At 42.1% G+C, this 243,793-nt stretch overlaps 3 protein-coding genes and 2 long non-coding RNA genes across 13 annotated transcripts; 1 reads left to right on the forward strand and 4 right to left on the reverse strand.

Moving 5' to 3' along the window:
- Window positions 1-89,981: 89,981 nt before the first annotated feature.
- On the reverse strand, window positions 89,982-104,302 carry LOC125388886 (uncharacterized). Its single transcript, XR_007228347.3, has 2 exons — window positions 103,403-104,302; window positions 89,982-90,707 (listed from the first exon to the last, which is right to left on the reverse strand). It is a non-coding gene; the product is annotated as an uncharacterized LOC125388886 (long non-coding RNA).
- A 2,098-nt stretch (window positions 104,303-106,400) lies between these two features.
- On the reverse strand, window positions 106,401-134,688 carry Il20rb (interleukin 20 receptor subunit beta). Its single transcript, XM_048417521.3, has 7 exons — window positions 134,429-134,688; window positions 123,711-123,837; window positions 122,128-122,312; window positions 117,024-117,148; window positions 114,962-115,112; window positions 110,897-111,039; window positions 106,401-106,988 (listed from the first exon to the last, which is right to left on the reverse strand). The coding sequence occupies exons 1-7, from the start codon at window positions 134,466-134,468 to the stop codon at window positions 106,866-106,868; spliced, it is 894 nt and encodes a 297-aa protein (XP_048273478.2). The 5' UTR covers window positions 134,469-134,688; the 3' UTR covers window positions 106,401-106,865.
- Window positions 134,689-150,913: 16,225 nt separating this feature from the next.
- Nck1 (NCK adaptor protein 1) lies at window positions 150,914-209,257 on the reverse strand. Of its 5 annotated transcripts, none has more exons than XM_048416869.3 (4): window positions 209,124-209,257; window positions 167,372-167,615; window positions 154,030-154,742; window positions 150,914-151,578 (listed from the first exon to the last, which is right to left on the reverse strand). In XM_048416869.3, exons 2-4 carry the CDS (start codon window positions 167,595-167,597, stop codon window positions 151,384-151,386), a joined length of 1,134 nt encoding a protein of 377 aa, XP_048272826.2. In that variant the 5' UTR covers window positions 167,598-167,615; window positions 209,124-209,257; the 3' UTR covers window positions 150,914-151,383. The 5 variants fall into 5 exon arrangements, with proteins under 5 accessions (XP_048272826.2, XP_048272830.2, XP_085545746.1 ...); XM_048416873.3 differs by lacking the exon at window positions 209,124-209,257 and adding an exon at window positions 208,813-208,949; XM_085689620.2 differs by lacking the exon at window positions 209,124-209,257 and adding an exon at window positions 184,985-185,075.
- Window positions 209,258-209,346: 89 nt separating this feature from the next.
- LOC125388654 (uncharacterized) lies at window positions 209,347-214,302 on the forward strand. 2 transcript variants are annotated; one of them, XR_007228305.3, is made up of 4 exons: window positions 209,347-210,383; window positions 212,072-212,151; window positions 213,729-213,766; window positions 214,149-214,302. It is a non-coding gene; the product is annotated as an uncharacterized LOC125388654 (long non-coding RNA). The 2 variants fall into 2 exon arrangements; XR_015001852.2 differs by having other exon boundaries at window positions 209,347-209,676.
- A 1,159-nt stretch (window positions 214,303-215,461) lies between these two features.
- Slc35g2 (solute carrier family 35 member G2) lies at window positions 215,462-233,503 on the reverse strand. 4 transcript variants are annotated; one of them, XM_085689616.2, is made up of 3 exons: window positions 233,401-233,484; window positions 222,993-223,017; window positions 215,462-216,911 (listed from the first exon to the last, which is right to left on the reverse strand). In XM_085689616.2, the coding sequence occupies exons 2-3, from the start codon at window positions 222,993-222,995 to the stop codon at window positions 215,658-215,660; spliced, it is 1,257 nt and encodes a 418-aa protein (XP_085545742.1). In that variant the 5' UTR covers window positions 222,996-223,017; window positions 233,401-233,484; the 3' UTR covers window positions 215,462-215,657. The 4 variants fall into 4 exon arrangements, with proteins under 4 accessions (XP_085545742.1, XP_048273404.1, XP_048273406.1 ...); XM_048417447.3 differs by lacking the exon at window positions 233,401-233,484 and adding an exon at window positions 232,696-232,819; XM_048417449.3 differs by lacking the exon at window positions 222,993-223,017 and having other exon boundaries at window positions 233,401-233,503.
- Window positions 233,504-243,793: the final 10,290 nt, after the last annotated feature.

Raw genomic sequence — 243,793 nt, forward strand, 5'->3', positions numbered from 1 at the left:
ATTTTTATAAAATTATTCTGCATTTTCCATCCTATTCACATACTTGAGGAGCTACCTGGGGAGGCGTGGAGCTATTAATACCTCAGCCAGTAAAGCATTTGTCCCACAAGTTGGAGTACCTGAGTTTGAACCCCAGCAGCCATATAAAAAGCTGGGCATAGTGGGGTGCTGTGATCCCAGGGCAAGGACAATGGAGACAGGTGGGTTCCTGAGGCTCACTGGCTAATCTTATAATCTTTTATAAGCCTCAAGTCCTGGTGAGAGAATCTGTCTTTTAAAAAGTCAATGTGAATCGCTCCTGAGGCCGGGCATTCGAGGCTGACCTCTGGCCCCAAGGGTAACCTGCACATGCATGTGTCCCCATGTACACAAACACACACAAAAAGAGCCACCTAAAATGATTTTTGCTTAAAATTATTAGACAACTAGGCAACAGAATTTGTAAAATAGATATTCTCTATTTGTTTCTTCTCATAGTTTCTTCCCTTGGAGTACTGGGGGTCAGGGTCTCACACGTGATAGGTGTGTGCTCTATTCCTGCAATATATTCCCAGCCCCTGCTTATATTTTATTCTGAGACAGATTCTGAGACTACCATGTGAAGAAGCAAAGGCAAACAGAAGAGGGTGAAAGGTCAGGTGGGCCAGATACGGACTGGACCACTGACAACTGGTACCAGCCTCCCCAGACCGCAGGCCACCTGGCTCAGGAGAGCTATCACATGGCAACAGCCACTGTGTAACCCCAGAAGAGACATTTTACAATGCTGTCTGCTGAGTCCAACTCAAATTTCTGCCCCCCAGTTAATGGTGTCCCCACCTTCAGGGCACATCTTTCTCCTTCAGTTGCTACCTGTGTGGCGACTAACTTTCAGCTGCCCTCATAGACACGCTCAGAAGTGTGTGTGGCTAATCCCCTAGCTGTCTAAATACAACCAACCTGACGAGCGTTCAACTGCATGAGCCTACCCCAGGACGCCTGTCATTCAATATCCTTACGTGAACACAGTGATATTCTTGTGTTAAATGGATAGACATGAGACCATTCATTAGCTGGCCCAAATTTCTGAGCAAAGGATTGCATAAGCTTAACCCATAGCCCCTGGAATACAGATCACCCTCCTCCCGAAAGTGCCTTCTAGTCCCCTCCTGGTATCAGTAATCTATTGTAGCCCAATCAGCCAGGAAGAGCCCCATGGCTATAATGCCAATACTTGGTCATTTTTCCAACTCTATGGGCTGGCTGGTAGTTCTTTGCTAGTCTCATCTGGACTAACACATGGAGCTGCTTCAGAAGGGGAGGTCCTCTTCATGTTCAAGTGGGCTGAAAGAGCGAGACAAGCCAGGCCGCTCTTCATCCTGCACCTTCCAAAAGACCATGCAAAACTGAGCTCCCACGAGGCAAAGGCAGCACCCAAGACAACAAGGCCAAGTACATCAGCACTTACTAAGTTGTTGCTTGCTTTAAGGACGCTAATGCCCCCAATGACCAACGTGTAACCTACAGAGGCAATCAGAGGTTACAGGGGACTCCAAACCATCTGCTATCCGGGTACACAGGCTGCGCCTTTCGTGCCTTGATCCCTAGTCCCGGTCTATGGTGTGATGGACGTACAAATAGTTGACTAAATGGATCAATGAATGAGTGTGTGAGTGAATCAGTGAATGAGAAGAGCGGAGCTGACCGAGCGTGGAATTCTCAGCTGCTGCAGCCTAGCTTGCTAGGACATCCCCAGGGAGGGGCTACAGAGTCTGACCTTCTAATCACTTCCCAGGTGAAGCTCCTGAGACTGATTAGAGACTCTGGAAGGCAAGAAGAAGGTCAGGTGAGGAAGTGCTGTCACAGAAAAAGAAAGGCCCTAGGGGAACACAAAACCACTCATTCTGCAGGGCTGCAAGCGTGGAATTTGGAAAGCTCCCTGGAGGTAGATTTATGACTCAGCATCAGAACAGTTTTTAGGGGGCTGAAGAGATGGCTCAGCCATTTAGAGCACTGCTGCTCTTGCAGAAGACCCAAGGTCAGCTACCAACAGCCACACCGGGACAGTCCACTGCAGTGCTAAGGGATCCAATGCCCTCTTGTGACTCTGCAAGCCTCGGCAGCAGGCACATACATGGGCATAGACACACATGCAGGTAATACTCATACACATTAAAGAAAAGTAAACAATTCCTTCATATTTTTTTTCTATTAACTTGGTGAGTGACAAATTCGCTGGTCCCTTCCAGCCTCCCTGTCTCTTCCCCTGCCTGGCCTTCTCTTCTGAACTTCCCAGCTTCCAGGTCAGGGAACAAGTTTGCAACCCTGTCTGAGAATACAGATTTCGCCTTTCCACATTCAGAGACTTCTCTCCTAGAAAGCAAACGTCAGCAACTCCCTAAACATTATGAGAGCGGAGAAAAATCAGTCCCTAGAATGTGCATTTGTCTCATCTGGTGCTATAATATTATGTTGAGTTTTAGCTCAGATAAGCAAAGTAATGTACATCCAGTCATTTCAATGTATTTACCCCTTGCCACTAATTTCCGATAAGAATGTTGTTGAAACATCAGGTTCCATTTTAACACGCCGACGCTATTTTTGTTTCTCCATGGAATTAGACGGACATCCCTAACAGTTTTTTGCTTTTGAACAGAGTGCCACACAGGAAATGCTGATAACACAATTTCTTAACACATGTCGAGGACGCAGGTTACACTGAAGCAAATTCCGCCACGGCAGCTTTCTGGGCGGGCTGTTGAAAAGTTAAGTTTCTCTTAATGAAACCGGGAGAGAAAGGGGCTTTGCTTTGCCAGGCACCCCGGCTTGTTCCTCTTTGCGGCTTTTGATGTTTCCCTCTCCCTCCTGTTATCGGAGCTTCCTCCTCATCTCAACTTGATGACATGTTGCTGAGACAACTAAGTCGCTAACCTTCTTAACTTGGCTTTTGTTGAGCTTCGTCTGCTTAGGAGGGATATTTCCATTCCTCACAGAATGCCGCATCGGCTCTGGGAAGGGCTGTTCGATGTGGAGGTGGAGAACAAGGGATGCTTTTTAAGTGCTTGCTATTCAAATCGCTGTTTTGCTCTGTTTAAGCCCATGGTTTGTGTGATGGGGTGGTAATGGAAGCTCCCCTCGCATCTTATGGTCAGGATTAGCTTATTCAGTGATGTCGTGCTTGTTCCAAGCAGACTCTTTTAGAGGAAGGGAGCGCCTGAAGAAAGAAGCAGGCGCAAAGTTTCCTTCACCCTGATGCCTTTACTTTTCATTTTCTTCAGATTGCCGAAAGTGGAGGGGCAGCCTAACTGCAAAATAGTTACTCTGGGCACAAGTGTGTTAAAATAAGGTCCGTGGCTGAACGAGGCCTGCAGTGCTCACAACCTTGGCCTAGTCAGTGCTGAGCTGGCCCTACATGCTCCATCCTTTGTCCATGTCCCTGTGCCTGCCTCCACAGGCATGGCTGTGTGCTGCCTGTTCCCACAGCCCCACGCTGTGAGTGTTCACACAGTGAGTACCTCCTGCTTGGAAGGCAACACAGCCCCTAGAGCTGTCAGAACACAGCTTCCAAGATTAAAGAGAGTTTTCAAAGCTAATGTCTGACTTTGTGCACAAAAACTCATCAAAACAACTCCAAACCAGCATAGAGAATGGCTACTGCTTTGAAACAATTGTAGCCCATCTTCAAAGTAGTTTATGTAGGTCTTTAAATTTTCAAGCAGATTGTTTTTCTTTGACTTGTTTGTTTCTCTTTTTCTTTTTTTTTTTTTATACAATTGCGATTTAAGCTCCATCTCTGTATGTGCCCTGATTTCCAAGTATCTGGGGTTCCATTTTCCATGTCAGTAGACATCCAAAAAAATCTTCTAGGTTCACATTCATATTCCTCCTACACACACACACTCATGGGTAGTCTGTACTATATCTCTCCTCCCATCCTAGTCCCTGATTGACTTAAAGTTGAAACATAGTCCATTTAATTCCCCATGTCAAATGCTCACCCAGGCTAATGCTCCTGGGGCATAGAGTGTGGTTTTGAGGCCTGTTAGGTCATAGCACATAAAACAGGACCTGAAACTTGTCCAACAACTGAGTCCTGCAGCAGCCCCAGCTTTCACCAAGAAAGAGCTAATGAGACACAGATTGCCTTTTAAACAATGAATATGGTCCAGAGGTTCCTGGAAATTTCTCAGCTCATAGTACAAAGCTGGTGTGTATTGTCTTCCCAACTCATCATCCAGGAAGAGGAGCAAGAGCATTAGCTTCCCCTGTTATGTGACCAGAACACAATACCCATAGTGACTTTGCCAACTGCTCTTCAATTGGCTGCATCAGTCAGATTTTCTGTATTTTGATGCAGTAACAAGCATCCCCTTTATATTGGTTCCCAACAACACAACGTTGCTTTCACTGCAAGACAATTTTCAGTTACCAATGACACCAGTTAAAAGCTAATCAGAAAACATATAGAAAATGCATTCTCCTTTCTACCTTGTTCTTTTTTCTTTTCTTTTTCAGTGGGTTCCATTTCACTACTAAATTCTAAGTTCTTTGAAGGTAGGGCTGCAGTTAATACTGATGTTCCTCTCACTTTAGCTGGTGTGTGCTTAATCATTTGTCGAATGCATCGATGGATAAATGAGCCTATTGAAGAACTGTGAACAGGTATGTGAGTTAATAGGCATGAGACTTTACATTGGGCTTCCTTGTTAAATAGCAATTAAATGCATTGACATTCATTATATCCTGAATACATTGAGAAACTAATTGCTCACATGTTGCCCATGTAATCTCCAGCTCTTCAATGACAATTTGATGTCTCTCTGACATACTTATTGTACCTGGATCAATGGCTATTTAACTGCTAATTGATCTTTTATTAGCATATAATAACTCTTATTAAATCTAAATTAAAGTCTTAATTGAGACACTTTTATCTGCAGTGTTTCCACATACGGTCCTCATAACACAATGGGTAATCGACAGGGATGCTAGAAACATATTAGCTGTCACCTTTCTCATTGACCTGAGAACAGATTTTCAGTTTGAAGATTTTTTTTTTCATTTTGTTAGGAAACCTGAATGGCTGCCTCCACACCTGGGAACATATCCACATTGGCTTCTCAGTGTCTACAGACAGAACTGGCTCCCTGGCTTTCATCCTCACCCCTAAGATGAGGTTGCCTGGCCACCAACAGGAGACAACAGAATTCTAACTACTGCTTTAAACACAAAGACAGCCATCACAGTCACACACGTGAGTAGGATGCTTCACCCAACAGCTTTCTCAGCTCCCTACCCTCAGCACTTAACCATCCTTCCTCCTTCACCCTGACCCACCCCTTCCTCTATCGTCTTGACCTCTGTGTGCCAAGTAAAAAGGATGCCCATGACCCTGGTCCTCCCCCTGCGCTTGGAAGCTCCCCTTGCTGATTTAACCTGTTTCTTCCTTTTACTTTTTATTTTTTAATTCTTATGAGAAAGGATTTCTTGTATCCCAGGTTAGCCCCGAGCTTGTTATGCAGCCAAGAATGATCCTGAATGTCTGGATCCCACATTCTCGGCTCACATGACCTTCGTTAGCCTTGGTCATGGTGTTTTATCACAGTAACAGACAGTAACTAGTGCAGTCCCCCATAGGGTCACGTGCTTGAATTCTTGGTTCCCAGAGGATGGCTCTGTCTGGGAAAGGTTGAAGAACCTCTAGAATGTAGAGCCTACTCAATTTTGTTTGTGCTAGAGCTGTGTGTAGGAAAACTTGGACTATAAAAAAAATTCTTTCATGCTCAGAATAATTTTAGAAACACATTCAAAAGTAGATGTGTACATTCATTTCAGAGACAGAGATTTTATGTGGCATATTTAATAAAAATAATAACTTTAAGGAAGCTGAGGATATAGCTCAGTGGTAGAGGCCTTGCCCGTGATCCATGAGGTCCTGGGCTCAAGACCATGCACTGCAAAGAATAAAATGTTTTTGATCTGTTTGAATGAATCATTTTTGCTCTCATAAGGTGATGAAATACTCTGTGGGGTTAGAGCAGGTAATATGAGAAATGGGATTTCTAAGCATTACCTTTCACCATGCAAGAAAGTCAGGCACAGGCTTTGGGAAGTCCAGGGAAATGGCTGTTTATTTTCTATTGGGCTTCCTTCTATCTTCGAACCTCCAAGGGAAAAAGATGAGAAAAATGGCTGCCTTCTGCTAAACGGGTATTGAGGGAAAATAGAGCACAAGGTGCCTGGATTTGCAGCTCACAGTGAGTTTAGGAACAGGAACTTAGGTCTGAGAGTAGTGGCAGTGTCCTTATTACTTTAGTGTGAGAGGCAGGCCTGTGTGGGGCCAGAGAATAGCTTGTAGCAGTCTCCTTCCACCCTGAGTCCCAGGGATCTAACTCAGGCCACCAGGCTTGGCCACAGTGCCTTTACCTGATGAGTCATCTTTCCAGCACACACTTTGGATCTCTAAAAAGTTTCCTTCATTTCTGAATTTTGTAATAATGTCCTTTGATAAGTAAATTAAAGTTTTTGATGAGCTACAATTCATTTGATCTATACTTTTCATGGCTTACTCAAGATCAGGAAATTTTTCTTCTAAACTCTTTATATTTTAACTATTAGAGCTATAATCCATCTTCAAATTTTAAGAATATCATTTTGCTCTGGTTTCAGTTCTTAAACTATTTTTCCTTGTTGAACAGCCTCAGTACTTTTGTCAAAAATCAGTTGATCATAAACATGAGCCTACTTATCTTTTATTCAACTCCTTTGATCTGTGTATCAGTGTATGGAACTGCAATTGAACATTTTTTTCATTCTGTTATATTAAAAAATATTCCTCAATAGCAATGAAATACTTGGAAGAAGAAATATATCTGAGTCAGGTTGCCAAACATCATAAATCACAAATGAGAAAACTTGTTCTCTCAAGACAGGTGTTGGTGTAGGAGGGTCTTCTTTCTATGTGTTGCTTTCATTGGTCAAATAAAGAAACTGCCTTGGATTTTTGATAGGGCAGAATTTAGATAGGTGGAGTAGACTGAACAGAATGCTGGGAGAAAGAAAGTAGAGTTAGGCAGATGCCATGGCTCTTCTCTCCAAGACGAATACTGGTTAGATTTATGCCGGTAAGCCACAGTCAAGTGGCGATACAGATTATTAGAAATGGGTTGAATCAATATGTGAGAGTTAGCCAATAAGAGGCTAGAACTAATGGGCCAAGTAGTGTTTAAATTAATATAGTTTCCGTGTAATTATTTCAGGTGTAAAGCTAGCCAGGAGCTGGGCAGCAGGAACGCAGCCCACCACTCTTTTTACAACAAGGTGTGGTAGCACACATCTCTCAGCACTTGGGAAGTAGACGTAGGAGAATTGGGAGTTCAAGACAATGAGTTGGAGGCTAGCCTGGGCTACATGAGGCCCTGCCTTACAAAGACAAAACCCAAACCCAACAACAATAACAACAACAAAAGAAACCTGGTTTTTTAGCTCAGCATGGTGACACATGCCTGTATCCCAAAATCTGAGAGAGCAAACAAGGGCCAGTCTGGTGTGCAGCTTTTGATTTTATGTTTGTAATTCTCATCTTGAGTTTCTACTTTATGACTTTGAATTTAGAATTCCTGCTTTTTACGAATGTCCAGGTCATTGCCCTGATTTGGAATTCTCAGCAACTGGATATGTACTTTTACCTCTTCACTTTTCATCTCTTCTTTTCTGTTACTTGGGCTAAAGAAAGAACTATAAAAGACCTGTAGCCAGAGGCTGCTCCTTAGTTTCTAGCCACTCAGACCCAAAATAATCACACAGAAACTATATTATTTAAAACACTGCTTGGCCAATAGCTTAAGTGTATTGCTAGCTACCTTTTATATCTTAAATTAACACATTTCCATTATTTTATATTTTACCACAAGGCTCATGGTTTATCAGTAAAGTTCCAGGGTGTCTGTCTCCTTCGGCAGCAGCTACATGGCATTTCCCTGACTCAACCTACTCTCTCTCTCTCTGCCTCTCTGTTTGGATTTCCTGCCTGGCTTTACTCTGTTAAGCCATTGACTGAATGCAGCTTTATTCATTAACCAATAAAAGCAACACATATACAGAATGACTTCCCACATGGAAACTGCTTGATTATACTTCCTGCCTACTCAAGTAATATTATCTCCCTTCTCAGACCTTCGATGGGGTTGAAGATTATATAGTTATAGTTACCTTCCTCTTATGATCTAGCCAACTCATTTCTAATACAAGACTTAGATTCTTTAGGATAGAATAATTATTGAAACATTTAGCATATGTTTCTTGCTTAATATTGTTTATATGGGCTGCAATTCTAATTTTTTTTAGTCTAAAAAGTATAATTATTTTATTTCAGTACATAGAACAATCTCATATTATGAACATAATACCAGTCATGAACAAGATTGACCATTTTGCCTTCACCTATAGCAACAATTACAACAATGGCTTAAGCTTTAAACAGATTTGTGAACTGACCTGACCTGACCTGACTAATTTGAAATATGAAAATTTTTCAACAGTATTTTGAATATTTTCATTTATCATTGCTGGATTCTTTATATCTGAATTACTGCTGATGTTTTCATCTAATAAAATGCCAAATGTTTCTGAGACCTAAATTTTTTTTAAAGTTTATTAAAATATAAAAGTTTCCATTTTCACCCATCCTCCCAACACCCTCCCACTCCCCCCACTCCCTCTCCTCTTCCCTCTCCATCCCTAAGAGCAGTCCGGGTTTCCTGCCCTGTGGGTAGTTCAAGTTCCTCCCCACTCCCTCCAGGTCCAGGAAGGTGAGTATCCAAACAGACTGAATCCCCAAAAATCCAGAATATGCAGAGGAAACAAGTCCCAGAGTCATTGTCAATGACTTTTTAGAAAGACTTCGGGTCAGCCACATTCAGGGAATCCAGCCTCCTCCAAAGAATCTGGTTGGATCAAGCGCTCCATCAGTCTCAGTCAACTGGCCTTGGTGAACTCTCATTAGATCAGTCCCCTTGTATCAGTGGGTGATCGCTCCCCTTGCGGTTCTGATTTCCTTTTTCATGTTCTTCCTCCTTCTGCTCCTCCTTTGGACCTTGGGGGGCTCAGTCCGGTGCTCCAATGTGGGTCTCCGTCTGCATCGCCATCCATCGCCGGATGAAGGTTCCCTCTGATCTTGCTCTCCCTGCTCACGTTCTTCTTCCTTCTGCTTCTCGCTTGGATCTAGGGAGTTAAGTCCAGTGTTCCAACGTGGGTCCCGGTCTCTATCTCCATCCATTGCCAGATGAAGGATCTGGAACTCTTGTCTATTTCCAATCCCCAGGAGGAAAACTACCTGCATTTTCTTCAGGTTCACCTTCTTATTTAGCTTCTCTAGGATCACGAATAATAGGCTCAAAGACCTTTAATTATGGCTAGAATCCACTTATGAGTGAATACATACCTTATTCCTCTTTTTGGGTCTGGCTTACCTGACTCAGTAAAGCGTTTTCTTTTTTTTATTTTTCTTTTTATTTTTTTATTTATTTATTTTTTTATTTAATTTTTACTGGGAACCCCTCCAGAATCAAGTCTCTTGCAAACCCTAGAATGGCTCTCTTAGTTGCGATATAAACTTCCCTGCTCCCATAACCATCCTTCCTCCCTCCCCCCTCCCATTCCCCCAAGCCATCCCCAATTCTCGCCCTCTCCCCTCTCCCTAACCATCTTCCCTTATTTCCACCCCCCACCACCATGCACCCGAGTTTGCTTGGCAATCTTGCCTAGTTGTATTATCCAGGAGGATAACTATATAAATTTTCTTCAGGTTCACCTTCTTATCTAGCTTCTCTAGGATTACAAATTATAGGCTCAAAGACCTTTAACTATGGCTACAATCCACTTATGAGTGAGTACATACCATATTCCTCTTTTTGGGTCTGGCTTACCTCACTCAGTAAAGCATTTTCTATGTCCATTCATTTGCATGCAAAATTCAAGATGACATTGTTCTTTACCGCTGAGTAAAACTCTAATGTATATATGTTCCACACCTTCTTTAACCATTCTTCTATTGAGGGGCACCTAGGTTGTTTCCAGGTTCTGGCTATTACAAATAGTGCAGCTATGAACATAGTTGAACAAATACTTTTGTAGTATGATAGGGCATCTCTTGGGTATATTCCCAAGAGTGGAATTGCTGGGTCCTGAGGGAGGTTGACTCCCAGTTTCCTGAGAAACCGCCACACTGATTTCCACAGTGGCTGCACAAGTTTGCATTCCCACCAACAATGGATGAGTGTTCCCTTCATTCCACATCCTCTCCAGCATAGGCTATCATTGGTGTTTTTGACTTTAGCTATTCTGACAGGTGTAAGATGGTATCTCAAAGTGGTTTTGATTTGCATTTCCCTGATCGCTAAGGAGGTTGAGCATGACCTTAAGTGTCTTCTGGCCATTCGAAGTTCATCTGTTGTGAATTCTCTGTTCAGATCAGTACTCCATTTTTTAATTGGGTTAATTAGAGTTTTAATGTCTAGTTTCTTGAGTTCTTTGTATATTTTGGAGATCAGACCTTTGTCTGATGAGGGGTTGGTGAAGATCTTCTCCCAGTCAGAAGGCAGCCTTTTTGTCTTACTGACAGTGTCCTTTGCTTTACAGAAGCTTCTCAGTTTCAGCAGGTCCCATTTATTCATTGTTTCTCTTATTGTCTCTGCTACTGGGGTCCTACTTAGGAAGTGGCCTCCTGTGCCTATATCTTGTAGACTACTTCCCACTTTCTCTTCTATCAGGTTCAAAGTGGACAGATTGATGTTGATGTCTTTAATCCATTTGGACTTGAGTTTTGTACATGGTGATAGATATGGATCTACTTTCATTCTTCTACAGGTTGACATCCAGTTATGCCAGCACCATTTGTTAAAGATGCTTTCCTTCTTCCATTGTATACCTTTAGCTCCCTTGTCGAAAATTAGGTATTCATAGGTTTGTGGGTTAGTTTCCAGGTCTTCTATTCGATTCCATAGGTCGACTTCTCTGTTCTTATGCCAATACCAAGCTGTTTTCAATACTGTAGCTCTGTAATAGAGTTTGAAGTCAGGGATGGTAATGCCTCCAGAAGTTCCTTTATTGTATAAGATTGTTTTGGCTATCCTGGGTTTTTTGTTTTGCCATATAAACTTGATTATTGTTCTCTCAAGGTCTGTGAAGAAGTTTGATGGGATTTTGATGGGGATTGCATTGAATCTATAGATTGCTTTTGGTAGAATTGCCAGTTTTACTATGTTGATTCTCCCAATCCAAGAGCAGGGGAGGTCTTTCCATTTTCTGGTATCCTCCTCAATTTCTTTCTTTAAAGGCTTAAAGTTCTTGTCAAACAGGTCTTTCACTTCCTTGATTAGAGTAACCCTAAGATATTTTATGCTATTTGTGGCTATCGTGAAAGGTGATGTTTCTCTGATTTCCCTCTCCGTTTCTTTATCCTTTGTGTATAGGAGGGCCACTGATTTTTTGGAGTTGATCTTGTATCCTGCCACGTTACTAAAGGTGTTTATCAGCTCTAGGAGTTCTTTGGTAGAGTTTTTGGGGTCTCTTATGTACACTATCATATCGTCAGCAAATAACGAAAGTTTAACTTCATCCTTTCCAATTCGAATCCCTTTGATCTCCTTATGTTGTCTTATTGCTATTGCTAGAACTTCAAGTACTATATTGAAGAGGTATGGAGAGAGTGGACAGCCTTGTCGTGTTCCTGATTTTAGTGGAAAGGCTTTGAGTTTCTCTCCATTCAATTTGATGTTAGCTGTCGGCTTGCTGTATATTGCTTTTATTGTATTTAGGTATGATCCTTGTATCCCCAGTCTCTCCAACACCTTTATCATAAATGGGTGTTGAATTTTGTCAAATGCTTTTTCAGCATCCAATGAAATGATCATATGGTTTTTTTCTTTCAGTTTATTTATATGATGGATTACATTGATAGATTTGTGTATGTTGAACCATCCCTGCATCTCTGGGATGAAGCCTACTTGATCATAATGGATAATTTTTCTAATGTGTTCTTGGATTCGGTTTGCCAGTATTTTATTGAGAATTTTCGCATCGATGTTCATTAGTGAGATTGGCCTGTAATTCTCTTTCTTGGTTGTGTCTTTGTGTGGTTTTGGTATTAGGGTGACTGTAGCTTCATAAAAGGAGTTTGGCAGTGACTCTTCTGTTTCTATATTGTGGAATACATTAAGGAGTATAGGTATTAGCTCTTCCTGGAAGTTCTGGTAGAATTCTGCATTGAAACCATCTGGTCCTGGGCTTTTTTTGGTAGGGAGATTTTTGATAACAGCTTCTAATTCTTCACGACTAACAGGTCTATTTAGATTGTTCACCTGGTCTTGGTTCAACTTTGGTATATGGTACTTATCTAAAAAAATGTCCATTTCTTTTACATTTTCCAACTTTGTGGCATATAAACTTTTGTAGTAAGATCTAATGATTCTCTGAATTTCCTCTGTGTCTGTGGTTATGTCCCCCTTTTCATTTCTGATCCTATTAATTTGCAAGTTCTCTCTCTGCCGTTTGATTAGTTTGGATAGGGGTTTGTCAATCTTGTTGATTTTCTCCAAGAACTAGCTTTTTGTTTCATTGATTCTTTGGATTGTTTTCTGTGTTTCTATTTTGTTGATTTCATCCCTCAGTTTGATTATTTCCAGTCTTCTACTCCTCCTGGGTAAATCAGCTTCTTTTTTTTCTAGAGCTGTCAAGTGTGCTGTTAAGTCTCCAATGTGTGCTTTCTCCGTTTTCTTTAATTGGGCACTTAGTGCTATGAACTTTCCTCTTAGCACTGCTTTCATAGTGTCCTATAGGTTTGAGTATGTTGTGTCTTTGTTTTCATTAAATTCAAGGAAGAGTTTAATTTCTTTCTTTATTTCTTCCTTGACCCAGGGGTGATTTAGTAGCTGACTGTTCAACTTCCATGAGTTTGTTGGCTTCCTGGGGGTACCATTGTTGTTGAATTCTAATTTTAATCCATGGTGATCTGACAAGACACAGGTGGTTACTAATATTATTTTGTATCTGTGGAAGTTTGCTTTGTTACCGAGTATGTGGTCAATTTTCGAGAAGGTTCCATGAGCTGCAGAGAAGAAGGTATATTCTTTCCTATTTGGGTGGAGTGTTCTATAGATGTCTGTTAAGTCCATTTGATTCAGTACCTCCAATAAATCTCTTATTTCTCTGTTAGGTTTCTGTCTGATTGACCTGTCCATTGGTGAGAGAGGAGTGTTGAAGTCTCCTACTATTAGTGTGTGTGGTTTGATGACTGCCTTGAGTTCTAGAAGAGTTTCTTTTACATATGTGGGTGCCTTTATATTAGGGGCATAGATATTCAAGATTGAGACTTCTTCCTGATGAATTGTTCCTGTTATGAGTGTGAAATGTCCATCTCCATCTCTTCTGATTGTTTTTTGTTTGAAGTCGATTTTGTTAGATATTAAAATGGCCACACCCGCTTGTTTCTTAGATCCATTTGCTTGGAAAACCTTTTCCCAACCCTTTCCTCTGAGTAGGTGTCTGTCTTTGTGGTTGAGGTGTGTTTCTTGTAAACAGCAGAATGTTGGATCCTGTTTTTGTATCCAATCTCTAAGTCTGTGCCTCTTTATAGGTGAGTTGAGTCCATTGATATTAAGTGATATTAATGACCAGTGATTGATGACTCCGGTCATTTTTTTGGGTAGTAGAGTATATGAGTTTTCCTTCTTTGAGTTGTGCTTGTGAAGGGTCGCTAGATGTCTGAGTTATTGTAAGCAGTGTTGGGAATGTTGGATTCCTTGGATTGTGATTTTCCTTCTAATATTCTCTGTAAGGCTGGATTAGTAGCTATGTATTGTTTAAATTTGTTTTTATCCTGGAATATTTTGTTTTCTCCGTTGATAGTGAACAATAGTTTGACTGGGTATAGTAGTCTGGGCTTGCATCCATGGTCTCTTAGTTTCTGCAGTACCTCTATCCAGGACCTTCTGGCTTTCATGGTTTCCATAGAGAAGTCTGGTGTAAGTCTGACAGGTTTACCTTTATAAGTTACTTGACCTTTTTTCCTTTGCAGCTCTCAATATCCTTTCTTTAGTCTGAATGCTTTGTGTTTTGATTATTATATGGCGAGGGGATTTTTTTTCTGATCCAGTCTATTCGGTGTTCTGTATGCTTCTTAAACCTTCATAGGAATATCGTTCTTTAGGATGGGAAAGTTTTCTTCTATAATTTTGTTGAGTATATTTTCTGGACTTTGATCTGCAATTCTTTTCTTTCTTCTACTCCTATTATTCTTAGATTTGGTTTTTTTATTGTGTACCACAGTTCCTGAATGTTTTGAGATGAGAATTTGTTGGATTTGCTGTTTTCTTTGGTCAGAGTGTTTAATTTCTCTATGGTGTCCTCAGAGTCTGAGATTCTTTCTTCTATCTCTTGTATTCTGTTGGTTATGCTTGTTTCTGAAGTCTCTGTTCGTTTACCTAGATTTTCCATAGCCAGCTGGCCCTCGGTTTGTGATTTCTTCATTGACTCCATTTCAGTTTTCAAATCTTGAACTGTTTCTATTACCTGTTTGATTGTTTTTTCTTGGTTTCCCAGAATTTCATTTACGGATTTACTCATTTCTTCAAACTTTTTGGTATATTTCTCTTCCATTTCTTTACTCATTTCCTCAATCTTTTTGTTATACTTATCTTCCATTTCTTTACGGCAGATTTTCACCTCTTGTTTAAGTTCCTCTATTATTTTCATAAAGATCCGCTTAGAGTCGATTTCTTCTATTTCTTCTGGAGTAGGGTGTTCAATTCTTCTCGTTTCGAGCTCCCTGGATTCTGGAGATGTCATGTTGCCTTTCAGGTTGTTGGAGGAATTCTTGCATTGGCGCCTGCCCATCTCCTCCACTCTGGATGAAACTCCTCAGCACTTTCTGGATAGAACTCCTCAACACTCTCTGGGTAGGACTTCTCAGCACTCTCTGGATAGAGCTCCTCAGCACTCTCTGGGAAGAACTCCTCAGCAGTGCAACAGGGCTAGCTGGTCTTCCCAGGACCCGGGAGACAAAGGGCCAGCAGCAGTGGGGGGAGGGAGGGGTCCCGTGGAACACCGAAGACCCTACCGTAGAAGCTGAGGGGGGAGGGGCTGTGCTCTTTTCCCGGACAGGCAGGACGCCCAGGCGAGCACCCACTCACCTCTCTGGGAAGAGCTCCTCAGCCTGCAATTCTAATTTTTATACTTGATATCTGTTCTTATTGTATATAGCTTTATATTGGGTTTGGAATTAGCCTATTTAGATAAAAGGGGAGGTGATGGGGAACCTCCTTCAGCCAGTGGCCTTTGAGAGGCTGAACCAGGTGGGGTGTGGCTTTTGGGTATCAAAAGGCCCACGGGAGCACCTGCTTGACTTCTCTTCTTCTTGTGTACCCACATACAAGGTCCTGGATGTTGGACCCCGTTCCTGTTTTACTCATTATGATCTGTGAGTTTCCCTTTTAATAAAACCTTAGTATAGCTATTCAGAGCTAGTGTGGGATTATTTCATTCATGTTCCCCTCTGCTGACACGTTCCACTTCAAGGGCCCAATTGATTGGAAATGGTTGGACTTAGAAGCCAAAGTTCATGTACTACAATGTAATCCTGAGTGAAAGTTCTGATCTGTTGAGAACTGGGTTTTTTTTTTTTTTGAGATGGGGCATTTGTTTGTAACCCAGGTAGGCCTGGAACTTACTATGTAATCTGGACAGACCTCAAACTCAGCCATGAATCCTAGGCTAGCCTCCAACTTAGAGCAACCCTCCTGCCTCACCCCCAAAGTGCTAGAATTGCAAGTAAAGTCCACCATATGCGGCAGAGAAATGTAAGCCTCACGATGTTTATGTCATAGGGCTCTGTTCACAGTGAGTCAGGGTCATCAACTTGGGTATGGACTCATTTGTGAAAATAGACTTGTCATAAATGTGGGTTCAGGCCCCCTCTTCTATTCTCTCGTGTTGTCTGGGCCTTCCACCTTCTGCTGTGGGATGAAGCAGCATGAAGTCTCTCACTTGACATCAGCCTCTCCATCTTAGCCCTCACAGTCCCAACAACTTTGTCCTTTAGGTACCACTAGTCCCAGACACTTTAGCCACACAAAGCATGCCCAAACTTAGGACTTTCCTGAGATTCTGTTTAACCATTAGCTACATGAATGCCCTCACACCAACCCTAAGGAGGCGGCATCCTCTCCTGCTTATTATTACAGCCTCTTTCAGGTGAGACAGACCCAGTGAGTATCAGTGACTTAGCCAAGACTATGTTCTAAATAGGAGAAACGGTCTCTACTTTGTGTCAATTCTCTTCCTGGCTGGGAATACACACGAATTAGTAAGACTACATTAGTCAAGTGTTCTGTGTTCCCATGCCCATCCAAAGGGCAATCAACACCTTGTAGAAAGGGTTATCATTTTCACCATGTCATATCCTCTTCACTGGGCTCATTCTGTGGTGACTCACAGTTAAAAAGGTATAATATTTCTGTATGGTTGATAACAAGCTATTATCTCAAACTTGTCCTTCAAGATGTCCCCTGGTCTCTACAAATGCAACAGCAAGGAATTAACCAATAGTATAGCAAGGGGCCCCAATCCTTACCCCCTACAACCTCAAGAGATCTCCCATCTGGTACATGGGCATGTGAACTTCCGAGGGACAAAATGTCCGTAATATCTTGTCCAGGAAGAAACGGTAAGCACTGTTTGCATGAATGCATCTCGCCAAACCAAACCAAAGTCTTGTCCTTGGCAAATGGAATTTAGATCCAGGGATTTTGACTCCAAAACCCAATATTTATGCTTCAAAGAACATCAGAGTCTGTGGACTCTGTGCCTAAGCTCTGAAAGCCAGGAGGGTCTTACTGCTCACCACAGGCACGGGACCCGAGATGAGAATCCTAACTGTTTCCCTGCCTTGCAAGGCGCTCACCACCTTGTCTTCCCAGGTTCACCACGACCCTGACAGATTCTACCTGCAGTGGCTCCTTAACTGGAAAATCTTTCCCAATGACATTTTGACTCATTATTCATGTGAATGTCACCTCCTCAAAGAGGCCCTCTACGATGGAACTTCAAAACCACTGTGCCCTTACCACAGTCATAAGAAATACCCTCTTCACTCTTTTATCTTCTCTTCTCTGAGTGTGTGTCTCTCTCTGTGTCTCTCTGTGTCTCTCTCTGTCTCTCTGTCTCTCTCTCTGTCTCTCTCTCTCCTTCCTTCCCTCCACCCCATCACTCCTACTCATTTTTCATAGCATACAAATAACATAAGGTCAGCAGAACGATGGTGATGCACACCTTTAATCCCAGCACTTGGGAAGCAGAGGCAGGCAGATCTCTATGACTTCAAGACCAACCTAACCTACAAGAGCTAGTGCCAGAACAGGCTCCAAAGCTACACAGAGAAACCCCATCTCGAAAAACCAAAATAAATAAATAACATAAGATCGGGGATCAGTCTCTCTTTTATTCATGGTGCCTAAAACACTTCTAAATAAACAAATGAGAAATAAGTGTGTGTGCATATGTTTTCATGTGTGTGCATACATGTATTGCGTGTGTGCATGTGTGTGTTTACACTCATATCTATGTGTCTGTGTACGAGCAAGTGTGGTGTGTGTGTTTTCAGGAAGTGATGTCCAAGGCCAAGGCCAGACAGCAGTGAAATACAACAGAAAATAATCAACAAAGCCCAATTCTGGCAAAGACTCATCCTCTCCCAACACTAAGTGAGCACCAGCTTTGTCAGGCACCGTCCCAGGAGTGCCCAGCCTGTGGCCTGCAAGCCTTGTGCACTCCCTTGAGACCCAGGAGAGCTATGAGTGTGGCCCCACACAAAATCATAAACTTAGCTAAAACATTATGCATTTTTTGAAAATGTTCTTTCTTGTAACTCAATCCCACGATTCTCGAGCACAAACTTTGTAGATAACAATATTATGTTGCACTGTCGAGAGGTTGGGCATGCCAGCTAAGGACTAGGATACTTGGGAGGAAATGAGCAGGCAGAAACCCCTGGCTTCCTGGGGCTTTTCTAGGAAGGAGAACCGAGCAATAAATAAATACATGAGTACAATGTATTGTACAGCAGATGACGGTGTGTGATAAGGAAAGAATAAAATGTGAAGCAGCATTTGGTGCAGAGTAAGGAGAGCAGGTGTTTGAGGGGCTGAAGTCAGAGCAGCAGTGAGCACGTGGTTATCTGAGGGAAGAGCCGTCCACACTCAGTGAACTGAAAGTGCGGTCCTTCGTGCAAATACCATGGGCATTACCTCGGAGATGTCCAGAGTGTCTGGGACAAAGTAAAGAGGAGAGCAGATTAGGGAACTCAAAAGTAAAATGAGATGAGTGAGACGGGAACCACGGAGGGTTTTGAGAGGACAGACATCCTCTACTCTTCGAGAGCAGGCTGGACGGTGTGCAGAGGGAAACAGAGGCATAGGGTGGTTCATAGGCTGTTAAACTGCAGCAGCGTGGGGACAAGCAGCCCCAGGGAGGCTAGGACCAAAGTGATGGAAGTGAAGACAAAGAGAGGTGACAGACTCTGGTCATGAGTCAACAGTACTCAGAGACGTCTCAGGAGTGATGCGGAGCTGGAGGGTGGAGAGCTGGACTTCCAAGCAGGAGGAGACCAGGTAAAGAAAGGAAGACAGAACTGAAGTTGTGAGCAGAGACCTGAGACTGTGGGAGTAAGCATGAGAGAGAGCATTGCCAGACAGGCCCAGAAAGGAAGAAACAGCATGGAGCAAGCTCTGCCTGGTCCTACCCCAGAAAAACCCTGATGTGGATTCCCCTCTGCATGTTGTGAATATGTTTTATTACCATTGGTTAATAAAGAAACTGCTTTGGCCTGTAACAGGGCAAAATATAACTAGGTGGGAAAACTAAACTGAATGCAGGGAGAAAGAAGGCAGAGTCACACAGATGCCATGTAGTCGCCCAAGAAGCAAGATATGAGGTAACAAATCACACGCCTCATGGTAAAACATAAAATAATAGAAATGGGTTAATTTAAGATGTAAGAGCTAGCTAGGAATATACCTGAGCTGTTGGTCAAACAGTGTTGTAATAAATATAGTTTTGTGTGATTATTCGGATCTGGCTGGCCTGGAAACAAAAGTTTCCTTTTGTTTGGCCTTTACAAAGCTGTGTCTTCAAACACATCCTCCAATACAGTCTTTCCAGAAGGTAATTGGCTAGGGGTCAGCACTGGTGGGCACAGACCTGTGCAGAACCCCTTAAAAGAGATGCTACACTTACTTTAATGGCTCTATCCTGAGACTCTCACTAGTTTTAACAAGGGATTCATATTTTCCTTTTGTGTTGGGTCTCACCAATTAGACAGCAAGATTTGCTGACATCACTCTCCCTGTAAGTACGACCCCATTTATAAAAGAAGTCTCTGGGTTGGACACTTCATAGGAAACTCTGAGCTATGAAGCTGGGAGCTGGGACTCTGTGGAGGGAGGAGAAGGCATGTTTGTCTGTGCTGTAAGCAGCACAGAGCTGACTGCATAACATTAGCACACGCTCTTGGACCAGAGGGCTTCATGGCCTCTTTAAAGTGAAAACAGGGAAAGAACAAAACAAGCAGCACCGCTGGTGGAAAAATACAGCATTCCACCTCTCCATACTTTATCTCTGTCCTCCAAAGGCCAGTGTGTCAAGGGATGAGCCCAGCAGCCAAGGTTGTTATTTCGATTAGTGCCAAAACTTGGGACCCAGCCATGATTTTACGATTGATTCTGAGCCACGAAAAGGAAGACGTTAATACTGATTTATCGGTTTGTTTTCTTTATTTACTATTCATTCATTTACCCAGAAGAGCCATGGCAACTAGATACTAGAAAATTAAACTTAAAACAACTCCTCATGCTAGGTAGTCTTCTCCCCCTTCCCCTTTCCAGGGCTGTGGAAACAACAATCTAATGCATTCATTAGTTTCCTCTTTTAAATATCACACAATGCGCTGAAGAGGGAAAAGGATAACTCACCAAAGAATAACAATAATAATATTGAAATAATGTAATAAAAATTCTGCAATCTGGGCAGATTGTGTTACTGTCTATATATGTGCTACAGACAAGCAAGCACCATAATTTTTTACTTTGGGGATAACTGTTTTGATAGCATCATGGACAAAAAGGAGATCAAGGGTAGCCTATGCAGTAGGTAGGCATATCTCATAGGATCAGAATGATAAATATCTTTTGGTGCAACACAGCCATTCCACATCACAAGAACATGGGAAAGAGCCTCCCCCATGTGAGCCGTAGGAAGATTCAGAAACCATGGGTGCTTTGTTGCAATTGGGGCACCGTTAGAGTAAAGTCAACCAGCTGATGACCAATAGTATCTTGATCACCTACTAAGTAAGACACTATAGTAATGTTATTGGAAAATATTCACATTTTATCTCAAAGAGCACAGTTTTGAGCTTATGTCTCAGAACAGCTTGGGGGGTTCACATCTTCCATAAAAAGACAAGAGCTGGAATGGTCGTCAGAGATTACATTTCCACACGTGAGCACCTCTCTACCCAACACCAAGGCTCCAAATACAAGATCCTTCGCCACAGGAAACCTCTAAACCTCATCCCAGAATATCTCTCTCTCTCTCTCTCTCTCTCTCTCTCTCTCTCTCACACACACACACACACACACACACACACACACACACACAACTGAAAAGTAAACAATGAAAAAACTTTAAGCTAAACTTTATTGGAGAAGGTTTTAGTAACTATCAGTGGATACAACTGAAGAGTCCTCACTATCGGGAAGACTGTGCCCCATGGGCCCCTAACCAGATCAGAAGTCAATATGCCCCCACCCAGATTACCCCAGTTTGTACTCTGAGGGAAGTTCCACCCAAGGAAAGACATGGAACTCCTCCAGATGCACTGTGAAAATAGTTATCCCTTTGTTCTGCGGGAGATATGTGGGTACCCCTTAGGGAGCCCATCAAGATGGAAATGCCTGCTGTGGATGTAGCTCATTGGTGGAGAATCTGCCTGGCACACATGGTGCTGAGATTAACGCCCAGAAACCAAAAGGAAAGTGTCCATTTATAAGAACAAAAGGATATCTTTCTAGCTTTCTTTCTTTCTTTCCTTTTCTTTTCTTTTCTTTTTATTGATTTTCTGAGACAAGGTTTCTCTATATAACAGTACTGACTCTCCTGGAACTCACTCTGTAGACCAGGCTGGCCTCAAACTCACAGAGTTCTGTCTGCCTCTGCCTGCTGGGATTAAGGCTTGCACCATCACTGCCCGGCCAAAAGAATGTCATTTTCAGTCTGAATGTGAAAAAGGTGCTCTGGTCAGAAGCCACTATGCCTAAGCTGTCACCCACTCCCATAGGCACTGCCACAGCCCAGCCTCATTCCCTAGAAATCCATGCTGAGATTCAGATACAGCTACCAACCAAGGGTCGTCTTCCTTGCTTTGTTTCTGGGCTACATGTCTAAGTGAGATTCCTCCACTTCTGAAACACAGCCCCGAGTCCCAGCTACGTCACTTCCCACTGTGAGCAGCAGAGAACAGAAGACTGAAAATTCAGTGGTTTGCTCGTAAGCATTGATTCTCCGTGGATTAAAATAAAAACTTAAGGAAATCTGGCTTTCCTTGGCAACTAAGTAATGAGACATGAGTGTGTATGAAGACATCCTTCCTAGAGCAGGTGTTTCTGACATACTGACTAACAACAAGGGATAAAGTTCATGTTTTGACCCAATTTTTAGTGACTACCCTTGTTTTGAGATGGAACAATTGATATACTAAAAACAGACTTTGTTTCAGTCTGGCCTGCCACTAGCTTGTTAGCATGAGAGGCCACATTAAAGGAAATCCATTTCTCCTTGCCACTCTACAACACAGTGAGGATTTTGAAAGTCGCTGTTTGTTTCTCTTCAAGTAAGAACTGAGTCTAGGAGAAATGTTTATCTAACCTCTTTTAGATTGGAAAGCAATTCCCAAGTTAGGCCCATACTCATTTCAAGTGAAATTTTATTTCAACAGAGGCAGCCACATGATTGAAAATAAAAGTGCTTTGAAATGTTTCAAATTTTATTTTGCAAATTAAAAATAATAATAATAGTAATTTTATCCCAGAAAAATCTAGCTTCTCCTGAGATTATTTCCAAAGCCAACCTCTGGCCCCAGTGCTGTGCCCTTACATAATCCTGGCTCTGGAGTTAAATTTGCTTGCAAGATTGCAAAGCAGTCTCCCAAGATGGCAAAGGGCATTTGTTGGGGACTGTGGATTCCCTGACCCTGAATTTTCTGTGACCCACTGTGTGCCGGAGTAAACAACGTGTTTTCCTATGCTTGCAGCTGCTCTGAGTATGAGACCCTTAGGAGTTCCTGATGGCAGGGGAGTGATTTGTGATGGGCTTGCAGCTGAGAGTTAGGGCATGGCCATTAGTCAAGGAGACCCTATATAAGCTGCCCTGGAACACAATAAAGGGGCATTCTTGGAGCATTCTTGGCATTACCCATGTCTCTCTCTCTCTCTCTCTCTCTCTCTCTCTCTGTGTGTGTGTGTGTGTGTGTGTGTGTGTGTGTGTGTGTGTGTGTTTCAATCTCCAGCCCCTTGCCCAACTCACGAACCATGCCATAGCACATAGCGCATAGAGCAGGATTTGCGCTACAGGCATTGGCGTTTCCTTCCCTCCTTTTCAAATCTTAAAGGTCATAGCTCTATAGTCGTCTGTATGATGTGCAGCAATATGTTTCAAAAATAATGAGCATTCTAAAAAGCGAACACTTAGAGAATACCTAGCATATAAAGGCATTGGCATGTGGGAGCATCTTTCTTCTTCCCTTGCTCTTCTGGCCATGAAGGAGTTCAAAGGACCATTGGCACAGCCTGCAAATAACATCTTCCTGCCATACCTCCTTAGAGACCCACTGTCAGTCTTGACAGGTCTTTTCAGGGTCTTTCCAGAAACAAAAACAAAAATTACAATCAATGGTCAAAGTGTTTTCCTCTTTGGAGCCACCACAAACTTTTTGCATAACATTAAGATAGAGATGCTTCCTGTACTATGGGAATGTTTCAAAGAAGAAGGAAAAGGTACCAACCATTTTTACTCAAGTTTCTGATAAACACAATAATAAAGAGATACTGTGTAACAAAAGAGAATTATAAGTTAATTTTAATTAAATTATTTAATAATTAATTATTATAAATGGAAGAGTCCAAAAATGTTAATAAGTCAATCTAATAGGATATTCTTTAAGTTGTATCACAATTTGAGGGTTAGCCAAAGATGCAAAGCAAGCTCAACACCAAGAAGTATGTTCAGATGTAATTCACACTCATACGAAAGGGAAAAAAAACTAGACTTGACATTGATGAACCATTAGCTAAAATTAGACATGCATTTATCTGTTTTCTAGCACTCTTAGTAATCAATGAATAGAATAACAGATATTAATGAAATAATTGTAGTATGTACTTACTTACTGTATATGTGTGCAACTCAATGCAGATGTATGCATTGTGTACGCAAGAACCCACAGAGGCCAGAGAGGGCATCAGATCATTTGGAGCTGGATTTATCGGGGGTTGCAAGCTACCCAACATAGGTACTGGAAACTGAGCCCAGGTCTTCAGAAAGAGCACTAATCAAGCTCTCTTGATGGCTGAGACATCTCTCTAGTCACTAATAAAATTTTTAAAGTATCCATTGGAAACCCAAAGCTAGCTACATTGATAATGATGAAAATTTAGAAATTCTATCACTAAATTTAAATAAGGATACCTCTTGTCCCTGATTTCAAAGATCAACATTGTTGTAGAAACCATAGACTATGCAGTGGGAAGACAAAAATTTGGGAAGGGGAAGTATTAACATGCTATGTTTGCAATTAATATTCTTTCCCATTTATAAATGCAAGATAGTCTGTAGAGTGATTGCTAGTAACTAAGACTATTCACTGACTACAAAACCAATACAAACAACATTTCTATACAGCACGGGCAGTTACAATTAAAGTGTGTAATAACACCTGTGTATATATACACTTTATGATAGCAAAAACAATTAAGAAACCTAAAACATATCTAACAAACCACTTTAAGAGGAAATCATAAACTATTAAGAAAGAACATATGAGAAATCCTGAATAAATGAACCGTGTTCATGGATGGCAGACTGAATGAAGATGTATTTTCTGATAATATTAATATGATTCCAACTCCAATGCAATGACAGTAAAAATTATCAGACTGATTCTTAAGTTCATGAGTTTAGAGAAGTCAGGTCCTAAGAAGAGCCAAGACAACTTTAGAAAGAGAACAGAAGCAATGACTAGCAGATGCCGAGGTATCGTAAATATTTTAGCAATTCAAATGGTGTGGCATCAATAGAAAGCCTAGAATATGGTGTGTGACAGCAACAGGTTTGCCTCTCAAAAGGCCAAGGACAAAACACTCATCATGCTGAAAATTTTGGCTTTCTATCTAAAAAATAAACAATAAACAATAATCTCTGCTACATATAAAAATGAGTTCCAGGTTGGATTAGAGGTAAAAATGTAAGAAATCAACACATTTGACTACAGAGAAAAATAAGGTCAAACCAGCTTCCAATCGCCACGCCAAATGTGTGTCTCCACTGCATCTTGACTCCAAATGAAATGACAGCGGATGGATTTCCAAAGCACACCACAAGACAAGCACCACGGGCAGATAAACAGCCGTGGCACGAGGCCCAGTCTGGAAAGCAGAAAGGTGAGCGGTAACTGCCTTAGCAGATGGAGAAGACCTGATTCTAATCTGGCAGCAAGAAATGGAGAAGCATCTCTGATTTACTGGACAGGCTCACCCGAGATTTATCATCTGGCTTTTCCAGTAACACTGGACAGACAGGACATGGGAGTAGAGATGATCTATAAACAAGAAAACAGGTAAATGTCTGTTTAAGAAGCATTTAGACTCCAAATTCTATTCTTACTTGCCCAGTAGAGAAATTGATCCTCTATGGCCCTGTAGTTAATTCTCTGGAGAGGACAAAATAGTCTATGGATTAGAGAACAAGTCTTAACTCTGAAGACTGGAGCCAGTAGCCCTTCTTCTCCACTTGGTTCTCAGACGCTGGTATCCAGAATTATATTCCAATCAAGAACACAAAAAGTTTAGCCCATTACTTTGCATGCCAATCTAAAAAGAAAATTAGTTTAAAAATAACACTAAAAAAGAGCACAACATGCCTCTTCTACCAACTAAAACTGCAGTGTTTGTTGGCATATTCAAGTTTAAAGGGAAATGGCAGCGGCCATTTCTAAGCAAAAAAGCCAGACTTCCTCTCATTGAAGCCTAATTTATGGAGTCCCTAACAGGTTGACTAACCAACTCAGATGTGAGTGGGGGTCAGTGGAGGGTCCCAGGTATTTGCAGTCCTCTGTCAGATGGGGGAAACAATTTCAAGGTGACCAGACTCCATGTGGGAGAAGAAACATCCAGAATTATTGTTAGCAGCATTGCAGATGTGCGGGTGATAGCGAGTATCCCCACACTAAGAACAAGATACCATTTCTAAAAGAAGAAAAGTGGAGGGAAGTGGCTTTAAGGGTCCCTGGGAACTAAAGATGATTCAAAGAGAAGAAAAAAGTTCCCTTTGAGGATCAAACAAGACTTTTTTTAAGTTGAGCTCTAGTCTTAAAGTAGAACAAAAAGATGAATTGGCGGAAAACGAATTTAAAGCCTCCACAGAACTTAGGAGGGACAGTGCAGGACAACTGAGTGACAGAAGATGCAGGGAGAGAGGATGGGGCCAAGTAGGGAGAACATAGCGGAAATGAGTGAAGAAATCTCCAGAACTAAGCGGGCCCAGTGTGCCCTGTCACTGCCCAGGTCAGGACACGCTGCTCCAAGATTTCGCGATGCTATGAGGACAGCAAGAGCTGTCGGAGCGGCACGGGGCCCTGAGTGTCTACAGTGGAGGCAGAGGACAGTGGTGCGCTGTCTTTAAACTCCCTTCAGAAACGTGTCCAGCATAGCGCTATGTGGCCAGAAAAAGCAGTAGTGTAAAGGTAAAATACGCTCATCTTCAGGTTTCTGAGTTCTCACAACTCTCATGCTGCCCGTCTCAGGAAGCTGTTGTAATATGGTCTCTGCCAAAACAAAAAAGTAAACAAAGAATTGAAGGCCAGAGTTCAGCCAAGAGGGAAAGCAACCCGTAGGAGCTCCATTCTTTTTAGCACACACTGGTGCCAGGGGACATTCTGATGGGGGACACTCAGAGTTCTCAGCATGGCTGAACATAGCAAAAGGCTGGTTTTTATAACCCCATACAATTAAGCACAGGACAGAAACTGAAATGGAACAATTCACACATCTCAACGTAGAAAGACTTAGACGATAAAATCGTGAACGCCCAATGAGAATTTAAAAACTAACAACAGAACATATGTGTGAAGATGCCATAATGATGTATGCTAGCCCAAAATTACTAATTTTATAAAATAAAAAAGCACACATGCACATAATAGCAATAAATTCAAACAGGTTGTTACATGTTGTAATTCCAGTATTTGGAAGGCCGAGGCAGGAGGACAGTGGGAGTTTAAGACCCACCTGGGCTACATAGCAGAGCCCCTGTCTTTAAAAAATAAATAAGTATTTTAAAACAACAACAAAGACACCAGCAAAACTGTAGGGATTTTGCAAGGGAGAAAAATAAACCAATCAGTCAGGCAGTGGTAGCACACAACTTTAATCCCAGCCCTTGGGAAGCAGAGACAGGTGAATCTCTGTGAGTTCAAGATCAGCCTGATCTATGTTCTGACTTCTAGGACAGCCAAGGCTATACACAAAAACCCTACCTTGAAAAACCCTAAATAGATAATAATAATAATAATAATAATAAACCAAGGTCATAAAGTCCCCATTCCTGGGGACAGAGGAATGTGAGAGTATACTAGCGAGGGAAACTGAAGGAGATTTCAATTTTCATGACATCCTGTTTCTTATAAATGACTTTAAAGCCTAGAGCAAAAATGGCTGAAGTGTCGCTTAGTTAGCTCTGGGTGGTGCACGTGTGGTTGATCTTACACCGCTGTCTATTCCTGTGCGGCTTTTCTTTCCCAAAGAGGACAGGAATGAAAATGGCAGGCAAATGCCATCATCACAGCTTACCAGGGCCTGGACGCAAGAGCCACAATGACCAGCAGGCCAGACAGGCTCACCCCAGGCAGCCCTCCTCCTCACTGTGTCCTTCCTTCATGCCACCTAATCCACTGCGCACAGCAGAACACAACTTCTTCTACAACGTGTATATTTTCTTTCTCGATTAGAAGCCCTTGTTACATTTCAACCATTTTTTTCTTTCTCAGCGTAATCCATGAATTAGTATAGTCTCTGAGCCAGGTTTAGGGAGGGTTTGGTAATTAAAACATACTCACTACTTGAAATACTACTTAGCATAAATATTACCCTAATGGAAGAAGTGGGAGAGACAGCTCCCTGCGCATCATCTGTACCTAGCTCCTCAGGCTGAAGATGCCCTCTCACCTGGTGATGCCAGCCCCACAGACAGCAAAGCGTCGAGGGAGGGGGCAGAATCAAAGTGACTTTCGATTCTGCTGTCAAGAAGGTCAAAAAGGTAGAAGTCAGGGGCCGGAGCCTTGGGAGTGGGGCTGTGAGGTGTGCGCGCTGTCTAACACCAGCTTTGTCCTTGGTGGGAGAGAACCTGCTAACGTCAGCCTGAGTGCAGGGTCGCAGCTCCTGCAGGACTCCAGAGAGCTGAGCCTCCACTTACCAGTGCTTCTGGTCTCAGACTCGAAATAGTTCCTGGCTGGGCTCTGTCATTTGACTTGGACCTGAAAGGGGAATTGCAAAGAAGACAAAATGAGAGGTGCTGGGCAGTTATCCTTTCTCTATTAAAAAAAAAAAATACCCTGAAGTTTGATGAGAATGGGGGTGGGGCTAGGGTCAGTGCTTATATTGACTGACGCTTGATGGATTTCTGGCTTCAAATGTTTTATCAAGACAATCCACCTTGTAGCAATCTCTAAAGAAGACTGGGTGCCCTATTAAGTCCTCAATTTGCTTTTTAAAAGTTACTAAATGCGCTTTTTCACCACGGGCGTAGAGTCATCTGCCTCCTGGAGCAAGCGGAGTCTGTCACCCAGCTTCCCCTGCTTTACAAAGCCAGCCATCAAAGAGCAAAGGAAATGGCTTGACTTTGGAGCGGTCAGAAAGCCCTTAAGTCGCAGTGCAGGCTATTTCTCCTTTTGTGGCGCAGAAAAGAGTGGACAAACACAATGAATAAATAATCCCATTGTGCTTACACATGTGTAACAATCCTCCAAAATGAGCTGAGGGACCAAGATAGGAGATAGCACGGCAGCCTGGGTCTTAACAGGATGGCTGGAAATTCTAGGACCTAAACTGCTTCTGCAAACACAAACACACACGGCGGCGGCAGCCATGAGAAAATGAGAATTAAAAATGGCATCCAATTCAGAACGCCCAGAGGCTTAGCCTAAATGGCCCTTCTGCATAATTCACTTTGGACCCTTTCAGCCTCTGTCTGTTCAGGAGACAGGTCGGGGCCAAGGTTAGAGTCTTAAACCATTCAAAATAACTGACTTTTAACTTATCGCCAGGGTCACCAGTAGTTGCTTAAAACACTTCTTGATCATTGTGACTTCGCTGAAGCCTTTCCTTCCGCTTCTAAAGAAGCTTTGTTGGTTTATGCGCTGGTATTTGCCCAAGGCCAACATTTTTCAGCTGATTCCTGTAGCCACCCCTTCTCTGCTTTGAATCTCAAAGCAAACAGAAGGGTGTGAGAGCATGGGGTACCCCGGGTAAACAGAGTCTGCGTGAGCACGGGGTACCCCGGGTAAACAGCTGCATAAGCACGGGATACCCCAGGTAAACAGAGGCTGCGTGAACACGGGGTACCCCGGGTAAACAGAACTGCATAAGCACGGGGCACCCCAGGTAAACAGAACTGCATAAGCACGGGGTACCCCGGGTAAACAGGGTACGTGAGCACAGGGCGCCCCAGGTAAACAGGGTACGTGAGCACGGGGCGCCCCAGGTAAACAGAGGCTCTGTGAGCAGGAGAAAAGGTAACAAGATGAACCAAATTTTCGCTGGTATTCCTAAAAAAGCTTAGTATTCTGGTCCAGCTCTTCCGAGTCCTATCAAGCTGATGCATAAATGACCACACTTTGCAACTTCTCGTCCCCCTCTGTACCATCAAGAGCCAACGGCTGGGGAAGACAGAGGCCCAATAGTGTTTTCCAGACATGACAGGGTCACTAGACACATGGACTCACAGCGACCATGGTTGCTTGCACAAAACCCACACAAGATCACGCCAGTCAAACTTAGCACAGATGGAGAAGGACTCACAAGGTTCCACCCCTAGCAGAGGAGCTAGTAGAGGTGGCTACCAAGGAAGGGAGAGTCAGTTTTCTTCAGGGAGTTGGCCCCTGGTAGGTTGCGCATCCTCCAGCCAATCACCCCAGATCCCTGTAAGTAATTAGACTAAACAGACTTCTGAAAAAGAGGACATGAAGTTGGGAGGGAGACACGGAACAGGAGAAAAGTTGGAGTGGGAGACTGGAGAATGGATATGACCAAAATACGTTGTATACATGAATGGAAGAGTATATGTTAAACATGGTTTTTTTCTAACTATATTTCTAATAACACAACATTTTGTCTATGAGTGCTTCATACTTGTCCCTGGGAATCTTCTTCAAGCTACAAATCCTATTCTGCAGGTTTTGGAGCTAGAATATATTTCAAAAAAGAAAAAACATAGTTAAGGTAACTGGAAGACATCATTTCTATAAGACACATCCGGATTTCATGCCAAGTTAAAACCCTGACAGACACAGTCGTTGTGTTTATAATACCACTCTAGTTAAGAAGAGGGTGAAGCGGGGCAAGGAGGAGGAGTAGACAACAATTTTGTTCTTTAAAAAAAAAAATGTTCCAGCCACCCCAAGGTGAAGCATCGTGGTCAGAGGGAAGGGGTGCTGACATTTTCTAAAATGAGAGTACAGACGGGGTGGAAGCAGAGAATCTTCAGGCCACAGGCATGTTTTCCAGATAGAGAAATATCAGGAAAGAAGGCATATGGAATAAGGGGGCCAAATTTTCTGTGTGCCCTCATTTCTCACTGGAAACCTTTTGAGTATCTTTGGAGATGTGGCCTCCAGTCTGAAGACCTTGAGAACAGCTTGGTGTCTAAAGTTCAGGAGTCCAGTAGGTTAGGGTCTGGTCTAGGATAAACTGACTGCCCTGCTACTCCTGTCTGTGGAGGATTTGGCAAAGACGGCATGTAAGAGAAGCTCAGTTCCCATAGCCAACAGCCCAGAAAGGCACAGACTCCATCCTGTGAGCCAACAAGCCACAAGGGAGACATGCGTATAACTCTTGCTGGTGTTTTAACAAGACAAATACTGACATCCCCCTCACACAGATTCATGGTAAGAGCCCCTTGCTTTCATCACAGTTTGACTCAAAGCCCCGTCACGTGAACATTCAGCCAGCGAGCATGCCTAGGTGCTTATGAAAATGAATGATGTTTTTAAAACGTTAATCCCGCTTTAAAATTAATGGTCCTAAGTCCCGGGGCTGCTGTGATAGGATCTCAGCCATCTGCCCCCGCCAGCTCCTGTGGCATCCTCTGATGAGCAGAGGCTGAAGACACGAGGGTTTGATTTCACTTGAGCCCATTCATTCCCCGCAGGCCTCACTTAAGAAGACAAACAAGTTTTCCTTGTCTTCCTTGTCTTAGGGAACTGGGCAAGAGATGCCCCAGGACTTGGGGACTTTTCCATTCTAGTGACTTGGGACATGACTTTTTCCCTAGAAGCTCCCTACTTCTAGATAAGTGGTTTTCTCGGTCTGTGTCCAGCTGCTCGCCAGCTCTCGGGCATATTCTGCAGATTCGGTGATGCCTTCACCGAATCAGATCTCTGACAACTTAAACTTGAGCAATGGCTTTGAAAACACGAAATAACAAGTATCTGGCAGTGCTCAAGAAATGAATATCCCATGCAGTGGATACATGGGACTCAAAACATTGTAGCAGTTCAGGTTTCCATCCCCCACGAAAGCCAGGCTTGTCAAAAGGAACGCAATGGAACTTTCTGTGGCCCCACTCAGTGGCTGCCTTCAGCCCCTCTTTCACTCACCGGCAGGAATAACTTAGCTCTCTCTTGATAACGGCTATCAAATCATTAAGATATTTTAAGTTTGAATTCCTCAAATTCTTGTGTTCCGTGCCCCTATTCTGTTTCTTTCTACTCCCCTTTTGACCCAGGCTGGCGGCTAACGGCTAACACAGCAGCACCAGTGTCCAGGAGGTGGGAAAAGCCATGGGAGAACCAGTGGCTGTCACACCCTTAGGTCTCTGCTGGCCCCCGCTTCAGCTTTCACAAGCATCATGCGCTTCCTACCTCCCTGATGACCACTGCTTCCACAACTCTAAAGAGAATGTGACCCTTTACTCCTCCGAGAAGCCCGCATCCACATCTGAAGGCGTTCGGAAACACCTCTGCGTCTCAGCCCCAGAAGCATGCTCGGAAGGCTTTCTCCCACTTCACCCTTCCCGCTTCTCCAGCTCGTGTCTTCCCTCTGAAGTGATGCACCTATTACTGGTGGTGCCAGTTTCCTCTGTGGAAAACGTGAACATAAAAAGTTTAGGGTATTTCTCTAATGGTTTTTTATTTTAAACATTTCAAATCTATATGGAAGTGTTAAAAGAATAATTACAGTGTTAAAGTTAAGTGTTAAAAAAATAAATTACAAAATTTAGTAATTTGCTGTGAGATCATCCACACGGTGGAGTCGGTCAGGAAAAGATGGAACAAGACATAGATGTGGCCAATGTCAACACTTACTTGTCCTTGGCTAAACAGAGAGAACAGCGAGCCACTTTACTATTCTCTCAAGCAGTGGTCATTTTTTTTTAATTTCATGTTAAAGCAAAATTGAATTGAAGAAAAAGGGGAATCTTGCTGTATCTGGTGGGTTGGGAACCACTGTTTGGAGTGAACGGCATCCCCAGCTTCTCCCAGGGTTTACTCTTTGGAAGAGAAAAAAAAGTTTCAAATCAAAAGCATTGGCTGTCAAGAATGCTGCCCCTGCTATGAGTTGGTAAATCTATTTAGAAACAAACTCAACTGTCAAGAATTGGCTCTTGATCTGCTCCTTTGTTTTCTCTTCAGTGACCTTGGCAGGCTGTGTTGTGTAGGATGAAAGAGAAAGGTCACCAAAGAAGGGCAGAGATCACAGAGAATGCAGTAGAGGGGAGAGATCCTTGATGGAGCCATGTTCCACTACGCAGTCTCCTTGCATCTCAGGCCACCTATGTTTCAGGCTTCGGGTCTCTCCTTCAGGAATGTGAAGCCCATGATGCCCAGCTCTCTGCCCTCCCCTCCCCGGTGACTGTTTACTGAATGCTGATCCTAGACTAGCCAGACACGGCCTTTTCTGAAATACTTTGTGCAAGAATCACCCCTGGCAGCTTTCTCCCCTGGCCTCATCTTGGATCCACCTCTGTTGTGGGATTGTCTCAGCTCCACCTCCCCAGTCAGAGCATCCCTTGCAGGTCTTTCTAACCTGAGATAGATATCTTCCAGTTTCCGGCTCTTCTCAAAGTACCATTTGAAAAAACACTCTCATTAAAACCAGGGCTGGGTGGGGGGAGGACTTACTGTACATGGCGGGGGAGGGACATATTCCCATCCTGTCCTCTCTCTTCTCTCTCCATCCCTGCCTGGACTTGTCTTCCAAAGTCTCACCTGACTCCAGGCCCTCCCGGTGGAAAAAAAAAAGAGTCCTAGAGAACTCAGGTTTAATGATGAGAAAGACAGCTCTAGTTAGCTGCTATTGGTCAGTTTTTCATCAGTGGGACAAATACCTAAAAGAACCCATTTCAAGAGAAGAAGGATATGGACTCAGAGTTTCAAAGGTTTCTGCCCGTGGTGGCCTGGCTCTGTAACTTTGAGCCTGAGGAAAGGCAGTCCCCTGTGGTGATCCAAGCATGTGGATGAAGAGATCAGGAAGCAAAGACAGCTACAGGGAGGGACCGGGACCAATTTATGCCCACTAAGGACACACCTTGCCTCCTATTTTCTACCACGTACCAATAATGCCACCTGATTACCGGTGTACCCAGGGTGTAATCTGTTGTTGAGGGAAGAGCCCTCACAGTCCAAACGTATTTAAATAGCACCAGCCACTGGGTACCATAAACCCTGAGGTGGAGGAGAGCACCGTAGCTACGAGATGTGAGACCTCTTGGGGATAGTCACACTTCAAGGTGCCTTAAGACTGCCTCAACCCTCCATCTTCTCCAGTTTAGATCTTCCTGATCACTTTCTGCCTTGTTCAAGGCAGAGCATGTGGCTGATCACCAGAACCATTTTCTCATGCTCATACGCTGTACCCCCTGCCCAATAACATGTGGTCCTCATGAGTCCCACCAACCGCCTGAAGTCTACCACCAACCGCCTGAAGTCTGCCGCCCCCCGAGGTCAGCGGTCCTCTTTCTACTCTGCCTCTCCTCCCTAGCTCAGTGCTCCCCTTTCAACTCTGCCTTCCTAGATCAGCACTCCCCTTTCTGGTCTGCCTCCCCTCCCCAAAACGGCGCTCCCCTGTCTGGTCTGCTCACCACTCATCTTAGAAGAAAGTCTAGCATTCCTGGTGTCAGAAAACAGTTAACTTCCAGTTCACAACTACGGATCCTCTCAGACATGAGGCACTCCTCCAGAACCGCCCTCTCTAAGGACAGCCATGGCCTCAAAAGCTTAGTCCTCTGGACGCCAGTAGGTACCAGTCAGTGGCAGGCCAGGCTTTTTACCTGTTTCATGGCCGTGCCTCTCCCGCTGCCAGCCCTGGCAAGGGCTTCCCACCAGCGTCCCACTGACACTGCCTCCAGAAGGTGTCCCTGAACCATGTGCCTGCCCTGGTGCTCAGCACTCACCTCGCCTTTAACATGTGTCACTGCGTGTAGATTTCCCCAGGTCTACACCAGCGGTCCTTCAGGGCTCTGGCCAGGACCTAACCCAGAGGAGGGAAAGGGTGTTTCCTGGGCCAGAGTCTGAGGAAAGCACACTGGAAACGCCCTGGGTTTGTTCTGGCCACTGCGGTAACGGGGTTCCAGTTCCCCGCCAAAGCTGGCTATTGGTGTGGGACTGGTATCGCTGGAGCCGGTGAGCACTGTCAGTTAGCCTAAGAGAGTGTCAGGGGAGTGGGGTTCCCATGTACACCCTGGTGACATTAAACAACTTCAGACCTAAACATTGGGATAGAAATTTGTTCTGCACTCACTTAGGCCTCATATTAAAAATCATTTTAAAAATCTATAAAAATCTCTCCACTTAAGCCTGAACGTGGCAGTCAGTGAAACCAAGGGCTGTCTTTTCTTCCAGGACGATTCCCTCCTGTGCCGCCACAGGTCACAGGAGCCGAGGCGCCCGGCAGGCTGGGCACTTTGCCCCTTCCATTCGGTGCTCTTCCAATCCTGCTCTGTAAATAGGAACTTACATTTTCCAAAAAAAAAATTTAAACTGAAATTTAAGGCTTACATCTCACTGTTTTCTTTTCCTAATAGCTAGAGTTCTCCAGAGAATAAAAATCATGCATATCTTCTGATTAGTGACCAACTGGGAGACAATTCACAGTTCCTCCTGCATTAATATTATGTTTTAAAATGCAAAATTAGTCAATTCCCTCACTTGGGCAGCAGAAGGGCTCTCTGGAACCTGACCAAGTCTGCCTCTCTCGGTACCTTTCCCTGCCAGCGACGCTCTCAGGAATCAAATGTGGTATATTTCATTTTAAGTCACCTTTTTTTTTCAATTCAGGAAAATGAATGTTGGAGCCAGATAAGAAACTATAGCCTGCTTTCAAGAAGGCCACAAGAAAACTGCACCTTGCATTACTAATCCTTTATCTGCATGTTAACAAAAAGATTACTGACATATTTTTGAATGAAAATAAAATAAAATAGAAAATGCATCTTAGGAAATGTGTAACTTTCATGCAACACACAAATCAGTTGTTAAATATTGTTAAGTGAAAGAAAATGCATAATAAATGTTTCCTTTGGAAAAAGAAAAACCAACTTGGGGACTAGGAAAGAAACTGGCTTTCACAGAACGCACGTTGAATAAATTGATTATACCTAGAACTTCTTAATACACACTTACTAAATATTATTTCATCAGCCCATAGAATTGTTGTTTGGGAAGAGGGACGCTCCTGGGATATCTTGGTGCTTCTTTCCTGCCGGGATAGGTTGCATGCCTGTGAGTTCCCCACAAAGAAGAGCCAGGGAGACTGTCTAACTGTGCAGTTATCCAAAAGCTCAAGACAGATGCCAGAAGCGAAGGGAGCTCCCATCAGTCAACAGTCTTGACCAAATTTAGCCACAGCAGAGAGTCAGGGCAGGACCACCATCCTCAGTAGCAGGTGGGTCTGAACTCAGCCTGGGGTGGGCCACTCACAAGCTTGGCACTTTGCCAAGGGCCCTGACCATTCTGCTTCTGGCTCCTCATCCATAAAATAGTCCATAAAATACCTAACTCGCAGAGTTAAGTTAGTTAATACTTATGGTTAGCACAGTGCCCAATGCTATGAGCCCTATGCCAGCATTTGACTTTATAAATAGTAATGTAATGACACATGGTGAAAGCCAGCACTGATTTTGAGTAGAAAAAAAGGGAGAGTGGGCTGTATAGTGGAGGAGAGAAAGAGGATGAAGGAAATGGGATGAAGGCTCAAGAAGATACATGATTGGCAGAATTTAGAGATTGTGGAGGGCTCATCTGGTGAACCGTTTGTGAGTTTTGCTTTGTCTTTTGAAGTGATGAGAGTTACTTTTGTTCCGCCTTTGATGATCTAGTTTTCTGGCAAAGCATAATAGCCTAGTAATAAGAAATGTTCCTTTCTGCAGTTTCTAACTTTGCCATCGTCCGAGTTAAGCTGTGGTGAGAATGTTCTATCGCCTGTTTGGATAAGTGAGTGACAAAATATGTAAGAAACTTACCCATGCTGGCGGGGAAACATTGGCAGGAGAATAGTCCTGCACCATTTCTATTGCCTGTGTTCCCGGGTGTGAGCTCACTTAAAACACCTGAGATGAATCATCTTCATCCTGTTTTACAAACAAGGCTTACCTGTAGTGATACAATAGCTGTTAGCATGCATTTCAGACACACTATTGTTCTGAAACTTAAGTTCATGATGCAAATCACTGCATGCTACACTAGAAATAAAGTAACAATGCCAATTAAACATGGAAGTCGTATTAGTTCCAGGTACAATTATTGGCAACACTTTTATGCTGTATGAGAGACACAGAAAGTGGGAAGGCTTCTGGCATTGTCCATGGTGCCTGTCACAACCCTTCTCTCTGCGGGTTTGATGATACCACATGTTCTGTCTCAGACACATGTATCACAAGGACCTACCCAGTTCTATTTTGTCCCCTCATAACTCAGCAGCCTCAAAGTTCCTTCACCCACACTTTCATTAAGCTTTTGGTATTTTGGTTTTGTTTTAGTTTAAGTCTTTGTTTTTGTTTTAGATAAGACCTGTAGTTACTAACATATTTTCACCTACTAGGGATTTATGGATTTTACGCTAACAGTATTTTTATTAGGGATGGTTGGTTCTATTTATTGCAGATATATGTATTTATGTGTGTATTCATATGCACATGTATAAGTGCATGAGTGCAAGTGAGTGTGCCCAGGTGAGATCATGTGTATGCAGATGAAGGTGAAAATTAAGTTTTTTGGGTTTTGGTATTTTATTTTTCCTTTTCAAGACAGGGTTTCTCTGTAGCTTTGGAGCCTGTCATGGAACTAGCTCTTGTAGACCAGGCTGGCCTCAAACTCACAGAGATCCACCTGCCTCTGCCTCCTGAGTGCTGAGATTAATGGCATGTGCCACCACCACCCCGCGTTTTCAATTCCACTCTACATTGCTTTTTTGAGACAGGATCTCTCATTGACCCTGAAGCTCATCAGTTCAGTTAGATTTGCTTCCCAGCAGGTCTTTGTCTCCCTCTCCGCAGTGCTTAGACTTCAGGCACGGGCCACCATGACTGGCTTTTTTAATGAGTGCTGAACAACAAATTCAAGTCCTTAGGTTTACATGACAAGCACTTTATAGATCAAGCCATCTCCCCAGTCCCCACAAATATATTTTATTGTTCTAATGACAACATTGATATGTTTTGAGCAAACTGCTCCCCTAATCCCTGTTCTACCTTCAATTTTGTAGAATAAAGGTTTTCCCAAAATACCCTCTCAGACTGTGTCAGAATGATGTGTACAAGACAGAATGTGTAAATTGACTCTCAAGTTATCATTTTTATTTTTTATAATTATTTATGAATTTAATAAAAGAGATAGACAGACAGAGATATAGATCACAGCTGGATAGATCATAGACAGATAGATGATAGGTAGGTAGATGATAGATAGATAGATAGATAGATAGATAGATAGATAGATAGATAGATAGATAATAGACAAATGATAGATGAGAGAGATAGCTAGATAGATTAGATGGGTAAATATAAGATAGACAGATAGATGATAGACAGACAGATCATAGACAGACAGATGATAGACAGAGACAGACAGTAGCAGACAGTAGATAGATAGATAGATAGATAGATAGATAGATAGATAGATAGATAGATAGATCTTCCTATTCCTCCCAATAGGTTACAAGTGGTGACATCATGTTTTTAAAGCCACAGCTCACAGAAGCAGCACTTGAGGCTCTGCCTGCCTGTGTGGAGACTGGAGCCTTCCCCGCATGGTTTACAACCTTGAAGAAGAGCTCCTAAGAGCGGAGCAGCTAATCTTCCTAAGGGCTCAGATGACGTTATCATCTTTATCCTCTCCTTATACAAACGTTCCCAAGGAACCCTCAGAGTATTCACCATTCAAACTTACTGTTGGGTAAAGGTTAAGGGGCCCTTTAATTCTGATTAAATAATCAGTAAATTCCAAGCAGATGACAAGAACAGAAAAAACACCCTATGCGGTAAGGAAGGCACTTAATGAAAGGAGCCCTCTGGAGAAAAATAATAATAAAACAGGATGCAGACTGTGGGGACCAAAAAGTTCTGCCTAACAAAGCGACCTGACAGAGCAGCTTGGCCAGGACCTTCCTCTGGAGACACTCCTTACCTAGGCCCTGCGGTCCTGAGGGGCTGTCTGTCAATCACAGGGCACTCCCTCCTGCCCTTCCTCCTCCATCTCCACCACAACAGTGATTGGCTTATGGATGAGTCAGATCAGACCAATTAGAGTCTTGCCGGGACTTTTCTGGTATAGTCAGGTTGGAAACACTTCTTTTCGCATTGGGGGTCACAGTGCAGGGTGGAAGGTCCGAGACCCATCTTCCTTGCCTCGGGAGAACAGGCTTGTCTATTATGGGGATGAAAAGAATGATAAAAGAGAAAGAAGAAAGTCTAAGAAAATGCTTCAGAGAAAGTTCAGGTGGCAGCTATAGGTCACTCAGGTTCTAAATTAAATGGGTCAATAAACTCCCTATCTGTTCAAGCCAAAGTGACTGTGGTTCCCTCTCCAACCCCTTCTAACTCAAAGACAACTGACACACAAGGCCCTTTCTGCTTCTGTGCAGAGATGAACTTGTCAGGGCAAAAAAGAACCCGCATCCAAGAATTTTCTAGATGAAATGTTCTATCGAAATAGCAATAAACCACGTTTTGCAGATGTCCAATACGATTCACCTAAATATATTACTGCCATCCATTATTCTTCGCTAATGAGTTCTGGGATGAGATTTAAGGCTGCCTAAAATTAGAGGGAAAAAATTTAGAAAGAATTCTGCCAGATCCCCAAGTGTCCTTCTGCAAGGAAACTAGAAGGACCGAATGTGCCAAGAAGTTACACTAATTGCTAGAGTTAAGATTTTAATTGTCTCCTAAAAGTTAACATGCTGAAAGCTTGCCCAATAGCTCTTTGGGCTCGTAACCTAAGGAGGGTTGAAAGAATCTTTAGTGAGAGGGAGCTAGGGGAGGAAGTTAGGTCACTGGTCCTCAAGGAGGATGCTGGAGCGTCACATCCTCCTCTCTCTCTTCATTCCTCCTCATTATGAAGCAGGTAATGTCCTCCAGGACGGTTCCCAAGTGCAATGTCCTGCCTCTCCATGAGCCCCAAGTAACCATGGGACAAAGCCCCCCGAGGCTTGCATCAAAGTCAATCTCCCTGCCTTTTACTTCCCCTGCATATATTGTCACTTTGCAGAAAGCTCATAACTGACACACCAACCACATCGGAATTTGGAAGAAAGTAAAAACGTCAAATTGTCAGAATTTCCTAAAAAGGAGATGAGTAGAAGTGGTGTTATAAATTATTGTATTAGTATTAGAACTGAAGTCAGTAAAAGCATCGGCCCTGACTTCTGAGAGGCTCAACATCTACCTTATCAAAACTCTCAAGCCTACAAAGGAGACATTCCCCAATTCATTTCATGAAGTTTCTATAACCTGAAACCAGGACTAAAGAAAGAGTGTGTGGAAGAAAAATATGGGCCAAGCTCACTTATAAACAAACGTGAAAATAATAAAGAAAATGTTAATAAATCAAATCAAGAAAAGTAAAGCATCACAGCTAAGGAGAGTTTATTCCAGCATACAAGGATATTCTAGCAGTTAAAAAATTATTATCCAGCCAGATGTGATAGTGCATGCCAATAATCCCAGTATTCAGAAAGCTGGAGCAGAAGGGTCATGAGTTCAAAGCTAGTCTGGGCTATATACTGAGACCCTCTCAAAAAATAAATGAATGAATGAATAAAAGTCTATTATCTTTGCCACAAAGTAAGATATGCATGTGTGTGAACATGTGCAAATGCATTTACATGAACCCACACAAATAATAATAAGTACTGTGTAACCCACACCATAAGTGATATTTGCAGAACGTATATTCATGTGATTACTAATCGACCATATATAAAGTACATGCATTCATATGGTACCCTTTATCCTCCCAGACTTTGAAACTACTGCCCAGTCCTTACCAAACCTAAGCACAGAAAAGCCATTTTCCCTTCTCTCTGACCCTTTACTTCTGAAGGTTTTCGTGTTACATTTTTAAAAAAAAGAGATACATTAAGCACATTTGTTACGTGTCTCTTATTCATCTGTCCTTGGTGGTTTTGCTGGTGTCACCTTTGAACTTTGTACTAGCTGAAAAATGATATGTCTTCTCCCCAACTAGTTATAGTTTGTTGAACAACCAAGGATCATAAGGTTGGAGGCAAAACTAAGGTGTATCTATCAATGGCTCTCTCTCTCTCTCTCTCTCTCTCTCTCTCTCTCTCTCACACACACACACACACACACACACACACACATACACACGTGCATGCACGCATGCGCCACACACACACACAGCAGCGGGGGATACACGAAGTAAATTTTGAAGGCCAATTTGAAATTTGAAGAGCTGAAATGAAGTAGGGGCGTAGGAAAAACAGCTCACGGTGGTAACGTGTTTGTAGGAAGGGAAAGGCTCATGAAAGAGTTTTACACCAAGCCCCCACTGCATCAGAAGGTGGGGACATGGAATTGAGCATTTGGACATTCTCACCCCAAGGACAGAATGGTTACTATCTTGGTCTCAGGATTCCAGCAACTTAACCCAAAACCCAACACCCCACAAACCTGGGCACATTCCCAGACCTCTCCACTTACCCCTAAGAAGGCATGTGAGGCATTTGACCCTAATTGTTCCCCCAGTATATTTTTAAATTACAAAAATCCCACATAACCTTGCGATAACATCACATACCTATACACTACCCATAAGTGGGATTTTTGCCGTCTCCCCCCTAATTGCTCCCTGCAACACACTTGATGTGAAATGATGGCCATTAGAAAGATCATCCTGTCCTAGGAAGTGTCTTCTCCCTTGTCCTGGCTAAAGCTAGAATCAGTCAGTAAAATTAGATTAGATTTCTGTGGAATAAATAGAACAAGCGAGTTAAGAAGAGATGGATGTGTCATTCGGGTCTCTTTCCTGTGCTTGCTGTCGCTCACGAGCCCCTTGTGTCCGGTAACGGAACTGCAGGAGTGTGGGAGAGAGGCAATCAGCTCTAATGTCGTAATTGTGTTCCTACATTCTCACACATCTTGCTTGAAGTTCATTCTAAAATAAGCCTTTTGCCCCGCCCTACCAGCCAGGAAGATGTGGCCTTACATCCTGGCTCACTGCTAATGAGAGAAGCAGTTCATGAGGAAAATATCTGAGATCTGGATTATTAGAACAGAGCTGCTCGGCATCTGGTTCCGAAGTGCCCGGTGGCTTTATTCAATTGAATCTTTTCAAAGAGGCTTGTGCCGTGACAGTGGCTATCATAATAGTTGCCCATCATTCTAGCAACCTACGACATAAGTGATGTTGATGTTACTATTTTACAGATGTAGAAAAGGAGGCTTGTTCTGGCCAGCCCTTATCCAAGTCCCCAAGGAGAGTGGTGAGATGCCAGCTCAAAACTAACTTTGCCTGACCGTAAAGCCCACGGAGCTGAAGCACTGTGTCTCCCCTGGTGCAAACAAAGCTTCTGCTGAAGATGGGAGTGTTAGCCGTCAAGTAGAAATATTTCCGCAAAGACACAAACGGTGTCGCTCAACTTTCTGGTCTTTTGAAAAATTTGAGCAGCTCTTCCATCCTTCCTAACCCAAGCAGCTTGGAAAAGCCACTGCGGAGATTTGTTTTCCAATCTGAGACCCACTCCGAGGGGGCATACTGGAGTTCAGCAGACAATGAAAAATCACCCTATGCTCTACCCCACTAACAACTGGCACACAGGATTCAGGCTCTCCGTCAACTTCCCAGCTCCAGCCAGCTAAAAGGGCTCTCTCCTTTGCATGCAACCACACAGAAGTAATTTATTTTCTCATTGGAAATGGTGATGCAGAGGGAACAGAGCCGTGTCACACATGAGGAAGCCACCACTATAGGGGACAGAACTGCCTTCCAGCTTGGCTCAGCTGCCATCTTTCAGACCGCTGTGTAAGCGGAGAGAATGGTGCGTGCCCAATCCCTCCCTGTCTCCAGTGGGATCGAGGGTGTCTCGAATCCCTGCCTTCCTGCAGAGAATAATGGCAAAAGGGTCTGCAGAGGAGGAGGGGAGGCTCTCCCTTGAATCCCTGACTATTGAGCGCCACAGAGATGGAGTAGCCTGGCGTAGATTTATTCAGTTTCTTGGGTAGAGAAGCTGACACACAGATAATATAAGTTTGGTCGTGATAGCTTAGAGCTAAATCTGCATCCTTAAGCAGAATCTCAAACCAATAATTTTGAGAAGACATAATAGAGAACTGTGATAACCCCAAACTCCATAAATAATGGAATCATGCCTCTCTTATCCGCTAGCCAAACAGCCAACACCCTCGGCCACCCAGAGCATCTGAAAACGCACGACTGTCCCTAGCGGTCACCCTGCTCTGACAGCAATTAGAAAGCCAGGGAGAGCACAGAAGGGTACATTACAGAAGAACTGACATGATTGGTGGGTTTGCAATGAAAGGAGCCTCTCATTGGTGACCAATGACTCTAAAACTCGAGTGCAATTCAGAGCAAAAAGAAGGAATGAGGAAGAAAACAAGAACCCATAAACTCCACATCCTAGAGAAACACACTCATATCAACACTGTCCAGTGTGAGAGTCACAGATGCAAGCCGCCTACGTAATTTTTAGTGAAACTATTCTCTAATAGCTGGCCACATTATAAAAGAAGAAGAAATAGGTACCATGAACTTAATGATTAAAACTATTAAGATTTGTATCTTCTTTTATGTACTCAAGTATCTAAAATACAACATGCATGTTGTATTTACAGCATAGCCCAATTTAAATCGTGCAAGTGGCCTGGGTAGTGGCCAGATTCTGGGCAGAGGGTCTCAGTCGTGGTGTCAAGGGAATCAAGAGGTGTGATGTACAACTGTGTTGCAGCACTATGGTAGTGAAGAGAAGCTTGCCAGTTAGTTCCCACCAAAAAGTAAGGAGTCAGTGGGTGGTGGTGGTGCATGCCTTTAATCCCAGCACTCAGAAGACAGAGGGAGGAAGGTCTCTGAGTTTGAGCCCAGCCTTGGTCTATAGAACTAGCTCCAGGACAGGACAGCCAGGGCTACAGAGAGAAATTCTGTCTCAGAAAACAAAATAAAACAAAACAAAAAGTAAGGAGTCCATCCTAGTACATTAAAACTCAACACAGTGAGTTCCCATGAATGAGTGAGAAGAAAACCCTGCACAAGCTCCAGCCTCGGTGACAAGGGCAGTTTATACAACCATTCCTGCCAAACAGAGCTTAGGTAAAGCTTTTTGTTTGTGTTTTTTTGAGACAGGGTTTCTCTGTGCAGCCTTGGGTGTCCTGGAACTCACTCTGTATACCTGGCTGGGCTCAAATTCACAGAGATCCGCCTGCCTCCTCCTTCCAAGTGCTGGAATTGAAGACATGCACCACCACTGCATAGCTAGGTAATATGTTTCAATACCCTCCTCTGTCACTCTCTCCCAAAAAAAGTGCCACTTTTCAACACCAAATATGTGTAATGTGGTTAAATAAGTCATGTGGAAGGATTGTATTCAGCTTCTTCAGAAAGCAGTCAGATCTGGGGGGAGGCAGAGGGAAGGAGAGAGAAAAGCTTTGCGAAATCCACAGGATCTCAGTTGACTACATACTGCCTTGCATATCTGAAACCTAATCGGACACAGCAAAGGGAGAGTGTCATTAACAATTGCTATGTCAGTGTTGGGAAGGGAAGGGTCCTTAGCTCATTCTCAGTTCTTTTGTGGGTGACTGGTGCATTCTGTGAAGGCAGGAATGGAGAGTGAGAAAAGGAAAAGAAAACAAGAAGAACTAAGGTGAGGCAACAGGATCTTGGGCAAATTCTACCCACCTCTTCTACAGAGTGGCCCCAGGTGGCATTCGCCAATGACCCAAGTATTATTGTGTCCCACCGAAGACACTGTAGGACATTTGGGGCTGAGGGACCCGTGTGTGCCCTCAAATGGAAAGGAAAACATCCCCCTGTTTTCAAACATTTTATCAAGACTAAAGACCACTTGGCTTTATTGGAGACACCATTTTAAACAGTTCACACAGGGCACGGGGTATGCAAGGGATCAGCCAGCAGTTCTCTGGAACCCAGGCAGAGCGACTTCTCCTGTGGCAACGGTAGGCGACGTGATGAAGCACATTTTCCCGTGGCTCCAGCAGTCAGTCCTGGCGTTCTCCATGCTCACCGTGTCTGCTCTCCTTAACTTTGGACTTGGCATCCCCACCCAAAGTATGCCCACACCATGAATGCTTCCTTCTGTCCCTTCTCCTCCCCTCTCCACACAACCAGTGTTCTGTGTGTTCAGCATCCTCCACAGTAGGGAAGCCTTCACTGTTCATCTGTTTTTGTTTATTGCTGGTGCATCCAAACGCTGATGTCCTGAAGTGCCTGCTCCCGGCACTGCTAACCACACGACACCCGTTTATCTCTAACCTTGTTCATTGTCTGTGCCCTGCCCTTCTCTAGATAAAAACAGTTTCCTCGGCTCCATGGAAACAGCTCCTGATGTTAAACATGATCAGAGATTAATTGTTCAGCGGGGCTTCTGTTGTTTAAGCTTGAGCAATTACCTGTAGCTGCTAACCCAACAGACTCTCACCGAAAAAGAGAAGAAGAAGAAGAAGATGTATAAATAAATATGTGCTAACTGCCTGGTCAAGTACCCCTTCTGAGCCAGCCCCCCATCTGGCAGCTGATGGAACACTTTCTGGTACAGTCTTCAGAAGGTTCCTACCTGTCCAGACTCGGGTTTTTCAAAGCTTTTGAAACTGTCTATGGATGATTGTTTCCAGGCTGAGCTCTGCTTTTATGAGGAGATTCTGCATTCCATTCTTAAGAAAGCAAGTTTTTACATTCCTGTGCAAAAATAAATATATAAATAAATAACTCCTGTCTTACTTAATTTTTATCTTAAAAATCTCAAATAGTCTTGTTATTGACCACAGAATTTCTTAATTCATTTGTTTTAGTGAAGGTTGGCATTAAATCTACCAGGAAGGAGGAGAGATTTAATTTTTTTTTCCAACAAGACAAGAACTTGGAGACTGGTTTTATAGTCTTACGGTCAGGAGACTGGGAGCTCTTTCACCTCCTGGCATTGCCAACTTTGCCCAAAGGGGGGAAAGCAGAGTCGCTGGCAGCTCGTTAGAGGAGCAGAAGACAACTAGACATTTTGAGGCTATGGAAATTGGGCTTCATTTTTGCCCAAGGAGCAGCCAGGGAAGGAAACGGCCTGCTCTCTGAGGAGAAAAAACTGCGAAGGTTTTCTTCAGTCAAAGCTGAGGGACGGAGGCCTGTTCACTCACAAACACTTGAAGGATCTTGAGGCAAACACACAAAGTCCACAGGTTTTAAGTCCTTTTCTAAGATCTCTCAAAGCAGACGCCAGTGGGCACATTGTTTTCTGTTCTGTCATTTTAATACCTTACTAACAAGACTATAAACGAATCTGCAACCTTCTGTCAGCGAGTTCATCTTTTCTTCTTTTTCTTCTTTGCCCTGTTCAGAGTTCTTTTCCTTTTACAACATAGTTCACGGTTCTCGGTGCATAAATAACATAATTTTGTCTTTGGTGCCCTCTTGTGGTCATTTTGCTACCAGCACCTGTCCACATTGTAGGCTAGAAATAGAAGAAACAAGAAAGCTGTCGTGAACAGTCATTTGAATTTTTTCTACAGAAAATTTATTAACTAATTTCCCCCAACTATGCAACTGTGCCCAATCTGTTTCTGACATCTTAGTAGCTGTCGCTAGGGGTGTAGCTCAGTAGGTGGGGTATTTGCTTGCCTAACATCCAGGAAGCCCTGGGGTCGTCCCCAACAGCTATGAAGAAATGTCCAGTAAAGATCTAGTCAGTCAAGGCAATTGCCTAGGTTTAAATTTCGTTGTTTTCAAAGTTTAGACTTCAGGTCACGAAGCTATGAGATTCTTCAGTTGCAGAGGATCCTATGTGCCCCTGAAGGATCTCTTCCCGGAGTGGTAGTACCTTGTAGAAAATTAGGTACCCAAAAGTTCAACTTTAGACACACACACATACACACACACACACACACACACACACACACACACACACACACACACACACACACACACACACCATTTTTTTAAAAAGAAAGAAACATCAGTAATGTGGAATTTGGCCATATAAAAAGACTGACTGAGTTTCCAGGAATAGAAAATACTTCATTCCTTTTTTGAGGTTTTTGTTTTGTTTTGTTCTTTTTATTGTTTTGTTGTTGTTTTGTTTTGTTTTGTTTTGTTTTTGGTGGGGATTTTTGTTTTTGGTTTGGTTTGGTTTGGTATGGTATGGTTTGGTTTGGTTTTGACTTTGGTTTTTGGGCTTCCCGAGACATTCTCTGTGTATCCCTGACTGTCCTCGAACTCGGTGTCAGCCTGCCTCGTGCACCGCATGCACCGCCACCACCATCCAGTTCGAAAATATTTTAATGTCTTTCCAGATGATCTGGAATTTTTTTTATTATCTTTCCGAGTGATCACCATTCACCTCTAGATCTTGCCAGACAGTTCTTTCGTCTTCCTCGTCACCACGAGCGTCCTCTTTGTTGTTGGCAATCTTCCTCTCCGTGGTGCCCAGGCTGTAAATTACCTCAGGCGCAGACAGCTAGCTTTCTTTCTTATTTCAATAAATGTATTGTAGAAAGGAAGGAAGGAGGGAGGGAAGGAGGGAGGGAGGGAGGGAGGGAGGGAGGGAGGGAGGGAGAGAGGGAGGGGAAAGAAAGAAAGAAAGAAAGAAAGAAAGAAAGAAAGAAAGAAAGAAAGAAAGAAAGAAAGAAAGAAAGAAAAGAGAGAGAGAGAGAGAGAGAGGCTGTCAGACAGTTATATACTAAATGTGTAATTGTCTGTCTGCTGGCTGGGCTGGTGGCAAACTCAGACGTCCAGACCAGGCAACATGCATGTGAGGAATGAGGTAATAACTGTTTCAAACAGGACTGCCACCGTGCTCCTCCCGGCTGACTGTGACTTCTATGGGATCAGAAACAAGTGTTGCCAAATATTCTGACTCTTTGAAAGAAGTTAGGTTCTTGGGTTTCTTTTTAACTGAAATATGGTATTTGTGACAGGAAAGCCATGACAGAGAGCCTAGAATGGGAATCAGTGTCTAATGTAAGCCTGACCCAAACAGAAAAGCTCCAGTTCTTGTGCTGCCCGAAAACTAAGCTGCCACCCCACACGGGCCTCCACCCAGGGCCACACATTGTCCAATCAAGACTGTCTTCCTTTGCATAGCAGAAGGACTGCTGGGAAGGGAGACTCACACAGTCCATTACTTCGGGAAAATCTTCTGTTACTGCTACCCTGAACACTCGCTCTCTATGCAGAATATTAAACAGATTTGGGATTAAATGAGTTAGTGAAAGGATTCACCCTAGACTATAAAAGAAAGAAACCAAGTTGATAGTACTTGCAAGATCTGCCTGATACCCCCACACACAACACACACACCACATGCATGCACAAGCACATGTACACACCTTTTCATTAGAACTTCAGGTACTTCATGGTTTCAATTTCAAGCGCCACACACCCCCAAAACTTATTGTAAAGCATTGTTTCCTTAGGTTTCAAATTGCTTGGGGCATTGGATTCAGAAGTCCCCCAAGCCCTCCCTAAAAGGTCCTGACTAGCATTCCAGGAGAGGCCCTCAAGAATGACTAAAACCTATGAGGACCACACATTGGAAACCCGAGCTGATTCCTGTACTCGTAATAGCTGAGTAAGAGTGGGGTTGAGGATATAGGTCAGTCAGTAAAGACATTTGAATTCTCAACTCCAACATTAAAAAGCATGTCCCGACAGTTTGTCAAAACCTCAGCAGTGAGTGGGTGAAGGCAAATCCATCCCTGGAGCTCTCCAGAAACTTTTCTGGAGAATTACCTCGGGGCTCACTGACAAATCTTGTCTCAAAAACTATGGTGGTAAATGATTGAATAAAACACCTGCCTTTGACCTCTGGCCTCCACACATATGAGTGCACACATATACACATATACCCACATGTACAGGTGCACACACACCGAGAGAGAGAGAGAGAGAGAGAGAGAGAGAGAGAGAGAGAGAGAGAGAGAGAGAGCTGAGGTCAGACCAAATGGACATCTTGACTTACATGGGCAATCCAAGCACTCATCCCCCTCCTGGATACATTCATACATTAAAAGTTAAAGCTTAGGGGATAGCGGGATAAGAGCAAGAAGCTTTGGTTGCTGTTACAACCAGAAATAATAAAGTACTATAGATATTTTTTTAAGTAATTTTTTTAAATTATAAACGTTTCCATTTCTGCCCCTCCTCCCACCACCCTCCCACTCCCCCCACTCCCTCTCCTCCTCCCTCTCCATCCCTAAGAGCAGTCAGGGTTTTCTACCCTGTGGGAAGTTCAAATTCCTCCCCCCTCCCTCCAGATCCAGGAAGGTGAGTGTCTAGACAGACTGGATCCGCAAAATCCAGTATATGCAGAGGAAACAAGTCCCAGTGTCATTGTCAATGGCTTTTCAGGAAGACTCCGAGCCAGCCACATTCAGAGAATCTGGTTGGATCGCGTCCTCGTTTAGTCCAAGTCCACCTGGCCTTGGTAAACTCTCACTAGATCCGTCCCCTTGTATCAGTGGGTGATCGCATCCCTCGCAGTCCTTATTTCCTTTTTCATTTTCTTCATCCTTCTGCTCCTCATTTGGACCTTGGGGGGCTCAGTCCGGTGCTCCAATGTGGGTCTCCATCTGTATCGCCATCCATCGTCGGATGAAGGTTCCCTCAAGTTTATATGGAAAAACAAAAAACCCAGGATAGCCAAATCAATCTTATACAATAAAGGAACTTCTGGAGGCATTACCACCCCTGACTTCAAACTCTATTACAGAGCTACAGTATTGAAAACAGCTTGGTATTGGCATAACAACAGAGAAGTCGACCTATGGAATCGAATAGAAGACCCGGGTATTACCCACAAATGTATGAACACCTGATATTTGACAAGGGAGCGAAAGGTATACAATGGAAGAAGGAAAGCATCTTTAACAAATGGTGCTGGCATAACTGGATGTCAACCTGTAGAAGAATGAAAATAGATTCATATCTATCACCATGCACAAAACTCAGGTCCAAATGGATTAAAGACATCAACATTAATCTGTCCACTTTGAACCTGATAGAAGAGAAAGTGGAAAGTAGTCTACAAGATATAGGCACAGGAGACCACTTCCTAAGCAAAACCCCAGGAGCGCAGATAATAAGAGAAACAATGAATAAATGGGACCTACTGAAACTGAGAAGCTTCTGCAAAGCAAAGGACACTGTCAGTAAGACAAAAAGGCTACCTTCTGACTGGGAGAAGATCTTCACAAACCCCTCATCAGACAAAGGTCTGATCTCCAAAATATACAAAGAACTCAAGAAACTAGACACTAAAACTCTAATTAACCCAATTAAAAAATGGGGTACTGAACTGAACAGAGAATTCACAACAGATGAACTTCAAATGGCCAAAAGGCACTTAAGGTCGTGCTCAACCTCCTTAGCGATCAGGGAAATGCAAATCAGTACTATAGATTTTTAAAACTCTTAACAGAGGACTTTGAATGTTTTCACCAGAAAATGTTTTCACTTATTATGTGTTGAAAGAGATTGGCATATTTAACCTGATTTGGACATTAGGTAACATATACAAGTGTCAAAACATCATCTGGTACTCCTTAAATACGTATCATTTTTATGTTTTTATGTATCGGTTTAAAAGTAATTTTAAATTTAAAGGGGGAAAGCTAATGGTCACTAACAGTTCAATGATGATAAAGTTGACCTGCCAAAATGGTATATACAGGGATACAATTATCTAATCATTGTATAACTGAGTCTAGCTAATTAAAATGAAAAGATTTAAGAAATGGGTAACATTGATTTACATACCAATAACACTGTTTGGCGTCTTTGTGGCAAGCGGCAATCTGTTTTGCTCTTTAATGCTCCCATCTTCAAAAAGGTGAAAGCAATGCCAACTACTTCCAACGCTTTTCTGAGGACGAAGGGAGAATTTTTTGTAAGTCACCTGGGATGATCCCTAGTCATCAAAACTATCCAATAAATATCTGCTCCCTCCCAACCCCTAAGCAGAGTGCTGGATTTGTGGCATGCTTGCATTGCATCAACCTGATTTGATGCTGCAGATCCTAAAATTGTCCTTCCCTGCAGGCTCCTGCTGAATGGGGACCTGAGGGTTCCTGGAGACTTAGAAGAGGGAAGGAAGCGGCCTTGCTATGGGATCCTGACTGCAATGGTCACCTCGTGTCCCAGAGACAGCGGTTCACGGCACTCCTTCCCGTCGGCCAGCTCTTAGACTTCCTCTATGTCCTCTTCATCTAGGTCCCTGAGTTTTGGTGGTTAGTAGAGGTGTCCCCTACTCTAATATGTTTAGTGTTCAAGGACATAATTTAACGGTGGACTCAGAGTAACCATGAAATGCGGACGCGGTTTCGTCATTTATAACAAGGAGAATGGCTGAAGCCACACACGTGTGATTCCAGGAGACCTTGAAAATCTCTGTACTTCCCAGTCAGTGCACATCTAAATCCAAACTGCTCAAAGTTTGTTTCAATTTAAAATAATTTAATTTTTATTTTAAAAAATGTATTTTAAAAGTGTCTAATAAACTCACTAGTCACTAGAACAAAGAAAACAGAAAATGATAATAGAAGACACAAAAAGAAAACCAAAAGGAAAGGAAGATTAAAATCAACAATGTATAAACAGCTATATTAAACATAAGTTCTTTAAATGCACCAATTAAAAGAGAGACTGGCAGAGTGGATCAATGACATGCTGTCTCCAAAAAACTCATTTTCAATGTTAAGGATTTGGGCTGACTGAAGCTAAAAGGGTATGATATCTATATATCATGCAAAATATTCAAAAAACACAAAATAACTGTATAATATCAGAAAAATACTATAGGGTAAAGAAAAATACTGGGAACAGGAAAGGGACATTATTCAATGATAAAGGGGCACCTGTACCGAGAACAGCAATTCTAGATGTATATGTGCTGAACAACACAGCTACATAGTAAGTGTATCAAAAAATAAAGCAGAAGCACTGAGGAGTCAGCCGAGTCAGTAGTGTTCATGCCCAAGAAGCATAAGGACTTGAGTTCCGTCCTCTGTGCCCAACTACAGTGATAGATCGGGGTACATTCTTGCCTGGGGCTATAGGGATGACTCATCAGTTAAGAGGACTTGCTGTTCTCGCAAAGCACCCACATGGAGGTACACACCTGCCCATAACTCCAGTTTTGGGGGAGCTGATGCCCTCTTCTGGACTCCACCAGAACCAGGCACAAAGGGTGAACATGCATACATGCAGGTCAACACTCTTAACAGAAAATAAATAATAAATAACAGCTCCTGAAGAGTGATACCTTTGATCTCTCTACAGCACACACATTGCACCCACAGATCAAACAAACTTACACATTCACCTGAATATACACACAAAATAAATAAATAAATGAGAAATGGACAAATCCAAAATTATACTGGCTACTTCAGCACCCCCTCACAGAAATCAATGGAACAACTAGACAGAAAATAAGAAATAAAATAACTTATTCATCTAACACAATCCAATGAATATTTACAGAACATTCAATCCAACAACAGAATACACATTTTTTCAAGAGTTCATGGAACATATACCAAGATGGACAATGTTCTGAGACACACACACATAATCAAGAACTTAAAAAATTAAAACCATGCTAGTGAGATGGGTAAAGGTGATTGCCACCAAGTGCATAATCTCACCAATTCATACCCAGCATCACTGGCAGAAGGGGGGACAGGCTCTCCCAACTTGTCCTCTAGCCTCCAAATGTATACTGTGGTGTGAACTTGCATGCAACAAACACATAAATGGGGGGGGGGGAATTCTATGAAGAATTCTTTCTACAATCACAGAGGAATCAACTAAAATTCAATAACAGAACATAACAGAAAAATCCTCAGGCAACATAATTCAAAATAATTCATGAAACAAAGATGAAGTATTAAAAGAAAGCCAAAGATAAATTTAATTGAAAAAATGAGATTATTCCACATCCAAATTTATAGGCTAGTCAATGCTTAGGGAAAATTTAATAGCACAAATGCATATACTAGAAAAAAAAATGAAAAGCCCCAAATCAATAATCTAAACTCCAAGCTCAAGGAAAGGATAATGAAAACAAACCCAAAAAGGGAGCAGGAAGAAGAACTATTAAAGATAAGAACAAAAATCAATAAATTTGAAGCAGAGGAAAAACTGGTGAAATACAGCTGGTTCTTTGAAAAGGTCAATGAAATTGACAAATCTCTGCTACTCTATTGAGAAGAAATGGTGCATTACCATTTCTTACCAGCCTACCAGCGTCGCTAATTAAGCAAGCAACATTCTCAGACATGCCCTCGATCCTTGGTAAAATGTCCCACTTTCAAAGACACACAAACTGTTGTAACTCACCCAGTGAAAACTAAGACACTCAGGTCACTTTATGCCCACTTATTACAGTGAATTTAGAATTTTAACACTTTAACAAAAAAATATTCCAGATGTAGTTACTTAATTGAAGAATCCTACTAAGTGTTTGCTTTTTCTTGGTTTTCTTTAAGGGATTTGTTGATTTCTTCCAATTTTTGTCTGTCTTTTCCTCCATTTCTTCGAGGGAATTTTTCATTTCCTCTTTAAGGGCCTCAAACATTCTCCTAAAGTTATTTTTAGGCCATTTTCTTCTGTTTCATCTATATTTGGATGTTCAAGTCTTGTTGTTGTAAGGCCACTAGTTTTTGTTGGTGTTGTGTTGTTCTTTGTTTTCTTACTTTATCCACTCATCTTTTTCTCTGATTAGTGTAGATGGGGCTGTGTCTCTGGTGATCAGTCTTCCAGGTGCCAATGAATCCAAGACTCAGATGGTTGCTCCTCGTGGCACATTCAGAGCCATGGTTCCAGTCATCCCAGAGATCACCCAGTGTTCCCATAGGTTGCTCAGTGCTCCTGGGGGTCTCTCTGCAATCCTTGGGGGTCATCTGGGCCTGATCCCATGAGGTTGCTTGCTTGGGGCTGCTCCACTGAGGTTGCTGCCTTGGGCCTGCTTCCGCAGAGGTCCCTGACTTGTACCCAGTCCCACAGAGGTCTCTGTCTCAGGCCTGTTCTCTTGTACATGCTCCTGTGGAAGTCGCTGCCTCCAACCTATCTTTTCTTCTTTAAGCATCTAAATGTCCAGGGTCTCTTGACTTTTTGAAGGTGAGAATTTTTCCTGCAAAGACAAGAACAGAATTCTGCCCCAACCCTTATGAGGTTTTCTTTCCACCTGTATGATTGTCACCTCTGTGGATGAACTGTCATGACAGCTAGAAGTAATTCTAGAAGATAACAGCCCTTCTTCCAATAAAGTTTGTCTTCAGGGTTAGGGACATCAATTAGGGGTTGATTATAATTGGTATAGGGTCTGGGGTTGGGGTGGAAATTTTGTAGGCTCAGAGAGCTCACTAAAAAAAGGAAACTGAATGGGATAAAAGGTAGATTAGTGAATAATAATAGTGAGTAATAGAGTGAATACTTGGGAGCTATTATTTATAGACAATTTACATTGGTATCTTGTATATTGATACAAATTCAAATTATATTTTTATATTGAATATGTTCCTATTTCTGTTTACAATATTTGTACACCTATGCAAAAATTATTTTGCCATATTGTATGTGTGCATGTTTCTACCTCTGTTTAAGACATTTTGTATATTGATACATTTTTAGAATATATTTATCATATTGCATTATACACTTCTACCTCTGATCAAGATTCTTTTTTTTCAAAGTTTATTAAATTATGAAAGTTTCCATTTCCGCCCCTCCTCCCAACACCCTCCCACTCCCCCCCTCCCCCTCCTCCTCCCTCTCCATCCCTAAGAGCAGTCAGGGCTTCCAGCCCTGTGGGAAGTTCAAGTTCCTCCCCCCTCCCTCCAGGTCCAGGAAGGTGAGTATCCAAACAGACTGGATCCCAAAAATCCAGTATATGCAGAAGAAACAAGTCCCAGTGTCATTGTTAGTGGCTTTTCAGAAAGGCTCCGGGACAGTCACATTCAGAGAATCCGGCCACATTCAGAAAATCTGGTTGGATCACATGCTCGTTCAGTCCCAGTCCAACTGGCCTTGGTGAACTCTCATTAGATCAGTCCCCTTGTATCAGTGGGTGATCGCACCCCTCGCGGTCCTGAGTTTTTTTTCATGTTCTTCCTCCTTCTGCCCCTCATTTGGACCATGGGGGGCTCAGTCCGGTGCTCCAATGTGGGTCTCCGTTTGTATCGCCATCCATCGTCAGATGAAGGATCTAAGGTGATAAGCAAAATCTTCATCAGTATGGTTATAGGCCAAGGCCGGTTCAGGCACCCTCTCCTCTGTCTAGAGAACAATCTGGGGATCTCTCCTTGGACCTGGGATCCCATTTTTAATCAAGTCTCTTGTAAACCCTAAAATGACTCCCTTAGTTGAGATATATTCTTCCCTGATCCCATATCCATCCTTCCTCCCTCCCCCATCTCCTTCCCCCGAGTTTTCCCCATTCCTCCCCTACTCCCTTCTCTCTAACCCTCTCCCCTTCCAACAACCCTCCCACCCACCCCCACATGCACCCGAGGTTACCTGGGACTCTTGTCTATTTCCAATCTCCAGGAGGATAAGTACATGATTTTCTTCAGGTTCACCTTCTTATTTAGCTTCTCTAGGATCTCGAATAATAGGCTCAAAGACCTTTAATTATGGCTAGAATCCACTTATGAGTGAATACATACCGTATTCCTCTTTTTGGGTCTGGCCTACCTCACTCAGTAAAGCGTTTTCTATGTCCATTCATTTGCATGTAAAATTCAAGATGTCATTGTTTTTTACCGCTTAGTCTTTGAGTTATATAGGTATTAAGAATTATAGGTTAATTGTCATTCATGTTTGTCACACTTATTGTTAGACTAAACAGGTTCTTCAGATACATAAAGACTGTATTCTGCATAGATAAGTAATCTTCAACTACTTCAAAGAAGTGTAGAATTAGGCATTTAATTAGGGTTCTGTTGACATGAGACACAATTGCTCCTGGTAGCACCAATCTATTCCCGAGAGAATATTGAGCACCAAAGACACTCCTCTGGGAGCTTGTTTTCTTCTTGGCAAAACTGACCTTTGGGCAAGGAACTACCTATGTCTTGACCACTGACAAAATGCATGATCTCCAAACTGAACAAGCAAGATAGAAAAAAAAAGCTGCCAAACCTTGCTAAGACAGAGTAAGATGGTTTTGAAAGTTTTCTGCCTCTGAAAATAATCTGTCAGTTACTTTAGGCCTTAGCCAAAGTTGGTTGCTCCAAGGTTGCAAATGGGACTTTGAGTGATTGCCCAGATAGTTGGTTGTCCTATCATTTACTACACCTTTTGGAAGCTGCTTGATTGTACTTCCTGCCTACTCAAGTAATATTAATTCCCTTCTCAGGATGGAGTTGAAGACTAGATAGTCATAGTTCCAAAATAGGAACCAAATCCAATACAAAATTATATACAATAAGAACAGACATCAAGTATAAAAATTAGAATTGTAACCAGCATAAGTCTTATGACTTAGCCAAGCCATTTCTAATACAAGACTTAGACTCCTTAGGATAGAAGAATTATTGAAACATTTCCATGTTTCTTGCTTAATATTGTTTATGCTGGTTACAATTCTAATTTTTATACTTGATGTCTGTTCTTATTGTATATAATTTTGTATTGGATTTGGAATTCTCTTATTTAGACTAAAGGGGGAGGTGACAGGGAACCTCCTTCAGTTCATGGCCTTTGAGAGGCTGGAAAAATATTGGGCATGGCCTTGGGTGCCATAAAGGTGCATGCCTGCCATTCGTGCACTCTCTCTCTTCTCTGCTTCACCTGGATGCTGGATTTGGTTCCTGTTCCCCATTCATGCAGCGGACTGTGACCTGTGAGTTGCCCCTAAATAAAGAACCCCTTTATTATACTTAATTCTGAGCTAGTGTGTGATTACTTTATTTGCATTCGCCTTTAATGCACAGTGTGAGGACCTAAGTTTGATTCCCAATTCCACAATTTTTAAAAATGGCTGGGTGCAGCATGGTATCACATACTTATAATCTCAGCACTGAAGAGATCAAAAGAGTTGGAGCCCTGAAGCTCACTAGACAGCGAGTCTGGCTACTTGAAAAGCTCTAGGCAAAATGAGAGAGCCCATTCATAAAAACAAGGTGGGCAGGATGTGAAGAATGACACCCTATATTGATCTACAGCCACCACACATATAGGAGCTGACTTGGTAAAAAAACCAGCCTTGGTTTTGCCAAGGTCTATCCTTAGAACTCACAGGCAGGTGTCTTGTTGAGAACAAAGAATTTCATAGGACATCATGTTAAACAAGGCTACTCTGAGACCATGATGGACCAAAACAAACAAAACCACTTTGGAAGAATGTAGGAAAATAAGGACATTGTCAAAAGCACAAAAATGCCCAATATTGTAGTTAATATGAGTGGTTATTGTGTCTTTACCAATTATAACTTAATCATCCCTTCTTCTATATAAAATGTAGTAAGGTCCAATCATAGGACCCTATTTCCTGACAGTATCTCAGCTAAAGCAGAATGCCATTTCCTTAAATTCTCTTAACATAGCCCAACTCCTACAAGTCCACTCCAGTACTCTCATGCCAACAATATCCCCTGTAGAATGTGCTTTCTCATGATATACTGGGTAATAAACCTAATTTTTTTGCTACAGGTGTCTGCCTGCTGGCCTTGGATAAATATTGCTGACATTCTGAATTCTTAAAAAGTCAGGGCTTGGTTTATATTATCAATAAAAGGATTCAAGTCATTCATATGGTCAGGCAAAGACTGGTTTATTCCAGATCCCACCTGCAGTAAACTATAATATTCTGCATTTGGTGAAACTGAGGCAAAAATGGGAGATGATCAAATGGAAACATACTGATATTATGGTACTGAAAATAAGTGCTCAGGACATGAATATTAGGCTATCAAAAGTCAGTGTTGGGGCCAATGAGATGGCTCAGCTGGTAAAGGCTCTTCCAGCAGAGACTGAGGACCTGACTTCAATTTCCAGGATGTTCTCCTCTGAAATTCACATGTATGTACATTCTCTCTCTCTCTTTCTCTCTCTCTCTCTCAAAGAAAGGTTCAGTGTTGCGATTACTAAGTGGGAAGAAAGAAATGTGAACCCTGGTTGGGTCCCTAGAATGAATAATCTGTCAGTTATTTTCCTTCCCACTTCCATTCTCTACCTTTCCCCCCCCAGACCAAGTCTTCTGGAAGTAGATAGAAGTAAGGGGTGCCTGGGTTCAGCGCTCAGGGGTACTCAGCCTCTGAACTTCTCTAAGCCAGATCTAAGACAGGCAAAGCAGAGAGCCATCGTGAGGGTTCCCCAGAAGACAAAACTAAAGATGCTTCCTAGAGTTTTGACCTCTAAGCTCCATGTACAGAACAGCCCTCTCTTGAAGATAATCACGAAAGCAGAGCAGCTAAGAAAGACCCAGACTAGAGAAAGCTTCAGGTCGGGAGAATAAACACAACTGCAGTCTACACACGTGACCCATGGAACCAGCCAGAAATGAGGTTCAGCAGATACCAGGGGCAAGATGATAGGAGATCATCCACTTCTTATTCCTTAACATCTTTGACATTTTGATGCCCAACTCCTTTCTCCTGAACTCAAATGTAACTCCAGGGAAGGGGAAGGCTAAGTCATAAATAGTCCCTGAAATCATTCATTTCTCATCAGAATAAGAGCTCAACAGAGAAATTAAGTTCATCTCTGGACTCCTGAGTCTCTTATAAGGAATTCAATGTACTGTTTCTATTTTCACCTTGGATACAGTTATCTTGAGTCTTGTCTTGCTACTTTTCTTCTGTTGTGGTAAAACATCATGACTGATGCAACTTATAAAGGAAAACCCTTAATTGGACTTGCAGTTTCAAAAGGCTGGCGTTCATGATAGCAGAGCAAAGGCATGGCCACAGGAACTGCTGAGATCTTACAACCTGATCCTCAAGTAGGAGGCAGAGAAAAAGAGAAACCTCAAAGTCTACCCCGCTGATGCAGTTCCTCCCCATCCTAATCCTTCCCAAACAGTTTCATCATCTGGGGCCCAAGTGCTCAAGCATATGAGCCTATGGGATCATTCTCATTCAAGCATCATAAGTCTATTGATGAAGAGTGTTGCCCAAAACCTGATTCCCTCACTATGTCTTAAGTACTAGAAGCCAATATTACTCTGTCCCAAGTACTAGAACCCAGTATTACTCTGTGCTAACCACTAGAACCCAGTATTACTCTGTGCTAACCACTAGAACCCAGTATTGCTCTGTCTCAAGCACTAGAATCCAGTATTGCTCTTGCAAAGTATTAGAATATAGTATTACTCTGTGCTAAGTACTAGAACCCAATATTACTCTGTCCCAAGTAGTAGGACCCAATATTACTCTGTGCTAAGTACTAGAACCCAGTATTACTCTGTGCTAAGTACTAGAATCCCATATTGCTCTATCTGAAGTACTAGAACCCAGTATTACTCTGTCCCAAGTACTAGAACCCATTATTACTCTGTGCTAAGTATTAGAACCCAGTATTTTTCTGTCCCAAGTACTAAAACCCAGTATTACTCTGTCTGAAGTACTAGAACCCAGTATTACTCTTTCCCAAGTACTAGAACCCAGTATTGCTCTGTCCCATGAACTAGAACCCAGTATTACTCTGTGCTAAATACTAGGACCCAGTATTACTCTGTCCTAAGTACTAGGACCCAGTATTACTCTGCACTAAGTACTAGAACCCAGTATTATTCTGTGCTAAGTACTGGAACCCATCACTAACCCATGTCCCTAACTTAGAATAGTTTTTGCGGCTGTCCTAAATCATCCATTTACCAGCTATGTATCCTAAGGCAAATTTATTTAATTGCTTTGAGATTTCCATTTTCTCTTGTTAAAATTAGGGAATCTACTGGCAGTGCAAAGCATTTCTCTCACAAATTATAACAAAGATCAGTATAACAGTGATATAATAAGTATGAGTTGTATAATATTTTTAATTTTATAGCTATATTCTAATCAGAACTAGGTTAACTACATTCAACTACTCTTTTAATCCATAAGATTCAGAGTGGTCCTTAGGGAGTCTAATTTAATGACTAGATAAGCAAATGTGTAATTAGTGTATCAACTGCTTATATGGAATTAAGTCTCTCCAAAGTGCTGGAAGGTTCTTGAAACAATTTATCTCAAGTATACCAAGTGTTCCCAAATGTGGTACACCATCATAATCATACATAGAACTTTTTAATCAGAAAGATCCCAAGACCACTGTAGAGATTCTGATTTCTTGGGTTCTGGTTGATTCTGGAATTCACATGCTTAAAATACTTCCTGGGACATTCCATCAGCCAGTCAGATATGAGAATCAATGCTTCAAAAGAAAATTAACTGCAAAATAGAAACTCCTACACTATATAAATTGCTGAGGATTTCCATCAATTTCTATCATTTATATTATATTAGAGGATAATTTTTCTTTTGGAAATTAATGTACTATTAAAGGGTATGATGTCATGGAGTTACTTTAAAATAAGCTGCACAACTGTGAAACAGGGTGGGGAGCTCTGCTCATAAGAAACAAGGATAGCCACAGTTAACAATTGCTGAGTATTCTATTTTATTTCTATATTATTATTGTCATCATCTGTACCATCATCTTTTTGTATATATTTGAAACTTTACACAACTAGAAAATCTTTAAAACCTAAGATGTAAAAAGCCTTCATCTCCCCCCTTTATCACGCTGGCTAGTTTCATGTCAACTTGATACAAGCTAGAATCATCTGGGAAGAAGGACTCTTAACAGAGAAAATGCCTCCATAAGACTGACCTGTAGGATTGTCTGTAGTGTGTTTTCTTAATTAGTGATCAATGGGGAAGGGCCCAGTCAGTTGAGAGCGGTGCCACCCCTGGGCTGATGGGTCCAAGTTGCTGTAAGAAGGCAGATTGATCAAGTCATAGAGAGTCAGTAGCCAGCATGCCCACATGGCCTCTGCATCCAGGTTCCTTGAGTTCCTGCCCTGACTTCCATGGATAGGGGACAACAGGCTGTGAGGTGAAATAAATCCTTTTCCTCCTCAAGTTGCTTTTGGTCATGGTGTTCATCACTGCAATAGTGACCCTAAGACATGCATCCATAATCTCATTCCCCAGTAACAACTCTTATTAGAACCTGGTTGCATAGCCTTCCAAACATTCTCCATGTGTTCTGTTTGAATATATATTAGTTTATTTCTCTTATGTGCTGACCTTATGCCAGATTCTGACATAGAATTGGCTTAGGAGGCATGACCAGAATTTTTTCATGGAGAAATCACTGTAAACCCTGTTAACCTTCTTTCTGTTTCACCCTCCCAGAAAGCCGAGAGGACCAACTTCTCTGCCAGTCCTTCTTCCTACAATCCAGCACCATGTTTTTCTCACAGCTTATGGTGCTGTTTTGCTTCTAATTTTCCCCTCTGGGAAGCCCTGAAGGCTTTGAAAGCAGGAAGGCTCTGAGTTTAAATCCCAGCTACAGCGCTTTGTAGTGGGATGCTTCACTCATCCCCGGAGCCTCCATTTCCCCATCTCAGCTCCAGTGCTAACAGTGGCACCAACTCTTCGGGAGGAGTGATGAGTGACACCCAGAACGTTTACTGCTCCACAACCTTCTCATCGACATATGTTCTCCTCACTTGAATCTCTGGGATTATTTTTGCCAGATTTACCAAATCTTTACCTTTAATCTTACACACATATCCAGACACACACCATAAATGTGTTAATAGCTCTAGAAAACAGGTTGTTTTAAAAATATGAAAACCAAGAGAATCATCATTTGTTTTTTTTTTTCCCTCATGTCCCCACAAGGCTAAGCTTTCTTTGCACTGGGGGTGGGAATAGACAGATACATACCCCAGAATGCATCTGACCTACTGTATATTCAATATAAGGTCTTCCACACCCTTAACTCATCAGGACTCTGCTTGCAACACATTTCCCCAAATCAGTTTGGATCATTTTACCTACAGATATACATCACACAATGTGTGCATATTTCAAAAATATATTCACACATGCATTTATGCACATACAGAGAGATAGAATGCCTCCAAATAGTTGTATCATTACCTAAATTTCTTATTTATAATCCAAAAATATCTAGCTTTATGTTCTCACAGACAGAGAAACAGTCTTCTGTATGTATTTCCTGGCATGAACATGCACACACACATACACACACACACACACACACACACACACACACACATATTTATATAAATCTCTTTTTGACCCTATTGTGTACATAGTTTAAAAAGTTTGTTAGAAGAATCCTGCTGGTAATAATTCACTGCACTTCATGTATAACAAACAGAAGCGCACTGGCCTTTATGATGAATTGCCAGGGTAACACAGGGACATCTTGTTTGCATTTCAATGCACTGAGTGTCAGATTCTTATTTCGTTACTCGCCAGCACATTAGTGGACGGTTTTTAATTTCTTTTTCCCCCCTTTAGCAAAGCCCCATAGAGACCTCTCGTTCTTGCCATTTGCTTTGGGAGCAAGGTTGCATTATTTTTAAATGCTGTGGTGTCTGGGTCTCACTTGAAATGTTGCTGAATTAACAAAATAAATGATAGCATACTAACAGCGGTTCCATCTGGATGCTTTTTTCAAAACACAGAATTTTCCTGCCATTATTGAGCTCATTCTATAAAAGGAGCTACTAGGGATACTGCTGTGCTGTCTTCGTATTTTAAGTCGGCCACTAACCTATTCTGAGTGTTTCCGTTTTTCTTTTGCCCAGGTTCATGTTGCTCCTTTCAAAAACAATACATGAAGGTACAAGAAAGTATAATTCCAGCATTGGTTTCGAGTTAACGAGTCAAATCTGCAGGACTATAATCTTCTGGGAGCTGGGAATACCCAGACCTCCCATGAAGAGGGTAGCAGAATGGATGTTGATGTCATATACACTCCTTTCAAAGTCTCCAAAACTTTGAAGGAAGTGTTCTTCCTAATATTTTCCCATAAATATAACCATATAAAGTGCAAAGCTCTTTTGGACTGTAGGTCTCAAACTGTGGTGAACATCATAGTCACTGCAAGGAGTTCTCAGATGTGTAGCTCGCTGGCCCCACACCCAGAGTTTCTGATCTAGTCTGATCCAGTAGTTCTCAAATGAGCTCTCAGAACCTGTACATCCAAGAAGGTGCTAAGTGAGACCAATTGCCCTGACTAGGGAACACAGACTGAGAACTATTCTAGGCAGAATCTGAGCCCAGCTCCATCATTTACCTTCCTTGTAGTCTTGGGAATTTACCTCACCTTTCTGAGCTTTAGATAGTTAGACAAAATGGAGCTAATAATGACAATTTCTCCTAGAGTGATTGACAGAACAAAAATTAGTATATATAGTCCCCTGACAAAAGGTCAGACACTCGGAAGGTATATAGTTAGATAGATGATAGATAGATAGATAGATAGATAGATAGATAGATAGATAGATAGATAGATAGATAGATAATAGATAGATGGATAGATAGATAGATAGATAGATAGATAGATAGATAGATAGATAGATAGATGAGCTTGCCCCTTCCTTTTCTCATAAAAGCCTAGCAATTCACAAAGTACTTGTATGCTCTTTTCTCGACCGGACTGCCAGGTCAGAAGCGTTCACTGCTTCAGGGAAATTCATCTCGTCACTACTTCAGGGAAATTCACCTCGTGTGGTCAGTTCTCATTGAGGGGGAAAGTCACACTGAATCAGAACATATGTCCTGAAATTCCATGCTTCTTCCCTGCAGGGTTACAAAGGATAAAATTATTTTTAATTTTAAAACCTTCGGTATACCCCACAGGCTTGTCAACCCCATGAATGCACATCTAGAAAAAAAGCTTGAGCAACTAGTGTGCCTATTATTGAATTAAACAATAGATCCACTTGTGTTTCCATTTCTTCACTAACCCTGTGGTGTGAAGAAGTCTCTGATGAAATTAAAGTTAGCAAGATGGACAGAAGATATATTGTGAAGTTTAATTTGGATAGGCCAAGAGGCCAAGAATTTTTCTCCAGGTGGCTAAAGATTTTGACCAGTTTGATTGACAGAATCAAAAGGTTAGATTTGTGTTTATGAAGATCACGCTGGTAAGTATTTGAAGGAAATATTGAATATGGTAATGCTGGAGCTAAGAAGACCAAGGATTATATTACAGGGTTATAGAGAGGAGAAGCTATGATGTGTGAGGTGATGTATGCTGTGAATACGTTTTATTGTCACTGGTTAATAAGGAAGCTGTTTTCGGCCAATGGTTTGACAGAGTAAAGCCACGTGGGAAATCCAGAGATGTAATGAGAGAGAAGGCAGAGTCAGGGAGATGCCATGTAGCTGCTGAAGGAGAAAGACAACTGCCTCAGAACCTTAATGGGAAATCACGAGCCTCATGGTAAAATACAAAATAATGGAAATGGGTTAATTTAAGATAGAAGAGCTAGTTAGCAATATGCTTAAACTATTGGTCAAACAGTATTATAATTAATGTAGTTTCTGTGTGATTATTTCAAGTCAGTGCAACCAGGAAGCAAACAAGCAGCCTCCACCTACAGAATGATGCCAACGTGGACAACTACATCCACATAAAAACTGAGAGAGCTTAGAAAGAAATTCTAGATGCGAAAGAACAGAGTTAAGCACGGCTTCTTAGTAGCTGCATTTTTTTCATATAGGCTCTGTTTGTTGCAGGCAAACAGGAGCACTGCCATTCCTTTAAGAGAGGTCTTCCTAATTCGGCATTAGAAGCAAAACACTGTGCAGTTTTGAAATGGTAGCTTCCTGGTTTGTGTTAGTTGCATGAACAACTCTGACTCTTTCAGGAAACCAAGCATTTGAATGGGGTTTGTGAGCTGAGGGCTACAAGTTGCTTAATGGCAACATAGGCAGGCTGTGAGCCTGGAAATGGGGCTGTGAGCATGGCTCGCAGAGCTGGTACTGAACAGGTCTCCACCATGTTGTACTGGGCAAAACCAAAAGGCAAAGCAACCTTAGTCCTAGCCACACCACATAGCATTTTAAGAAGCAGTTCTGAACAGAAAAGGATCACAGTTATGCAATAGGACAGATTCAGACATAAAAGACCTCTAAATGAGACACAGTGTGTTTTAAAAATATATGTAGGCTTGGGAGAGAGAAAAAAAGAGTTTAGAGAGTTATAAAAAGAAGTAAAACATTTTTAAAAAAATAAAATGAGGTCTTTAAAGAGACAGAGTACAGACAGTCATAGATTAAAGGAGTAAAGAAAAATAAACCATGTAAAGATGGAAAATACAAAGAGAATCTGGATTATGTATATTATTGTGCTTTATTTTAATTTTTTGACTGTGAATGAGCTAAGTACAAAGAGACATTTTATTGTATGGGCTGCTAAATTAAATAAACATATATATTTTAAAGACATCTTGACTTCAAAATTTGGGTCAAAGGATATGTTGCTTTGGAAAAGAGGTTCTGCTTTTTTTCCACAAAGGATGAGAATCTGCAGATTCCTTTCAGACTAGTATGGTTTAATGGACCAAGAGCCCCTGAAAGATTACCTTCAACACCCCTCAAAAAATTACTTCACCCAAAAAACAGTAGAAAGCAGATTGAAGAGGACTATACCTATATTCCCAAATATTGTTTGTAAATGTTTCTTTACATTTAAAGGGGGATCTTCTATAGAGATTTGCATTGATATGGATCTTGGTTTGTTGATACAAATTTAAGGCCAATTTTGTTATATTGTATTTCTGCATAAACATAGACAGTGGCACCCAGTGCTATAGAATGAGCACTTCCAGAAAGAGACCCATAGTGATCTCTAAGCGGGAATGTGGTGGTGAGAAAAGTTCTGTGGGGCAGTGACAGCAGAAATCAGAAAATTGCACTTGTGTGCAAGAGGAAGAAAAAACTGAAGGGAACAAAATGTCAATGTCTTCTGTGTAGTAGCAGCCAGCATCCCTGGACAGCATTTCTGTGCATAACTCCAATCCCATGACCCACGGACATCAGCCATGGAAAAGTCAAGAATAATGAGATGCGTAGGAGCAATGGGGAACTTGGCTTCACCCCAACTCATGTTGGTTTTTTTTTTGGAAAATAAGACAACATTGAAGGCACTGCATCTGCAGAAATGCATTCCTGCATCTTCAAGAACACTGGGGTCTTTGGAATGGAGTAAGAAGATGGTTCACACACTGGGTAACAGGCATCTGCCCCATCTTTACAAACCATGTCACAAAGGGCCTAAGAGTAGCGTCCCCAGATGCTCTGCTACTGCTGTACCTTTATTCTCCTGACCCACACCTTCTCTGGTCCACCAGGCATCTTTTCTTTGGATCCAGGATCTGCCTGTTTACCCAAAACTAAAGCGATGGTCACCATTCTGGAATGCCTCGAATTCTCAAGTCACAAGAAAAGGCTATAACCAGACCAATGGAGCAGACTTCAGAACAGGGCATGCTTTGCCCACCCCTCTCCATGGCTAACTTGTTGGCAGCAATACCTGAGGCTGCATACATAATAGACAGTAGATTGTGTGAGCCCCGTTCCTCTATCCCCATAACCTATGTCCTCTGCTTATCCACATAAGTGGTACAAGGAACAAAATGCCCTAGTCCAGAGATCTCTACTTGGCAAGTATGAGACCTGTCCTGAAAAAAACTTTGAGGAATGCAGTCATCAGGTAACCACACTGAATTTCTTGTGGCGGGATCTGTGTGGAACAGCACAGGCTGACTCTCGTGCGTGACTGAGAAAGAGTGGCTCCTTCACTTGGGCATAACCCCAGCTACCTCATCCTACCCTCATCCCGCACATGCTTCGGAATTTGTTTTCACTAGCCTAAAACATGCTGTTCAGGGCTGAATAAATTAACTTCTTCTATAAGTTAATTTCTGCCCCTGACACAGGGAGATTTGAGATTGGTGTTTAGATTGAGGACAGTTGTTTTTGGGGTGAGGGTTTAACACAGTTCCTGGATTAAGTAATCTGAAACAAAGGTGCTGGGAACTTAATTCATTCTAGAGACCAAGGACTGTAGAGCCTGGAAGGGAGAGAAAGTCAACCAAAGGCACTATAGAGTTGAGCGTTGTCAGGGACCATTCCTCCTGAGGAAATGGACAAGGATTCTCACTGTTATTCCTTCTCCCACAAGGATCAAGATGGAGATATATCTGTCTGCCAACTTGCAGCCTGTTAGTTGAGGGTTTAAAGCAGGTCCCTGCTGACATCACACACGGTGTTGCCACAGAAGCCCTGGAGTAATGGAAGGATGTCAAAGGCTGCACAAGGTCATTTGCCACACAGGCAGGGCTTGAATGAGAACTGACCCAGAATATGAAGTGTGGAGTAATTTTTTTCACTTTCCTTTATCATGTATTTTAATTTGCTGAGTTTTTTTTCTAACCATGAGCAACATTTCAAAGATTTAGCAGTTAGGATTCTTTACTTTAAATAAATATCTGCCACGGAAAAGTCCTTTCAGGGGCACCTAATGTCTACATTGTAACTGGCTTGTATGGCTGGTTTTGTTTATGTGGGTTCTTCGCAGATGGTGAGAACTTCTGGGGAATTGAATGTTGTGCAACTGGGATTCTGGTGATGTAGGAGGGTCATCTGTCTATGTGTTACTTTCATTGGTTAATAAAGAAACTACCTTGGCCTTTGATAGGACAGCAGCTCAGATAGGCGGAGTAGACAGAACAGACTGCTGGGAAGAAGGGAAGTGAGGCAGATGCCATGGAACCAGCTGCTAGGTCAGACATGCTGAATCTTTCCCAGTAATTCACCCTCATGGTGCTACACAGATTATTAGAAATAGGTTGAATCAATATGTGAGAGTTAGCCAATAAGAGGTTGGAACTAACGGGCCAGGCAGTATTTAAAGAATACAGTTTCCATGTAATTATTTTGGGTAAAGCTAGCCGTGTGAGAGCCTGGCGGGAACGCAGCCTGCCGCTCCTTTTATTACATTCTGGTTTCTTGCAAGTAAGTGCCTTACCCACAAATACACACACACACACACACACACACACACACACACACACACAAAACTGAAGGGATTCCTGTGGCTTTTGGAAAACTATCAACAATTCTTAAATTTGACTCTCCAGCCCAGACTTTGATCCAGAACCCCACATACTATGTCTATAATTGTTTGCCCAACATCTCTACCATGTGTCTCAAGGGACTTCAAAATTAGTAAGTTCAACGTTAAACTTTTTTTCACAAAAGTTTCACTCCAGGATATTTCACTGTTATAAGCTATTTTATGCTCCTCCAAGAGTCCATATATTGAAGTCCTAATCCTCAGTACCTCAAAACATGACCTTATTCAGAAACTAGATTTTTAAAGTCTCCATTAGGTTCAAGAGGGACCTTTCAAGTAGACTCTAATCCACAAGGACTACAGTCATAAGAGGAGAGGCTCTCTCACTCTCTTGCTACCGTGCTCTCGTGGGAGGTCTGAGTGGAGCCGGTGGCTTGTTCTTCACCCCTGGACAGAATGACTGGATGAAGACAGATGGAACGGCGGTGATGTCTAACTCATTCTATATTACTGTGTGTTTTTACCCCTATTTTATACCTAAATAAATTCTTGAGAACACTTAACAGACTCTTGTGGCATCTTGCAATATATGGAATCTCATCATTGACACTGGTTAAATAGGGCTGACTGGTAAAGTAACCAGGGTCACAACATTCTTGTGCAAGTCACTGAGATAGCCTCTAACTTCTGACCTAATCTGCACTATTCAGACTTATTATGATTTTCTTAAGATTTATTTATTTATTATAGATACAGTGTTTTGTCTGCATGCATGCCTGCAGGACAGAAGAGGGCACCTAATCTCTTTACAGATGGTTGTGAGCCATCATGTGGTTGCTGGGAATTGAACTCAGGACCTCTGAAAGAGCAGTCAGTACTCTTAACCCCTAAGCTATCTCTCCAGTCCTTTGTTATGATTCTTAATATGTGCCTCTGCGTTAGAGTTTGACCTCCATAGGAGACTTTAGATCCAGGACCTTCAGAGGCCTGATCACCCAACTTTGATTCTCCTCACCTATCTGTGTACCTACTGCCCCTTACAGCCCCTCTCCTGCTCAGACCCTCAGCACCTTATCAAATCCGGCCAGCCGTCACCAGTCCTTCAGTTCTGACTTCCCAGGAGTCCCGGAGAAGGCTCCCCACTCAGACTACTCATAGAGGGCAACTCCTCAGTCGATGCAATAGCAATGTGATTTGATGGTGGCCAGCACTTAGAAGAGAATACCCAATTCCCCTGCCCTGCAGTACGGCACACAGCTGACTCTTACCTTGGCATCCCTGTCTTTCGTAGCCCCCTTCTTGGCTGAAAATTTCGGGAGCTACTTCTCTCCCAAACATTTCACACTTCCGTGTTTGCTCATGCTGCTGCCACGCTCGGAAGGACCACAGTCATGTGACTTCACTCAGGGCTACTGCAAGTTGTTCTTTGAGACCCATATTATACAGCTGCTTCCTCCAGCATCCATTCCAAATCCTTGGACTCCTATTGGCCCTTAGCATCTCTCCTCTCCTGGCGTTGCTTTCACTCCCTAGGCTTACCTGTTACACTCTGTATGCTTGCTTTTCCGTTTCGTCATTAGACCATGCACTTTTCCTATTGATCTCTATATCAACTCGCCCTAGTATAATTGTTCTCACCCAGCAGGAGTCAAATGTGCATTCTTGGAATGAAACGGGTCTGCTTTCTGGAACCAATGCACCCTGGTCCCAGACGCCAGCCCACAGCAGGGTGACACTCTCAACAGCAAGAGATCTGATTGCCATGTTTCCTGAACTACTCACGTGGTAGAAGCTGTAACTGAATACACAGGTAGAGGAGCCTAGGTGGATTTTTAAAGTTTTTCAAGGAAAAAGAAATTGTGAAATGCCCCAGTGGGGCCATGAAGCAATCTTCCCAAAGCCAGCTGCTTGGGCTGGGAGATAACAGCCCCACACTGAGCTGCCACCAGCAGACTCAGAGAAGTAACAAATTGACAACATTCGGGAGGAAGATTCCTCATTTCCAGCAGTACCGTCTATACCCTGTGGCATGAAGTACCTCCCGCCTTATTAATGCCCTTTATATTTTTCTTAGTGCTGAGTCCAAGGTGAAGGGAGGGGATATCTGTACCAGAGTCCTTTAGGAACCAGGAAAATGCAGTGGCAGAGATGAATTGTAGACCCAGAAATAGCATTTTTGGATGAAATGTATAATGTTCACCCTTTAAAAAAGAAAGAAAGAAAGAAAGAAAGAAAGAAAGAAAGAAAGAAAGAAAGAAAGAAAGAAATGTCTAATACAACCCAAATGACACCATATCAGGTCAGACGGAGCAACAGAAAGGAAAAGAAATGCTGAGCATTAGAAGAAATTAATACAGACTCAATCTCCTTAAAACAGAGCCCACGAAGCACATGCTAAAGACCAGAAAGAAAAACTCATCAGAAGGGACGTACTGTCAGCACAGTTAAATACCGTCTGCACTCACCAGACTTTTAGTTATCTGCTCTGCTTCACATTATATCAAATCTTGAAGGAAAATAACAACACTCCAGAAGTCTGCTCAGCCTCTCTCAGGGGTCTGCTTGTGATGCAGCAGGTTTCTGCTCATATTCCACACAGAATCCCTCCAAATTCCCGTGAGGACTTGGATTTGTCCAGGACCACTGATTCCCATGTTCCCCATCCTCTGAAAACATAAGAGATCCTATGTGTCGCTAAACGATAGAATTCTAGTGAGTAACATGTCCCTGTTGGTCTTTCTGTGGTGGCAAGAAACTGAATCCCACTCGGTGTAGCTTGAAAGGAGAAATGGGGGAACACATTTGTTTATCGTACAGCAGCCACAGAGGAAGAATGCAACCTTCTCAAGAAAGAGCTAGAAGAAAGAGCTGAAAGTTGTTATGATTCAGTTCCATCTCTCATCTCTGGCTCTCTCTGCAGACTGGCACTTCCTGATCTCCAACCCACTGTACAATGCACACAACCACATAGTTCACAAGGTATCACATCACAGCTACACAAAGGGACACTAAATAACCAGCTCATTCCCAGGTTCAATTCTAAATTCCTGGAGTGGAAAATCTGACTATCAAAACTTAGGTAAGACATATTCCCTCTCCCAGTCAGTCATGGTTAAGAGAATCTTGCAGTGTAAACAGGATTGCTCTGGACATCCCCAGAGCACCTCAGAGCCACAAGGAACTTTGGTACTGCCCAACGTCTTAAACCAACACTAGACAATACACTACTTTGCCTCTCCTAACCCTAGTCCTACACTGTCTCCTGCCAACCTTCCCCAAAAAACTGAACCAAATCGTTGTGGAATATTTGTATACTGTGTGAAGATATAGTGCTGTGATTGGTGCAATAAAAATCCGAATGGCCAAGACCTAGGCAGGAGAGATAGGCAGGACTTTGGGGGAAAGGAAAGAAACTCAAGATGAATCTAGATGCACATACAGGAGATGCCAAGACAAGAAGGAGTCGAACACACAGAATGAAAGGTAAGAAGACACCCGGTAAAATGTAGAGTAATAGAAACAGGTTACTTTAGGTTATAAGAGCTAATGGGACAAGCCTAAGCTAAGTCCAAGCTTTCACAACTAATAGTAAGTCTCCGTGTAGTTATTTGTGAACTGGTTGTCCAAAGAAAAATCCAACACCAAACGAGGAAAGAAGAGAGGATGTTAGGGCAAAGGGATAGAGACATAACCAGATAGCAAGCATGAATATCAAGGAATTGCCAAGGAAGAGAATAGCCTGTCATTCCAGCACTCGGGAGACTAAGGCAGGAAGACTGCTTTGAGTTTAAGGTCATAATGAGTCCAAGGCTAGCCTGGACTACATTGTCAGAACCTATCTCCAAAAATAAGATGTCATGCTGGAGGGATGACGTCGCCTGTGAGGTGTCTGTTGTGTAGGTACGAGGACCTGAGTCAATCCCAAGCAGTCATTTAAAGACAGGGCCTGGTTACCCGCACCGCTGATCCCAGCACTGGGGAGGCAGAGTTACAAGGATCCCTAGGGCTTGTTGGCTATCCAGGTTAGCCAACTCAGTGAGCTCCTGGTCTAGTGAGAGACCCTGTCTCAGTAAAAAGAAAGAAAGGAAAAGAAAAAGTAGAAACTAATTGAGAAAAACATCCTATGTGTGGTTTTGCTGCCACACATAGGTGTGTTCATGTGTGCATGAGTGTATACGAACACAAAAAAAAAATTTAAAGAATTATTTTATGTGTATACTTGTGTGTTCAGAGTGTGTTTTGGGGGTACATGTGTATGTATATGTGTGCACATGTGTGTGGAGGCCAAAGCTCAAACTCAAGTGTCATTCCCCCAGAGACCACCCACCTTGATTTTCAAAGTCTCTCTCTTACCTGGGCTCATCACCTAGGCTCTGCTGGATGGCCAGTGAGCCTCCAGGGTAAATGACAGAAACGGAGGACTAGTTTGGGAAGTCCTTCTGTGTATGTGTTGCTTTTATTGGTTAATGAATAAAGAAGCTGCTTTGGCCTGTGATAGGGCAGAATAGAGCTAGGCAGAAAAACTAAACTGAATGCTGGGAGAAAGAAGATGGAGTCAGTGAGACGCCATGTAGCCGCCAGAGGAGAGGATGCCAGCCGTCAGTCAGAACCTTGCCAGTAGGCCACAAACCTTGTGGTAAAATATAAAATAATAGAAATGGGTTAATTTAAGATGTAAGAGCTAGCTAGAAATATGTTTAAGCTATTGACCAAACAGTCCTGCAATTAATATAGTTTCTGAGTGGTTATTTCTGGTCTGGGTAGCCAGAAAGTGAATGAGCAGCCTCCTCCAGCGGAAGACAGCTAAAGAAGCTAAACAGGACAAAGGTGAGAAAATAGCTGACAACCAGAGCAGAAGCAAGCATCAGTGTAAAAGAAGTGTCCATCCATTGAGCTGGACCAATGTGGTTATAATGGCTTTATTTCTCTTTTTCTGTTATGAAAAAGTTCTTGTTTGCATAGCCTTTTTCCTTATTTTCCCCTCTTTATTTTTTAGTTCATTGTACACATCATAGACATATTTATAATGTGTAACATGAATTTTTGAAATACAGATATATTTTGGAGTGATTACATTGAGCTAATTAATGTACAAATTACATCACGTTTTGCTTCATTTCTTGTCCTGAGTCTTACTCACTGTAGTACTATGAAAGTCATAGTCATTACACAAACTTCATATAAACTTTAGTCCCTTACTTTGTTGCTTGATTGCTTGTTTGTTTGTAGCACTGACTGGCCTGGAATTCATTATATACATAGACAAAGCTGGATTTAAATTCACAGAGATCCACCTCCCTCTGCCTCCCAAGTGCTGGTATCAAAGGCATGTGCCCTATGACTTTCTTCAGAAAGTCTTACCCTGATTAAGTGAGGCTCTATGTACAAAGTCCCTGTGCTTGGCACACATTATGGATGCCTACAGGTTATTAAGCCAATGCCTTCCCCTTCCAGAACTAATGTCTGTGGATGAGAGTGAAAGCTATAGAAACCACACAGGAAGCAGACAGTCCCAAGCTGGGGTCAGTGTAAAGCTCACTGTATCCTTCAGGCAGATGCTGCCTCCCAATCACAGCCACAGCACACGCGCACACACACACACACACACACACACACACACACACACACACACATATTTCTACAGAGTTCGGTAGGTTGGCATTTCCCTCTAACCCTGTGGATTGATACTATCGCTTTGTCAACCATACCCAGAGTTCTCAGGAACCCAAAATGTCAGCATCATTTAGGGTAAATGAATCGCCCCCTATTGCTTTGTCCCATAATCAGCCTGAGCCCACAATCACTCTGGTACAACTCATAAACACAAGAGTTTTCTCAGGAATTATCTGCTCATCTCAGCTTGTGTGTAGTGGCGGGTGCACATGTATGTGGATGCATATGCATGCATGTGTATGAAGATGTATGTGTCTGCATGTTCATAGAGGACTGAGGACCATCTCAGGTATTGTTCCCCGGGTTGCTAACCATCATTTTTTAGACAGGTCTCAGTGACATGAAACTCACCAAGTAGGCTAACCTAACTGATTAGCAATCCTGTCCCCATTTCCTGTTGCTGGGATTACAAGTACCTGTCAGCATCCTGGCTTTTTTTTTCTTTCTTTTTTTTTTTAACAAAAAAGATTCTAGGGATGGACCTCAGGTCCTTGTACTTGCAGTTCAAAAATGTTATCGATTGAACTCACTCAGCTCCCAATTCAGTCTACTTTAAAAAGAGATAATGCGGAAAGGGAACAAAGACCTTTATGTCAGCTACAGGACAAACTCAAAGCTCTCTGACCAGAGGAGAAGGTCCTGTCGAGAATTCCCTCTTGCCATAAGATAGCTCTAACTTCATACCCCTGTAACCGGATGCTCTCATTTTATACACCTTCAGCTGGGTTTGCACCTTGATGTATCAGTTTCTTCCTTCTAGGAAAAGATAAGCCACTAAGCAGCAGCACATGAGATTTTCAGGAGAAGTTTATGTGAATTTCATAGTCTACATCATCCTTATCAAGTGACACCAGCACCTCTTTAAGGCTTATTAAAATTAATATTGCTTGGGCAAGCCCAGAGTGGTGAGGATGTTTTAACAAGTCTGCATATCATAGTACTGTCCAGCATGGAGTCTGGGTCTGAGAACATGATGGGTTTAATGTGGTTGAAAAGGAAAGACCATCATGCAGCGAATGGATAGATGGTCTAAACATACCTGGATAACACTCTTGGGATGAACTACTGTCTCACAGCTGGAACAACTAGGCATCCAAAGGCACAGTGCCAGCACATGGCACCTTCTGGGAGTTGGGGGACACAGTTTACCCTGTACTCACTCCTGGTGCCTGGTGGTTGGCTGGGGTCTGTGGTTTATGGAGAGATTGCTCCAATCTCTTCTTTCATCCTCCAAGTGTGCACGGTGGCACACACACGCACTTACCAAATAAAGAAAAAGAATGTAATTCTTAAATAACTTATTTCCAAATAGAGATGTCCTCTGAGGAATGGGAATTGAGATTTTAATGCATCTTTTTGGAGGAACACAGTTTGTACTGTAACAAGAACCTGTTTCCCTTTCTTTGCCCACATTCGAGACAACACCAAGTATCACTGATGAAGCCAAGTATCACTGAAAGGCGACAGGCTTCAGAGCATGTCCTGTGCAGCCTCAGCCTCTGCAGTGAGCGCTGGCCTCTCCGTGAAGTCATGTTTGAGATGAGCAGCAATCACAGTCACCAAGCAAGAACCAGCTCCAACATTAATGTTGTTAGAGGATGCCTGTCCTGATTCCTCAAACCAGGAGCAAAGGCACGAACTCCTACGGTAAGGAAGAACAATGACTCAGTAATCATCCTCACATCAGTCAGCCTGTCTACAGCAATGATTGCTGATATCCCTGGACCTCAGCTAGGAACCTTAATGTTCTGCACAGCATCCTACCTTACCTCAAGCTCGTCCCGTCTTACAAATGAACCTTAAAACTCATGCTAATTTTTAGACTACTCTGTGGTGTAAGTTTATTAGCCTTGATATTTAAATAAAACCTTAAATAACTTACAAAAGAGCATAATTAATGCCCTGGGAGGAGATGACATGTTTATATCCTAAGGCTTGTGTATGCCTGTGTTATATAGATGGTCTACTTGAAACAGACCGGACTAAAGACAGAGCTGAGATTAACGACCTCAGTGCTCCATCTTTCCAGTGGATCTGTAAGCACGTGACATCCAATAAAGGGTAAATCTCAAAGAAATGAAGAGAGGTACAAAAGGGACATGTCTTTGTAGTGTCTTACCCTGCGCAATGTGAACCTTTAAAAGGGAACAAGAGAGCTGTGAGGAAGACCAGGCTGAATTTGAACTCAAAGGCAACATGAGGGTAGGAAATATTGACTCTGTCTTCATGAAGCAAGTTCCAGGCAAGGCAAACTTTCCCTATGGAAATCTAGATGGGACAGCACTTGCCACACCCACACCCACAGCCCTAGATTATGTTTTATGGACAGAATGCATGCAGTACCTTCTTAACCCTCTGAGAAGTAAATGTTTTTAGGTCAACTGGGGAGGAAAATCAGGGTCAATTCTATGAATGAGGAGGGGTTAGAAATAAGAGAGAGGGAAAGGAAGAGGTAAACAGGGAAAAAGAAAAGGGGGAGAGAAAAAGAGAGGAGAGAGCACAGGAAAACCCCTGTTTGATCTTCACCTCTTTTTCTCCTGCTCCCACCAAGATGGTAACAAGCCAGGCATCCACCTAACTGCCAGTACGGGGAGAGCCTCTGGCTGGGTCTTCATAGTGTGGAGAGAATCCCCATTATAGCTTCAATTTCTCTTCACATTCACTTGCCATGTGGTTTGGGTACAGACACGGTCCCTGGAAGTGGGGTAGAGTGGAGAAACCAACCCCAGCTTTCTAGACAAAGGAAGGAAAATGTAGAACCTTGGGAAGTAAGGAAAGCCTACCCACACACCCACCTGCCCCCACCCCCTTTACAGGGACTTGATAAGTCTAACCTGAGACATCATCACATCTCAGTCCCTTGACAGTGATTGGTTTAAAAATTAATGTGGCCTACTGTTTCACCCAATGAGAAGTGGAGGATTGTGGTAGCAACAGAAGGAAGATTTTTGGCAAAGAATTTTTAGATTTTAGAAGGAAAGAGAAAAATACGGTCCTGGTATGTTTGTGGGCTGAAATCCCAACCATGCTGGGACCACAACCAAAGTTAGCAAAGGGCAAAGTTGTCACTCTAAGACTGGCAGAATGAAAAAATGGAAATACTTCGACCCACAGAATTAAGCAGTCTGGATTGGACTGTGTCCATGAGCTGCTTGTTAGGGCAGCTAACCATGCTTCTGATAACATGTTCCTGTTTGGGTCTTGTTTCCTTTCATTTCATTTTGTTTCATTTTGTCCTCAGCTGAAACTGTCTTGGGAAACAATGTTAAAAGTTTCCTGAGTACGCTAGGTACAGTGCAATTACAGAACTGGAGAAGCTGAGGTAGGAGGCCCATGAGTTTGGGTCAGCCTGGGCTACATAGATATCTGAGGAAAAAGAAAACAGGAAGTCGCCTAAGATAAATGCCCTCTGGTACATTAGAAGATTTGAAGGTTGCAAGACCAAAGGCCCAGGGTCAGACCCTCAGGTGACTGGGACAGTCCTACCCTCCCTTTATTTTACTGTTAGTCCCTCCTCTGGGTTCTAGACAGCATTTGCTTGAAGGAAAAGTGAGAAGGCAGTAACTGAAGAAAAGGGGACCCGAGACTGTGGGAGCATCCTTAAAATGGCTTCTTGGGCAGGCAAGGAGCTATCCCGCCCATGATGCTCAGCTAAGAAACAGCAAGGTCAGCTCTCTTGGGGGCTGGCACAACCTGTGTGCTAGAAAAGACCGTCAGATTACTGCATGGTTTCCGCAGGAATGAGCTTTAAACCAGCATTTCGTCTTCATCAAACAGATGTTCCATAAATGTTTAAATAAATTTATACAGAAGAATTCTATGAATATAAACGTCCCAGCTCTCTGTATTTTTTTCCCAGACTCATCAAAGCACAGACCCCGTTTCTGTGAAGTTGTGGGAGCAGCTGCTTGACTCTGCATTCTGCTTCGTGTGCATGTTTCCACACATGTGAGCAGAGTTCACATACCATCCTCTCTTAGGGGTCACAGAGGAACCCGATGCATCGTGAGCCACTGAACCATTTCAGCTGCTGGATATTTGGGCAGCTTTCATCTTTCCCTATTAGGGACATGCTGCCATATATATCCTGTACAAATGACTTTATTTTCTCACTTGGATTATTACCTTAGGAAAGAATCTCAATGAAGGATGACCAAGTCAAAGGCTATGAGTGGTTGCGTAGCTCTTGTTACGAGTCTTCAAGAATAAGGACAATTACAGAATAGCCAGCAATACAAGTGGTTTCTTTGCGCAAATCAAAGGTGTTTGTATATCTTACTTAGTTTGACTGATATAATGTTAATACTCCATAGCTGTTAAAATGGCTATTTCTTTAATCTTATTCAGATTTTGGATACTTTTTGGATCATTTTATTGTGTTTTCTTTTATGTGTGTATGTTCCCATGTGTGCACATGTATGGGGAAAGTACATATACACATATGTATGTATACATGTGGAGACCTGAAGTCAATGCTGAGTGTTTTCCTTAATCATTTCCCACCTTATTTTTTAGACATGTCTCACTATGTAGCTCTGACTGACCTGGAATTCAGGTTAGACCAGGTTAGCCGAGAACTTACAGCTGTCAGCTTGCCTCTATCTCTGCCTCCTGATTGCTAAGGTAAAAGACTCCACCACACCTAGTTTAGGAGAAAAGACTCAGTGGTTAGAGAACTCGCTGCTCTTCCATTGGTCCCAGGTTCAGTTCCCAGCACTTAGATGGTAGCTCACAACTGCCTGTAACTCCAGCTCTGGAGTATCAGTGCCCTCTTCTCGCCTCTATGGGCACCAAGCGTGCTTGTGGTCCACACACATACATACAGGCAAAACACTCATAAAGTTAACATATAGTTATTTTTAAAACTGAGTTGTGTGCATGCACATACATGCATGCCATGTGTGAATGAGGTGCCGAAGAGGGCCAGAAGACATCGGCTCCCATGAAGGTGGAGTTACAGGCTGCTTATAAGTCACCCAATATGCATGATGGGACCGGCACTCGGGTTCTTTGGGAGAGCAGCTGGTGCTCTTAACCACCTGTCCTGCCCTTCCACCTTACTTTTTGAGACAGGGGCACTCACAGAAGCTAGCCAGCAAGCCCTAGTATCCTCCTGTCTCCACCTCCCTATCGCTGGGACTACAGGTAAATACTACCACAGCGACCTTTCACCAAGTCCTAGGGCTCAAGCTCAGAACCTCACTCTTGGAGGGCAAACACTAGCCACCGAGCTGACGCGCCAATATAACGTTTCAAAACAGTGAAGCGAAAAACAGACTTCCACAGAGAAGTCTATCCATGATGGTAATATGGCGACACGACCCCTGTGCGGTATAGCTGATAAAGTGTAGAAATAAAAGATGCTGTGGATGAAAGGTGCTTCATTACATTTGTACAAATTCTTCATATCCTTTTTAAGTTGTCAAATAAAATTCAAATAAAAACTGAATAATTCTTTACCTATATGGAGCTGTAAGCCCTATTCATAATAGTTTGAATAGTTTTCTAATTTTTCCCTTCAATTGTTTTCCACTTGCCAGAGTCACAATCCTTTTATGACTGACTCAATTCACATCATTTCTGATGATGTCATCTCTTACCTTAAATATCACAACTCTTATACTCTGTCATTGATACATATAAATATGCTCTTATATCTTTTTATACATTCTATTATTTATTTTATGTATATGGGTGCTTTGTCTGTATGTCTGTGTGTCACGTGCATGCCTAGTGAATGAGATCTCACTGTCCAGTGAACTTCCATATGGGTGCTGGGATTCAAACCCAGATCCTCCGGAAGAGCAGTCAGTGCCCTTAACCACTGAGCCATCTCTCCAGCACTGTTTTAGCCCTTTTATTTTTTTCATAGTTTGCCTTATGGCCACTTATTAGGTCGATTTCCTTAGTGCCTGGACTTCTAAAATATGTGGTCAACTTCTACCTTATACCATTAAGGGAAAGCAGGAGCATTTATCCGTACAATTGGACACTGGGGCAGTACAGCTGAGACACCGCAGTGTCGCCGGGAACACGCCTGAGTCCTCGGGAACTAGAAAGACTTAACACAGAACTTTTCATATGATCAGAGGGGAAAGGAAATGCAGGGGCAGAAGGTAGGACTCGCCTCCATATGAAACTACAACCACCTCAAAACAAAAAGTTCCGCAGAGAAAACCACTTTTAAAATGCATGACGTTCTCATAAAATGCTTGCTTTGAACTCTGCAGACTTCCAAGTTCTTACCCCGAACCATCAACAAAAGTCTAGAAGCCTGGGGCACACTAGATTCATCTTCAGCTCCCCGCTACTCTAAGCAAGAGGCTCGAGGCTGGGAAGTCCTCATTGCCGTGGTTTCTTGGTTTGAGGAATCCATTTTCAGCTACTGCACTGAAAAGGCCAAAGGCAACTTTAGACCTCTACTTTGTCAACAAATTAACAAATATCCATTAAGGCCCACAAGCAATCTTGCTTGAAAGCAGCACCAGCTGTTGGGTCAACAACTTCTAGCAGAGAAAAGTAATACATTTCAGCTAACAGCTCCTTCCCCTCGCTACAGGCCGGGTTTAATTTTTGAAGTTGTGGAGCTGTCATTTGGGTAACCAAGTGAGTTTTGCAGCCTGGAGTTGAAGCTGGAATTTGTTCATGGGGTGGGCTTCCCTGTCTGTCCACGGGTCCCACCCTGGTGACCTTTTTAGCCATTCAGACAGAGATAAAGCAATGTCTTCCTTTTTCTAGGAACAGCCCTAGAACCAGCAATGCTTCAGACAGTTGGATGTGTTCTGTTCGCTAATGAAAACCTGGTTTATATTTCAGCGTGACTGTGTGCTGGCAAATAAAGTACCTTAAAATATGAATTTTAAGTTTTCTGTCCCTGAAAACCAGTGCTGGCTCATGAGAAATACATTCTTCCTTTTTTTAATTTTGCTTTTATTTATTTAAATATCCCTGATGTCTTTTTCCCAGTAAATTGCCAGACTAGCCCAGGCCAGTGAAGCACAAGTCCTGGCTACCTTCCGCTTCTCTGGAAATGATCTAGATTCAGCAGGTGCTCCCTGGCTTGGCCAGCTGGGACCCTACACTTGAGGCTCCATCCCCGCTCCTGTCACTGCTTCATTCCAGAGGTCCCGGAACCCTGGCACAACCCTGGTTGTGCCTGGTCTGTTGCTTTGATGCGGTGAAAAAAACACTAACCAAAACCAACTTGGAGAGGGATCGACTTCAGCTCACAACTCCCAGGTCACAGTCTAAAGGGGGGATGTCAGGACAGGAACCGAAGCAGAGACCATAAAAGAATGCTGCTTACTGACTTGCTCCCATGACTGGCTCAGCCTGCTTTCTTAGATAACCCAGGATACCTGCCTAAGGGTACCACTGCCCACAGTAATCTGGGCCCTCCCACATCAATCGTTAATCAAGAAAACGTACCACACACATCTCCACAGGAGGCGATTCCTTATTTAAGGTTCCCTCAACCCAGATGATTCTAGCTTGTATCGAGTTAACAAAAGTCAACCAGCTCACCATCCATTAAGGGCACAAGTAGGAGTCAGAAGCCCTCTGCCACCGCTGCCCACATGAAACCTAGCGACTCACTGTGCCTCACTTGCCTCAGTTTCCTCATCAACAACATGGGTGAAATAGTGCCTACTACTAGAGGAGCACTAAGAAAATATCTAGTTTCCTCCTGTGCCCTCCCCCTGGGTTGGAGAACTTTGCCATGCTGCATATACCAATTGACTCCCAATCTGCTAAAGACTGACAAAAAGCAGAGACGACCCTGTCCAGAGTCTGTGTGCTCCCTCGACAAGCCCCCCTCCTAGGCACAGATACCAGGACAGGCAGTCTCTGCAGCAGTCAGCTAGAAGCTGACAAGTTTGCTGATGGCTGGGTCTGGGTCTAGGAATAAAGGACAGGGTTGGGGGTGGCCAGACAATGGAACCTCAACTTGTCTACCTCTTCTGGAATATAGACAATACTTCCAGTGGGCTGCCCCCCAACACACACACACACACACACACACACACACACACACAAGGTATATAGTTGCCACTGATGGTATATCCCGGACAAAGAAGCACAAAGACCCCTGAAGGGCAATAGCCTACATCCGTCAAGCTACCATCACTGAGCTATCTGTCCATACCCTGCTCAATTAGCCCTAGGAGCCAGGAACAATATCCACGCACCCTGTTCCTCCCCACATCCATGCACCATTCCTCTGCTCCTTGCTCTGAACACACGCATGCACGCATACACACTGTGCCTCCCCAGATCTCCTTCCACAGGTCCGGGTGCCAGCCTTCAACTCCTCCTGTGGGGTGTTTGTTTCTGGGAGGTTTCCCCTTGCAGTATCCCGAGGATGACTAGCTTCGGAATCATTTGCCCAGCTACAGCGATGCACAGAAGCGTCTAGGAGTTTGTGCCCCAGGCTGTCCAAAACACTCTTGCCCTGAAGAGAGAGAGATGGGTGAGGTGATCTGACCTCAAGTGCATCAAAGGTCAGGCAAGGCTATGACTTCGTCTACGTCAAACCTTTTCTCCCCTTGCCTATTGCTGTCCTTCTCCATCACTGGTGTCCCCTAGAAACACCCTTCCGGTGGATCATGTCCGTATCCCATCTTATATCAGGATCTGTTTATTGGGCGGCTTGGCCTAAGACAACACTAGTTTGTCGCTCTGGTGAGACAGAGAGCTGTTCAACTGTGTGTGGCTTCTCACTGTGTGTATGAATGTACACAAGCATGTGGAAAGGGGTGTGAGAATAGGCACACTTGTGTGTAAGGACGTGAGTGGGTAGGTGTGTTGCTTGAGAGTGAGTTTAAGCATATTCTGGTGCTTAAGCATACTTTGCTTATATCTGCGTATGTGTCCAGATATGCCTATGTTTCTGTCTGTAAATATGAGTGTGAATGAAGGAACCACGCTAATGTGTGTCTAAGGAAGTGGTAGATGTGTGCACGCACACGGAGATGCCTTTGTCTTGTTACCCTACTTGGGGTTAAAGGCAGAAGCAATGAGAAACATCTGAACATCTTAACCACAGCCTTCTGGCCGTCAGAGGTGCTGGGCCACAGCAAAATGGCATTTCACCGTTACATGGCCCTCATTCTCAGGTAAGCAAACACCAGATCCATTTCCATCAAAAGTTTATGGACCGTGAATAAAAGCCTCGAGGAAAACAGACATGCCTAGGTAAAGGAAATGCACCTGAGCTCAGAGTTTCCTCTCCCACAGAAGGATGGTCACCAGCATAGGAGATGACATGCTCTGTTTGACTTCTCCAAATGCTGTGGGTATCGGGAAGTAAGAACCACCACCATCCCCCACAGAGAGCCGGGAAACAGTCTTCTACTTAATTTTGTAAACTTCAGCAAGTCGCTTCTCTTCTCTCTGCCTCAGCACCCTCATCTAAAAGTGAGAATGACAGATCATTCAGTAGCAGTAGTAGTATACCTATGACATCCATTTGCTGTGACTGCCCCAACAAACACCATAAAGTAAGTGACTTAAACAACCAAACTTATCATCTAATAATGGTGGAAGGGGTTAGATGTCTGAGATTGAGGTATTGGCAGGACTGGATCCCTCTGGGGACTGTGAGGGAAGGAGATGCTCTGGGTTCTCCTTGGCTGGTGGTGGCTTCCCTCTCCTGTGTTACATCCTCTCCCTGTATGCCTCCCAGGGTGCTCACATTTTTCCTTCCATAAGCACATCATTCACACAGGAGCAACAACCGCATCCTAAGGACCTCACTGTAAAGATGAGATGGCCTCCCTAAAGACCCTGCTTACCGCATTCTGAGGTACTAAGGGCTTGGAGTACAAGTCAGCTCCCAGAATTATCTGTGGATTTAAAGAGTTGGTTTCTGTAAAGTTCTTAGTTCAGTACCTGGCACAGAGTGCACACTTTTCCATGGCGATAATGACAATTAATTACACAGGCTTCGTAACTTTTGTGCTCTGTGCTAATGAAATGTAACGCAGAACGTGGTTGTGAAGCAAACTATAAGGAGCTTTACAGGACACAAAAGGTGCAAGGAAAGATAAAATTCAGCCGAAAGTGTTTACTCGATGTTTGTTGGGAAGCCAATTCCCACCAGTTTACGGAGTATTTGAGCCTACTTTGTGCAAAGTAAAAACTGATTGTATCACAAAATGACCTGACTTTTAAACGGTTTTGTAACAAATGTTGGTTCCATCACATCTGCAAGAGACACTTGCCATGGTTTTCTCCCCAACAAAACCAACCCCAGTAGAAAAATCACTAGGGAAGGAGAAGATGGGTCTTGTCTCAAGGAATCTCCTTTTTCTTTTTCTGATGATGGGTCTGCATCAGGATCCAGGAGAAAGAAGAGATCCTTGACTGCACTCAAAGTTAAGGCTCAGGGGAGTTCCCAGGACAAATACTATAATTGTATGCTTATATCTGTCTCGGTTAGCGTTTCTATTGCTGCAAAGAGACACCATGACCACAGCAACTCTTATCTGAGACACTGGGCAATATCCTGAGCATAGAAAATCTCAAAATCCACCCCCATAGTGACACATTTCCTATAACAATGTCATACCCATTTCAACAAAGCCACACTTCCTAATAGTACCACTCCCTATGGGATTATGAAGGCCAATTACATTTAACTAACACAATATCCCATAGACCCATCAGAAAGCTCAGTGGACTGGCCTGCTGGCCGAAAGGAAATGGAAATGACCATCTCGGGGAACCCTAAGGTAGTTCAGTAGAATGCAGAGGACAAGTTTGCAGAATGACCCTTGGAATCTTGGATCCCAACAGAGATCCCGGCACTGAATCCCGGAGAGCTTTCTCCCCAGTTCTGCTTCTTGGCTTTGACCAGCACTTCTGAATTCAAGTTCAAGTTGGCAACATTTGAACCCTGCAGGTTCAAGTAAGCAACTGAACCCACAAGCCAGACCCAAGGGTCACCCTCAAGGGTTGGTTGAGCATAAATGCAGTTATTTTTACTAACATAAATAGACTTTTAGGTTGTGAATAAATATTATAGTAGATGTATTTAGCAGTGAGTAACAAATTTTAAGTAACACTCAAACAAATTCTACATTTGTTATTCAGTAACAAGAACATGGGAGAGATGATTTAGGGTTGGATTAGCAATCTAAGGTGCTACAGAGAAAGATTTCTTAAGCTTTCTCCACTTGTCACTCCTTTTTAACAAATAATTTTTATAGTTTATTTATTAAGCATGTGTGTGTGTGTGTGTGTGTGTGTGCATATGTGCTCTCATAAAGGTTCTTTACTTTTACCGTGTAGACCCTGGGGATTGAACTCAGATCATCCATCTTGGCAGCAAGTGCCTTTACCTACTAAGCCATCTCACTTGCCCACCAAACGTTTTTTTATACAGCCCCCAAAATATAGTTACATAAAAGAAGTATGCAAATCAAACATTTACTGACAATCAAGCATAAATAAATTTATTTTACAGTTCTTTATAACACGTGTAAATTTATCATTTATTAAAGACAGACAAACCTGCATGCTAATGAGATGGACTTGCCTGTTTGTCTAACACAGTCCAATGTCGGGATATGTTAGTTTGAGATTTACATGCTAAGGAACAATCATAAGAATAAGATCAAAAATCTTCACTTTCTATGATTGAGCCACTCTGTTTCCACAAGAGCAGGATGCTGTGCTTACAGCAAAACACTGCAGTTAGCAGCACACGGAGCTCTCAAGCCTGAGCGGAGGGGTTCCTGAAGGAATTCATTGGCACTGTGGCCGGATGGCTCGGGCAGCACAAAGTGCAAGCGCTGTGTGTTCAGACCAAAGCTGCAGTGAACTCACGTGATGCCACATGAGTGAGGCTGCCAGAAACACCTCAGAGTAATTTTTGGCTAAATTTCAAATTTTTGTATTAATATTTGATGTTTGCACATTTGGAAGTCTTTGATGACTGCCAATGTTTACAAGGCCCCGGATTTAAAAATCTCTCCTGGGGAACAAAGACTTTTCTGTAATTCCGTGCTCTGATCCTGAGCTTGGCCCTTGTTTCTGGCTGGTCTTATGCCAACTTGACACACAAACTAGAGTTACCTGAGAGGAGGGAACCTCAGCAGAGAAATGCCTCCTTAAGACTGGGCTATTGCTATCGGACAACTAGTAGGACATTTTCTTTCTTTAGTGATTGGTGGAGGAGGATCCAGCCCATTGTGGGTGGGGCCATCCCTGGTCTTGTGGTTCTTTAAGAAAGCAGGCTGAGCAGCCCATGAGGAGCCAGCTAGTAAGCGGCACCGCTCCACAGCCTGCGCATCAGGAGCCTGCCTCTTTAAGTCCCTGTCCTGACTCTCTTCAGTGAGGAACAGTGCAGGGGAAGGGGAGCTAAACAAACCCCTTCTCCCCAAGTGTCTTTGGTCGTGGTGTTTTATTGCAACGATAGAAACCCCAAGACAGCCCTCACGCTCACGGTGTTGTATCTGTAAGATGACTGCCCCTTGACACCAGATGCTCCTTCTGTTCACCCTTTCTGAGGTGCCCGTGTTTCCAGGAATGACACCTCTAGACTGTCTCATCTACTGTCTGTATTCTCAGTGCTTCCCTCACCTGCTGAACTGCCTAAATTAAACTCCTGTTGCCATAACTAAAAGGGCTCCCCACTCCCCAAACAAACAAATGCCCAACACAGTAACAAACTCCTATCTTAGGATGCTGTGTCTTAAAAACACATACCTCAGAAGGACACAAAAGTAATTTTTGTGTAAGCTTTTAATGCAAAGGAAATTTTTAAAAAATAATGTTAAAAATGCAGTATGGCCGTCGTATGGCAACGGCAGCCTCCCCAACAGGTGAGCGGGTAGAAGGCTGCTCCTGTCCATCTCTCATTGCCCTGGACACCCTGCATAGGTTGTGCCCCAAGAAAGGGACATCCTGTATTTTTACTTATACAAAGGTCATCCAAAGTTGCCTCTATTACTTGTAGACTAGCCTGTCTCTGTAGAAAAACTGGGCAAGGCAGAACCTGCAGCAGTCTTGCTGCAATATGCTTCAGAAGGGAGCCACGCTTTTTGATAAGTGGCCCTATTTCTCATATACTCTGATATGGGTGCTTATGTCCTCCAAAATTCATAGGTTGAAATCTTAACTCCCAAGGGGATGGCAGGAGGAGTTGGGACCTTTGGGGAGATGACCAGGTCATAAGAAACAGACCCCGTGAGTAGGATTACTGTCCTTTTAGTGAAGGACCAAGGAAGCTCCTTCACCTCTTCTGCTATGAGGGGATGCAGGGAGAAAACACTCTCTCTGGTTAAGAACTTGCCCTCACTATGTACCAAGAATGCCTGTGCTCTAAACTTGGGTCCCCTACCTTTGAGAACTGTGAGAAATATATTTCTATTGTTTATAAAACACCCAAGCTTATGGGGTTTTACTTTATCTGCCCAAATGAGTTAAGATGTCATAGCAATCTCTTCTCTTTTTTCTCTGAAATTTAAGAAGGCAAAAAAAAATAAGGTTTTTATTGCTGTGAAGAGACATCATGACCATGGCAACTCTTACAAAGAAAAAAATTAAATTGAGGTGGCAAACTGCAGTTTCGGAGGTTCAGTCCATTATCATCATGAGATGGAACATGATGGCAAGCAGGCAGACATGGTGTTGGAGAGGTAGCTCAGAGTCCTACATCTTGCAGACAACAGGAAGTCAACTAAGACACTGGATGGTATCCTGAGCATTGGAAACCTCAAAACATGCCCACACAGTGGCACACTTCCTGCAACAAGCCACACTTCCTAACAGTACCACTCTCTATGAGATTATGGAAGCATATTACATTCAAACTACCATATTCCACTCCCTGACCCCCATAAGCTTGTAACAATATCATAATTAAAAATTCATTTAACTCAACTTTAAAAGTCCCCAAGTCGATCACAATCTCAACAATGCTTTAACGTTCAAAGTTCATGCAATCTTTAACTATAAACCCCTTAAAAAATCACAATAAAAAAGTAGATCACATACTTCCAACATATAATGTCACAGAATATATTACCATTCCAAAATGTAGGAAAGGAAGCATAGTGAGAAAATACTGAACCAAAACAAGACCAATAGCCAGCTGGGCAAACTCCAAACTCTATCTCCATGTCTGATGTCAAAACACTCTTCAGATCTCCAACTCCTTCCAGCTTTGTTGACAGAAACACACTTCTCTCTCCTGGGCTGGTTCCACTCCGTGTTAGCAGCTCTCCTTGGCAGGTATCCCATGACTCTGCCATCTCTAACATCTTGGGTCTTCCAAGGTAACCCAGGCTTCAACTTTAGAGCTTCAGGCAATGGCCTCTCTACTAGGCCTCCATTCAGGGACACCCCGGATACCTACCTGACCTCAGAGGCTTTCTTAAGGCACAGAGGCAAATTCCATACCAGTTTCTTCTGTCCTTAGCTCTAAAGCCAGGACCACATGACTGAAATTGCCAAGTTCTGCTGCTTACTGTGACTGGAACACGGTCCCTTCATTCAATTACATCTTCACCAGCTTCCTGTCCTTTACTGCCTAGGTTTGGCTGTCCTGAAACTTGCTCTGTAGCCCTGGCTGGCCTCAAACTCAGAGATCTACCAGCCTCTGTCTTCCCAGTGTTGGGATGAAAGATGTGCCCCACCACACCCAGTCTAAGCTTTTCTTTAGTTCCTTTTCACAATTTGGAAACTTAGCTAGGAGTTTGTCATCAAGCATGACCCATCACAATCCACAGGTGAAAAGAGAGACCCAACTCTCACAAATTGTCCCTCTGAATGTCCACATCTGCAACATGGCACATGTATGACCATGTATAGATATAGATATAGATAACAAAAATATGAAAATAATTAAATAAAAAGTCAATTTTGACCTCTGATGGGCTCAAATGATGTCCTCTTGCACAGAAAGGGACTCCCAGACCCTTTAGACATAAAGTGAAACCACTTATATCAAAAAGTCCTCAGTTCAGAAGGTGAAAGGAGGGTTTGGGGTCCTCAGTAACAAAACAGAATTTATCTAAGAAAAAATAAGGCAGCCAGGTAGTGGTGGTGCATGTCTTTAATCCCAGCACCCAGGGGGCAGAGGCAGGCAGATCTCCATGAGTTCAAGGCCAGCCTAGTCTACAAAATTAGTTCCAGGACAGCCAGAGATACACAGAGAAACCCTGTCTTGGAAGAAGAAGAAGAAGAAGAAGAAGAAGAAGAAGAAGAAGAAGAAGAGGAGGAGGAGGAGGAGGAGGAGGAGGAGGAGGAGGAGGAGGAGGAGGAGGAGGAGGAGGAGGAGGAGGAGGAGGAGGAGGAGGAGGAGAAAGAAAGAAAGAAAGAAAGAAAGAAAGAAAGAAAGAAGGCAAAAACCTTTCTATGAGAGGTTTTTTAAGCATTTAACCTGAGTTAAGCTTTGATGTAAAGAATTTATGTAACAGAAAGTTCCATGGTATCCAATTACTAGGCATAATTTTATGTTTTATGGATCAATTAAAATACATTTCAAAAGTATTAAGATGTTCTGAAAAGTCTTTCTAAGAGTCACACAACTTGTAAAAATTTCTAACTCATAGTACCAGAACAGAAAAGTATAAGGAGGCCTCAAAAACTATCCCTAGAAGCTTGAAACTTCATCTCAACAAATAAAATAAACTCAAGTTCCATACTTAGAGAGAGCCGAGCTAGACAGGAAGTGGCTTTTCCAGTGTGAAAAGATCTATTCTGGAGATTTCAGTGATTAGACGTGAAGGGATGCTTCTCTTTTGTGTCCAGGAAAGACCCAACCAGTTCTGTTCATTATAAAATCTCCCTTGCACCACCGAGGCAGGGGTGTGGTCTCTACAGGAAAGTTATGTATGGGAGGACAACCCAAAGCTTCCCAAGCCATCCAAATGCAATAGCAACCAATGTTCCAGCAGATCTCAAAATCAAGAAGGAGTTAATTTTGTTTGCTACTACACGGGCAAAGGGACCATGGGTAAACGAGTAGAAGCTTCCTGGTTCTGCCTGATTTTTAAAATAAGTCTTGAAAATGTAGCCCAGACAGGGTAGTCTATCTAAAACACAGATATTGTTCAAGAGAAGCAGACCTTGTCGTGGTTTTGATTTTCAGAGCTGTGTAAAAGCAAGCTGACGTCTTTTTCAGCTTCCTATAGCCCGGGAAGTATAGCTGATAGCGCCTATGGCCCATGGTGGGTACCCAAACTGGGAACATCTTCCTTATAAGGAGACCTAGCACTGGTGAGTTCCCCTAGGTAACAGCCGACAGCACATGCCTACATAACCAGCACCTGCGTGGGAATGGAGGAAACACCCAGCTGAACAGGGCTCTGACCTAGACAAAGCAGAGAAGACACGGACAGACAGCAGTACACATTTCCCTGTTGCTATTCCACCCCTGCCGGACTAAGAGTGATGGACAGGAGAACTACCTTTTACCAATTAATTCCAGAGGATAATTTGTAGCCTGGGCCCTTCCTTGACGATCCTGAGCTTTTAACAAACCATGACACCACTTTAATTTCTCCTTTGCCCCCATACTTTATTAAAACCTAGAGTAGGTTCCATCAAATATCCCTTCAAGGAAAAACAGAGCAAGGGGAAGAAGTGGAGCGACATTTGTCTCAACGCAATATGAAAGATTAGAGTTTGCTGGAGAAAGAGGGGGAGGAGCGGCATGAATTCTAGTGGAACACACACAGGGACACACACACACACACACAATTTCTCTTTTGCAATGACCTCCTTATGCCCCATCCATCAGCCTGGGGTTGGCTTATTCTAACTAGCAGATTCCTTTCTTCTGTATAACAGGCCCATCGGACACAATCTGCATGCCAATTATTGGCACAGACCCCTTGATACCAAAAAATGGAAATTAGCTGTCAAGAAAAGCCTTCAGCCGGCCAGTCTCTTCCTGCTCCCTATTTCCAGCCCACACACACCCTCCTTCTGCCAAGCGCCCGCTCTCACCAGGGAGTCCCCAATGGAAAAAGTCATCTAAAATACAAACATATTTTATTGTTATTAGTATTAGTTGCTGACTTTCTCAGTACAATATGGAATTCACCAGTGGGCAAAAGCTGCTTAGGGTGGAACTGGGTGAGAGAGGTTGATTTCTGATAATTGCATTTCTGTGGGAACAGATCAAGGCGTCCCATGAAAGGACACTCAAAGAAAATGTGAGGATGAGGGCAAAAGAAAACAGACGAGGAATGGGATTCTGTAGCTGGGAGAACAATCCCGACTTTCACACTCAAGAATGGGCCGAGGCAGAGTTGAAGGGACAGAGGTGAGACAAGCTAGGGAGTGAGCCTGCTTGCATCCTAATTGCCTCTCTTGAAAAGCCAGACTGCGGCCAGCTGGAGGGCCCCTACACACAGAGAACACAGCAAGTGTGCTGCCTGCAAGATCTCTCTCCCCCTGCTGCTTGCTGGGACTCAGAAGGAGTTTCCTCTTCTCCTTTCGCCAAAATGAGCCACAGATGGAAGGAGTTTATTTTCCACCATCAAAGAGGAAAGTCCCTGTTGGATGTCTCTGTAGGACAAAGGAGTCCATGTTGATTACCAGGAAGATTCCAGGCAAGGCCTTCAGTCAGGGGCAAATCATCCCTGCCAGTGTAGTTCTCATTCTTTAAAATTTGTTTTTAGTAAGGAAGGCTGATGATGTCATTCAGGTAGAGAGCACTGGCCCAGCATGTGTGAGGTCCTAAGTTCAATCCCCAGCACTGAAAAAAAGCAAAAAATAAAAAGTAAGGAATAACTTTCTAATTGTTTACTATTATTTCAATTGTTTTCATTATGACATAATCCAAGACTTGCTCAAAATCTGTCTTCCTTCATTAGTAAGTAGAAAACAGTCTTCTGGGGGGTGGGAAAACTTCTTTTCTTCCCATGCATTCTGAAAGTTAAAATTGCCAGACAAGCAAACCTGACATTATTAGATGTGCATTGTTCAGAATATGGTGCAGAAACAGCTTCGATAATCCACTGTCTACAGTGAGTGTTGCTAGGGTTGGCACAGCAAAGCTAGACACAGACAATGAATGAAATGAATGCTTATGCCACCATGAGAGGCTTTGTGAGCGAGACTCATGTCTCCACCTTTAGGAACACACGGGGACCAAGTCTAGCTGGCAGCCCTCATTCTCCTTGCTTTTCATTTTGGGACTGGGTCTCACTATGCAGTCCTGGATGACCTCAGACTTACTCTGTAGAACAGCCTGGCTTTGGACTCAAAGAGATCTGCCAGCCTCTGCCTCCTGAGTGCTGAGAGTAAAGACATGCGCCCCACCAGACCCAGCTTTGGCATCCTTGTTTTGAAGTGTTATTCCAGGTTTCCTTGACGTCCACGTATTTTGTTTATAGGGGTTTTGGTTTGGTTTTTGTCGTTTTGTTTTGTTGTGTGTTTTTGTCAGGGCCAATGAGAAGGTTTACCAGGTAAAGGTGACTGGCGCCAAAACTGATGTCCTGAATTCCGTCCCCTGGGACCCACAAGATGGAGAGAGAACCAATTCCCGTAAATTATCCCCTGAGTTCCACACATATTGTACATACACACATAGAGATAGGCATACAAATAAATAAATAATGATCATCAATCTTAAAGCTAAGCAGGATGAAGCTTGGTTAATATTTGGATGGGAGAACCACGCTGGCCATGTCAGGAGACAAGCACATCTCAGATTCTAAGGTATCTGCCTGGGTTAGATGTTGACCCGTTTTGCATGACTCCCCTGAATAGCCCAGAGGCTTGAGATAAGAAGCAGAGAAGAGCAACAGTGGAGACACTGGGCAGGACGTCTTCAGCAGGATGCGTACGAGACTGAGCACAATTGGCTACTAAGAGAGTGCGGTAGAAAGGCTGAGCTGCCAAGGATGCTGGGAAATCCGGAACTGAGAATAAAATGGGGATGACAGACAGTGGTCCAGAGTTGGGGCCAAAGAAGAGACTCTAGCAACATCACAACAGCATAATTATACATGTGGGGGAGCGAACACCCAGGCTACAACCATAACACTGCTGGTCCACTGGGCATGGGAATGAAGAAGAGGACGTTGTGGTCAGGTGGAGAGGCCAGACACAAACAATGTCACACCACCATCATATCACTTACTGCACATAACTCTGCAGATGACACTTCAGGCTGTTCTGAGTGTTCTGTTGGCTTATGTACCCTAGTGAGCCTCTGGCCACGAGGAAGGGACAGACAAGGTGGCATTCCAACGGCCTCACCCTGGCTTCTCATCACTATTTAGCCCTATAAGAGAGAGAAGTGCAGATGGAAGTTTCTGTCCTGCCCAGTCCTGATGCGGGAGAATTGTCTGTATTCTGTCAATCGTATTTTAATAAAATGCTGATTGGCCAGGCAGGCAGTATAGGCAGGAAAGTCAGACAGGAAGTAGAGGTGGAGCAAAGAGACTGGGAGTATTCTGGAAAGCAGGAAGCTCCCTCTCCATTCCTGAGCAGACCACCGAAGAGACAGCATGTAACCTGCCCAGCTGAAAAAGGTACTGAGCTGTGTGGCTAACATAGATAAGGATAATGGAGTAATATATGTTATAAGAACTAATAAGAAGCCTGATCTAATGGGCCAATCAGTTTATAATCTTACGGAGTCCTGTGTGTGATTTTCTTTGGGATATGCCAGCTGTGGGATACCAGGCAGGACAGATACCCCAACAAGCCAGCCCTCATGTTACACAGTCCCACATCCGTTCAGTCCCAAATAAACACACAGAAGCTTATATTAATTATAAACTGTTTGGCCTGTTATCTCAGGCTTATTATTAACTAGCTCTTACAATTTAAATTAACCTATAAACCTTGTCTATGTTTAACCATGTGACTTGGTACCTTTTATCAATGAGGCATTCTCATCTTGTATCCTCTGTGTCTGGCTAGTGATTGCATTTCTGCCTTTCCTCTCCCCAGAATTCTCCTAGTCTGGTTGTTCCACGTACACTTCCTGCCTGGCTACTGGCTACTTCATTTTATTAAGTCAATACGAGTGACAAATCTTTACAGTGTACAAAAGCATTAACCCACAGCAGGGAAGGGTGGTTTTATAAAAGATATTTTGACTGGCTTACCCCAAGCATGTATCTCTGCTTAAAATTCATGTATCTATCCAAGCTTGTCAATGAACACCAGCACAATCTATCCAGTCTTGTTAATGAATGTCAGCACAACCTATCCAGGCTTGTCAATGAATGCCAGCACAATCTATCCAGTCTTGTCAATAAACACCAGCACAACCTATCCAGGCTTGTCAATGAACACCAGCACAAAGCACTCTTCTCCCCTAAAGAAACCAAAAATGTCACTGAAATTATATTAGGCCTCACAGGTGACATTAGTACAGCCAGACTACTGAGTATCAGGTTCCAATTTGCATGTTAGGTTCTGTTGTGCTAAATAGAAAACATGCCCTTGTCATGCCAATTAGGTAGGTGAGAAGTTCCCTGCCACAAGGCTAGCACTAGACCTTGTGAGGGCCCAGGGGCCACTTATCTACTTGCGTAGGCAAATTCTTTGCTAGCTGGCTCTAGAGGAAAATGCATCTTACATAAGGTGCGGCTCTGCAGATAAGTCTGTTGTTAATGTATTTCAGACTGCCTTCGCCACGGCTCTTGTCACGGCAACATGCAATGTACATCTGTTTTAGCGGTATGTGTTGTACTTGTGGCAAAAAAAAAAAGTAAAAGAAAAAGAGACCTCAGGATGTCATTTGTTATTTACAGTGGATGCAAAAGAAAGGAAACCTGCAGCGCTCTCAACCCATACCACATATTTCCCTGTGTTCAAAACTAAAGCATCCAGACGGCAGTGCTCTAACGTGAGGGGGTTAGAACAGAGTTTTCCGTAGATGAGCACAACCCCGTGGTACCTCTACGGTGCTATGCCTGAGCTCAATGAACTAGCTAAGTACGTGGGTTAGGGTTCTGTCTATCACCACTGTTTAAATGTGTAAGGGTGACCCCCACACACACTCAGAAGAAGAAGAGGGAGAGAAAGAGCTGGGGTAGGAGGGATTTGGTTGTGAGCTCTATCTGCTGAGGTGATGGAAAAGTGAAGCTGATGTTCTTATCTCCTCTGATCCATATTTTCTTTAATATCCAGGAACCAATCCAATGTTGAGAAACTAAGATGGACCAACCTAGTATTTGCTCCACTAGAAGTCTACCTGCTCCAGGGGAAGCCCCAAACCACACTGTTAGGGAAACAATCCTGACCCTCTTCTGGGCATTTCTGTGTCTCTGGGAAACTCACAGGAAATTGTCTTGGTGGTGTTCAGTCACCATCTCGCCATTTTGAGGGGCCCAGGAATACCAAGGCTTGAATCAAGATAACAAACAGCAAGGAATGCATCCAGGGCAACCAGGTCAGGCCCAGTCAGTCTAAGCTAAAGATGCTGGGAGAAGAGAGAAAGAGCTGTCACTTGCTGATTCCAGATGTGACAGTTCTAAGATCAAGGGATCAGGTATAACTCAGCTGGTCCAATGGTTTGCCTAGCATGCAAAAGGCCATGGGTTTCATGCTCAGTACTACATAAAATATGACATGGTGGCTTACCTCTGTAAAGCCAAAATTTGGGAGGTAGATGCAAGAAGATAATGCACTCACGGTCATTCTTTGATACGTAGCAAGTTGGAGGCCAGTCTGAACTACCTGAGTCTCTCTCTCTCTCTCTCTCTCTCTCTCTCTCTCTCACACACACACACACACACACACACACACACACACACACACACACTGTATTGTGTGAGATTTCTCCTAGGGAAACATACACAATATTTATTCACTCCAGACAGGAAACAGGTAGCAGACTAAAATAATGGTTCTAGCAAAGCCCAATTTGGTGGACCCATGAGTTTATTGGGTTTCCTTATAGGAGTTTAGGTAAGGAGTTACTTAGAAAGGCAAGGAAAGCCGGGCAGTGGTGGCACAAGCCTTTAATCCCAGCACTTGGGAAGCAGAGGCAGGCCTCTGTGAGTTCTAGGTGGACCTGGTCTACAGAGCGAGTTCCAGGACAGGCTCCAAAGCTACAGAGAAACCCTGTCTAATAAGGAGAAGGAGGAGGAGGAAGAGGAGGAGGAGGAGGAGGAGGAAGAGGAGGAGGAGGAGGAAGAAGAAGAAGAAGAAGAAGAAGAAGAAGAAGAAGAAGAAGAAGAAGAAGAAGAAGAAGAAGAAGAAGAAGAAGAAGAAGAAGAGGAAAAGGAAGAAGGAAGGAAGGGAGAACTCCAAGGCAGTGACAACCCAGCATGGGCAGCAGCTCACAAAGGCAATCTGCACAGCTTACGGGCACCCTCCCTTGCTCCCTGAAGCCGGCTTCTCTGGCTACTGCTTCCTGTGCTTATAACCTTGAGCTGGGGCCTTGTGGATATTATTTTCTGAGCTCTCTGACTCTTGTAAATTTTGCCAGCTCTAAGTCTTTTGAGTCTCATTCCTCTCCAGGAGAGAATTTTTTATTAGGAGGAATAGCTAGAGACAGACACAAACTGATGGTGCATTTTAGCGTAACAGGAATTTTTAAAAGCATAGCATTGCAGCCCAAACGGAGTGGAGAATGGAAGAATTTGGGCACAACTTTTTTTTAAAGAGTTGAAAGAAGAATGGAGTCTGTAAATTCGGGTGATAACCCCTCTGCATCCCCTGGAGGGCGCAGCCTTCTTCGCCCAGCCTGGTTTTGGAGGAGGAGTGACATTGAGCATACACTGAGAGCATCCAGCCCTCCCATCCCGGCCTGGTCTGGGCTGTACACCCGTCTCCCCCAACTGGGTCCCCTCTCTGCAGCGACATCTCTATGGCCCACGCAGGACTCAGCCTGCTCTGAGAGCATTGCTTGACCGCGTTTCCTTCCCGTAATAAACTCATACATCAAAGCTGGAGAACCTGGGCCTGCCTAGGAGCGACTGTGGTTGGCGTTTGAATATCATTAGCAGGGCCCAGGGCCCTCGCGCTCCTCCTTGACTTCATATGCAAACTCCTGGGCTCCCTAGAGTACTTCTTGGAAAAAGTGCTCTGCATGGCTCGGACGTTTGTTATTTTGCAGGAGAGGACGCAGAGTATCCGCAGAGACCCAACCAAATCAACCTCGGCCCTGATCCAACAACAACTAAGACCTCTATTGACACCTAGTGGCGGCTTCTGGAATGACAGCCGAGTCTGGCTCACCCTCCAAAGCCACTTTGGAAAAAGCAAAATATAACAAATCCAGGTAACTTACAAAAAGAGAACAGGGAAAAGAAAAAATTTTATTTTCACTACCTCTTTATCTATCTATTAACCATAACATCGTGATTAAATATTTTATCTTGGCAAAGGAAAGGAGAGTTGAAGTCTTAACTATCTCTGGGCAAAACTTGGTCACAAAGAAAAGGAAATAGAGAAACAGAATCAAGAGACAAACGAGACCCAATTTTACAACGCACATACTCCCCTCCTACGCATACATGAATGTGTGATCTTTAAAAGCCAACCATAGTGACACACATCTGTAATTCCAGCATTTGGAAGACTGAGGCAGGAGGACTGCCATGAGTACCAGTCAAGGCTACAGAGAAAGCATTAGTCTGTCTCAAAGACCAAAAAGTCAGTGCAGGCCAGACATGGTGGCACACACCTGTGATCCCAGCACTTGGATAAACTGAGGAAGCAGGACGATCACTCCAAAGCCAGGCGGGGCTACAGACGAAGAGGAAAGAGAGAAAAAGAGAGAAAGAAACAAAGAGAGCTAGGAAGGGAGAAGAGTAGAGAAGGAGAAAGAGGAGAGAGAGAAGAAAAGAGCCGAGACGAGACGAGAAGAGAAGAAGAAAGAGGAGAAAAAGACCGAGACAGAGAATATCACTGCAGCACTGTGTGAGATAGCAAAGTTGGTGCTCTGTGTAAATGTAGTTATACCTACAAAGATACACACATGTATCAAGCAATAAGACTCGGGTATATGTGTTATTTCATGACTCAGCTCTTCATTGGTTTACCTGGCGGGTTTTGTTCTTAAGTCTTGTGGGGGGTGTATGCATGTGCGTGCACATGGTTATGTACATACATATTCATGTCATTTCTCAGGAGCTATCCACCTCTTTATTTAGACAGGCTCCCTTGCTGGCATGGAGTTTACCAAGAAGACTATGTTGGCTGGCCAGTGGGCTCCCCAGGGCTCCACCTGTCTCCACCTCCCCAGTGCTGGGATTAAAAGTGTGCACCACCACACCAGGCTTTTATTGTTGATATTTAGCGTGGGCTCTCGAAATCAAACTCAGATCTTCATGCTTGCTGATAGAGTTGTCTCCCCAGATCTCTTCTCAGCATCTTAGTACAAAAACTATGAATTTGTGGGAGGTGGGCAGAGAGGAGGAAGGGGAGGAGAGGAGAGGAGACAAGATGACCTGAGTTTGGGTTTGTTGCAGAAAGGACTACGTGTGTCCTCAAATCTTGGTCTTAACCAGGTAACTACAATCATTCCTCAGACATCACTGAACCCAAAGCGCCTCAATGGACTCTGGAGGAAAAACCTTGGCAATTCCACTCTCCCTGTGGACCTGGTCCCGTTGCCTCGGTCACAACCCTGAGCTCGGCACTGAGCTACTTACCAACCCTAGGATGTGCACCCAACTTAGCACCGACTCAAACAGATTCTCTGAGCTACTTACCAACCCTAGGATGTGCACCCAACTTAGCACCAACTCAAACAGATTCTTTTTTGACAGAATCTAAACCAGGGGGCCCAGACTCTGGTTCCTGGAGTGAAGATGCTGTAAATCCTATTGGTTACAAAGCTCAGGATCTAGGATGAGCTAAGGTCAGTAAGAGCCTCAGGAGTTACGGAGAAAGAACAAAGAACCAACCCATTCAGAGAGAAGATGAAGTGGCCAAGGCAATCAGAGACCACACAGACAGAGGGAGGAACAGAGCTAGGCTGGCTCCTGAAGACCAAGGCGGCCCAGCAAGGCCATCAGGGCCTGTTCAGACCTGAGACTTAAACAGGTGGGCACCAGCTTAGGAAAGAATCCTAACTCTGATTGCAAAATCGGGACCAGAAGTGAGCATTTAGTTTGCACACTGAAAGTGAGTCTTACTGGTACACACTACTTGGTTAACTGCGTATGTCAGAGACCAAGAAGCCCTGTGTGATTTTGGTCACTGCTTGTGCTGACTTCGTAGTCATTATCTATCTTAAGAGGTCACAGGAAGTCAATTAGTCCTTCCTCTAGCAGAAGTGATCAAAAGTCACCTTTTTACTGATGGTTCAGAAGCGTTGCTACTATTTTCATAGTGACCGATACTATGTGCACATTTGGGACTGCTGGTGAGCTTTTAATAAAATCTCTCTCATTGCCTTATTTGTGTATTCATCCAGTTGTGTGTGCGAGTGTGGGGAGGGGTGTGTACACTTGCCTGTTTAGAGTCTTTCTGGCTCACTCCCACTGTATTTATCGAGACAGAGTCTCTCAGTTGAACACAAAGCTCACACATGCAGCTGGTCTAACTAGCCAGCTAGCTGGATCCTCTGTTGCTGCCTTGAGGGATGGAAATACAGGCAGGCCACCACACCCACTTAGCATTTACATGAGCTCTGGAGGTCCGAACTTCAGTCCACACAACTGTGTAGCGGCTACTACTGAGCCATCCACTGACCAGGTTCGGAAAAAATCTCTAAGTTTGCAAGTTCTCAGAGCACTTCACAGTGTGTGTGTGTGTGTGTGTGTGTGTGTGTGTATGTGCGCGCGCGCGCGCGCCATGACTAAAGATGAACACTTAAATATTCTTGAAATTGATGGCACTCAATCACTGACCAGTTTGTCACCTTCAGGGCTTATTACAAGATTTGCACTATTTCTTTGAAAGTAACTTCTTTTGAATCAATGTTGTGAAAATGAGATACAGATTCCAATCAATTTTATTTTTCAACAGAACTTTTGCTATGAACTTAAGAGCTATGTGCAGAAGTCTTGCCACAAGCCAGGGCCATCAAATCTCAGCTCCCACGCATCAGTTTTATGGCCCTGATCAAAGGTTCCAATGCACCAAGGACCAAACCATGGGCCTCACATACAGCCACAAACAACCACTGAGTTCAGCACATACATCTATCACAAGTCACAGCTTACAGAGTTAGTCCAGTTGTGTTCCTCCTGAGTGACCAGGCTTCCTCTTCTGTTCTGTCTATAGTTGAAGGGTGACAGCAGCGTGACACCAACATGGTAAACAGCTCTTTGCCTCCTTCTCCTCAGCAGCTGGCTACAGTCTCTATGTGTGTCTCATCTTAGACCCGTGACTGCCAAGTCTACTGAACCATGACAGGCACGTCATCTCAACCCCGACTGGCAGGACCCCTTTACAATCTCCCTGCTTCCTTTGGATTTGACTACTTCATGTGAGCCTCCATGATCTCCTGGCCTGTTGGTTCAACATGCTCACTTTGATTTTTAAGCTTTTAGCTCAGGGCGGAATCTGCAGGAGTGTTTGCTTCACAAGTAGGAAAGAAAACAAGTGACCAAAAGGCAGGACCAACAAGGCTACAGGCCATCCCAGTAGACACAGAGACAAAAATATGTTTGGTGTCTGGTTGTAGGATGAAAGCTGTTTGCTTGGTTGTTTTGAGTTGTTTGGTCTTGGGGTTAGAATTTTTGAGACAGGGTCTCACTGTAGCTCAGGTTGAACTCAAACTAGCTATGTAACCAAGGATGACTTTAATCTCCTGATCCAAGTCCTAGGGCTACAGATGTGAGCCACCACACCCACCCAAGTCCTAGGGTTACAGGTATGAGCCACCACACCCACAAAAAAATTTGAATTTTTAATTTACTGTTTTGTTCTCTTCAAAGTATGAGTTCATATTGATATTTCCTATCCAGTTCCAACAACACATGTTCCTACTCAAATTCCTGATTCTCTAATTGGGGTTCTTCTTACAACAACACAATTAGATTCCCTACAAGAAAACCTAATTTCTTATCCCCATCATCTGGAAAGAAAGTAGTTCCAAAAGAAAGTTACTACCTTGTCTAATAAACCCTCCAATTAGCAAGTAAAGGTCAGTTTTCCTAATACTTTCATTGGGGTTGCTTTAACCACACTCAGCTTAGGAGTTGGAAAAGTCTCTTTGCTCTAGGGTCATTCCTAGTCTCTCATTGTTTGGCTCCATGAATCTGCCTAGTATGGAAAGTTGACTCACCTGCTTTACTTTATTTTCAGTTTGAGGACCCTGACATCAAAACTGGCCAACCAAGGGTCTTAGAAAGGGGAAGGTCTAACATAAATGTGCCTGCATGCAGTCACACACAAGGTGGGGTGGGGGAGAAGGAAAAGAAAGAGGAGGAGGAGGAGGAGAAGAAGAAAGGTTGTTTGTCAGTCACCAGGAGAGAGGACATTTTACCTCTGTAAAGAGAAACTTCATCAGCAAAGTGACCAACAAGTTACCCTAAGATGGGGGCAAAATAATACCCCAACTCAACACCACATTCTAGCTAATAAGAACTTCAGGACAAGAATGAGTTATCTCTTTTTAAGTCATCGATCAGTCTCAAACATTATAGGTTATTGCTATTGCTCCTGGTTACCTTCTACAACTTCACAGTCAGATTGTTGCTGAAGACACCACACACAGAGCATGGAGAAATCAAGCTGCTACTGACCTGGAAGTTTCCTCCCTACTGACTGGCTCCTATAGTGCTGGAAAATGCTATGCCTGCTGCCCGAGGAGTAACGCAATCATCAGTCCCACCCAACTAAGAATCCTGTGAGCTACAATGATGACTGGTGTTGCGAGACACGCCCACTGGTGTGATAGTGGCTCACATAGTATAGGAGTAACCAACCACTTTCTGATTGGCTCTACGGCTTGCCCCATGAGATGGAAACCATGTATGTTAACAGGGCCAAGAACCTACGGATTATGGGTTGTAGGCCTTAAGGGAGAACCTAACACTATTATTCTGCTAAATGTATTAAAATGACTCCTGGTGACTTATCACTACAGTCATAGATTATCTCTCTCTCATCCCTTTTCAGATAAGTTCTTCCTATAGTAGACAGAAATTGACAAAGGAACCCACAACTGCTCTACATGTAGAAAATAAGAAACGAGAGTGCTAGGCCTAAATGTAATATAGGTTTCACACTCTCCCCATGCTCAGGGATCTTTGAGGATAAGGAGGCAGGAACATTGTAAGAGTCAGAGATAGTGGAAGATTTCAAGGAAGCTGTTTCCTGAGCATGGTAGGGTAGGTGCACATATAAACTCACAGCCATGGTGACAGCCTGCACAGACCTGTGTGAGCTCAGGCCAGACCAAACCCCAGCTTGGGGAAGGTGGCCGTGAAGTCGCACCCTTTGCTGAGAGGCTACTGGGATTTGATAGCTTCTGCGACAGGGTGAGTCAGCTTCCTTTTAAAATGTGACCCCTGCTAGGTCAACCACACTCCAGGGCAGGCCCCACTCCCAAGAGCAGCTGGGCAACACAAACTGGACTCATTTGAGAAGGAGATTCCAGAGTGGGTGGGAGGGAGAGTGAGGAGAGAGAGGTGATTGCAGGAGGAATTAGAAGGTAATTAGGAGGGGGTAGATGTGATCGAAGCACACTGTATGATATTCTCAAAGAAGCAATAAAAGCATTGCTTTTTGAAAGTGGAAATTTCTCCACAGACGTCTACAGTTTCTGATCATGTAGAAAGATGGCAGTGTTTCTAATTATAGTGGCCTCGGATGGAGGCTCTGGCTGCATTCTGTTCCTAGAGAACCCCAAATCCTTCCCCTGAAATCGATTACAAAAAGTCCCAAGCCCCGAGTCTCCCTTCTCTCAGAGCTTCATCTTTGATTTCAGAGTATACTTAAAAAGTCGAACTTCAGGCAAATGAATGCATCGTGTGGTTTTAGTTATCCAACTATAGTGCGCTCTCCAAAGACATTAGTTTAACAATCCCAATTTGAGAATAATTATTTTAGGTTGTGAAATAAGGTGTTGGAGAAAGGACCCCACTTCGTGCGGCACTGGCCAAGCAAGCTTTTCGGCCATATGCTTAGAGCCACACCAGGCTTTTTCTAACGCTCCAGCTCGAGGCTCTCCTTTGCCTTCAGAGTTTAAAACTTAGAAGAGTGGGGAAACAAAAGAAGGGCATGAGAGAGGGAAGGGGGGGAGGGGGGAAGAAAGAAAGGGAGCCGCTGGGGAGGAGGAACGTGGAAGGGGAGGAGATGGCAGGGAAGGGGAGGGGAGAGAGAGAAAACAGTAAAGCAGTTGGAAAGAAAGCCGCTGACAAACCATTTAACTCCACAGACTCAAATGTGTGTGAAAATCAACAAAACACATTCAATAAAGACCAAGAGAACCAATCAATCACTTCTCACCCTTTCCAGTTCACTGTCTGTCCAGAGGCGTCCTTCCAGCCTTCCAGCAGCTAACACCCTAATGCCTCTGAACAGGACTTGAAATTGGATACATTTCTAATGTTTACAGCTTTTCTTTTTTTATTTTATTTTATTTTTTTATTTATTTATTTATTTATTTATTTATTTATTTATTTATTGGTTAGTGGGGAAATCCTTTATCTGAAAGGGTACCTTGCAAATTACTTGCGTTTCAGCATCTTCCTGCTGCCCTCTACTACAGGAAACCTCCGTAGTGAAGACACCACGGTCTCCCACAGCACAGCCTAGGTATCTCCCAAGAGGGGAACTGTTTACCTTTGATCTGGCTGCAAAGGTCCAACAGCTGAGCCAGCGGAGTTCTGCGAATGAAGTGACTTCACCTGACTCAGGCCCCAGGAGGGAGTCAAAAGGCCTGACCTCTGCCCCTTCCAGCAGTGTCCCCAGGCCTTGCGCTTGCTTTGCAGGCTCGACCTTATAAGGAGGCTAGTGTGCAAAACTTGCTTGCCGCCCCTAGGCGATCTGGAAGCACGTGCTAGGTGAGCAGTTCCGGAGCAAGGTAGGAGCTAACCTTGTGCTGTTTCAGGTCTCTAGAGGTCTCCCACTCAGGTCCTCCTGGGTGTGGAATGCGACTTCACAGCCTCTCCTAGAGCTGGCAACTGCTCACTAAGAGATACAAGGAGGAGCCACTGCGTCTTCCTTTGGGAACCTCCAACTCTGGCAAGGAAATGTAAGGGTCCCCGGGAGCCAGAAAAACAAAACCAAATCTCCAGTTTGGGTAAACTCTAATGTTGTTCCCAACCTCACAGTGTGTACAATGCTTTAGCATGATTGGGCCGCATTGGGAATCCCCACTGCTGCTGACCCTTGACCTGAGGAGCACCTCTAGGACATGAGTCTGGTCAGGGGCAGGCTAAAAATAGGGTGTACAACAAAAAGAAAGAGGTATAACTTGGTTTGGACTAGGTTTGGTTGTTGCGGCCTCCCCCTTGAAGTGTCTGTCCATCATCACCACCTTCCTCCCAAACAAAGGTTCTCTGTGTAGCCCAGACTGACCTCGAACTCGAGTCCTCCAAGGGCTGGGTTCCGAACACGTGCCTGCAGAGTAAGACAAGAGCAGAGAACCTAGAAAGGAGAGCGAGCCACGGGGCACACTCTCTGGTGTCAGAGACAGAAAGCGAAGACATGGTGACCGCTAAATTCTGCAAGCGACGATGGAGCTGTGTTCCGTGTAGGCCTGGGGACTTTCTCCAGTTGACTCCTGGTTCCCGGAAAACTAACCCTTTCCCTAAAAAAGGAAAAGCTCCCGAAAGCCCAGGGAGCTTCATCTCTAGTGGAAACAGAAAGCTATTTCAGAATTCACCACAAGGTGGCACCAGACACCCGTGCACGCAATGAAGGCGCTCCCTTCCGGTGGGCGGAGGAATTGGACAACCTGATCAAGTCAGACCAGATTCAAAGGAAACAGATCCGCAGAAAAGTCACACCGGCCCCAAAAGAAAACAGGCCCACGGAAAACAAGAAAGAAGCCTGTTTTAAAGAGATAGGGAGGCGTAGCACGGAGGCCAGATATCATCTGCAATTCCTCCGTCAAACGAAGTTTCCCAGGAAACTCCTTGACACGACAGGAGATAGTTAAGCGGGAGGTGGAAGCCAGAGAGGCTGTTTCGCGGTGGGCGCAGGTGGTTTCTGGAGCCAGGTACTGGTGGTGGAGAAATAAGCCTTGTGACTTACATTTGCTGGTATTTTCCACTAATAAAAATAAGTGAGCCGATAAGCCCTCAAATGAGTACTGTGAGGGCACAATAAAGACGCCGAAATGGTTGCCCATGATTAGAGAAAGGTTTTTCAAAGCTGCCGGTAAGAGAGAGAGAACATCCAAAGGTACTGGAAGAGTCCAGGCCAGAGGGAACAAGCTGAAGACTAGACATGGCCAGGGCTATCTATCTCTTGGGAGCCGAGAGAAGCAGGAAGATAGCATAGAGAATAACCAGAGTCGCAAAAAAGAGAGTAGCAGAGAATAGCACGTGCCGGGTGGGTGGAGACATTACAGAGAGAGCGAACTGGTATCTAGAAGGGAGGCCTGTGACCTGCAGCAGGCTGGGAGCTAGCACAGTGGAGAAGGAGCGGGAATGACCTGCCAGGGTGGCCTGGGCTTTGAGATGTAGTAGGGAGCTCAGCATGGGCTTTGATGTGTAACCACAGGTGTGTATCAGTGGGGAGCCACATGTCCCCTCTGCCAGGGGCAAGGGAAATGACTCCTGGCAGAGGGGAACCCATTTCGCAAGTTCCTGAGGAATACTGGCTTTTATCTAACCACCAGAAATCTTTCCATAGTCTACCTTGAGCTGAGCCAAGACTGCCGTTTCCAGCCATGGGCACTTCCTGAGACCTAACACGGTCACAGCAGACTACACACTGTTGCTTCTTTTCAGTTTTGGTACTTCCTGTGTACGGGTGAAGGGTGTTTGTACATCCCACTTGGTGCTTGTCAGGGAACAATCTCTGTGGTATCTGTTCTGTCTTGTACCTTTCTGTGGTTCCCGGGAGGGGGGCGGGCGGACACCCAGATCTCAGGTCTCCTCAGTCAGGGCCTTTCACTGGACTCAATTCACCCTGAGAATTAGTTTGTCAGAACTCCATTTTGGGTACCATTGTAGGCTGATGGTTTCAGATAGATTGTCTCAATTGACAACTGTAGTGTATCGATTGGCCAGTATCAACTGACACCAGCCTTTCCTCGCTTGGGTGCTCAACACTGCCCCACCTTTGCTCAGCAGGGACTCTTTAGACTGCTTATGCTAAGTTTTGAGTGATCCGATTGTCCAGAGCTTTGTTTTCTGACTGAACAAGGCATGGATGTTCTAAAATCCCCATGTGCGCTTCAGTCCCAGGGCAGACATGGAATGAGCCACTGCTTTAACACTGACTCTTGAAAGATAAACAACATTAGGAACCGAAATGTGGACATCAGTGTGCATTATTAGGGTGGCAATTCTACTCTGCCATTTCAGAGGGGAAAAAAAGTACTTTTTTGTTTGTTTGTTTTGTTTTGTTTTTGTTTTTCGGGACACGGTTTCTCTGTAGCTTTAGAGCCTGTCCTGGAACTAGTTCTTGTAGATCAGCCTATCCTCAAACTCACAGAGATCCACCTGCCTCTGCCTCCCAAGTGCTGGGATTAAAGGCATGTGCCGCCACCACCTGGCCTCTTTGTGTTTTTTTTTTTTAAAACACCAAATTATCTGCCTACAAGTTCCAAATGGTGTGACTTTCCATGTCAGGGGTTCAAAATGCTTGTGCACTTTATACAGGCATGACTTCCTAGTCTCTTGTTTTGTTTTGTCTTGGTTAGGATTTCTATTACTGTTATAAAATACCATGACCAAAAGGAACTTGGGAAAGGGTTTATTTTGCTTACACTTCCAGTCCATCACAGAGGGAAGTCAGGGCAGGAACCTAGAGACAGTTGCTGACACAGCAGCCACGGAGGCCAGGAGCCTTGCTCCTCATGGCTTGCTCAGCCAGCCTTTCTTTATAGAAGCCAGGGTGACCAGCGCAGGGATGACACTGTCCATAGTGAGCTGGGCCCTTCTACATCAATCACAAATTAATGAAATGTTCTGCAGCCTTCCTACAGCCCAGCCTTATGAATGCAATTACTCAGTTGAGGCTCTCTCCACTCAGAGGTCCCTGGCTTGTGTGAAGCTGACAAACCACTAGCCATCAAAGATTTGGTTAGAACGACACACTGTTCTTATGTAAATTTTGAGGTCTACAATTGGCCCTCCGGTTCACTGATCCCAAAAGCCAGACTCCTATCAGAATAAACACTATTTGTTCGCTTTATCTGATAGCTCAGGAAAATAACTTTTGAAGGAACTATCAATAGAGGCAGAACAAACACTGAATACATTTGGTTTTAGACAGCCCACCCCGAAAGGATCTGTTGCCAAGTTACTGCGCTCTCAGGTCACAAACTCTCATGCACCATGTGTGACGCAGGATGCATCAAATGGGGGGAATGCAAGTCAAATAATCCCAAGATAACTCCGAATAAAGTATTTTAAGTTTTCTTTATTAAAAGTGAACTCACAGATCACAACAAGGAAATAGGAATGGGGTCGACATCCAGGAGTGGTTCGCGGGAAGAAGAGGTAAAGCAGGGTGGGACCATGACTTTTTGGTATCCGAAGCCAGGCCTCAACCTGGTCCAGCCTCTCAGAGGCCACTGACTGGAGGAGGTTCCCCATCACCTCCCCCTTTTTTCTAAATAACAGAGTTCCAAACCCAATGCAAAACTATATACAATAAAAACAGATATCAATTATAAAAATTAGAATTACAACCAGTATAAACAATATCAAGGAAGAAACATATGCTAAATGTTTCAATAATCATTCTGTCTTAAGGAGTCTAAGTCTTGTATTAGAAATGGCTTGGCTAAATTATAAGAGGCAAGCACCTTCCAAAACATGCAGTAGATGACAGAGACGACTGGCTACCCCGCAATCACCCAGTCTCATTTGCAGTGCTGGAGCAACCAGGCCCCTAAAAGATGCTCCGAGGACAGCGGGGCCACAGTGCAGGTGTCCACCTCTTCCTGTTTGCAGCCAATCAGCTTCTGGGACAAACTGGTGATTTTCTAAAAATTCATTTTCACAAAAATTATTCATTAGTAATTAGCAAAAAAAGAATAGCACAGAAATACCAAGTGTTTGTTTATTGTTTGTTTTTTGAGGCAGGTTTTCTCTGTGTATCTTTGGCTGTCCTGGAACTCACTCTGTAAACCAGGCTGGCCTCCAACTCACAGAGATCCGCCTGCCTCTGTCTCCCAAGTACTGGGATTAAAGGTGTGTATTATCACGCCTGACTGAAATCTCAACTATTGAGCGCTCTCTCTCTTTCTCTCTTTTTCTCTCTCTATGTGTGTGTGCGTGCGTGTGTTCTCACATGTGTAGGTGGGTACATGAACTCATATGTGCAGGCCCTAGGTTGGCACTAGGAGTTTTCCTTGATCCCTCATTCAGCATTTATATAGGTTCTGGGGATCTGAACTCTGATCCTCACATTGGGTGCTTATGTGGCAAGCACTTTTAACTGTTGAGCCATCTCCCCAGTTCTAGTTAACTTTCAAGCCACAAAACCCTCCAGCACAATCCAAGTCCCTAGGTCAGTGGCTCCCAGCATCTGCTGAGATCTCTCCTGGCCCTTGTCTAGCAATTCCCACCGGGCCCTGCTGGGTCAGTGGTTTCCTGTGAGAATCAATTCCACAAAAACTCAAATATAATTTGGTGGGAGGGGGTGAGGTAGTGTCCAACCTTCTACACCAGAGAGCTCTGAGAAGGACCTGCTTTGTGAGGCGTTAGGACGAGACCTAGCCCAGTGCCCAGTTCAGACAGAGGATCCCAAGGGCAGGCTTGTTCTTACTCCTGTATCACACGCCTCTAGTTCTTCCCAGAGACCGCAGTGCATGATCATAGTTGATTTTAAACAGACAGAGAGTGACTTTTCAGACAGTCCATTACTAAGTAGCCTGCTATGGTCTGAATCTGAAACATCTCCCGTTGGCTCATGTACAAGGGTTTGGTACTGGAAGGCTTTGGGCAAGTGATTAGAGCAATGGAATAATCTCTTGATGTGGTCACAATTTGACATAGTTGGAGGCCATGTAAAGAGGAAGGGCCTCATTAGAAGAAATGAAGAAATGGGTTACTAAGAATGATCCCTGGAAAGATATTTCTTGTTCCCTGCCCCCACCCCTTCTCTCTGTAGTGATTTGAATGAGAATGGCTCCCATTGAGGTTCCAAAAGCCCACATCAGACCCAGTCCCCCCCCACACCTCTGCCTGCTGCCTGCAGATCAGAATGTAAAGCTCTCAGCTACGGCTCCAGCACCATGCCTGTCTGCTTCCCACCATGATGGTCATGAACTGGCCCTCTAAAACTGCAAGCAAGCCCCCAGTTAAACGCTTTCTTTTGTAAGAGTTGTCTGTAACCCCATTCCAGGGAATCTGATGCCCTCTTCTGGACTCTGGAGACACTGCATGCACATGGTGTGCTGACAGATATAGGAACACTCATACTTTAAAAAAATGTGACAGTCATGTATATGATAATTCCTGTAACAACGATGAATAAATCTATGTGAAAAATAACCAAAAGAGTAAATAAAAAAGAATTCTAAATGTATATGCTTGGGGCTGGGTTGGTAAAGTGCTTGCCTAAAATGTACAGTGGCCCTGGGTTCAATCTTGAGTGAGTGCCACATAAAAGCACTCAGAAGCAGAGGCAGGTGGATCTCTGAGTTCGAGGCCATCCTCAGGACAGCCAGGGCCACACAGAGAAACCCTGTTTCAAAAGAAAGGAAGGAAGGAAGGAAGGAAGGAAGGAAGGAAGGAAGGATACCATTTAAGCAATGAGCAAAAAAGAGCTAAACATTACCAGAGATAAAAAAGAAACACAAAGTGATGCTAAAAGGCTTACTTAGGAAGATCCAGCAATCACAAATGTGTATGGCTGCCAGGCGGTGGTGGAGCACACCTTTAATCCCAGTACTCGGGAGGCAAAGGCAAGTGGATCTCTGTGAGTTCTGGCCTGGTCTACAAGAGTTAGTTCCAGAACAGGCTCCAAAGCTACAAGAAACCCTGTCTCAAAAAAACTAATAAATAGATAAATAAAGTGTAAGGCCTTAAAGTAGTACTTCAGAGCTGGGCCGTAGTGGTGTACACCTTTAACCCCAGCACTGGAGAGGTAGAGGCAGAGGCAGGTGGGTCTCTGTGAGTTCTAGGCCAGCCTGGTCTGCAAAGCAAATTCCAGGATAGCCATAACTGTTACACAGAGAAACCTATTAAAAAAATAAGAAAATAAAAAAAAACAAAACAAAACAAAAAAAACCACAAACAATAAAACAGTACTTCAAAATGCATGAAAAATTGCTGGATGTGGTGGTGTATGCTTTTAATCCCAGCACTTGGGAGGCAGAAGCAGGTGCATCTCTGTGAGTTCAAGGCCAGCCTGATCTACATAGTGAGTTTCAGGACAGCCATGGCTATACAGAGAGACCCTTTCTAAAAAGAAAAAAAAGCATGAAAAGTTGGCATAAAGGAAGAAACAGAAGCAACTACCTCCATGGTTAGGGCCTTACACCCTCTCTCATCATCTTGTAGAACTACTGTACAGAAGTCAGAGCAACCCCAGTGAACTGAGTTCCCATAGCAGCGCCCTCACCACAGCCCAGGCACTTAGCCCTGAGCTAGGGTCGGCTAAAACTGTTATGACCACATGGAAGTATCAGAGAGAGGAGGGCTGGCGTTAGGAGAGAAGGGTGGCAGGGCATCCTGAATACTGGGTTAAAGGGAGACTTCCTCCACTTGTGTCGAGGCAAAAGCAAACCTCATAGATGTTGTAGGAGTGGCTTCATTGTGATGGCCGACTGCTAAGGAATCCCAGCAGTGTGTTGACTATAGACAGATCTGGTTCTGATTGCTCTAGAGCAACTGCCTGCTAACTCCCCACCAGAAGAGAACTGTGACAACCTTAGGGTGTCAGGGGTGGAGGGGATGGCTCTGGTTCCTGTTTGTTCTTTGGTGAGGGGGAGGGGGTGCTCTGAAGAGCCACAGGTGAGGCATGTGTGAATTGCTGAGGCCTGCCCTTGCTCGTCCCCCTCCAGGGCACAGACACACAGGGCTTACACCCACCAAGAGGTTCAGAGCCCTGGTCCATTGTTTTCAGGAGTAAGATAAGCATCCTGGGCTTGGGGGACAAGGGAAGAACAGTTCCTTGAGCAGGTCTCTATGAAGGTCCTCGCGTTGCCCTTGCCTACTCCACGCCTACCCAAGGCAAAGCCTTTCACGCCACACAATCTTAAACCTGAGAGGCATGAGACTCTTGGCATACAGACTGAGTGTATTGAGTCAGAACCTGTTACTGGCTGTAGCTGCTGTTACAACTGGGGAAGCTGAGAGAACTCAGAAGGCGCTGGGGAAGACAAGACCGCACAGCTTAGCACTAAGCACCCCGGGCTGAGTAACACAGCCACCCTCTTGGTAATGTCAGGTCCTGTGGGAAAGCAGAATGGCCTGGCAGAGACTCTAGGAGGACTCATCTAGACTTTCTGATCAGGGGTTTCTGTGACCTGAGTGTATCTCCCAAACCACATGTTGGGTCAGGAACTGCAGGGCCTGATGAGGCTGGAAAGGCCTCAGCTCCATGAATGTGGGCTATAAGGCCCGAAGGCCGCATGTTTGATAACTTGTTCTATCACTTAGGTGACATCTTTAGCCATGTTGTAAGAGCAAGAAGACCTTCACCCAGAAGGCCCTTCAACCTCACTCCAAAAACACCACCCCCATTCTCCAGAAGCCAGTGAACCCTATTCTCTAGATCTTAACCAGCCTGTGGTGTTCTATTACAGCAGCAGAGACTAAGATAAATAACGCCCCATTAGTCCTTTCTCCTCTCTCTGCCTGTCTTCATAAAGCACGGAAAAATGTGTCCAAGCCCAACTAAAGCTTGGGATGCATCTGGTCAACGATAAAATAATGCTCTTACCAAGGTGTCGGGGAGGACTACAGAGGGACAGCAAGAGTACCGGAGCAGCTGGCCCATCTTCCAGATGAAGAGCAGTACGACCATGAGAACCACCATGAAGCCAACAAAGGCGACCAGCGCCAGGGCCAGCGGGAGGGACTCTCCTGGGTGCAAAGCAAAGGAGAAGACTTAGGAGCTGCAGGGAAGGGAAACCACCAGGCCCACACCTCTGAGGGCTTCTCAGAGCGGCAATCAGGCCAAGACAGCGGGTGCCAGCACCCTGAGACTTGGTGTGTTCTCCAAAGGGCTGCAGTTACCACCATTCTCCTAGAATCACAATGAATATGGTTTTTAGAAAGCCGTAGGGAAGATTTCCATCTCGATCTTGGGAAGGGGAGGGAGGAACGTTAAGGCATTGCCCACGGTAGCATGTACCTGGCACTACAGCCAGAGGAAGGCAGGCTGCCAGGCCCCAGACAGGATGAGGGGGAGGTGTTGGAGCACAACAGCGCAGAACAGGGCTGGGCGGAAACCAAAAACAAAGCGTTTCACAATTTGCTCTTGGCATAGACTCCTATGGTGGAGGGAAATATTAAGTCCCCAAACAGTCCCATTAAACTCACAGATCGGGCCCCTGTTACATGCGTTAGGCTCACTTCCATCTCCCAGCATGCTGCTAAGTTCTGGACCCCTGCTCCTCACAGTGAGCATCCTTGTCATAGAAGAGGATATTATTTATGCTTAAGATAGGTTAATGGCCTACCCCAGGACAAATAGGTAGGGATAGCTCCAAAGCCCATGATGAGTTTGCTAACAAATACAGCAAGAAGCACCAGGTCTGAGCATCTGGAGATGCAGAAGATGGGACAAGCTAATTTCCCACCTCTCTGCTCTATCTAACCGCTTGCAACTGTTTATCACTTCCTGCCTGGACCGTTTGCTCGCAATGTTAGCAGTGACGTGGCCCATGTGGCTGTGGCCTGTGTGGTGGGGCACGTCTACTGTTTCACTTTTGGAAAATATTTTGGCGGTAGTCATCAAGAGATGAACAATGTCATCCACTCCTGTGATGTCCGGTCCAGAAAATCATTCCAAAGAAGGAAATAAGTGTGTGCATCTGTCAGTTCACAGGAATGTCCAGACAGGAGTCACAGGCTGTCACCAGCCATCGGCCCAATGGTCCCCTACCACTCGTGCATCCCTGTGTGCTGTGACTCTCTGCACAGCAAACGCACACACACACTGGAAAGCACCTCACGAGCTCATTAGATTGCTGTTTGTCTCCACAACTGCCCCAGTGGACAGGCCAGGACTTGGCATGCAGGCAGTGCTCTGCAAATACTTATTTACTAGAAGAACAGCATCTTTGAGAGCAAATAGCAGTGATTTAAATGCCTAATGAAAGGGACCAATCTAAGATATTATGGAACATTGGCATGGTAGGTTAGCAATTCCGCTGTTAGGAGAATAAGATAGACATATTGCAGTTTGAATAATCATGGAGCAAGTTTGGAAAGTACATAGTATTGCCATCAATAAGGATATGCTGGCTTAAGTTGTGTCTTTAAAAACTAAGACAAGCTAAGCATAGTGGCACATGCCTTTAATCCCAGCACTTGGGATGCAGAAGCAGGTGATCTCTGAGTTCAAGGCCAGCCTTTCTATAGAGGGAGTTTCAGGACAGCCAGAACTACACAGTAAGACCCTGTCTCAAAGGGGGCGAGGGGGGGGAGAGAAAGGCAGACCCACACTGGGAGCTGGCTGCAACATGCCACACAGTGCTGCTGAGCCAGGTAAAGAGTGTGGAGGGAGCATTGGAAGCTACAGACAATGTGGGAGAATAAGTGAAGGATTTGCCAGCAGAAGCGTGTCTGTGACTTGACTACCTGACAAGAAGCAGCCAGAGGGAAGGCTTATTTCATTCACACTCGAGGATGCCTTCCGTCCTGGCAGAAGAGCTATGGTTGTGGCGACAGTCGTCAGTTGTGGTCACAGGGACAGGAAGCGGCATGTTTATATCCCCATGGCTCAGGAAACAGGACAGGAAGTGGGGTTGGGATTTAAACCTCGAGGTCCACCTCCCTGAGACTCACTTTTTCCAGCTCGATCCCAGCTCCCAAAGGCTCTCCATCCTCCCAAATAGTGCCACCAGTAGCAGTAGAGACCAGCTGTGCAAACACATGAGCCCTTGGGGGACATTCTACATCCAACTAACAGCAGCTCTCTTGAGCAGCAATGGGAAGGATAAGATATTTAACTCCTACTTTTTATAGTTCTGAACTATTATTTGGATTTTTCATAAACTTGACACATAATTTTTTTAATATTTATTTATTTATTTATTATGCATACAATATTCTGTCTTTTTTATGTCTGCAGGCCAGAAGAGGGCACCAGACCTCATTACAGATGGTTGTGAGCCACCATGTGGTTGCCGGGAATTGAACTCAGGACCTTTGAAAGAGCAGGCAATGCTCTTAACCACTGAGCCATCTCTCCAGCCCCGACACATAATTTTTTAAGTACCAAGAAATGTTACTCAGAAACTGTGCATGGAAAATATTATAAATAAAAGCAACCAACCAACCAGGTGTATGTATATCATGGAGGGCTAGTGCAGGTTTTCATATGGATGCCAACTGAAGGGTTGCGGAGCTTTGGAGGACCATTTTACAGCAGGATCAAAGTTAAGTGTGTGTCTATTGACCAAGGTACTTTATTTCCAGGAGTTTATCATTCAAACATATATATGTGTGTGCATATATATGTTTGGTATATCAGCAAAAGTGATCTATGCACAAGAAAATGAATGCATTGATTGCAATAGCAAAGTATTCTGGTGTGGGGAGGATCTAACGTCCATAAATCACAAATCAGCTAAATTAGCCAACACACACACACTCACAATGGAATAGGATTTTGTAATGAAAAAGTGATGATGGAATTTCTTTATCATTTGGAAACATCTACACGATACATAGAAACGAGATTCAGAACAGTGCATATGATATCACTTTTGCTTAAAAGATGATATATATGTACATACTTACATATACATGTCCTCATTTACATGTATATGAGTTTTAAAAGCCTCCAGAAGAATATATAGGAAACTCATACTGATGGGAAAAGGTGCAAGAATTACCTGAATGGAGAAAAGACAGAGAAGATAATTTACATGTATACTTTGTTTTCTGGACAGCATGAATAGACTAATATAATCAAAATAATATTTTTTTAAATCTAAGAAGTTATGCTGAAAAGTGTAACTAGTGGTTTTGGCATAGTGGGATCATAGGATATAAGGGCTTTGTTTCTTTTCAAAGAGTTTTTAATTACTGTAGAGCATAAAAAAATTTAAAAAAGGTCTAGGGAGATGCCCCAGTCAGTAAAGTGCCTGGTATGCAAGCATGAAGACCTGAGTTTGGGTCCATGGCACCCACATAAAAGCCAGGAGTGATTGTGCACACCCATAACCCTGGTACTTGGGAGTCACTGTGGCTTGCTGGCAGGCAGTCTAGCCAATGAGCAAACTCTGGGTTTGATTAGAGAGGCTGTCTCACAAAATAACGTGGGCAGAAATAGAGGAAGATAATATCAGTCTTTGTCCTTGATACTACATGTGCATATGTGTGCACATATATCCCTACACACATGTACACAGGCAACACACACATTTTAACTGCTTTAATTCAAATGAAAAATTTTAGTCAAAAAAGAGGACAATTCTTTCTATAGACTATAAGACCCCATCCAGACAAAGGAAGCTGTGGCATTGTTCTACAGTGTGGGACCTCCTTCCAAGGCCTAAGTCTCCTACAACCACCTCTGCCCACAGCCAATAGCCTTCTGGAAAGTTAGTCCAGTAAGATGCTGGGAGGAGGAGGCTTTGGGACAAAGTGCTGTAGGCAACTGCTCAAGAAATCCCACCCAGCCCCCAGGGTAGGCTTCTACCCCTGGGGAGAACTAGAGTTTACCTCAGAACCCACCAACCCTGGCAGCAAATATGTAAAGCCAGGGACAGACCTGGAATCATTGGTAGGGCTGCCAAGTGCAGAGACCCAGGGACAGGCAAGCTATCCTTACCTTGAATCTCCACACACTGAGTCTGGCTGAAGGCGCTGTGCCTCTCAATGACATTCACCCGCGCCTGGGCCTTCACACAGTACATGGCCCCTGGTTCCATGGTTCCGAGGTGCAGTGGACTGCCCCCACTCTTCACCACCTTAAAATGCTCCTTTAAGAAATCAAAACACAGTCACTGCCTAAGGGCAGCTGAGCTAAATATGGTGAGGGGAGCTAGGTGGGGGAAAGTGCAGATAGCCCTTTTCCAGACCGCAGAGAACATTCCTCCTCGTGTGCACACGGAGGCATCCGTTTCCTTATTCATCCGCTCATTCATATGTATTAAGCCTGTACTATTGACATAGGCACACAGCATGGGAGCCTGCGCGCAGAGAGAAATACCACATACACACATTCCGTGTAATGATTGGGGCTGTGAAGAGGAAGCAGGGCAAGGCAAGGAGAGTGGCGGGGGCACAAGGGTAAACAGGTGTTTAGAAACAGCCTCTCCAGCTGAATAGCATTTGAGCGGAGCCCATCCACCTGTCTGTCCACCCTTCAACTCCCACTCTAAGCCCCAGGCCTGCAGAGGAGCCTGTAGAAGCTTGTAGGACCCAGCCCAGATGACTCAGGGTATTCACTCAGCAATGAGCCTCCCAGATACCAGGGTGGGGAATAGGCTCTGTCCCACAAAGACTATGAAGTTGATGCCTGCTTCCTCCTGCCCAGTCCCAGTCTTTCTCCCACTCTGTCCCATCTGCCTGGCTGGCAATGCGGTGTCCTACCAGTATACCCTGACCCAGCAGGGCAAACTATGACCCACATCCTGGCCCACCTGCCCACACCATGTTCCAAGAATAGCTGTCCCACTCAGTGGAGGTTACACGGAAGCATGTACACAGTCCCTTGTCTATGTGACACTGGGCACCCTGGCCTGAGAAGGGTACCCACAGAGCTCAGCTGGCTGTCTGAAACCCACACAGCTCAGACTGAGCACAAGCAATGGGATTCACCCCTGCAGGGTTTGGTCTTGGGAAGCAGTACCTCAAGCTGGATAGGAGGACTAAGGGAGAAGACTGGGGAGGGGGGTCAGTCTGAGACGCCTGGAGGGCTCAGGGGGGCACAGTCATAGGCATGTCTAGGGCCTGGAAGTGAAGGGGGAAAGCTACACTAAGACCTTCAGGGAGAGACCAGCAAGGCTTCCACAGGTCAGGGCCCCTGAGTAGTTAAGACTATACTTCTGTCTGGTCCTGTGTGGGCTTTGCTCAGAGATTTGGTGAGAGTCTCTGTTACCCATACTGATCCTTCTGAGAAAGCCAGCTTTTCCTGGGCCCACTGGAGTGAGTCGCCAGACCTTGTCATTGCATCAGCTTCAACAGGGCTACACAAGGAATGGTGTCCATTGTGTCTGCTGGAGCTTCACCCTGCTGCTGCTGCTGCTGCTGCTGCTGCTGCTGCTGCTGTTGTTTATTTGACCGCCCTTCTATGAGGGCCAGCCTCCCACTCACCCCAGACCACAGCAACCTTCCCATGGGGAAGGGCAGCTCCCTTCCAGGCTTTCTGCACGACCCGCCCGATCATAATTAAATAGGCTTATTCATAAGCCAGCTCCTGGATCGCAGCCCTCCTTCTGCACTCTGCCAAGACACACACCCTCGAGAGGTTTTGTGCCCACCTTCTGTGCTTTTGAAACCATCCGGAACACCCTGAGCTGGAACATCCTGGCCTGCTGCCCCTAAGTGTCTGAGACTAGCTGACGAAGGAGGGGAAAAAAAGGCATCCAAAAGGCATTAGGGAGCCCAGTGAGGTGGGGCATTAGAGAAAGGGGAGGAGTCCTCCAAACTTCAGAGGACCTGGCCTGAAGAGGGCCCAGGTGTCCTGGCCAAGGTGGAGTATGAGCAAAGTTTACATCTTTGAGGAAGGGGTCGACGGATAGTTCTCTCATCCCTTCCTTCTCCCACTTCACCCAGATGGGGCCACTTACGCCACAAACACTACAAAGCTGGGCTTGACTCCCTCAGCCCCAGAAAGCTGTGCTCCTCTGAGGCCCAGCTCAAAGGCCAAGGTCAGTGGAAAGCCTCACCGTGGCATTAGGCTCCATCCTCGAGTAGACCACAAGGAACTCAAACTGGGGCCCCAGGTCTTCCAGCTTAATAACCAGATGCAAGCCATGTTCAGTGACCTTCATCCTAGGTGGGGTGAGGACAGCTGTTGACGAGAGAAAGAAAGAATTAAAGCCAGTTCCAGACAGAAGTGATTTCCTTGGGGTAAAATGACCAAGTCATCAGAGGAAATACAGCAGCCCTATGGCCAAGGGAGAGAAAAGATCTGCTAAAGGGGTCTAGGGTGTGGAGTCATGCACAGAAGGAGTTTCCTGCACTCCATGGGTGCTCATAAAATCTTTTTAAATTCTATTTTTATTAAAATATGTTTTCAAAAATTGTGTACATGTGCACACATGCATCTACTTGCCTACAAAACATAGAGGCCATTTCTCTCCTTCCACCAGTTAGGTCCTGGGAATCAAACTCAAGTCATCACGCATGGCAGCAAGCACCTTTGCTTGCTGAGCCATCTTGGTGGCCCTCATAAAAATGCTTTTTGAATGATGACTGAGTGGAAAACAAACCGTAAAGACTTACTATAATTCATTCTTTATTCCAAAGTAATCTGTCCCTTCTCCAGGAGCATAGGCTCAAGAGAAGGGATGAAGGACTCAAGAAAACATCCCTTTCCCTTTGAATGTGCATGCTCTATCCCCATCGCCCTATTTCACTGTTCTTTACCTCCATTCATCCTGTGATCAGACACTGGTCCTTTAACGCTTGTTGAACACCTGCCTAACTCTAAACTCTGCTGGGCACAGCTGGCTCGGTCTCTGCTCTTTGGGAATGGACATACCTGACAGGGCCAACCCTAGCGTCCCTGTTGTTACATAGTGCACCAGCACACACTGGTATCTGGTGCCTTGCAGACATCAGCAAATTAGCAACTTGGGTGGCTTGGCCCTTCTAGTATTGACCCCGGATTCTTCACCTCACATGGAAACTGTCAGCAAGTCAGAAGACGATCCGTTCTAGAAATTACAAGCAGCATCTTCACTGTGCAGGTTCCCAGAGAGGCCAGCAGCTCCTGGGGACACTTTTCCACCAAGAGGCCAAGAACAGAAGGGTCCACACAGGCTGCCTTCCCTCCCTCAATACCAATCTAGAAACCGAAGGACCAGAAGGACCAGTGTGATGACTGGTATTGGCTTGGAAAGTAGGAGGGGATGCGCCATGGGCTACAACCCTTTGCATTTGGGCCCAAGGGATGTGGAGAAGAAAGGCAGTTCCTAGAGGGAGCATTCAGGGGGCCAAGTATTTTTCCCTTGCCATCCTCACTGGAGAAAATATCCCTGGGTTTGGTGAGCTGCCCCTCGAAGGGACAAAAGGACTTGGTAGTCAGGCCACCTGTGCAAACAGAGCCAGTCCAGACACAACATCACTGCCTCTGTAAGACACACAGAGAAGGTCCGCCTCCTCCATTCATTCTTAAGTCTCCTATTATTGGAATCTGGGCCTCTGAATGCCCAGTCCTTTTGATAGAGAAAATGACCTGAATTTCAGTTTAGAGAATTTTATTTTTTGTTTCTTTTTCTTTCCCCAGCACTGGGGCAGAAACCTCTGCCCTACACATTCTATACTTCTCTCACCTGACCCACTGAGAAACTTCAGAAGGTAAATCTTAGTCCTGTGGAACAGAGATGTTAAGGAAGTTGCCCGGAGTCACATAGCTAACAGCCAGAATTAAAGCCCATGTCAGTCTCCATTTCCAGCCTGTGCTGTGTGAGGTGTCTGTCCGCTGCAGTAGAGAGTCACGGCTCTGGCTGCCCAGGACAATAACCTGGGTAGAATCTGAAGTTCCAAACAGATGGGCGCTCACACACCATTTAAATCAGACACCCCTGGAATGGCCCCAGACGGGTGGCCTTTAAGTTCCATATGATTATAACATGAAGTTGAGGTTAAGAATATCTGCCTTCACGAAGTTTAAGAATAAGAGAGCTCCACGGGAGAACACTAAGGCACAATTTTTTCAAGTGTCAGAGAAATCAGAGCCCCCTTCCCCACTATGGAAAAGGCAGGTAGAGTGGCAGTGCCAACCGGGTGGTGGAGGCACACACCTTTAATCTCAGCACTCAGAAGGCAGAGACAGGTGGATCTTTGTGAGTTAAAGGCCAGTCTGGTCTACAGAGTGAGCTCCAGGATAGTCAGAGCTTCACAGAGAAACCCTGTCTTGAAAAACCAAGGGAGGGGCGGTTTAGAGCTACTCCACCTAGATCGCTGACTCCACCACACATGAAGACCACAGGATTCTTGCGAGAGACCCTACCCTCTTCAGCACCTGAAACTCCTACCTCGGCTTCCCCTACAGCAAGGCCCTTTCCTGTTTATGCTGGCCTCTTAAGCACAAGATTCACTGTCGGACCCTCCCAAATAACTGTTGGCACTCCCTGATCTCTATCTGACCTGACCTTCTTTCCAGTGAGAGCTGCCAGACCCCAGTGAAGCTCTTGGCTGGATTCCCAGGCTCCCAGGTGCCAGAGGAAGTAGAGCTGGGTGCTACCTGAACTCTGTGGGCAGAGGAAGAGCAGGAGGGTCCTCCAGTGCTCGTAAACCTCCAGGTGCCTGCACTGGGGTCCTGCCGCTTCAGTCACGACTCCCTGGTGCCTGGGAGAGATGCCTAGCAGGGAAGGCAACAAAAGCCTCCCTGGTATCCTATTCCTGCAGTCCTGGTCTCCTCCTCTGCTCCTGGCTCTCAGCTCTAGCATTCCCAGGGCAACATTACTAATACTAACAAAAGTTGAGAGCTGTGATAAGACTGGACTGTGTTGAGCATTTCACATGATACCCTCTGTAGTGAGGGGCTGCGGGCAGGTCTGCTTTTCGCCTCACCCGGCTCCCGCATGGCTAGCTTAGTCCCAGAAATAACAACACACAAATTGTATTCATTTAAGCACTGACTGGCCCATTATCTCTAAAGAGTTAGTTACTGGCTAACTCTCACATCTTGATTAACCCATTTCTAATAATCTGTATAGCACCACGAGGTGTGGCTTACCGGGAAAGATTCAGCATGTCTGACCTGGTGGCTGGCTCCATGGTGTCTGCCCCATTGCCCTCTTCCCAGCATTCTATTCTGTTTACTCCGCCTACCTAATTTTCTGTCCTATCAAAGGGCCAAGGCAGTCTCTTTATTGACCAATGAAAATAACACAACAGACAGATAACCCTCCTCCATCAGCCCTCAGCTATCCCATAAGGCAAAATGTTGCACGCATACAGTCTCAAGCTCCACATTGGATTCGAACCAACCTTCATAACTCCTCAGGGCCAGTTTGGGATCCCTTGCCCTCCTGAAACCCTCCTGACTTTCACTCAGCATCCTCTGTCCTCAGTAACTTGATTATTACTGGATACTGAGCCCTCACTTCAAGTGGATCTTCTGTCGCATGAAGAAAATGGGCCACTGAGGGTCCTGCCCTTCCCCAGCACCAAACTCCTAGCAGCCCCTCCCCGACTCCCACCTTAGACAAGGAGCCGTCCCTTTCCACCACCCACCCTGGCCTCCTTGTGTGGCAGCTGCAACCACAGTCACTTTCTCAAACCCCACCCAGGGACCTTCTTAAGCCTATGAGGGGTCTTCTGCGCCTTCTGCCTACCCAGCCACTTCCTCGTAGCCTTCTGCCTACATCTGAAACCTTGAGCTTTCTGGGACCCTCTTCTGGATTCTCTTTATCCTCCCCACCTAGTCCCTGGACATTCACATCTATTTCCAGGCCGATAGCTAGTAACCTTTGTTGTGTGGTTGGCTTTCGCCTCCAAGAGTCCAAGGCCTGATTTCTGGTTGCCAGTAAGACATCCATAGCATGCCATGCTGCAGCAGACTGAGCTCCAAAAACACATAGATAGAGTGTCTCCTATTCTCAAGAACTGTTTCTCCTCTTAGGTTCTCACCAACCCAGGTAAGAAACTAGATTCTGTCTTCCCACTCCATCCCCAATAACTGGTCCCCAAGCTCGGTCCATTTTAAATGCAGCTATATCTCCTGAATTCATCCACTTCTCTGTCTTAGAGTTTCTGTTGCTGCAATGAAATACCATAACCAAAAAGCAAGTTTGGGAAGGAAAGGGTTTATTCATCTTATACTTTCATATTGTCATTCATCACCAAAGGAAGTCAGGACAGGAACACAAGCAGGCCTGGAACCCGAGAGCGAGAGCTGATGCTAAGGTCGTGAAGGGGTGCTACTTCCTGGCTCGCTTCCCAAGGCTTGCTCAGTCTGCTTTCTTACAGAACCCAGGACCAACAGTGCAGGGGTAGCACCACCCCACACATCGTCCCCTCTGCTACTCTACAAACCAGAATCCATCTTGGCTTAGCTGAAGGTTCTTCCTCTGCCCTGCAGGCTTACCTACTCCAGGTCTCTTTCCTACCAGGGGCCATAGTGTTTGTTCTGTAAAAAAGATGTGGTCCAGACCCCATCTTCTTCCACTGCTCCCATCCACTGACTTGGTCGAGCTTTCACTATAGGGCCAGCTGCTTCTCGATGCCACGGCCCATCCATCCCTTGCCTCATCTCAAAGGCGCACTCAGCCACAGTTATCCACTTACCTGGATCCTTCTCTTCCCTCCCAATTGTTTTCCAATTATAATTGCAATAGCAAAAGTATTTGCCACTTTACACTCTAGCCATGGCTTGCACTCAGCCGCAGTTATCCACTTACCTGGATCCTTCTCTTCCCTCCCAATTGTTTTCCAATTATAATTGCAATAGCAAAGGTATTTGCCAGCAACCACAGAGAGGAATGTTTCTAGTGGCTGTTAAATATACAGATGCTTTTAAACAACCAAGCTGCTCTCAGCAGTATGGGGTTAATGAGGCTCCAGATGGGAGAGATTTACGGAGGCATGATCAGAGTAAGAATCCCAGGGTCAAGGCTAGAGCTTCCATACCTGTAGACCCTAACAAGGACAGCCAGGACTGCCTTCCAGAGTGGGGAAGGAGAAAGACAGCACGTGAGACAGTCAGCAGTTTTACAAACATGTCAGAGGGTGGTTTGTGTTTATCAGTATACTAGTTGATTTCATGCTGAACATCTAAGTAAAGGTAGTTCCTGCAGGGTGGGAGGAGGTGTGCCTTACTTGAGTTTCGATTAAAGGGGTGCTCCAGAGTGCTCCAGGCTGAAGTCTGTGAGCCCAGCATGGCCCTGACCCTGAAGTTATATGGTACTGTGGTAGCGATGTCATCGGTGACATCGCACTCCAGACGGTCGGTAGGTGAGCACTGGCTGCTGGGGATCCAGATCTTGTACTGGCTCTCATACTCCCTGGTCAAGGAGAAGAAGGCACAGAATCACATATACCCACTGAGACAGACTCAGAGATGGCTGTAACTGCCTCCGTTCTGCTTTTGGGGGTCAGCAGGATAAGTATCCTCTCCCCAACTCCAGATTCTCTACTTGTTTCTTACCCCCAACCACCACTCTCGTTTATTCCTCGGGAACCTTTGCATGAGCCTGAATCTGTCCGTGGCCACCACCCTCCTTTCAGGCACCATCATGCCTTGCTTGCTGTGATTTCCCATTCTCCACACTCTACTGTAGAGATCCCATTCTTCAAACACAGCAGACCATGAAGCTTCTGTTCCTAATGGCTTCCTGCGAGGCTCTAGGCTTCTTCCATCCTACCCGCTAAGGATGGTGCTTCTACCCAGTGGCCTGTGGTTCTCCCCTTTGAAATGCTGATCTCTTTTTGCGTTGGATCTCTGACTGATGATCATTGTCTCAAATGTTCTGCCTCTGCTATTCCACAGGTAAGGTACAAATATCACCTCCTCCAGAGGCCACCACCTAAGACAAAGGAGCTGCAAACTCAGCTCCATTGCCTCAGCCTTCACAGCTTCCTATTGGGACTCAAAAGTCTAGGTTTGGCTCAGAGCTCTGCTGCCCAGTCACTCTCTGATGATGGAAAGGCTTTGCATCCCGTTGTTCGGTGGGGGTAGTCACTGGCCCCTTGTGGCTTTAGAGTATGTAAACAAGGAAGAGTGAAATTCAAAGCATGTTTCAATTTAATTTAAACTTAAACAGTTACTAGTAGCTAGTGGTTGCAAAACTAAAGAGCACACAGCCAGTGTACTTGGTATCTTCCTCTAGAGCAGTGGTCCTCAACCTTTCTGATGCTGTGACCCTTTAATACAGTTCCTCGTGGTGTGGGGCCCCCAACCATAAATTTTTTGTGTTGCTACTTCATAATCATAATTTTGCTACTGTTATGAATCTTACCGTAAATATCTGATATGTGAGCCAAGGGGTCACAACCCACAGATTGAGAAATGATGCTCTAGAAGCTAACTTCCCTGTATCTAGAAGTGTGCACCTCTGTATCCTCCCCGGGGCCTAGAAGAATGACTACACATGCAGGACTCGGTTTGTGCTCATTGCTAATGAAATATGTTGAGCACCAACTCTGCCAGTCACTTCTCAGGGACCGCTAGAGCCAGGACAGCTGGGGAAAACGAATCAGGTTCACCCCTGGGCCAGCTGAACTTTAGGGTCAAGACTTACTTGGCTTCTAGATATACACACAGAGTCAAGAAAACGGTGACCTCCTATACCCCAAAGGGAGTGGTTCTGCAGGTTGCAGGTCAGCCCCAAACTCACCAGACAGTTGGCTTGCTGTTGAAAACAGGCACAACAAAATGTCCCTCCACACCCACTCACACTCACCCTTGGTACTCCACAGAATAGGACACTGTTTCCCTAGGCTGGGCCACTGGACTCCATGTCAGGAGATGCTTCATGTTGGTTGACAGCACAGTTAAGTTCTGCGGGGCAGGCAGAAGGGCCACTCCGCCTGGGACAGAATTAAGAGAGACAGTGAGAGGGGGCGCAGCTTCAGATTCCTCATCTGTCCAAGTGCTAGGTCTTACCCTCCCTGGTTTAGCTTTGCCTCTGTGGCAGCAGGGCATATCTGTAGTAATTACAGCTCCGCTTTAGAGAATAATGCTCATATTCTGTATAGGGCATTGCTAGATTGCTACAGAACTATCCCATTAACTTTTTTTTTTTTTTTTTGGATTTTTGAGGCAGGGTTTCTCTGTGCAGCCCTGGCTGTCCTGAAATTCTCTCTGTAGACCGGGCTGGCCTCGAACTCAGAGATGCTCCTGCCTCTGCCTCCTAAATGCTGAGATTAAAGGTGTTCACCTCTATGCCTGGCTTTTCATGACCCTACTGAGTTTAAGAACCATTATTTCCCCCACTATATGAACAAACAAACAAAGCAGAGCATGTTATTTGTTCATGGATATGTTTTTATGATTTTACTTTAGTGTGTATCTATGATAAGTATGTGTGTGAGTGTGAATGTACATATGCCTTGGTGTATATATGGGTGCCTTTAGGATCCTCTCCTTCCACCAATGGGAACCAGGTTCAAACTTGGGCCATCAGGTTTTCATGAAAACATCTTTATTGGGTGAGCCATCTCACTGGCTCTTTTTATTTTAATGAACATAAAAAACATGTACCTGTTACATTTATGGGTAGCTATATGGTGTTTTGGCACATGTATGTAATGTGTTATTTCAAATGAAGGCAAGCCTATGTATCTCAAACATTTATTATTTCTTTTTAATTCAAAGCCTTCAAGTATCCTATGTTCTGGGCCTTTTGAAATACGATTTTTTTCCTCTCTAGTTAGTCTTCTATGCAATAGGACACCAGAATAAGCTCTGCTATCTCACTGTAACTTAGTAGTTGTTAACCAGTCTTTGCCCTGTCCTCTCTCTGTACTCACACTCCTCCCCAGCCTCTGGTTACCACTGTCATTCCATTCCAAACACACGAGGTCAACTCTTTGACATTCCACCTAGGCGTGAGACTTGCAATATTTATCTGTCTGTGCCTTGTTTATTTCATTTAACATAATATCTTCCAAATCGCCCACGTCTGCCTTTTATGGCTGAACAATATCCCATTGTATGGGATATTTATCAGCTGATGGACATTTAGGTTATTTCCAAATCTTGGCTTCTGTAAACAGTGCAGCAGATGTCTCAACATAGCTATTTAATTTTTCTTTGGATGTATTATATAACCAGTGGTGGAGTAGACAAATCGAATGGTGGTTGCACTTTGGACTTTTTGAGGAAGCTCCACACTGTTTTCCATAAGGATTATAATAGCTTATGTTCTCAGTAATAGTGTGTACCAGCATTTGGCTTGTTATTTTTAAGTTTTTAATGAAAATCACTTTTTAAAATTAATTTATTTATTTATTAAAAATTTCCACCTCTTCCCCGCCTCCCTTTTCCCTCCCCCTCGCCACCTCCCCCCTCCTCTAGTCTTAAGAGCAGTAGGGTTCCCTGCTCCGTGGGAAGTCCAAGGTCCTCCCCGCTCCATCCAGGTCTATAAAGGTGAGCATCCAAACAAACCAGGCTCCCACAAAGTCAGTCCATGCAGTAGAATAAAAACCCAATGCCATTGTCCTTGGCTTCTCAGTCAGCCTTCATTGCCAGCCACATTCAGAGTGTCCATTTTGATCACATGCTCCATCACTCCCAGTCCAGCTGGCCTTGGTGAGCTCCCATTAGATCAGTCCCACCGTCTCAGTGGGTGGATGCACCTCTTGTGATCCTGACTTCCTTGCTCACATTCTCCCTCCTTCTGCTCCTCATTTGGACCTATCTTAATTAAGGGAGCCATTTTAGGGTTTGCAAGAGACTTGATTCTAGAGGGGTTCCCAGGTCCAAAGAGAGGTCCCCAGATTGTTCCTTGGGCAGTAGAGGAGAGGGTGCCTGAACTGGCCTTGTCCCATAGCCATACTGATGAATATCTTGCATATCACCATAGAACCTTCATCTGGCAATGGATGGAGATAGAGACAGAGACCCACATTGGAGCACTGAAAATCACTTTTACTGTGGTCCTGGGGATTTACTCCCAGGGGTTTATACACCTTAGGCAAGTGTTCTTCTTTTGAGGTACATTCCCAGTCTGGGGTGCGGTGATAATCTTATTTTGGTTTTATTTTGCTAGGATGATTAATAACGCTCATCACTGCTTCATATATCGGCTGGTCATTGGTATCATGTACTTTAGAAATGTCTATTTAATTTTACTGTCCACTTTCAATCAGTTTATTTATTGACTGACTATTGAGCTCCTTATAGAGTCTACATGATACCCTTGGTGCCAGACTGACCTGGATTCAGGCCTTGACTCAACCCTGGACTATGTTATCTTATGCAACCAGAATAACCTGAGCCTCCTTCATGCCAAATCCACTCAGGCTCTTGCCAGTTTCTCAACATGGCCATCGCCAGCTTCTTCATCCTTGGGCACCAGAACACATTAGTTTGTGACCAGCAAGGTCAAATGGAGCATCAGTGGTCAGGTGAAAAGCTGTGACTCAGGGCTACTGTGGACAAAGTCCAGCAAAGAGGGGTACCAAAACAGTTCAAAGACTCCACCCGGGGCAGACTGCGAGCCGGAGAACCCACGTGGGGTACAGGAAACTCCTCCTATGGATAAAGACAGTGTGCCCGGGATAGGCCCACAGTGGCACCACAGTCTGCACCTGCACTCCTAAGAACTTCAGGCAGCTCAGCTTTGCAGGGAGCCCCGGGGCGCCATCTGGACCCTCTGCGGCTCTTCTTCCCCCTTTCACACGTTCTCTTCTAGTGCCAAGCACCTGCTCCTCTGCCGTTACTGTCACAGTGATGGTATCTAGCAGTGTCATGGCAGACAGAGTGACAGCTGGGGCCTTTATCTAGGATCTTTCGGTTTCTGCCTCTAGATTGGCACCTGCTGTTGGCTCTCAGGCATCAAGCCTCATGACCACGAGGGAGAAGGGTGCTCCTGACACACCCTGGCTGATGGCACCTTGCCTCTTTTCTAGCACAGGACCCTGGTGATGAGCCTTCATCTCTTCCCTAATGTACTTACTCTGTCCGGGAAGAAAGACCTGGCGCAGCCGCAAGGGGGCTTCTCGGCTTTCCAGCCGTAGCTTCTTTATTTTTTTTAATTCATAATTTTGTTATTAGCTTATGTTTATTGTACAAAAGAACAGTCTTTACAAAACTCTCAAATGTCTGCTGGGTGGTGGTGGCGCACGCCTTTAATCCCAGCACTCAGGAGGCAGAGGCAGGTGGGTCTCTGTGAGTTTGAGGCCAGCCTGGTCTACAAAGTTGAGTTCCAGGACAGCTAAGACTACACAGAGAAACCCTATCTTGAAAACAAAAACCAAAACTTCTCAAATGTGCATGGCACATTCTTGATCATAACCCACACTACCCGATTCTGCTCCCCCCTCCCGCTTCTAGTGGTCCACTTTTTCTTCTACCACCCTTCCACCTTTGTCTTATTACTTAAAATGAATAAAAACAAACCTAGATTCTGCATATGAGAGAAAATACCACATGTCTGAGTCTCAATCATTCTGCTCAACATAATGATTTCAGGTTTTATCCATTTTTATTCAAATGACATGATTTTATTTTTTTGTGAGACAGGGTCTCACTATGAAGCCAATGATGGCCTGGAACTCATTATATAGCTTGGCCTGCTCTCAAACTCACAGTAATGCTCTCCCCGCCCCCAGACTATGGAATAGTCAGGCATGGTCACTCACATTCATAATCTCAGCAGTCGGGCAGCTGAAGTAGGAGCTTAAGCTAGAAATAGCCTAGGCTACATAATGAGTTCCAGGCTGCTACAGTATTAGATCCTGTCTCATTGTTTAAAAGAAAAAAAAGATTATGAACTAGAATAACTAAAGCTCTGTGGGTCTGTCTCTGTATGTATGTGTGTCTGTGTGGTGTGTATCTATGTATGTGTTTTTGTGTGTCTGTGTCTGCATGTTGTGTATATTTGTGTCTGTGTCTGTCTGTCTATGTCTGTGTGGTATGTGTGTTCGTGTGTGTGCCTATAAGTGTGTCTGTGTCTGTCTCTGTGTCTATGTGGTCTATGTATTGGTGTATGTGTATGTGCATCTGCGTGAGTGTACACATATGTTGGTGCTGAGATTTGAACCCAGGACTTTGTGAATATCATAAACATGTACTGTATCACTGAGAAAAACCACAACCCAACTAAAACAAGTCAGAAAGAGAGCAGGTCATGAGATGACTCAGACAGTAAAGGGCCTGCTGTCCAAGCTGGTGAGATCCCTGGAACCTATGCAAAGGTGAGGAACCCATGCAGAAGTGAGAGGAGAGAAACAACTCCACAAAGCTGTCCTGAGACCCCACATGAGTGCCATGGCATTCACTGCTCCTGATAATAAAAGTATTTTTAGAGTAAGAGCAGGGAAACCAATCCATACACTCCAAGAATTACAGTAATTAAGACTGCAATTTGTGGTATCAGGAAAGATAAAGAAACATAGATCCAAAGGCAAAAGTAAAGACCTCAGAGACAGCTCCACTCACATATGCTCAAGTTTGATTTGATAAAGATAGATACAAAGCAAGTCAGTAGAGGAAAGGATAAACTTTAAAACAAATAATAGTGGAACAGTTTGGTATGTGCTGGGGAAATAAACCTCAACTAACCTCACATATTATATAACAATTTGAATCTTAACCATTACTTCACAAAGGACAACTGTCTAGGATACATAATGAACACTCAAATCTTAATATCAGGACATCAAACAACTCAGAGATAACATAAAAAAGTATGAAGAGAAATCTCACCTACAGAAATACAGAGAGAGCAATAAGCACATGAAAAGATATTTAAATTGGAGTTGGTGTGATGGCTCAGTGGCTAAGAGCACCTGCTGCTCTTCCAGAGGACCCAGGTTCAATTCCCAGCACCCTCATGGCAGCTAACAACCATTGCAACTCCAGTTCCAGGGACTCCAATACCTTCCTCTAGTTTCCAAGGGCACTAGGAACACATGCTGCCAAAATACCCATACATGGAAGCATATTTTGTTTATAAAGATGTTTAAATCATTTGCTAAGGAGAAAATGCAAAATAAACACCACAATGAAACAGCACTCCTGTGTAGTTAACATTACAAAACTAAATTCTGGCAACGGGACAGAGAAGATGGATCCCTCATACACTGCCAACAGACTTGTAAATTGGCACATTGATTCTGGAAAATTGGCAGGTTTTTTTTTCAAACTAAATATGCAATTACTATCTGACTTAGCAGTTGTGATCTTGGGCATTTAGCCTAGAGAAACGGAAACTTCTGCCACATAAGATCTGAATATGAAAGTTTAAAATTGAACTTGGATTACCCCAAGTGTCTTCCAATAGGTGAATGGGTAAACAAAGGGGAACAGGCAGGTAATGAGAGGGGGTTATGAGCAAGGAACCCAGGAGCCTCTAGTGGCTTGGGATGGCCAGGAAACAGCTAGACCCTGAGAGCCTCCGGAAGGGACACAGTGCTGCAAACATGAAGCAATCCTGTGACTCAGTAGACAAGTTAGTTCCACCAGAAATGATCTGACTTTCAGAGATGCACAGCAGCAGAGGGAGCTTCTGGATCCCCTCTGCTATCCCTCCTTGCATCCACAGACAGCGTAACTGTAAAATACGACAGACAGTCATTGCCGTGTCACAGACTAAGTCCCAGTCTTGTCAGTTTTACCAGTTTCCCTTTTTATGCTTTATTTTCTTTCTCCTGGGAACCAGTCCAGGACTCTCCATGTAGTTGTCATACCTAATTAGTCTCAGTCTGTTCTCAATCTGTTTTTGTCTTTTATGACCTTGACGGTTCTAAAGAGCACTGATTGGCTGTTTTATAGCTTTGTTCTCAGTCTGGGTCTGTCTGATTTCACAGGAATAGAGTGAAGTTACACATTTTATTCAATGTCTTTGTTACCACAGCACTATCTTACACTTGGGAACGTCCCTCAGACACATGCCTGAGAGCGACAGGATGGTGCACCAATTTCAGTTCCTTCAGTATCCTTCATGAACTTCTCAAAGGCTGATGAAGCTGCTCACCCACCTCCACGCATCCTAGTTTTCCAGGGGAGATCAGTCTTAGGCTGTCCCTTTCATCATGCTAGCTGGAGACAGGTCTCAGCTATGTGACAGCACCCTGAGAGAGGTGCTCAGGACAGCATTGGTCAGGGGTTGGTTCCAGATAGGCTGCAACAGCTATTGGCCTTGAACCTGATAGTAAGACTCATGACTCCCCACACTCCAAGCCATATAATACAGCTTTGTTCTTTGAGTCTGAGCACAGTGACTAGAGTCTGGTCTGAGACTGCATACTCTGGCTGAGTGACTGCTGTATGCTTTAATGTAGCAAAGGTCTCTGTCCCCAGGGCCAACTCAAGGCCAAATATGCTCCTCCTGGCCCTCTTCCGTGAGGTGCACCAGTGGACATCAACATGCTCAGGCACTGTCTCCCAAGCATTCTTGCTGAGGGCATTCGTTTCCACCTTGTGTACTCTTTCTACGTACGTCAGAAGAGAGTAAGCCCAAGCAACTGGTTGCAAAATACATATTTTGCTTTGTACTCATAGAAGGACGTGGTGTCAATATGTTTAATTACCAGTGATGCTAATCTTGATCTGCAAAGCTGCAATTTACCTGCTAGTTAATAAACACACTGGAAGGGATATGTGAGAGGATGCAAATCCTTTTCACCATTTCTCATGTTAACTCGGGCAGGTGTTGGCAGGTCTCTTCCAGCGATCTCTGCAGCTATGAGTCTCTTTTAACTGAATTGGGATGCTCCTGTAAAGAAGAGCCATTCCTCCTCCATGATTTGTTATGTTTCAGAGATTTGCTAATTTGCATAGACTCATAGGTACTGATCTCATTTTATGGCTGCTATTATTGTTACTCAGTTGTTTTAGCTTTGGCCTATTAAAACTCTTTCAGGTTTGAGTTTTGTATCCATTTGACTCATTGTTGCCCACTTCCCACTCTTTTTTCCATTCTAATTATGTCAATTGACTTTGTTTTGTATTTTTTGTTGTTGTTGTTGTTTTTGTTTTGTGGTTTTGGTTTTTTGAGACAAGGTTTGACTTGTCTGTAGCTCTGACTGTCCTGGAACTAGCTCTGAGACCAGGCTGGCCTTGATCTGACTGCCTCTGCCTCCCAAATGCTGGGATTAAAGATGTATGCCACCACCGTTTGTGTTGTTTTTGTTTGTTTGTTTGTTTTTGAGACAAGATCTATGTAGCCTTGGCTGGCCTCAAAATCAGAGCTCCACCTGTCTCTGCTTCTGAGTGCTGGGATTAAACACACTGGTCACCACACTCAACCTTGTCGATAGTAACTTTAGATCTACAAATTTCAAAGACAATATAAGCTCCAAACAATGTTAACATCTTATGTAACCATGATACAGTTATCATAACTGTGGAACCAACATGGATCAATTACCATAACAAAATTCCAGACTTTATTTGGATTCTGCCAATTCTTCCACTAACAACTTTTTCCATTCCAAGATCCAACCCAAGGCACTAAGCTACATTTAGGCCCTCACCCTATTTTAAGCACTTCATTGCTTACCACAAGATGCTCCTGTCTCATCTTGCATTTTCCTGCCCAGTCCTGTAAGCATCCACTGCTCTAAAGAGCCCCACCCAGGGAGTTTCAAAAATCCCAGTGCCTAAGCAGTACTCCAGATGAATTTAGAATCTCTGGCTGTCTTGGCAGTTATATTTGTAACAGCTCCCCAGTGACTCCAGTGTTCATTTGAGACAGGGACATTGATCTAGAATTTACTTCTGGTGGATAAAGAATAGTATGAAATGTGTTAAGTCCCCAATATTGGGGGTTTCTGTATATTTTCTAGTAGAGTTTACATTTACTGCAGCAGAGACTGGCTCTCTTCATCTCTAATTAGCACCCAGCCCAGAGCCCACCATACAAAAGGAACTTAGGAACACTGAGGGAAACTGAACAAGTGAGCCACATACATCTTGACTCCCAGAAGAATAGCCCAGGCCTGTGGGTTTCCTAATCTCTCCGCCATCTTGGTCCTTCTAGCTGCTCTGAGATTCATGTCTCCTAAGATCTTAGGTGCAAGGGAGGTTGCAGGAAGACTGTCCTCCATAAAGCCACTGGGTTCACTTTCCAGGGAGAGACTGCTGCATCTCTTCCTGTCCGGACCCCAATGGTCATCTCGTAGTGTTTGGTTCTTCTTCCACTATCTTTTCCTCCAACGGGCTTTAAGGTTTTAAGGCTTGAAGGGCACTGGAAAAGGCACCCCTTAATTCTTTCCCTTTTCTAGCTGCATCCGTGTCTCCCCTTCTTCTATACAGAAGGACAAAGCACACACTCTGGAGCTGGCTAAATCAGAATCAAACCCTAACTGCCCGAGTCTTGAATCCTTCCCTGAAATGGGAACCATCAGACCTGCCTTGCAGACTGATGTGAAATGACTGAAAACCATCTATTGCTAGAGCATCATGTACTCAGAATGGCTTTCAATTCCATCTTCCTGGAAGGGTGAAGCAGAGAATTGTAAGTTCAAGGCCTTCCTGAGTTACAGAGCAAGCTCAAAGCAGCTTAGAAAATTTAGGGAGACCCCCATCTGAAACATGAAAAGTTAAAAAAAAAAAACCTAAAACCAGGGAACAAAGGCTGTGAGAATATAGTTCAATAGAATAGCAATTGCCCCAGCATGATAAGGTCCTAGGTTCAATCTCAGGAATGAAAGGAAAAAGGAAAGGGAAAAGGAAAGGGAAAGGGAAAGGGAAAGGGAAAGGGAAGGGAAGGGAAGGGAAGGGAAGGGAAGGAAAGGAAAGGAAAGGAAAGGAAAGGAAAGGAAAGGAAAGGAAAGGAAAGGAAAGGAAAGGAAAGGAAAGGAAAGGAAAAGAAAGGAAAGGAAAGGAAAAAGAAGTGAGACGTGCGGGCGGGGGGGCAGTTGTGGCTGTCATTGTTATTCTTAGTATATAATAATTAGTAATTATTATTTGTCCTTGGAAGGGACAAAGTAAGATACCTTTACTTATCTTCCCAGTGATCTAGTAAGCAACAGAAGCTCATTCTGTGCTTGCCAAGTTCACCTACACAGTCTTGAGCAAATGCTCACAATTACTTGGAGGCAACCTTAACTAAAGCAATTATTCTTTGACACTACCATTCATATTACCAAAAGACCAGAGTAATTAACAGACAGACTGACAGACAAAGACACAGACACAGACACACAGAATGAGAGAGAGAAAGGACTCAGGGTGAGAGCAGGTGTGACACAGCACATTTGCCACAGAAAGTGTGTGAAGGTCGGAGGACAACTTGAGGCAGCTGGTTCTCTCCTTCCACCACCTGTGTTCTGAGGATTGAGCTCAGTTCATCAGACTCAGCAACAAGTACCTATACCTACTGAACCAGCGCATCAGCCCCTGTTGGAGAATCATAACAACACAGGTTAAGGCAAGAAAGCAAGGACAGAATGTAGCATCTGTAAAGACATCAGGGGGCCTGCAATCCAAACTTATTCCTAAAAGTAGGGAGAAATAGGCTCAAATAATACAGGGAGAGCCCTGAAGACACAGATGACAAATGAGAAGTGAGCAGAAGTTGAACATCGTTTGCTGAACGTTTGGAGCTGTGAAAGTTTGGGGGCCGGGAATACCATCCGTTTCCACGAAGGCTAAACGTTTCCAAGTTGTCTTAGTTTTGATTTGTTGCTGAAGTACTCAAGGCTCCCACTGACACCACAAAGTAACCAATACCTTGGAGTAGTAAAACTAGAAATCTCTCTTAAATGCAGTTTGACTTGAAGAAGCATTAACAGGTAAGGAACTGCAGTTTGGCAACAATGAAGGAGGTAATTAAAAGGAGTCAGGAGTAGAACAGAAAATTGCATAACCTCACTGGCAGAGAAAAGGCCCAAATCAAATCTTTTTATAAATTGTGTGAAGTACCTTTTTCTGTGAGGATCAAGAAAAATCTAATTTTATAAGTCTTATACCCAATATGAAGCTTATAAATTATATGCTTGTCAGAATTTTTAATCATTTTAAGTGCCACATGAAAAATGATCGCAATAACTATACTTTAACTCTAAAAATACCAAATGAAATAAACAGCAAAGTGCATAGAACTCTGTAAACTATCTTGATGACATCTTTCTAGATGTCTGGGGATATTAGGAAATTTTACAAATAGAATGCAGGCATTTAAGATGTGGAAGATGGAGATAAAAAAGTTTTAAAAAGCATTTTATGCTGGGCAGTGGTGCACTCCTTTAGACCCAGCACTGGGAAGGCAGAGGGCAGGTGGATCTCTGTGAACTCAAAGCCAGCCTGGTCTACAAAGAGCGGTCCAGGACAGCCAAGACTGTTACACAGAGAAAAACCTGTCTCAAAGAAACAAACAAGCAAAACACCAAAAACTAAATCAAACCAAACCAAAAACATTTTAATTCAACCCCAAACCTAGGAAAGTATTGTCACCTTCTTAACCTGTATTCAAGGCCCAACCTCAGATGTATTTAAATTCTTTATTACCTGTGAGAAAACAGGAGATCAAGCTGCAGAAAAGCCACATGACAAGACTTGTCCAGACTCCTTGCAGAACCACTGTGCCGGCCTGTGTCTGGGGTGAGGGTCTCTGGCAAACTTAGTGTGACCAAAGTCATTGCTTCCTTCCAGAGTGAAGTTTTCTGTCCATCCTTGCCATCTTGCTTCAGGAAGCAGATGTTGGTGCTGAGGTCAGAGCTTCAATGGAGCTTGAATTGTTCTGGAAAGAGGAGCTGGCCCAAATGCTCAGAATGGGCGTACTCTGCAGCACCCTTTCTGCCCAAACCCAGCTATTGCATCAAGGGGGAGCGGCCTGTGAGAGTTCCAGAGAAATGATAAGTGGGGAGCTTGAGACATCTGCCCGAGGGAGACATCTGGGCAGACAGACTCAGTTGTGGAGGGCCCTGGTTCTTCCCAGAAGACAGTGAACATCGAGGATTATTTTCCCTACTCATCAAAGAGCATCCTCTGCCAAGTGCCTCTCTGCCCATTCATTGAAGCTGGGTGCTAATTAGCTCTGTTTGCTAATACATACTTCTGGGAAAGTAGAGAAGTAAAATGATTACTATTACTGCTGTTCTCTAGTGCTAGGGGTTGAACCTAGGGCTTTGTGCAAGCTACACAAGCACTCCGCCACTAAGCTACAACCCACAGCTGTTGCCTCAGGTGGTTTTTTTCTTTCTTTCTTTTTTCTTTTCTGTTCTTTTTTTTTTTTTTTTTTTTTTGAGACAGAGTTTCTCTTTGTAGTCCTGGCTGTCCTAACACACTCTGTAGACCAGGCTGGGCCTCTCACAGTGATTAAGTGCTAGAATTAAAAGAGTGTGCCATCACTGCCAAGTTCTGTGGCCTCAATTTTAAATACCATTTTAAAAGTCAAAACGTAGACAATAATAGTTTTATATTTGCAAGTCTGCAAAAAAGAAAATCTAGGACACAATATGCTAACAAGATTGGCACTTTGTGGTAGAAGAACTAGGAAAACATGAATAAGATTCTTTATCTAATCTTTTAAATTTGATTATTGAATCAAGAATTCACTACTGAAAGTTAAAACCAATTTTTAAAACTTTGAAACAAAATCCAGTAAACTTCAACTCCTTGAGGACTTAAAAAACCCCAATACACAAATTATAATGGTAAAGTGAGCATTGGTTTGAGAATGCACATTGATTTTTGAACATATTTTAGTTCTAGTTTCTTAGCTTATTTGCAAGATAATTTTGGGTCAGTCATTCATTGATTCATCCAACATTCCCCAGGAGTTTACTATGTGTGAAATCTGGGAACTCAATAAGTTCTTATCCTTTCCCAACTAATGAAGATGCATACAGAAATAATCACGGGGCAATATTGAATACAATGGAGGAACCACTAGGGATACTGGGGTACTAACGAGTAACACCCAATCCACCTTAAGGGATTCTAGAAGGCTTCCTATGGAGGAGAATGGCAGAGTATTGAACTCAGGAGAAAAATCCTACATTTTTTAGACAGAGTGAGCAAGGCTGGAATGAGAAGACTTGGCAAGGCATACAGAAACAAGGGTCTGGAGAGCTCACAGTGTTTTCTGAGTGGCTTCCAGTTTATCCTGAGAGCAGTGAGTATCAAGGGCAGGGTTTCAAACGCCAATATGATGGTGGCATTCTCTACATTTCAGACTTGAAAGGTTTCTGAGAAAGCAAAGCGACAGACAAGAGGAGGCTCTGCCAGGCATCAGTGAAGGCGTAAGTCACAGACAATCCCACACCAGTTTGGAATTATGATTAATAGAATGGTTATTTATTCAAAGGGGAAAAAACTTACAGATTACCGTCCCAGACAACAGCCCCTCAGCGCGAACAGGAAAGGAGTCCAGGGGCCGGAAACGGAGCCGGAAGACAAAAGGAGAGTGGAGGACAGCCGCTGCTTTTTTTAAAGGGAGAGACCACGCCCCAATGGGCTGGTAACTCAGCGGCGATTGGCTGAAGGAGCTGAAGGAACTCCCACAGCATCTCCCCCTTTTGTTTAAGTAAGAGAGTTCTAAGCCTACTACGCAATTATATACAATAAGTACAAACCTACAAAATTATATACAATAAATACAAATATCCTATTCTAACTAGCTTAAGTCTTGTATAACAAATAACTTGGCCAAGTCATGAAAGGAAAGTAACTACATTTATATAATCTTCAATCCCATCGAAGATCTGAGAAGGGAAATAATGTTATCTGAGTAATTAGGAAGTGCAATCAAACAACTTCCAGAACATGTACCAAATCGCAGAGACAACTGGCTACCTGGACAAACACCCAAAGTCACATTTGCAGCGTTGAAGCAACCAACTTTGGCTAAGGCCTGATGTAACTGACATACCATTTTCAAAGGCAAGAAACTTCAAAACTATCTTACCCTGTCTTGGCAGGATATGACAGTCTTGTTTTATCCATTTACGGATATTCTGTAACTCTGTCAGTAGTTGAGGTATGAGCATTTCTTTACCCAAAGGCCAGTTCTGCCAAGAAGAAAGGCTCCAGGTGGAGTGTCTTTGGTGCTCAACATTCTCTCGGGCATAGATCAGTGTTGCCAGGAGTGATTGTGTCTCCCTACCATAGAACTCTGAATTAGATTAAAGGCCATTTTCTACAGCTCTTTGAAGAGGTTGAAGATTATCTATCTATACTGAATATAATCTCTATATATCTAAAGAACCTGATTAGTCTAATTATAAATGACAAACTTAGATGACTGTTGATCTATATAATTCTCAATATCTATCTAACTTAAAGACTGAGATAATAAACAAGTGTGCAATAAATGAGGACAATGAGACCTCTAAATATAAACAATGTGCAAGTATACATTGCAATATGGTAAATATATATCAATACATAAACAATATATAAGTATCTTAATCAGAGGTAGAAGTGTACAATGCAATATGGTAAATATACATATATCAATACAATATATATATACAAATACATAAAAATGTTTTAAACAGAAGTAGAAGCATGAAGCATGCATGCATAAAATAGTCAACATAATTTAACTTTGTATCAATATATAAGAATCGATACCAATATGTTTGTCTAAAAGCAATAACTCACAAGTACAAATCTATTTATCCCATAATCCAATTATCCCTCCTTTTTTTTTTTTTTAAGATTCCTGTGCTTATAAAATTCCTCCCCCAACCCTCAACCGTATACTAATTATAACCAACCCCTAAATGATGTCCCTAAACCCAAGGACAAACTTTATTGGGAGAGGGGACGTCGTTCTCTAGAATTACTTCCAGCTGTCATGGGGGCGACGTTCTTTCTGGGGGATCCTGTGAAAGTAAAATGATGGTTAAATTTCAAGATCAATGTCTTTTAAAATTGCAAATAGTCTCTGAGTATTTTGTGGAGGTCTGGCCAGAATGTTGTACAAGATGTGCACCATTTCAGCACGTTGGAACCGTCTTGTGCAGCTGGTACCCAAAACAGGTCTTGTAGTAGCGCTATCAGTATCATGACGTCATATCAACCAGGTGGAGTTGTTGTTATGGGGCCCCATCTTCTTCCTGGAAACTTCAAATGTCACTGTAGGAAAAACTCATTGTTCATTGTGGAAAACTTAAACATTAATTATATAGACATATACATGAATACCTATATTCAATGAGAGACATGATAGATATATTTAATGAAGGTATGATAGATATGAAGAAAAGTAAAGATGTTTTCTAAACTCATATTTCTTTCTGTCCCATATCATGGCTCTTGACATGAGACAGAAACTCCAGAAACTCTGGATTTTTCTTTAAACAACAGGCTTGGAATTAGAGAGGGACTGAGCCAGAGTCCAACTCTAAAACCAGCTCTATAAATTTAGAAATATGATTTAGTATATGGTACTTACAGAACCTATTCAGTTTTCTTGATAGTCCCTATTGGGCCGTTATTTTCCATCTGTCAGTATTCAAATATCCAGGGTCCCTTGAACTTTTCAAAGATCAGTGTTTTCCTGTGGAGATAAGAACAGAACCCTGCCCCCATTCTATATGCTTTTCTTACCACCTGTATGGTTATCATCATTGTAGATGCTGTCATTTCTCCTTTCCAAGAGGTTTCTCCTCTTCAAATCGAACCTTTATTAATTTTGATGGTATCCACAATTTTTCTTCTCCTGTGGAAACAAGAGCAAAACCCCTTCCCCAACGTAGCACATCTCCTGGCTTCCATTGAGAGGTCAGCACGTCTTTGAAATAAACAGGTTGGTTTAGTTCAGAAGTTTTTTCCATTATCCAATGCCTCTCTGCTGCTGTTGTTCCTTTCTCATTAGCATTAAGAAAATTCAAGGTTAATAAAGCATTATGCAATCTATTTCTGGGGGTATCTTTCATCCCTTTCTGTTTGTTTAGCATATCCTTTATAGTACGATTTGATCTTTCTATAACTGCCTGACCTGTAGGATTATTTGGTATACCTGTAACGTGTTTTATATTATAATAAGCAAAGAAGCGTTTCATTTTCTTAGATACATATGCTGGACCATTGTCTGTCTTTATTTGTGCAGGTATACCCATGATGGCCATAACTTCCAATAAATGTGTGATTACCGAATCAGCCTTTTCTGAGCTCAGGGCAGTTGCCCATTGAAAACCTGAATACGTGTCTATGGTGTGGTGTACATATTTTAATTTACCAAATTCCATAAAGTGGAACACATCCATCTGCCAGATTTCATTCCTTTGAGTACCCTTTGGGTTACTCCCTGCAGGCAATGGTGTTTGATTATAGAAAGAACAAGTAGGACATCTCTTTATAATGTCCTTAGCTTGTTGCCATGTAATGGAAAACTCTTTCTTTAAGCCTTTACTATTGACATGATGTTTTTTATGAAATTCTGAGGCCTGCAGAACGCTTCCAATCAATAATTGGTCAATTTCAGCGTTACCTTGTGCTAGAGGCCCAGGCAGACCGGTATGGGACCGGATGTGTGTTATGTACATTGGACAAAGCCTATTCCTAATTATGTCCTGTACCTCGATAAACAATGAAGTCAACTCTGTGTCATCTGGTATGAATTCAGCGGTTTCAATATGCAAGATAACTCTTTCTGCATATTGTGAATCTGTAACTATATTAAGAGGTTCTTTAAAATCCCTTAGCACCATAAGAATGGCATATAATTCTGCCTTCTGGACAGAATTATAAGGGCTTTGTTCCACCTTACTCAATTCTTCTGATTTATAACCTGCTTTCCCTGATTTATTTGCATCGGTATAAAATGTCCGAGCTCCAGTTATTGGAGCATCACGTACAATTCTAGGAAGAATCCAAGAAGTTCTCTTTATGAGGTTAAGTCTATCACTTTTGGGATAGTTGCTGCTAATTTCTCCCAAAAAATTAGCACAAGCTCTTTGCCATGGTTCATTATCTTCCCATAACTTTCTTATTTCCTCAGTAGTAAAAGGCACTATAATTTCTGCTGGGTCTATACGAAGTCTCAGTTTACCTTTTATAATTAATTCTGAAACCTTTTCTACATAAGTTTTTAATTTTTTACTTGGTTTATGAGGTATAAATATCCACTCTAAAATAATATCTTCCCTCTGCATTAAAATCCCTGTAGGAGAAATTCTGGAAGGCAGTATGACTAGGATGGAACTAAGATTCGGGTTGACCCTATCCACATGTGCCTCCTGTAATTTTTCCTCAATCATTGTCAGTTCCTTTTCTGCTTCAACTGTCAATTTTCTGGGACTATTCAAATCCTTATCACCATCTAAGGTTTTGTTTAAATGAACTATTAGATCAGGTGTTATCCCAACAGCTGGTCGTAGACTGGAAATATCTCCTAACAATCTTTGGAAGTCATTAAGAGTCCGTAACCGGTCTCTCCTAATTTGTGCCTTTTGTGTTCGAATTTTCTCTAACCCTATTCTGTAGCCTAGGTAATTAATAGAATCTCCTCTTTGAATCTTTTCAGGGGCAATTTGTAATCCCCACCTAGGCAAAACTTTCTTTACTTCTTCAAACATACTTTCCAAAATATCTTTATTTGAATCAGATAATAAAATGTCATCCATGTAATGATAAATTATGGACTTGGGAAATTGCTTACGAATTATTTCCAGTGGCTTATTAACAAAATATTGACACAATGTGGGACTATTGAGCATCCCCTGTGGGAGGACAGTCCATTGATATCTCCTAGTAGGCTGAGAATTATTATAAGTAGGCACTGTGAAGGCAAATTTTTCTCTATCCTTTTTTTGCAAAGGTATAGTGAAAAAACAATCTTTCAAATCAATAACTATAAGAGGCCATCCTCTTGGTAATAGAGAAGGCAAAGGAATTCCAGATTGTAGCGGACCCATAGGCTGAATTACCTTGTTGACAGCTCTTAGATCTGTCACCATTCTCCATTTACCAGATTTCTTTTTTACAACAAACACAGGAGAATTCCAAGGGCTGGTTGATTCTTCAATATGGTTAGCATCTAGTTGCTCTTGTACCAGCTGTTCCAAAGCCTGTAACTTATCTTCAGCTAGAGGCCACTGCTTGATCCATATTGGCTTCTCAGTTAGCCATTTTAAAGGTAGGGCTGTTGGTACCTCTAAAGGTTTGCTATTGGCTGTGTGTTCTTGTACAGCCTGAATGGCTGGTGACCTTTTTCCATAATACCTCATTATATCCTTCCCAGAATTGTGAGTTCCTGGAACTACAGGAATGTTAATCTGGGTATTCCATTGCTGTAGCAGGTCACAGCCCCATAAATTTATTGCAATATTTGCTATATATGGCCTTAATCTTCCTATTTGCCCTTCAGGCCCTATGCATTCCACCCATCTTGTGCTTTGTTTTACACGAGATAGGGTTCCAATTCCCAGGAACTGAACATCTACCTCATGAAGAGGCCAATTCGGATGCCAGGATTCTGGAGTAATTATACTTACATCCGCACCTGTGTCTAATAAGCCTTCAATAAAAATGCCATTTATACAGACTCTTAGCTTTGGTCTTTGATCGTTAATATACGTTTGCCAAAATATACGTTTACTCTGTCCTCCTGAATTTTTTGACTCATTCTCCACATGTAATTCATCATTTAGACCAGTATTACTTTTTACGGCAGACATTGGAGTTTTTAATTTTCTTGGTGAGACACATTTTCGACTGTAACTGGGAATGACTGGGCCACTTTTGGCTTGGGGGCCTGCGAGAGGCCCCTCAAGGAGTTTCCCGATGGTATCGGGTTGCCTTGTCTGTCTGTTGTTGACCTGCATTCGTTGGACCAATGTCGGCCTTTACCGCATCTTCTGCATATACCTGAAGGCTGAGATCTCCTACTTTTGTCATTCCCAGAGGAGATATTATTCCTAGGATTTCTTTGCCTGCAATCCCTTTTCAGATGTCCTAATTTACCACAATTAAAACACCTGGTAGTTTGATGTCTCCTCATAGCTTTGGAAATCGCTTCTCCTACCCAGGATTCATCGTTATAGCTAAACATCTCAACATTCATTGTATGCTGTATCCATTCTTCCATTGGTGCTGATCTAGATCTTAAAGGCCCAATTATCTTTTTACATTCAGTATTTGCATTTTCAAAAGCTAGAGATTCAAGAAGTATTCGTCTAGCTTCTGGGTCTGTTACCCCTATGTCCAGAGCCTTAATTAATCTTTGCACAAAGTCAGTAAAGGGTTCTCTCTGTCCCTGCCTAACCCTGGTATATGATTCGACCCTTTTTGCTGGATCTTGTATTCTATTCAAAGCATTCAAGGCTGCTTTGTGACATAAGGACAGCACTTCTTCATCATAAAGAGCTTGGACCTGTGGATCAGCATATGCTCCTACACCAAGAATTTGATCTTGGGAAACCTTCACACCTTTTGCTCTTCCTTGCTGTTCCATATGTTTGGATTCTTCTCTGAAATAAATTCCAAACATCAAGGAAGGCCCATCATCTAAAACTGCAGACACTAGCTGAGAGAAATCATGGGGGGTAGCTCTGACATTAGAAGCCCAAGTCCTTATCATTTCCTTAACAAATGCAGAGTGCAAGCCAAAGTTAACGACAGCTTGCTTAATTTCTTTTAAATCATTCATTGCCATTGGTGTCCATCTAGCTTCTTTAACTCCCTTTGAGCCTTTGGAAGTTAACCCTTTGTCAGAATAAATTACAGGGTATGTTGTTAGGACCCTGGGTAAGCCAGTTCTAACAGCTGGTGGTGGCATTGTATCCTGTCCTTGTGCCTTCTTACTCTGTTCACCAGCTCCAATAGTTTCTTCAATCATTTCTAATCTTTTTATCATTGTATCCCTTAAATCCTGAATCTCCTGACCTACCCGTGTTTCTAGTAATTTCACTAAGGTATCAGTTTTTTGGTTCCCATTCTGGAGGTTCATTCTATCTGTTACCTTATCAAAACTTTGTGGTAACATCTGAACGTCAAATTCAACAGCCTGTACCCTTTCAGGTAACTTCCTAGTACCCTTGGACATGGAGTCAATTTTGTCTATCATAGTATCCACTTGTTCAGATAACCCCTGATTTTCAATAATTTTAATCCTTTCAACTAGTTGTTCAATATTAGTCCGTAAAAATCGTATCTTTCTTAATGATAAAATATTGAAAAGAAAACTGAAACCTAGCAACAAGTAAATTAATATATTCCCATAGTCATATAAACCTTGCATGACATAATCCATTGTATTAATAAAGAAAACAGTAAAATTGGCGTTGGAAACAAAAACTGCCATATTACCTCTTGTCTAGTTGGCGGCGCTGTTGCCAAGTTGCGACTAGAACCACTGCAAAGGTGACTTAAACAGGTCCTGTTTCAGTGTCTGCCTTAGTATTTGTTAAAAACTAGGAAATATAAGTTGCTCAAGAAAGAAAGTTTAATTAAATCAATTCCATACACGGAACCAGAAACCCAGAATCCAGGGGTAGAAAAGAGCAACCCGGAAGCCGCGTATGCCTCCACGTGACCGAGTCGTTCTGATTCACGCCACTAAAGCACCGCACTTACAAGGGAAATTTAAAAACAACTCAGAAAAGAGCAAACCAGGCAGGCAGAGACTGTCCCGAGCCTGTGGAGCTTGGGAGGCGTGGGGTTTAACTGAACTGCTGGCTCCACACACAGGGCACAGGCCGCAGCTGAGGGAGGTCTCGTGACTAGCCGAGCTGGTAGCAAGCAGTTGAGTGGGGGGGAAGGGGGGGTTCTACAACCAAACGTGGGGCGCCAGATGAAGGCGTAAGTCACAGACAATCCCACACCAGTTTGGAATTATGATTAATAGAATGGTTATTTATTCAAAGGGGAAAAAACTTACAGATTATCGTCCCAGACAACAGCCCCTCCGCGCGAACAGGAAAGGAGTCCAGGGGCCGGAAACGGAGCCGGAAGACAAAAGGAGAGTGGAGGACAGCCGCTGCTTTTTTTAAAGGGAGAGACCACGCCCCAATGGGCTGGTAACTCAGCGGCGATTGGCTGAAGGAGCTGAAGGAACTCCCACAGCACATCAGGGTGAGAGATACTGCCAGGCTATGCTAGGCTTCCCCAGGTCTGTGGGAAGAAATGCAGGACATAGAATAGTAGCTCCTACATACTGTATGGACTGGGAAGGGCCAAACACGACTTTCCAGTTCTGGTTTGGGTAACTGGGTGGACAGCAAGTCCTCAAAGGAAAGAACAGAAAGGCACAGAGTAGGGTCAGGGAAGGCAGGGTCAGGGGTCTGCAGAAAGAGACACTTAAAGCATTTATGCGAGCAGTCACAATTCCCACTATGCAAATACCTATCTCAAATTGATGTCAAGAAATAATACCTCTCCCCTACCTGCAGTTTTATGGGTAGTGGGTGAGCCTGTGCAAACAAAACTTGTCCACTAAGAATGATGTGCAGACAGAGAGAGAAAGAGACCAGAGAGGGCAAGGACATGAACTAGAAGACAGAGGTGGGAGTGGTAGCTCAGAGAAGTGGTTCTAAAAACAACGAGGCAGGATGTGATTGTTGGGGCAGAGTGCAGAAGAGAGTCCCCAGTGAGTTCATCACTGAAAAATGTTCCCTGGATGTAACAACTGGAAAGTCATTGTAATCCCAGCAAGAGGAGTTCCTGTGGAAGCCTTGGATCAAAACCTAGATCATTGTGGGTTGAAGAGTAAATGGAAAAAGTAATGGCCATTTTATGCAAAGAGGAAGAAAACAACTCCATCAGCCTTACATTTCTCTTTCATTTACAAAGAAAATACAGTAATGCATTGCAAAACAGTTGTGGGAATCAAGAATGGGAACAGGAAATCCATCAGAAATATGCCCAACTCCAACTTCTTTTCACTTACCTCAACTGCTTCCCAGTTAACATTAAAAGGGGTGTGACTCCTGAAATGAACAACGGTTTAGAGAATAAGCAGGAAGTGGGCCACAGAACGGAGTTCCAAGAATATACTCATCTATGTTCAAATAAAAGGGGTTAGATGAGTTCACGATTCAGCAATCCAGATAGAATAACTTGAGCAAAGCCCAATGATGGAAAGTTTGAGAATTTGAGAACACAAAGTGAATCAGGGGATTTAAAAAAAAAAAAAAGGTAAACAAAAAATGCAATCAAGAGTGGGTCTCACACAGCTGAGTTGTGGGGCAGTCCACCACTGAGTCATGGGGTCTTAAAATAGTTCTGCATGGCATGAGTCTATACCAAGACAACCCAGCCCAACTACAAGGAGAGTTAGGTCCTGGGCTCAGCACACACCTACTAGGCAGTGAGAAGTAACGACATTAACCTAACCTAGCTTTTGAATTAATCTTTCTGAAGACTGGGTCATCACCCAGTAAAAAAAAAAAAAAAAAAAAAAAAAAACTCAGATGATCTGCCTATGCCTGGGCCATTACACTCGGTAAGGGCTTCTGGATGACTATGCCTCATTTGCTCAACTCTACCACCTGATACTCCTGTCTCTGCTCTTGCTTCTCTTGTCAATTCTCCTCCTATACTATCTCATCAACCATCTTGTCTATGCAATATGCCCAAATCAAACTATCCTTTATCCTGTTGCCTACAGCTTTGTTTTCGTTGACCCAAGGTTTCAAGGAGCTAAGACTTCGAATTCACTATGTATGCAATTTAGGGATGACCTTTAACTTCCTGATCCTCTTGCCTCCATCCACAAGTGTGGGGATTGGTGTACATCAACATGCATGGTTTATGACACTGGAAATCAAACCCAGAGGCCTGTGAATGTTAGGCACTACTCTACCAACTGAGCTACATCCCAGCCATGTTGTCAGAATTCCTGTGATTTTCTGCAGAATTGGAGAATGGTTCAGGCCTGAAGAGAAACAGTTGGATAGAAAAGTGGGTAACCTAAATATAGCATATCCCATTTGCTACTTAAATCTTTGGTATTTAATTCTGTTAGGAAAAACAAGAACTTTATGTAAAGAGAGTGAGGGAGGGAAAGTCATACTTTTTACCCCCAATCTGAGTCTCACTCATCAGACTTAAAGAATCCAGGAACAGGCCAAAGAGCCAATTATTTTATCCTGTTCTTGTACTCTTCACTTATTCTGTTTGCACAACGATTCCCATATATTTATGCCTATGTTTAAGCACATCTGACATTTAGCTCTCATTTCTTTTTCCTGGAAGTCACACAGAGAATTTAAACAGTGGAATTCCTTTCAGACTCTTGTTTCCACCAATTCTCCTCTGGCTGTAATTTTCAAAATCCAGTTTTCAGAGCTGTCTGACTTCTAAACTTGCCGAGAGGCTGGAGAAATGGTTAGCAGCACCAGCAGCTCTTCCAGAGGACCTGGGGTCAATTCTAGTGTCCCCCGCCCCCAATGGTGGCTTACAACCCCTTCACAGGAGTTCTGGTGCCCTGGGCCTCTCTCCAAGAGCACTGACAGACACACAGGCAAAATACCCATACACATTTTAAAAAAAATAGTAAAAAGTTTTAAACGTAGTCATTTAAATCTACTAATGGTCTTCAAGAAATTAATCTCTTGGAATCGATGAGTTAAAACCTTTATGTCTGTAACACTGTCATCTTCCTGTAGTTATAGCTGGTTTCTATGTAACATGATCCAATAACTCCTATGAACACAGAGAATCGGGTTTTATTCTGAACAGCCCTTTGTAGTTAAAAGTTCCATATTTGAATGAAACAAATACTTTAAAATTTCGGAAATCAGAAACATGCTTTGTAAGTGAACATCTACATGATATTCTAATGATTTAGGCAATTGTTTTTTAATCACCGGTTGGCCTAAGTGGAGCCCACATCTAAGTCGATTTTACCAGAGACCTTCCCATTAACAGCAACCACATGCTCCGCTTGTCTTGTACAGATCTTCTCCATTTAGGTACTGCATCACTAGAATACGAATTTCACCAAAGCCTTGTTAGCTTTTTTTTTTTTTCGTTGTAATGCAGGGTGAGAGCAGTCTCACGCTTGAATAACAAAAGAATCAACTTAAAAGGTAGGATTGTTTCAGAGTAAGATGAGAAATGGAAGAACTGGGGGGGCAGGAAGGCCCCATCTCCTTAAGGTTTCACCACCTTCTGAGAAAGTGCTCCAGATGGGAACCAAAAATTTAACACATGGCTTTGAGTGACATGCAAGACCAAACTATATAAACAGCCCAAAACTACATTTTAACTTTGAAACTAAGCGATAATGCCTCAGTGAAACCAGAATCTGTTCTCTATAACCTGTTTGCCTACCTACAGTTCAGAAAGCACACACTTATTTTGACATCACTTGCTCTAGAGAAGCTATGCTTGCTCAGGAGTTCCTAATTTCTTCTGTAAATTATCTCAACTATTCCCGTGGTTAGCCTACATTTAGACATTTAGTCTCTTTCTGGATTTCATCTTTTTGTCTCAACAATTTTCCAAAGGTAGATACCTACAGGTTAAGATATATCTGAGCCCAAAAGTTGGTTTAAAACAATTTTCCTATATATCTTACATAACTACTTCAAAATGTTACTGTTTTCCTGTTTGTCAATGAGGTACAAAAGAAGAGAAAACCTTTGTAGTAATAAATAAAACTTGCAACTGTGAGACAGTTTTCCCTGTGCTGTATAGTTATGTAATCTGAGTGGAAATATTTAAAGTCACAGTTGGAAGGTTACTTTCCTAGCATGCATGAGGCAGCTGCTGTTCCATTGTCCAGCACTACAAAAATAACTACATCAGCTAGCTTGTCCCTGCTAAGCTGCTGAGGACATCAAACCAGTTCTGAAATGGATACAACCAAAGTGTTCTGGCCAAAGACACTCTTAATCTGGTTTAACCCCCCCCCCCACACACACACACACAGACAATAACTGAAACTCTTCCTCTTTATCTCAGCAAATGCAGTTAATTTCCTATTTTATTCAATCTCCACAAACCGCATGCGCTTTCAGGTCAAGAAACTCCTGTAAGTAAACTAGAAACACACATGTAACAGCAAGAAACTAGGGTGTCAAGTGTGAGCAGCTTGTTTTGCTGTCAGCAGTGTTTAGAATACAGCAGAGCTGAGTCACATAAACTTGCTGAACGCCACAGAACAAGCATATCTACCTTGCAACAGAATCAGAATCAAGAATTTGTTTTTTCAATACTCTGGATGAGATTCAGAAATTGACACTGTCTTATGTTAAACAAAAGTCAAGAAGTGACCACAGTTGTGAAGATCTATAAAACAGTTAAGAGAGCTATAGAAAGGTTTTTTTCTTCTAATAAAATATTAAAACAAAAAAGCAAAAGCTGTAATGCTACACTCCTAATTCGTTGATTTGAACATAGGAAGTTTCTTAAAAATGGTTATCTTGTATTAAAAGCCAAAAAATCTCCCAAGCAACAGGAAAAATAGGGAGAAACAATGTATCAATTTGGCTATAAAGTTTGGGGTAAGCGTTGGGGGAGACTTTATTATTCTGTTTGAATGTCTTTCACCATGTGCATTATGGGACCATCCACACCAGGTTCCAGCTGATCATTTAACTCGTGAATTCAACTCACACTGTTGGCTTATTTTTAAAGAAACCACAAAATACAATGCTATCTGAAATCTCCCATTTTAAGTGCTGTGAAGTTGAATATTACACAAGTTTAACAATACTTCTATATTTGGCTGCATCATCGATAAAGCATGACCAGCAGGTAAAATTCTACACTTTTTGACAAGCCAAGGGATGGGGCATATCAGGAGACAATGCATTTTCCTAATTCCCAGAAAGGCACCTCAGAGATAATTTTTGCAACCTCTAGATTACATGGCAGATCACTGGAGCTGGGTACGATTTACAAGCATGTCCTAATTACCTAAGCTGCTCATTGCTAGGCCTTTTTATTCTGGCAATACACACGGATTCCCTCTTTGGTTTGCTGATGCTGGACCAAGTATTCAGGGTTCGCGCAGGCTCTACCGCAGAGCTACAGTCCCAACTCTACTTTTTTCAGGGTCTTGATAAACTACTCAGGCATGCCTTAAACTCATAATCCTGCCTCAGTCTCTTGAGCAGCCAGAATTACAGGCTTATACCACTGAGCAGGGTATTTTCTATTTTATTTAGTGTATTTGTCAAACAGTTTTAATAGTCTTAAGTGTATATGTTAATATAAAGTGACTGTATGCAATACACATGAAAATATTCAACTCACCTCTAAGATTTATGACCAAAGAGACATAACATTTATAGCTTTTCTTTTGTTGCTAAGCTTTCACACATATATAAGGATGTTTAAGAACAAAACAAAGCACCCCTTCCAAGACTTTAGAGGAGTTTTTATAGACATGAGCCAGGCAGGATTATGGGTACAACATATTTAAATCTGGGGAACTAATCAGCTCTTACAGAGATGAAAACTTCTGAACTAGTACTTTCCCCAGGACCCACCTCTAGTCTAAAACTAGCACGGAGGGCAGTGTCAAGACACAGACAACACTAGGTTGTGGCTGTTTCTAATACAAGTCTGTCACTACCTAGCTATGCAGCTATTTTCTAGGTTATTCTAAGAAAAACTGTTTCAAGTAAATTCATGGTTACAATATAAACAACCACTGATTGAAGAAATGGTATGGTTTAAGAGGTTTTTTTAAAACTGACCAAATGTTGAAGTACACGGTAAAACAGTGCACCATTAGGTCTCTTCCAGTCTCAGAATGCACAGGAGCTATTACTGGAGCACCACCATCTTCTATGAACTCTAGTTACAGCAGGAGGTACACGACTTTACAAAGTCAGCTGTGGAGTAGATAGTTTCCAGAAACAGCTGTATCCATGACAAGGTCTAACTATTCCTTTTTATAAAGGTCCATTGTTTCATAGCAGGGAGGGCAACACACAAAGAGAGAAGAAAAATAGTATCATCAAATGTAAGAATGTTTACTACCTACTCATTCTGCAAACCACTGTTAAACTGGTTTTCTTAGAATTCATAGTATCTTACAGCCCTGAAGGTAAGCATGTATAACATGAATTTACATTAATCCGCTACCATTTATCTTAAACAACAGAGCACCAAAAGACAAACGCAAACTAAAAAGCTCTGAAAGTAGGTGTTATAAAGATGGGAATCCATACGTCAGTCAATTATATTTGTTGACTTCTAGTTAGTGGGAGAGGCCAGGGCTGCCACCCAGTGGTAACATCAGCCTCCAAGTGATTTTAAGATTTAAATTAAAAATTTTTAACTACTACATCAAAGAAAAAAGTGAAATTACACAACTTTGATTTTTACCAGCTATAATTTTGGTACATTAGTGTTTAAAATAGCAAAGAACAGCAATGTTCTTCTGCTTACATAGCATTAGGGACTTTTGTTAGTATGCTTACATTTACAGGATGAGGAGAAGAGTGACTAACAGCAGATTCAATACTTTAGTCTCTCATTCACACACACGAAGTACTAACTGGAAAACAGACAATTTAAATAACACACCTAACTACAGCACATTTCCCCACAGCACATCATTTCAGTGTCCCACGTAAGGAAACTGAACGATAAGGAGGGGGTGGGTATAACTCAGCAGCAGAGCCCTGCTAGCGTGTGTAACTTAGGGTTCAATATGCAACAGTGTCAAAAAATGGCTTTCAGTAAATCAGATACTGGGAGAAGAGGTTAGGATTCTAAAAGGAGAATTAGAATTGATATTTGGAGAGAAAAAATTTCTTCACATCTCATTGCTTACTATTTTCCCCAAACTGGTGGAAATATGGCATCATCTTATACAACATACTTTGGTCAAGGAACACTAGAGACACCCATTTCATTTCAACAGCGAACTGTCAGGGACTGCTCTGTTCCCTTCAACAACCAAACGAAGGAAAAAAGACACTCCCTAAAGTCTTAACATTTTCGCTTAAATAGCTATAAATTATGTTTTCTAACATATATCCAGGGCCTTTTGAATACAATGAATGGATTTTAAAATGAAGGCACAACAAACAACATAACTTTATATTTACAATGGCTTATGACAGATACAATATCTGAAAATAATTTCTAGTTTTGTTTATTATTGCTATTTAGTCACAGAAAAGATTAACACTTTACAAGAAATGAATTTCAGCATATGCCATATAGATATGATTTTTATGTGAAGAGGAACTATGGGAGAACAGGATACCTTTACAAGGAAATAAAGTAACACCAGTAAAAGAATTCTTCCATATAAAGATTTTTGAACCAAATTATTCTTTTTTTTAATACAAAACTTTGTTAGAAGGAAAAAGAAAAATAGCAAAGACAGTAAGATAGAAGACCAAGAATAAAGAACTTTTCTATATAGATGCACTGCATATGTAGATATATGTATGGGTTGAGTTATAACAAAAATACTCATGTATTACAGTCAGTTCTCATACAGTTAGAAACAGCACTTTCCAAGCAAGTAAAATTGGCCCAACACGCTCAGTCTTCAATTACATGACGAGTTAAAGCTGTGCAGCAGTCACTGCTGATGAGCATCAAGACAAATGTTTGACGAGATACAGCTTTTCTCCTTGTTCACTTGTAAAGATCGGTGCCTTTTTGTAATGTTCTACAAGTTCCTCCATGGTGCTGAATTTCCGCTGCCCAATGCAGTAAACTGTCTCTTTCAGTTGGACTTTAAAATGCTTGTTTTTCCCTTGTGCTTTTAGTGATACTGAGAAATCATTTGGCTAAAAGAGAAAGGAGAGGGGAGGTAAACATTGTGAAAGTCATGTATCAGAATTTAAAATAAAATACAACTGTTAAAATCCGAACATTAACTAAGTGCAAGACACTACACTAAATTATTTACATAATCTCCTTTATTCCTCAAAAGAAACCCTTTTTATGAGTGAGGAAATGAGGCTCGGAGAGTATGCCTGGGATCACGTATCAGTAGATAATCGACAAGCAGACAGGATTCTAGAGTCTCCTAACACCCACAGTGCCCAAAGAGTAGTACAAACAGAAAATCCATTAGGAGAAAAAAAATGAGAAAATTTCAGACTTCTACTCCACCATGCCCTTTCAATTCAGAGTTGACAGGAACTAACTTAAGACACAATGTTCTGAATTTTCAAAATTAAAGGACGACTAAGAATTCAACTGAACTTTAATAAATCGTGAGAAACAAATTCATACAAGGGCCAACAAAGAACCATAAGTAAAGGAGACAGAGGAAAGAGGATGCGGCCAGCATACAGAGATGGACTACTCATCTGTGATTGCTGCTTTTCAGGAACACTCTCCCATGTTGACTGGCCTTCGTCTTTTATTGCACCTTTATTTATGTGTATGGGTGTTTTGCCTGCATGTACGTCTGTGTATCACATGTGAACAGGGCCTGTGGAGGCCAGAATGGGGGTACTGGGTGCCCTAGTTATAGATTGTTTGAGTTGTCATGTGGGTACAGAAATAAAACTGGGTCCTTTGAATAAGCAACCAGTGCTCCTAATCACTGAGCCACCTCTCCAGCATGGTCTAAATTCTAAAGGGAAATTTGAAGCCTAATTTTCAAAAGATGATTTTATTATTTTTTAAAAATTTGTGGATGTTTGTATGTCTGTGTGTGGATTATATGTACAGTTATACAGATGTTCAAGGAGGTATCAGATTCCCGAAGAGCTGGAGTTGCAGGTAGCTATAAGCTATCTGATATGGTGGTGGGTACTTAATGGAGTCCTCTGGAAAAACAACAAGCACTTCCCATCTATTTAGCTCCAAGTCTGGATTTTTATAAACCCTTTGCTATTTAAATATCGAAGAAAGATTTTTAATTGTATAGGCCAAACAAAAACATTTAAGGTCTATAGCTGAAAAACAACAGTACTAAAAATAATTATATATTTTGGCTAGTATTTAAACTCTACACACAAGTAAAATAGCATTATGTATTTAAGTCTCTTTCTTAATTAGGTAGTGGTAGCTGCAGCTGTTGTTTTAAACCTACTACTTCTGAACAATCTGCGTCAAGTCAACAACAGTGACTTAAATGGTGTGCTACATATCAGGATTTTAACAGAAAACGGACTCCACTATTCTTCTCTATTAAAAACTATCTGTCTTCTGAGAGGTTAAAGGTATCATTTCCCCCAACTTCACAGCACGAAGTTCAATTCACCTCAGTCTCATACACATATTATTTTCTTTTTTTTTCATATAATACATTCACAGAAAGTCAGTATTAACCATGATTTGATAAGTAGGAAAGTAGTGATATTGTTTACCAGGAAAAGGTTTTTAGAAAAACAAGAACCATCAAATTTTAACATATAAAACAACACTTAAAAGAGCTATGTCATTTTTCAATTTGTATGTTTTAATTGTTTAGCTAGTACTGCAATATGTTACCTTTTACTGAAAATACATTTCAAATGGTGTTAAACATGTTTAAGGTTGAGCAGTGGTGGCGCACACCTTTAATCTCAGCACTTGGGAGGCAGAAGCAGGCAGGCCTTTGAATTTAAGGCTAGCCTGGTCTACAGAATGAGCTCCAAGACAGCCAGGGCTACACAATTAAAGCCCTGCCTTGAAAAATCAAAACAAAAACAAAACAAAAAAACCAAAAGGTTGTTGAGATGAATAAAAAGCCAAAAGAGTCAGGTATGGTGTCATAGACCTTTAATCCCTACAACTCTGAGTTCAAGGTCAGCCTGGTCTACCCAGTGAGTTCCAGGGCGGCCAGGGTTGCTTAGTGAGTACTCACTGTCAGAAGGAAAGAAGGGGGGGGGGGAGAGAGAAAGAGGGAGGAATTTTAAGTAAGCAATTAATTTATGAAGACACAATTTTTTTATAGTTAGAGAATTCCTGAAAGGACTACAATGATAGCATTCTTATTATATTACATTAAGCAGCAGTTTAATTTGCATTATTCTACTCTCAAGAAAGAAACCAATGCTCAGTTTTCCCCATTTTTCAGTTTAATGGGACAGAGAATATTCCAGAAATGCAAAAATCAATACAACTGAAGACATTAATACAACATAGTCACTGCTCCACCGGGCTTATTCATAACAGGTTCACTGGGAAGAACACATCCCAGCTTACAATTTAGTTAGGTGTAAGTAAGTCGTTCAACCTCGCCAACCTTACTTTTAAAAGCATGGAGCTCTATGTCCATTTACCTTTGAAAATCAACTTACCGAAGATTCACTATCACGAATGAGGAAGTCTCCTTCATGCCCCCTTTCATTTAATGCCATTTCTGCCTGGTGTCTGGTGACTTTGCCATAATACCAAGGATTGCCAGCAAACTTTCCAGTGAGTGAAGGCCTAATGTAATCACACTGTGGAGGTGATGGTTCCAAACCTGAAGTTAATGGGTTATTCTGCATAATAGTAACATAGTTTTTTGGCACCAGGCCAACCATGCCATTGATTTTCCTGCATTTCCACCACTCTGGGTCATTTTCCGGCTTTTCAATAACATCCATTACATCGCCTTTCTCAAAATTGAGTTCTTCATCATTGGATGAGCTGAATGGGTAAAGAGCCTGTACCACATGCAGTACTTGACCTGTATTCAGATTGTTGACAACTGCTGCTAATTTCTCTGACAGAGAACCTACATGGTCACCCAAAGGACTGTCACCTTCTTCAGTTACATAGTTTGAAGGAAACCATCCAATCTGTCCATTGTAGCTGCCACGCCACCACCCATCACTGCATTTCTCCATGACGATCACCTTTGTCCCTTTTATCAATGACAGCTCATCCTCTCTCTCAGCCATGTAGTTAAATTTCACAAAAGCAGGCATGTTGAGGTCATAGAGACGTTCCCCTGGATCAACAAAGCTATCATCAGCAGGAGACGCTGTATCTGGAACACTGGGTTTTCTTTTCACTTTTCCAATGCCTGTTTAAATAAAGAGGAGGCAGTAAGACTACAGCTTCAACTCAGCACACTTACCCCAAGCCTCTGGATGTGGGAAACAAAGTGACATGATGCAATCATCTTTTGGGAAATAAAATAGTTCTTTTTCCAAAGCCAATCAAATAAACTTGTCATGTGATAGTTTAGCTCCTCTTCCCCTGTCAGAACCATGAAATAACTACATAATAAAGTTGTCACATTGAAATTTCTTGTGTTAATATAGTTCATTTCTCTCATAGATACAATTAAGAACACAAACACTCCAGTAATCCACACTTGACATCTTACTTTATTCATCTAGATTTTGTAATTAGCTGCATAAAAATGAAACAATTATTTAAATTAGCACCTGATACACAATATTAAATTCTATTTAGATAATCTCATTTGATAATTTCTTAGTTTCCAAAACCAGAAGATCAGTCTATGTATCTATTCATTTTTAAAATTTTATTTACTCATTTGTTCCCTTCATCCCAATTCACATAACACCTCCCAAAAGGCAGGGATTGTTCATTTTGCTCACAGATAAAAATCTCAAGAATCTTGAAGGGTACTTAGTACATAGAATGTTTAATGTATTTTTATTGAAAGAAGTGAGAAAATAAAAGTAGAAATGCATACTTCAAGTGCAACCAGGCCGCTCATTTCCCATTATCTGATGTTTTGCTTTTTACTTTGAAAAATTAGGACATAAAACTATTCAAATTTCTCCCTACACTTTTTTTGGTTCTTGTTTGTTTGCTTTTTGAAACAGGGTTTCTTTGTGTAGCCCTGGACATCCTGGAACTGGTTCTGTAGACCAGGCTGGCCTCGAACTCAGAGATCCATCTGCCTCTGCCTCCAGAATGCTGGGATTAAAGGTGTGTGCCGTCACGACCTGGCTTCTTTCTACACTCTCAAAACAAAATAAAACAAAACAAAAAAATCAACCTTATTATTCTCATTCTTTGTTTGGCCAAGGCCCCAACTTCTGATCCTCCAGAGTTCTCTCTTCTCATAACCATCTTTTCTCTCCAGAGACTCCACACTACCTTTTTTCTTTTTTACATAGACTCATCAATTACCTAAAAACATTCTCAAATCACTTTAATATCAAAGTTATTTTACTTTTCTATTCTTTTTAGCAATTTTTACATTTATTTCTGCATCTATTTACTTAGCCTAGCATGTATAGCCAGAAACAACTTTTGAGAGCTCATTCTCTCCTGCTGTGCAGGTTTCAGAGACTGAACATAGGCTCAGAATACACTGTGCTATTCTTTTGAAATTCTCTTTCTACTTTTCAACTTCTTCAACTGTTGCTTGCACACTACCCCCCTTTAAAAATGTATGCTTATTAACTACTTTGAAAGGCCAGTGTTGTACACACAACACAAAGCATGTTTGGAGTTCAGAGGGAAACTTCCAGAATTAGGTTTTCTCATTCTATGTGAGTCCTGAGGATCACATTGAAGTCATCAGGCTCAGCAGCCAATGTCTTTACACACTGAGCCACCGTGTCAGCTCACACACAATCTTTGTTTTTACACACTGAGCCACCGTGTCAGCCCCACACACAGTCTTTGTTTTTACACACTGAGCCACCGTGTCAGCCCCACACACAGTCTTTGTTTTCACACACTGAGCCACCGTGTCAGCCCACACACAGTCTTTGTTTTCACACACTGAGCCACCGTGTCAGCCCCACACACAATCTTTGTTTTTACACACTGAGCCACCGTGTCAGCCCCACACACAATCTTTGTTTTTACACACTGAGCCACCGTGTCAGCCCCACACACAATCTTTGTCTTTACACACTGAGCCACCGTGTCAGCCCACACAGTCTTTGTTTTCACACACTGAGCCACCGTGTCAGCCCCACACACAATCTTTGTTTTTACACACTGAGCCACCGTGTCAGCCCCACACACAATCTTTGTTTTTACACACTGAGCCACCGTGTCAGCCCCACACACAATCTTTGTCTTTACACACTGAGCCACCGTGTCAGCCCACACACAGTCTTTGTTTTCACACACTGAGCCACCGTGTCAGCCCCACACACAGTCTTTGTTTTTACACACTGAGCCACCGTGTCAGCCCCACACACAATCTTTGTCTTTACACACTGAGCCACCGTGTCAGCCCCACACACAATCTTTGTTTTTACACACTGAGCCACCGTGTCAGCCCACACACAGTCTTTGTTTTCACACACTGAGCCACCGTGTCAGCCACACACACAATCTTTGTTTTTACACACTGAGCCACCGTGTCAGCTCCACACACAATCTTTGTTTTTACACACTGAGCCACCGTGTCAGCCCCACACACAATCTTTGTCTTTACACACTGAGCTACCGTGTCAGCCCACACACAGTCTTTGTTTTCACACACTGAGCCACCGTGTCAGCCCCACACACAATCTTTGTTTTTACACACTGAGCCACCGTGTCAGCCCCACACACAATCTTTGTTTTTACACACTGAGCCACCGTGTCAGCCCCACACACAATCTTTGTTTTTACACACTGAGCCACCGTGTCAGCCCCACACACAATCTTTGTTTTCACACACTGAGCCATCGTGTCAGCCCCACACACAGTCTTTTTTTTTCTCTCTATCATGATACATTAAAACTACTTGATTACAACTGTAACTAGGGTTCCAAGAAAGAACCCTGATTTGGGGGTGGGATGTAACAAATTAACTTGGACCAGCAGTCCCAGATATCAAACAGAAAACACACGATGGGAAAGCAGGAAAAAATTTCAAACAGAATGGCTATGTTGGGAAGATAGACATCATACATCTCAGCCTAGAGAACTGATATAAGCTTTGAGTTTGACTAAAGAAATAAGGGCAAGGGATGAGGGATACACAAAATGAATGGTCAAATTTAAGTTTGGATGGTCATTATCCCAGTGTTGGATCTGCAGCAGGGCCTCTTTACTGCCTGAGAAAACAATCTGGTTCTCATGAGATTACTTTTGCTGGTAAGGGGTAAAGTCCACTAAGAAGAGGATTGATTATTTGTTTGACTTCACTGTTCTTAGAAAAGGTGACTGTAGGTTTAGGACAATGGTTAAAGACTTTCAGTCACCTTTTAGGAGATCTAGAACAGGATATTATAAAAGCTAACACCAAAGAACTTTTTAATTCTTATCTTTGTGCCTTAAGCCTTAAATGAGGATGAAACTGATTAGGTCATAAGTTTTCAGACAGACACTCCTTAATTAACAAGCTTTCATGCAGAGTTGAACAGAGGTATGAACCATAGTAAAAGAGGCAGATATAAAATAAAAGCAGAGATACCAGGTTTTATCTTGCCTTTTAGTTACTTGTGGGCATAAGTCAGTGCATTTTTAGCAAAAGCAGTGTTACTTTCCTATTACTGTGATAAGACACATACCTTTAATCTCAGCACTCAGGAGGCAGAGGCAGGTGCATCTTTGTGAGTTTGACGCCAGCTTGAGCTACAGAGTGAGTTCCAGGATAGGCTCCAAAGCTACACAGAGAAACCCCATCTTGAAAAACCAAAATAAAATAAAATACTAACAGACAGTCAAACTATAAAAATCGAGATTTCCATCCCCGTTTTCTTTTGACTCTGTATGTTTAAGGACACAATGTCAAAATATAGGTAGAAAACAGATTTCTGTAGCCACATATATAGCTTTACAGACTTTATAGACTTTGAATGACTTTACAGACATTCTTATCACCAATAAACTTGTGCTTTAAGAATGTGAATGGTAGTTCTTTTGACTGAAATCAAAAGACACCAGAAAGAAATCTTTAGTCATACAAAGAAAGAAAAAGGCCACCACCAACTGAAATGCTAACATGCACCGGGGAAAGCTCAGGAGGCCTCAACCGTAGACAAAAAACTACACACAGAGGCAACTAAGGTATGCTAAGAGCAGGAGAAATAGTGTTCCCCAAGGAAGAGCACACCAGTAGGTTACTTATCCAATACCAAATTGTCAGCCCTGGAAACATACATACAAGTAATAAAGTAATACAATACAGACTGAGCAGGCTGCATTAATTATTTAGGAAGGTATATGCACACACATACACACACACACACACACCACCACCACCACCACCACCACCAACAACAACAACAATTAAAGAAAACATGGCCATGTATTTGAAAGAGATTGGAGGGGGGAGTAAGGGTGCATGGGAGGCTTTGGAGTGAAGAAGGTGAAAGTGAAAATGTAATTATAATCTCAAAAAATTATTTTAAAAACAGAAAGAACTAAAGAACAATGGTAAACATAAAGCCACTAATAGTCTATCTTTTTTGTTAGTCTTTTTTCCTATGATTTAAAAATACATAAAATTACAACTTCAATCTTAGTAAACAAACAGTATATAAAGAAATAATATATGATAATAGATAATATAAAGGAATAGTTATATATACTATCCAAACCAAACCAAGTTGGAATTAACTTAAACTTGTTAAATAAGACATTAATTGTAATATCAAGTATCAAATATCGGTAACTTTCAAGCAAAAACTAAAAAATATGAAAAAGAAATGAAAGGGATAAGAAAACATCACATAATAAAAAAGACATCCAGGGCTACACAAAGAAACCCTGCCTCAAACAAACAACAAAACCACCCAAACAAACAAAATGAAACAAAGCAGTCATAGAGAAATTAAGGAATGGGAAAATGAAAGTCATAGAGAAATAGCAAAGCAAGTCCTTCCTCATCAGTGATAGTACATACTGAAATGAATTCCCCATTCCACTCGAAGGATATAAGAGCACTTCTTGCTAAAATACCCTAAGATCTTGTACTTCTCAAGTAATTACATTATAGTTTTTTCTGTTTTTTTTTTTTTAAAAAAAGACCAACAGAGCATCTTTCGATGAAGAGTGTTTAGTGTTTCACTAGTCTTTAGCATGTGCTATACCAACCGAACTGCACAGAGCAGATGCTCAAGGTAAATATTACAGTTAAATAAAGAAAAATTTTAAATAAGTATAGTTTCAAAATGATTTTTAATCCTAAAGAAAATGTCTAAAGCTAGTTATATATAATCAGAAAATAAAGAATAAACAATTTCTGGACAACCCCAACAACTAATATCTCAAGTGAGAAAACATTAAAAACAAATCTGTGTTAACCTTAGAGACAAGAAATATTTAAAGGAAAACAAAAGCAGAAGGTACCTGTTTTCTACACTACAGAAGCCCTCCATATCTGTCTTCAACGACATGCCACCTTCTCTCTGGCACACTGCTGCTATAACACACCACAGCCAGAACAAGTTGATTAGAACCACTAAAACCCTATGGTTTCAAGACTAATCACTTCCATCTCATTCTTCAAAACTTGGCACAAACAGCTCTTTACTCACTGAAGATCTCCTCAGAGTTCGCTGATTCCTCCTATGTGCTATCACACAGTTTTACATTTTTACTCTAACACTAAGTACTCTGTGTACCACTATTTGTTTAAGATCAAACATTGTTTTTTCTCCATTATCTCTGTATCCCTAGTGCCAAGGCCATATTAAATGCTCCATTAATCTTTATCAGGAGAATGAACAAATGTAGGGAAAATGGCTCTGTGAGTAAAAAAGTACTTGCCGCCAAGCCTGATGACCCAAGATTGATCACACATAATGGAAAGAGAAAAACACCCACAAGTTGTCCTCTAACATACATATCGGTAGTGCTGTGGCATGCACATGGTAAGCACTCACACACCTGAACATACACAATAAATAATCACAATAAAATTTTTAAACAAATGCACGTGTAGCTGGCAGGCTGTATTATTCCCCTGCTTTACAACTTTGTTTCTAGAGCCAAAATGGATATCCCAATCTTTTGCTATCAACAAAAGTTGATACAAAAATACAAATTTTTAAAAAGTATTAAGTCATTCAGTCAATTATATGGTAACTATCAACAATTAGAGCCTTTCTTTCAGATGTTCATCAGAATCAATATTACTATTTTTTCCAAAATTCCTCCTGTCTTTGTTCAAGTTGCTAATTACAACACAAAAAATAAGAACAAATGTCAGGTAATTTACATTTGACAAAAATTTGTTTCTCATAGTTCTGAAAGTTCAGGTTAAAGGAACAGACTACATCTGGTGAAATCCTATTTCTTTTCTTTTTTTTTTCTTTTTTTCTTTTTCTTTTTTTTGGGGGGGTTTTTCAAGACAGGGTTTCTCTGTAGCTCTGGAGCCTGACCTGGAACTAGTTCTTGTAGACCAGGCTGGCCTCAAACTCACAGAGATCTGCCCGCCTCTGCCTCCCTAGTGCTGGGATTAAAGGCATGCGCCACCACCACCCGGCAAGGTTCTATCTCTTAAAAATGAGAACTTCACCATGGGAGAACTTCCACCAAGGTTCTCCCATGGTGGAAAAGACAAATAAGCAAACTTCCAACTGTTTTTACAACGTCATGAATCTCATTCATGAAGGCTTTGCCTTGATAAGCTGATAGCTGCCTAAAGATCCCCTGTCTCTTAATACACTCTATTGATGATTAGGTTTCAACATGTAAATTCTAGGAGACATAGCTGATGCATGTTAGCTCATGTCTGTAGTCTCAAAAGGGAGGACTGCACTAACCAAGGATTTCAAAGACAACCTTGGCAACACAGTGAGATCCTGCTTCTTTAAAAACAAACAAAGGAGACAGAAAAATTACAATCACAGCACATCTTGAGCTAGTATTCAGTCCTGTAAAATGGAGGGGGCCTGGTTTGTTTGTGTTTTCTGTCCTGATTCCCACAGCTGTTTACTCCCCCCCAAAAAATCACACAGAGATCTCTATAAGTTATAAAGCTGATTGGTCAATTAGGTCAGGCTACTTATTAGCTCTTGTGACTTATCTTAACCCATTATTCTGATCTACGTTAGCCATGTGGCTCAGTACCTTTTTCAGTGGGGCAGATCACATCCTGCTGCTTCGGTGATCTGGGCAGGAGTGGGAGGAATCAACTTCCTCCTCCCCAGAATTCTCCTGCTCTTCTTGCATCATTTCCACTTCCTGTCTGGTTTTCCTGCCTATACCTCCTGCCTGGCCAATCAGCGTTTATTTGAAACATGACTGACAGAATACAGACAATTCTCCCGTACCACAGTTCACCACAATCATCCTAATTTCAACTAGCCTTTGTTCAAACAAATTCTTTTAATCCATTGCTACTCTTGCTCTGATCCTGAATCTTAGAGGGTCTACTACGAAAACTTGAACAAACAAGGCTTAAATTTGTATTTTCCCCTTGTCATCTTGGACACATTACTACATTTTTAAACTTCGGTTCCTTTGTGAAATGTTGATAGGTAAATGTTTTTGTAAAAAATTTTAAAAAGTGTATATGTAAGTACTTAGCATAACACGCAGCACATAGTAGGCACTCAATAGATAGTACTTAACAGTTTTCCTGATATTTTCCATAATTACATAAACTTTTATTATTATATTACAAAGCGGGACCAGCCTGGCCAGGGCTGGGAGTGAAATACTCAAACATGTAAGCACTAAGAAGGTACATAACTTGAATAAGAAGGTACATAACTTGAAACAGTTGTGGTTTCTTGGGTTTTCTTGTTTGCTTGCTTTTTGGTTACTTTAAAAATGTTTCTATAGCTTCTTGTCCCTCATTTCTATCTATTTGGTCTTCTCTATGCTTCTAGCAATTTTGTTTTGGGGGTAGGGAGACTTAAGACAGGGTCTCACTGTGTAGTCCTGGCTGTCCTCTAACTCTTCTGTAGACCAGGCTGGCCTTGAACTCAGAAATCTGCCTGCCTCTGTCTCCCAGTTGCTGGGATTAAAAGGTATGCACCACTATATCCAGATAAAGATTATTTATTTATTAAATGAATATGGGTGTTTTATCTATGTATATGTGTCTGCACAACAGGAGACATTAGAGCCCACAGGACTAGGCAGTTGTGAGCCACTACGTGGGTGCTACAAATTGAACCCAGGACCTCTGGATGAGCAGTCAGTGCTCTCAACCATTAAGTCACCGCTCCAGTCCCAACTAGCAATGCTTTTAACTACAACAATGCATTCTAAGTTCCTCAAAAGTTTTTAAGAATCAGCTGATGGTACACTCCTTTAATCTCAGCACTCTAGAAGCAGAAGCAGGCAGGTCTTTGAGTTTGCAGCCAGCCTGGTCTACAAAGTGATACCTTACTTTAAAAAAAAAAAGTTTTTAAGAACCTCAGTAAGCACTGTGAACACAATCTCTGTGTGATAGTGTTTATCTTTCTCAAGCATATCTTTGTACCAGTAACTCCTCCTTACATAAACTGGTTTTCAAATCCCTAAAAAACTTGATGATAGAACCTGGAAGCATCGATCTCACGTGGCCAAACTGCCATGTTTCACTCGCCAGAATACATGTAAGGAAGCTACTACATCACCTTACCTCAACACTAGCACTTGAATCAAGGTTACCAAGGATTTCTGCACCTACACAACCACAGCAGCTCTTAAAAATTTTTTCTTCGTGTCAGCCATTCCTAGGCTGATTCTTAACTTCTTTTGCTTCCAACATCAGCTTTCCTTCATCTCAATCACTGAGCAAATGCCCAACAGAATGAACAAAGTACTGCTGCTGCTTCTGATTCCTGAGCGAACTGCATCATCTCACTCTGTTCTCACTTCGTCAAAACCAATGTCTCCCTGAGGACTTCCCCTGATTCCCATGACACACATAAGACCATTTATTCTTTTGCCAAGATTGTAAGACTTCTAGAGTTTGAAGGTACTTTCCAGGATCATGTAAGTCTTGCCCAACTGTCTCTTTTACCCAAACAGGAATTAAAAACAGTTCGGTTATATACTAGGCTACAGGGATAGTACACAGTTTATTTGGGAGTAGAATTAAGTTATTATAAATACAAATATATGCTATTCTTTCCATTAAAGATTTATATTTTATACTTCATTTGTTCATGTATACGAGATAAATCATGGCTTATAATAGATCTATTTAAGATGAAAAACACTTTAAATTTTGTTTTCAAAGTATTCTGGCTACCAAACAACAAACACATAATGCTGTTTTCTCTATTTTTCAGGCATGTTCAGAAATTAGGTGAATGAATAACCTGTCTCTACTCTGAGAAGGTGCTAGCAAAATAAACATGAATGTTACAGGGATTCAGGAAAGGAATATTTTGTCTACAAAATTAAAATGTTAGCCTTTGGACTACAGATGCTGTTAAGATTAACTGTTAAATTCCTAATACCCGGTACAGAGAACAACTCTGTCACTCAACTTATAAGCAGATATATTGAATCACTGTCCAATAATAGATGCTTTATATACATGTGTGTGTATGTGTCATCTTTTAACACCATTTCTGGCTTATTAATAATTATTACTTTGACCATTATCTAAATTTAAAGCCTACTATATTTTTAATAAACAATGATTAACATCTACCTCCCTAATTCTGTGAGACTTAATATTTCATACAAATTAAAAATGATTTTATCATAATATCTGTTCATTTATTTTGGGGTGTGTGTGTGTGTGCATGCATGTGCACATGAATATGCTGCGGTCAGAGAACAACTTGCAGGAATCAGTTCTTTCCTTCCACCACGTAGATTCAAGGGGTTGGATCTGAGTTGTCAAGCTTGATGGCAAATGCTGAGCAATCTTGCCAGCCCATCAAGTTGATTTTTATATAGTTTGCATTAGATTCTCCATTAAAGATGTGTTCATAAATTAATAAATAAAGAGTTGAAGGGAAGCTTCAGTTGGTAATACACTTGCCTCACAAGTGTAAGAACCTCAGTTAGATCTCCAGAACCCGTGTTTAAAAAAAAATAAATAAATAAAGCCAAGTGTGGTAACTCAATCTTGCAATCCTGTGGTGAGCTGGGCTAGCTGGCCTGTCAATGTAGCTTAATTAGTATGCCCCAGACAAATGAGAGAACTTGTCTACCTGAGAAAGATGGATGATGTTCCTGAGGATGGCATCTTCTGTTATCCTTTGGCCTCTATACACACGTACCCACAAGTACACAGGTGTAGACACACACACACAACGTTTAAAAGAAAATTAGCTTTAAAACCAGAACTTCAAAGAACTAAAAATGCATTTGCTCTCTAAATCTTAACTAGGATTTAGAAGAGATATCCCAGAAGAAATCACTCAAGGCTAACCAAGAAAACAAAGGAGCCTACTTTTATAATGACCACATTCTTTCCCAGCAAAGTGCTTATCCTTTGTTTTGCCCTTTCCCTTGGAATCTCTCATTGGGTTACTCTTTGTTTCCTTAGGCTCTTTGTATATAAGGGACTTCTAGAATATTTCTCTCCATTTTTGTTCAGACATTTAGTGAATATTCAGAGATTCAATCAAGTACACGATTATCATACACATGTCACCAGCAGAGTCAAATTAGCATAACATTTTACTTCTAAATCAGTAATTGTAGTTTACCAGAGCTCTTATTAAATATCTTGACATTACTCCAAAGCTTAAGTAAAATTTAGTTTAAAAACAAACAAACAAAAAAACCAGAATTTTTACTTTAAAGGTCAAGAGTAAAAATTTGCTCACAATTGACTTACTTTACTTCAAACATCTGGACTAGGTTCTAGAGTTACTGAATTACAACTATCGACATCACATTTAAAATCATGTATATCTTCTCCTTATTTATTAAGCATTCATGTTGAAACACTTTATTTATCAGATCAAACTAACAGCATTGAAAATACTACCAGTTATTTACCTTATATTACATAGACAGCATAAAGTACCACCAGCTTATATAAACACACCGAGTTCTCACCATATAGTTTCCCTCTTAATTCATAAAAGGTAAAGAAAAAAAAATCAAAACCTGTAACAAGAAAACTATGGACTTAATTAATAGAATAACTTACTGAAAAAACCTTTGAAGATGTTTAACCAATCCATTTTGAATAAAAATTCGTGTTCTCTTTTCAGAGTTTGTTGACACAGCTCCGGGATAATTTCAGTGACTTCCTGGTCTGCTCGGTAACCCTGAAACTTCCCACACCCAGTCCATGTGACCTGGCTCACACCCAAGCAATAGAAACGTTTTCAAAACCAAGGCTTCTCTTTTTCCAATACTGTTTCTCCTTAAACCAAAAAATAACCCATGTTGTAACTCATGGTGGCAGCAAAAATGTTGAGTTATAATTCACTCATTTTCAAAGAAAATATTAAAGCTAGTACATTCCTAATAGTTAGAAATGTATATACACACTCTTCCTTTCCTACAACTCCTCCTTTTCCTTAATATCCAAACCATGTCGCTACTAGCACAGCCACTGTGAGACAAATTCATTAAATTACATGGAATTTAAGGTACCAAAACAGGGTACAGATACTCTGGGAAAAGGAAGGGCGTTAGATATTTGATACAAAACCCAGATTCACAACATTATTTTGATCAAAGATCACTAACTGAATGCAGTATTTTAAACTCTAGGGAGTGCAGACAAGTGTACTCCAGGGAGTACAGTTATCTATAACTGCAGAGGTTCCCAAAACTAAGAGACAAGAAGTTAACTGGTCAAATGCCATGTTGACTGCAGATAGTAAAATATCTGAGTACATCAGCAATGTTTTTGTGTAAGAGCTGAAAGTCCAATACTTCATTAAGTTGCTTGAATTGTACTACATGTTAATTTATTCAGCTTACAACAGTTAAAATATAAACATTTACTCTATACTGCCAATAATTATTAAAATACCAGAATATAAATTGTGCATTAAGAATTTTAAATACTATCTAATAATATTTAATCAGTCGTGCTACATTTAATCCTAAACCATCTGCAAACGGTTTCCCCCTTTTTACAAACAAATAAAGAACGATTTAGCAATAGCACATCTCCCTGAACACCAAAATTAAATCCCTGTCCCTCCCAATTCCTTCCTGTCCATTAAGGAAAGTTAAATTAAGAAAGAGGAGGAGGTCAGTCTTCACCCTACATACTTCCTTCCTTTAGTTTAGCCAAGGCAAGGGTAAAGTAGGTTCCCCCACTCTAATAGAGGCCAGCAAAAATTTAAAACCAAAGATACACAATTAGAGAAAGAAAGGTGATAACAAAATAGAAAAGTGACCATTCCTACAGGTGCAAATAGACAGCGATAACCCACTGTCCTAAAAAAAAAAAAAAGAAAAGAAAAAAAAAGAAAAAGAGATCTGCTTTTCAAAGTGAGCTTCACTACATGTCAAAAAGTTCACTAATGTGCCATGTAAAATAAATTACCAGCATGCCCAAGGAAACGAGTCTCCATCTCTCACACTTTCCCTGTCTCAATTGAGCCAAATTTGAGTAAATCGAAAATTCATTAGGTATTTACTACTCAAGGAGCTGTTGCAAGAAAGTCAATTATGCTCATCAGTACCATTTGAATGTGGGCCTAGATTTATAGACGTTGTGAACATGATCTTCACTAGTTTCTTAAACAGCTATTAGGTTCTCAACTTACATGCCTAGCTAATGTGACAGTTCTGCCCTTTTCCAGCCAACTAATTCTGCATACTGCTGTAAGACTGTTCAAAGAACTAAGCTCCGGGACCCATCTATAACGAAAGCTGGTGGTTTCCCTTCAATACAAAACAACTTACCTAAAGTGTCCTTCAGGTTTTTAACAATAGATGCTTTTCGAGCACTATTTTTTCTCTCCACATAGTTAGAAGGGACAAAACCTGTTTTATTCATGGAATTTCGAACTCGCCACCAGGATTTAGAATCATCCAGAAGCCATAATCTCTCATTTTTCTTGATATCCAGCTCTTGTTCTTGCTGTGCCACATAATCAAATTTGGCCACCACCACCGCTTCTTCAGCCATCTTTCAGCAGTTTCAGGACTGTAACACAGAGAAATGTTTTTGTAATAATTGTCTACATGCTTTTCCAAAAAGACATGCTTAAACATAAGAGGCCAGATATTATGAACCATGCCTATAATCCAAACAGTCAAAAGGCTGAGGCAAGAAGACCTTTACAAGTTTGAGGCTAGCCTTGGTTAGATACTGATTTTAAGCTAGACTGAGCACAAAACCAATACACAAAACAGGAGACAGGGGCTGAGACTGTATGAAGTTCAGGAACAGAGTATATGCCTAGCATATTCAAGGCTCTGAGTTAAAGTCCTTTTATAAAAAGAAAAAAATCTAAAAACATCAAAGGGTTAAAGGTGATAAATGAAAAACATATAACAGGAAAATATTAACTTTTAAAAAGCATGGTTTCTATTTAGTGTTATATAAACTAGCTTAACATTTAAAACCACCGCTAGCAATAAAAATCACTTGTATGTACTTTAAATAATATTGATGCTTTCTGAACAATTTTTCTTTCCCATATAGTTAGAAAGCACAAAATTAAAATATATTGGTATGATCAAAGAATAAAATAACAAATCCATTATTAATAAGGATAATCTTTAACATATTTATCTCAATAAAACAATCAGACAAACATAATCAAGGTCAGAGAATAACTGACAAATGTATTAGTAAGTGCAGTATAATAAGCATATACAAAGTATTCCTTCTAAAGAGAAGAATATAAAAGGAAAATATAAAAATTGTCAATACTGTGCTTAAAAAAAAAAAGCTTAGCCTGTAACTTCAGCATTTGAAGGCTGAGGTAGGAGCATTAAAACTTTTTGCTACAAATCTCAAAAAGGTCTCACACCTTTTATGTTGCTCTTCAAACTGAGAACTAAGTATACTGATACATGTGTATGAAAAATGGAGTATTAAGGGCTGGAGCAATGGCTCAGTGATTAAAAGCACTTCCTGCCTTTCCAGAGGACCCAGATTTGATTCTGAGTACCCATCTTCAGGCAGCTAACAACCCTTTGTAACTGCATATGACAGACACACATACATACAAATAAGAAATTAAAAAAATTTTAACTTAAAAATATTAAAAATAAATCTTTAAAATATTTTAAATTTAAAAATATTAAAAATAAATCTTGAAAAAATAAAATGGAATAATGAAGCCCATTACTTTATAGGCTGGGTTAAAAAATTATTTAAAACTTTCACGTAACTGGCAAAAAAAAATTTATGAAGAAGATGTTTAGTTAAAATCGGGGCCACCAGACATAATCCAGTAGTAGGAGAGTGCTTGGCACTCAGGGGTTAATCTCTAGTCATCCTCCCACCATGAAAGTGACAGTTATAACCATATTAATCAATAAAACAAGGAAAAAGTACATGAGAATACCAGGAACCACAACTGTGTTCTACAAGTATTCAAAGGGAATGGTAACACAAACAACTTTATAAAAAAATCTGAAAATAATGAAATACAATGATAAAAATATATGAAAAGTAACAAAATATAATTGAGTTAGTATTAAAGAATCTTCCCACGTTGACAATACCAAGACAAGAAAATTTTACAAGCAAATTCTACTAAAGTCAAGAAATTTATTTGTTCATTATCAACATTTTTAAAAGAAAAAATAATAAGCAAACTCACTCCTGAAACTTAGTTAGACCTGACCTCTCTCTGCTTTCTCCAGAGAGACTGTTTTATAAAAGCAGATATGCCTCACAAAGCAACCAAATAAATCCAGCCTTTTGTTTTGGGCATTGACTAGCAAATCTGTTTCTCAACAATGAAGCAAGTATTTTAATGTCTTCAGGAAAATTAACTTTAATCCAGAATTTGACATCTTTTGGCATTAAGTGTATCAACAGGTAGAGATACATATAAAGGATTTGCAAAAGCCTCAAAATCTGCCACACATTGCTTTATATTTTGAAAAGGAATCACTTAAGTCAACAAAAATAATGTTTAAAAAAAAAAGAAACAGACAACATGGTATGTAGAAACACTGATGAGCTAAGGATGTAGTAGATCAGAGGCAGAATGCTTGCCTGGTATGCACAAGGCCACAAGGGCTCAATAACCAGCATGAGAAAAACAAAGATGAACAAAGAAACTAGGCAAAAATTATTTGTATTATTGCAACTTGTCTGAAATTACTTCAACACAGAGTTTTAACGAAGTCTAAATAATTATTGTCACATAATGCAAAATTAAGTTACAATAAAGGTGAGGAGATAGATGGCTCAGCACCAGCTACATAAGCAGGAAGATTTGAGTTTGATACTCGAGAACCTGTAAAAGCCAGATGTGGCAGCACATAACTGCAATCCCTGAGTTGGGAGGTAGAGACAAGTCTCAGGAGGTAGCCCCCAACTTGCTACCAGCCCATACGGCTAAACCAGAGAACTCTAGGTTCAATGAGAAACTTTCTTCAAAAATGAGCAGAGCTAGTAAGGAAGCTGGTTGTCAACCTCTGGCATACAGACACACACATCCACATACGAATGACAACCAACTTTCTGAAACACTGAAAACTAGAAGCAGAGATAGTTTTCAAGGAAATCTTGTCCTCCCTTACGCTAAGGAAATCTTGTCCTCCCTTACGCTCCTGTCAACCCACAATTCACATTAGCTCAATGGAGTTTATTTTGATATTTGACAACGGTTCTAAAATTTTTTTAGGAAAGCATTTAAAATTAGTAATAAAAATTTCAGAAAAATAATTATTTATATACTTACAAACTGTATATCCCTGAAATAATGTCTCCTTCTTGGAGAGTTCTCTGATCTAGCCATGCAACTTGGGAGAATAACTTTAGCTTCAAGTAACTGGGTTAACAAAGGTCCATCAGGGTATCAGAATCACACAGGCAAACCCGATATGAGATGTGAACAACTGTAGCCATTTTATCAGCAGAAGGATGAAACTGACACAAAGTAGAGAGACACTTGCTTGGGAAACAGAGCCAGAACTGATAAAATATGGCACAAGCGGCCCTCTGATCCTCCAGGTCCTTGAGATAGTAATGGGAAGATTGTTTACTGTCCCAGACAATCTGGGTCATCCGTTTACTGTTATTTTCAGTGAGAAGGTCACACTACAGGTGAAGTTACCCTACCAGATAATTACAATGTACTTAAAAATCCTGAAGTAATTTAAGACAATATTCTACTTTAACAGAAACATACAATTCAATACAATAAACACAGAGATACATACAGTTAATCTTTAGAAGTCTTTTTCCCCAATGTACAAGTGAGTTCTAGTTTATGTTTTTAAAAATTGGAGTATTTGAAATTACTTGTGATTTAAATATTGAAGTGATTTCTGTTTATCTTCTTATTCCTTCGTCCCCCAAATATTTATTTAAAGGTTTAAAGGCCAATTCAAAAGCAAGTGATTTTTAGTGACTTTCTTTGATAAATCTTTCTAAAGCAAATCAACTTAGTTTTCACAAAGTAACTTTCTTTAGCACTATTTATATAATAAAGTCTAACAATACATATTCTTGAAAGAAACTTTCTCAGTAAGCACATTCCACTTAATTCATGGGAACAGAACCTGTACCAAGAGTATCTAGTTAAATGCTTCCTTAACAGAAATGGAGGGATTTAACCAGGCAAGTTAGCTAAGTCACTTCTATTGTATAAAGCATTCAAATATATATAAGGATTTTGTATGAGGAGTAGCACTGTAAATCATGTCAGAGTAAGTTATTTAATGAAGTAACTGATACCACTGATAACTGTGCCATTAGGAAAAATAGTACCAGATTTCTAATTCAGAGGACTTTTACTTTGAAGGAATTATCCATTTGTTAAGCACAAGTGAAATTCCTAAACACTGTGTCAGAAGAGTAGAGTACAAAGTGGGTCATTAAAAGTAGCATATTAAAGAAGCCAGTCTGAGGGAGACTGGAAACCCCTCTCCACCAAAGTTTGCATTTAACAAGTCATGTGCAGAACAGGTATATTCATACAAACTACTCAGTCTGCCAGGCATCAGTGCCATGGTCTAACATCTTCCCCACACTTCTCTGGCTTACTTCCTTGTTGAGAAGCGCTCTTTCTTAATAAACTGCCTGTTTCTATAACCATCCAAATGTCCCTGGTCAAATTCCTTTTCTGGAACTCAAGAACCTAGAAACAGCAGCAGAGCCCTGTAGACTCAATATCCACCAATAGCGATAATACAATAAAACAGACAAGAAAACTGAAAAATGGAAGCACCAAGGATGTAGCTCAGAGGTAGACTACTTGCCTAGCATGGCCAAGGCCCTGGGTTCAATCTTCAGAACAAACAAACCTGAAAAGAGAAGAGAGAACAGCTAGAGATCCCAGGACCCAAAGAATGATTCAGTGGTAAACTCTGGGTCTTGTTTGTTCTTAAAGGTCAAGACTGGTGAACAGATTCATTAGCAGCTACCAACAAGTAATATCAGCTCACGTTCTCCAAACAATCTACCAAGAAGGGACTTCCTGGCAATAAAGAAAAGTTTCAGACAATAACTACTTTATCCCAGTCAAACAGCACAGGAAGTAATTCATGGTCTTGTCCACAGCAAAATCCAAGCAGGAAACCTACAATTCCAACCCTCCAGCAACAATTATGGGACACGCTGCAATCTCACCAGAAAAAGCCCAATTAAGGAAGAAGAAAATTGACTTATCAGGCAGGCAAAAAAGACCTAAACAACATGTTCAGCCAAAAGGAAACAATAAATCAACATTTATAGAATTTTCTGCCCCCAAATACCAGAGTACACATAATTTAACAGGTGTTGGGGAACAAATAGAAAGATAAATTATATCCTTGGCAAAAACAAACAACAAATTTGAGTGAACTCAATCATACAGTGATTGATCAACAGAATCAAACTAGAAATCAGCAGTAGAAAGTGTGTGGCAAAGTACTTTGTCTTTTTTTTTTTTTTTTTTTTTAAAATCATTTATTTATTTATTTATCATGTATACAATATTCTGTCTGTATGTCTGCCTGCAGGCCAGAAGAGGGCATCAGATCTTATTTCAGATGGTTGTGAGCCACCATGTGGTTGCTGGGAATTGAACTCAGGACCTTTGGAAGAGCAGGCAGTGCTCTTAACCGCTGAGCCATCTCTCCAGCCCGCCAGTACTTTGTCTTTTAAGGGTTCAAAGGTTTAGTTTATAATATGAAAGTACTACAAGGTTGTTAAGAGTTGAGGCCTAGTAGAAGGCAATAATGTCAGATGTGCAGTCCTTGGACGAAATTAATGCCGTTCTGAAGGGTTCTCAAAGGAGTTGCAAAGTGGGCCTGATACATAACCTTTTGTCTTCACAGTTTACCTTTTGTTCCTCCATACATGCCGTGTGCCATATGTGTTATAGACAATGAGAATAGAGTAAAAACCAATGGAGCTGCATAAATCTAAAATTTTCTATCAGTTTCAAAAACTAGAGTTAATAAGCACCTTTTATAAACTACCTAAGCTTTAAGCATTTATTTTTAGCAAAAACAACAACAAAAACCACACCAAACTAATACATACAAGTAACAGGAAAGTCTCCATTCATGCAGAACATAAAGAATAATTCACAGGTCAAAAAGGAAATCTTCAAGAGAATCAGATGTCATAATGAAATAAAAATGAAAATTTACTTAGACATGCAGCTAAAATAGGGAAACCCTTACATCAGTACTCTAACGTCCTGTATAAGGAAGAAATTGATATAGCAGAAAACAATGAAATCTAAGATAAAAATATTTTCTAAAAAATGAAAAAATTGGTGCTTGAAAAGAGCAATAGGAGCTATATGTAGTGGTGCACACTTTAATCCCAGCACTCAAGAGGCAGAGGCAGGTGGACCTCTATGAGTTTGAGGACAGCCTGCTTTACATAATGGATTCTAGGACAGTCAGGTATACAAAGAAAGACCCTGTCTGGGGAAGAAAAGGAAAAAAAGAAAGAAAGAAAAAAAGCAATGAGAGCTGGAGATGTAATTCAGTTGGTAGAATGCTTACCTACCATACAAGATGTCTTAGGGTTCAATCACCAGCATTATATAAAATAAAGAATGTTAGTCCACACCTGCAATCCTGGCACTCAAGAAGTAGAGGCAAGAGGCAAGTTCAAGGTCATAATCCAATAAATATGGAGTACAATGACAGCCTGGACTACAAGTCCTCTCCTCCAGAAAAAAAGAAATGAACGTGACAAATACTAGACCAAGGTAGTGGTGCAGAGTAAGGATCAGGTAAGAAAGAAAAGGCTGAGAGAGGGAAAGAGAGGACAATGAAGAGGAGATATCACAGAATAAAAAGGATAACAGGGAATACCACAGGTAACTCTATACAAGCAAATTTGATTTCTTAGAGGAATCAAACCAGTTCTTCCCAAACACAAATTACCACAACAAACCTAACACAAGAGTATTTGAAAAGTCCTATAACTAACAAAACAAATTAAATTCATAATTTAAAAGTGTCACCCCCCCACCAAAGAAACTACCAATCAATATACTTTGGGAATATAAAAACCCTTAGTAAAAATATTAACAAAAATAATTAGAAGTACTGACTTAATATTTTTAAAAGCTTATTTAAAAATATCTATTTATTTATTATGTATACAATATTCTGTCTGGGTGTCTGCCTGCATCAGATCTCGTTTCAGATGGTTGTGAGCCACCATGTGGTTGCTGGGAATTGAACTCAGAACCTTTGGAAGAGCAGGCAATGCTCTTAAACACTGAGCCACCTCTCCAGCCTCTGAATTAATATTCTAAGACCAAGTGATAGTTATATATGAAACAAGGCTTGTTTGATACTTAAAATTTATCCATATAATCCATATTAACAAGCTTAAAAAAATTATGAACTGGTACCAAAAAGGCACCTAGCTGTACACGGAAGTTTCTGTCCCGCAGCCATTCAATCCCAAAGAAACACAAAGAAGCTTATAGCAATTATAAACTGCTTGGCCTATTAGCTTAGGATTATTATTAACTAGCTCTTACAACATAAATTCTTATCTATGTTTAGTCACATGGTTTGGCACCATTTCTCAGTGCTGCATTCTCATCTTGCTTCCTCTGCATTTGGGTGGCAACTACAGACTGAGCCTTTCCTCTTCCCAGAATTCTCCTAGTTTGGTCACCCCGCCTTTTACTTCCTGCCTGGCTAACTGGCCAACTGGCGTTTTATTAAGCCAATAAAAATCTCTTCAGGAAACAAAAACGTTATCCCACAGCACCTAGAAAAATTCAATATCCATTCATGATTAAAGTTCACAGAAAAACAGGAACAGAAGGAAAACTCCTCAGCTTGATACACAGCATACACAAAAACCCAACAACTAAATTCATACTTAAAAGTAAGGGAACAGCTATTTACTTTCAAACAAAGATCAACAATAGTGAAAGGCTAACCTCTTACCAAACTAAGATGCTCCCTCCATTCAGCTCTGAGGGAGGGAGGGTGGGAGGGAGGGAGGAAGGGAAGAAGGGGGGGGGGGAGAGAATATGAGTAATGGGCATGAAGCTCAAAAGAGAAATAAACCTAATCTTACTTGGAGACACATGACTGCAGAGAAGACACCAAAGAATTTATAAAACAAAGAAACTCTTACTACTGCTTTAAAAATATTAAGAGATGGATGTGGTGGTTCAAGCCAATAGTTCTGGCACTCAGGAGGCTGAAAGAGAAACCAGAAAATTATTAGCTGCCATGAGACCTTATCTCAAAAAAATAAAAAACTATGAAATGGGAAGCCACAGGAAATAACATGGTTCTAAAGCCTTAAGTTTCTACATAAATAAAGGAAAATTCAAACTTAGGTTGGTAATGACTGGTGCCTATATAGACTTGGATAATCCAAACAAAGTAACTTTGTTGAATGTTTAATTATTTTTTTAAACAGGTCTCACCATTGCCCAATCTGGATTCACCCTCGGGACTCAAGAGACCACATCCCACCATAACCTAATCTCAGCCTCCAAAATAGACTGTAACATGAACGGCCGGCTTGTTGGGCTATCTGTCCTGCCCGGTACCCCACAACGGGCAAGTCCCAAAGAAAATCACACAGAGGACTTCATAAGATTATAAACTGATTGGCCCATTAGCTCAGGCTACTTATTGGCTCTTATAACTTATGTTAGCCCATTATTTTTATCTATGTTAGCCACACGGCTCAGTACCTGTCTCAGCGGGCAGCTTACATCTTGTCTCTCCGGTGGTCTGGGCAGAACTGGGAGGAATCAGCTTCCCCTTCCCAAAATTCTCCTTTTCTCATTGCATCACCTCTACTTTCTGTCTGGTTTTCCCGCCTATACTTCCTGCCTGGCCAATCGGCATTTATTTAAAATATGATTGACAGAATACAGACAATTCTCCCGCACCAATAGATGGTGCTACAAGTTCATACCACAGCATGCAGCTAGACTTCAGGACAGAAGACTAATCTGCAAAAGCCAACCAAAGCTCTACACTGATGTGGGATTCCCCTCTGTACACTGTGAATATGTTTTATTACCATTGGTTAATAAAGAAGTTGCTTTGGGCCTGAGCAAGGCAGAATAGAGCTAGGCAAGGAAAATAAAACTGAATGCTGGGAGAAAGAAGGCAGAGTCAGAGAGAAGCCATATAGTCACCCACAGGAGACAGAAGCTTCCCCAGAGACCACCAGAACTTGTTGATAAGTCACAGCCACATGGCGATAAACAGATTAATAGAAATGAGTTAATTTAAGATATAAGAGTTAGCTAGAAATACGCTTAAGCTATTGGCCAAACAGTATGGAAAATAATAGCGTTTCTGTGTCATTATTTTGAGTCAGGGAAGTCGGGAAATGAACTAGCTACCTCTGACAACAATTGATGTCAACGTGGGTTGACTACATCCACGTAAAACCTGGAAAAACTTGGAAAGGATTTCTAGACACACACACACACACACAAAGTTTAGCCGCATTTTTTTTTTCAGATGGGCTTCTTTGCTGGAGGTGTGCCACAGTTCCTTTAAGAGAAGTATTCCTGATTCAGCAGTAGCCAAAAAAGGAAGGGAGGGAGGGAGAGAGGGAGGGAGGGAGGGGGAGGGGAGAGGAGGGAGAGGAAGGGGAGGGAAAGGGAGGGAAGAGGAAGGGGAGGGTAAGAGAAGGGAGAGGAAGAGGAGGGTAAGAGAAGGGAAAGGAGGAGAAGGGAGGGGAGGGGAGGGGAGGGGAGGGGAGGGGAGGGGAGGGGAGGGGAGGGGAGGGGAGGGGAGGGGAGGGGAGGGGAGGGGAGGGGAGGGAGGAGAGGAGAGGAGAGGAGAGGAGAGGAGAGGAGAGGAGAGGAGAGGAGAGGAGAGGAGAGGAGAGGAGAGGAGAGGAGAGGAAGAATTCATGCCTTCCTGGTCTGGCTCTTTCAGAAGGTCAAGAACTTGAATGAGGTTTTTGGGCAGCATGCTGCAAGTTACTTGGTGTCAGCATGGGCCAACTGATTACCAGATTTGAGGTAGTGAGCATGGCTCCCACTTAGCAGTCTCAGAGGCAGTGAATGGACCTCTGCCATGTTGGAGTGGGCAGAGCCAAAAGGCAAGGCAGCCTTAGTCCTAGCCATACTGCTTTGTATTTTAATCAGAGGTCCTGGTCAGAAAAGGATTACAGATATACAATAGGACAGATTCAGATGGAAAAGAGGTTCTACTTTTGTTTCCACAGAAGATGAGAACCTATGGTTTCCTTCCAGACTAATGTGGCTTGATGGACCAAGATCCCCCCCACCCAGAAAGGTCTCCATGAACCGCCCCCCCCAAAATACTTTACCGAGCAAAAAGCAGCAAGTAGTTTGGAGAGAACTATGCCCAAATTCCCTAAATGATTGTTTATAAATGTTTGTTTACATTTAAAGAGGGATATGCTATAGAGATGAATACTTTGCACTGGTATGGATCTCGGCCTATTGATATAAATTTTAGGTCAATTTTGTTACATGTATATTTCTGCTCTTGATTAAGGTATTGTGTTTGTAGAGTTCATTTAAAAATGTAATGTATAATTAAGAAATACAGGTTAATAGAGAGTCATCTATAATAATTAAACTTGTAGTCATGTTGGTTAGGTTTTCTAGATGTACAGAGATATATTTCAGATGGACAGATATTCTTCAGATCTTTCAAAGACTACAGAACATGGCCTTTAAAATGTTTTAAGAACTTAGGGCTTTCCATGACAGTGATACACATCTGCTCCTGGCAGCACCAATCTACTTCAAGAAGATGATGGGCATTGAAGAGGCTCCTCATAGAGTTTGTTAGCCATGTGGGCAAGAAACTACTCTTGCCTAAACTGCTTGAGTGGACTTGCAGGACCCACAGAAAAATGACAACTGAAGCTGCCTAAAAAAGGTGAGACAGTCTTCTGCTCATAAAAGAGTCTATCAGACATTCTGCAGGACAAAGAAGAAATTGACTGACAAACTGTCAATATAGGCAGAACTATCTTTGAAATTTCCTGCTTCAAGGAAAAGTCTGCCAGATACTATGAGACAGTAGGCTGAAGATGGGTTCCTGCAATGTTACTGAAGAACTCTGGGTGACTGTCCAGGCAGTGAGATGTCTCTGTCAATTCTAGAGTTTTGGAAGTTGCTTATAATGCACGTTCTGCTTGCTTAGGTAATATTACATCCTTCTGGAGTCTTTGATGCAGTTGAAGAATAGTTATAGTTTTCCTTAGTTATGATAAAATAGATATAAATATTATAACTATAATTCTTGCTTGATACCTGTTTATGTTAAAGTTAAAACTTTCCTTTTTATTTATACAGAAAAGGGGAGGTGGTGTGGGATTCCCCTCTGTATGCTGTGAATATGTTTTATTACCATTGGTTGATAAAGAAGGCGCCCCGGGCCTACGCAAGACAGAATAGACTTAGATGGGGGGGAAACTAAACTGAATGCTGGGAAAAAGAAGCAGAGTCAGAGAGAAGCCATGTAGCCACCCACAGGAGACTCCTCCTCCAGAGCTCACTGGAACCTCGCCAGTAAGTCACAGCCATGTGGCAATACACAGATTAATAGAAATGGGTCAAATATATATATATGAGTTAGCCAGAAATACTAAGCTATTGGCCAAGGAGTATTTTAATTAATACAGTTGTGTGTAATTATTTCAGGTCTGAGTAGCTGGGAATGAACGAGCAGCCTTCAACAACACTATACACTAATAACCTAATAACGAACACCAAAATTAAAAACACAAGTTGGGTGTGGCAGTACACACTTGTAATCCTCAGCTACTCAGGAGGCTGAGGCAAGACATTTCAAGCCTTTGGCCTAGACCACTTAGCAAAACCCCATCTGGAAGTGGTGGTGTGCTTTCCTAGTATGTGTGAGACGCTGAGTTCAATTTCCAGTATAGCAATAATGAACAAAAATATTTATGATACCTCAGAAATAAAAAAGAAAAATAAGAGAGAAATCAAAAAGAACACATAAAGAATTCATTACTGAAAAGCTGATGAAGATCTAAATAAGAGTTCATGAACAAGAAAACTAAACAGCAAAGATGTCAAATCTCCCCCAAATCAATGAACAGGTTTAAGTAAGTAATAAAATATTTACATATACATATATGTATATATATGGTTAGTGTTCTGCAGTCAACCTGACACAACAGGATCATTTAAGAAGGGACCCTGACTGAGAAAATGCTTCCTGTAAGCAAGTCTGTTAGGCATTTGTTTTTGTTTTTAAATGACTGAAGTAAGAGGGCTTAGCTCACTGTGGGGAGGTGGTCCTGGATACTGTAAGAAAACAGGCTGAGCAAATCAGGAGAACAAACAAGTCAGTAAGCAGCATTCCTCCATGGCCTCTGCTTCTGTTCCTGACTCCATGCTCTTGCCATGAGTTCCTACTCTGGCTTCCCTCGGTGAAGGACTATGATACGGAAGTGTAAATGAAATAACTCCCCCATTGTTTTTGGTCATGATGTTTTATCATACATAGAAACCCTAAGAGAAAGAATATTATTCTATACTTTATGGAAAACCAAAATACCTAGAAGAGCTGAAAGAATTCTTAAAAGGAATAAAACAGAAAGAATCTTGGTTCCACTGTTCAAGAAGTCTGAGGTATCTTATTCAAGATAATGCAGTCCTGGCAAATTGGGACATGTAGGTCAGTGGAACCCTAAAATGCAAGGGGAGGGGAGTACTTAAACCTAATCCCAAAACAGCAAAATACCAGAGCAAATTCTAAAGATTAAGTGGTAGGCAGACTTCACATCAACAGTTGAGATCCATAAAATACATGAGAAAAAAAAAAGATGAAAAAATATGAAGCTATTGCTAGGTGTGGTAGTGTATACCTGTAACTTGAGCACTTGGAAGACTGTCCCAAGTTTGATATTAGCCAGGACTCACAGCCTTGAACTCACAGAGATCTACCTGCCTTTGTCTCCCAAGTGCTGGAATTAGAGGTGTGTGCCACCACTGCCTCGACTGTGTGTGTGTGTGTATGGAAAGTCTCTTGTCCACAGGGCATACCTTGAGGACAAAATTTTATTCTTTATAGAAACAAAGCCAATACCTAGCACCCTCCCTTGTCTTTATCCATAGCAAAATAAGAAACCAAATACATCTTTCCTATAGTACATCCCCGATCACAAATTTGGCCTATAATTACAATATGTGGGAAACAGTGAGAAGGTCACCATAATATAAGTTCCAGGTTCCTATCTCAAACTAACTTACTAACTACTTAAATGAGTGGCAGAAGAGTACCAACTCCAGAGTTGTCCTCTGACCTGCACACATGTGCCATGGTACATGTGCACCTAGATGTAACCCTCCCTACAGAGACTAAATTCAGTCTACTACATTTCTACCTAGAATAGGCCAATAATTTAGAGAAACTCTAACCAATGAAGTTTTATAATAATTAGAGGCTATATTTGCTCATAATTTTAAAAACTAGGGTACAATTAATAGTTTGTGTAAGGGCAATTTATTTAAACTATAAAGTCACTATTTTAAAAAGAATGGTGACCCCAGAACATAATTAATCCTGTTTTATTCATCCTCATTTCAAAATGAGGGCTAGAGGGATGACTCAGCAGTTAAAAGCACTTCATGCAGAAGTTCCGGGTTCAATCCCCAGCACCCACACAGGCTTACAACCTTCTGTAACTCTAGTTCCAGGAAGATCCTAAACCTCCTGGTCTCCATGGGCACCAAGCAGGCCGCATGGTATAAAGACACAGAAGCAACCAAAATATACACATCAGAAATTGTTTTCAGAAGAAAAAAAACAACAACACTGTAGTATAGTATTTACATATGAAATTCTTAAAAATATATAAAATGTTTTTAAAGTTATGATCTATACACGTGTATTCTTAACTGGTAAGAAAGGATTCTTGCAGTCACATGTTCAAAGACTTTCTGTGATATATGTCCAAGGAATTTTAAAGATGTCACTATAAAGAGAACAAAGAAATACAGCTTAATTCCTGAATTGAAATTCTACAAATTCGGTATGATTAAAATCTCAGAAAGTTAAAGTCTAAAAAATAATGAATTCAAAATTTTTGACACTGTCCCTAACATACCTTTCTATTTGTTTCTTGCAATTTTGAATGTAAAACAGTGTGCTTTCCCAACCCCAAAGTAATTTATTGGTTTACATAAAAAAGGACTCTAAACAAATTCTCTTAAATTTAACCTTCTGATAGAATTAAGCTTATTTTACAGGTCACTCAATATTAACTTATATCTATGGCCTATAAAAATTATACTAAGTACAAGTTTTTGTTGTTGTTTTGAGACAGGGTCTCTCTATTATGTAGCTCCCACTGTCCTGGAATTCACTAGGTAGACAAGGCTGGCCTTGAATTCCCAGGAATCTGCCTGCCTTTGCCTCCTGAGTGTTGGGGTTAAGGAGCAGGCAACTGTCTACAGTCTCTGTTCTAAGAATCTAGTTACTTTAGTAGTGGCTTCTGGTTAAACTTAGCCTAAGTTTTCTAAACCTCTTCTATTTACCAAATTTAGCTAAAAAATACTTTTACATAGACTACAGTCTGTATCATACACCCCACACTCAACATCAATCAAATTATCCATAGGGGAATGCCTATCTCGCTGAAAAGGATCAAGGCATAGGATGATTTATCAGTGTAGGCTTGACATGAGGGAAGTCAAGCCAAGATCAAAAAGAAGTCATTTGTATCAGTACTTCCAAGAGAAAACAAGCCTAGAGAAATGCCATGTGACGGGGTTTTTAATCATTTACCTAGACTTCCACTAGGTGGAGCTATTGGCCACCTTCCAACATTGGTGCCGTCCTATGTTTCGCTAATGGAATTCCTTTCCGGGACATCAGCTTGCTCCTTTCTACTTACACACTCCCAAGCGTCCTAAACCCAATCTATGTACCAATACAGCAATAAAACGCTAACTAGATAGCACTCTGTTCTGAACACCTCAAGACTGAGGTGGGGTTGGGGGTGTTGACGAGGTCTAGTCTTGGTCCTATTCTCATAGAAACAGGATGGTGGGGGTGGGGAAGATAGTTCAAAACATAAAGTGCTTGCCTCATGTAAACAAGAGGACCTCGATTCAAGGACCTCGATTCAAGGACCTCGATTCAATCTGCAGAACCCATGTTTAAAAAAAAAAAAAAGGCTGGAAATGGAAATGTTAGTGCACTTGTAATCCCAACTCTGGGAAGGCAGAGCCAGGCAGATCCTTGCAGCTCACTAGTCAACCTAGTGCAATCAGTGAGTTTCAGGCTAAGAGATGCTATCTCAAACACACATCATTAATCTTGCTTTATTTCTCCTCATTTCAAAATGAGGACTAGAGGGATTCAAACTACCTACCTACCCCCTTAAACAATAGAGACCATCTTAGTTAGCAACTAGCTTTTATCATGGCTGATGCAGAGATAATGGACAAAAGGACCACAAAGGCAGACCCAGCCTTAATTGCTACAATGGAAACTGCCAGTTCTTGCCTTTGTCTCTTTTTTCCATTTAATACTAGGACTACTATAAGCAATTTGAGGAGAGATTTTTGTTTCATTAGACCTCTGTTCTTCCCAACATGATCATTTTTGTCTCTTTGACTAGGTTTGTAAGTATTTTAAAACTAATTCACACCAAAAATCAACTAAATATGGAACAAAACATCTACTGGGATAACTTATACATAATACAGAGAATCAGTCTCCCCATACGTGATCCTATATTGTTATTCAATATATACTCACTAAATTTTGTATACCTTCCAAATATTCACATTTTATGTGATATCCATCATATTTAATGGAGACAACTAAATAGCCATAATAAAAAGGAAGCTAACAACCTACTATAAAAATTGTTTTGGCTTTATAAATCCCTTAAACAACTATCAATCTAAATAAATGAGTACACCAGACCAACATCTGTACCTATTTTTACCTGTCTCTATAAATTAATTAGGAACAGTTAATATATATTCATATTAAGTTTGTCAAATCAGCCACTAGTGATATCAACTACTTTTAATCCCAGCACTCAGGAGAGGCAGGCAGATCTCTAAATTCAAGGTCAACCTGGTCTACTTGGCTACTTGGAAAGTTCTAGGATAGCCTGAGCCACACAATGAAACCCTATCTCCAAAAGACAAGATAAATCCTCTAAATAGGAAACTCTAAAGGAGGATAATGTCTGCCATTGATAAGGGTCATGAGCATTGTGTCCCTTTTGGCAAATTAGATGCTATTTTCTGGGAAAACTGGTGCTGGGAGGAGGGGGAGGACAGGACCATCTAAAGAGAACACATCTAAAGGTACCACAGTACCTACAAATGCACTTTTAGAATCTACTGTACTTTAACACAAAACTTTGACAATTTCTGATAAGAATCAGTTAAGGAACAATACTCAAGCAACTAAATCAGGAAGTTTGGTTGAGTTACAAATCTCACAGTAAACAATGAAAGGAGAAAAAGAAAAAAATTAACAATAACTGATATGCTGTAAGTAGACAAAAAGAGAAGGCAATTCACAAGATTATTATAGTCGACATTTTAAATTATGACATCTTATCCTAGGTTATATTGCTAAATATTCTTACTAACAAGACTAATGAAATATCCCACTACTTGCAAAAAAATCAGAAATAAAGAGAATTAAAATCAAGTTATTTTGTTGGATTTGATTTGGTTTTATTTTCTGGTTGGTCAGTTGCAATCTCACGTAGTCCAGGCTGACCTCAAACTCACTATGCAGTTGAGAATGGTCTTGGCTTTGAACTACTTTGATTATCCTACCTCCATCCCAAATACTGAAATTTTAGATCTATATAACTATATTCAGAAAGATTAGGCTCTTTTAAGGATAGGGTAACAGGGGTGGAAAGATGGCTCAGAGGTTAAGAGCATGGCTAAGTTAATGGCTGCTCTTCCAGAAGACCTGGGTTCAATTCCCAGCAGCCACATAGTGGTTCACTATCATCTATAATAGGGTTTAATGCCCTCTTCTGGCATGCAGATATATATGCAGAGCACTCTCACATAAAATATAAATAAATAATGTTTAAAGCATAAGGAAACAAAATGTCATGATATTTTATCCATTTTTGAAAAATTACTTTGAATACATAACCAATATGAGAAAACAAGTAGGATGAACAAAAGAAATAGGTACTTTGCATATAAAAATCACTTTTTCATCCAAAAATTTTAACTGAATAAATGTACGCTAAAAGAAACCAAGTTCTGAGAACAAAGGAAGATAAAATGAGCAAATATACTGCACACAAAGGGATTCTCAGTTATAATCCTGTTTCAACATACTTACTAACATTTTATACCAACACAAGATACTATGACGATTTTGCAAAGCATCACAAAATTTTACTCTTTGAATTGAAATAAACTGATTCAAGATCACATGAAGAACACACCCATTCTACAATCTGAAGAGTATTACGTTTTATAATACCCAAAGGAGCAACCACTAAAACAGTAATCTTGCCAAAGTAAATTACGAGCACACAATCACAACACAAATTATGAAAATGTATAACATAAACAATTTCATTAAGACAGGAGCTATAACTTATTCCTCTAACCCTTATCTTACCATGTGGCTATTAAACAAAATGGGATCACAATTGACTATAATCATAATTTAAATTGTTCTGATTGTGAAATTAGTAAGGGAACGGGGGCAAGTTTAAAGGGAGAGAAGATAGAATACAATAATAACAAGTGTGGGGTAGGGGAGGAATAATGGAACAGAAAAGGTCAAATGGATTGGAATGTGGGAAGGCAGGACAGAGAGGGAATACCAGAATAACTGTCTTAGTTAGGGTTTCTATTGCTGCAAGACACCATAACCACAGCAACTCTTATAAAGTAAAATATTTAATTGGGGCTGACTTACAATTTCAGAGATTCAGTCCATTAACATCATGGTGGGACAAGGCGGCATGCAGGCAGATATGGTGCTGGAGGAGGAGCTCAGAGTCCTACATCTTTATTTGCAGGCAACAGAAAGAAAAACTGTGTCACACTGGCCAAACTTGAGCTTAGAAGAGCTCAAAGCCTGCCTCAACAGTAATATACTTCCCCCAATAAGGCCATACCTACTCCAACAAGACCACACCTAATAGTATCACTCCCTATGGGCCAAGCATTCACACAATGAGTTGGGGGGGGTCACTGAAATCAACACATTCCACTCCCTGGCCCCCAAAGGCTTGATGAATAATGCAGGAAAGCATTCAGTCCAACTTCAAAGAACCCTAGGCTATAATAGTCTCAACCCTGTTCAAAAGTGCAAAGTTTGGTCTCTTCTGAAACTCATGCAATCTCTTAACTGTTAACTGTAATCTCGTTTTAAAAAAAGCAGATCACGTGTTTCCAACATATAATGACACAGGATATATATTACTGTTCCAAAATGGAATAAAGGGAGGATGGTGGGGAAATATTGGACCAAAGCAGGACAGAAAACCAGTTGGGAAAACTCCAAACTCTGAATTTCTGTCTAATATTAAAACGCTCTTCAGATTTCCAACTCCTTTCAGCTTTGTTCACTACAACACACTTCTCTCTTGGGTTGGTTCCACTCCTTTGTTAGTAGCTCTCCTCAATGAGTATTCCTTTGGCTCTGGCATTTCTAAGACATGAACAAAGGCGAAAGGAAGAGACAGAGAATAAAATTGAAATTGAAAGTAATTCTGGAGCTGAAATAGTCACTGGAAACATTCAAAGGCAAATTTGAGTAGATAGAATAAAAAAAATCAGCATATGTGAAAAGCTGTAACAACTGAAGTTAAATGAACTGAGGTGTGGGAAGAAGAAAGACTGAGGAAAAGTGAACTGAGGAAAAGGGACTTGTATAATGCAACCAAGAGAACTAACCAAAGATATGGTGTTGGGTCAAAATTATCTCAAGGCCTGTACCCTTAAGGCCTGTAGGACAGAGAAAAGCCTGGCTTGAGTTTGAAGGATAGTCTTAAAGCTACCAAGTGGGGGATGAGACAGCCAAAAATCTAGGCAGGCGCCCCTCTAGCCAGATGGAGGGCTTGGCTGTCTCTCATTGGCTGGAGGTACCCCCCACATCCTCACATCACACAATATCACTTATAACGCTGGTGCTCACAGCAATAAACTGAGTTCTTGCTTTGACTTGACTCCCTGTCGCATCTGATTGTCCTGCATGGTGGGGCTGGGGTACTCACCTTTCCCTGGGGAATAAGGCTGAGACCAGGCACATAGGAAAAATGAGAATTCTGTGTGTGTGTGTGTGTGTGTGTGTGTGTGTGTGTGTGTGTGCACGCGCGCGCACGTGCTGCAAAGAGAGAGGAAAAAGAGACCAAACATGCAATGATCAAATACTTTACAAATTTGATTAAAGACATATTCATCTAGTAAGCTCAAAAGAATCCATCAGAAATGAGCTGAGGGGCGATTTATTACACCAAACCACATCATCACCTGCCAAAAGCAAAGAAAAGAGAGAAGAAATTCCTCATACGCAATGGAGCTCAGTAAGATCATCACCAGATTTCTTACTGGAAAAGCCGAAGGCCAGACTGACAATCAAAACTCTGGAAAAAGTTGAGAGGAAAATGCCATGTTAACTAAGAGTCCTCTATCTGGCAACAATGACCTTCAGAAGTGAGAGAGAAAAAACAATTTTACTAGATAAGCAAAAGTGAAGGAAATTGATTACCACTAGACCCACTCCCTTAAATAATACACATCAAACTAAAAGGTTTTTGATTCCACTGGTCATTAATCAATATGAGTTAGGCAGATGTAGCATGAATTCTAGTTGGTCTTAATAAATAAAACCTGGAGTCAGATATTAGGAGGGAAAAGCTGAAGAAACAGAGAAGCAGTGCAGCCAGCCACTAGAGAGACCTTTTACCTCTACCAATGTTCAGATTGCAGGGGTGATCCTGTCCTCAAAGACTGCCTCAGACTGCAACTGTCTCCACCAAACCTCAAACTACAATGAGCTCCTGTCTTCTCCCACCTTATATTACTCTCTCCACGCAGCCATATCACTCCTGTCTACCTCCCTAGTGCTGGGATTAAAGGTGTGGGATCCCAAGCACCGGGATCACCTTTGAGCTGTTTCTCTTTTCGATAGATTCAGCCTTGTATAGCCTAGGGTGGCTTTGAGCTAACAGAGATTCCTCTGCCTTTGTCTCTCGGGTCCTGGGACTAAAGGTGTGGCCTCTAGTGGCTTCACTCTGCACTCTGATATTCAGGCAAGCTTTGTTAAAACATAAACAAAATATCAACTACAGGCAGATATAACCAGAAATTGATATTTTTGTTGTATTTCATCACTTAGAAAAAGTGATTTTCTTAAATTTGTTTTTGGGGAAGCAATTTTGTAACTTGGAGGCAAGTGGACCTCTTAAGTTTGAGGCTAGCCTGGTCTACATAGCAAATTCCAAGCTAGCCAAGGATACATTAAAAATAAAAGTGGTAAAGGCAAGCAAGACAAAAATACATACCATGATCAAGATGGATAAAAATGAAAAATTAAGTTTTCAATCATTGCACAAAGCAAATTTAAAGCACTTGTTTGCAAGCCTGGCAGCCTGAACGCGATGCCCAGCAATGCCCCACTCAGGAAAAGGTGGGGGAAGTGACTCCACAAGGTTGTACAAGGTTGTACACACACATGGTAAAACTGGATTAAAGTTGGACATCAAATTATATTGTCACAAATTTTGTGAACCAATGACATAAAATAAGCATGTGAAAACACAGTTTATACTGATGCTTATTCTGATATAGATGATTCTTTATGCTACACTGCTAGAAAATATTTTCTTGTTCATAAAAAATGCATCCATCAAATATCTTCTCATATAGCCTATAGGAGAACACTCTTGGAGTTATGAATGCACACACACACACACATCCATTGTTTAGTTGCTGTTCTTTGTGTGTTCAAGTATTCAGATAACATTCACTCTGAAGTATTACAGCAGAATTGACTCAGATGTTCATATGTCTGTATACTTCTGGTTAAGAATTTTGCCAATATTGGAGCAATTTGCCCATAGATTTGTTGAATATACTGCTGAGCAAAAAGTGTCCATTTCACCAAACAATTCATATGGTCATTTACAGACATCCTGCCTGGCTGCATGCTTTTGGTGCTTATCAGCTGGAGTTCAGCAGGCAACAGATAACAAAAACTGCTGACAGAAAAAAAAAAAAAAAAACTGCTGACAGATGCAATGAAGGTTGCCTGTTGGTTCCTGGCCGCTTAGTCCCGAAATAATCACACAGAAGCCGTATTATTTAAATCACTGCTTGGACCATTAGCTCTAGCTTCTTAATGGCTAACTCTTACATGTTAATTTATTAATTTCTATTAATCTGTATATCACCACAAGGTCATGGCCTACCAGCAAAGTTTCAGCTCGTCTATCTCTGCCAGCCATCTCCCTGACTCCGCCCTTCTACTCCCAGAATTCAGCCTAGCTTTCCCTGCTTACCTAAGTTCTGCCTTGCTATAGGTCCAAAGCAGTTTCTTTATTCATTAATGGTAATCACAGCACACAGAAGGGACTCCCACATCAGACAGGGCTTACAACCCCAAGCCTCTGTAGTCACCACTACACATCTATACATATCTCAGGTCCCACCTCAGGTCCACACTTGACAGATGCTGGGTTTGCCTCTCCCAGCAGCTAGCTACTGTATGATTTCAGAAGAGTAATTCAGGTACCAATGTTCCTATCCACCACCGTTAAGTGGACAAACGTCCTCCCTTCAGCAGTTACCAGCTTATAGCATTTATAGAATTTCTTGGCCAAGAAAGGTATAGCAACAAAGAACCATACATCCTTAACTTAAGTAAGTCAGCAAACTTCTAAGGAGAGTAAAAAAGCGAACAAGAAAGGAATTAGACCACAACTTTCAATAATAACCCAGCAGATATAATGTTCTAATTAAAAGATAAAGATTGGGTGTTGGAGAGATGGTTCATTCAGTAAGATGATGATGCACAAAACATAAGGACCTGAGTTCAGATCCCCAGTATCTATATGAAAATTTTTATGAAAATTTTATTTTTTCGTTTTTTTGAGACAGGGTTTCTCTGTAGCTTTGGAACCTGTCCTGGAACTAGCTTTTGTAAACCAGGCTAGCCTCGAATTCACAGAAATCCACCTGCCTCTGATTCTCGGAGTGCTGAGGTTAAAGGCATACGCTACCACCGCCCAACAGCAGTGAGTATTTATAATCTCAGTTCTGAGGACGTGAAGACAAAAGGATCTCTGTGGCTTGCTGACCAGTTAGTCTAGCTGAATCAGTGAGTTCCAGATTCAGTGAGAGAGCCCATTTCAAAAAATAAGCAACTAGGCAGAAGAGATGGCTCAGAGGTTAAGAACATTGGCTGTTCTTCCAGAGGTCCCGAGTTCAATTCTCAGTAACCATATGATGGCTCACAACCATCTATTATGAGATCTGGAGCCCTGTTCTGTCATGCAGGCAGAACACTGTATACATAATAAATAAAAATCTTTTTTAAAAATAAGCAAGATAACAATAAAGGAAACTATCCAATGTCAACCTCCGGCCTACACACACACAACAAAAACTAAAGGATTTTAAGCAAGGAAACTCAATACCCATTATGAGAATATTAGATATTCACTAATATCTGAGCTCTCTTCATCAGCTAACTACTACTGTACTACACTTCTTAAAATTGTACACATTTCTATAAAGAAATCACGACTTAGTTATGGCCGATACAATATGGGTAAAAGTGATATATATTACTTTCAGTCTGTAACCTTAAATCTTCTTATACACATTTCCCTTTTCAGTTCAATCTCAGAAGCCATGTGCTGATTGTGGAGTTAACATAAAAAAGATTGTTCATGTCCCTAAGTAACCACATGAAGCAAAGTACCCCAACACACACCCTGGACAGTGATATCTGAAAGTAATACAAATTTCTGGTTTATCATTAAGATTTGTGGCTTGATGGACTTGGTAACAAATCATACCTAATATAGAAATCTTAAAGCAAGGAAGTGGTGGTGCATGCCTTTCATTCTAGCACCTGGAAGGGGAAAGGCAGGTGGATTTCTGTGATTGCCTGATCTACAAAGTGAGTTCCAGGACAGTCAGAGCTGTTATACAGAGAAAGCCTGTCTCAAAAAAACAAAAAACAGAAGCTTACAAAAAAAAAAAAATTCAATTAAGACTTAACTAGGTGGGCATAATGGCTCATGCCTATAATCCCAACACTTGGGAGGCTGAGGCAAACTATCGTAAGTTTAAAGACCAGCCAGGGGCTACAATGAGTTAAAATCAGTCTAAGCTAGAGTCTCTAAAATAAACAAACACACACACAAATAAATAAAAATACATTCACACCACAGAGCAGTAGGTTTCTCCTTTTTTATCTTGGTATGAAAGTTATTTTCCCATTAAGTCCCCATTCCCTCCTCCTGGTCCCTGGAGGACTTAGTCTCAAAAAAGGAAAAAGAAAAAACCTTATTAAGAATATTAGTCAATTTTAAAAAAGAGCAGAGGAATTATATTTCTCTAAATATACACAAATGTCCAACATGAAATAGTAGAGAAAAGCAAATCAAAAGTATGAAGAAGTTATCACCTCACATCTATTTGGTGAGATGTGAAATTAGAACTCTGAAACACTATGGATAGTAACATGAAATTATTACAGTAGCTATGAAACAATATGCAGTTCCCAAAAAATATTATAAATAGAATTGGCATATGATCCAGCAAAATAACAGTCACAAAAAGACAGTAACTCTATTATTCTACTGTAAAGTTGAACAAATAAATTCATTGAAAGAAAAAGAGTGGTTGCTAGAGGTTAGCAGGAGAGAGTAGGAACTTTTATTTTTAATAAATAAAGAGCATGCATACCAATAGGACAAAGTACTGGAGAACTACAACCACCCTACAACATGAATATTCTTGATAATACTAAACTATAAACCTAAAAATGGTTAAGACTGAAGCAGAAGCCAGGCATGGTGGCATGCGCCTTTAATCCCAGGAGCAAAGAGACACAAAGAAATCTCACCTTGGCTAATGAAACCCCAGCTTAACAAAGAAAAGGGGTGGGGTAATTCAAAGAAAAGGGGAGGGTATAGGATGTAAAATTATTTAAAACAAATAAAAATCCCTTAACACCAGAAGGCCAACAGTCCAAGGGAAGAAATCAATTGTGGTGGTAGCTTGAAGTTGGCTTGTACACTCAAGTAAATAGAAAATAATTCACTGGCGGAAAAGGCAGCCAGAGGTGTTTGCCTAAAATGCAGTAAGCCCCAGATTTGATCCGAAGCAACACATAAAAGTAGGTGTGGTGGTATGTAGAAGGCCGCAACCACACTCTCCACCATAGATGGCGCTGCACCGCCAGGTGAGCTAGAAAGCTCACACGTGTTGGTATTTTTCCACTACTCCCAAGGTATCACCTGGGACTGGGAGCAGTTGACCAATCCAAGAATGACACGTCCAAAGCAGGGTCTGTTTCCTATATAAGGGATGGGTTCCATCTTATCTGGGTCTCCGCCATGTGGCTTATGCTCTAGCTCCCAAGAGGATTAAAGCCTTTCTGCAGAAGTATCCTATGTGTACCGCGTGGTTCTTGCTGGCGAGACGGTAGCGCGGGACAGTGGTACATGCCCGTAATCCTTTGTCTTGGATTAAGTTTGAGGCCAGCCTGGGCTATGAGACCCTAGCAAAAACAAAAAGTAAGACTCCAAAGGCCAGCAAAAAGACTCAAAGTAAACACCTGTCGTGCAAACCTAGAGACCTGAGTTCAATACTACACAACCACGTAAAGATAGGAGAGAATCTACTCCACAAAGTTGTCCTCTGACTTCTTCACATGAACTTCACAAGTGCCCATACAAAACTATCATGTACACATACCCACACCCACCCACCCACATACACATGCTAATAAATTTTTATAGAATTGAGGATGAATTTGAAGACTAGAATAAGGAAAAGAAAGACATCAGGTATAGCAAATGATTTTTCAAGATAGAAACACCATTTAATGATGAGTGTAAAGGCATGTACCTTTAATTTCTGCTGTGGGATAATGCTCTTGTACACTGTAAAGATTTGTCACTCTTATTCATTTAATAAAATGCTGATTGCAGCTGCCAGGCAGGAAGTATAGGCAGGGCAACCAGACTAGGAGAATTTCGGGAAGAGGAGAAAGGCAGAGACGCAATCACTAGCCAGATGCAGAGGAAGCAAGATGAGAATGTCTTACTGAGAAAAGGTACCAAAACATGTGGCTAAACATAGATAAGAATTATGGGTTAATTTTAAGTTGTAAGAGCTAGTTAATAATAAGGCTGAGCTAATAGATCAAACAGTTTATAATTAATATAAGCCTCTATGTGTTTCTTTGGGACTGAACAGCTACAGGAACAGGCAGGACAGAAACTTCTGTCTACAAATTCCCAGCATTCTGAAGGCAGAAGCAAGCAGATCTCTGTAAATTCAAGGCCAGCCTTGTCTACATAATGAGTTCCAGGCCAGACATGGTAAAGAGAGAAATTACATTTAATAAAATCATAAAGACTGAAGAAATAAGAGTTTGTTCTAATTACCTAAGACATATATAAAATATTCAAATGGCAACATCAAGGACACTACTCGGGGTATGACAAATTGTATTTTTAAAAGATAGCCATGATTGACCAATCCAGTTACCTATCTACCACCCAGGCCCAGAACCAGGGCTAAAAGTCAGCCCACCCCAATAGTCACCTCATCTATGAACTGCTGGAGCATGTGAAAGGGTCCCTGCAGATCCAAAGCTACAGGAGCTTCTTGACACCTGTATAACAGGTGTATAATAATAACAGAATATCCAAGAAGAGTCCCAATGAGGGCCCAGTATCAATAGGGTACCAGAAGCCGGGGCCTCAAACCAGATCAATGACTCAATGCAATGAATATTTACAAGTAAAGATGTATGAACTAAAGGTTATACTGTGTGATTCACTGGACCAAACTACAGCTTCCATGCTGAGATTTTTGTTGTTTTTTGTTTTGGTTTGGTTTTTGGTTTTATTTTTAAATTTTGTTTTGTTCTGGGAGGGGGGAGGTTGCAAAGGCAGAGGGCAGAAGCAAGGGGATGGGAAGATGAGTGGGATCGCAATGCATAATGTGAAATCTACAAAGAATCAGTAAAAAGTTGAAAAAATAAAAAGATGGCTGTGATACTGTCCCCATCCTAAAAGTACTTGCTATATTATTTAGACATCATTTATGAATGGTGGGCAGTTGATATTCCTCTCATTAACTACAACAAAAGTAAAATATTCCAATTTTCAACTTGTCATTTAAATGTAACAACTTCTGTTTGGGTACCATACAAAATCTTATTCTTCAACTAAGTGAATTCTTCAACATTTTACTGATAATTTCTTTTTATTGGTTTTAATGACACGATTAGCACTTCTACTATTTGGAAGTTGATTTTCCAGGCTGACATTTTATCTTTTATCATCTGTTTCCTATTTCCTTTGTGAAAGGTCACCACTAACCTTCATCCTTTGATTGTTTTGTCCCTGTTACATAATCTCAACAGCTTTTTGTTGTTATTCTAATTGATCTAAATTACGTTCCTATTTGCTTTGTTTTCTTATTTGTAAAGCTTTCCTCATATATCTAGTAATCCTTGTCTGTTGCTTAAATTTAAACAGAAGGCCCTAAAAAGTATTATTAACTAGTTTCTCCCTTTGGATTAATAAGAGAAGCCTCCCCTCTCTCCTCTCCTTAGGAAGGATATCACTATATAATACAAAATGGCCTTGATCTTGGCATCTTTCTGTCTCCAGATGCTAGGATTACTGGCATGCATAATCACATCCTGGAATGCATTCTTTCAATTACTACTTAGATGCCAAAATACAAGGAGCAATAAGAAAGAAGTCTCAAAAAGGGTTACAGTATTGGGTACTTTTATTTAATCAGGTTTTTCTAGGACATTTGGTCTTCAATTGTGTTTAATGCCTATCTTAATCTCCCAAAGATACATTTTAAACAATTTGTGGAGGATGAATTTTAAGTTCTGCTGAGGAATTAAAGCAGGTTGTCACTCATCTGTACCAAGTGATGAGAAAATTTGAACTCAACCTATTTTTTTGTAATAACTTTACAGAGATATAATTCACACATAAAACTCACCTATTTAAAATGTACAATGGAAGTTGAAAAGAAGACTTGCTGGTTATGAGCACTTTTGTTATAAGTACTTGCTGTTTAATCATGAGCATCACAGCACCCACGCAATAAACTGGGCATCCCACACCTGCCTGTAATTCCAACTCTGATGCTGGCTTCTAGCCTAGATGAGAAAACACAAACTCCAGGTTCAAGAAGAGACCCTGCCTAACAACAGGAAAAGAGTTATAGGAGGATGTCCAACACCCTCTTCTGGCCTCCATGCACAGGTACACATAGTCAATATACACGTAAACAAATAAGTAATTCAATTAAAAAATAAAGTATATAATAAATTTTAGTATTGTTGGAAGACTATAGAACCACCACATTTATATCTGTTGGAAACTTCACACAAACAGAATCATATTATGTGTTTTGCTTTATTAACAGTTTTCAAGGTCCATCTAAGTTAAAGCACATATCAAACAATGTTGTAGCTTTTGGGATTTTTCTCAATTTTATGTTTAATTTTTTTATATAAATGGTTTTGCCTACAATTGTGTTTATATTTGTGTATTTGAGGTCTATGGAGGCCAGAAGAGCATGCTGGATCCTTGGAATTAGAGCTATAGTTTTGAGACACCATGTGGTTCCTGGGAATTGATTCTGGCAGAGTCCACTGGAAGTGCACTTAATCTTGAAGCATCTCTCCAGTCTTGTAACTAGGTTTTTGCACAGTACAATGTTTCCATTGTTTAAAAATGTTATAGCATGAATCAATACTTCCTTTTTTGGTGTGGGAGAATTATCTGTATTCTGTCAATCATATTTTAATAAAATGCTGATTGGCCAAGCAGGCAGTATAGGCGGGAAAGCCAGACAGGAAGTAGAGGTGGAGCAAAGAGACTGGGAGTATTCAGGGAAGCAGGAAGCTCCCTCCCTGCAGTTCTGCCCAGACCACCAGAGAGGAAAGATGTAAGATGCACCGCTGGAAAAGGTACTGAGTCATGTGCTAACGTAGATAAGGATAATGGGGAAACATAAGTTATAAGAGCTAATAAGTAGTCTGACCTAATGGGCCAATCAGCTTTATAACTTATAGAGATCTCTGTGTGGTTGATTTTCTCTGGGACTTGCTGGCTGTGGGGTACCAGGCGGGAACAGAAACCCCAACAAGCCGGCCCTCATGTTACACTTTTTGGTGCTGAATAATATTCCATAGTGTGCATATACATTTCACTAACTCTATCAGTTGATGAGCATCTGAGATGCTTCTACATTTTGGTATTATAATTTCAACTATTTTGAAGGGGTAAATTTTATTACAGAACCTTGGATAACTTTTTTTATAAATATCATAGCAAATTCAAGACTCATGAAAATATTCTATTAATTCCCAAAAAAGTATAGTAAAATCAATACTTCCATTACAGATGTTATACAAAACGTTCTAGAAAAATTTTAAAGTGGTACTGGTTTCCTGAGATACAGTTTTACCATTTACAACCAGGATCCCCAGGTATAGGTTGCAGAGCTCAACAGGCAGCAGACCCTCCCATCTGGCACTAGGTAACCCTGCAATAAAACCAGCCCTTAACAGTGCTCTGTCCTTTTGAGATAACACACACTTTCTTGCATAAACAAAACAAAACAAAAACAGAGAGCTTTGGAAATACAGGGGAAGAATAATTTTCAGGGAAATTTATAAAAATAAAGTGCACACAAGACAGGCTATAGAAAGCTTGCCAAGTTAAGTCTGACATATACTACATATACTTGTGTTTACATCATACCCAAATAAAATAGGTATCAAGTATCCCTGCTATTTCAATATAACTGCTACTTATTCTGATGGCCAATGCTGTACTAACTCTGCCCATAATGAGTACTTCTCTGACCGCTACCTCTTCTGCTTCAGTATTTCAATGGTAGGAACTGCAGCCAAACTACTACTGCTGACAGACCTCTCTGGGTTAGGCCACCTCTATTTCATACTTGTTTCCACACTATGGAACCTTCTCTCCAGAATCTTCTCCACTGGGTTGTCCAACAATTTCTAACATTGGGGCTTACCTAAAAAAAACTGTGTCTGTACATTCTTTTTCTTTTTTTTTTAACTTGGGGAAAATGAAGCAAGTTTCATGGTGAAAGGGTAGTGTCAGAAAACATCTTGTGGAGTCAGTTCCCTCCTTCTGCTAGAGAATGAACTCAGGTCATAAACTTGATGGCAAGCACCTTTACTTGCGGAGCCATCTCACCATTCCTTGAAAACAAAACCTCCTATAAAGATGTATTACTGTCTCTCCTGCTGATTTATAGTCCACATAATTCTCTCTCATTTCTTACAAATGTTGGGGGAAATACATGAAAAAGAGAGAGGAAGAGTGTGTGTGTGTGTGTGTTTATACATACAGAGAGATGCAGAGATGCATTACTTTCTGGAGCAATTTCTTATCTAAAACCAATTCATTCCTACTGGTACAAATGTCAACAATGAAGAGGAATAATGAAAATAGTTCATTAGAAAATATGACTTGAGGGCTGGAGAGGTGGCTCAGAGGTTAATAGCACTGACTGTTCTTCCAGAGGTCCTGAGTTCAATTCCCAGCAACCACATGGTGGCTCACAGCCATCTATAATGAGATTTGGTGCCCTCTTCTGGCATGCAAGCATACATGGAAGGAATGTTGTATATATAATAAATAAATCTTTAAAAAAATATGACTTGAGCCAGGTATCAAGGAATAAACCTATAAACTCAACATTCAGGAGTCCAGCAAGAAAAGGAACACAAGGGTCTGAAGCGATGAGAAGTTAAGAGACTGTTCTTTCGGAAGTCCTGAGTTCAATTCCCAGCAACCACATGTTGGGTCACAACCATCTGTAATGAGATCTGGTGCCCTCTTCTGGCCTGCAGGCATACATGCCAACAGAACATTGTATACAGAGCGAGAGGGAGGGAGGGAGGGGGGGAAGGGAGGGAGGGGGGGAGGGAAAAGGAGAGGGAGGGAGGGAGGGGGAGAGGGGAGGAAGGGAGAGAAAGAGAGAGAGAGAAGAAAAGGTCACAGCCAAACTGGGCTACACAGTGGATCCTAAAAAATAAATATTGTGAGACTCATTCCAGTGTCAGTCCCTGAAGCTGGCCTATAACACTCTGCGGTCTTTGCAGATCCTCTGTAGACTATAATGGTGAGTACTTATGTAGGAGGAGAGTTCTGGCCAATCCTTTTGAAAATAGTAAAGTGTACCCATCAAAGTTAGTAAATAGTCTCTGGGCACTAGGACTCTGTTTCTCTGCTTTGCCTACGTATAAATACTGCTGCTCTTGAAGGAGCTGTGAGAACACTTGTTCCCAACCAGACTCACCCAGGAATGTGTAAAAAAAAAATACACAAACTCTAATTGAGTCCTAAGAGTGAGTTCATTCTTTCATATTTAAAAACAGTACTGAGTCTTTTGAGGTTCTGGGTTTGCAGAACAAATACAACAAAACACAACACCAATTCTTTCATTCCCCCATTTTCTCCTTCACTATGTGAGCTTTATGTCTGACCTTAAATGTAAGATCTTCCTGCCACAGCCACTCAAACAGCTGGGATTACAGGCAAGGACCACAGCTTCTAGCTTCCTTTCCCTGTTTTGTTTTCTTTGAGATAGAATCTTACTATATTACCCAGGCTAACCCCAAACTCATGATTGTGCTCCCAAGTATATAGGCTTCTAGGTATATTCCATTGTCCCACATTCCTTTCTTCTCCGTTCTTAAAAATATATGAGCCTCTTGCTTCTGCATTTAGATGAAAAAGCAAAGAGCAATAAGTATTTATTTTATTCTGTGGTTTAGTTCTTCAACATTATGCTTTTCCTACTAGCTAAGCCTAAGGTTTAGCCTTAAGATGATTTAATCAGGATGGCTGAGTAGGGGGTACCTGGTGAAAACTACTTCACTAAAGTATTTGAAGTACTGTTGAGGTACAGTGGGGATATGGAAAAGACACTGCAGAGCATGAAAACAGGAACTAAGCTGAGGTGGCTGAATGAGAATGGCCTTTATAGGCCCATATATTTGAATGCTTGGTCACCACTTGGTGGAACTGTTTGAAAAGGATTAGGTGTGGCAGTATAGAAGATTTGTTGCTGGTGGAGGCTTTGAGGCTCATGGGCCATTCCCAACGAACTCTCTCTCTCTCTCTGCCTCCACTTGTGAATCAGAAAACTGGCCCTAAGGAACTGATGCTTAGCTCTATCCAGCCAACTCTAATCCTGACAAGCAGGTGGGCAGAGTTCCCTAAGCAGTGGTCCTACAAGGGACCTATATATGATTCATCTGTACCCCTGGTCAGTCTTAGCCACCAGACAGCACTCACACACTGGGAGGCACTACACCTTACCCTCTATAAACTATGCTGTGCTGTATCACCAACCTACTTGGGGTATGCTTATCTTCACATACTAGAGGAAAATAGCAGGCACCCCATACTAACTTCTAGATGTACCAAACCGAAAACAGCAAACAACCAACCTGCTACATTCTAGTCAGAGCTCCATTCTAGCTGGTGTAGTCCCACAGACACCTAAGTGCAGAGTCCCCAAGACATCTACAGACATTCTCAAATTAATAATAGCAGAAGAAACTATAATATACCACGCTAAAGTACCCACCTGAAACCAAAGCCAACACAGTCTACCCAAACAAAACTAGGAAAAACTACCAACAGAATGTTTTGCTATAAAAGCCACTCTTAACAAAATTGGCAGAGACAAATAACCTACCAGATGTACAAAAATACCAACATAGGAACACTGAAGCATAAACATGTTAACAAGACACATCTAAAGGAACACAAAAATATTTCTTTAAAAAGAGCCAAAAAAGGAAACCAACAAACCGTTAAAAAAAAAAAAGAAGAAAGAAAGAAAACTTTTAATAAATGAAAAATTCAACAAAAAAAATCATTTTTTAAAAAAAATCAGGGCTAGGGTTTGAGGCCAGCCTGGTCTACAAAGCGAGTTCCAGCAGAGTTAGGGCTGTTAAACAGAAAAACCCTTTCTCGAAAAACAAAAACAAACAAAATCAGGTCTAGGAAATATAACTCAATGGTGGTAGGACAATTGCCTAGCACATGGGTTCAAACATGCACACACACACACACACACACAGGCAGGCAGGCAGGCAGGATCATAAGCAGTGCGTCAAATTTTTGGCGCTGAAAACTCTGTAAATAAAATACAGTTGAGAGCTTCAACAGAAGAAACAATAGAAAGAATATTTTAGCTTGAAGACAGCCCTTTTGAAATCATCTAGTCAGACATAAAACAAGCAAACAAACAAAAAAGGAAAGAACAAAGACAGGCTTCCAGACTTAGAGACCACTAAGTAAGCAAACATTTACAGTCTTGTGTGTTTAGGAGAAGAGGGGAAACAGAAAGCCTACTCTAAATAAACAAAACAAAAAATCCTTCTCCAAAGCATTTAGTAGTTAAACTACCTAAAATAGAGCCTGGGCTAAGGCATATAATTCAGATAGCTCAGCAATAGAGTAATATCCTGAGTGGTTCAATACCCAGCACCAAAAACAAAAACAAACAAAATACAATAGAGAAAACTCTGAAAAGATGAAGAAAAAGATTCATCAAATAAAAGCTCAACAACTCAATCAATCCTTGGGACCCATGTCAAAGTAAAAAGAAAGCACTAACTCCATAAAAGTTACCATCCTGACCTCCCACACACAACAAACACACACGCAATAATCATTTTTAATCATAAATAACAATAATGTGACGGCTGGAGAGATAGCACAATGGTTAAGAGCACTTATTCCTGTTACAGGACCTGAGTTCAGTTCCCAGTACCCACATATAGTGGCTCACAATCACTTTAACTTCCGCTCCAAGGGATGCAACACCTTCTTCTGGCCTTTACTGAGAACCTGAATACATTTGGCATTCACTCACATACAAACACACGCACATAAATAAACATAAAAATAAGAACAATGTTGGAGCTAGAGAAATGGTTCAGCAGTTAAGAGCACTTGAAGCTCTTTGTACTGGCTGGTTTTGTGTCAACTTGACACAGCTGGAGTCATCAGACAGGAAGGAGCCTCAGCTAAGGAAATGCCTTGATGAGATCCAGCTGTAAGGCATTTTCTTATCTAGTGATCAATGGGGGTGGGCTCTGCCCACTGTGGGCAGTGCCATCCCTGGGCTGCTGGTCCTGGGTTCTATAAGAAAGCAGACCAAACAATGGCCTCCGCACCAGCTCCTGCCTCCAGGATCCTGCCCTATTTGGTTGGGTTCCTGTCCTGACTTCCTTCAGTAAACAGCAATGTGGAAGTGTAAGCCAAGTAAACCCTTTCCTCCCCAACTTGCTTTTTGGTCATGGTGTTTTATCCAAACAATAGAAACCCTAACTAAGACACTCTCGAAGACACAGGTTTGATTCAAAGAACCCACACGGCAGCTCACACCACTTACTAACTCCAGTTTCTAGGAATCTGACACCCTCTTCTGGCCTCTAGGGACACTAGACATACATATGGTGCACATACATACATGTAGGCAAACACTCGTACACATAAAATAAAATTATTTTTAAAGATAAAAATAAGAGTAATGTTGGCAAGTGCCAACACATATCAAGAAAAATAGATTTCAGGGACTAGAAAGGTGTCTCAGCAGTTAAGACCACTTGTTGCTCTTGCAGAAGACTCTTGCAGAGAGATTGCCCAGATTAAACTGGCATGTGGGCATGTCTATGGGGAGCTATCTTAAATATTAATTGATATAGGAAGGCCCAAACTACTGGTGGCGGCAGGTGGTCCAGGCTATTTTTAAAAACAAAAACAAACTAGCTAAACATGAGCCAGTGAGTGAGCTAGCAAGCAGCATTCCTACTGCCCTGACCTTTCCATAATGGCAGTAACCTATAAGCCAAAATAAGCCCATTCCTCCCGAGATGCTTCATCACATCAATAGAAATGTAATCATAACAGAGGAAATAATTTTTATATAGAAAAATCTAGAGATTCTAAAAACAGAAAAATAATCATTTAGCTACAGGATACAAAAATTAATTCTGCTGGGTATGGTAGCTCAAACCTTTAATCCCAGCACTCAGAAGGCAGAGGCAGGAGGATCCCTGTGAGTCTGAGGCCTTTGAGGACAAATCAAGTCCCAGGACAGCCAGAGCTGTTACACATAAAAAGAAAGAAAGAAATGAACTAAAGAGGCAAAGTCAGGCAGAACGTTATAAATTAAAAGCTAATGTACACGAGTTCTGAGACAACTAGGGTCACAAAGAGAGACCCTGTCTCAAAATAAACAAACAAAAACAAAACGAAACAAACGATACTTATATAGGAAAATAAATTTTCCATGTGGAACTGGGAAAAACAAAACAAAGCAAAAAGATGACTATAAACATACAAAACTTGATGTTTTATAAATTCACAAATAGCTAAGAAAAAAATCAAATGAACCCACATATTTACAGTTGAATTTTCAACAAGGGCAGGAACACACTGAAAAAAAGAAGTCTCTTTAATGAATACTTCTTGGAAAACGGAATATGTAGGTGCATAAAAATATGTTTCTATCTCTCACCATATACAAAAATTCAAAATGGATCTAAGATTTAAATGTTAACCTAAGCCAGGCAATGGTGGTGCACACTTTTAATTCCAGCACTCTGGAGGTAAAACTGGCAGATCTCTGTGAGTTCGAGGTTGGCCTGATCTACAGCAGATCTAACACTCTTTTTTGGTCTTTGCGGATACTGTGCACGCCCCCCCACCCCATGCTAGTTTTGGTCAATTTGACACAAATTAGAGTCATTGGGAAAGAGGACACCTCATTCAAGGAAGCACTTCCATCAAATTAGCCTGTGGGCACATCTGTGGGCATTTTCTTGATTAATGATTGATGTGTGAGGCTAGTCCACTGTTGAGCATAGCCACCCTGGACGGGTGGTCCTGGGCTGTAGAAGAAAGCAAGCAATATGAGGGGGTAGAGAGACAGCTTAGCCGTTAAGAATAGTGGCTGTTCTTCCAAATAACCCAGATTTGGGTTCCAGAACCCACATGGTGGCAAAAAAACATTTGTAACTCCAGCATAAAGGTTGGCGGGGGGGGGGGGGGGGGGGGCGCTGATGCCCTCTTCTGGCCTCTGCAGGCACTAGATGGATGTGGTAAACAAAAAGTCAAAACACCCATAAACATAAAAAATAAGGGTTAAAGGCAAGGAAGAGATATCTTAGTTAGGGTTTCTATTGCTGCGATGAAACACCATGACTAAAAAAAAAAAAAAAAAAAAAAAAACCGAGTTGGGGAAGACTTGGCTTACACTTCCACACTGCTGTTCACCACTGAAAGAAGTTAGGACAAGAATCCAAACAGGGCAGGATCTTAGAGGCAGGAGCTGATGCAGAGGCCATGGAGGGGAGCTGCTTACTGGCTTACTTCCCCTGGCTTGTTTGGTTTGTTTTCTTATAAAACCCAGGACCAGCAGCCCAGGAAGGCAACGCCCACCATGAGTAGGACCTTCCCCCATTGATCACTAATCTCATCAGGGCATTCCCTTAGCTGAGGTTCCTTCCTATTATGACTCTAGCTTTGTCAAGGTGACACATAAAAAAGCCAGTACAGGAGAGCTAGAGAGACGGTTCTATGGTTAAGAGCACTGGCTGCTCTCCCAGAGGCCCGGGGTTCAGTTCCCAGTACCAACAAAACAGTTCACAACTAACTACTCCAACTAGAGATCCAACTCCCTCTTCTGACCTCCTTGGGCATTAGATATGCATGGTGTAACAGACAGACATACACGCAGGCAAAACATCCATACATGTAATAAATAAAATACACAGATTTGATGGTGGGTAGAAGAAAACTATTCAGTTATTAGTTGATTAAAAAAACTAAAGCAAGATTAGCAAATCGTAGAGAAAAAGCCAGTAGCAGCTTGCTTCCGTAAGTTCAGCCTCTGCTCATGCTTGAGTTTTTGTCCTGACCTTCCTCAATGATCAACTGTGGTCAGGACATGTAAACCAAATAAATCCTGCTGTCCAAGTTACCACAATAAGTATATCAAGCAATAGAACGCAAACTTGAGCATGACACACAAATAATCAAAAATCACATTAAAAAGTTAAAAAAAAAAAACCTGCAGGGCGGTGGTGTCTCATACCTTTGATCACAGCATGTGAGAGGCAGGCAGATCTCTAAGTTGAGGCCAGCCTGGTCTACAGAGTGGGTTCCAGAACAGTCATGACAACACAGAGAAACCCTGTATCGAAAAACTCAAAATACATAAATAAAACAAACTTGTAATAGCTGAAAATTGCTGTGGGACAATGGTCTGTACTCTGCCACTTATATTTTAAATAAATGCTGACTGACCAGTAGTCAGGCAGGAAGTATAGGCAGGGTAAACAGGCAGGAAGTAGAGGCGGGAAATGAGAATTCTGGGAAGAGGGAAGTGCAGTCTAGAGTCGTGACCCAACCACAGAAGCAAAATGTAACTGCTTACCAAATAAGGTACTGAGCCACGTGGCTAACATAGATAAGAATAATGGACTAATATAAGTTATAAGAGTTAATAAGTCTGAGCTACTAGGCCAATCAGTTTATAACTAATGTAGACCTCTGTGTGATTATTTGGGACTAAATGGCTGCAGAACTGGGAAGGACAGAAACCTCAATCAACAGAAAATGATGAAGCATTTCCCAAGGAAAATTTTCCAATGCCCTGTTAAAATGTTTCTACAGTAGAATCAGAATGTTATAAAATCTATTATTTGATTTGCTCCACATGGCAACATGATTTAGAAATATGTGGTAAAAGTTTTGGAAGACTGATTAAACAAATAAAAAAAATGGAAGAAGCACCTTGTAGTAGTTTGAATGTAATTGGTCACCATAATCTCCCAGGGCGTGGTACTATAAGGAGGTGTGACTTTGTTGGAGAGGGTATGGCCTTGTTTTAGGAGGTGTGTCACTGTGGGGCAGGCTCTGAGGTTGTCTATGCTCAGGATATTGTCAAGTCAGCTTCCTGTTGCCTCTGAGTCAAGATGTAGGACTCTCAGTTATTCCTCCAACACCATGTCTAGGGGCACCATGCCATGCTCCCCACCATAATAATGGACTGAACCTCTAAAACTGTAACCTCCATTAAATGTTTTCCTTTATAAGAGTTGCTGTGGTCAAGGTGTCTCTTCACAGCAATACAAACACCAAGACACACCTATTCTTAAAAAAATTCCCAGGCTAGGGATTTAGTTCAGTTGGTAGAGTGTCTGTGGAACAGGACAACCTCGAGTACGAGCTGCACCACCAATGCACAAAGAAAGATGACCTACATTTATGGGACTTGGAGACAGAAGACCAGAGGTCCAATACCATCCTCGGTTACCGACCTGCCTGAAAGAAACAAACTCCATATATTCCCCCTGGTGTAACCATCTGTCTAAAGAGAAGCTGGCATCACTCATACCTCTTTTGGCTTGTTTGTTTTGGCTTGGGTTTGGTTTTTTGAGATAGGGTTTCTCAGTGTAACCTTGGCTGTCTTGGAACTCGCTATGTAGACCAGGCCGGCCTTAAACTCTAGAGATCCACCTGCCTCTGCCTCCTTAGTGCTGGGATTAAAGGCGTGTGACACCACCATACCGTATTTATATCCAATTTGTCAATCACTACAGATAATTTCAGGAATAAAAAAACCTAAGACTCAGCACTTCAATAGAGAATATATTTTAACTTGTAATTTTGTTTTGTTTTGTTAAGACAACAGTGTTCTACGTAGCCCAGTCTGACCTCAAATCTGCAATTCTCCTGCCTCAGACTGCATTCTGAGATTTGGCAGTTTATTGAAATAAAAAAAAAAGCCATATTAACCAACCAAACTATAAATGAAAAAAAGCTTCTAACCCATTTCTAATCTGTTTCAGACCAAAAGGGAAGTGCTCAATGGGGTTTAGTGGCACACACCTTTAATCCAAGCACCTGGAAGGTAGAGGCAGGAAGATCTTTTTTGAGTTTGAGGCCAGACTTATCTACCTAGTAAGTTCCAGATCAAACAGGGCTGCACAGTGAGACCCTTTCTCAATCTCCCCAGGAAAATCTACTGGCAGGTTTCTGTGCTGTCTTGCACCACTGAACTTTTGTTAAAGGTGACCAAACACCTCTTCTATTAACAAACTTTAGATTAAAAAAAAATCACACATAAAAGTTCTAAATCTACAAAATGGAAAGTGATTTTTACAATGTGCTTAACAAGCAGATTGCACTGCTGATCCCTAACAGAGAAAATGTGAAAGTGTTACTATTTTAACACTCAAAAGAACATTTAGCTAGCACATTACATTTTAGTCTTCATGATAAACCCTCTAAGCTTTCACCAAACCATTACAACCTCCTTTCAAAGTCCTCCAAAGAGGCATTCTCTTTACCAAATAAATCAGGAAAACTACATTTCAACAGCAAAACTTATAAGGCAGCCATCCTTCCCCACCACCCCGACTTTTTTCTCTTTCCCTTCAGTGCTGAGGATCCAATCTGCCTGTTAAGCAAGCCCTCTGTCCACCAGAGTTACATCCCTAGCACCACCACACACTTCTGAGAGGGCCACAGGGCTCAACTACAAAGACAACTGATTTCAGTAATGCTACTAATACATGAAGACCAAAAAATACAAAATAAATCATCAAATGCCAGGAAACCCAGCTAGTCAGGAGGCTGAGTCAAGAAGACGGAAGTAGAACATAACTTGAGCAACAATATCAGAATAATACTTTGAAAGCCCACCTCAAAAGTATTGAATCCGTATAAGGCGTACACAAAACAAATAATATGAAGCAAATACTATATACTGTACAAGGTAACAGTACGGAAGAATAGAGAATACATAATATTTGAGAGAAATGAAATCTGAGCCTCCACTCTGCCACAACATCAAGAGGTGTGAATTTTAGAGATTATTTTATATGGATTTCACTTTCCCGATCTAAAAAAAAACAAAAGGCTGGATCCCAGTACTTCAATAGCAATGTTCCATGATATCATTAACATAAATCCATATAAAATTAAAAAGCAAAGGCAAGAAAAGGCAGTCAGGGGAAAAATGTTTAAGAAAAAAGCACAGCAATAAATATGTATGCAAATGCCATCACAAAACCCAATACTCTATAAGCTAACTAGAAAAGGAAGGGGGCAACAACAATAACAGCAAAGTTCAAAGAAAAAGAGCAACATAAGTAACAAATTTTTGACAGGCTTTACTCAAGGATCAAAATTAAAATTCTGGGGGCTGGAGAGATGGCTTAGCAGTACTGCTCTTGCAAAGGACCCAAGTTTGATTCCCAGCACCTGTATGAGGAGGCTCATAATTGCCTGGAAGTCCAGCTCCAGGTGATCTGACACCCTCTTCTGGCCTCCCTTTCCAGGCACCTGCGCTTGTGTGCACATATCATGCCCTCAACATACACGCATACTCATCATTTTAAAATCTTTTTTCTTAATTCTACATAAAACCCTAGCTGGGTGGTGGAGATGCCTCTCAAGGTAAAAGAACCTGCTGCAAGTCTGACAAGTAAGTTCAATTCAAGGGACCATATGGTGAACTGAAAGAACTGACTCCATTTGTGTACCCACACATATGCATGCACACTCACACGATAAACAAAAATGTAATAGCCAATATTTTTTAAAAAAACAATAAAACTTTGGATTCATGCTATGCCTTAGTGGTTTATGAGAAGCCCTGGGTCTGATCCCAAAACTGAAGGAAGAGGAGATGAGCAGGGAAGAAAGGGAGGAAATTAAGGAAGGAAAAAGATAAAGTTTAACAGATTTTTACATTGATACTTTGATAATTTGCAGAGAATATTTTCTTGGGGTTGGATAGATGGCTCAGTGGTTATGAACTCCTGCAGAGGATCTAGGTTCACTTCCCAGAACCCACAACATATGGTGTACGTCTATGTAGGCAAAACACTCAAACACACAAAATAAAAATACATCTTTAAAAGGCTGTGAAATCTAGACTAAAGGTATTACTGGTTCCTAAGCAGTGAAAAATATGTTCAAAGTATTATTTTAAGATCAGCACAGGCAGAACATATTTGAGCAATCCAGGCAGAAAACCGAGTTAGAGCTAGTGAGCAGCTTAGAGACAGAAATTAAACAGTCTAAGAATACAAAGATAAGATTTTTTTTTAAAGAAAATGACTGCAAAAATAGGTCAACGTTAAGGTTTATGTCTGGGTTACTCAAAGTGTGTTACATAATGCATCAGCAAAGAAAGACAGCTCATGGTATTGGCTCTGAAGGGAAGACTTTTAAGTTTTATTTCCAAGATAGGTTGACCTGAAAATCATCCTGGCCTGTCAAATTGTCTTCAAACCATCTGATTTGTTAAATGTTCAGTAATGTCAAGTGTTTCCTTCAATTTTACTTATCAGTGAAATAACTATTTAATTTTTTGGCATTGAAAACACGCATTTTTTTTCTCGTATTACCAGGTTAATTAATTTTTTCCAAGTTTTTCTGAGAAGGAATTTATAACAATAATCACATCAAAATATGAACTCTGGGAGAAAGTTCTCAAAATATGGAAACTAGCAGCATAAACTATCACTGAGTGTTTAATAAACCATTATATTAATGTGTCAACTGTTTACATGGCTCTGTGTGCACTAGAAAAATCTCAACAAAAAAATGCTTGAGGGGAGGGCAAATCTTTTAAAACTTAATACTCATGCACACAGCAGCTGGGATCTGAACACTATGCACACTTACAGATATTCTAGCCAAAACCTACAGATCAATTTTCCTCCAGAAAGCACAAAATGTGGCCACGATGTAAAAAGAACTATTCAACCAACCAAAGCATATGCCTTGACTTATTATCAAGATGTAAATAGAATTTCTATTTAAAAACGAGACTGAAAATTACCTAACAAAACTTTCTTCTTGGACTATTTCTCTATTGATTTTGTGACCTCACTAAAGGCTGAAAGCAAACAACGGATTTCCAGGTGTTTAAGAAATCGTTATGGCTGATCATAAAGCTACCAAACTTAAGCTTTTGAAAATGAACACTTCTTGCAAAACTTTACCCGTTTTAGCTGGACACTGACCTTGCTCCCCACCCCAAAATGGGGTCAGGAAGTTTTCTTCACCTCATTCTTCCCTAAGAATTCTTACCTAACTAACATAAGGGGTAGAATTTTCTTTGGGTGACTTCAGCTTGGCTCGACATTAACCGAGCGACGATGTTACGGTCCTCAACCATGAACAAAAACCCAGCTTCACCAGCTGTTAACATTAAACCGAACTCGAGCGGAAACCCGTGCGAAACGGTACACGACAGACCCAGCAAGCTGGTTTTCCTGGACCTCCCCCAGCTCGGCAGCCCCCCGGGTCACCCCCATCTCTCCTGCTCCAGAGCGGTAGGGGGAGGGGAGGGCGCGCCCCGAAGATGTCCCCCCTGACCGGCTTCCTCCCGCTGGCGGCTGGAGGTGAGAGCGCCCTTCCTGCCGGCCCGCGTCCCTACCTTCTCGGCCCCAGACAGACCCAACCACCGACTGCGATGGGGCTTTCTGCGAAGCGCGCCGCACACTTGCCCGCTCGCCTCCCCAAGCGGCGCTCCCAGCTCAGGAGAAGAGGCCGTGGGGTCACCGGGGTGCACGGCGGACACCCGAGCTCCACCGAGTCGCCTCCCCGCTCCCTCCGCTCCGCCGCCGGCAGACGGCGCCCCCGGGCTAACTTCGCCAGGGAAGAGGAAGCGACGAGACTAACAGAGCGGGCGGACCGGGAGGCCGAGAGGACCGTGCGTGTGTCCGCATGCAGGCGGGGCCGCCTCACCTTCCCTCCGCCGAGCCCGCGGCTCTCGTCGCCTGAGGTCTGCACCCGGACGCCACCGCGGCTGCCCGGAGGCCGTTACCGCACGAGGCCTGCGCTGCGCCGCCTCGAAGCTCTCAGGGAGAGGCGGGGCGAGAGCAACCGGTGGGCGGGCCGGTGCGGGCAGGAAACCCGCTCCGAGCCCAATCGGATAGGCTCCATCGACTGCGGCGCCCGCCCCTGACGCCACAGCGGAATGCGCCGCTCCGGGATTGGCCGAGCTGGCCTATCAATCCGGCGCGGCGCTGAATGGTCTGTGAGCTGAGACTGCGCGGCGCTCAGCTAGAAGGTGTGCACCGCTGGGCCTGTCGGCTGCGGTGTTCTTCCCCCGGCTTCCTCCGAGGCTGCTTACTTTCCGCCTCTCTCAGCGCTGCTGAAACCTGTCATTACAATCGCTCATTAAGGTCGGCCCCAAGTTCATCCCAGACTGCGCTGGTTCCTGCATCTGAAGGGGCCGCCCAGCTGCAGAGTCTTAGGGACAGGGGGCGACAAAGAAAAACTAGCCCGGGAGGAAAATGTAAGATGTTTGTTAATTAAAACCACGAGCAAAATAAGCTGTCTGAGGAACTTCCGAGTGCCCTGGCGCCTGGGCAGCCGCCACTCTCGACTTCCAGCCCTGCTGAAAAGGACAGTTACCTTTGCCCTTGGGCAGGGCATGGCCGTGGCGCAGCCCCAGCCACCTGCCAAGGCATCTGTTAAATCAGTTTCTCCTTCCTAACTAGCCTTGAAGCCACCCAAACTGCCCCACTGTTTCCTAACCACCTTTGTTTCTTAGCATAGGTGTGGCGCCTAAAGAAACTCTCTAGGTTAGACAACTCGATTGAAACGTGTGTTTTTGCCTCCACGGTAGCTACACCCATAACATATACTAAGATTGCAAAGTCTGTTAAATGAGGAACTGTGTCAGCGTTCATCCATCCCCACTCCGTATCTACCACATCATCGTCAATAACCAAGGCATTAGTGCCTTTCACTTTTAAAAAATATATATTTTTTTTCTGTGTATGAGTGTTTTGCCTTCATGTATATTTGTGAGCCATACGCTGCCTGGTGCCTCTGGAGGCCAGAAGAGGGTATTGGATCTTCTGGAATTGGAGTTACAGGTGATTTTGAACCGTGTATGAGTGCTGGGAATCAAACCCAGGTTCCCTGAAAGAGCAGCAACCAGTGATCACTGAACCATTTCTCCAACTCCTTCCTTGCATTGTAATACAGAGCCTACCTGTAAGTCCTAAAATTTCACTTTTCTGCATTTAACTTAATTGCATGTTGAAGGATTCATGGGTTGGCCTGCCTTAGGTAAACTACAAATTACTTGTGGCCCCCACTTAGCCTGAGTTTAGTTGAGAAACGTAGATTATAAAACTGGGTAAAGGATACTCTGCCTACATTCTATTGATAGTTTCAAAAGTAAGTAATGCAAATTTATATATTATTAAAAACATACAAAGACAGCACAGTGGTGGTGCCTGCTTTTAATGCCAGCACTCAGGAGGCAAAGGCAGGCAGATCTCAGTGATTTCGAGGCTAGCCTGGTCTACAAAATGAGTTCCAGGACAGCCAGAACTGTTACACAGAGAAACCCTGTCTCAAGAAACAAAAACAAGTAAAACCAAAAATAAAGCATACAGACTACCACACCTTTTATCTCATCACTTGAGAGGCAAAGGCAGGTTCAAGTTCTGAAAGTTCAAGGCCAGCCTGATCTACATAGCAAATTCCACGGCAGCCAGGGCTATGTAGAGCAAGTCTCAAAAGCAAACAAAAACCATACAGCAACTCATGACCATTAACTCCAAAGGAAGAGATTTGGAGTCATAAAGAAAAGAAATAGGAACCTTCCATATCTTAAGGTCTTTCCCAGGAAACTATTGACAGCTCATAGTTAGAATGGTGTAGTTTAGTGTACCAATAAGACAGGAATGTTTAGTGGGAAGAAAGTCCTACCTATCTGATAGCAAGAAGTTATCACAGGCTTCATATTGTTGTGTAGAAATTAGTGGGACCTACTAACTAAGTTTAATTTCTAGATACAATATGGTTATGTTGTTATGGGAAAGAATACACTTGCTATGGTAGCTGCTACAATAGGCACCAGCTATCTTAAGAGTCTATACCAGTGTCAGACACTGAGATTTAAACCAACCTGTATTTTTAATATGCCAAACACAGCAATAGTTGTATCTAGGGTCAGAGAGGCATTAAGCCACAGTGAGGGGGGAATGTGTGGTAAGACTATTGAGGCAAAAGGAAGGGTTTGGAGTGACATAATAAAAAGACATTAAGCAATATTGATGGGGCAGATGGTGGCTAGAATTTAAGCAATGTGTTGTGAAAGCTGAGGACCTTACAGTTTCTTCCATGAGGATTGAGAAGTCACTAGAGAGTTGTTGCATGTGTTTTCAGTACTGTAACGATCATTGTGATGTTTTCTGGCCTTCATTGCTTCTTCTGAGGAGCAAGCTGCAATTCATTTTTAAAAAACTTTCTTTTGTGTGTTGAGTGTTTTGCTTGCATGTTTGTTAAGTGCACTGTGCTCCTGCAGTTCCCTCAGTGACCAGAAGAGGGCATTAGAGCCCCTGGATCTGCACTAACAGTTGTAAGTTGCCTTATGGGTGCTAGGAACCCAACCTGGGTTCTCTGAAAGAGCAGCAAGTGTTCTTAATGGAGGAATCATATCTCCAACCCCAAGTTGTAATTCTTGGAATCTTTTATTTATTAACTGTGGTAGTTTGAATGTAGTTGGCCCCCATAATCTCATAGAGAGTTTCACTATTAAGGAGGTGTGACTTTGTTGGAGTGGGTAGGGCCTTGTTGGAGCAAGTGTGTCACTGAGGGGCAGGCATTGATGTTTACTATGCTCAGGTTACTGCCCAGTGTCTCAGTTGACTTCTTGTTTCCTCCATCAATAGCACTCTCAGCTCCAGCGCGACATCTGCCTGCATGCCTCCATGCTCCTGTCGTGATGATAATGGACTGACCCTCTGAAACTGTAAGTCAGCCGCCCCAATTAAATGTTTTCTTTAAGAGAGTCACTGTGGTCATGGTGTATCTTTGCAGCAATAGAAAGTCTACCTAAGACATTAGCATTTATTTGTGTGTGTGTGTGTGTGTGTGTGTGTGTGTGTGTGTGTGTGTACATGCATGTGTAGAGTTAGTTCTCTCATTCAACCATGTGGGTTCCAGGGATCCAGCTTGGGTCATCAGGATTAGTGGCAAGAGCCCTTCTCCACTGAGCCATCTCTCTGTAGCTCTTGTTGCTTTTCTGTGTGTTATGTCTTTTCGCCCTAGTTGTTTTAAGATTCTATAGCTTCATCCTCAACACCAAAGATGCACTGTTAAGTTGCACTGCTCCCGGGTGTCTCTTTCCATTCTTCCCGCCAGGAATTCATGTACTTCCCCAGATTTCTGAGTCGCTGGTTCTTATTTTCCACCTTGAATCAAATTGGAAAACATTCGGTTAATATTTCTTCCAAACTTTCCCACCTGATTTTCGTTCCTCTGCTTCTGAGACAGCAGTCACATTTCTGCTGCACTTCTCAGTGCAGTCTCTGTTCTCTCCGCGCCACCACCCACCACCGGCCTCCACGTCCTCTTCCTGTGCTTTCATTTCTGCATGTGCACTTGCGTCCGTGAGCATCCACTGCAGGCTGCACCCGTACGCTGCCCAAGCATTCCGTCACCAGGCTATATACCCAGCCCTTTCAACGTTCTAAGATTTGTATGTAGGATCTTGCTAAATTACCTAAGCTGTACTCAAATTTAGGAGCACTCTGCCTTAGCTTCCTAAGAAGTTAAGATTATAGGTTTATACCTCCATGCCTGCTCAGGTTACATGATGTCTATTGGGAACTAACGTCTAGTAATACCTGAAAAATCTAAATGCCAACATTTCCCCAAAGCTAGGTATCTTATTAGAGCCTTTGGATTTGTTTGAAGATGATTTGCCCCTTCGCTGAGGAAAACAGAAATCACAAGGCATCACAATGGAGAAGATTTAGATTATGTGTTAATGGACTAGAAAAACTGAAGCCAGGTTTGGTGCCTCGTGCCTCTCATCCCATCATTGAAGAGGCAGATGCAGGAAGTCACCCCAAGTTCAAAGCCATCCAGGGGTATAAAGTGAGATCCTGTCTGAAATAGACCCTCCTCCCCCAAAAAAGTTCAGGGATGGAGGGCCAGTAGTGACACTGAACACTGAGGTAACCCAAAAGACATTGTGTTTCATGGATCAACTACCACCATTAGGGCTAGGAAAAGGGAGAATCAGGTTTGATAGGATTTCAGAAGCACAGAGACATGACTCAGCTGGAATATAGCTCAGACGTCCAGGAGGAAACTGTACAGCTGGCCCTTCTACTGCTCAAAGGGAATGATGTTGTAGGCAGGAATGATGTTGTAGGAAGGAATAATGTCAAAAGTAACTTAAGGGTAGCATTAATTCCTGCTACTGCTGGGGTAAAAGAGCAGCATACACTAAAGGTAAGTAGAAAGAGAAAAAATCCCTTCTCCACCTTCTAATCTTTCTCTAGTAACTTTTTGCTTTCTTATTTATTTATTTGTTTGCAGGACTGGGATTGAATCTACAACACCTTGCTACATAATAGGTAACTGCTCTGCCACCCAGCTTAGTCACAGTAGCTGCCCCCCTTTTTGAAAACAGGTCTGTCTAAGTTGCCAAAGCTGACCTTGAACTTATGATCTACCTGCCTCAGCCTCCCAAGTAGCTAGAATTACAGGCGTTGCTAGCAGGTTCAGCCCCTTGGTAATGTCCTTTGTAGGCAAACCCAGTGTGAGAGACACTAGCTAGCACCATAAAAATGAAATGTCTAGGGTCTGAGCCTTAACATCACATAGAAAAGTATAGATGGGTGGGTGGGAGCTAAGAGACAGTACCTTAATAATCATTATCACATCAAATGTACTTGTGAAGAATTAATAACGGCCCAAATTAAACTCAAATTAATGATACCTTGTGTTCTTTTACAGACCTAGAGGCTGTGTTGTGGAGAGTCTCAAGAGATCATGTCAATTTTCTGCTATACCTTGGTTAGTGCTAGTGTGTTAAAAACAATTTAGTCTTAATTTTTCTTTATTCTTGAGAATTTCATACATGTATACAATAAAAACTAATCATATCCAACCCCATTTCCTTCCTCTAACTCTTTCCTCATATGCCCATATGCCTCTCATCATGTCCCCCTCCCAACTAATGACTTGTTTGTTTGTTTTTCGAGACAGGGTTTCTAACCCATTAAATCCAATCCGATTAGTGCTGTTCATATGTAGTGGGGGACGATATACCCATAGGAACAAAAATTATTCTCCCTCCCTCCGCAGGTCTCAGCCACCAATCACACAGCAAGGCGTGGGTCCTGGAAAGTCCCTCTCCATCTATGCTGCAATTGTGGCTGGCTTCATCTTGTGCAGCTCTTGCACAAGAAACCACATCTGCTGTGGTTCCTCAGTGCAAAAGACATGTTGCTGGGTTTGTCTTTTTTTTTTTTTTAAGGAGTATGGCATGTCTGCTTTACTTACATACTTACCATAGAATCATAAACGGGAGCAGAATTCATTATACCTTACATTCATTCCCTATATACTGCCTAATGTGGCCTACTATAAGACAAACTTTCCAGCTCCTGAAAATCCACCTTTTCTTTACTCCTTTTACTTATCTCAACTCAAGGCCTTTAGATTTTTAGTGGAAAGATGGACTTTAGTGTCCAACATTTTATCCTATGTGCAATTTTCATTAATGAATATTTTTGAATATCGAAGGATGCTTGCTGCACATTTGTAGGACATTAAGAATAAACTTTTGTTCAGCTGAGCAATGGTGCTACATGACTCTAATCCCAGCACTCAGGAGGCAGAGGCAGGAGGATCTCTGAGAGTTTGAGACTAGCCTGGTCTATAGAGAGAGTTTCAGAACAACCAAGGCTACACAGAGAAACCCTGTCTGAAAAAAAATGAATAAACATTTCTCCCCAGACTTAGTGGCTCACACCTTTAATGCCAACACTTGAGAGACAGAGGCAGACAGGTCTCTGTGAGTTCAAAACCAGTCTGGTCTACATAGCAAACTCCAGGACAGTCAAGACTTCACAGAAAAACCCTTTCTCAAAACAAAACAAAAACATTTTTCAAGTTTTAGAAGTTTATAACCTAAAATAAATTATAAAAAAGAAGTTTATAACCACAAAAATTCAATTGGAGACTCCTACTCTTGTGTCTTTGGTGATGGAGAATGATACCCTTCTACCACAATTATTTTTATTAATAATTATAAATACACAAAGTTCATAACATAGTTCATCTATTTAATATTTATGCTTTAATATATTGGCCTGGAATATCTTCCCACATGTGCATAATTATTTATACTATATAGTACTCTATCAATTATATAACACAAAAGACATCTACAGGTAAATATTAAAAGGGCAATGTACATGTTAATAACTAGACATTAACAAGATAATAATAACCAGGTATTCATTTAATGGGAGAGTCCAGTATTTCCTGATAATCTTCCCTCCTTACATTCCTCCAGTACAGTTTATAGCCAGCAAGGACGAATACACTAATCATAATGATCACCCCTCCAAAAACATCATAAACACTAGGAAATATGTGTAGCACTAGAAGCTGTAAGACCATAGCTACCACAATCTCCAGATGCTGTACTGTGCTGACCAAAGCTGGGTGGAATTTGTCTAAGGCATAATAAACTCCTAAGAATGCTACAGTAGAACAGATACATATAGCAATGAGATAGCTCCACGTCTCTCCATCTAAAGGGATAATAGGTTCTTGAAGGACAAACATAGTAGATACTCCCCAAATTGTCCCAGTCCAACCAAAGGTGAACAGTGCAGTCCACATGCTGATCTTCTCCCTGATGGATCTGTACACTATCATAGAAAGGGCAGTGGTCAGTCCGGCCATCACAGTCATAGTGTACCCAAAGGCTTCTTTCCAGGCATTTAACAAAGAATTGTCCTCGTCGACGATGTTGGGAATCATGACCAGACAAACACCTATGATACTGCAAACCACTGTGGCCATGTCGACATAAGCCATTTTCTCATCCACAAGTAGAAATGCTAGAACGGCGCTGAAGACTGTGGTTGTGGCTCTCCACATCGTGGTCCCGTTGCTGGGAGGAACTATTGAAAAGGAGGTGTAAGCACAGGTGATAGAAATCACATTGCATACACCGTAAAAGAAAAGTCGTAATCTGTATCCGCTGGGTCCAAAAGGAGCTTCTTGGTAATAACACACAACTAACACCGATAAGACCTGCAACACAGAACGGATAAAAATCAGTTCTAGAGATGGAACTTTAGAACGGTCAGAAACAAGCCTAGTGATGAGCGCCACACATCCATGAGCCAAGGCAGAGCCGAACAGCACTATCCACATTTTTCGGGACTGAAAAATGTTTTTTTCTGCAAAACTCTGGAATTGTGCCATCCCACTGCCTCTCGAGTCTTCTGTTAGTGGAGGCTGAGTGTCCATGGTTCCAAACAAAGTTCTTCCTTTTCTCTTCATTTCACTCAGCAGACTTCTCTTTGGATTCTCTTCCATGAATCTGCCATAGTCTTCATTGATTTCTTCATACCCGTCGTCGCCAGGTTGGGGATAATGAGAGGTATATTTCACCATAACTGTGTTGGGATGTATTTTCACCCGTTTTTTAACTGGATATTTTTTGGATGGAGAATTATCCATTTCTTCAGATAAATTCTATTTAAAGAAATGAAAAGAAAAATATACATGTTTATTGCATTGAAAAAACACATTACTATTTTACACCCATACACATACACACATTAATTCAGTGATGGAAGATAGATATTATAACAAAATTCTGGAAAGGATTTTATATATAAGGAATATATATATATATATGGAATATATAACAAAATTCTGGAAAGAAAACAGTAAGATTTGATCTGGTGTATGCATTATCACATATGCGAAGCCCAGTAGGATTTTCCACCCTCCTATCGCTCCTATTGTAAACCTGTCCCAATGTCTCACTGTATTTGCTCTTATTTAGCTCTTTTGTTTATTTTGGTTAATTGGGTTTTTTTTTTTTTTTTAGCCCATGCTGACCATGAACACTTGAGCTTCCTGCCCCCAACTCCCAACCTCTAGGGTTAGAAACATATACCACAGATCCAACTAGTCTTTCAGCTTTATGCCTCATTCGTACATGACACACTGATATTTTCCCATCTTTTCATTTCTACCCATCTTTAAAGAAAAACACAAAAAATAAGAAGCACCATCAATCACACCTTGCCTTTTTATTGTGTTCATTTGTCTATGTTCTAAGTTGTAAATACATAAATCCAAAGTATTTTAAAGATTTTTTTAAAAATTTGTGTGTGTGTGTGAGTGTGTGTGTGTGTATGTGTGCATGCACATAGGTATGCAGATATCCTCACAGGCCAGAAAAGGGAGTTGAATTTCCTGGAATTAGAGTGTAGATAGATTGTTGTGAGCCACCTCCCATGGGTGCTGGGAACTAAACTAAAAGAGCAGGAAGTGCTTTTAACCACTGAGCCTCTCATCAGTCCCCAAAATTATTTTACATAATTCTATATAATAACAAGATCTAAACCAATCCCAGCACTTAGTATTATGATATGCTGTTGGTTAGAGAAATATTAAGCATCCTTCAAAGTAAGGATTGAAGAAATACTGAATATAAAAAAGTATATGTAGTAAACTTTCAATAAATTAGCAGTAGGTTTGGCTATTTTCACCTATAATTATCCTATGAAACACTGGGTATCTTCTACAGTGTTTTCTTCCTCACTGTCTGCCTTCCTATCTTTCTTTGAAGAATTTCCTTTCCTTCTCAGTGATTCTTTTCTTCTGCCTTAAGAGATGATCTGGCATTATACCTGACCAGACATGTGGAACCAACTGAAGTTATCCACCCTAAAAGGGAAGAGACAACGGAGAAAAGGGGAAATTTTTCTTTCCTCATGACTTCCCAAATCCTTGACCAAGCTCATCAATCCAGGACTTAAACCATGACCCCAGAATCAGATCCAGTTCTATTCTTTTGACGTCGTCTGGATAGCCAGCTGTTGTGTCTACTCCTTTTCTTCTTCAGCTGAACGAAGTCATGGAAAAATATCACCCATGTCTCCAGACCCTCCAGACCTAACCAGCCTCCTCCTGCGGTGTCGCCAGCAGACTGAGCTCAAGAAAATCGACTGTTCTTTATTCCTCACTTCTCTCCAATTTCTTTTTAAAAATCATGGCTTTAGAATGAATGACCTGAAGCTCAGTCACAGTCTCAAAGGCACTGCCTTCCCACTTCTGCTGCTGATCTCGCAGTCCTTCCAGATCCCCGAGCGGGAAACCAAGAAGCGCTCTGGATTCTCCTTCCCACCGTCACACTCCAAACTGACTCTTTCTTACGGTTTTTATCCTTGAAATGTTTCTTGGATTTTTCTTTCTCTAATTCCACATTAATGTTATTATTCTAGAAGAAGCCAGTGTAGGTTCCATACCACAGTATTACCCTGGCATCCTGTCTGGTTTCTTTGAGTTCCGGCCCTCCTCTAAATCCCACAGGTGTTATCCTGTTGTTACATGTTGTCTTTAAAAGATTCAGAACAAAAACTTTCCTCCAAGTTTTCCTCATCCAAGAACCAAGAGTTCTCTTCAGATCTCCTTTCTCCACTATCAACATCAACTAACTCAGTGCACCCTGTATTCCCAACACTTAGGAGGTAGAGGCAGGAAGACCAGGAAGTAAAAGCCACCCTCAGCTACATAGTGAGTGGGTTTGAGACTAGCCTGGGCCACATGAGATTCAACTCCTCTTGCCAGGCACTTGATACCCTGCTTAGTGTGGGCCTGGTCTGTACTTAGCCTCTTGGCATCCACACTTTGATCCACAAATTGTGTGGTGTCCCCCGACCTTGTACCATGTGTGTAAAAACTCATTTCCCAAGCTTTTATTCCACTAGTTTCTCCTCTGCTCCACCGTTCTAAATACTGATCGTCTGTTAGGAACTAATTCAAATTCTGTCTTTAGGAGCAAGCCTTCTTTGACTTCTCCAGACACTTCTTCATCTAAACAATTGCAGCACTTCTAATTTAATTTGTATAATGTAATCATGTTGCTTCCTGCTTGGCTCAGCTCTGGAGTTTTATGTTGCTAGTTACTGTATCCAATTTAACTATGCCAATTCTCCTTTTCTTGATGGCCAGTAATTATCTTAATGAAATTTTACATTCCATAACTTTCCATTTGCTGCTATTATTAAAATTTTACCTTATACCCATCCAAAGCTTTGCCCTTGCTGCTACAGGAGAAATCTACAGCTCCAGGGACATGACCAAGGAGGAAGAGTAGCTTGCTGTTTTATTCCTTATATTCTCTCCTTTTGGGGACTGTAGAAGGGTTTATCAGGCCATCGAGATGGCCAAGGCTCAGCGTCCAAGGGTGCACTCCAAAAAGGCTGATGATCTGAATTCAGTCCCTGGAACTCACATGGTAGAAAAAGAACTAACTCCTACAAATTGCCCTCTGACTTCTACATACATGCCACGGCACATGTGTACCCATACATATACCCACACACCATAAATAAATATTTTAAAAATTGTAGCCCTGCAGTAGTGGCACATGCCTTTAATCCCAGCACTCGAGAGGCAGAGGCAGGTAGATCTCTGTGAGTTCAAGGCCAGCCTGATCTACATAATGAGTTCCAGGACAGCTAAGGCTGTTACACAGAGAAACCCTGTCTCAAAAAAATTTTTTTAAATATTGTAAAGAAAGTTTTATCTTAATTGCTTTGATCCCCATCTTTTGGACTGTAGCTTCTCTAGTGTACTGACACAGGAAGGAAAATGAAAGGGTCACAGGTCACACTGACTCCTCTTGTGTAATCCTACTGATGTATAACTAGGCCAAGCTGAGCTACAGACCTCACTTGTTTGATCAAATACAGATCTAAATGTTGTCATGAATGGATTCGGTAGGTGTAATTAAAAACCCCTAAACCAGGTGTTCTATAAGCCTACAATCCCAGCACTTGAGAGGTGGAGGCAGGAACATAAGGAGTTCAGGACCAGCCTCAGATACACAGGGTGTTCAAGGCCAGCTCAGGCTACATGAGACCTCGTTTCAAAAAAGAAAAGAAAAAATTCCAAATCAGTTGAATTTAACTCAATTAAAAGATTGCATAACTTTATGGAGTTGGGGCTAACCTAATAGGGAGGATGTCTAAGCAATGCTTAGTCACTTTATAATTTCAAAGATCCAAATATTTGATCCAACCTGCCCATGCACTACTTTTCCTTTGTTCCTCGGATTGTGTTCATGGGTTTCCAGCTTGCTCTAATCTCCCCTCACTGATCACCTGTCTGCAGACTTCAGGCTAGCTATCAAGCTTCATGTTAGCATGAGTCACTTCTTACAACAATTGCCTTGGTGGTCCTGAATTTCACACTCTGATCCTTTGAATTGTTTCTGTCAACATCTTTGTTTCTTTGTCAGATATCCTTTAGGTTGCAGGTGTGCATTTTCCCAGGTCAGTTCCAAAGGTCCTCAATACACAGATCTTTGCTATGGAAGACTTTTTGTTCTGTGGGGCTTGCAGTTTACCAATTTTTGATGTTTGGTCTTCTTGCCTAGTGCCTAGCTATCTTGAGCAAAAACCAGCTGCCCCCAAAAGACTCACATTTCCTTGTCATTCTAAACAGTGACTGGACCCATCACTGCTCACCCTTTTCTTTCTGACTACTTTCTCTGTGCTAAAAAAGCAAAGGGCAAATTAAAATGTTCTTTCTAGGCATATTTCCAACTGGTGAGTGAATAAGTATGCCTAAATTGAGATGCCATTGTTTTTTAAAGGCTCGGAGCCTCTGTTGCTCATACATCTTCATCAACAATAGTCCACCCCAAACCACTTATCAGGAAAAGAGGAAGAAGAGGGGTAGGAGGAGAATAAGGAAGAAAGAAGTAAAGAAGGAAGGAAGGAAGGAAGGAAGGAAGGAAGGAAGGAAGGAGAAAACAAACCATAAGGAAGTGAGGAAGTGGTAGTGAAAATGAACCTAGAGTGAATGACAGGTTCACTGAGAAGTTGGAGGCAAGAATTTCTAATGCTTTAAGCATCAAAAACTACTGACTTGAACCTTTTTTCTACTTTTAAACTTGGGGCTATAATAAGATATACCTGTTGAGTTTACTTAAGATCAATAGATTCATAAATGTCAACATCTTGGAATTGGTTTGTAAAATTGATAAAGTATTTCAAAATACTTCAGAGTTGTCACCTGAAAATTTACCAGAATTATGATGACACTTTATTAAATCCACATAAAAACAAGTGCTTAATTTCTTAGTACTATTTATACTATCCAGAAGCAACTTTTCTATAGTTTAAGTTTTGAAGAGTGAAAAAGATACAGTTTTAGATTGGTATGTGTATGCATGTGTTCACTAATACATATTGTCTTTTTTTTCATTTTTCTTTGTTTTTCTCTTTTCTTTTCTTTTTTCATTCTGAGATAGGGTCTCATCTAGCCCAGGCTGGTCTTCTTGTAATAATCCTCCTTTCTGCCTCAGGTTCTTAAGAGCTAGGGTGTGTAATCAAGCCCAGCATAGGGTTTTGCTTCTCCTTCTCCACTCAGCCCCTGTGAGACAGGGATTTCTCACTGCCTGTTGGGTGATATAGGAAGTGCTCTGGCAATCCCAGCATCATCGCCAACTCTGTGAATGCAGGGCTGGAAAGACCAGGTGAATCCCAAATAGTAGATGGATGGCATTTTCCAACATGTCTCCCAGCAGGAGTGACCAAGAGGTAAGAGCAAAGTAGTAGAGGTGTATATTAGGACACTGTTAATGCGCACCCCAGGTGTGATGGTTTGCTCAGTGTCCCTAGGGACATTTTCTCTGCTGGTCAGCTTCCTCAGCAATGCTCTCAGGGTTACATGTAGGGCCACCTGCCTCTTCCACACAGTGTTCATGTCCTGGCAGACATATCTTCTATCTTGCTTTGGTTCCCAAGGGTTCAGTCCATCAGGGCAGGGAGGATATGGTAGAGCAAGGCAGCCTGTATCAGGCTAATCATCCAGTCTGCCATCAACTTGGACATGCTGCTGTAAGAGAAGCCTGGCTCCTCACTACTCAGTGATGACTAATGACTTAATGAACTGTAATAAGCCATGCATACTAGGGGTTCTGGGGTTTTGTTTTTTGTTTTGTTCTTTGAGATAGAGTCTCAGTATATAACCCTAGCTGTCCTGGAACTCAATATGTAGACCAGCCTGTGCTGAAAGTCATAGAGATCCACCTGCCTCCGCCTCTAGAGGGCTGAGATTAAAAGCATGAGCCACCACACCTGGCAATACTAGGTTTTGGAAAAAGGTTTTGTTTGTTTGTTTTATCTTTTCCTAAACATTTTTTTTTCTGTCTGTGTCAGTTTTCAAACAAGTAGACGGATTTGGCTTGTGTGACAGTGATGATGCCTGGTTTGGAACAGAGCAATTCTGATGTGACACTTAAAATCCATTCTGGCACACTAATGAGCGTGTTGCCTGGCAGCTAAGAACATTCTGGAATGCAAGATTTTCACCATTTATGTTATTAACCTTCTTATTCATTGATTCTAGAGATGAAACCTGGGCCTCATGCATGACGAGCAAATGCTCTACCACTGAGCTATAGCCCGAGATCCCAAGTTTCATAACCTATGATCAGCACTCTCCCTTCCAGCAAGGAGTCTTTCTAATCTCGGAAAAGTAGTTATCAATTTATATAAACTATGCCATTCTCAGGTGACACATACTTACCATCTAACACTTATTTTCCTCCTGCCTGAAAGAAAAACAAAATTAAGCAAAATCAATTTGCAGTGAAATCGGCACCTTTAAATCCGTCCTGCTGGTGATTATTAATGCTAAATTCTAGAAAGGAGGGCAAGAATAAAACCATCTTTTTCTCTTTGTGGGGAGAGGGGAGGATCTCACTGCGTAGCCCTGGCTGTCCTGAAACTTACTATGTAGATCAGGCTGGCCTCAAACTCAAAGAGATTCACCTGCCTCTGCCTCCTAAGTGCTGGAATTAAAGATATGTATCACTCTGCCCATGTAAAATGATATTTTTCTATTTTAGGATCTTTTTATATGTATCTGCATGGTTAAATCATTGATTTATTGTATTGATTACATGCTGTTTTAGTGTAAAAGAAATTCTTGGGTTGTTGATGTACTTCTTGGCTGCTTATTATTTAACTAAGTCTTTTGAAAGGGTATCAAACATCCCAGCTGAGTTCAAAGAAGCTTTTCAACCATCTCAAATATGCAAGAATTTCTGAACAGAAAAGGGAACACCCTAGCAGCAATAGTCTGCCCTCAGATCGCTGAAGCACTGCCTGCACCACCCGCCCCCATGCCCTGTTCTTCCTGCTGTTTATCTGTGTGAGCACCAAGCCTGAATCTCTGAGGTGCACTCCAGGCCAAGGTCTGGAAATGCCACAATGAATTAGTAACAAGATTTTACAAATTTGATCTGTTTAAATCATAACGAATTCTTCACATAACAGACTAATGTTACAATTAATAAAGTTACAATTCAGTTACCTCTTTCCATATACTATATTTCAGTAAAATCCTAAAGATAAGACCATTAACAACTGGTCATTAGATGCCCTCTTGTTTCAAACCAAACCATAAGTCACATATTGAATTTACTTTTACAATACCTGGTAGGCAACACAGTGCACATAGACATACTAAAATCACCACACTCCATTAATGTAAAATACACACACACACACACACACACACACACACACACACACACATACACACCCTGCAAAGGTGAAGAGACTTATCAAATCCATGTCATTGCCAAGGACTCTACATTAACAATGAGCATTACATAATTCTCATCAAAAGTTAGTTAGCAATAGGTATCAAAATTTTTTATGTGTGACAGATTCAATGCAATACCCATCAAAATCCCAGCAAAATTCTTCAAAGACCTCGAAAGAATGGTACTCAACTTCATATGGAAAAGCAAAAAAAAAAAAAAAACAAAAAACAAAAAAAAAGACAAGGATAGCCAAAACAATCCTGTACAATAAAAGAACTTCTGGAGGCATCACAATCCCTGACTTCAAACTCTACTACAGAGCTACAGTACTGAAAACAGCCTGGTATTGACATAAAAACAGACAGGACCAATGGAACCGAACAGAAGACCTGGATATCAATCCACACATCTTTGAACACCTGATCTTTGACAAGAAAGCACAAAATATCAAATGGAAAAAAGAAAGCATATTTAACAAGTGGTGCTGACATAAGTGGATATCAACATGTAGAAGAATGAAAATAGATCCATATCTATCACCATGCACAAAACTCAAGTCCAAATGGATCAAAGACCTCAACATAAAGCCAGCCACACTGAACCTCATAGAAGAGAAAGTGGGAAGTACACTTGAACACATCAGCACAGGGAACCACTTCCTAAATATAACCCCAGCAGCACAGACTCTGAGAGAAACAATAAATGGGACCTCCTGAAACTGAAAAGTTTCTGTAAAGCTAAGGACACGGTCAACAAGACAAAACAACAACCTACAGAATGGGAAGAGATCTTCACTAACCCCACATCAGACAGAGGTCTGATCTCCAAAATATACAAAGAACTCAGTAAATTGGACACCAAAAGAACACATAATCCAATTAAAAAAATGGAGTACAGACCTAAACAGAGAACTCTCAACAGAGGAATCTAAAATGGCTGAAAAACACTTAAGGAAATGTTCAACATCCTTAGTCATCAGAGAAATGCAAATCAAAACAATTCTGAGATTCTAGACATGGCAACACTCTAAGAGTTGGGAGTGCAGTGTCATCCTTGACTATATAGAAAGTTTGAAGCCTGTCTGAGCTACGTGAGATTTTGTACCTCCACGAAAGAAAGAAAGAGAGAGAGAGAGAGAGAGAGAACCTAAAGAATACTCATGGATGGAGGTTCTATTTATATAGAATAATTAATATGCATGTGTATACTAATTCATATGCATGCATATGTACTTACAAATTTTTAATTTTTCTGTGTAAATATCTATTTAAAATCTAAAAAAGTTTAGTCTACTTTCTTAAGAAGAAAAAACAAATCATGACTGTGTATTTTAGTCTGACAAGTCACCAAGAAGCCAAGCGTAATTCTTGTGTATCTGTGCCATCTGTGGGAGGAAAGCTGTGGATAAATAGACCATTTTACAGGGAAAATATGAATGGATGGTGTCTAGTGCTTAAACCCAAACAGAGGTAAATGTCTACAAACTGAGGGAGATGCCTTTGTTACTGCCTTTGAAAGAATCCAGTGTATGCCTGTGTATATATTATGGTATTTTCACAACGAACTAAAAATATAACATAGATTCCAAATGGCAGCAAAGAATATGATATCATTCCCATTGGCTTTTCTTACATAAGTTACCACCCCATAAATCTTCATGTTAATGTGGGGAAATCTGACCTGAACAGATGGACCTCATGCTGTTCTCTAACGCATGCACAGATTTCTGATCATCTGGACCAGGAAATGGAGTCAGCACTGAAACAGAAGACAGCATCATCCATCTCCTAGGAATGCAATTTCAGAAGCTGCTCATAGAAGCAATAGTTCCCTCTTCAGAAATAGAGCAAGTGATATCTTTATGCCTCAATGCAATGTGTTCTTAACACAGCAGAGAAGGGGGATGGGAAGATGCTTCACGATGTAAAAGGTGCTTGGTACTGACAAATCCAACTCAGAAAGACCTCACAAGTTGTGTTATGACCTACACACACAGACACATACACACCACACACATACTCACAAATTTAATAAAATATTTTAAGAGCCGAGCATGGTGGTAGGTGAACAGTCCTTGAACCTTAAGCATGTTTGGAGAATCCTCTCCCAATGACCCTCATTTGGCTGTCTCTACCCTTGATCCCCATGTTTCTCATGGAGGTTATATCTCCAGGTGTTGATCCCCATGTTTCTCATGGAGGTCATGTCCCTAGGTGTTGACTCACTGTCCAGATCTTCACTTGTACTTCTTAGCTCTTCCTCTCATTACCCAAGAGCCTCTCTTCCTTGTGTTGGTGCAGTTTTATAAGTAGACATCCTTGGGCTTGAAGATCTAGTAAAGGACTCTAATAAGTAATTAGCACCGTTGAAATTTTAATTCCTTGGCCCACAGCTCTGTTTATTCAGTGCTGTGAAGAGGCTGGCAGGGCCATCAGGATTGAATCCTAAGAAGATTTGGGTCAAGTAGCTGATAAGGTCAGGAGATTGGTTCCTTCAAAGGAGAAAGAGCAAATAAATATATCCAGGATAAGAGGAGCCAGATTCGCATCCTAAGAAAACACAAGGCCATTTGTTTAAAGCTTGAGACACTCAGGAGCTAGAAACTCACTTGAAGAAACTTTTGTCTAAATGATCTGTTTCTTCTCTGGGCTCTGAACACTGTCTTCTGGAATGTTCCAGCTGTCCTTAACATGCTCTATCACTGTGGGTTGTGTGTATACATAACCATAACCCCTGACAAATTGTTAACCACTTCAAGCAAGGAAGATAGCTATCTTTTTTCTTGATATGTCATACCTCAAAACCAGAGTCAACAAATGCTGATAGAACAGGCGCTCTCTGGCCTAGTTGGCCATCTCTGAAGAAAGTCCCCGCTTCACTGTAGACCTTTAACCCTTGATCACATTAGCTGACACAGAGGGTTGTCCACAGTTCTCCAGTCTGACTCTCATGTCTCCTGACTTGAGGTAAGGGAACCCAAAAAACAGTAAGAGAATCTGACATTCATCCTCCACCATTTTTAACAGCTTTACCCACTCTCCCTCCAGACCTGCACTCCTGTTTAGAACCAAGATAAAGTCAGTACATAATAGAAAAATGGGCCAGCAAGTATTTCCTCTTGTTTCTCAGGGTCTTAAGGTGAAAAGTTCAGTAAAGCTGTGTGTCGATACTGCCATGCGTTTGGCCTCTGAGGCGAGAAAGACAAGGCGTGCTGTGAGACTTCAGAAATGGCTCACTGTCTCCTGCAATGCAGTGTGAACATCAATTTTTAGGAATTCAGCATGCAGAAACAGCACTATTACACAGAGTTATAGTAAGTTATATAAAGCTGCCAGTAATCTAAATATACATAAAATGTTGTCTGAAATCTTAAAATAATGTTCTGATGAAAAAACATTTATATATGAAAAATAGAATCAGTGCACATGACTGCAATCTCAGAGGTTGAGCCAGAGAGCTAGAGAGGGCAAGGCCAGTCTGGCCACAGAGTCAAGACCTTGCTTCAAAAAAAAAAATCAACAACAACAACAAAGCAGAAAATTATATATTATGACCCTACTTATGATTCATTAAATTCATGATGTGTATTCTTCAGATTTCTAAAGTTAAAATGTGTCTGAATGTCGCATTCATTGTTATCAAGGTAATAATCTGAAAATATTTACTTCAAACTATCTGTGGTGGTGCCTACAGAGCTGCACTGACTAGCAGGATTTCATTTTATAGCCTGATCTTCTTGTTTCTTCTAATCAGCTTTGTTTTTAAAGATATCCTGTAAGAACCTGAGGTTTCTATCCCCAGAGCTGTTGAGATGGTTCAGCAGACTCAGGAACTTGCCCACCAAGCCTGGCAACCCGAGCTCCATTTCCTGAGCTCACAGAAGGGAGGAGCCAACTCCTGCAAGGTGTCCTTTAACACAGGTGCTGTGGCACCCTCCCCCAATGAAGAAAAATTATTATTCTCATTTGTCTATTTCAAAATTATTTTAAACTCTAGAAAGAAAATGATACAGAATAGTTTATCAATACCCAAATAATCATTCTGTTGCTTTGGAAAATACATTACATCGATTCATAATGGATGGTTGTCATAGGACATTTGACCAACCTTCTGTGTATACATTCTTATGCATGGCTAGCTCTCTTTTAAGAAACATACTGACATACATTCTCATTTAGACTAATCAGTGTACTTGGACACATTTTCTTCTAATAACAAAAAATTTCTCTAAAGGATAGTTCTACATATGCATAGATGGATTAGAAATTAATACTCTTTAACTCCTTTTTGCTCTGTCACTCAAACCCAGGACTTGTATATATTAGAAAAGTAAAATAATTATTTTTATTGTTTAATCTACAAAAGAATTTACAACTAGTAATGGATTGAATTTTAAAAGGAAATGAGAGAATAAATCTAAGTTTTAAAGTATCTTTTTGACAAATTTTAAATGAATCATTGCTTTGAAACTTCAAACGATGTTCCCATGAGAAGATATCTAGATATGAAGAGCAATAGAAACAGGTGCACTCTTGTAATCTCAGGATCTCAGAGACTGATGGGGATTACCTTTATCATAGAGAAATGCAAGGCTGATGTAATGCCGGAAAATATAATAAAGTATATTAGCATACACTGAGATGTCCCAGTTGATGAAGTGCTTGCTGAGCAAGCATGAAGTCTTGTGTTCAGATTCCCAGCAGCACATAAAAAAGCCCACCGGCAGCACATATAGTAACCCTAGTACTGAGGGCAAAGAGGGATGACAGGTGGATTCCTGGCGCTCACTAGTCAGCCAATCTAGCCAGTTGGTAGGCTCCAAGTTAAGTGAGAGACCCTGTCTCAAAAATAAGGTGAAAAACGACTTGAATAGAAATTTAAATATATATATATGTATATATATTGAAATTTTCTGTATAGAATATTATTAACAAAATTAAAAAGAAAAAAATGTGGTGGTACAGGCCTTCAATCCCAGGTTCTCATGTAGCAGATCTCTTGCTTTCAAGGTCAGTGTAGTCTAGTGTAGAACAGAGGGAGTTCTAGGTGAGCCAGGGCAGCATAGTAAGACTTTGTCTCAAAAGTACAACAAACAGAATCCAATAGTGTACAAAGAGCTTATATGAGTTAAAATAATAAATAAGCATGCAATAGAAAAATAAAGATATGAGATAGCAAGTCATAAAACAAGAAATAGTGGTAATGAATAAATGACCAAATTTTATTTTTTGTCTGTCCAATTAGAAAATACCTTTAGAAAATTTATAAAGCCTGATTTTGGTGAAAGGATTGGGGCTATTGGCTGTCCTGGAACTCTCTTTGTAGACCAGGTTGGACTTAAACTCACAGAGATCTGCCTGCCTGTGCTTCCTGTGTGCTGGGATTAAAGACATGTGCCACTACCACTTGACATATTTATCTAATTTTTAAGGCACAATTTGTAAATAGTGTCTGCCCAGTAAGTATTTCTTAAATGTGGTGCTTTTGTAGATGCTTAAGGGGGGGAATGAATAAATATTTGAACCAGTTAATGAATCAAAAAACAAAAATATCCATCCTTTGAACAACAAATTTTACTTCTAGAATGTTGTTATAAGATTATAATGTAATTAGTTTGGCAGCGGTTGCACACATCTTTAATCCCAACACTCAGGAGGATTTCTGTGGGTTTGAGGTCAGCCTGATCTACAGGGCAAGTTCCAGGAGAGCCAAGGCTACAAAGAGAAACCCTGTCTCAAAAAACAACAAAACAAAACAAAAAAGATTGTAATTAAACAAGCATGTGTTTGTTCGAAGATGTTATATCAAGTGGAGCAAGTTAAGTGTCCATCAATACATGAATGGATTTTTAAATGGAGTATATATAAATATAAAGTAATAATATTAAGCCTTTAAAAAGAAATTCTATCATCTGGAAGAATACAAATGAAACTTGAGATATTATGCTAAATAAAAATAAGTCAATCACAAATACTGTGTGATCCCACTTACATGGAGTTTCTAAAATGGGCAAAGTCATAGAAAAGAGGAGAATGGTGAGAGGAGAATGGTGCTTACCAAGGGGTGGGAGGGTAGTGAGAAATAGGGAGTTACTAATTTACATGCATGAAGTTCAGTCACATGAATAAATCCAGGAAGCACTGTACACTGTGCATCTAGTCAGTACTAATGCACTATCATCAACTTAATGCATTTTAATCTTTGAGAAGATAGAATTCATGTATTTTACCATATCTTTCCCCCTTAGATTTATTTATCTATTTTTATATTGTATGTATGAATGTTTGCCTGTATGTATGTGCTCCATGTGCATGCCCGGTGCCCTCTAAGGACGGAAGAGGGAGTGGAGCATCTGGAATTGGAACTGCAGAGTTGTAAGACGCAGTACAGGTGCTGGGAATCAAACAAGTCCTCTGCAAGAAAGGAAAGCACTCTTCACTGCCGAGACATCTCTCTAGTTTCATGCTTGCAATAATTTATTTTAAGGGCGGTGCTAGGCCAGGCATGGTAGTGCATGCTTGTAATCTCACCTTTCGGGAGGTGAGAGTAGGAGGAGTAGAAGTTTAAGGTCCTCTTTGTCAACATAGCAAGGTTTTTTTTTTTAAGATTTATTTATTAAGCATACAATGTACTGCTGGCAAGGAAGGCACCAGGTCTCATTACAGATGGCTGTGAGCCACCGTGTGGTTGCTGGGAATTGAACTCAGGAACTCTGGAAGAACAGCCAGTGCTCTTACCCTCTGAGCCATTTCTCCAGCCCCAACATATTAAGTTTTTAGCCCAACTGTGACTATATAAAATCTGTCTAAAAGAAAAATATATGACATTTGCTGGGCTTGGTAGCACATATCCATAATCCTGTCTAATCCCAGAGTAGAGTCTAAGACAGAACAATTTTGCATTAGTTAAAACACAACAGACAGAAGATTGGTCCATCTAAAGTGCACGTGTGCTCATATAACAAAATCTGTTTTCAATTTTTTTCTGGTTTTATGCTCTTTTCTATTACCTAAATTTCTTTAAATAATCATGCTTTTCTTTTCTTTCTATTTATTTATTATTTTTTATTTTCTTTGGCACTGAGGAGCCCACATAAGGTCTCTTGCATGCTGCGTAAGTGCTCTATGCTCCCAGTCCCTCTAGTACAGCATTCTTTGGAACTTAACTCTGTGAATACTTAGTTGCTTGGCCATGCACCAAGTTCTTCAATCAACAGGCACGGTGCCTTTAGAGCAGATGATTATGAAAATTAATGGTGCTATAGAGTCCAGAAACTAAAGAGTTGTCAGAAAATAAGATGAATTACAAAAGATTCTGGGAAATGTGTGACTTGTAGTTCATGATGGCTCTGAAAAGAGAAGAGCATTGTGCCTGTGTGCTTACCTTCATACACACAGCCTACACACGCACGAGGTGTGTGCTTGCTCGCAGTGCGGACTTTCACTTAGGCAATCAAACAAGCTGTACATATGCTTTATCGCTTCCTCCAAGGTAAACCACATTTCCCTGCAGTGTTACCCTCAGGAGGTCAGGCTCAACCCATCTGTGAAGGGTTTCAGTGTCTGCCCGGCTCTGTCCTGTCCGCTTGCCTTGGTGATAGGCTATTTTGGGCAAAGGTGCAAAACAGGAAACTATGGCTGGCATGCGCCCAGGAAATCGTAGAGGAGGGAATAAGGAGCTTCAGCACCACGGACACCGTCAACTCTGCTCAAAGTCCTTTCCCGGGAGAACAGCGTGCACATAGGGTCCCTCCAAGCCCACTTCCTCACCATCCCCACCTAGTGTGAGACCGTCCTGGACCCCTTAATCCTTACAGGGAGGGGAAGTTGCTCCAGTTCCTAGAGCCTGATGACAGCCTGGGCAGTGACGTGGATCTGCGCAGCGCCCCCAGCTGCCCTAGTATGAGTGTCCTTCCTGTCGTTTCTCGCGACCCTTCTCCCTTTAATAAGCCAAATGAACACACGCTGCGTAAAATTCTACCCCAGAACCAATTCCGTCAAGAAAATCCGCATTTTCTTTTCCGTGACTGGATGAGGCGGAACTGACTTCCCTGAACCTCCACCTCTACACTCGGCCACGGTTGGGCCCTTCCTCCCGGTTCCTCTCTCGAAGCAAGATTTCTACAATCACGAAAATCTCAGTACATCTATACTGGAGTTCAAGACTCTTAGACACAGGAAAGTGATGGCAAATCTAAAATCACAGTCAGACTCCTAAAACCACCCAGCAATTTTTGAAAGTTGCCTTTGCAACCTCTTCTATGACGCCACAAGCACTCGCCGAGATAATGTGGGCTCCGGGGGGCCAGAGGAGGGACAACACCCCTGACCTTCATCATGCGGACTGGGGAAGGGCTCCCACAAGCAACGGTGTCAGGACCTGGGTGGGATGAGGCCGCGGGCTGATGCTGACTTTATCAAGCAGCTGTTCCCGTTCTCCAGGACAGCAGTAGGGAGAAGTGGGCACTGGGTGGCCTTTCGGACGTCCCGCAGAGAAGCGCGCCCCACGGAGATCTGCCAAGTAGGCGGGTGCTTGACGCCAGCCTGCCTTTCCCCAAGTAAGGCTCTCTACCGGTGGGGAGTTGGGCTCGCTACGCGCCCTCTTCCCGGCGGAACTAGCCCGCAAGCAGGCAGAGTCCTGCATCGCCCACTGCTGCCCACCGGCCTCCGAGTCGGTTACCTGCAAGTCACAGCAAAGCGGATGCTCCCGGGGCTCTAGCGGACTCTCCCCGAGCGGCGCTCCCGGTTTGGCCTCCCTTGCCAGCTGAGGCCGCCGCACGCTCAGTGGGGACCACTGCAGCCTGGACTGCCAGGGGCGACCAGGAAGGAAAGGGGCGCCAGACGCGGGCACTGCGCCTGCGCTCTTTGCTGCCCCAACCCCCAACCCCGGCCTCCGCAGGAGTGGAAACCCGCTGGAGACCACCTGGACGCCTGACTAGACCCAGGGACTGGCCCTCCCCGAGAGGCGTGAGAACCCCAGGCGGTGGAAGCTGCCAACGCCCTTTGGGGTAGGGGGTTGGGGGTGGGGATGGGAAGACTTAGAAGCAATCCACTACCAGCCAGGGCGGCATAGTCTTCTGGGAAGGCACAGGGAGGCAATCTCCATTCATTTCTACCACGTTGTAAGAACTAAAATTGATCCCTTGATATTTAAAAAGGTGTCCAGCATCGGTAAACCTCAGGACAGAAGAGTTTGGGAGTATCCTTGAGTTTTACCCAGGCTTCTGCAAGGTGGGGGAAAGTCTTGACAGTGCAAATATGTATACCCCAAGCTTCAATCTAAATTAATACAATCCCTTAAAAACTGTGGGAAAAGATAAGCTTCTCCTGCCAGAATTTACTCCATTCAGATCCCTTTCCATCCTTCTCAGTGAGTTGGACTCACCTTGATGGAGGAAGCGAACTGTCTGTCCTCTAGCTTTTAGATAGCACGGGCGAACGTGAGACACACGGGAAGCAGAGCTACTCTGTTAACCATCTGTTCTTCATCTGAAACTCAGACTGCTCTGACAGGGATTTGTGTTACACACTGGCTGTCTTCCTCCTCCAAGTCTGGATGGCTCCAGAGGTTTTCTTTAAGTATCACGCACATACAAGTGCGCACACGATGCACACACACACACACACACACACACACACACACACACACCTTTTAAAAACAACTTTTTTATTCAGGACATTATATATCCTCTTTATTCAGGATTTTAGTTCACTGAGGTTGGCAATACTATAAAAACTTCGGAGTCGAGTGGGGTGGTGATGATGTCAGCTCTTGGAAATTGGAAACAGGAGGATACTGATTTCAAGGCCATCCTCGGTTACATAGAAAGATTCTTGTTTCCAAAAAATGTAGGAATGAGAATTTAGTTCAGCGGTAGAATGCTTGCCTGGCATGTAAAAAGCCTTGGGTTTAGTCCTAGCATAAGTTAGTTGGTTGGTTACTTAGTTAGTTCTAGAAGACCATATTGATGGATTTCTGGGACTTCAGTATCTATTGTGACCGGTAACCTATTATGGTCCCATAGCCTATGGATGCCAACAATAGTTTGACTAGCCCCAAGAAAAGAATCTGACCCCTTGTTAGCAATGAGTTCACAAAAGGGCTGAGAACCACCCAAGTATCAACATAGGAGAAATTTGCCTTACTTGGAGTAGGGAGATTTCTCTCTCCTCCCACAGCAGTGTTCCTGTTCTCCCAGCTGCAGCAGGCTGCTTCTGAAGGGGTCAAGATTCTCAGGACACGCCTAAATTCCTGAGACACCATCTGATAAAAGTGCTTGTGAAGAAGCTGCTGAATGAGGCAGCCATCCATGGACAGTCTCCAGCTGTTTCTGTAGAAAAACCAAACAGTGCTTCTGAAGAAGACAAAAAGGGCTTTGGTCATTAAGTTACTGCTAGCACAACATAGCAGCTTGTCCTAAATCCAGGATCTGACCATTTATTTCTCAGGCTTGTATAAACAAACGGCTAGCCTTGTTTGATTCCTCCCTTCCCCACCTTAAAAAAAAACAAAACAAAAAAGATCACTAAGACAACCCAAGGTAATATCATAGCAAAAGTTAACTCAAAGGAACTCCCTTCCAGGCTTAGTTATCTGCAAATAAAATTAATGTCCAAGTAAACACTTACTTGTTCAGAATACAAATGAGACCAGAACAAAACAACCTCCCATCTTTCACCCTTTCTAAAAGGAGGGGTCATTTGCTGTCCAAACAGGCATTAATTCTGCTGATCTAGGTAGGGAACAGAGAAACAAAAGGAACCTTGACAGCAGTCTGTGAGATTTGGCAAAGATTTTGTTTCCCTTTAAAGAAGAAAGAGAGCCAAGAATGGGGGTGGGGAGAGACTAGATTTTAAGAGTGAAGTCTTCCTGGGAGTTTTGAGAGTGACATTAGGATTTAGCACAGCTGTCATTCCAAGTGAAGCTAGACACTGAGAGATAGGAAAGGAGGATTTTTAGACATTTTATTATTTGTAATAAATGAAATTCTTTTGTGCTTTAATTCTGAGCCTTTCCTTGCAACTGTCAAAAACTCATACTAAGAAGACTTTAAGGAAAGGGATGGACTTGGTATAAGAACTAGGAAGTCTATGGATGGGTACCAATAGAGAGCTCTGGACTCAGGACTGCAGACAGTAACGTAAGAAATGGATCCCCTTTCCTCTCTCTGTACTTAAGTCGTTCTTTCGTCCTTCATTTCCCTCTTTCCCTAGTACCTAGCTTCATTTCTGTTACTGTGATAGAATATCCCGACAGGAGTGACTTAGAAGGGAGAGAGACAGAGACAGAGACAGAAAAAACAGGTTAGAGCCTAGAGCAGCTAGCCACATCAGATTCATAGTCAAGTTAGGTTTCTCCATTCTTAGATGGTCCAAGGCCAAAACCAAGGAATGATGCCACCCATTTGAAGATTGGATCATCCTACATCAACTAAGGCAATCAAGACAAATGCAATCCAACTTGATCTAGACAATCGCTCACTGACACATTTTTTTGCAGGTAATTCTAGGTTGTGTCAGGCTGACAAAAATAACCAACAAAGGCTGGCAAGATGGCTCATCTATTAAAGGCTAGGCCACAACCAAAAGGACAAAACTGAATCATCATACCTAGTGTTCTACCATGTCATCCTTTAGCTAATTTTCCAGGGCAAACAATGCACTTATTTTCCAGTAATCCCTTGGAGTTGTTTCTCACTGACACATTCAGAATCATCATGGTCAACCATATACTTTTGGAGACGAAGTACTGGAGAGGGGCCATTCCACAAAAAAGAAAACCAAAGTTCTAGTCCCATAAGGAACAATATAGTTATGGGCAAGAGAAAAAAGGAAATGCTCACTCTAGATTTCTGTCAAAGAAACTTGAGATTCATATCACATTTATTTGTTTGTTTATAGGCAACCTTGTGTAACACGGACTGGTGTGGAACTCACTGTGAAGTCAGGGATGGACTTGAACTCTTCATCCTTGTGCCTTTACTTCTCTAGTGCTAGGAATACAGTGTGCACTACCACATCCTAAATATGTTTTACTTGGAATCAAACCCAGGGCTTCAGGCATTCTCAGCAGCGTCCTACCAACTGCCCTATATCCACAGCCCACTTTTATTTATTCGGTTTTTTTTTACACAAAATTAGCATTTCCTTTGAAAATGACGTCATACTAACATGGTGAAATGTCCTTTTCAAATTTTTATTTTGTCTTACTCTTTCATTGTGCATGTGTATACATGTTTGTGTGTGTGTGCTTATATGCATATATGTGAAGGTCAGAGGTTAACATCTGCTGTCTTTCTTCCTCAGTGAGTCTTTCTTAGTTTTTGAGGTCTCTCACTGAACCTGGAGCTCTCCAATTCAACTAGATTGGCTGGTCAGCATGTCCAAGAGATGGCCCCGTCTCAGCCTCCTTAGCTCTGGAATTCTAAGGACACAAGGACACATTGCCACCATGCCTGGCTTTTTATGTGGAGTGTTGGGGATCTGAACTCAGGCCCTCATTCTTGTGTGACAAGAACTTTATTGAGCCAATGCACTAACCCTAATATGGTCTTTTAAGAAAGACAAAAATAAAAAATAAAAAAGCTTGCCGTTTTATATATATAAAAAAAACATGTTTGATATTTATTTTGGCTCATCATCAGTTCTCAAGAATGGTTCTTTTCTGAGTCTCATACACAGTTCAGATTCAGGATACCCAAGTCTCTGTTTACTACTATGGATATACTGATTTCCTTCGTCAGCGTTATTGCCTTTACTTTTTACATTGCAATTATCAGAGTTCAGTAATGTTTGGGATCTCCAGCCTGGGATCCCATTACACGCTCAGGTCTCACTCCTCCTATTCTAAACCCCACCCTCAGTGTGCCAAGTCACAGACCCAACCCTGGAGCTGCCCTCTTCAAACTCGGCCCCTGAGAAAGCCCACCAAACGCCACCCTTCCTTGGGGCTGCTCATGACCATGCCTATAGGCTACTTAAGATTTGGTAGCCATAATTGCCATGTGATATCTTTCACCTCACATCAGATTCTTTATTGAAAAGATTATAATAATGGCCTGCAGTGTGAGTAGCAACAGTTTAGTCAACAAAGGACTGCACATGCAAATATCACCAAATAGCACAACTCAGTGATAAGACTATACCTCAGAAACAAGAGAAGGATGCCTGCGTTTGGTGTGTGTGTGTGCACGCATGGCATTCTAGAGGCAAACCTCAGGTGTTGCTCCTTAGGATCATACACTTCTCTCTCTCCTCCACCTCCCTCTCTCTGAGACAGTGTCTCTCATTAAACTGGAACTCAATATGTTGGCAAGGCTGGCTGGCCAGCCCAGAGCTCCTCCGTGACTCTGAAGTTACACGTGTGACCATCCCATCCCACCACTGTCTTTTGGCATGGGTTCTAGGGATCACTGCAGGCCCACAGGCTTTGTTCACCGAGCACCTTCCCTAGCCCTGATTGTGTCTTTTCTATTCAACATAGAGTTAGTAGTTCTAAACAGAGCAACCAGGCAAGAAAAAAAAATATCTGATCTCACTGGGAAAGTTTTGTTTACAGACAACACACTTTTATATGTATAAAGCCTTTAATACCCCTCACACCAATAATAAAATAAAACTTATAAGTCTCAAATATTGGAACTAGCATAAGGAATCAACAAAACTGCAGAACCTAAAGCTAAGAATATAAAACTAGTGACAGCTCTGCACACTAATAATGGATAATCAGAAAAGAAATTAGGGCCAGAGAGATGGCTTCATGGTTAAGGGCACTGGTTACTCTTGCAAAGGTCCCAGGTTTGATTCCCAGTACCCTCATGGTGCCTCACAACCATCTGTAACTCCAGTTACAGGGAATCTGATGCCTGCTTCTGACTTCTGCAGGCACTGGGGATGCATATGGTGCACAGACTTATATGCAGGCAAAAGACACATGCAAATAATAAAAAGAATCTGAAAAAGAAGAAAGAAAAGAAATTGTAATTAAGAAAGTAATCCTGGCTGGACTTTGTAGGCCCACAGTTGAGTACTTGCCTACCAAGTGCAAGGCCATGTGTTTGATCTCCAGCACTGAGGGGTGGGAGGCAGGGGGCAGAGAGAATAAATAGAAGGAGAAAAAGAGAGAAAAAAGATCAAGGAGCAATCGGAAGGTGGTGGCACACGCGTCTAATTCCTGCACTTGGGAGGCAGAGGCAGGCAGATCTCTGTGAGTTAAAGGCCAGCTTGGTCTACATGAACTAGTTTCCAGGACAGGCTCCAAAGCTACAGAGAAATCTTGTCTGGGGAGGGGGAGATCAAGGAGCAAGAAAAGAAGGGGCCAACCACCCAGCCAGACATGGAATAAGAAGGAAAGAAAAGATAGACAGAAATAGAGAAAGGTAAAAGCCCAGAGGCAAAAGATAGATGGGATAATTTAAGTCAAAAAAAAAGCTGGCTAGAAATAAGCCAAGTCTGAGCAATCATAAGTAATAATAATCTTCCGTGTGAATTTATTTGGGAGCTGGGCAGTGGGCCCCTCAAGAGTAAAAACTACTACAGAGGGTGCTTGATAGAGAAAGAACAGTCATATTAAAAATGGGGGAGGGGAATTGGACTCTGATCTTACACTGCAGACAGAAATTAACTCAATGGATCTAAGATCTAAGCGAAAAATTCTAAAACTTTTAGAAGAAAACATGAAGAAAATTTCATGATATTGGTTTTGGCAGTGATTTCTTGGATGTAGCCCAAAACAGCACAAGCAACATAAGAAAAATAGTCCAATTGTAATTCATCAAAATGAAATGTCTTCTGTGCCTCAAAAGCTGGTGCAGGCCTAGGGAGATGGCCCAGCATCAGGTCAGAACACTTGCCCACAAACCTGATGACCTGGATTTGATCCCGAGCCCACAGCAGAAGCAAAGCAGCAGCGTCTGCCGCTGTCACCAAACCTCCACTCGCACACTGTGGCATGAGCACACACCCACATATACATCATGAAAGGAAATAGTTTCAAATCTATTTGCTATCCAGAAAGACTTTCTGCAATCCTCTCACAACAGCAAAAGGACCAAGAGACTGAAACTAACATTTTCCTAAAGAACGTAAAGAAGTGACCGCAACCACATGGAAAGACATTCAGCGTCTCTGATCATTAAACACAAAGCTGGCCCACAGGGAGCTCCTCCTCCTTACCTGTGAGGTAGCAGTGGTGGTCATTGTTTTTCCAGTGTTGAGGATTGAATCCAAGACCTCAAGGATGCCAGGCTAGCAAATGATACATATACCACTGAACTACATCCCCAAACTGGAAGGTTTTGTTATTGTTATTGTCATAAAATAGCAAGTGTTGACAAGGGATCTGGAGAAACTAGAACTCTTGAGCTCGGCGAGAAAAATGCTCTACGGAGTAATTAATGAGAAAACCATGTGGTGAGTCCTTCAAAACGTCACAGTCGGGGCTGGAGACATGGCTCAGTGATGAAGAGCATTGGCTGTTCTCTCAGAGGACCCGGGTTCAATTCTCAGCACTCAGATGGCAACTCTCAACTGTCTGCAATCAGAGGCCCCAGCACCCTCTTCCTAGTCTCTGTAGGCATTGTATACATGTGGTGCATGAACATAGATGTAGGCAAAACACCCATATACATAAAATCAGACAATGTTGAGAATAAATAGGATCACAATGATATTATCATATAAAATGCAGAAATTCTATTCTGGGTGAATACTCAGAAGAACTAAAAGGGATATTTTAGTTTTTGTTGTTGCTATGACAAACACGATACCCCCCCCCCCCCCCCCCCCCCCCCCCCCCGTCACAGTTCATCATTGACGGAAGTCAGGGCAGGAACTGAAGCAGAAACCATAGAGAAACAATGATGGTTGGTTTTCTTCCTCTGGATTTCTTTCTTTCAAAAAACAAACAAACCTGTGTCAGGTCGATCTTGAATCTTCACTGTATCATCTCCAACTCACAGTCCTACAGGTTTTCCAGTCTAGGTCACTAACCTGCAGCTTTTGACTACAAGGTCACCTTGCTGCCACAGGGCAATCCTTCAGCCAGACCATCGGGCAACAACAACTGCTTCCTGTATTCCCCGAAGCATACACAGTAAGTTCTGGAACTTGACTGTACCCTGAATAGGACCAGGAGTGTCAGCTCAACTTCTTCTCTGCTTGGTGAGCCACACTTGCTCTTTCCCTAGGCTGTAGCCCTCTCTTGGGTGCAGAGTCACCATGTGAGGATCCCTTCTCCCATACTTCCAAATACTGAGCAGAATCCAAGCCCCCCTGCTTTCAGCCTTTCATGTGGTCTATCTAGTAGCCTTATTGAATTTCTGCCTGAAGGTTAAGTGGCAATTCTGCCTACTTATTCCTACTGCTCAAGCCTTTTGTCTCGTCTTCATTCAAGTAAAAGGCTAAGCTTAGACACTTCTTTTTCCTCTTGCAATAAATAAATAAATAAATTTAAAAGAGTCTTAAAGCTACCCCCTTCCTCCAGTGGTTGGTAGATTCTTTACACTGATTATAGAAAAGATCATGTACTCAGAAATGCCTAAAAGGTCAGATTGATATATTTTCTTTTTAAAATATTTATTTTTTAAATTAACATTTGTGTGTTTATGTACATGAGTGCCTGTGTCCATGGTGTCAGATCCCCTAGAGTTACAGCCACAGGTGGTTGCCAGCCACCCAACATGGGCGCCAGGAATTGAACTCAGGTTCTCTGGAAGAGCAGTACGTAATTTGAACTGCCAAGCCTTCTCTTCAGCTGTATTCTCTTACATGAAGTGAAACTGAGACTGATTTGGGCAATAGAGGTGTGTAATCACTGTGTGAGTGAGCAGTCCAGACTTCAAGCCACGTACTGTTCCCCTGCTGCAACTGTTTGCTGCGTGCAACTGCACCCGGTTTCTCGCTGTTTCTTCGTTCCTCGTTGTTGGCTCCAGTCTTGGCGAGCCTCTCTTCGTGAAATTCCAAGATGACTGCCAGAGACTCCTGGATAGTGGCTTTCCTCATTCATGGGAAAGAACACTCCTCCGCAGATCCAGTCTGGTTGGACTGGTTCTTCTTGACGTGCCCAACCTGCTGACTTGGAGTGTTGATTAGCTTAACACCGATACTGCAATCAGCTTTCTCTTACAACAGAATGCCCAAGGTTATCAACTTTATAGAAGAAAGGTTTATTCTGACTCTTGAATGTGGAGGGTTCATGAAGTCCATGGTCATTGACACTATCGCTTTCCAGGCCTGTGACAAAGGTAGGAACACGTGACAGAAGAAAAATCATCACACAGGCAGGAACAAGAGGCACAGCTTCCATTATCCCTTCCAAGGGCATTCCTCCAATGACAGGAAGACCGTACAAGGCCTCACCTCTAAAGCCTTTACCCAACAGCTCCAAGCTGAGAATGCATCATTTAACACACAAGCCTTTGGGAGAAATTTCTCACCTGAGCTGTATGTTATGAGCAATGGGTCGCTGGGCTAAAATCCATGGAGGTACTGGAATACAGACAGCCATCTTGATTTTGTCTGCTGCTTTTCTGCATCCTTTCTCCTTCCCTCTCCCCACCTCATTCCACATCCCTTCATCATGCTTTCTCTTTATTTTGCATTTCCGGGAAGCTAGTACTGAGCTTCAACCCTGGGCTCCCTCTGTACCCTTTCTAAACATAAAGATCAACCCGCAGGCCACAGATTTCCTAAATGTAAAGTAACTTCCTCTTTCCCTGAATCCTCAAAGACTTTCTCTGAAACTCGAGGTGTAATTGCTTGTGCTGGGTATTTAATATCACACATGAAATAGGCACTGTTAGAGGAGTGAGCTCTGCTTCAGCCATAAGGTAGTTTACGAACCGCAGTAACGATCTTTGTAGCCTGGCAGTCTGCCCACACAGCAGGTGGTGCTGGGCAGCAGCTCCTGACCAGGCCTGGAAGGCCTGGGAGTTCTATTGTTAGCTCTGCTGCTAGGTCACCAGTGACTTTGAACAAAGCAATTAACCCCCGTGGAGCTGCCAGCTCTGGACATTAAATAGTACAGGGAAACAGGATGCCCGCTAAGCTCTTCCGCACCCCAGCATTCTAAAAGTCTCAGAGGTGTTGGTTTGGTTTTTTTAACAGCTCTATGAGGAATGCTAAGTTATCAAAAAGGAGCTTTTATGTTTTGGCGAGTAAGAACAAGTGCCAGCAGGCAGTCGCTCCTTCCTGTCAATGGGGTTAACCTAGGGAGGGAAGCATAGGCCTGCAGAGCGACCGGCACCCTGGAGGCCCGGAGCTGAGACGGCACAGTAGCTAAGAGCATTTGCTGCTCTCCCAGAGAACCCGAGCACAGTTCTCAACACCAACATGGTGGCTCACAATCACCTGTAACTCCAGTTCCAGGGGATCCTTCTGGCCTCTGAGGGCACCTAAACACATATTCACATACATAAACTAAAATAAAAATAAATGTTACTAAAACGAAAAAATTCTTTGATGATGCTTATTTAAAAGCATGACCTCATTTCAGGGCCACTGTGTCTGGTCCAGAGACCACTGCAATGGTGTCTTTCTCTGTCTCTGTTGTCGTGGCCCCCGCCCAGCTGTTGTGCTATATAGCCCAATCTGACGTCACCTGGCAGTCCTCCAATCTCAGCCTCTCGTGTACAGAAATATTTGGCTTAACTCCAAATACAGAATTGGCAATCTGGAGTCAAGGAACAGGGTCAGGATTTGAGAATGGAAAATTACTAGGAGGAAAAATCTTACGTGAGGGGGCAGTCAGGCTATGCTGACCTAATAGGATTATTGCTGAAGACAAGTTAACCCAGTGAGGCATCACCTAGGAGATGGAGAATGAAGGCCCAGTCAGGTATCGAGGGTGATCAGATAGATACCATGGATGAGGGCTTTCTGCTAAACTGGCTTAGCAAGATTCATTTACAACAATTTTTAGCATGCATACGCCATGGCATGGTGTGTAAGTCAGATAACAATTTGCTTGCACAAGTCAGTTCTCTGTTCCCATAGGGGACCTAAGGGTCAAACTCAGATCTGCAGGTTAGGCAATCTATGTCTTTGTCCACCGAGCCATCTCACCAGCCCAGGGAGGTCATGTTCTAAAAGTGAATTTCACAAGCAGGACACAAATCATCTCCAGAGAAGATTTAGGAGCCCAACTAAAGTTTGGCCAAGCAAAGAATCTTTGTCAGTCCTGAACCTCAGATAGCAGATATACATACAGCCTGAAGGAGTGACAGGGGCTCATATATAGTTGGGTAACAGAGCCTTAGTCTCCGTAAAGGCCTGCCCTCCATACACACCTCACCAAAACAAAGCAGGTAACATGGACTGGACCTCAGTACGCCTCTTCTTTGGGCTGGGGAAATTTCACTGGACTCCCTTCTTCAGAAGCTCATCCAAGAACCCAGGCTTCTTCCTCTCTCTGGTCCTCACTTCTTTGTTAGAAAAGGATCCTAAGAAAAGTCAGGCCCAGGTCACCTAAATTATCAGATAAATAGAATATAGAGCTAACCTTCTGCTGTTTTAAAATTCCATTTGAAATAAATAAGGAGGGGTATTTGCTTATTTAAGCTTTTTGTTTGGTGACAAGATCCCAATCTGTAGTCCAAGCTGGCCTTAAACTGAAATCCTCCTGCCTCAACTTCCCATGTGCAGGAATCAAAGGTCTTCACCATTGCATCTAACAGGAGAGTTTTTTGTTTTTGTTTTTAATTCACATATAAATCCTATGGGATTGAGTGGGGAGGAAAAAGAGATAGCAACTGAGTGTTAGAAATTAAAAAATGCCTGGA

The sequence above is a fragment of the Myodes glareolus genome, chromosome 4 (genome assembly GCF_982192425.1).
Source record: "Myodes glareolus chromosome 4, mMyoGla1.1, whole genome shotgun sequence".
NCBI lineage: Eukaryota > Metazoa > Chordata > Mammalia > Rodentia > Cricetidae > Myodes > Myodes glareolus.

What these genes read in the sequence shown, in the direction of transcription:
- Il20rb (XM_048417521.3), bottom strand. Translation starts at nt 134,468, where the DNA reads ATGTGGCTTTTCTGCAGCTTGATCTCCTGTTTTCTCACAG. An exon ending in GATCTCCTGTTTTCTCACAG is followed by an intron (nt 123,838 to 134,428) that starts GTAATAAAGAAT and finishes ATTCTGTCCCAG; the next exon opens with GCGGAGTGGCCCTTCTGCCT. An exon ending in CCCCTTTAATCGAAACTCAA is followed by an intron (nt 117,149 to 122,127) that starts GTAAGGCACACC and finishes TCTCGTCAACAG; the next exon opens with CTGTCCTCACCCCACCTAGG.
- Nck1 (XM_048416869.3), bottom strand. Translation starts at nt 167,597, where the DNA reads ATGGCTGAAGAAGCGGTGGTGGTGGCCAAATTTGATTATGTGGCACAG. An exon ending in AAACCTGAAGGACACTTTAG is followed by an intron (nt 154,743 to 167,371) that starts GTAAGTTGTTTT and finishes TTATTTAAACAG; the next exon opens with GCATTGGAAAAGTGAAAAGA. An exon ending in TTCGTGATAGTGAATCTTCG is followed by an intron (nt 151,579 to 154,029) that starts GTAAGTTGATTT and finishes TTTCTCTTTTAG; the next exon opens with CCAAATGATTTCTCAGTATC.